Source organism: Lygodium microphyllum, chromosome 10 (genome assembly GCF_053477565.2).
Source record: "Lygodium microphyllum isolate KBCC chromosome 10, Lygodium_microphyllum_v1.1.10, whole genome shotgun sequence".
NCBI classification, from domain to species: Eukaryota; Viridiplantae; Streptophyta; class Polypodiopsida; order Schizaeales; family Lygodiaceae; genus Lygodium; species Lygodium microphyllum.
The window spans coordinates 100,027,037-100,276,407 of NC_141144.1; the positions used below are offsets into that span (position 1 = coordinate 100,027,037).

Sequence of the window (249,371 nt, forward strand, 5' to 3'; positions counted from 1 at the left end):
CAGCCATGATGTAGTATTCCATGAAGACAAGATACACAGGCAGCCTGAGAAGGTGGTTGAGATCCATAGAGTGATCTTTCAGGAGGAGCCTAGAGCTCCTGCACAGCCAATTGGACAGCCTACAACTGCAGTAGATGCTCATGGTCACGGTGTTGGACAGGCAGCTAGGCAGGTAGCAGAGCCTGCAGTGAGACGGTCTGCTAGAGACAGACGTCCACCTGATAGATTTCAACCCTCTATGCATTATGTTTTGGTTACAGATGCCAGAGAGCCTTTCACTTATGATGAGACTATGCGCAGGGGTGACAGTCACTCCTGGGAGAGGGCTATCCAATCTGAGATCGACTCCTTGCATAAGAATGAGACTTGGGATTTGGTTGCCTTGTCTAAGGGCAATAAGGCTTTGCCATGCAAGTGGGCGTACAAGCTGAAAAGTACCCCTGGACACCCTTTTTCCATGAGAACCACCCCATTTGTCCTCGTTCGACCTAATCATCCTATCCGTTTTGTCAACCAAACATTTTTCCTTCTCACTGCATTCCATTGCAACTTTTTAATTTTTTGTTATTAATTTTTAATTACATTTTCAAGTTTTTTTTTTCGATGTGAACGTGTCGTGTCCTATTCTTGTCGCAATTGTGTTCTAACTTGATAGATATGTGACATCTTTGCCTGAACATTTCTTCTTTTTTCCACACTTTCTTCTAGCTCAACAGATTTTGTGTTATTAATTTTTTTGTGTATTTTTGTTCTTTTTTTATGTGAACACCATTTTAGTCTCATCCTGCTTATCAAAGAATCCATCATGTCCCATTCGGTCCGTGCCTACTTACCCCACTCCCATCCAATCCTATCTCATGGCAAATTTTTTTTGCCGAGTATGTTGCACCCTGAGGCTTGCAAGGAGGCCATATGGCTAGGCCGTCTAGTTGTTGACCTTGGGATTGATGTTATACCTACACTGCATTCGGATTCTATGAGTGCCATTCAGTTGGCTAAGAATCCGGTCTTCCATGCGAAGACGAAATACATTGAGGTGAGGTATCACTTCATACGTGGTGTCGTGGAGGACAAGTCTGTTGACCTTGTCAAGATCTCCACTGACGAGAATCCTGCAGATCTGCTCACGAAAAGCCTCACTACTGAGCACTTTGCCTTCCTCAGGAGATTGATGGGCATTGGATGAGATGTTGCCTTTCCTCATCCCTTGTACCTATGTACAATTGTACTGTCTTTTTCTTTTCTTTTCTCTCTCACTGGGGCAGATTCGCCTCTGAGTGGGAGGTTGTTGGGGTAAAGGTGCCTCCGTCGTGCCGCCCCGTGTATTACTACACTGACAGTACCCGCCAATGCACACTGCAGGTGGCGAGCGCCCGTCACATCACTTTATTCTTTACATTCATTTTAGTGACTAGTAAATAAAGGAAGGCCTGGTCACACATTGTGACCGTTGGAGTTCCCATTTCTTGTGTCTCTCTTTCTTGCTCTTGCTCTCCCGCCATAGCTCGCGTGCAAGCTTCGATTCTTCTCACCTTTCAAACAGTACTTTAGGGTTAGGGAAACTAAATCCTACTTCTATGACTCAAGGCAACTTGTGCATATCACTGTGGGATCACCACTCTTGGACTCTAGGCCCAATGGCCAACACATCTATACATTGAGATGGTTTGGGTTGGTGGTGTGGGACGCTAGCTCATGAGAAGTAGTTGTGGCTTGATACATCATTGTCTATCTTCATTCACATTTTGGGAGGCAATGAATCATTGTGTACAACAAAAAGATAAGTGTTCAAGAGTTTCAATCATAAAGATCTTCGAGTTGCTAAAGTTTGTTGACATTAGAGCAAAGAAGGATACGACATGAAGTGTCCAATCCACAAGTCCTCCATTTCTCCACCTTAAGATCGTCCATCTATTTCTAAAGAAGAATCCAGTTGTCTTGAGAGTAAATTCAAGTAAATTCTCTTTTGGACATTAGAATTTCATAAGCAAAAAAATCCCAATGCATTTTGAGTGAACACTTAGACATTTATGAAGGAAAAGATGTAGCCAAAAAACATAATTACATTATTCTTATAATCTTACATAATTTGAGATTAGTTACCTTATGATCGGATCATTTAATTATTAAGGCTAAGAAATGGGTAAAGTATTACCAAGCGCATGTGCCTTTGCCACACAAAGTGTGGCATTATGCAAACAAAGTGTGCTTTGCATCTAAAGGCCATGCTTCACTTAGCAAAAATATTGTTGGCCTCTCTCTCTCTCTCTCTCTCTCTCTCTCTCTCTCTCTCTCTCTCTCTCTCTCTCTCTCTCTCTCTCTCTCTCTCTCTCTCTGTGGCATGTGCATGTTGATGATGTGCATAGCCTTAGACTTCATCATGCAAAGCATATTTGCCTCAAACTCCAAGCTTAAGTGACATGCTAGTTCTTGGTTATTTTTACTAGATGTGAACTACCTTTTAATGCTAAAGAATTGAGACCTTAGTTATAGGATTTATCAATAGAAGAAAATAGATTAGTTTTAGTTATTGATGCTGCAAATCAAACACTTATTGGGTCAAATGTTGATCAATGGGCTGATATGTTGAAATGCTAGTGAGATGGATCAATGTTATCAGCATCACTTATGAAGAAAAAGTGATGCTTGCAAAAATATCAATTCTAAGGTAGGATTTTAAAAAACATATTCATGATAAATATATAAATATTAAGTTCAAGTAGTTTTTTGGATGAGAAGGCTGATTAAAGTGGAATAGCTAACATAGAGCAAGCATAGGAGAGAGAGAGAGAGAGAGAGAGAGAGAGAGAGAGAGAGAGAGAGAGAGAGAGAGAGATCTTGAAAAGGAATTTGATCATGTTAGCTGGTACTTTTTTCGACAGCAGATGTCCACCATGGGATTTGGTCCTCGCATGACTTCTCTTGTTGATACCATTAGTCAGGGTGATGTGGCTCGTATTACACTTAATGGAGGGATCACATATGACATTGCCTTATCTTGGTCTCTTTGGCAAGGTTGTCCTCTCAGTCCTTTGCTATTTGCTTTGGTCATTCACCCAATGCTCTCATTGTTGGACAAGTTGGTTGATCAAGGCAAGATTGTTGGTTTGTCTCTTCCTAGTGGTGCCCAACTTTTGGGTCAATCTTTGGCAGATGATTCCTTTATGTTTCTAAAGGTTGATCATACTAATGTTAATCGGGCAATGGCTATGTGGAATCTATTTACTCTAGTGTCGGGACTTCGTATTAATACTCAAAAGTCTACACTACTTTCTTGTATGGAGAGTAATTTTTAAAGGAGATATTACATGACACTTGGTTTATCCTATTGGTGTGGATGTACCCTCACGTGCCTTGCTTGATTGGATGTCATCCCATATACATGATTGGTTCATGTCTTAGAAATCTCAAGGTTCATCTCTTCATGTGAGGCTTAAAATTGCTCAATGTATCATGATCAGTATTTTCTCGATTTTCCTACCACTACTTGGACTAAGAAGTCTCTTTTTGAATTGGTTCAGCCTATTTGCTTTATACTGTGGAAAAACAAAGGGAATCGTTTGGGCCAGGTGTGGATTTTTGTGGCAACATATGACTACTCCTAAAAGAATGGGGGGCGAGGGGGCATCTTTATTGGATGTTAATTTGCATATGGTTGCTTTGAGACTCGCACTTTTGCAGGCATTGTGTGTACAAAGCCATCCCTAGTCAAATATTGCAAAAGTTTTCATAGAAAATACTAGCATCTCTCATGGTAACAAAGTTATTCAAGTTTCTTGGTGGCATGTGCTTAACTCTACAAGGCCTATTAAGATATCCCAATCTTTTCTTCTCTCTCATTTGATTGCATCTTGGCAGGAGATGTTATGTTTTGTAGTTTTGTGCCTTTCTGATCTTCATAAGGAGGGGAATATGCTGCAAGGAGAAGTGTTGGCTACCTCCAAGTTGTTGGATTGGCCTGATAAATATCTACTATGAGATAAGTTTAATCTCATTGCTTGTTTGGGGTTGTAGATAGTCCATGATGGTGTTATTCCTGGACAGCCCCATCTTTATTCTTTTTGGTGTATTCGTTAGCATTTTCGGGTGCCTCATGGCTATCATGACATTTGGTTGTTCACATAGGACAAGCTTCAGAGGTTCTCTCCTTTGGTAGTTTTATATCCATCGTCTTCATGTGGTGAGATTGGATGTTTGTGCTTCATGATGAGTTTGACAAAAGGTTAGCTAATCAAATCTATCATCAAATGGTTGAGGTTAAGAGATGGATCACCGGAAAGGCTAATAAATTATGGCATATTTGGGACAACAAAAAGAGGTGGCATGAAAGATTCCTCCAACTCTGGGAGTCTAAGGTTTCTTATCAAGGTAAAGTGTTCATGTGGAGGTTGCTTATTGGGGGTCTTCCAACTAGGGATGTGTTGCATGCTTACAAGATCTCCCATTGTTGCTATATATTTTGCATTACATGTGATGAGACATTGCTTCATCTCTTTGTCTCTTGCACTATTGCTCAATAGATTTGGAGTTTTGAGTTTTCTTTCTTGTGTGTGGTTCTTGGTGACTCAAGAGCGGATTTCAGCCCGTTTGTGGATTATGGGAAGGATGACTTTTGTGTCTGCTTTGCAATCGGATTATTCCTATCTCTTCCATTTCCTTAGGTGAATAGCTTTGTGGCATATTTGGCATACTCGGAATGCCTTTATTTTTTGTTCGGCATCAACATCCGTGGTCATGTGGCCCGTGTTCTTGATTTAGTGTTATGGCAGATCTCCTCTATGGTTTTAGTTGATTTGGTTCTTCCAGACATTGCTACTTCTTGGTTGGATATTGTTCACTCCACACCAACTCTTCTTTCTGTGTGATATTTGTGTGTTGAGTTTTGGTGATTTATGCCTGCTATTTTTTCTTAGCCAACCTGATTGTTTGATGTAAACTCATTCTCGTTAAACTTTTCCAATAAAAAATACGAGAGGATCTATTTGTCATTATTATGGAGAGGAAGATGGCTTTTGCAAAGTGTATGAATAGTGTGCAAAATTCTACTAGAAGGTAGAGACCTAGTATCAAGTAATAAATGTGTCTTACCCTTGTTGCACATCCTTAATTTGGTCAAATCATAGGACTCCTCTAGAGATCTTATTCAAGTGGAATCATGTACAAAATATAAAGTTAAGTTCTCTCCTTAAAGGTGAAGGATTATGTTCTATATACATTGCAAAGAGATGTTGAACAATATTATGCTAAAATATCATTCTAATTTTATCACTTATTTACCAATGAGTGGCAGCTTAGTTCGCAACCAAATAATAGAAGGTCTCAAGTTCAAAACCTGTGATGGAGTGGCTTTAGTGTCTACAATGCTTTTACCTCTTCAAGTTGCAAGGGCTGGAATGAAGCCCAATCATAACTATCATAACTCAAATGGTCACATCTATCGAAAAAAACATTATCACCTATTCTAGTGCTATATTGATTCAATTGTGGTTAGCATCTTGTGGTACATATTACTAGACTTTGTTTATCTTTAACAAAGCGTGCGCGGAACGCTAGGCCGCTTCACTACCTTGAAGCGGTTAGCGAAGTTGCCATGCGATATGCTCAATAATCCATTTCCATCTTTCTCTCTCCTCTTTTCCATATCTGTTTTTAATTTTTTTATTTACCCTCTCTCTCTCTCTCTCCCCCCAATTCCCTATCTCTAATTTTTTTCTCTCCCCACGTTTCCTCTCTCTCTCCTCTTTTTTCTTTTTTTTCTTCTTCTCTCTCTCTCTTTATTCTCTTTTAAAATTTTTTCTTTTCACACGCACTCTCTCTCTCTCTCTTTTAAAAATTCTCTCTCTATTGATATTCTATCTTCTTATTATTCTCTTTCTCTCTCCTCTCTTTTCCTTCTCTCTCTCCTCTATTTTTTCTTCTCTCTCTTTTTTAAATTTTATATTTTCTCTCTCCATGTTCCTTCTCTCTCTCTCTCTCTCTCTCCTTATTCTTTCATTTTCTTTCACCCCCTCAATCTCTCTTAAGATGTGTAAATTTTATCTTTTCCCTATATATAATTCTCTCTTTATGTTCATATTCTCTCTCTTCTTCTCCTCTCACTCTCCTTTTATTCTCTCTCTTTCCTCTCTCTACCCCCTTTTCTTCTCCTCCTTTTTCTCTTAATTTTCCTTTTTTTCTTCTTTCTCTCTCTCTCTCTCTCTCTCTCTCTCTCTTTCCTTCCTCTTGTTTTTCTTATTCTTTTTTCACTTTCTCCTCTCCCCTTAGTCTCTCTTAAAGTATGTAAATTTTATCTTTTCCCTATATATAATTCTCTCTCTTCTTCTCCTCTCTCTCTCCTTTTATTCTCCCTCTCTTTCTCTTCACCCCCTTTTCTTCTCCCTTCTCCTAAATTTCCTTTTTTTTCTCTCTCTCTTTAAAAGTTTATATCTTCTCTCACTCACTCTCTTTCCCCCTCTCTCCTTCTTCTCTCTCCCTTCCCCCTCTCTCAAAAAATAGTTAAATGTAAAAATATTTTTTACTTTTCTCTTTTTCCCTATCTCTTTTCTTCTTCTTTCTCTCTCTCTCTCTCCTTGCTTTTCTTCTCTCTCTCCCTCTCTCCTCTATTTTCCTTCTCTGTCCTCTTTTTTCTTATTCTCTCTTTAACTATTTTATTTTTTTCTTTTAAATTTTATATTTTCTCTCTTTTTTTTTTCTTCTTCTCTCTCCTTTTCTTCTCTCTGTCTCTCTCCCTCCTTTTATTCTCCCCTCTGTTTCCTCTCTTTTCCTTTTTTTCTCTCTCTCTCTCTCATGTTATATTTTCTCTCTTTAAAATTCTTTCTCTCGGTTTCCTCTCTCTCCTCTTTTTCTTTTTTTTTCTCTTGGTTTCTCTCTCTCTCTCTCTCTCTCTCTGTCCTTATTTTTCTTTTCCTCTCTCTTTCAAGTTTTTTCCTCTCGCTCTCTTTTCTCTCTATTTTTCTCTTTTTCCCTTTCTCCCCCCTGATTTTTTCTCTCTTTCGAATTATATTTTCCCTCTCTCTCTCTCTCTCTCTCTCTCTCTCTCTCTCCAAGTCAAAAACTATATTAAAAAATATTTGATTTAAAAAAGACTATTTTCGTTTTCTCTTTCCCCCTCTCTTCATCTCCTTCTCTTTTTTCTCATTTTTTAAATCATTCTCATTCTTATTTTTATTATTCTTCTATCTCCCTCTCATAGTGTGTGAAAAACTATGTTAAAAAAACTTTAAATTAAAAAAACTTTTGAAAATATTCAATTAAAAAGAAAGTTTAAATTAAACATTTTAGTATGAGAGAGAGAGAGAGAGAGAGAGAGAGAGAGAGAGAGAGAGAGAGAGAGAGAGAGAGAGAGAGAGAGAGAGAGAGAGAGAGAGAGAGTGCGTGTGTGTGTGCGCGTGCATGTGCGTGCGTGCGTGTGTGTGAAACTTTAGAGAGAGAGAGATTTGATTTAAAAATAAGTTTGATTTAATTGTGAGAGAGAGAGAGAGAGAGAGAGAGAGAGAGAGAGAGAGAGAGAGAGAGAGAGAGAGAGAGAGAGAGAGAGAGAGAGAGTAGGTCCTAGACATGAGAGAGAGAGGGAGGAATTTAATGAAAAAGGGGAGGGGAAAAGAAAGAGAGAGATTAGGGTACAAGGGCCGATTTATTGACAGCTATTGGTCCCCTCGTTAGATATGCTAGAGATGATAGAATTTGTGTTTAGTTGCATTCGCAAAGGATTGACTGGGTCTAAAATAAAATTGGCTACCAAAGAAGCTATGACGGAGGTGCTACGGTACTACTACGGACATATAGTTCAACAAAAAAAGCCCACTAATTTGTCTCACACAGTGCACTAGTTTAAGAGTAGTCTGTTAGCATCCAGTGATTTGCTACTTTTGTCAAATGTCAAATGCTCCTTGTAGCAGGTTGTCCTTCAACTCCCTCGTTCCCGTCACAACTATTGTTACAAAATAAAGGACCATTATTTTATCGAGCCCTTTACCTTGCAGGTGAGAGAGAGAGAGGAGGGGGTTTTAATTGAAAAATAGAGATTTGGAAAAGAGGGTAGGTTTAAGAAGCCCTCTCGAGGTTTGGAGTTTTCTGAAGCTATAAGAAATATAATATAGTAGTAAGAAAGATAAGATAAGATAATTCGATACATAGTTACCGTTTGAAACTAATGTGTTAAAAACAAAGGCAGGCACTGATAAGACTTACCAGATATTATCTTATTCTCATACGCATGGCTCATTATTTTGGTGGCAGCAGAGCAGCTACCTAGCCAGTGGCGCAAATGGCCATACCAATGGATAGTAGCGCTCGCCAGATGATTATGAGCGGCAGCAGAACCTCCATGGCGATGGCGCAGACTAATGTGATGATGGTGCACGCCAGCCGGGTGGCTAGTGCGGCCTCCTGCAAGTGCATTCGGGCGGACTACGAGTATTCTCCACCGTCCAGAACTCAGGTTTGAGAGAGAGAGAGAGAGAGAGAGAGAGAGAGAGAGAGAGAGGTTTCCCTTTATTGCATTCGGACTGTGATGTCCTGTCTTACTATGTATTTAAGAGAGACTGCGAGCTGTACTTGGGCAGATTTTTACCAAAAGCAAAACGTACTTGAGGCTGACGCCATTCTCGTGTCCCTGCACTCCATCAACCATGAACGCCAAGGGGGGAAAGACAGGAGAATATACTCCGAGCCTTTCCATCAAGCCAGATACTACTGTGCCTGTCACAGTAAATGCAAGAGCTGAGACAGTGAAGTTAGCTCCTTGTCAGACACTATCATGGCAGGAATCAGGACAGATTTATCAGGGCATGTATGCAACAATTTCAATAATGTTGGCGCCTGATTTCTTTTGTTTCGGCAAGGTTTTAACAACTGATCCTTTGGCATGTATCTTCTTTAGATTCAAGCAGTCGAAATTGCTAGAATGGCACTATTTCCTTATTCTCAAAGTTCTGTGTTGATCTGCATGGGTTTTGCATGGGCTTTCCATGTTGGCTTGAAGGCTTTAAATCCGATTCTTTATTGCATAGCAAAGAAACATTATGAAAAAGGGAAAATATGAAAGATAAAAGATGGGTCACAAAGAAAACAAATGAAGTCTGGCCATGTAGGGATAGTCATGCTAATTGAAAGGACAAAGGACTTCGAGTGTGGAAATGTGAGCGTTGGTTTGGATGGTCTTGATGGATGGCCCCCTAGCGAGTAACATGTTGCAAATCCTCAACTGTGGAAATTGAAGGTCAATCTTGATGGATGGTCCCCCAGTAACATGTTGTAATGCCACAAGATTGCCCATGGTAGATTGTAGTTCATACCACATGCAATTTAATATTTGTGGGGATCTGGGATTTGACATTGAAAGTGAGCTAGTGCCAATAGGGTGCACAAATCAGATGAAGAGACAATTAATAAGTGAATTAAAGGATAATGAGATATTCATGAAGAAGAAAGGTCACTACTCTAAAGAGCACCTCCACAACTAAAAAGAAGAAAGAAGGTCACTACTCTAAAGAGCACCTCCACAACTATAGGTGGTATCCCAACTGTGCTTTGACGATGGGCCATGGGGTCGAGGGCTTACTCCATCATAATAGTCTCTCTAGGTCGTTGTGATCAGTGAGTGGACTCAATCATTTGCGGCATAGTATGTGAACCCAAACCTCTACTCCATTTGAAGAGACAACAAATAAGTGAATCAAAGGATAATGAGATATAAATGAAGAAGAAAGAGGGTTACTACTCTAAAGAGCACCTCCATAACTATAAAGAAGAAAGGTCACTACTCTAAAGAGCATCTCCACAACTATAGGTGCTATCTTGCTTTGACGATGGGGCATCGATGGGGCATGGGGTGGAGGGTGGCTTACACTTGATCATACATGATATTATCATTGTTAATGGCCTCTCCATGCTATCCCAGCCATCATAACAGACTCTTAGGGCCATTGTGATCAGTGAGTGGACTCAATCATCTGTGGTATAGGTTGTGAACCTAAACCTCTACTCCATATAGAAGAATTTGTGCAACTAGAGTATTGAACAACCATAGTTTGGTGTGAGGTTTTCCATAACTATAAAGAAGAAAGAAGGTCACTACTCTAAAGAGCACCTCCATAACTATAGATGCTATCCTGCTTTGACGATGGGGCAAGGTTGGAGGGCGGCTTACTCTTGATCATGCATGATATTATCATTGTTAATGGTCTCTCCATGCTATCCCAGTCATCATAACAGTCTCTCTGGGCCATTGTGATCAGTGAGTGGACTCAATCATCTATGGTATAGGTTTTGAACCTAAACCTCTACTCCATATAGAAGAACCCTCCACAACTATAGGTGCTACCTTGCTTTGATGATGGGGCATGGTGTGGAGGGCTTAGACTTGATCATGCATCCCAGCCATCATAACAGTCTCTCTGGACTATTGTGATCAGTGAGTGGACTCAATCATCTCTGGTGTAGGTTGTGAACCTAAACCTCTACTCCATATAGAAGAATGAGTATCGAATAACCATAGTTTGGTGTGAGGTTCTCCATAACTATAAAGAAGAAATAAGGTTACTACTCTAAAGAGCACCTCCACAACTGTAGATGCTATCTTGCTTTGATGATGGGGCATGGGGTGGAGGGCTTACTCTTGATCATGCATGATATTATCATTGTTAATGGCCTCTCCATGCTATCCTAGCCATCATATTAGTCTCTCTTGGCCATTGTGATCAGTGAGTGGACTCAATCATTTGTGGTATAGGTTAACCTAAACCTCTAGTCATATAGAAAAATTTGTGCGACTAGAGTATTAAATAACCATAGTTTGGTGTGAGGTTCCTGAAATTGTATGTGGGACATTGACTCTCGAGGCCTCCTAGTACTGCACAATCTCATTTCAACTAGGCCTTAGTTGTCCCTCTCAATGAAAATCTTGAGTTATAAAATGCAACTCCTTGGCATACATACTCGCTTAAATGTTCCATTGCATTTGTGAATGTGAAATAGTGAAGTGATATATTAATTGTAAAAATTACAAAGTACAGTTCCTCTCATTGCAAATCTTGAGTTATAAAAAGCAACTCCTTGGCATACATACTCGCTTAAATGTTCCATTGCATTTGTGAATGTGAAATAGTGAAGTGATATATATTAATTGTAAAAATTACTAAGTGCAGTGTACATAATCCGAGCAAGGAATAGATAGTTAGTACATAACAGATAAGAGAAGAACAATAACTTCTTTAATTTCAAACAAGCTGATACAAAGATGGTTTTGTTCACCTGTGTACTTTCACTGTGAAGCTTGGATGGTGATTTAGAGAGATGGTAGGTGAAGAGCATAAGGCTAGTTGAAAGAACTTTGATTGGTTGAAATATAGATAGATGATGGCTTTGAAGGCTTTTTCCCTTTATATCTCAGGAAGGCGGTTGGGTTTGCATGACTTACTACATTATGAACCTTCCCTAGTCAGCCAAGGAATATTTCAAGAAAAGTCCCTATTTTCTTTGCTGTCAGGCTAGGGGCATTGCTCTCAAACCCTCATTAATGGGGTTAATGCAGGGTGCCTTGAGTTGCCACTAACTTAACCACTCTATCTAACCCAAAGGCTAAACCCATAAAGGTTGCCTTTTTGCCATCCGATCATATAGACCTTGTCTGATATACAAGTTAGGACCTAACCAATGTTTGGGCTCGTACATGGCTTTTCTTGACAATGGGAGCCTTACAACTAAAAGAAAAGAATACGCTTTAATTGGTTTCTTTGAAAGCATTTTAGGATGACCACAAAAAAGATGTGCTCTATGCTATGCATAGTAGGGGGAAAGAGAAAGGAGAAAGAAATCATTGGAAGCAATATAGATATGAAAGAAGGTAACAATCTGACTATGATCTGCTAATTGGGGGGGGGGGGGGGCGGGGGCTATAAATAGCATAGACCTCTCAAATGAGGCCAACCAACAATAGATGATTTGTTGATTGGGGGGGGGGGGGGGTTATAAATAGCATAGACCTCCCAAATCAGGCCAACCAGCAATAGATGTTGTCAAAAAATCAGATTGATTGCATATAGCTAGCATCAACTGATCACACCAAAAATGCTGACATGGCAGCACTAATGTTGACTTGCAATGTAGCATGGAAACTGACTAACAAACACTTCTAAACCGACTAAAAGAATAAATGCAGACTCTAGAATGAGTTGGCTCCTGTGTCAAAGCACATGATGGACATGTTAGAGCTCCTAATGTCCCTGTTTGACTTAGACTGAGAGCAAGAGATGACAGTGCATGACAAACATGATTGCTAACACCCTCTCTGAGAGCTTGGATGTGGCTGAAGGCCGAAGATGAGGAGCAAAGGGTGACAGGAAGAGTGTCAATTCCAATGAAGTTCATCGATGTAGACCATTGATGAAGAAGTTCCTCATGATCTTGGAATTCCCCTTTGAAACACTAGGGTCTAGGAAATCCACAGTTGTATCATCGAGATCGTCCGCCTCTAAAAGGGACGGGGGATATGAGGGAACCTTTGGAGGGAACCACCAAAGGAGAGGGTGGGGGATGCGAAAGAAGTTGTGGAATAGACGGTGCACAAGCGAAAATGGGTGTAGCAATTGAGAACTCCCTCGGTGGATCTTGCATAAGAGAAGGGGAATGGAGCCTATAGAGCCTGCTCTCTTACCAACCTGTAGCTAAAAATGCTCCCGAAGAAGAATCCTCAATAAATATGGCTTGCTTGGTGAAGATGACTTGGGTACCAAGTCTAGTAAGGCCATAAACGGAGAGAAGTGGAAAGCCCAAGTTTGGAATGTGTAGGACTTTCAAAATGCAGCACGAGGAATGGTCTACCACTAATGGCAAATTGTCAACGCCACTAATAGGCACTGAACAAATGTCACCAATAATGACTAAACCCTCAAGTGGACGGAGATCTTGTAGCATATCGCCTCAGGGAGTCATATGACTCCAAGGACCACTATCAATGATCAAAGGGCTTTGTGAAGATGAGTTAACCACAGAAGAAGGCTCCTCCAAGACTCATGGGTAACAATTAGTGTGGAGGTAGAGGAAGGCTTGGATGATTCAGCTCCATCCTTCGCTCGTGGACAAAGGCGAGGATACTTCTTCCAACACTTCTCCTCAGGATGGGTCCCTTCCCATAGTGTGGGCATCGAGGCTTTGAATGCGTGTTAGAGTCGAATGCTCCCGTGTCTCCTTATTAGGCATGGCCTCGGGTTTCTCCTTTTTCTTGCAGTAAAAGCTTTTGTGGAGATAGATCCATTGGCTATCTCTCTTTCCGATGCTCGTCATGCTCCAAGACAAGTGGTACAAGCTCCTCCCATAGAAGAGTCATGCAGGTCCTTGATGTAAGTAGATTGGTGTAGAAGACATTGTAGTTTGGAGAGAGGAGCCAAGTCAAAAGAATCATGGTCATATTCTCTAAAGAGATGATTCTGTGGAGGGAAGAAAGCTCATTCTTATATCCTTGGATGTGTTGATGTGATCCTTCATGGAAGGAGAGTCATCAATAGCAAGCATCTGTGATTTCTTCTCAAGAGTAATTCGGTGAGCAAATGCCTTTTGATGGTACAAAGAAAAAAGCTTTGTCCACACTTTTGTTGCCTGCTGCAACATGCACACATGCACCGGGACAAAATCTTGTAGGCTCATAAATAATAAAGATTGAGCTCTAGAATTGATGCATAGGGCCTCGTGATCCATTGTTGATCCCACTTTGGGATCCTCCATAGGACGGGGAATAGGGTGGGCAACAAAGTCCCAAAGATCGAAGGTGTCAAGAATATATTCCACCTTGCAAGACCAAAGCAAATAAATTGATCTATCCAAATGGTCTTCTTTGGGAAAAGAAGGAAGAATAGGCACCTGTATAGATGTGCAATGGCTTATAGGCATCCTAGGGCTAGAAGGACAGGCCTTGTGAAAGACATGGAGAGAGGGGGGAGGAGATGGCTGCTCTAATTTGTGTGATTGGTCAAGAGAGGGTTTTGTTCAGAACAGGGTTGGGACCTCCAATCTTTGTGATGATCACACCACCTATTAGAGGAGTGATGAGAGATCTCATCAGAGTCATCAAAGCCATTCATATGGTGATGAGACATCTTCAACACCTGCAAACATCCACAAAAATTTGTGTTGTTTTGTTACTACTTAGAACAAAACTGGGACCTCTAATCTTCACGATGATCACACTGCTTATCAGAGGAGTGATGAGAGATCTCCTCATCAAAGTCATCAAAGCCATTGAACTGGTGATGAGACATCTTCAACACTTGCAAATACCCATAAAAATTTGCATTTTGTTGTAGATGGTCTCGAACGGTGGAAATCAGCTACACCTCCACGGAGGAAAGGCTGTAGATGGTCCGCTTGAGTCGTATGAATCAATAGAATGCAGAAAATTTGCATTTACAGCAAGGGGCAGATGGCTGAAAATCTATGTTTCAGCCTGGGGGGTCTCCCCTCAAAGGAATAACTTCGTATTCACTTCAATGATGATACCATGTGAGAGGCGCAATCTATGTTTTTAGCCTGGGGGGTCTCCCCTCAAAGGGATAACTACGTATTCACTTTGATGATGATACCATGTGAGAGGCGCAATGGAAGAGAACCACAAACATGGAGAGAAAGAGAGATAGCAAGAGATGAAGAAAAGAAATCTGCATTGAGTGAAGATGAACGCTGAATACAAAAGAGTAGACTGATTAGTTCCTGCACACAGCCCAAGGTGTCGGTGAGGGCACTAGATCAGGCTGAATAATGGTACTCACTTTGGCGATGATACCATGTGAGAGTGCTGTGTACTCACTTTGGCAATGATACCATGTGAGAGTGTGCAATGGAAGAGCACCACACACATGGAGAGAAAGAGAGATAGCAAGAGATGAAGAAAAGAAATTTGCATTGAGTGAAGATGAATGCTGAATACAAAAGAGTGGACTGATCAGTCCTTGTACGCAGCCCAAGGTGTCAATGAGGGCACCGGATGAGGGCCGAGGCTGAATAATGATGATAGCAGCATTGATGGTGGTGATGGACATGGTGATAGTGACGTATTCAACCGGCTGTCCACGCTAGAGACAGAGGAGATTGCAACAACCAATGGAGCACTTGTCAAGGAAGAGAAGAATATGATCTACAAACTAGGGAGGCTCTAAATAGCATAAACTCCCCGAATCTAGCCGAACAACATTAGAGTTTGCCGAAAAATCAGGTTGACCGTATTAAATGCAGTCAATAACTGCTGATCATGCTGAAAACGCTGATGTAGCAGCACTAATGGTGACTCACAATGTGGCCAGGGCAGTAGAATGAGTGGAAACTAATCGACAAAACACTCCTAAACTGACTGAAAGAAAAAATGCAGACTCCAGAATGAGCTGCCTCCTCCAACAAAGCATGTGATTGACATGTCAGAGCTCCTAATGTCCGCGTTTGACTCAGATTGAGGCTCATAGGTAGGAGGTAGTCGTTCCTTTGAGCAGTTGATGAGTAATGTGTAGAGGGTTGCTTGGTAATATGGCATTCACCATGCATCCCTTTGCAGACAACATCTGTAGGCGGCAAAGGAACTCTGGCCTTGGTTGATTCATTGCTTGTTGACTCACCAGATAATGCATTTTTTCTCCCATTTGCTATGAGATTGGTCAATCTTATTCAGTAATTAATTCTAGTTGAGATCTTACCAGTAGGCTAAACTGAAATCTGTGATTGAAAACTTGCAAGATAATTCTTTTGGGGTTTGCACCCTTCCCTTGCAAGATAATTTTTTTGGGATTTGCACCCTTTCCTTGCTTGGGAGAATCTGGTTAGACTCTAGCATTCGGAGGGTCACATGGTTATGACCATTGTACAAATTTGCTGAAACTATTTTTTGGATCTTTTTGGCTCAGTGCAGACCTCCTTTGCACAAATCTCGGCTGCTCCTGTGGCTTTTTATCGTTTGGTTAGGGATTTGGTGACAATTTATTCCACAACTCTTCGAGGCAGCAATTTATTCCCCCTTGAAAAACGGACCCCGCAACTAGCCTTGGGGGAGGTCTAGGATGCTTTCCTTTCATCCTATTGTAGACTTAGTGTATTATGATTATTCAATTAATTTCCTAAGTGCATCAAGTTAAACTTGTGTGCATTGCTACAAGTACAATAAATTTCCTTTAAGCAATACTCGTAAAAAGTAGAGAGGCAATTGAGCAAGATCTGAACTTAGAGGCAATCCCTTCCAACTTGGCTCTCTTTTAACACCTAGGTTTTTCTTAGTTCCCCTTTGGATTTGACTTTTCTTAGTCCTCTTTTTAATCTTCGATTAACCTTCCTTGTTTATATCTTTTTCTTAATTGCCGTCCACAATAGTCTATTGAGCTTGGTCAATCTAGAGGCAAGCAAACAGCTTCTCCATTAGATTTGGAGACACAGGGATGGACACGATAAGGGGAAAGTGAAGGAGCCTTTCGTGCTTGCATCACCTACTGAGCCTTCTTCTGCACAGGACCCTCGTGTGCACTTATTTTGCCTTGCCAAGATAAGTCCTCAGACGCGCCTACTACTTGACTTCTTGGTCCTCCCAAGGATCCACTACCCGCCAAATAGCAACCAGAACATCAACAATCAAGCCACTTATCGCCACCTACCTATGGCCCTCCAGCTCAACTGGCTTTTGATGCTGATGGTAGAGTCATCACTCCATGGGATCGCAATCTCACCATGTTTCTTCTTCCTCATGGGCTGAACATCAAAGACCCTTTGATGTTTGATGCATGTGGTATGCTATTGTCCTCTCGGGATGCATTCTGTGCTCAACAACATCAGTTCTTTCCCCATGCATGGATTGTTGGTTTGACCATTGCAGAGGGTAGATCTTGTGGATGTGATTCGTAGTGAAATTCAAAGATTTCAGGCTGCTAAAGAGAAAGTGGTGTTTTAGTAGATCTTCCCCTCTTTGTTCATTCTGAAACTTGCCTTATGGAATGTCAAAGGGGAGGATTGTTTTTTCCAGTGATTGGCTTTTTTGTGCAGTGGAGGATAAGTAGCGCTCGTTGGCTGGTTCCAACTATGTTTATAAGGACTGTATGATATTCTTTAGTAGGCAGGTTTCTCATAAATCTGGAGTTATGTTGGCTGTTTGATAAGCGTAGAGAAAAGTTCAACAAGAAGCTAATAGATAAAAACATCAAGGAGGGATGTTCATTCTGAAACTTGCCTTATGGAATGTCAAAGGGGAGGATTGTTTTTTCCAGTAATTGGCTTTTTTGTGCAGTGGAGGATAAGTAGCGCTCGTTGGCTGGTTCCAACTATGTTTATAAGGACTGTATGATATTCTTTAGTAGGCAGGTTTCTCATAAATCTGGAGTTATGTTGGCTGTTTGATAAGCGTAGAGAAAAGTTCAACAAGAAGCTAATAGATAAAAACATCAAGGAGGGATGTTCATTCTGAAACTTGCCTTATGGAATGTCAAAGGGGAGGATTGTTTTTTCCAGTAATTGGCTTTTTTGTGCAGTGGAGGATAAGTAGCGCTCGTTGGCTGGTTCCAACTATGTTTATAAGGACTGTATGATATTCTTTAGTAGGCAGGTTTCTCATAAATCTGGAGTTATGTTGGCTGTTTGATAAGCGTAGAGAAAAGTTCAACAAGAAGCTAATAGATAAAAACATCAAGGAGGGATCTTTAGTGCTTCGATGCAATCGCTTTGATAAATGAAAGGATGGCAAGTTTCTCTACTGGTGGGAGGGACCGTTTTGGGTCACAAAAAAATTCAACAATGGCTCCTACAAACTTCACGACATTGAGGAAAAAGTGCACAATGATATTCTTTAGTAGGCAGGTTTCTCATAAATCTGGAGTTATGTTGGCTGTTTGATAAGCGTAGAGAAAAGTTCAACAAGAAGCTAATAGATAAAAACATCAAGGAGGGATGTTCATTCTGAAACTTGCCTTATGGAATGTCAAAGGGGAGGATTGTTTTTTCCAGTAATTGGCTTTTTTGTGCAGTGGAGGATAAGTAGCGCTCGTTGGCTGGTTCCAACTATGTTTATAAGGACTGTATGATATTCTTTAGTAGGCAGGTTTCTCATAAATCTGGAGTTATGTTGGCTGTTTGATAAGCGTAGAGAAAAGTTCAACAAGAAGCTAATAGATAAAAACATCAAGGAGGGATCTTTAGTGCTTCGATGCAATCGCTTTGATAAATGAAAGGATGGCAAGATTCTCTACTGGTGGGAGGGACCGTTTTGGGTCACAAAAAAATTCAACAATGGCTCCTACAAACTTCACGACATTGAGGAAAAAGTGCACAAGACCAGGGTAAATGGATGGTGCTTAAAACCCTATCACATCAAGGTGGGGCCAGCTCAAGATACCAAAGACTGGCGGGGCTATATGATCCGAGAAAATCACAAAAAAATATTTGTCTAACACTCGTGTCCACATCCATTATTCTAATGTGCTTGCAATACTATAGATCCTTGTACTGTTAGTAGAAAGTTCTTTTTGATTCTGTTTTTCTTGCTCGAAGATACTTTTGTGACTTGGTTCGAGATCAAGTCAAGCATGAATGGATGAAATTGATGGTAACAGATATCTCAAAGGAAGTGGAGGAAGAGCTATGCCATTTACCCCATTGAAAAAACCCAGGTTCAGATGGCCTCCCTACCTAATTAGCTGTTTTTAGCCAATGTGGAACAACTTAAGGACTCGTTGACTTGCCTTTGTTAACATGTCTAGAGATCCGGATCGATGCTTACAGATTGGAAAATTGCAGTTATTTGTTTGCTGCCCAAGGTTCCTTCCCCATCCACTTTAAAGCAATGGATGTCCATTTTGATTATGGGTTCATTATATAAAATCTTTTCCAAAGTCATTGCCAAGAGATTCTAGAAAGTGTTTTCATAGTTGATTCATCCCCGTTAGTATGGGTTCATTAAGGTATAGAACATCATGCATAATATTTTGAATGTTCAAATGGGGATTGATTATGCCAAAGCCTTTGGCCAAAAGGTAATTATGATTAGGTTAGATATTGAAAGGCTTTTGATCATGTTAGCTAGTCTTTCATGCAGCAATTGATGTCTATCATGGGATTTGGTCCACGCATGAGTTCTCATATTGACACTATTAGTTAGGATGTCATGGCACATGTTGCACTTACTGGGGGAGTCATAGAAGAGATCTCGTTCTCTTCGTCGGGGATGCCCTCTCAATCCTTTATTGCTTGCATTGGTCACTCATCCCATGCTTTCTTTGTTGAATCGGTTGGGTGGGGATGGGGAGATTGTTGATTTATCTCTTCCCAATGGTTCTAAACTTTTGGGTCAATCTTTGGCAGATGATAGCTTTATGTTTTTTAGGGCTGGTCGAACTAATGTCATGAGTGGGCAATGGCAGTTTAGAGTCTATTTGGCTTGGCCATGGGCCTTCATATTAATGCTCAAAAATCAACATTGATCTCTTGTACTACAGAGATAGATTTGCAAGAATTGGGTTGATAGGGAGCTATTGTTTCCAAAGGAGATATTATATGGCACTTGGGATATCCCATTGGTGTGGAAATGTCTCCTCGAGCTCTACTTGATTGGATGTCCTCTTGAATTCATGATAGGTTTATATATTGGAAATCTCAGGGTTGGCTTCTTCATGTGCGACTCAAAGTGGCCTTGAACCAAGAAGTATCTTTTGGAATTGGTGTAGCTTGTCTGTTTTATGTTATGGAAAAAGATATGCAGTCATATGCATTAGGTGTGGATATCTTGTCAACATATTACTACTTTGAAAGGGTTGGGAGAAGCTACTTTATTGGATATTAATATTCACATAATAGCTTTGAGAATGGCACTTTTGCAAGCCCTTTGTATGCAGAATCATCCTTGGATTGATGTTACTAAATTTTTATTGAGGAAAATGGTATCTCCCATGTTCGCACATTTATTTGCGTATCTCGGTGGCATGTACTGAGTTCTATAAGGCCTCTTAAATTGTCGTAGTCATTTCTTCTCACTCATTTGATTGCCTCTTGGCAAGAGATTCTTTGCTTTACGGTTTGGCATCCTCTTGATCTTTGGAAGGAGGTTGGCTAATTCATTGCAGGCAAAGATGTTGGCCACTTCGAGGCTACTTCATTGGCAAGAGAAAAATTTGTAGCAAGATAAATTTAATTGGGTGGCTCAATTGGGGCTGCAATTGGTACATGATGTTATCATTCCTAGGTAGTCTTGTCTTTGTTCTTTTGGATGCCAGCTCTTTAATCTAGTCAACCCTATAGGACTTGCTTCAGGGGTATAATCCATTGCATGCTTTTCTACCTATTTCACCATGGCTAGATTGGATGTTTGTGAAACTGAATGATTTTCAAAAAAGATTGACTAATCAAATCTACCACAAGATGGTAGAGGACAAGCGATGGGTCATTGAGAAAGCAAATAAAGTCTGGCATGCTTGGGATAGCAGAGAGAAGTGGTGGGATAGAATTCTTCAATTGTGAAGGTCCAAGATTCCTTATCAGGGAAAAGCTTTTGTGTGGAGGTTGCTTATCGGTGGTCTTCCTGTTGGGGATGTTCTACACGTGTATGTAAGATTTCACGGGGCCATTGGTGGTCTTCCTGTTGGGGATATTCTACACCTGTATGTAAGATTTCACGGGGCCATTGTGTCTTTTGCACTACTTGTGGTGAGACATTGATTCACCTCTTCATCTCTTGCCCTATGGTGAGACAAATTTGGAGCTTTGTTTCTCATGTATGGACCTTGGTGACTCGTCAAGAGTAGCAGACGCCCACCCGCTCTTGGGTCTTGGGCAAGATGCCTTCATTGTCTTCTTTGCATTCGGATTATGCCTGCCTTTTCCAGTTCCTCAGATGGACAACTCTCTGGCACATTTGGCATACCCATAATGCTGTTATTGTCTACTCGGCCTATGGTATTCGTGGTCATGTTGCCCCTGTTCGAGGATTACACTTATAGCATATTTCTTCCATGATTTCAGTAGATGTGGTCCTTCTTGATGTGGCTGCTCCTTGGCTGGATACCAGGATTGGTAAAGTGTTGGTACCCCCTAGTACTTGAGCCATTAATGGAAACAGAACGTGCATGCTTTGGAATACTTCTCACAAGTGTCCCACTTGGCTATGGGCGAATTCCCTTGGTGTATGCACACTCTACACTTTTGTCTCAAATGGGGAGCCTTTGCAAGACATTGCTTCAATTGCGGAAAATTGTATTGAAACGAAAGAAGAGACAAGACATGCAAATGAGGTTCGTGCTGTACAACAAGATGGTTTTGCCTCACATATGTAACTTTTGTCTCAAATGGGGAGCCTTTGCAAGACATTGCTTCAATTGCGGAAAATTGTATTGAAACGAAAGAAGAGACAAGACATGCAAATGAGGTTCGTGCTGTACAACAAGATGGTTTTGCCTCACATATGTATGTAGATGCATGGCCCAAAGGGGGAAATTTGGGAAAAGGCAAGCAATTGCTTTCACCTTTCACTAATGGTGCCTGTGGCTAGCAAGAGCTATAGTAAAAAAAGGACAAAAAGCCAAATGATATCCAGAACATTGGATCCTTGGAGGATACATAGATTTCCCTATGCACCTATGCACATCGTAAAGGACAAGCCTTTGTCCCAAGGTGTTGCTATTATGCCTTTGAGCATTAAGGCAACTTCTAATCTTAAGTCTTGAAATGAGCTATTATGTGCTCTCCCTAAGCATCTGGCCTTTGACACGAGCAGTAAAGTCGTTACTCCATGGGACCGCAAATACCCGTATTGGAGCACAGTGGATGTGGATTAGCCCTCGACTTCTAACATACATGGTAATGGGTTAAATGCCTTTGCAGTGCTGGTAGATTTTCTGGATGAGCATGTTCTTGCTGTTTTGGCAAAGAAAGCTGAAGCGAGATAGTTGCAACCCTATCCTTGATCTCTCGTCTCATCATGAAAATCACTACATGGAATGTTGGGGGTGTTTGATCATGTGGCAAGCAACATGCTATGTGGCAAACCTTGTACTCTAATGCTTGGATGTTTTTTGTGTGACGGATCATAAGAGTCACAAAGAAGCAGGGAGAATCCTACATTGTCATGGCGCCTCTTCGATACCACCACTCCTTCTAGATTGTGGATGTTGTAATATTATAGTTGGTTGAACACACATGTCTCCATGGCTAATCCATATCTCCTGTGCTCCTCCTCCGAGAAGGGGAGCATGTTGGCTTTATCATGGTGACCTACCATTTGGGTTCTTGTCGCCACACAATAGCCCATGATTAGTTCTCTTTAAAGGACATCTCTTGCATGAAAGGTAAAGTGACTAGAAAGATGAATGTCAGATGATGAAGGATATAACCCACAAAATGAGAATTCTCACATCAATCAATCTGCACATTTTTACACATTCATTCTTTCCTTTTAAATTCAATTCCTATTTTGAGTTTTCATCCATTTTTCACTTTTAACCCCTCTCAATAGGAGGAACCCATTTCGGCGTGCTACTAATTGTCAAAGAGAAATTTCAGCCAGTAGTGAGCAGGAGAGATCTATGAAGCAGATTCATAGTTACGGAAATTACTTATGATGGGGAAGTGCTATGGCTGGTGGGTCTCTATGCTCCGAATGATATTCTTGGTCATCGATTCTTATGGTGCTAGTTGAGAGCATGCCTTTCCCTTGGAACACTTGGATTTATCATGGGTAATTTCATTATGTGTGTTGACCCATTGCATTTGACTTCTAGACATGGACTCATGGACAACCCAAAATGCCAAGACTAGAACGCCTTTGCTTTAGTAGTTTTGAAACAAGATTTGTGGTCTTGGTCATCTCCCCTAGACCATGGCTACACGTTCTATTTTGTGCAACACCTGGAAACCTGGAGCCACTTTGATTGAGTCTACATTATGCATGATGATTCCTTTTTGTGGGAGGTCTCGGAAACCTCTATTTTGCAAGATTATGTTCTCTTAGATTACATTTCCAAATATTTGAGATGCATATGCATTCGATTGATCCTTTTCGAGCCCTTTTGAGCAAGCGACCATTGCGTTTCAACTCCTCCTTTCTTCCCTTGACCAATTTATATGCAACATGCAAATGGTTGTCGGACAATATGGAACACACCATGCTACCTTGTGCAAGCAACACTTGCAAGTTGCCAAGAAACTCTTGGCTTTGACAGATTCCCTTTTACTCTCCATCTCCACAAGCTTGGCATAGCTTGTTGATACTTTTCAAAAGAGATCATACCAGCAGGCCAAACTTGCAGCACTATTAGAGGGATTGCAAGACAATACTATTAGAGGGACTGCAAGACAATAATTGTTAGTTGCACAAGTTTTATCGCGGCTTGCATGCTTCCTTTTGCTATGGAAAATGTGGTCCGTGTGAGCAACTCCAACGGTGAAATGATCATAGATCCGTCAGCAAATATGTAGATTCTATTTCATGGACTTGCTTGGATTGCAGCCCTCTCTTTCTCATGCGGTTGGTGTGGCCCACTCATTGTTTTGTTATCTAGTAAAAGATCAAGTTTCACTAGATGTTGTTGGCAATTTGGATATGGACATTACATAAGATGAGGTCATGGATGTCCTCTTGCATTTGCCTAAAGACAATAGCCCAAGTTGGGATGGTATCACTAATGAGTTTTTTGAGTCCTATGCCACTCACTTGGTTGCACCTTTGACAGCCTTATGCTAGCAGGTTTGGACGACTGGACACATGCCACCCTCTTGGAAGGAGGGTCTCATTTAATTGATTCCTTGTTAGAATTTGCCAATTCTATGGGTAGTGCCCAATGTTTTAGTCTTTAGTTCTTTTTCAGTTCTTAGTGTGAGCACAACTAAAGTTATAAGTTTTGTCACCACTCTTAGAGTTAGAGTTAGAGTCAGAACTCTAGTTGAGTTAGAGCTAGGGCTGTCTTAGACCTATCTTGTACCTTTCATTCTTATCCTTTTAGTTCAGCAAGTACACTCTACTCTTTTGCTTCAGGACACTCTCATTGTCTCTCTTTTCTCTCCTCCATAGCTGGCTGTCATTTTCCAACATTAAGTATCAGAGCAGGTTCTACACGGGATTCGGTTCAGCCATTGTCAGTTGGTGCCACCCCGCCTAAGGTCATGTTGCTGTCAGCCAGCTCTTTGTACGAGGAAGAGAAGGGCGAGTTGTTGCTGTTTTCAGCTTGCATGCAGCCCTATGTGCAGTCTTGCACAAAGCCCGAGGAGCTACTGTTTTGGAGGAGCTGCTGCTGTTTTCAGCTTTGTCCCTTATTTTCTCACTTCGCCATATTCTCAGCCTTGCCTTCGATTTTCTGTAAACCCTAAAAAGTGCAGAAACCCTAATTTTCAGATTTGGGTTTTTTCCAAAATTTCTGCAATTTCTTATCCATTTTTGCCATCTCTTTTTGAATCTCAGCTCGTGCCGCCCAAAATTTGGGGTTTTTGTCAATTTTCGCTCCCCAAGTTCAAATTGACAAACAGTTCGAAGAAATTTTACAATTTATTTGACATTTCTACTAAAAGTTTTAGAGCTTTTGCCACCCGACTTGCAGTCGCACATACGAATCTTCATTGGAAACACCAACATTGCACTATTTCATCAACATTTGTGCAAGAAATTTGGGGCTTTGTGTCCTAGAAGCTTTGGCATGCATCACAAGGCAGATTCTAGCTGTTGTTCGCTATTGCCATGCACCCTAAGGTGACATTACTTCAGAAATTCAAGTTGTAAGGTAAAAATCTCTTCAATTTCTTTGAAATTTTAAGAAGAAACATGGGGCTTTCTCCTGACACACATTCCAAGGCAGCAAAGAAGTTGTAAACAACATTTAATTGCTATTATAGTCTGATTGAGCAATTTTTTTTGGGAAATTCAGTATATTTTGGTAAGAATTAGCATTAAGTTATTGTAATTTGTACTTTAGAGGGTATGCATTACGAGGTAGGTTTGGTATAGCAATGCATACTGTTATTTCTTAGTTGAGTGCTGATTTGGGTTAAATTAGGCACCCTTTGGCATTTACCCTTTGACATTTGTGTGATAGTTTGATACTTGTTGAATAATCTTGAGGGGATTTTTGGTACTTGGAGGGAGTACAATCTATACTTTAGTAGAGAAGTATTTAGTTGCAGATTTTTGTTCATTTGTTGACAGCATGGCACGTCAAGGGACTAATGATCAAAGTAACATCCTTGGTGTCCTCACTCAAGAGGAAAAACTTGATGGATCAAACTATCCATTGTGGAGTTTTATGGTTCACAACCTTCTTGTAGCGAAGGACTTGTGGGACTATGTTACAAGTGATTTGCAGCGACCAGGAGGTCTTGCACCTCAGACACCTCAGCATAATGCTAGATGATAGGTTGCTGGTGTTGTTGTCCCTCCTCCCCCTTCTACTGAGGATTAGAGGAGATGGGATTCAAAAGATGCACATGCACTTTCTTTGATTGCCTTGTTAGTGAAAAGATCTTGTAGTGAAGGACTTGTGGGACTATGTTACAAGTGATTTGCAGCGACAAGGAGGTCTTGCACCTCAGACACCTCAGCGTAATGCTAGATGATAGGCTGCTGGTGTTGTTGCCCCTCCTCCCCCTTCTACTGAGGATTAGAGGAGATGGGATTCAAAAGATGCACATGCACTTTCTTAGATTGCCTTGTTAGTGAAAAGATCGATCATTTCACATATCTAGTCTTGTAAGACCTCAAAATCAGCACGGGATGTACTTGACTGTATATTTGCAGCACGTAACGAGTCCAGAATATCTTATTTCCATAGAGAGTTGGCCAATGTAAACATGGATGAGAGTGATAGCATGACAGATCACCTTACTCACATACTTGCAAGACCTCAAAATCAGCATGGGATATACTTGAGTGTATGTTTGCAGCACGCAATGAGTCCAGAATATCTTATCTCCGTAGAGAGTTGGCCAATGTAAACATGGATGAGGGTGATAACATGACAGATCACCTTACTCACATATAGGATTTGCGCGAGTAGCTGCTCAATGTGGATGAAATCATTCAGGATGCTGAATTTGTAAACATCACACCGAACTCTCTTTGAGAGTTGTATCTTGGTTTTCACACCTCTTTGATGTTGTCTTTGAGGGGGTGGCAGCAACCCCTTACATTTGTGGAGTTGGAAGGCCTCTTGTTGTAAGAGGAACAGAGTGTGAAGAATGTTGCATTGTATTCAGGAGATGTGGCTATGCTTTCCAAGTTCAAAGGCAAAGGAAAAGTCAAGCAAAATGCAAAAAATCAGCAAAAGGGTGATGTTGGACAGCTATCAAATAAGGCTGTCCAAGAGATAGAAAAGTCTAAAAAGAAGGGGAAATGTCATTATTGCAAAAAGCTAGGTCACTATATTGATGAATGCCGTAAGAGAAGAAAAAGGACTGCGGTTTGGTTGTCCAAGAGACATCAGCTAGCAAATCTACTGATGGTGATACTTCAGCCAACTTTGTGGAGGACTCTGCTTTTTTTGACTCTTGTAGTTATGATTCGTCAATGGCTGATTAGCATTTAAAGCTGCCGAAATGCAGCAAACATGGTATTTTGACAGTGGAGCTTCAAAACACATCACTTCTAGGAAGTGTCAACCCTTGCTAGAAAGCGTGTCACATGTGCGAATAGCAGTAATCATGATGTTTGTGGCATTGGGACAGTCACTATTATTGTTGTAGATGGTTCTGACTTCATGCTTCTAGATGTCTGTTTGTGCTTGGCATTATAAAGAACTTGTTGTCCATGTTTGCTTTTAAAAAATATGGCTTTTAGGTCATCTTTGAGGATGACAAATGCATTGTCAGAGTCAAGGAGATGGATTATGCACTCAGGCTGTCTGAGACCTTGTATAAGGGTTTGTTTTTGTTGGATACCTATGGTGCGTAGTCTCATGATGCTCTAGTAGTCACTACTCTATTGCCCGCTATGCAGAATGTGGAGCTATGGCATGCCTGCTATAGACATATGAGTTTTGGGAGTTTGATGACCCTTCAGAGGTGTCATATGGTAGATGCATTGCCTCTAGTGGAGACTTCATTTCCTCATGTATGCGAGGGATGTATTTTGGCAAGATGCATAGATTTGTCTTAAAAAAGGATGGTGTAGTGCATGCTGTGTGGAAATTGTAGCTCATTCACTTTGATGCATGTGGTTTCAAGAGTGCAAAGCTTGAGGCTGAAACTGGGTTGAAAGTGGAGACACTTCTCACGGATAGAGGAGGTGAGTACATGTCTCGAGCTTTTGAGACATATTTGCTTGATCATGGCATTATGCATTAAGCCATTGTTAGGACTGCTTAGTAGAATGGTGTTGTTGAAAGGAATAATTGCACTCTTATGGAGGTGACTTGTTGCATGCTCAAAAGCAAGGGGCTGCCTCATAAATTTTGGTTAGAAGGCCTTCAGTGTGCAAATCATGTGTTGAACCGTGCACCCACTAATGCACTAAAGACGATCACCTCGTTTGAAGCTTGGCATGGTAAGATACCCAAGGTTGACTACTTTTGGGTGTTTGGTCGCATAGCCTTAGCACATGTTCCGAAAGAGCTTTGTGGAAAGCTTGATGACAAGGTTGTGAAATGCATATTTACTGGCTATTGTTCGGAAAGCAAGGGCTATTGCTTGTATGACCCATGTTAGTAGGAATGTCATATTTGCTGAAAGTGCTGCATTTTCACATGATCAGTTTCAAATGCTACCCATCCTTGACATTGATGATACCTTTGAGGGTCTCTTGCCACTTTCTTTGGAGTCCGTGCCTACTGTAAATGGCCGGACAGACATAATTCAACAAGCTGTTGTTGCACCATGTGCACTTGAACATCAGGGTATTGATAATGGTTTGCCACACACAGTACAACATGAAAGGGCTTCTGTAAATGCAGCAAAAACGGTTTTGTGATGGTTGTTACAAACTCTGTAGGAGAGTAAAATGGATGCTCCTTTAGCTCAACACAGTAGAAGGATTGTTAGACATGCAACACACAATGCAGGGGGGGCCCATTTGACTGATTTTACGGAAGTAGATGATTGTGATGAGCATGTATTTATGAGCTCATTGTTGGATGATGATGAGTCTACTTCTTTGGATGAAGCTCAACAAGACATACATTGGATGCATGCCATGCAAGATGAGTGCCACTAACTCTATATGGGATCTTGTGGATTTACCACTTGGCAAGAAGGCCATTGGCACAAAATGGGTTTTCAAACTCAAATACAAGGTTGATGGTGCCATTGACAGGTACAAAGCACGGTTGGTAGCAAAAGGCTATGCACAGAAGAAGGGCATAGATTATGAAGAGACTTTTGCTCCTACATCCCATATGAGTGCGGTGAGATGTGCAATTGCTATGGCTGCAAATTATGGTTGGAAGGTACATCAACTAGGCATTAAGACAACATTCTTGAATGGTGATTTGTAGGAAGTTTATGTGTCACAACCTCCGTGGTTTGTGGTGAAGGGAAAAGAGAGCACATGGTATGCAAGCTAAACAAAGCTCTTTATGGTCTCAAACTGGTCATTGTGCTTGGTACTCTAAATTGATGCATATTTGGCCAGCAAAGGGTTTCAAAAGCAGTCCAACTACTCCCACTCTACACATTAAGAATGAAGGGGGAAACTTGCTGATTATCATTCTTTATGTAGATGACATGTTGGTCACTCCACCTTCAGAATCAAGAATTGCAGACTTCATGCAGCTCATTGGACCATCAAAAGCAAAAATTGTAAATTTCATGGTTGAATTATAATATGCATTTGTTATGTCTGATATGGATAGTCTACACTATAATTTGGGGATTCAGTTCGCCCAAAATCAACATGATATCATCATGTCACAGTTGTAGTACGTGGATAAGGTTGTTACATAGGTTTAATATGCAAGATTGCAAACCTGTGTGCACTCCTATGGAGCCAGGCTTAACACTGTCTATGCATGATGGTGAAGAGATGTCTGATGTTGCAATTTACAGCCAACTGTTGGTTGTCTTATTTATCTTTGCAACACATCCCTTGAAATTGTGTATGTAGTATCTCAGGTGAGTAGATATATGCATACTTGAGGGGGAAGACTTGTAATTACAGGCTTACAGTGGTTTAGATTGGGCTGGTGATGCTGAAACTTACAGGCTTACAGTGGTTTAGATTGGGCTGGTGATGCTGAAACTAGGTAGTCTACTAGTGGACACTGTTTCTTTTTGGGCTGTTCATGCATTTCATGGCTAAGCAAGAAATAGCCTATAGTGGCTACCCCATGCTGTGAGGTTGAGTGCAGGGCAGCCTTCACGGCAACAGTGGAATGTGTATGGTTGTGCAGATTGTTGGTTAATCTACATTTACCTTGGAGGGTCCTACACCTATTTTTTCCGACAGTCAGAGTGCTATTGCAGTGGCACGAAATATTGTGTTTCATGCTCGGACGAAATATATTGAGGTGCATTACCATTATGTTAGAGAGAGATGCTATGCAAGAGAGATTAGCTTGATGTATGTTTCTACATAGGAAAATGTTGCAAACATTTTCACCAAGACACTACCTCGTGAGAAGCTTGAGGCTTTTTGTAAGTCCTTAAACTTACTACCCTTTGGTGATTGATCATTCTTGTACTTTACTACATTGGCATAGTAGGGGGGTGCTAGAATTTGCCAATTCTATGGGTAGTGCCCAATGTTTTAGTCTTTAGTTCTTTTTTAGTTCTTAATGTGAACACAACTAAAGTTGTAAGTTGTGTCACCACTCTTAGAGTTAGAGTCAAAGTTTGTTAACTCTAGTTGAGTTAGAGCTAGGTCTATCTTAGACCTATCTTGTACCTTTGATTTTCATTCTTTCAGTTCAATAAGTACACTCTACTCTTTTGCTTTAGCACACTCTCATTGTCTTTCTTTTCTCTCGTTGATAGGTGGCTATCATTTTCCAACATCCCTAAAGTGCTGTCCACCTCAATCTTGAAGCATTGGTGACTGATCTCGTTGATGGGATCCGTGTATAAGATCTTTATCAAAGTCTTGGTGAATAGATTGCCACTTGATTGCATCATGGTAGGGGACTCTCTTTGCCTTATCATATGGCGCCCTCCAAGCTTCAGAAAGGAAGCAAATTCCTTGCAAACAGGGGTGTTGACTACTTCTAGGTTGCTTGATTGGCTTGACAAGCAATTGCAAAGGGCTAAATTTAACAAGCTAGCGAGATTGGGCCTGAAGATGATCTAGCATGCTGTTATTCTGGGTTGGGTGAGGGTTTATTCTGGATTGGGATCTCAGCTGGCATCATTATTGGAGAGGTGGCTGCTCCATGCATGGACACTGTTTGCTCCACTCCTGTTGTACCATCTTGATGATCCCCTTCCTTCGTTTCTGTGGATTGTTGCTTGATAGGATTTTAGAGGGTTTTTGTTTGCGCATTGTGTTCTTTTGTTAGCCTTTTGGCTTCGTGACAGCTATTGCCATTTTGTCTGGTTGGCCTGAAGGCCTGATGTATTCTATTCTGAAAAGGCTATAATTGTGCTTGGTTGGCCAGAAGGCCGGATGTAAATATTTCTATACATTAATTCAAACTTCTTCAGAATTTTACATTATGAGAAAAAATCATTATCATGTTTGAAATTTTTTTCAATAGCTTTTTTGCACTTTTACCAATACATGACCTGGTATATGACAGACAATTATGGAGAAAATACCTGCTGGAGGTGAAGCAGGGGGTGCAGGTGGAGCCTCTTCTTATGCAGCTTTGAAAGGGCTTGATGAGAAATGGTTACAAATGCGCCATAAAAGATCAAGTAAGATGTCTCATAACAAGTCACTCAATGCCTAGTACTTAGCAATCAAGCCAATGGTTACCATTCTGAGGGAGGAATAGTAAAGCAAGATGCGTTTCTTGGGCTGTTTGCTGTGGCTTTGAGTTTTTGTTTTTGTTTAATTTGGTGATTTCCAACATTTTGTAGTAAATATGTACATCTATGTTTCTTGTGTTTCATGAGGAGATCCTAGATGTGAGGAGTAAGCAGTGATTCTGATGTTGGACAAAGTGATGGTTCATCCAAGTGGTTGGTCCTGAGCCTATGTAAACTCCTGGGTGTTTCTCATGACATCACTCTGTTTTCTTCCTCCTATTTCCTCTCATTGTAACCAATAGCAACATGAAGACGGTCCATCCTGATCATGTTCTTTGGCACATCAACTTGAGGATTGGGCAGCAACCGCTGTTCTCTTGTGCTCATCTTCAGACTAAATGTAAAATGTCATGTATAAATTTTGCATTTCATGCATGCTCTTTTGTTGTTACCTCTGCCATTGTCTTCATTTGTAGTCTTGCCCTTTGTCTTCAGTTTTCCTCAGCCTTTTCTCAGTTTTATATGCTATTGAGCTTAGGGTTTTCTCAGCTTTGTCTTAGTCTTACATGTGCTGTTAAGCATTGGGATATTACAGCAAGAAGTCAACATATCAGAGGTTTAGGAGTGATTTTATGGAAGGTGAGAATGTGTCAGTGACCTTCAAGCTATACAAACTCTTGTAATGCCTTATCAAATACATTCTACTTAGGAAAAACTTGGTCGATTCCTGAACCTTTTGGTTTCTTAGAGGGGGGGTGTGCATCATTCCCTTGTAGGTTTGAGCTTCTGAGACTGTGTTGGCAAGACTTATGCTGAAAAGTGCTCACGAACAATTTGAGTCACATACATTCTGGTATTACAGCCCACTGGACTGGTTGTTTACCAGCCATTGTGTTTGCGATGTACTTGTAGTCCTGCATAGTGCTTATTTTGTACTTTGTATTTTACATGGAGGTTTTCTTCCTGAGCTATTATTAATAGAAAGTTCTCTTCTTGCGGGGAAAAAAGTGCTCATGAAGATGTAAAGAATGGTCAATGTGGAAAGCAAGGCTGTTAGTGCTTATGACAGCATGGTGGCTCAAAGATGGCATGGATGCTCAGATCTTCATTGCTAAGGAAAATATATTCATATTGGCTTCTATACCTCACCTTGAGGAATCAAAAAGTATCTTTGCTTTTCAGACCTGATGCCATCTTGGCTCCTACTTTAAACCTGAAGCAAAGTTATGGGAAACGAGAAGATGATGAAAAGGTAAAAGTAGAGCTAAGTGGGTCAATGAAGTTGGCGAATATTGGTCAGAAGTTATCTTCTTGGAGGGCATGGAAGTGGCCCTGGGTCTACCTGAAGATTCAGAGGCTGTGCTTGAAACTTGTGGGCCCTGTAGGAAGGCAGTTTATCTAGAGGCAGCCCATTGTGGCATGTATCATCATCTTGATGAGTTTATCCTCACCTGCTGCAGCCCCATATCTTTTCATTGTCCATTTCTACAGGGGCTGGTTGTTGGGATTCATATGCAGTGGTTTCCCAACCTTTCCTTCTCTACTATGTGTTTCAACTTTTCAAGGTTGAAATTGTACACAAGGGGCTGAGATATTCTGAGTGCGATTGTGTTTTCTCAGGCATTCATTCTCCATTATTGGGTTTCAATTTTTGTGGTTGAAATTGTACAAGGGGCTGATAATACAATTATATTTTCTCAGCCATTCATTCTGTACTATTGCGTTTCAACTTTTCAAGGTCAAAAGTGTACAAGGGGCTGAGATATTCTCAGCGGGATTGTGTTTTTGCAGCCTTTCATTCTCTACCATCTATCGTCTTTCAACTTTCCAACATTAAATTGTGATTGCATGATCAACTCAACTCGTCTTTTTGGTGAGACCTCAATTGTACACTAGGGTTCGAATGCATGTGAACAAAAGGATTATAATCTTCTTTTTGGAGCAGCCATGTCATTCCATCTCTCTCTCTTTTTTTGTTTTGTAATGAGTCCATCTATGTGTGTGTGCCCATCTCCTAGTTGTGAGCCTTAGTTTGAGTCAGATGAGGACATTTGGAGCTTTGACATAGGTCGTCTCTGTTAGTTCCTTCTCCCTTTGTGGGCTGCCACATGGCATCTTCCACTTGGGCAGCTAGTTTTGTGGACAGCCTCTGCCTCCCCCCCCTTCCCCTCACCCCCAATTTTTTTTCTTTTGGAGAAAAGAAAATTCGACTAATGGTACCTCAGAGGGAAAATTTCCTTGAGGTTGAAAATACAGAGTACAAAGTATCAAAAGATGATGTACCAATGAGACAGTAGGGATTGTGGGGAGGAACATGGAGTGAACTCGGCAAACATGGAGAAGAGAAGAGAAGAGAGAAGAAACTCTGATGAATGGAACGATGAAGTTCGGAATTATGGAGTGAATGTGATCCAAGGGAACAAGGGTGGCGTTGCAAAAGGAAGATGATGGAGAGGCTGGAGAGAAGAGGTGACGGACTGAATGAATCAACCATAAGAAATGAATGAGAGAGTGGCCTATAAATAGGCACAATTAGTCTAGGATGGCACCCCTGTTTAGGGCTACAAATCCTAAACGCAAAGCGGAGAAAGAAAAAAACGCAAACTGCGGGTGAAGGGTTTCCCAACACCCCCTCTCAAGCCCAAAAAGGGGAACAAGAGAAGAGTAAGTTGGAGATGGAATGCTACATGTTGAAGAATGCTCATGTAGTAGGTGCCACTTGGACAATGTCCCTCGTGGGAAAATTGTTTATGTGCCCAAGCGCCCTAGTACAAAGATGATGAAATCATGCAATGCATAGTAGGACTGTTGGACCATAAGGATATACCGAGAACCATAAGGATATATCCATACTCGATCTCAAGAGTTGGCTCCATATTGACCAAGTGACCAAGGCAAGAAGGAGAGGAAGAAGAAGATGTAGAGGATCCCTAAAATCCAAGATTTCCACTTGAAAGGTAACCTATAGTAAAGAACAATACATAGAGTGAAGTGGAGAACCTGAAACTCAACCTCAGGAGAGAAGCCACTAGCTGCGTGTATCCATGCAAGAAGGAATACAAAGGCCTCATCACCAAGTCACGGTTGAACCTCCAAGGCCCTGATCTAGGTAGATCCTCGAGATCTTGGGTATCAATAGGTGAGATGACCGTTGGAAGGAAGGCATCCCATCCAAGGGTAGAAGAAGAAAGTAAGAGGCCCCCACTAGGGTGTGCGAAGGATTGAGCAGTGGGGATGGGGACCCCCTTTGAAACTGCAGGAATAGGAGCCTCCTCTAAAGTCGCAGTAGATGTAGATGCCTTCTCGAAGGGCAAAGAAAGATCAGCCCCCTTTGAATCCCCATCTGAGGTAGATAGGGAATCTAAAAGCTCATGGATCACGAACGCCGAAATATTTGAGGATGAAGGAAGTTCCGCCGTTGGTGCCGAAGAAGGTATCTGGGGTGGTGAAGAATTCCCAGAGGTGGCCTCTCGAACATGAGTAGGTGAGGGTGAAGGGTGGGGCTCAGACTGAGAGCAATGAGTGGGCAACATTCGTTGCTTTTCAATGGATCGAACCGGGAAGCCGAAGAAGAGGAAGGAGTTGAGCAGCCATTGTCTCTCGAAGGAGCGAGCTGACGAGGAGACAGTATCAAACAATCACTGTCTCTCGGTGGAGCGGACTGTAGAACCGCGAGGCATGGTAACCACTATACCTGAAAATAGGTGGGAGAAGACTGCCGTTGGCATTGCGATGATCTCTAGGGGGTTGTAGCGCCAATCGATCTTCCAGGTGCTTGAAAGGACGTAGTGCACATTGGATGCGTCTTATTGCCTTAAGCATAGTACTCTGATAGCTGATGCAGAATGATCTTTGTGGCCGAGAAAGGAGAGGTGGCACAAGGAGTGCCTAGTAGAAGACGCATATACTCCGAGGGGGTGGGGAGCAAATGTCGAAGTCGGCAAGCATTGGTGGCGTGTCCGGTGATGCAACAGAAGGAGCACCCAGTAGTCTGGTCATTTGTTGGTAAAGAAGCCATGGGTACCAGTGTGCCTTGTTGAAGAAGGAAGAGGTCAGCTACGAACCACGAACCGCAATGTCCGCCTCAAAGGGTGTGAGGGCAGTGTGAAGCACGAACCACAATGTCTGCCCCAAGGGGTGGGAGGGTAGTGGAAGGGCTGGAAGTGAGCTGCCAATGGGAGGAGGATGTTACCAGCAATAAAAGGTTGCAACCAATAGAAAAACATAGGCGACGAGAGAGAAAGACTAAAAATGCAGGTGAGGAGAGAGAATGACTGAAAACCTTACGGAAAAAAAAAGAATGACTGAAAACGCAGGAAAAACCAGCAATAGCAATCGGCATGCTAAAATCAGCTCCGAACTGTGTGTGATAGGCTGTAAACAGCAATGTCCAGCTTGCACCACGATGTCCTGCCCGTTTGGGGTGTGTGGGTAGCAAGCTGAAATACCCGAAATCTGCAAAAACGAGATTGTTTTCTGAATGGAGAGTGATCAGCAACAATCACTTTGCTGTAAACAGTTGCAAACTATGGGTGGAAGGTTGGAAACAGGTGCCAGACTGTAGATGATAGCAAGGGACAGTTGAGACTATGATGCATAGAAACAGGGAATGGCTGTTCCGGCCTGTAGGAACGGTTTAACACGTTCCAGATCCTTGGAGGAGGTGAAACGGCCAGGGAACATTCCTTGATGTTCCCTGCTGTTCCCTAATTGGAACAGTTGTTCGAGGCCTGTTGACAAAAAATTTACATTTTTCCACATTTTTTCTTTTTGCTTGTATCACACTCCTACCACATGTTCACCTATCTCCATTGCCTAATGTACCACACTAATCTCTCTCTCTCTCTCTATCTATTGAATATTCAAAGTGTCAAGACAACCCACAAGCCAATTAGGAGTCCATGCAAAGCTCAAATTTGATGCATTATGAACTCTTGCAAATCACAATCAAATTTCAGCCTATTCTCAATTCCAAGATAACCATCCATTTATATTGTCTAATTTCAAAGAAAACTAGAATAATTGGGGCAATTTGGAGCTGAGGGGGTAATCGAGTCAATTTTGGGACATTCAGGTCAATTTGGAGCATTGAGGGGTATTGGGGCAATTAGAGGGACATTCTTTGGGGCAACTTGGTCTTGCAAGGCATATTTGGGGCACTTAAGTTATGTGCCGTTCCCCCCCGTTTCCGTTCCTCCACCTTGGACGTTCCCCTCGTTCTAGGGGGTCCCGTTCCCCGTTCCAGGTAACTATGCTGTCCTCCACGAAAGAGGTGTGGCAAGCAAGCTGAAAACACCTGAAACCTGCAAAAACTAGATTTTGATGCAACGGAAGAAGAAGAGAAGTGGATGCCCAACCCAACATCGGTCTTTGCCATCATTGGAGTGGAGGATCTTTGCTGTTGTTTGAGCAAATCGAGCTCTAATACCATGTCAAAAGATGACGTACCAGCGAGATAGTAGGGTTTGTGGGGAGGAACACGGAGCAAACTTAGCAAACATGTAGAAGAGAAGAGAGAAGAAACTCTGATGAATGGAATGATAAAGTTCTGAATCATGGAGTGAACGTGATACAAGGGTGCCATAGCACAAGGAAGATGATGAAGACAACCACGAACCATGAACCGCAATGTCCTCCTGAAGGGGTGTGAGGGTAATGGTTTGAATGAATCAGCCGTAAGGAATGAATGAGAGAGTGGCCTATAAATAGACACAACCAGTCTAGGATGGCGCCTTTTTTTGGCGCTACAAACCCCAAACGCAAACACAAAACGCAAAACGCAGAAATGCAAAAATACAAACTGCTGGTGAAGGGTTTCTCAACACACAGCAGGTCTTGCAGAGAGCACCTCATTAATTATTAAACCTTCGTGTCTACTTGCGACTGCTTTTCCTGCTTCCTACTTGTTGTTTTTTGCAGTTCTAGACATCTCCTCCAGGAGAGGACATCCTTGAGTGCTTTGTTTTGTAGTCTTGAGCTCTTCAATCTGTTGTGCTGCTACTCCCGGAGTGTTTCACCTCATCATTCATTCAACCATATTTGTGTTTTATGCTGCTGGTCACTCTGCATTGCTCTATCTTCATCAAAATAACTCTTTTCATCCCTAACAACTCTTGAGGACCACATTATGCTCTCTTTGCTGTTGTCATTCTGCTCCATCACCTAGAAGATATCATTGTCTTTTTCTCCCTCCCAGCCTCCCTTTTGTAACAACCTTGATCATAAAAACTTTTTTTAAAACAGCCACCAGCTGCACCACAAGGACGTCAACTTTGTCATCATCAATGACATCACACTCGTTGAGCTGAAAGGTGATCCGAGGTCACCCAGTGCAAAGTCACCATCATCATCATCATTGAATCAATGCAAAGCAATCATTACTGATCCCGGATAAGTTTAGCAGAGAAAAACCTATACACAGCTCCACAAAGGTCAATGAGCATAGAGATAGCCAAAGGCTATATAAGGCTTAGAGCCTTAAGCTAGTGGGATTATTGTCTCTCTTTGCCTATCGTGCTGTTAGACTAAAAGAGAGAATTAAAAGGAAGAGAGAGAGAGAGAGAGAGAGAGAGAGAGAGAGAGAGAGAGAGAGAGAGAGAGAGAGAGAGAGAGAGAGAGAGAGAGAGAGAGAGAGAGAGAGAGAGAGAGAGAGGACCCAGAAGGAAAAAAAGCGATGGCGGGAGCGAGCTCTGAACCCTACTGTCGGCCCGTTATTTCTGCGCCCGTCTGGCCTGTCGCCGCCGTTGCCTGACCCATTCGCGCCAGTCGCCGCCGTCGCCTGATCCGTCCATGCCCGTCCGCGCCCGTCTGCGCCTGTCCGTGCCCGAACCCTGCCCGACGAACCCTCCCCGACGTCGACCTGATCATTTGCGAGCCCCCCCGCGCACGACTGTGCCGTTTTCCCTGTCCGGTGGTATCATCTTCTCATTAAAGATCATCAATTGCTGGGTATGAAATCTAATACTGTATGGGGATTGCGGAAATCTCAGTCATGGTGGAAGGCAACTGTGATGGAGGGCTGGTTGAATAAGACACCTTTCAAATGCAAGGTCTTTCTTTGGCGGGTGATGTTTGGTGGTCTTCCTCTTGCCTCGGGGCTTTCCAAGTAGAGAATCTCAAACGGCAATTGTTTCTTCTGTACCACTACTGTGGAATCGGCCTGACATCGGTTTATTTCTTGCCCGCTCGCCAAGAATATCTAGTCACTCTTGTCACAAGTTTGGCGCGCAGTGGTGGGGTCCTCACTAACCCCTTTCGATTGGGTTTTTGTGCGCCCAAAATACCCCACACCGCCACAGTTGCATATGAAGATCTTATTCCACTTTTTCAGATACTGGGGATGCTGGCACATTTGGACCACGCGGAATGCCTTTCTTTTTGATTCGGCCTCTAATGTACCGAGACACATTGCCCGGCTTAAAGGTTTCTTGCATTGGCAGATAGATCTCATTCAGCACTTGGACTTGCTCCCTCGGGAGGACTTGCTTCCCTGGCATAGGGCAATTTCCTCTAGGTCTTTGCCATGACTTGTGTAACTTTTTCGTGGCTTAGTACTGGGATTTTACACACGTTGGCCTAGGACCCTTGTGTATCTTGTAATCATGTAAACTTGTACCTTTTATTAATTAATACAATTACCTTTTACGCGAGAGAGAGAGAGAGAGAGAGAGAGAGAGAGAGAGAGAGTTGTTAGTGGTTGTTGTCATGGGAACTGACCTAGTTTTACAATAGATTGTTGCCTTTCATGAGAGGGCAGCCATCCTTTATTTTAGGACAAGATTCCTTTGATTGCTCAGATCTGCACTTGGCTGTAGTTCATGCTTGTGAGTGATGATGCATGTCATGATGATGTTCCTGGGCAAGTGCAGGCTCCTCTTGTGTAAGAGATTTATAATGGACCAAAGGGGTTTTTTGAGGTCCTTTTTCGCACTCCGGATGTGTGTGCTTGCATTATGCAACGTATTTCTTTGTTTTTGGATGGTCAGTTGGTCCATATGGTCCCATGGAGGCCTATGACTGAGTTTCAGGAGGTTCTTAAGCAGCATGCCCAATCTGGGTGGAGGTAGTTAATTTTCCTGCACATCTTTGGAGACTTATTTCTTTGGTTTTGAGATGCCTTGGTGAGGTGTTGGTGGAGCCCCATTTGGCCTCTCGTAATAGAAACATGGCCATTATGCTTTGGGGCACCGAGACATCTTGGCCTACTAAAATTCGTTTTGAGGTCCCTGGGTTGTAGGTGTTGGGTTTTGAGCTCAAATGGGGGGCCCCATTTGGCCTCCTGTAATAGGAACAGGGCCATTATGCTTTGGGGCACCAGGACACCTTGGCCCACTAAAATTCGTTTTGAGGTCCTTGGGTTGCATACATTGGTTTTTGAGCCGAAATGGGGGGACATTTGCTGGACATTGCTTTTGATGTGGTCAACTGAGCCATTTGATTTTTGAATGTGATAGTAGCCTTAAGGTTGCATACATTGGTTTTTGAGCTGAAATGGGGGGACATTTGCTGGACATTGCTTTTGATGTGGCCAACTGAGCCATTTTATTTTTGAATGTGATAGTAACCTTGAGGTTTTGCAGTGTTCTTTGGACCCTGATATGGATATGCAAGAGCGTGATTCCTAGCCGTTGACTCAATATGTTGCTCCTCCTGTGCCTCTTGCCTTGTATGGACATGATAATGGAAATAAGGATGTTTCCCAGGTTGGTATTGAGCCTGAGTTGCATTCTGCTGGTCGGTATTAGCGTCCTTAGGATGATTTTTGGGTCATTGTGATTAGACGCAATGCTTGACAGGAATCTCGTTCGACTGTTGCTCACCCATCTCCTTATACTGTTACTCAGACTTTTCAACGCAAAGATAAGGGTTTTAACATGAAACCTCAATCTTCGCGCATACCTGTAGTGGTATGGTTGATAAAAGTGCTTTTGATTTTGCTTTGTGCTTTGATGCTCGTGGGGGGCTTTGCTTCCTCGGGATGTTTTTAGTTCTTAGCAATAGCAATTCCCTTCTTGTGGTGATCCACTAGTTCTCTCTCTTTTTGTTTATCATGAGACTTCCTTATGGAATGTTGAAGGCCTTTCTTCTAGTAGTAAGCAATATAAGTTATGGAGAATTGTTTTTGTTGGTAATTGGGATGTTTTTTGTGCTGTGGAGGACAAACAACATGCTTTGGTAGGTTCTTATGTATATAAGGATTATATAGTGTTTTTTAGTGGATAGGTTCCACATAAATCTAGAGTTAATGTTGGTTGTTTGATCTTCTTTGCAACCATCCCTGGTTTCTTAGGATGCTTGCGGCAGATTTGTGATTTTGAAAATCATATATCAGGGTGAGATTTTGTGGGTGGTGGGCGCCTATGCTTCTTCTACTACTCGGAAACGCCATCAGCTTTGGGATGACTTGCATTGCCTTTTCATGGCTCATCAAGGTTTTGTTATTGGTGATTTTAATACATGGGTATTTGCGGATCAGGCAACTTCACCTCACTCAGTCATGGATGCTCTTGAGCGTTAAGCTTGGGATGCATTGATAGCTCTGTCTCTGAAACAAGACATGTGGTCTTGGATGTATCCTTCCCAGTTTGGATATATTTATCACTCTCTTTAGCATCTAGATACTTGGGCTAGACTTGATAGGATATACATTTTGTCGGAGCGATTTCTTTCTTCTAGCTATTATGGGAGCACTAGACTATGCTCCGGAGACTAGACTAGATGGAATACAAGAATTCTGATTACAAGATAATCCCACGTAGGGGCACAAGAAACAATGATAACTTAACAATATATCAAAAATCTCACAACCTGGGACTGTAGGTATAGACAATATGACTTGATAGGATATGAAGAATCCCATAATGCGGAATTATATGTATGAATATAAGATATCAGAATTACAAGGTCTCCTTTGAGGGGGATGAACAAGATACAAGATAGTTCTAGATAAGATCTCGTACTACGAGATTACAAGGTAATAAGACAACAGGAGTATAATGGAAGATAAGACAAGACTAGGTACCATGACTAGACAAGAACTAAAACTAGAACTCGAAGTTACTTACTTGGTGGTCTCGACTTCTTCAACTCCCAAGATTGGCATTGGTAAGACTGAGGAGCTCTATGGCGAGCCCCTCCTTTTATAGGTGTTGGAGGGCGGCTAAAGATATTTTAGAATGTTTCGTGATGACATCATCGATGTCGTAAGCAATGACATGGCATATTTTCTAGAAGGTTCTATGATGACATGGCAAGAGTTGGTTCACATGGTTGGCTCGAGGATGTCGTGTTAAGAATGTCTTTGCATGGGGTCAGGATTCATATGGCATGAGCAAGAATTAATCCGTACACTTGATCATGGCATGTCCATGACACCACCTCCTCCTCTAGCGACGAGTTCCACGAGGAATGGCTTGGTGGTTTGGTTCAAGTTTCGTTGGAATCCTCTTGTGAAATTCTTTATGAGAGGTTCTCTTTGGAGATATTTTGTAGGTTCCCAAGTGCAATCATTGATGTCATATTCTTTTCACTTGAACAAGGTATTCCAACCGACCTCTGGAGATTCTCGAGTCGAAGATATGCTTGATCTCAAATTCTTCATGATCTTCAATTTTGACAGGTGGTTGGGGATTAGATCTCTCCTCTCTTAGTGGATGGTGAGCTATGGTATGGCTCGAGCAAGGAAACTGTTGGAGCTCAGCTAGAGGGGTGAGCCGCAGTTTGAGGAGTGAGAGTGACAAAGAGTCAGAGAGAGTGAAAGTGCGACTAGATTTGAGTGTACCAACAATGTGTTGGTACACAAAGAATAAAATGTATTTATACTTGGAGCACGTAAGGGTGCATTCACATGTACAACGAAATAATGTATGTACTATACACGGAGGTGGAAAGAGCCTTTATCCCAACAACCTCCCCACTTAAATGTCCGAAGTCAACCTCTAACCAACTCCCACTAGTCGTATGCAATGCTCATGTTGAGCTTTGCTTAGACTTTTAGTGAGAACATTTGCGGGGTTGTCCTGTGTTTTGATCTTGGTCAATGTGATTAGACCATCTTCTAGAATCTGTGTGATAAAGTGATATCGCACATCTATATGCTTTGCGCGTGAATGATACGTGGAATTCTTAGCCAGATAGACAACACTTTGGCTATCACATCCCAATACTGCAGTACCCATAGACATGCTGAGATCCTCTGCAAGTCTGCTCAATCAAATAGCTTCCTTAGAGGCTTCAGTAGCTGATATGTATTCAACTTCAATAGTACTCAGTGCGATGATGTTCTGCAACCTGGAACACCAAGAAACGGTCCCATTAGCAATTGTAAAGACATACCTGCTAGTGGACCTACGAGTGTCCAAGTCACCTGCCATGTGTGTATCACAAGAACCCTGCAAACTAAGTGCACCCTGCCCATAGCAAATACACTTTCTTTGTGTACCTTTAGGTATCGAAGAATACACTCGACAGCCTCCCAATGTGTTTTGCCAAGATTTGACATAAACCTGCTAACAACTCCCACTGCATGAGGAATGTCTGGACGAGTAGCAACCATAGCATACATAAGAGAGCCACAAGTTGATGCATAAGGGGCTCCCTTCACAGCATTGGCTTCCACGTCATCTTTTGGGCTGTTGGCTTTACTAAGCTTAAGATAAGGAGGTAAGAGTACCCCAAAAGGCCTAGCTTCAGCCATGTTAAATTTGTCCAGTACCTTTTCAATGTACTTTTCTTGAGATAAAAACAACAATTTCTGCATTCTATCTCTGCGAATCCTCTCGCCCCAAATATGCTCAGCATTCCCCAAACCTTTCATGGAGAAGGCTGATCTTTGAGAGCATCCAAGCTAGTCTTTCTTTTCCCAGCTAGCAACGTATCATCCACATACAAAACTAGTATGATGGGGCTGCCATTTGTATCCTTTTTCATGTACAAACAATGATCTGCGTGGCTGTGTTTAAATCCATGAGATAGCATAAAAGTGCCAAACTTTTTGTACCACTGCCGTGGTGCTTCCTTTAGCCCATATAGGCTGCGTTTTAGTTTACACACCATCTGCTCTTTTCCAGGAACTACAAAGCCCTTGGGCTGTTTCATGTAGATTTCTTCATCAATGTCACCATGGAGAAAAGCTGTTTTCACATCCATTTGGTATAGCTCTAAGTCCAATACAACAGTGAGAGCAAAAAGCACACGTAGAGTGGTCATCTTCACAATAGGTGAGAAGACCTCTTGGAAGTCGATCCCTTCCTTGTGTGCATACCCTTTAGCAATCAGTCTTGCCTTGTACTTGGATTTCCTATCAACTGTCTTTACTTTGTAAACCCATTTGTTTGGAAGAGGTTGCCTTCCTTTGGCAAACGACACAAGATCCCAAGTATCATTAGCATAGTGAGATTTAATTTGCATAGCTAGCTCCCAAAATTGGGTCTACATCTGGAGGTATGTCATTTTCAGCATCTATTGGCTGCTGTAAGCCATTTTCAGCATGCTATACAGCACCTTCACCAACACCTGCATTTTCATAATCAGCAAGTCTATCTTGTTGTCCATGACCTTCTTGTGTTTCTATTTGTTGTCCATCATCATTTGGGGCTCAAAAATAGCCTGCTGATTCATCAGTTTCAGCCTGTGGTACAACACCATGAGGCTCATCATCTGAAGTAATAGGTGGCTGCAAATTCTGAAATTTGACATTTTCATATCTTCATTAGAGGCTAATGTACCTTTCAGCATTTTTGCCTCATTAGACACAACATTATAACTGCGAATAATTTTCTTGGACTGAGGTAACTACACTTTGTAGCCAAATTCACCCTCATCACCATAGCCCATTTAAATGCCTTTGGTGGATTTTGGGTCAAGTTTGTTTCTTAGCTCATCTCGAACATGCACAAAAGCATCACAGCCAAATATGCGTAAATGGTCATATGAGGCTGATTTGCTAGACCAAACCTCCTCAGGGATGCCATTATTTAAGGACCTGTTTGGAGAGCAGTTGCAAATGTGAACCGCCGTTTTGAGTGCCTCTCCTTAAAGTTCATGAGGGAGATTAGCAGTGGATGCTGGGTGTAAAGGCTCTTTATGCTCTCTCCCGTGTATATATTTCTTCACACATGTGAACCCACCCTAACGGGTGTAGGTGTATCGTACCCTAAGTATAAATACATTCTTTTATTCTTTGTGTGTACCACACTGGTACACACCTATCTGTCGACTCACTCTCACACTATCGCATTGTTCAGCATTGTTGAGCACCTCGACTATTGTGCATGCCCTCTCTCTCCGCTTCTGTTTCTGCTCGTGCTCATCAAACTGGTATCAGAGCTGCAATGGTTTTTTGCATGCCATAGACAATAGTCGCCAGCTTCAAGCTCAATATGGTAGCGACAGCTGTCAGGCTTAGGTTACACGCAGGAGTGTTACAGGCGTAACAGTCTGGGGACTATTAAAGAGCGGGCAACCAGTCAAGCATCCAGTCAATAATGGATGGGCGTGGATTGACGACTAGTCAATGGACTGACAATTGACGAACTGACGACGAGTGACGGGCAATTGCACGTGTTGTGCGATTGAAGGAGGTGTGCGTCAGACCTGCACGCCTGATGGGGACAGCGTGTCAGGCTGCACGGACGATGGATGTCACACGACCGTACAGATGATGGCCAGAAAGTCAACAACCCATTTTCTTTTCTTCATTTCATCTTGTTTTCGCCTCTCTACCGGGTGTTCACACATACAAGCACAAAGTACAAATCTGTGCAAATCTGTTTCTCAAAATTTGGGTTTTTTTCCAGATTTGATGATAGACACATGATTCAGTGATTTCTGAACCATAAATTGTAGACAATAAGTGCATGAGTCTTAGAAAATTTGGGGATTTTCCGATTCAAGTGAAATTTTCTCTTGGTTGAGCTAGTTTCTTGGAAATTTGTGCACTCTTGGACCTCGAAAATTGGGCCTTTTGCAGAATTTGTGAAATTTCTACAACATTTACTCGTACTTGATGCTCGGGAAGATGTATTTATGCAAGCATAGAGTGCAAATCTGTGCAAATCTGTTTCTCAAAATTTGGGGCTTTTCCTAGATTTGATAACAGACACATGATTCAGTGATTTCTGAACCATAAATTGCAGAAAATGAGTGCATGAGTCTTGGAAATTTTTGTGATTTTCCGATTAAAGTGAAATTTTTGCTTGGTTGAGCTAGTTTCTTGGAAATTTGTGCACTCTTGGACCCCGAAAATTGGGGCTTTTGCAGAATTCATGAAATTTCTGCAACATTTACCCATACTTGATGCTTGTGAAGATGTATTTATGCAATTGGAGCAGAGTCAGTGCAGAAATTTTGGGATTTTTCACATTGGTGATGTATTTTGAGTTGTTTTGAGACTGAAAAGTGCAATTTGCAGCAGATTCACTGCTGAGTGGGAGTCTTTTAAGTTTTGGATGCTTCAAATGTTGAAAAAGGGCAGCTTCTCTTGGTACATCTATTGCTGAATACTCATTATGCAGTGAAACAGTGGTAAATTTAGCATTTGGATCATTGCATTTGGGAATTTCGGTGATGTATTACTGAAGTGGGAGCTATCCTTAATGCAAATGTATTAGATTTGATTCGTGAATATGCTGTAATCAGTACTTGAGACTGAAATTTGCAGCTAAACATTTGCATCTTGGATATCTTGGAAGTATAAGAGTGTGTCCTTGTTGTTACAATTTAGCAACCTTGCTAGTAGCTGAAAGCATTCAGCCGTTTATTGCAGCTGTGTATTGCTGAAGATGGCTGGTAGTGCATCTACATCTGACACAAAGAATCTCTTTGAGATTTGTAAATTCGACGGTAGTGGTTTTGATCTTTGGAAAGATTGTATGCAGGGTACACTTTTTCTAAAGGATTGTGATGATGCTTTAGAAGAACATAAGCCTGTTGCTTTGTTAAATGAGGATTGGGCTAAAATGAATAAAAATGCCATTACTTACATTAAAATGGCCGTCATAGATGATATCTTGGTTGATATAAAGGGGTTTGATATTGCCTATGTAGTTTGGGAGAAACTCAAGGCTACTTATGAGAATACAACTCCTGTGAATGAAGTACATCTCATGCGGAAGTTGGTCAACTTGAAGCTTGATGAGTCCAAGCCTGTCTCAGAGCATTTGAATGCCTTTACCGGTATTTTAAGTAAGTTACATGATGTAGGTTTGCTAGCTTTTGATTCTAAATTGAGGGCTATTTTCTTGTTCATGACCTTGCTTGATTCATGGGAAGTATTAGTTGTGTCTTTGAGCAATAACCTCAACTTGACATTTGATGGTGTGCGTGGTTCTATTCTAAATGAAGAGATTAGACACGAGGCAAGTGGAAAAAACAGTGGATCAGTCTATAATGTAAGAGGAAAAACTGAAAAAAGATATAATGCTGCAAATAAAAGCAGAAATCGTAGCAAAAGCAAGGAAAGATAGCAAGATGTAACTTGTTATCAATGTGGTCGCAAAGGGCATAAAATTCCCGATTGCAGATACTTTAAAAGAGAACAAAAACGCAAGATGCAGGGTAATACAAAAGGCAAAAAGAATGACAAGAATGGCAGCTCTACCCCTAAAGAGATAGAAAAAGAAAATGTGGTATCTAGTGTTGTTATTGAGAAAATAGAAGATGATATAGATGCTGATTGGCTAGTTGCATTTTCAGATCTGCTTGCCATGAGAGTGGAGGACATGTATATTACTAAAATAGATGTGATAGATGCTTTGTTGTCAGCTCATTATGATTTTTCACAATCGTGGATTTTTGATAGCGGTGCTTTACTTCATGTAACTCCATCTTTGGAGTGTTTTTCTACTAATGCAGAAGGTAATCTTGGAAAAGTCTATCTTGGCAACAATCATGCATGTGATATTGAATGAATGGGCACCATACACGTGGCTCTAGAAAATGGTCAGGAATTGATTCTTCATGATGTTAGGTATGTACTAGGTATCAAGAAGAGCTTGCTTTTTGTTGGGCAGCTAGACAACAAAGGCTACTTCACTACTTTTGGTGGTGTAATGTGGAAAATATAGAAAGGATCTATGCTAGTTACTAGAGGTGGTAAAAAGGGGACTTTGTATTATCTCTATTGCAAGGCATTTCATGGAAAGTTTGTTGCAGTTGCTGAAGTATAGTTACATATGGAGTTATGGCACAAGCGTCTTGGACATAAGAGCCAAAAGGCTTTGCATGCACTCTCTTCACTTGGAAGAGTTGATGTGAAAAGCTCAAAGCTTGACTTTTGTGATGATTGTGTTTTTGGTAAACATGTAAAGTGTTCCTACTCTCATGGAGTCTCTAGGAAGGCATTGTATCTTGGATTTAGTTCATTCTGATGTTTGCACCATGCCAATAAAAACTCAGTGGTTTTCGTTATTTTGTGTCTTTTATTGATGAACATTCTAGGAAGCTATTGGTCTACTTGCTTAAGCAGAAAAATGAGACATTGGATGCTTTTAAAAGGTTTTATGCATTGGTTAATACTCAAAAAGGCTGAAAGTTAAAATACTTAAGAACAGATAATGGGGGAGAGTATGTGTGTAAAGAATTCAATAAGTTTTGTGATGACAATGGGATTAAACAAGAGCTTACAACTCCTTACAATCCATTATCTAATGGTGTGGTTGAGCGAATGAATCGCACGTTATGTGAGAAGATTCGGTGCGTGCTGTCTATAGCTAATCTCTCGCAATCGTGTTGGGGAGAGGCACTTAAAACTGCGGTGCATATTTGCAAATGATCTCCACATCGTGCATTTGAAAGTGGCATCCTTGAAGAGGTTTGGTCTGGCAAACTTGCTTCATATGACCACTTAAGAGTCTTTGGCTGCGAATGCTATGTACATGTACCTGTTGATATCAACAGAACCAAACTTGACATGAAATCTCATAGAGGCATCTTCATGGGTTATGGAGATGAAGGTGAAATGGGCTATCGAGTTTGGGTTCCAAGCATAAAAAAGGTGTTACGTGTTGGGAATAAAGGGCCAGCGTGCCTTTTATATGTGCACGTGTGTGAACACACCCTTAGCACATTGTACTTCCATATTATATCTATCTAAAAACCTAAAGTGGTACACTCGTCATTGTATTGAAAAAACGTACTCACTCTCTACTCTGCTCTTTCACACTCTATCTCTCACTGTGCATACGACAGTCTGCCTCGATCTTCGTTCTTAATCGGTCCCTACAAATTGGTATCAAAGCGTAAGGTGCTACAGAGATCGTCAGGCTGAGGCACAAGACTAGAGTGGTGACGAGACGGGTCAAAGGCCAGCTCTCGGTGGGTAGCAGACTGACTGTCAAATGTAGGTCCAGTGTGGTCCAACAGGCGATAGCAGGTCCAGTGGGTGTGACGGGCGTAGACCAGTGGGTGTGACGTTTGCAGCGACCAGACGCTAGCGTATCGGGCAGCAGTCCGCGACCAGTCCACGCAGGTCTAGCGCGTAACGGGGCAGCAGTCGAGCAGGGAGCAAGCATTGTAGCGTGGCGCTGCAACAGACAAGGCACGGACCGGCGGGGCTCACAGCCTCACGGACGGCGACCAGCGGGCGATTTTAGTGGAGCACGCGACGGGACAGGGTGTCGGCTGCACGGACGATGGACAGCAAGTCAACGCACCATTTTCTTGTTTTTTTTTTCTTCATCTTATTTTTTCCCCTACTGGGTGTTCACACCTACAAGCACAGAGTGCAAATCTGTGTCTTGAAATTTGGGGCTTTTCCCAGTTTTGGTTTCTTACACACATTGCAATGATCTCTGGACCAGAAATTGCAGACATTGAATGCGCAGGTGTCAGAAATTTTTATTTGGGGATTCTCAAATGCAAGTGGGATTTTTCCTTGGATGAGTCAATTTCACTGAAATCTGTGCAATCTTGGCCAGAAAATTTGGGGCTTATCCCAGATTTGGGGAATGTGATGCAGGTTAAGCAAATTTGTCTCAGAAATTGCAGAAATTTGTGAAATGTTGCCTTCGACATTTGGGGCTTTTCATGTACATGCACAAATTGGGTTGAAATTTACCCAATTTCTCGACATTGATGCACATTGGACCCCGTGCAATTTGGGGCTTTTGCAGTTTGGGCAAAATTTGTGCAGCATTTGGTCATTTTATGCACATGCAAGTTGAATTCCACGCAATTTGGACATCAACTCTTGGTAAAATTTGGGGGTTTTACTAAAATTGCTTTATTTTGGCAAAATTGGACAGTCCTATGCATGATAGAGGAAATGCAGATGTGTGTTTGACGCTTTGAGCACAAAATTTTGGGGCTTTTGACCGTTCGTGTCAAATTTTATGCCCGTGGGTACATGTACAACAGAAATTGCAGCTGAAATTTTGGGATTTCTCATGTAATGTGATGCACATGCCCTTGGAACAGCTGTAATCAGTTGGATAATGTTGTAGCACTCGATTTGGCGCTTCTGAAAATTTAATTACAGATCTGAAATCTGTACTTCTGCGTGGTCATTTATTGCTGATTGATACTTGTTTGTACCTTGGTCACTTGGGTGATAGTTTGGGCCTGCTTTTACTGGTTTTTGGTCACCACATTTGGGCTGAAAATCATGGTTGGCAGCAATGACAGCATGGAACCCTTTTTCACTTTCCACAAACCACCACCAAACATTATAGTGTAACCATGCAAGTCAAGCTGACCAACAAACAGTAAACTCTTTTTGATGCTAGACACATATCTGACATCTTTCAACACAAGCTCTTGCCCATTATCTAAAGACAAGTATATAGTGCCAATCCCATCAATGCTGCAAGATTGGTTATTTCCAAGACACACCTTTCCATAACTGCCTGCATTGAACATAGCAAAGCACTCCAAGCAAGGAGTTACATGGAAGGAGGCACAAGAGTGTACAATCCAAGTTTGAGTGACACCATCATCAACTGACAAAAGTGCATCAATCACATCAGCCTTGGTAATTTGCATATCCTGCATGTGACATACAAGGGCATTATAAGCAATTGCACATAATACGCGAGCCTCTGTATCTGAAAGCTCCTCTATGACTCTACTGGAGGCCACATTGGTCTTTTCTTTGCCTTTGGCTGCTTAGACGCATTTGTCTTATCCTCTTTCTTCTTTTTGTCTCCTGCTTTTTTCTTTCTCTCTTGTTCCTTCTTGTGGCCCTTTCAACCACAGTGATAGCAAGTAATGTCACTCTTTTCCTTTACTTTGCTCTTGCTTCTATTTCTTTGTCTAGCATTTGCATTTTTCTTTTCAACACTGTCTCTTACATTATAAGCTGATTTATTGCCTTCTCCACTAGACATACGTCTAATTTCTTCATTCAAGATTGAACCCCTCACCCCATCATACGAGAGATTGGGTTTATTGTTGAGAGAATCCACCAAGGTCTCCCAAGATCAGCCTCAACTTATCATCAAAATCCAAATTTGCATCCTTGAGCTAATTTAAAATGCCAGTAAATGCACTCAAGTGCTCAGCTGCATGCTTTGACTCATCCAGTGGCATATATCATCAACTTGCGCATTAAATGCACCTGATTAACAGGTGTGGTGATCTCGTAGGTAGTTTTCAACTTCTCGGATATTGCATAACCTGTATGTAAACCCTTAATGCATGTGAAAATGCCATCAGTGACACCCATCTTTATGTAAGCCATAGCCTTTTTGTTAACTCTGGTCCAATCTGCATCAGACATTTATGTGGGTTCATCTTCCTGCAAAGCATCCTCACAATCCTTTAAGAACAATATGCCCTGTATATATAGGGTCTTTCCAAAGGTCAAAGCCATGACCATCAAATCGTTTGATTCCCATCAAACTCTTGATGTCTGAACTGGAAGAAATTGCAGCCATTTTTATCATGAACAGAAGAGTGAATGCCCTAGATTGCAGAAGTACAAACTGAACCAGCAAATGCACTGCTGTTCTTTTTCAAACAATAACAAATCTCTGGTGTTTGTACATGAACTAGCCACCACACGGGCAAAAACTGCAGAAATCTACCAAATTTTGCACAAAGCCCCAAAATTTCAGGTCCAATAGTACATAAATGTTAGCCAATCTGACCCAGTTGAGAAAACTTTTACCAATGCATGAAAAACCCTAATTTTTCGGGGCCCAATGTGAGGAAATTTTACTTGAAAGATCGAAATTCCGATAAATTTGGCAAAATTCCCAATTTGATTGAGGTCATTATGCGCATTGTTTATAATTTCTGACCTGAATGTTGCTGCGAGACATAGACAGGATTAAATCTGGGAAGAGTCCCAAATTTTTCGGACTCAAATTTGCACAAAATTGACGACTGTGCTTTTATGCACGAACTCCCGCCAGGGGAAGTAATGAGAGAAATTTAGTAAATTTCTGTTTTAAAAAAAATGACAAAGGGAGGGAAAGGGGTCCATTGACTAGTTAGGCGTCGCGTGGGCCGTCTGCCGTCGACCTTTCAGGCGTGCTTGTTTCATATTGCCCGCTGCATTGGCCGGTCGCCTCTCTCGGGTTGGTCACGTCTGCCTGTGTTGGACACGTTGGCGGTGGTTCGTTAGCTGCCATAACCTCTGAGTTGGCCACTGAACGTCACGTGGGCCTGTTGTTCACCGGTGTCGCTTGTCCAACTGCTCGCTCTGCAGCTCCCTACTTGACACATCGCCTACTGGACGCCCCAACCCTTGCCAGTCACCACGCAACAAGTCCCCTGCATACAACACTCTGCAGTGTCATTTGCCTGTGACCCGTAGTGAGCCTGTTCAACCTATTCGCGAGCCGGTTGTCATTTGTCTGGCAGTCAGTGGTCTCGAGAAGCGTGCACAACCTGTTATTTGATACCAGTTGTTGGAGCTTAACTGGAGGGGTGAGCCGTAGTTCGAGGAGTGAGAGTGATGGAGAGTCAGAGAGAGAGAGTGAAAGCACGATTAGATTTAAGTGTACCAACAATGTGCTGGTACACAAAGAATACAATGTATTTATACCTAGGGCCCCTAAGGGTGCATTCAGATGTACAACTAAATAATGTATGCACTATATACGGAGGTGAAAAGGGCCTTTATCCCAATAGAAACATGGAAGACTAGGTGGATCTTCATGGTATTGCAGAGTTAGAGTTAGTAAGCAATTGGGTTGATTTGGGCTACGATAGTGAAGGGTCCAAATCTTTGGTGGTCTAGCTTGGTGGAGGGCCTTGTTGTCTGGAGGCTATGCCCAAGTAACCATACTTTATCACCGACTTTGTATGTTGGATGTTGGATACGATGTTGGTCCGTATAGTGCTTATATTGATTCTGAGCCTTTTGGATTTATTGCTTGAGTTCTTGGTGTATACTTGCTAGGTGTTGAGCTTTATCTCGGGTGGCAGGGTTTTTTACTTGATTGGAGAGATGTACATCCATCTTTAGATGCTGGCTATAGTTTATAAAGAAAGGAGTTTGCTTGGTAGATTCATGGATACTATTATTATAAGGGAACTTTGCAAAGGGCAAGAGCTGAAACCAATCATTGCGATGGTGCAATAGAGATATTGTTCCAAGACTTGATTTATCTGTTCTGTTTGAAACAATGGAGATGTTGGAACTCAGTTGGAGCAGTGAGCAATAGTTCAAGAAGTGAGAGTGACCGGGAGAGAGAGAGTGAAAATATGATTAGATTTTGGTTGTACCAACAATGTGTTGGTACACAAAGAATAAAATGTATTTATACTTAGGGCACGTAAGGATGCATTCACATTTGCAACTAAATAATACACTTGTACTATATACGGAAGTGAATAAAGAGCCTTTATCCCAACAGGAGACCCATTTTTGTTATGGGTTCTTTATATAAACTCTTTTCTAAGATCATTGCCAATAGATTGCAGGAAGTATTTCCGCACTTGGTTCATCCATGTCAATATGGTTTCATTAAGGGATGGAATATCATGCATAAAATTTTGAATGTTCAACTGGGAATTGATTATGCCAAAGTCTTTGGCTAGCAGGTTGTTATGCTTCAGCTTGATCTTGAAAATACATTTGATCATGTCAGTTGGTCTCTCTTGTGGCAGTTGATGTCTACCATGGGCTTTGGTCCTTGCATGATGTCTCTTGTTGATACCATTAGTGAGGGTGTTGTGGCACGTACTGTACTTAATGGGGGGATCATTGATTAAGTTGCCTTCACTTGTTCTCTTTGGCAAGGCTGCCCTCTCAGTCCTTTGCTATTTGCCTTAGTTATTCATCCAATTCTCTCTTTGTTGGATAAGTTGATTGATCAAGGCGAGATTGTTGGTTTGTCTCTTTCCAGTGGTGCCCAACTTTTGGGTCAATCTTTGGTTGATGATTCCTTTATGTTTCTCAAGGCTAATCGGACTAATGTGAATTGGGCAATGGTTAGGTGGAATCTCTTTGCTTTAGCTTTGAGGCTTCAGCACGTAAAATGGAAGCATACTGAATACCATACTGTCGGGATAACATACGTGTGCATTATCCCTAAAAACAGGCCATGCTTTTGTCCCTTTTGATAGGACCCTAGAACGAAAGGAATCAACTATTTGTTGAATACATTCCAGAAACTAATTTTGCGGGAGAAAGGATTGATTGAAACGAAGAGGCAAATGAGCCAGAGAGCCTTATAGACATGAACACGTCGGTGTGTCATTTGCAAGATCAAACGATAGTTATTAGACAAGACATGCTGTCGCTCTATCCACATATCAATGATTGTAGGGAAAAAAGAATCACTTTGACAAATATAGATTCTATCCAATTTGTCCCATGTGTTTGGATGCTGAAGAGAACGATAAGTATATTATGAGTGTGAGGGATGCATCCAAGACCACATGTCCTATTTCAAAGACTTAGGTACAAGAGTATCCCAAGCCAGTCGCTCAGGACCATCCATAACCAAGTGTTGTGAAGTCGTCTGATCCAGTGATGTAGGGGCATTAAAATCTCCCATTACAAAGCCTTGACGAGCCATGGCAAGGCAATGCAAGTCATCCCAAAGCTGATGACATTCACGAGCAGTAGAAGGAGCATACACACCCATTGTTGTGTGTTAAGAAATGCTCTTAGCTACTTAAATAGCCCCAAAACATGCTAAAACAGGGAGCGGATCCAAAGAGTTAAGTGGGAGAGGATCTAGAACCCTAATCTTCTATAAATTGGCAGCCACCCCTCCACTTTTCCTTAATCTCGTTTTTGCAGGTTTCAGGTGTTACCAGCTTGCTGCCGACACCCCGGTCACGGAGGACATCTTAGCCCGTGCTGTCCATCACTATTCCCTACAGTTTGGCTTCTGTTTCCAGCTCTCCACATGCTGATTGCTGTTGTTTCAGCCTGGCGACTGACTGCTGATCATCTCCATTGTTGTCTGTACGCCTGCGACGTCAGCAAACTGCTGCGTTTGCAAGCTCCAACTGCTGCCTTGACAATTTTCTCTCTCATGTTGGAGTCGTTGCAGTCTTTCTCTTACCTGTCAGCTATCGTCTGCAGTTTTCTCTCTCTTGTTGCAGTTGCTGTAGTCTTTCTCTCTCCTGCAGGCTGTCCTGCGTGCGTTTTTAGTCTTTCTGTCTCCTTCAGGCTCTGTTTTTAGTATTTCTCTCTCCTGCAGGCTGTTCTGCTTGCGTTTTTAGTGTTTCTCTCACCTGCGGCCCACGTTTTTAGTTTTTCTCTCTCCTCACTACTGTTTGCATCAGATCTAGCTTCTCACTGCTGCGTTTGCTAGCGTTCGACATCCGGAGGTTGCCCTGCTGCAATTTGGGATCCGTTCAGAGTATGACACACTCTCCAACTCATTACCCCAGTTCTAATTCTTGAGATACAGGAGTTCAAGGTACAATATTCATTCACTACATAGTGTGTTCACTCCATGAGCATCATATTATTAGTAGTCATATCATTTCATTTATTCATTGTGTTCATTGTCTCTGAGTTATCCTAATCTTAACTGTGTTCTTTTATTAGTCTGTGCTTTGTCGTACGGTTTCTATTTATGCTTCTGTGTTAGGCTATTTTCTTTACATGGTATTAGAGCCTAGTACGCTCTGAGAAACCCAGGCCTTTGATCTGAGAGCTCTTCGCAAGAAGCAAGAACAATACTAGGTTCAAATGACTTCGAACACATCAACACCGATTCTGTCTCCAGAAGAGCCTATGCCGAGAACCGAGCGAGAGTGGGCCGATCAGCCTGCTCCACAAAGTTCCGACATGGTGGAAGACACATTTGAGTACATGGAAGAAAAGATAGGCGAGCTGACCTCTGAAGAATATAAACTGATCATAGCCTATCGATGAAAGAAGATTGAGGAGCTTGACCGAAGGATTGCCCTTCAAGAAAAGCTTGTGAATGAAGCTATGCATGATTTCCACTCTTCAGATTTTGCGTGTAAGTCTGATGATGTTCCAGGGCTGTCGAGACCTCCATCAGGGATGGGCTTTCCCCTTCGAGAGCAAGATCCAGAGTATTTTCCATTTTTTCAGACTTTTTCGTCCTTTGCGGTGCAAGGTACTTTTGATTCGTCTGTTGTGCCTTCTTTTTTTACCTCTTGTGTTTTGCAATATACTAGTAGAGATCATGTGGAAGAAAAATTTGGGGGTATTCCCAAATTTGTGCCCGACATACATTGCAGTGTTCTCTGGACCAGAAATTGCAAACATTGAATGTGCAAGCCTCAGAAGAAAAAAGATTAGTAACTTGATGAAAGAGTCGTTTCAAGGATAAAGAATCTTTTGTTAGACAATCTTCGTTTTTCAAAAAAAAAAAACGAGTACTCTTTTTTTTTCACTTAAACCCATTTGGTGCTGATCTAGAAGAAAAAAGGGGGAACAAAAGGAAGAAAAGAGAAGGAACAACTAAGAAAAGAATTAATCAATTAGTCAAAGAAGAGAATTTTCAAATTCCAATTCTTGGAATGATTCCTTAGCGGAAACTGACCGCAGCTTGCCACACGAAAGCTAAAAGGAGAAAAAACACTGGTATGACTGGCATTACATCCACAATTGGATCGAAAATAGCATAAGCTTCTGGTAATTTTGCAAGAAAAGCAATTTTTTTGGGGATTCTCAAATGCAAGCGAGATTTTTTTCTTGGATGAGTCAATTTCATTGACCCGAAAATTTCGGGCTTTTCCTGGATTTAGGAATCGTGATGCATGACAAGACAATTTGTCTTAGAAATTGCAAGAATTTGATGGCATCTTGCCTCCGACAGTTGGGGCTTTTCATGTACATGCACAAATTGGGCTGAAATTTACCCAATTTCTCGACATTGATGCACATTGGACCCCCCCGTGCAATTTGGGGCTTTTGAAGTTTGGGCAAAATTTGTGCACCATTTGGTTATTTTATGTATGTGCAGGAGGTTTTGCTGAAATTGCTCATTGTCAAAATTGGCCTGTTCTATGCATAGTAGAGAAAATGCAGATGTGGGGTTCATGCTTTGAGCACAAAAATTTTGGGGCTTTTGACTGTGCGTGTCAAATTTTATGCCCGTGGGTACATATACAGCAGAAATTGCAGCCAAATTTTGGAATTTCTCTTGTAATGTGATGTATATGCCCTTGGAACAGCTGTAATCAGTTGTGGAATGCTGTAGCACATGGTTTGGTACTTCTGAAAATTTAACTATAGATCTGAAATCTCTGCTTTTACGTGGCCATTTATTGCAGGTTTGTACTTGTTTGTACCTTGGTCACTTGTGTGACAGTTTGGGCTTGCATTTGCTGAATTTTTTGGTCACACTTGGACTAAAAATCATGGTTGGCAGTAGTGACAGCAGTCATCTCATGCACATTAAGAAGCTTGAAGAAACAAAAGTGCCATGGGGTTGAGTGAATCACAATCCTTTTGCAAATGTCCCTTTTTGCCATAGAAAAAGCATTTCACATTTTTCTTGCCAATCCTCTTTGCAATTGCAAAAGCTCAAATATGCGCAAGCTTGGCACAACATTCTTCCTTGCAACTACACAATCAAAGCCTCTAGAACAACACTCCAAGGCGAGTAGTCGACGCCCTCAAGCTTTTCATCATTAGAAGAACATGGAGGTTCTGTGAAAGCAAATGAAGAAAAAAGCTAAACAAAAATACCCAGGGTACTTTGTGGTCAAAATCAGCCCAATCAACCAGAGTTCAAGAGCTTAACAATCCATTGGCGCAAGCACTCAAAATCAGTAGAAAGGAAAACAGTGGAGCAACAGTGAAGAATCGCAACCACCTACAAACCAGACCGTCTCTAAAATTGAAAACGCAGAAAACACCACAAGTGCAAGGTGCAGATCAGATAAAACACAAGTTTTGCCAGACACTGGATAACATCAGCCTACAAAAGCAAAATGTGTGTTGTGAGCACAATAGACAACAGGAAAACAAGTCTTGGCAAAGTAATTCCAGCCCAAATGACCAACCAACAAGCAGAAACACAGGGAAAGCAGCTCCAAACGCCGAGAAAATGGGTTGTCCATCACCGAAGCCAGGTTGCCTAACAAGGAAAGCGGTCAGTAACCAGGTAGGAAGGGGAAACACATGAATAGCAGTGTCCAACAGTAGAAATTGCAGAGGCCTCAAACCTGAAGACTGTTTGTGATAGCACACAACAGCAGAAAGCCAGCAACACTATGCATCTGATACCATATGAGAAAGTGTACATCATTAGAAGCATAGCATGAACACTAACAAAAAGAGAAAACACTTGAGCACAAGAACCTCAAATTGGAGGGACAAGGAAATCTACAAGATGAAGCACCAGATGCGCAGCAGATCAACAGCAAAGCACCATCCCAATCATGACCAGCAACAATTGTTTCAATCTCTCTTCCTCCAAGGATGCAAGACAATGTGACACAACACCTGAGAGTGGAGTGAAGCATATTTTGAAGCCTAGGAAAGAGATGACACGAGACAACTGAAGAAACCCTAAAGCTTGGGAGCAAGACAAAATACCTGAAGAGGCCTTAAAAAGGGGCCACCCAGCTGCCTATGTCCAACGCCCATCTAAAGGCTAAACACAGTGCGTAAATCCCATTGCTACATACTATACTAAATATATGAGAAAGGTGAAAAACTAGGATCACCAAGGGCAAGGTGACTGAGACATTGCGTATTAGTTTTGTCTGTTGCAAAACCAAGCTGTCACAAATGACAAAGGGTTATGTTATTGGTATGAACAACATCATTAAAAAATTGAATGAGAACATTAGAACAAACATAAACAGGATAGAGCCATCGAATCTACAATGCAAAGATATGCTATAGTGATCTTCACGTGACTAAGGCATCACGCATTAGCTTGTGTCCTGCAAAACCAAGTTGTCATGAAGGACAAAGGGTAATGTTATCAGTATAATCAACATCATTAAAAACATAAAGAAGATAGAGCCATCAAATCTACAATGAAAAGAAGTGCTATAATGATCTTCACGTGACTGCAGACTTACATTCACACATGCACATGCATTCTAGTCTAATTTCACTTCCATCTAAGGCGACTCTATCAAACAAAAATGTAGAAAGCAAAAATAATCTTAAGTAAAATTAAAATTACAAGCAATCCATCAGCATTGCTTAATATCTTATGACCCGAAGCCTCCTCACTAGTGACGCTGAGGTGCTAAGCTTGATCTATATCCTTTTAGAAGCAACGTTTAGGTACAACATTTGGATAATCAAGCCTAAAGATCACAAATCGGGAATAAAAACAACACCAAGCAAGATATGTAACACTTGCTTTTAGCAATACTAAAAAAAAAACAATAGTCCTAACACCCAAGCTTGTGACCAAAACCCCTACTTCTCCCTTTGTCAAGGTGACATTATGTTTACTAGAACGTAGTCCAAATCCACTTGCTTCGACCCCAATTAACCTTACATCTTCATCCTTTACAAACTCGTGAAACAAGCCCATAGCATTCGACCCTCTGCCAATACAGGCAACAAAATGCTTGGTTTGCCTCTTCACTTACCTAAAGCCTGTTGACGAGTTTCTATGTCAATAAAGATGTCTCCCCAACATGGAGTAAGAGTGAGGTCCAACTACATATTCTAAAATATAATGGATAGTCTCTACATTAATGGCTAGATCTCTTATTGCTTCTGATGTTGCATCTTTCAATGTAGCTGTGCCAGAATGGATTGCACACCTACAAGGTGTAAGACATCTCAAACATGAGAGGATGCATAAATTTTCAAGAGGAGCAAGTACTTGTTTGATCAAGACTATATTTACCTTAGCTTCAAGGAATCTCAATTTGAGTAGTTAAGAATCTGTTGCTCTATATCTTTGGTCGCATTGTCTTGAAACAATTGTCAACAATTTACGTAGATCTCTTTGGACAAGCATTTTATTTTTTAATGTTTGATAGTATTAAAAAACACCATTTGTAAATTAAGAGATATCTTGTGAACAAAACCCCTACTTCTCCCTTTGTCAAGGTGACAGCATGTTTACTAGAACGTAGTTCAAATCCACCTGCTTTGACCCCAATCAACCTTACAGCTTCATCCTTCCCAAACTCGTGAAACAAGCCCATAGCGTTCGACTCTCTGCCAATACAGACAACAGAATACTTGGTTTGCCTCTCCACTTATCTAAAGCCCGTTGACAAGTTTCTATGTCAATAAAGATCTCTCCCTAACATGGGATAAGAGTCAGGTCCAACTACATATCCTAAAATATAATGGATAGTCTCTACATTTGAGGCTAGATCTCTTATTGTTTCTGATGTTACATCTTTCAATGTAGCTGTGCCAGAATGGATTGCACACCTACAAGGTGTAAGACATCTCAAACAATTTACGTACATCTCTTTGGACAAGTGTCTCATTTTTTAATATTTGATAGTGTTAAAAAACACCATTTGTAAGTTAAGAGACGTCTTAGTATCACTGCGAACCAAGGTTACAACTTGATAATAAAAAATTGATGTCTTCCTCCGAGAAGCTCTAACAACTTTTCTGCACTTTTTGACAACTTTTCAGTTTAAAGATATATGTTTAAATGATACAAGTTAATTTACGCGAGTTAATATATTAGCTGTCCCCATTGCCTTAATATCATCACAACTTTCTAAAGGGTCATCACCTAACATTAATAAATTAATCACTCATCTATAATAAAAGCTACAACTTGCGTTTTTGTAACATAGCTCTTTCACCTTACATTACTCGTCCATCGCATAAGTAACAAGACACTGAATTATTTTGAATCATTATTATCTACCTTCCATCAACTTTTAAACCACTCTCCTTATGTTTTATCACTATAAGACTTTAGGATTTACATTTTGCAAACCTACTTACTACTCGACATCAAGGGACTAAGATTTACTCCCTTTGTAGCTTGTGATTGTCTTCCATATCTCGGATGCATCTCATTCTTTAATATTTATTAGTGCTAAAAAATAGTATTTTTAAATTAAGAGACGTCTTGGTATCTCTACGAACCGAGTTTACAACTTGATAATAAAAAACTTATGTCTTCCTCCGAGAAGCTCCTACAACTTTTCTGCACTTTTGGACAACTTTTTCAATCGCAAAGAACCAATTGATTTTTTCTCGTAAGCGAAGTGTAGAATTTCTTTAATAAATTGGTGCTAAACATCCTGCATTTAGTTATGGGCATTTCGCAAAATAGTTTTTTCCATATCAAATAGGCTATGAGACATTGGGAGACGGTTATGATTAACTGCTAAAAAAAGGCAAAAGTTTATTTTATCAAGTACGATAGTATTAAACTTGGAGATCAATATAATGAGGGTCCGTATATCAAAAAATAAGATAGAGAAGTAATTTTTCCTTTCATATTGACAAGAGAGAAAAATACATTTTGGTGCATTATTTTACAATATTATGACCTAACAATCTATGTAAAACAGTGTGCTTTGGGGCCTTCTGTTCATCAAAGCATAACCCCTAGACAGTACAAAAAGCAATAAGCGAGCTCTTAAGTTGCTTTCTGTCTAAGACAAATGGAGTCTTCGGTCAACTACTTGATACAACGAGAGGAATAGATAAGGAGTAGGTCGAATGTAACAACGCATTGATATCAAGAGTGAACGTAATTAGCATTTTCTTTGACTCCTCTCTCTTTCCAACGAAGAATTCAATTAAGTGAGCATATGCGAGCGAAAAAGTAAGACGAAGCAATTTCATGAAAAGATTGTTGGAGTATCGAGTATTCTTTACAAAAATACTGACCGACTAAAATATTAACAAGAAAAAAAACTTATTTTTAAATGGTGGATCGCCTCCTTTTTGTAAAAGCGACGTAAAAGAAATGAGGTACAGTAAGTAAAACAGCTTTGTAGTGAGAAACTGTCATAATAACTTTCTAGATATCTTTGAGCCAACTATGCAAGCTTGCAACGTTTACAGCAACCCTTCGTCATCTGAGCTAATGTACATTTAAAAATTACAATTGATCCAAAATTTGATATCAATTTGAGCGACTTTGTAATTTTTGAATGTTCATTGGCTCAAACAACAAAGTGTTGCTATGGACGTTCCAAGCTCATATAGCTGGTTCGAAGATATCCAAAGCTATTATGAAAACTTCTCACCACAAAGCTCTTTTACTTGCTGTACCTCGTTGACTTTACGTCGCTTTTGCAAGAAGATAATCCACCATTCAAAAGCAAATACATTTTCTTACTGTTATTTTAATCGATCAATATTTTTGTGAAACATACTCGAAGAATCTTTTTACAAGATTGTTTGCCTCTACTTTTCCGTTGACAAATGCTCACCTAAATAAACTCTTTATGAAAATGAGAGAGAAGTCGAAGGAGGTATTGATTCCATTTTCTCTTAAGGTCAATGTGTTGTTACATTTGACCTTACTCGTTATCAATTCCTCTCGTTATATGAAGAATATACTAAAAACTACACTTATCCTAGACAAAAAACAACTCAATAGCTTGCTTGTTGTTTTTTGTATTATTTAGGGATTGAGCTTTGAAGGTTTGAGCAAAAGGTCTCAAAGCACATCGTTTTGCCTATATTGTTAAGCCATAATATTGTAAACCAATGTATCAAAGTGCATTTTTCTCTTGCCAATGTGAAGAAGCGTGAAAATTACTTATTTCATTTATTTTTGGATATGTACAACCTCATTATATTAATCTCCAAATTTAATACTATGGTCCTTGATGAAAGGAGTTTTTGTCTCATTCTAACAACCAATTTAGACAGTCTCTCAATGTTTAAGTGCTATTTGAAGTGAAAAAAACTATTTTGCGAGATATCCATGACAGAATTCAAGATGTTCCAGACCAATTCACTGAGAAAATTCTGCACTTTGCTTAGAAGGAAGGACCGATTCGTTCTTAGCGATTGAAAAAGCTATCCAAAAGTACAGAAAAGTTATTGAAGCTTATCAGAGGAGATTGCTTTGAGAAATGCGTAAGTTTTTTATTACCTAGTTGTATCATTGGTTCGCAGCGATACCAGGACATCTCTCAATTTACAAATGAGATTTTTTAACTCCACCTAACATTTAAGAATGAAATACCAACCCAAAGAGAAATACGTAAATTATTAAGAACGATTTCATACAAGTCCAAAGAGATATACGTTAAAATCAGTATAAAGAGTACATTCTTAGTTGATGACTCGTTCTATGCTCGATGCAAGTTAATTTACGTGAGTTAATATATTAGCTGTCTCCATTGCCTTAATATCATCACAACTTTCTAAAGGGTCGTCATCTAACATCAATCAGTTTATCACTCATCTATAACAAAAGCTACAATTTGCGTTTTTATAGCATAGCTCCTCCACCTTACGTGACTCGTGTATTGCATAAGTAACAAGACCCTGAGTGTTTGTAGCCTTGCTCATCTTCATTATTTTAAATCATCATTATTTATCTTGCATCAACTTTTAATGTGAATGAAATGCAATGCAACTTCTTTGAGATGATGGTGCTTAATGTGATTCCTTCACCTGTAGTTCCAGCACGTGAGTCAGTTCAGCTTTGACCGACTCGACTCTTCTAATTACCATCTCCTTAAACACGTGTGACTTTGAAATTCTAAATGTATTTGCATGATAATGTATTTGCAGATATTAGTGGATCGATACTTGCATAAACAATTCCAGATACTGTTGATAAATGTTTAGGCATGATGGGCAAGATAAAGAGACACATCCTGAAGGAATCCACAGTCGATGCTCTCAGTGACGTTCTCCGCTGCAATTATGACCGAGCCTTGGGCTCCATTTTGGGGGCGATCAACTTCACTCTCGCCAAATCCAACACTGCTACTTCAGAGAGGAATGCAGCGAATGGTTAGAACTGCAGTGGAAAAGAAATGGAAAAATGGGCGGATCTGGAAGGCATTGACAGCGGTTGCTACTCATTTTACGTGACAGGAAACTAACGAAAGAAGGGATCAAACCTGGGAGAGGCAAAAATACGGAAATGGAGAAATAAATGCAATATGTCAGAATAACAAACCTGCGTAGGGTGTTCAAAGAGTAATGATGAGTTTCTCTCTGTCTCGTGGTGATGGGAGGTACTTGTGCCTTGCTATGGATGGGCTTAGAGAACTAGGGGATGCATAGACACAGACACAGACACAGACAGAGAGAGAGCTGCGCGCAAGAGAACACACGCAGAGAGAGAGACGCAGACACGTTCAAGGGTGCGGGAGCGAGCGAACATGGAGACTTTTAACACAGACGAAGAATAGAGAGCGTGAGGCTGGAAAGGGCTCATCTTTGGCCCGAGCGTAATAGGAGGGTTAAGAGGGAGAGACAAAGGTCTATATATAGAGAGTGAGCGAGAGGGAGAGAGAGAGAACGGAGAATTGTGAGCCTAAAAAGGGCTCAGCATTGGTATAGAGACGGACAGAGAGCAAAACGAGACGCAGAGGGAGGGGGAAAGCGGTGGGGGGAGGTGAATGCACCTGCACTCGTTCACTCACTCAACTTGACACAAAAAGGCAACACGATATGTGAGAGCAAGGTATACTCTTATATTATTTAATCAAAGAAATGGTTCAACATAGGCATAATCGCAAGACTACACCCTCGTGACGCCACAGATAAGGGGGTTCAGCACTGAGTACAGGGAATCACACGTAGAGTAGAAACCAAGCAAGGCTCACAATCACTACTACTTCCTATATAGGTGTTTCTGGTAGCAATACCATGGTATAGCTACAAAGCCTTCACACTCACCCCCGCTTACTAGATTGTTGTCCTCAGCAATCTAAGGTAGAGGTTATTAGACCCATTCGAGATCTTAACACAGCTTTTGCTAACAAGTTGGCCAATGTCTATCAGTCTATGACATATGAAACATTCGTAGGGTCTTAACACAGTCTTTACTATCAGACTGGTCAGTGTCTGCCACACTAGGACTTGGGGGTCTTAACATAGCTTTTTCTAGAAAGCTAGTCAGTGTTTGCCCATCTAGACTTGGTAGAGGTTTTTTGGTTTATTCGGGTTACCATGCAAGTCCACCCTCGACTCAAATACATTTGAGGAGTGAATGCGTTTTTCTAGAAAGCTAGTCAGTGTTTGCTCATCTAGACTTGGTAGAGGTTTTTTGGGTTATTCGGGTTACCATGCAAGTCCACCCTCGACTCAAATACATTTGAGGAGTTGTTTTTCTTAAAATAAGCATGGTAAAACCATTTTTAAAATCTTTTGCAAGCTGTGACTCGTAACAGAATCGCATATGAAATGTGTCCTTGGCGCATCACAATCCGATACTATAGCTTTGTAAAAGCTGTAGTATTCTTGACGCAGAGAAGGCATATCCCATTCCATCTTGCATGTTTCCTAGACGGATATCTAAATCTAATGTCCGCAGATCGTTTTCCTCAGATTCACTGATTCAGTCTACACTGCAACTGCATACTACCACCTTGTACAAACCAAGACCCATAATGTCTGCAAATCTTTTTGCTTAGATTCACTGATTCAGATTGCACTGCAGCTGCATACCACCACCTTGTATAGACCAAGACCCAAGCACGCTTTCAATGTGCACTTTGTGTACTTATATGCAATCCTGCATGCAACAGCTTGGAATTTCAAAAACCTTGCACTCGCTCGCTCTCTGTATCAAGATCTTTGTTCCCTCGACCACAACTGTTTACCACAACTTTGTTGGACACAATTTCTCCAGGAATGCGAATGCATGCAAAGTCTCGAAGGCTGGTGTGATGCCCTTCACTTTTGGCACACTCCCAAATGCTTCAAAGCTGTAGTATTCTTGAAGCAGAGAAGGCATATCCCATCCCATCTTGCATGTTTGCTAGATGGATATCTCTAGGAATGCGAGTAAAGTCTCGAAGGGTGGTGCGATGCCATCCACTTTTGGCACACTCTCGAATGCTGCAAAATGAGAAGATAGCAGTTAAAAAAGGGATCCTGCTTCACATAGGTAACTCGTCTTCTGCCCTTCCTTCTTTTTCATCTACTTCACATAATTAGAATGAATTTGGTGCTCGTTTCACTTCATTACATGGTGCATCATCATTTTCATAGTTTCATTTTCAGTCTTTAAATGATAAAAATGAACAAAAAAAATCTGCACCTTATACATCTCAATTTCAAAACCCACCCACCCCACCACATTCTTCCGCTGCTTCACCACTTTCATTTACACTATTTACATTTCCATTTCAGACACCTCATGTCGCATCGCACATCACACCGGGGGGTTATGGAAACATAGGCATATCCTTTAGGACCTCATCCTTTCCTCAAGCGGGTAGTGTTCGACCTACCTCATACACACTTTCGCGATCATTGCAGCCTGGGTATCCCACTTAGTCTCTCCCGAGTGTGGATCAGTTGCCTCCACAGTTTGCCTCCATGGCATTGCCTAGTGGATCTTCTGGTCATCCTGCTGTTTCCCTGCCTCACTTTGGACAACCAAGGCCACCATGTCCCAGTGTCTCCACCTACACCGACACCTTATGGAAACATTCATCCAGTGCCTCCGTATCAATCGGCACTCATTAGAGACTCACAGCCTACTTCTGTCTATCCACCTCTTCCCCCTCCCTCTTTCTATTATCAAACACACCCACCTCCATCATCTTTTCCACCATCATCTTACACCACCTACCCGACACCTCATGGTTCTAGCTCATCTTTTGCCAAGAATACATTTAATGAGAAGACTCGTTTTAATAGGTCACATTTTACTACTTAATCGAATTTGATGAGACATATCATTGACTCACAGAACTTATGGGATCTTGTGCAAGGGTTGGAACCCCAACCCGATCTCGTATTCGATCGAATTTGATGAGACATATCATTGACTCACAGAACCTATGGGATCTTGTGCAGGGGTTGGAATCCCAATCTGATCCCGTATTTGTTCCAGAAAAGGTCGTCCGCTTATGGAAGGCTAGGAATGCCTTCGTTATTGTCGAGCTGATGTAGGGCTTATTGGCTTATTGCTTGAGTTTCATTCTCAGCTCCAACATTTTGACTTAGTGTCAGAGCGATGGGCACACTTGAGTGACCACGATGCGGCTTGGGATAGGACCTGTCGTATTAATCTTGACCATGAGCTTCAACTTTTCAAAATCACTGATCGGGATGACTTGAAAGTCAAGCTGGCTGAGTATCGGCATCTCCTCGCTGAATTCTCCACTACGGGGACTCCCAAGTCCTTTGATGATCAGGTCATAAAGTCCCAAAATAAACTCCCCAAGAAATACTTATATTTTGTGAAAGAAAAAGTTTAAAAGCCTACCATGCCTACATTCTATGAATTTGAGTGTCAGCTATTGCGTTACGTACGGTTGTTCGATCAGTTTCATATGAATTCCTCTTCAGAGGAGGGGGGCTCTTCTTACTCATTTTCAGAAAGGGCAACAAGAGAAGGGCAAACCAAAGCAAACCTGTACTCAAAATCAAAATCAAACTCAAAAGCTAAATCAATCTAGGGATTTTCAAGGAAACTTTCAGACACAACTTAAACCAGGGTGGCAGAATGTACCTAAAAAAAATAGGTATTGTCAACATTGTCAAAAGGCTGGCCAAATCAATCTGGGGATTTTCAAGGAAACTTTCAGACACAACTTAAACCAGGGTGGCAGAATGTACCTAAAAAAAAAAGGTATTGTCAACATTGTCAAAAGGCTGGCCATTTTGATGACGAGTATCGATCAAAGGCACGAGGTGCAGCACCAAAATCTAAGTCTTAGACTCCCGTTCCTGAGTGGGGCAGCCCCCCGTAGGGGAGGCAAGGTGATGGCAAGGGGCAGTTTAAAGGTGAGACTCACACTGCCACCGCAAAGCCATTTTAGTTCACAACGTTCTCAACTACAGAGGGCTTGTCTGACAAGTGTGCAGAGGCCCACATCGTCTCAGTAGAGACATCTGATGTGAGTCTCGTTCACTGTTTACCGTGTTTACCGCAGCACAAAGGAGCGGGGAAATGGAGCAGAGGAGCAGGAAAATGGAAAAAAGAAAATAGTAAAAAAGGAGCAGGATAAAAGAAGGAAAAGGCTCCCTGACCGGTAACCAGACTTTGAAAAATTTAAATGTTCGGGCACGACCCCCCCTAGAAAGTCTGAGTGTCGCCTCGAGAAAGCAAAAGAGTAAAAAGCGCACCATTAAATGTGGAAGCGCTCTCGAATCCTTGTAAAAGAGTGCCAAGCTCGATCATGTGCAAATTGTATGCATTAGTTGGAAATAGGATAAATTAGAATGATGGAAAATGAGAAATGGGCTTAGGCCAATGGCCGGCCATGTAAAAAAGGGGATGACCGTTGAAAGAAGGGAGGGCATGTATATAAAGTTCAAAAGCGAATGAGAAGCTCATTCTTGTGTGTGGCAAAAGCTTCTTCTTCTTCTTCTCTTGTTTCTTGCCTTCTTGCTTGTTGCTTGTGCTTGAGAAAGGGAGTGAGGGAGTGTGAGAGGGTGAGGGAGTGAGTGTGTGAGAGTGAGGGATCGTGGAGAAGAAGCTCTCCATCTCCTCTCTCCATCTTCTTATCTTCTCTTCTCTTCCCTTGTCTCACGCGTGGCTATGGAGGATGAAGCTCATGGGAGAGGGATTGAGGTTGCTTGAGCTTGCCACAAGGATCGTGGAGTTACCGGTGTGCAAGAGAGAGGAGGGTACTCGATCGAGCATCAAGGTAAGCTCACTACACTCGTAAGGTAGGCATGGCGCGTCGGCTATGTGAGAGATAGCCACTGCCACTCGGCTTGAAACGCTTGATCAATAAGACAAGTAAGTATTTTGAGTTTTTTGATGAGTGCTTGAGTAGGTAAATACAACCCATGCTTTGTTTTGTGATTTTTTGTTAGCATTAGGTAGGATAGGATTAAGATTTGAAACTGAAATGGTAGGGTTTTTGCTGCTGTAAATTTGGTTGCAATAAGAAAAAGAAGGCAAAAATCGTGTCTTTTAAGGGGGAAATCGCAACGGGGAAAGACTCTAAGGTAGAGAGTGGTTGGGCAATGCTATGTAAGACTGGGGTAAGGGGAGAAGAGCTCATTTGCATTCTGACTTAGTTGAGAGAGAGCAAGAGAGAGTGAGAGAGCTACAGGCACAGGAGAGGAGCGGACGCCCTTCGATCACACTTCCGGGGTGCTACAGGTATACAAATCTCTTCTCCGGCATGCCCTTTTGTGTATTTAACAGCCTAGAATAGCTAATCATCAACATAACACTAGATTTGTTACCATTTTCATTGTCGGAAGTGCGCCGATCCCGACGCGTTCGGACGTTTGAATCCCAGAATCGGGCAGTTGGCTGTCCCGAACCTAGGGTTCGGCGTTCGGCCTTCAGGCATTCGGCCACGTGCCGTTCAGGCTTCGGGCTTCAGTCGCCCGAACGAAGGCCCTCGGGCTTCGGAGTTCGGTCTTCGGGCATTCGGCCACGTGCCGTTTGGGCTTCAGGCTTTGGCCACCCGAACGAAGGTCTTCGGGCTTCGGAGTCCGGCCTTCGGGCCATCTAGCCATTCGGATCTTATCATTCGGGCTTTCGGCGGTTCGGTCCCTCCGAATTCAGGATTCGACCATTCGGTGTTCGGACGGCCGAATCGGACTAACTCGAGTTCGGCCCTCGGACTCGGACATTCAGGCTTCGGCCCTCCGACTCGGCCATTCAGCCTTCGGCTCGGCCGAACGAGACATTCGGACTTCGGCGGTTCGGACGCTGATTCTAGGAGTCGGACCTTGCCATTCGGGTCAATTTTGGCCGAATGCATTTTTTGACATTATTTTAATAATTTAAGCCTAGACCTGCGTTGCCGACACTAGTGCTACCCTGTAGGTGCGAGAAAATCATAGAAAACTTGGCCGTGTGGCTAGGAAAACTAGGAGAGTGTGTTGTCGCAGCCTAGTCGCAACAGTAGACCAAACATCAGACCCTCACATACTTGAGAGACGTAGCAGAGATCCAGATTTTAACCAGGCAGCCGTGTGTTGAGCTCATATCCAGTGGCCAAGAGCTGATTGTAGGATTGACATCGCACTTGAGTGCCGTAATCCCGTATACACAGTGGGGCACATTGGTTGTGCACTGAAAGAGCAGAAAGCTTGATTTCGCACCGAACGCACAGACACCACACTAAGTGTACATAATTTGAGGATTGGTTGTAATAACAAGGAATACACTCCAACATAATTATTCAAGGAACCCACCAATCGTAGTGAACCCCAAGACTTAGCAGACAAACAGGGTTAGGACCCAGGAGGACGTTAAGTGGACGCAAGGATCCAAAAGACGACAACATAGAGGATCGAGCGTTGCCAGAACTACTCGAATTGATCGACGGCCTTGTGGAATTGGAGGTAGAAACAATAACAGGATCAGGAGGCGATCGAGGAAAGGACCGGCTAGACCTAGGAGAATTCCCAGTCTCAGTACAGGAACTAGTCCATGACTACGATTTACTTACTAGGACCGTGATCCAGGGCAGACCTATAGAAGAAGTGGTAGTAAGCCTCGAAGAAGAGAGAAGAGCAATCAGGAGAGCGCTAGAAGGCATAATTGCCTACAACCACGAGCAAAGGGCTAGAAAGCTACAGCAATACGTAGATATGTACAAGGCTAGAAGGATGCTGGACCTAGTTGGGGCAGCCAAATCTGGACCGAATGAAGAGAGGGAATGGGCAGCAGAGGCTGACATGACATTGAGCGAACTTGTAGCCAAGCGACTCATGGACAATATGTCTGTTGAGCAGAGTGCTACAGCCCTAGCCACTGTACTACTCTCGGGATTGGGAGTCACGCAAGGGGCTAAAGGGCAAGCTAGAATCCCTATCGTAGCAAAACAGCTAGCGAAGTATGAGCCTAGCAGTGACCCATACAGCTTCATGGGCAGCAGAGGCTGACATGACATTGAGCGAACTTGTAGCCAAGCGACTCATGGACAATACGTCTGTTGAGCAGAGTGCTACAGCCCTAGCCACTGTACTACTCTCGGGATTGGGAGTCACGCAAGGGGCTAAAGGGCAAGCTAGAATCCCTATCGTAGCAAAACAGCTAGCGAAGTATGAGCCTAGCAGTGACCCATACAGCTTCATGGAGTAGTTCGAGAAAGTATGCGAAGCAAACGGTCTTACTGACCTTGCGCAACGCTCTCAAGCTTTTGGCCTGTGCTTAGGCGATAAGGGGAGAATCTGGTATTCTAGCCTCGATGACGCAGAATGTACAAACTTTGCTCGCCTTAAGGGCCTCTTTATCAAGAGATTCTCGGAGGCAGGGTATTCTGACAACCTCATCGTCCGGTTGATGAATATTAGCCAAAGGGAGAAGGAAGACATCAGGGACTACGTCACTCATGTGCGTAGCCTCTTCAAAAGGATCCCTGCCAATGAACGACCTACTGAGAGGGCAGTGTCTACAGTATTCATGAACGGAATTCGGAGTGAGGAGCTCTACAAGGCTTTGGCCAGTTACTCTACCTTGCAACGAGACGTGCTAGCTAGAGCTTTTGAAGAGGCAATACGTGTAGATGATCAGCTTAGGGAACGAAGCATGAGGACTACCAGCCGAGAAAGTGCAAATAAGAGGGATCCAGAGAGATCAACTATTTCGGGAGAAAAAGCAACCGCTAGTGTGCAGGAAAAGGAAAAGAGTATGGACCAAGGCTAGGAGATGGCGGAGATGAGAATGGAGATTGCACGATTGCAGGAACTGATAAGGAAGCTTGTGTGATCGCATGTACAGTGTGTATACTGTGGTGGCAATCACCTCCCAGCTGAATGCCAAGATCCTAGATCTAGTCCATGCTCAAATTGTGGTAGATTCGGGCATGATGCATTGCATTGCAGGATGCCGAGGAGATTCCCATAGGCACAGCAGTACAATCCACCGTACTTAGGTAATAGACCACCCAATTTCTTTGGGAGGGGAGCCCAATTGGCACTCCCTGCACCAAATGACTCAAGACATGCCGTGCCTATGCTGGAGATGAACCCAACAGGTATACCAAGACCACCAGGGCCTTTTGTAACCCACCCACCGAGCGATGCTCCAATTCACACTGTGGAAGAGCCTAGTGAAGAGGAGACATATGTCAACCCATACATATCCTATGATGAGGAGGGCAACCCAGTCCTGATGGACTATCGGCCGGTGCCGGTGATGGCATTAGGTAGAGGAAGAGGCAGAGGCTTTGGAGGGCCAAGCCAAGATCCGATCACATGCTGGACCTGCGGCCATCCAGGCCACATTTCATCACGTTGCCCAGAGAAGGAACAGGCTAACAAGGACAAAGCGGATCTCCGATGCACAGAATGTGGGATCACTCACCTGTTTCCTGATTGTCCTAGGCGGAAACCATCAGCTAGGTTTGTCAATGTACCGTCAGTACCTCTGGGGCTGTTTGGAGTGGAAACCTTTGATAGTCATGATGCAGTTACGCAAATCCCAAGTCTAACTCTACACTCAACTCCTAAGTCATTGCATATCAATGCTTTCTGGGAAGGCATTGAAATGCATGCAGTCCTACCTGTTCTAGCCTTAGGAGATATGACACGGAAAGGAATTGTAGACACAGGCGCCGGTGTTAGCGTACTGAGCCATGCAGTTTTAGAGGCATGGGGAAACCCTCTTGTAGAGACTGCTAGGTTCAATGTCACGTTAGCAAACGGAATGAAGGTAAGGCCATTCGGAGTCTTAAAGAACTGGCCAGTAAAGATTGGAGGTGTGCAGTTTTCCGTGAATTTCATTGTCATGAAGGGAGTGGACTACGACATACTGCTAGGCCGACCTTGGATGAGAAACGCTGGAGTCATTGAAGATTGGGGGAATGGTTTGATCTTCCTAGGGAGCAGAACTGAAGTAGTAAGAGTAGAGATGGACACTTGGAAAACGACTCCCGTTGACCTAAATGCCATCTCAACCATACTGAAAGGCGATACTCAAACGACCAAACCCTATGGATCACTCACTAAATATATTCCCTGCCCTGAGGATGAGCGGGATTGGATGCACGTCTTGGCAACCATTGACCTACCATTCTCAAATAAGGAAGAACTATATCGGCATGCTGCTAAAGCCGCAACCATGCCAATAGACGAGCCAACTGTGCCACTCTGCATGATGGCAGGAAGCTCACTCAACCCAAGGAAACCTGTCTTGTTCCATATTCCTAGCAATAAGCTAGAGCTTCAGGAAATCGTAGAGTATCTGATAGACACACTGAAGGGCAACTTGGCTGCCAATCTAAAGCCTCTACGTGATCTGTTGACTAAGCCAGAATGGAAATGGACCAAAGTCCACGATCTGAATTTGTTATACAATTGGGCTTTAGTTACTGACGACAAGGAGACTGAAGAGGAAAGCTTAGGCGATGATGAACGGTCTGAAGAGCAAGACTCTGACGATGAGGAATATGAGGACTGCCGCTCTACAGGAGATGAAAGTGAGGAAGAGATAGATACAGTAGAGTATGACATAGAAGGGAGAACGATAGAATAAATCAAGGCAGACTCGAGACCCAGGAAGGAAAAGACGAATTGGAGTGAAAAAGGAGTCATGCGGATGGAGTGCGATGGATCCTGGCTAGAACACATATGAGTCGTGGATTACCAGCAAGCCGGAGTAGCACGACCATGGGTAATCCCATTGCTCAAGACGGACGCACCTACTGAACTACGACCCCTTGGGGAAACTCCTTCCTCGAGCGAGGGATGCGAGTTTAACTCGGAGTCGGAAGTCAGTACTGAGAGTGATCCCGAGATACCCGAACCCTCTAAGGTCAAACATACAAAAGGAGACTTGCCAGTCCACCTAAGGCGCAAGAGATTAAAGGAGGAGGCCAGGACGCGAGCGAAGGACTCAGAAGCAGAGAGACAAAAGAAACCGCAGGATCTACCCAAACGGTTTACAAAATTTAAAAAGGGTGACAGAGTAGTGATTCTGCTAGGTGCGAAGAGGGAAGGTCAAACTAGTGAACCGATTGAAGGACTCGCCAAAGTCAAGGAAGTCAACTTAGCTGGGGAGGGCGAAAAGCGAAGACCTGTATTCATTGCAGATGATTTGACTGAGAATGAGGAGGCCAAGCTTGTTGCAGACTTGCAAGAGTATATTGATGTATTTGCCTGGACATTGGAAGAACTTAAAGGGGTCGACCCTAGGGTTGTGACTCATAATATCCCAATGGTCCCTGATGCAGTGCCAACAAAGCAACGACCTTACCCCATGAATCCCAAACACGCCCATGCAGTAAAAGAGGAGATTGATAAGCCCATGAAAGCAGGATTCATATATGAGATTGAGCACACGGACTGGGTATCACCGATTGTGATCGTGATGAAGAAGAACGGAAAAATCCGAGTGTGCGTTAATTACAAGAAAGTTAATGCCGCTACGAAGAGGGATAACTATCCTTTACCATACACCGAGCACATACCTGAGAGGGTAGCAAGTAAAGAGGCCTACAGTTTTCTGGACGGCTTCTCGGGCTACAATCAAGTGCAAGTGCATCTCGATGACAGGCACAAGATTGCCTTTGCCACAGAATGGGGTGTATTCGCCTACATTGTCATGCCCTTTGGGCTGATGAATGCGTCTGCAACTTTCCAACGCTTTAAGTGCACTATCTTCAAAGATATGCTTAGACGCGAACTAGAGGTGTTTGTAGATGGCTTATGCATACACTCTAGTTGGGCCGAAGACTTAGAGAAATTGAGAGCTGTCTTTGAACGGTGTCGGTTATACAACCTCTCGTTGAACCCCTTGAAGTGCTAGTTCTGGGTGAAACACGGATGTATCCTAGGGCACGTGGTGTCAAAGAACGGCATCGCCACGGACTTTTCAAAAGTTAGAGTCATTGTCGACCTTCCGCCACCCAATAACTACAAGGAAGTTTAGTGTTTCTTAGGACATACTGGATACTATCGCCGCTTTGTACTAAATTATGCACTGATTGCTAGACCATTGTACAAGCTGTTGATCGTGTTCGAGTGGACTAAGGAATGCCAGCGCGCATATGAAAGGTTGAAGAAGGCTTTTACCACTGCACCAATCTTACGAGCCCCAGACTGGAACATAACGTTTCATGTGCACATAGACGCCTCTAAGTTTGCTATTAGGGCCGTGCTATACCAGCGTGGTGAACATAACTTAGACTATCCCGTGAGTTTTGCCAGTAGGCAGCTCACAGAGACCGAGATGAATTATTCCACCACAGAAAAAGAGGGTTTGGCCATGGTATTTGCTGTAAAGAAATTTAGACATTATCTGTTGGCCACTCCCTTTGTCTTCTTTGTTGACCATCAAGCCTTGCTCTATCTTGTGAACAAGCCTTGCGCTACAGGACGCATGTACACAAAGGAAAGCAGCATTACATGGTTGACCATATGTCCCGCATATCCACAGGAAGAGCCGCTGGACAAGGCATACCTGACGATTTACCGAATGCTCATCTCTTTAACCTGTCTAGTGAGAGAGAATTGTTTAAAGTTGATCTGACGCCATATTGGGCGGATGATGTAGTTCAGGTGCTGGAGAAGGGATTACCTGAGAGACCAATTGAGAAGGCCAGGCTGAGGAGACTTATTTTGAAAATCCAACCATACCAATTGATAGCCGGCCAACTCTATAGGTTAGGACAAGATGGTTTGTTGCACAGATGCATATGTGAGCACGAGATGCACGATGCATTGAAAGAAGCACATGGCGGAATCGCTGGAGGACACTTTAGTGGGGATACAATAGCCCGAAAGGTGCTGCAATCCCAACTATGGTGGCCCACCCTATTCCGTGATACTGCTAAATTTGTGAAGCACTGCGACGAATGCCAAAGAACCAAGGTGCCCGTGCGCAAAGATAAAATGGAGTTGATCCCTGTCATAGCCCGACAACCCTTTGAAAAATGGGGCATTGACTTCATTGGACCTATCAGTCCCGCGGCATAGTACTCTCAGGCTCGCTACATTATAGTGGCAACTGATTACCTAACGAAGTGGGCAGAGGCAAGAGCTACAGGGAAGAATGACGCTAGAACCACTGCAAAGTTCTTGTGGGAGCAAGTCATTTCACGGTTTGGGTGTCCAATAGAATTAGTTAGTGATCAGGGCATACACTTCATTAATGAGGTGATATCGCATGTGCTCTCTACTTTTCTAATCATTCATAGAAAATGCTCGCCCTATTATCCTCAGGCTAACGGACAAGGAGTATCCACCAATAAAATCCTAGTCAATGTACTCACAAAAGTGGTATCTACATCTCAGAGTGACTGGGACAAGTTAATGGCGGCCTTGTGGGCCTACGGCTTATAAAACGGCTATAGGCCAGACGCCCTTTAGGCTGACTTATGGAACGGAGGCCATTCTGCCCTTAGAGTTTTTTGTCCCTAGCTTAAGGATAGCAATGCAGGAGCGCTGGGAGGGAAGAGATGCTTGCACAAATCGCTTGGTAGAGCTAGAACGTCTCATGGAAACCCGGCTCTTGGCCACCCATGCGCTGATTTGTGAGAAAGCACGGAGAAAAATGTGGTTTGACAAGCATGTCAAACAACGCGACTTTGATCAGGGGGATCTTGTTCTGCTATACTCTGTGAAGGGTCATAAACAGAAAATGAAATTCCGTGGACTGGGACCTTTCCGAGTACGTGCAATTAGTCGAATTGGCAACGTTGAATTAGAGACGCTCGAAGGCGAAGGAATCGGCTTTTTCAATGGCAGCCGCATAAAAAAATACTATCCTCCTTCCCCACCCGTTGCATGAGCCACCTATGTTGGAAGCCCCTGTCAACGTCTGCGTGGCTACGATTACGGAAATAACAGATCAAGACGAAGAAGCAGTGGCACCTGCCTACTTATGAATCACCGTCACTGCGGAAAAGACCTATTCTTTTGATGCTTTGATTGACAAAGGTGCGGATTACAATATCTTGACGCATGACCATTGGACACGCATTGGTCAACCTAAATTGCAGCCCACCAATGCCAAACTCACCCCATTTGGGGGCAATGCTTACACGCTCTTAGGGAAGTGCAAAGTGGTCATTTCTATCGAGTCTGAGCGTATACCAACTTTCTTTCACGTGTTGGCTAACACAAAAGGGGCCGGTAATATGTCACTATTAGGTCATACTTTTAAGAAGCAGACGAATTGTAATGTGGATTATAATCTAGAGCGCATCCATCTTGCTATAGGCAATGTGGGCATAGTGATGACTTTCAGCAAGGGCTGTTCTGACCCTTTCAACATTGTGAAGCCACCGGTAGAAATCACTACGACGGCACTTACGCTTAAGTCTACACAGAAGGACACTAAGGTCTCACGCCAAGCTCTAGACCCTAGACCCAAACCCACCAAGAGTGCTCACAAGGCCAAGGAGTCTAAGCTTATATGGGTGCCAAAGCGGCAAAGATCACCTCCGGGTAGACCACCCAAACGTGCTTCTGAACACCAAAACAATCAATCATCACGGCCTAAGAGGCAATTTGGACGCTATCAACGTAGGCACACTCCATTTTCCCGCTGCTCTGTGCTGCGGTAAACATGGTAAACATTATCCCCCTGCTAGCCAAGTGCCAATTCCATGGCACTGTGGTGGGAAGTAGTGGAATAGTTGGGTCTCCTGCTAAGCGGAACAGGTGGGTAGATGACACTGATTCAAAGGTGAGGGTGTGAATGAGAGCTGATGGAGTTTAATGACGATGACCAGGAGAGATTCCGGCGTGGTTAAGGCTTCATGAAGATGCCCGGCATTTCTCACACAGTTGTGGCTTCCATTCTGCGACGCTTGATAGGGGTTCCAGTTGGCTGGTGAAAAATATGTAGTCGGTCATCCCTTGAGCATCAGAAACGCTTGATCAATAAGCAATCTCTTAGGAGGATGGCGTTGAAGGGATTTATCCTGGAGAAGCCCTCCGAACTCTGCCTTGACAAAGATATGCTTTGTCTTCACATTGAAGATCTGTGTCTTTGATTTGAAGATCTTTGTCTTTTATTTGAAGATCTTTGTCTGTGATTTCAAGATCTTTTGTGCTGCGTTGAAGATCTTCAACCTTGCATTGAAAATCTTCAGGCTTGTGGAATCAATAAGCAATCCGTAGATCTTGAGGTGTTAGGCATGCATCTTTGGAAGATGAGGTTCCAAAATCTATGCCAATGGCAGATCTATTACTGAGTACTCCTTTTGCTTGATTTGGTTCAGTCATGGTAGCCATCAGCAAGCAGATGCTTGGCGACCTGAAGCATGTTGGTCCGTCCAATCCAATGCTGAAACAACAGCAATGGTGTCATGTGCGACACATGGAAAAAGTTTTGGTCATTAAAGGATGCCGTGGATGATCTTCTTTAGCTGAGTAGCCAGTTCTTGAAACACGAACATAACCTGCAAGAAAAGTTGTGCACTCCCTAAGGGGTGTGTCTGTCTCACCGTGTAGTGCATGGTGCCCGTGGCAGTGGAATTGGGAGATGGGTCTAATAGGGTGACAGGGCTGAAAGTCCTGCCCTTGATGTGCCCTAAGTGTGAAGTGGGGAAGGGGCTAGGGAGAACCCTAGATGCAGTGACTGTGGTGCACAACAAGGCGAAGGGAAGTTGCAAGCTCATCATGTGAAGTCTTCTTTCTTTTATCTTTGCTTAGTAGTAGATTCATCCCTTGGCTTTGCTATTCTTTGCTGTTGTCTCTTCTTTCCAGTTCACCTTTTCTTTTATTGCCTTGTGGCTTTTTTTTTTAATTTTTAAAAAGAGGTTATACATAGATGGATGTGATACAAGGGCATGATGGGAGTTTAATCCTCGTCATCCGAATGGCGGGTAGGGGATGGTGGAGGGCGAGGGGCTTTGTTAGGGAATCTGCGGCTCAGCATGTAGCCCTTGAGATTGAGGCGGGTCTTGAGAGTGGTGGTGGAAAGGAAAGGGTGGTTGCACTGTGTGAATTTACTATCGCTCATATCCTCAAGCAGTGCGATACAGAAGGATGGCAGAAGAGTAGCGCGCATCATGAGGCGAGTCATGGTGCTGCTATCTATGGCATTGGGGTCGAAATAAAGGGGTGGAAGGTGGCGTTCTTGAGGTGCAGGCTCTTGGTAGATTAGAACCCTAATTAGTCTAAGATAATTACAGGTTGTTATGAAGGCGGGGTAAGGACAGGATGTGAACTCACTAAGGAATCTATCTATGGAACTGTACAAATTAGGGAGGGTAAATACAAGGGCATCTTTATAGGCGGTGCTATTGGCGTTATAGATGAAGATGATAGGAAAGTCAAACCTGCCGTGGATGGACGGATTAAAATCTATGCCTATCCTTCGAGGATACGGCATGAATGTGGGGTTGTTTCTCTTAGAAGGAAGGGTGTTACAAAACACCATCCAAGCGTCAAGGTTGACATAAAAAATGCGTCTTCTCCAGGTGGGTTGGCAATTGTAGCCATCCACCGATCTAGGCACCTGGAAGACTTTATCATGCCAAAATTCGCTGTCCTTGGTTCCCCAAGCAGTTGGATTGGCCTCTCGCTCCGCTAGCCACTTGTCCTTGCACCTTACACCCATAGCGATTACATCGTTTACAACTTCAATGGGCATTACTCTATTTAGTTTAGTGGGAAGCTCGAAGCTCAAGTCGAAGGGGTTGCGGGCACATTCTTGCTGTTCCTAGATGATTAGCTCTGCATGGAATCCAGCGGGGAGGTCCTCAAGGCGCGGTGGGAGAGAAGCAGGTTGCCTTGGGACAGGTCAAATGTTCAGCTTCTTCCTTGCCTTCTCCACTATTTCTCTTCTGCGCTTAGCCAAGCTGCTTTCCTTTCAGCGGATGTGTCAGTGGATTGCACTTCATCTTGTCGTGGAGGAGAGGGTGGTGGGACGTAGTCCTCCTCCTCCTGAGGTCCCAGATCAAACTCTGGTCCACCCCCTTCTGCTTGCACTTCTTCTTGCACCTCCTCTTCTGTGAAGCCAAGTTCATCAATTTCTTGCACCGTCAGGCGTACCCGTGTAAGGTATTTATTTTCTTTGCTCCTCCAGTCTCTGCAGTGGGTCTCCTAGTTGCAGTGTCACTCTATCCATTTGCAATCAATGGGCAAGAAATGGAGTGACATTGATAGCAGATGGATGGAGTGACACACGCCATAGGTCCATATATGGCGTTGTCGCATATTCTCGTGGGGATGTATACTTCATTGGTAGTCATGATGCTTCAGAGACTGGAAAGAGTTCAGATGTATTGGCATCCGAGTGGTGCGAGGCAGTGGAGGATGTTGGGTAGAAAATGTAGTGCAGTTTGTGGCAGATGGTGAACCTATAAACAGGGCAGCAGGAAACATTTTAATGGCAATGTATCCACATATTACCTTTTGTCCATGCATGATGCATTGCTTGAATAACTTGTTGAAGGATATTGGGGACTTGCCATGGATTGCATCTCTTGTTGTGAAAGGCAACAAGATTATCACATTTATATGTAATCATCAGTACTTGCATGCTGAGTTTCTCAAGAGAAGTGACAAAGAACTTCTTAAATACTTGGATATACGATTTGCATATAACTTTCTTATGCTTGGTCGATTGCACTATTGCAAAGGTGCAATTAGGGAGCTATTTGCTAGTGATGAGTATGAAAATTGGACTGGGGCTGTCACTACTACTGCTGTGTTATGTAATGCATATGTCTTTGATAGAGATTTTTGGGATGACGTGAATTGCACCAACCAAATGGTTGATCCTATTATGCAGATGCTAAGGCTTGCAGATGGCATGGGTGCATGCATTGGGAAGATCTATGAAGGTATGGATCGCATGATTGAGAGGTTGGAGAGTTTGGAACCAAATGCAGATAGGTGTGAGAAGATCAAGGAGTTATGCATCAGCAGATGGAATGAGTATGACTCTCCTATGCATGCTGCAACATCTGTGCTTGATCTTGAGTTTCAAGGAAAGATGCAAAAAAGAGACCTTGAGCTGGTCAAGGCTTGGAACACATTGCTCTGCAAGGCTTTTTCCTAGCCGTGAAATGCAACACGAAATTAAAAATCAGCTCTCTGTATATCGGCAAACATTAGGTATGTTTGGTGTAGAGAATGCACTAGAGGACATGACAAATATTGGGGCTGCTTTATGGTGGGAGGACTACGGGCAAAAGCTCCAGAGTTGCAGAGGTTGGCTATTCGTATTCTTAGCCAAACAATTAGCTCTTCTTGTTTAGAGCAACTATGGAGCTCATTCAATCTCATTCACTCAAAGAAGAGAAATCGTCTTGGTACAATGAAGACGAATGACCTAGTTTATGTGAGCTCCAATCTTCACTTGCTAGCTCATACATCTGTTGCAAAGGCTGACTCCTTTATATGTTGAGAAAAAGATGATGATGATGATGATGATGGTGATGGTGATGGGCAGGATGTTGTTCAACAGGATGAGCATTCAAGCACAGTGGAGCCATCATCCATGAATCAAAGCACTTAGTAGCTAGCCTTTTGGAACTTTAGAGTATTGACTTGGAAATTGGAGCTCTTGTATCTTGGATCTTTACTATTTAGGCTTTAAAGTGTAGTGCATATTTTGTGTTTTTGCAATGCACACTTGTTGCCAGCTGGACTTATGCAACATTGTTGATTACAATGTTGAATTATGAATGTGACAATCCATTGCTGGTTACAATGTTTTGAATCTTTATTATTGTTGAAATTTGATTATTATGTCTCTAGAGTCGAATTTCACAAATTATGGTTGATATGATCTCTCTCTCTAGATTCTAAGACAAGTGTTGACACTCTCTTTCTCTCTCTCTCTCTCTCTCTCTCTCTCTCTATATCATAGTTACTTGGAACGGGGAACGGGACCCCTGGAACGGGGGGAACGTCCAAGGTCGGGGAACGGGAATGGGGGGAACGACACATGTCTTAAGTGCCCCAAATATGCCCTGCATGACCCAAACTGCCCCAAAGAATGTCCCTCTAATTGCCCCAATACCCGTCAATGCATGAAATTGACCCAAATGTCCCAACATTGACTCGATTACCCCCATAGCTCCAAATTGCTTTGAATTGCCCCAATTATCCCAATTTCCCTTGAAATTAGACAATATAAATGGATGAATACCTTGGAATTGAGGATCGGCTGAAATCTGATTCTGATTTGCAAGAGTTGATAATGCATCAAATTTGAACTTTGCATGGACTCCTAATTAGATTGTGGGTTGTTTTGACACTTTGAATCTTCAACCCGAGAGAGAGAGAGAGAGAGAGAGAGAGAGAGAGAGAGAGAGAGAGAGAGAGAGAGAGAGAGAGAGAGATTAGTGTGTGCACACTAAACAATGGAGATGGGTGAATATGTGGTAGAAGGACTATGACCCAAGTTTTTTTAAAAAAAACAAGGAAAAACGTCAATTTTCAGTAAACAGGCTTGGAACCGCCGTTCCAAACAGGGAACGGCAGGGAACGGAGGGAACGGTAGGGAATGGCTGGGGGAACGGCAGGGAACGTTCCCTGGCCATTTCACCTCCTTGGAGGGTTTGGAACGCGTTAGGCCGTTCCTACATGCACCATTCCCTCGGTTCCCGTTCCTGTTCTTGTTCGCGTTCCCCGTTCCTGGTAACTATGGACCAAAGGCCACGCGGCAAGGGATGGTGTCTCGATGAGGAAGAAAAGAGGTTGCTGCATAAAGGAAAGGCTCAAAGTGGACTAGAAACTCTAAGAAAGCCCCGCATGATCATGGGAAGCTCCCTTTGAGACACAAAGGGCCAAGAAATCTACAATCGCCTCACCAATATCATCTCCCTCTGAAAGAGATGGAAGGTATGCGGGAACGACTTGAGTAGATGGTGGGGGATGGGATGGAATCTGTGTGATAACTGGTGCACAATTGGGAATAGGTGCATCAATAGAAGCTGCCTTTGAGGGCCCTACACAATGGAAGGGGAAGAAAGCATAGATAGCCCCCTCTTTGTTCAACATATCACAAGAGTGGGCCCTATAGAAGAATCGTCAACAAAGATAGCCGGCTCAATGAAGATAGTGTGGGTCCGGAGTCTAGGAAGACTAGAAATTGAGAGGAGAGGGAAGCCCAAGTGAGGAACATGTAGGGCCTTAGAAATGGATCTCGATGGATGTTCAAACAAGAGAGGCAAGGTGCCAACACCAATAATAGGCACTAAAGAGAGGCCACCAACAATGATGATACCCTCTGGTGGATGGAGATCCTACAATAAATCACATGAAGGAGTCATAGGACTCCATTCATCATTGTCAAAGAGCCAAGGCTGCTTAGAAGATGAGATAGTTAAAGAAGGCTCCTCCACCTAATAAATCTGTAGAAACATTGACTTGGTGGTGAAAGCGGGTGAGGATGAAGAGGTGGACAAAGGCTCCTATGTAGGTCCTCCCTTCACTTCTAGACAAAGGTGAGAGTATTTCCTCCAGCAGTTCTCCTCGAGGTGCGAGGTCTTCCCACAATAAGGACAGTGGGACATTCTCTGCATTTCCCCTCAAAATTTGTATCACTGTTGGAAGATGACTCCAACTTCTTCCTCTTCCCTTTCTTCTACGTGACATGTCCTGTACTTGGAGATAAAGTTGCATAAGTATGGCCATGTGTGTGGGCTCTGGAAAAAATTGTCTTATTGTGATGCACATCCTACTCAAGCACCAATGGGACAAGCTTCTCCCAACAAGTGAGAGTCTCCCAGCTACAAGAAGTGATAAGATTGGTGTAAAATACATTATATGTTGGTAAGGGAAGATGTGAGAGAAGTGTCATAGCTAGGTTCTTCAAAGAAATGTCCGTACCAAGGAATGCAAGCTCATCCCATAGCTCCTCCATCCTATGGATGTGATTCCCCATTGTAGGGGCGTCTATGATAGAAAGTTGTTGTAGCTTCAATTTGAGAGATAATCAATGCCCAAATGTGTGGATCTAGAAGAGAGATGCCAATCTCCTCCAAATCTCTGCAATGGTGTGGATACGTCTAACATGCATGAGCAAAGAATATGTACAACTCAAAAGGAGAAAAGATCGGGCTTTGGCATTCAACCGATCCCATAAAGCTACTGCATCTGTTGTCACACCATCATGAGGATCCGCAGTAGGTTGGGATATAGGGACAATACCAATATCCCAAAGGTCATGGTCGTCGCGGAGGCACTCCACTAGGCACGACCATTGAGTGTAGTTCAACCCATCCAGCTTGTCAGATGCACATAGAGAGGTAGGATTGGCACCTGCTTAAGAGATGCCATCAATGCTAATCGAAGACTGGATGCCTCCGAAGAATATAGCGGGAAAGAGAGATAGGATGGTGGTCAGTTTGAACCATCCCGAACCAGACGATCCTCGAAAGCATACATGTTAGCCATAGATGTCCTTCAATAAGTACCTACAAGAAAACAAAGAAGTTGCTGTAATTGGTTTATCCTCCACTTGTGTGGGGTCTATTGGTGTGCTGATCAGAAAGGACTGATGGACAGCAAGAAAGATAGGGAGTATCCAAGGTGGGAGATGTGACTTGATGCTGGGCAGGAGGTGTAGATCTGCAAAATGCTAGAGATGAAGGGTACGGCTGCAAAAAAAATAGCCTATGATGACTGGGCTGCCTTGGTCTGCCACCCAGGTCTGAGTAGACCCTGCTCTGGTCTGGGAGTAGCCACCTGGTCTGAATAGACACCGCTTGAGACTGAAAATAGCCTACCACATTTGAATGATGGCCGCCCTGGCATGGAACACAAGGTTGATGGCAGCTCTGCATGAGTCGCAGATGCAAGTGTGTTGCCTGCATAAAAACGCAGGTAATGTAGGGGCCTATTTGTGTAGAAAAGGTGCCGCCCAGTCCACTGGACTTAAAATATAGCAGACAGAGGCTATCCCTTCCAAAATGCAGGTCTGAATGGACAGTAAACAGGCTGCCCAGCTTGGGAAGAGGAGCCCTGATACAAAATCCAAGGTGGTAATGGTGTGTCCTTGCCAAATGCAGCCTGCGGTGGGTTGGAAACAGGCCGCCCTGCATTGTTTGATGCCAAACACATGGTGTGCAGCACATGTGGATGGTTCCCAGCTAGATTTGTTGCGGACAGCATGCTCCTCTTCGTAATCTTTGGCTCTCATGCATGGCTCCAATACCATACGAGAGTGCACAACGGAAGAGAGGAAAGTCAACTCGGAGAGGAGACAGCAAAGAGAGAATGCAGGTGAGTGAAGGCACAATGTAATTGCAATGGCTGGAAGGTACAAGGTTGCACCAGCCAGCCCCAACAGGCAGCTCCACACGCTAGCATGGGTGCCAGCAATAGCAGGGGGATGAGAGAATTAGGAAGGTTGGCTGATTACAAAGGATCAATGGTGGATAATGAGAGTGGGAGGGCAGACCGCCTATGTATAGGCAAATTGGGGTCAAAAGTGGGAGGCCCTAAATAGGGCTTTGAGGATAGCCAAAAGTGCCCAAAGAGAAATGCACTAATGTGCCCTCCATCTAAAGTGGCTAAAGCACATAAAATGACAGACAAATACAATGTCAGAGCTCCTAAAGTCCTCATTTGACTTTGCCTGAGGCTCATAGGTAGGAGATGATCACACAAGACACACATGACTACTGACAGGATGTAATGGGACATTGCAAACCCTTCACATTTGATTTTCGCAAAGTTTCCTTCACTAGGACACTTGTGGTCCGAGAATAAAGGAGCTTTCACTTGGGTACATTGATATCAGGACAATAATTGTCCATGAATAATGGAGTTTTTTTACAAGGCTGATGTGATAAGTTACAATGACACTAGTTGTCTAGGAACTTTGTCTCTTTTCATGCCATCTAGAAAGGACATCAGCCATTATATTTTTATGGCCCAGTACATGCTCGTAGGCAATTTGTAGGTTGTCAAAACACATGGACAATATTAGAAGTGTTTCGTTTCTCATCTCATAAAGATTTTTTGAAGATAGGAATCCTTCCATGTTCTTTAAGTCAGATTTGACAGTAAATGGCACATGCTCCATAAAGATTCGGAAACTTTTGATGCATTTTTTCAGAGCTAATATCTCCCTATGGAAAGATGGGTAATTTTTTTCCAAGGGGAAAATGTGCTTGAGGCAAACCTGCATACTTCTTCTTTTCCATCCTCAATGTGGGCAAGAAGTCCTTGTTGGGATGTAAAGGTCCTTTATTCACCTTTCACGTCTGTTGTTATGTTGTACATGTGAATGCACCCTTACGGGCCCTAAGTATAAATACATTTTATTCTTTGTGTACCAACACATTGTTGGTACACCCAAATCTCTTCGTCACTCATACTCTCACTCTCACTCACCTGTTCATTTCCTCTGCTGCAAATCTTCACGCTTCCGCTACCTGCGCTCTCCAACAACTGGTATCACAGCTGAGGTCAAGGTGCTCGTGCTCCTCGAAGTCCACGTGAGACATCACCAGCTCTTCGCTCGCGAGAAATCAGTAAGTCGTCACTCATATAGGTCAGGCCGTCACTGTTTCAGGCACGTGTATGTGCTGGTTAGTCAGGCGGCAGTTAAACAGGTCACGAGCAGCCAGGACAGGTCGTTTTTGACCAGGCAGGCAGTCACGAACAGGTCACGAGCAGCCAGGCACAGGCTGCACAGGTCAACACTGGTCACAAAAACTGCAGCGACAGGCTGCGTGGCACCAAGCGCAGGCTGCACAGTCATGCGATGCAGTTTCGGCACGTTTTCTGGGCAGGCGACAGCTCAAGCAAGGCTGCGTGGCATCTGACGGGTAGCACGACAGTCAATGGCTGCAGTTCGACACATTTTTCTTCCAGGAAATTTTTCATTTTTCTAAGGTTTACTACAAGCAACCCTTTGGCCACCACTGACGGAGTTCGCGTGCGCAAGCACAGTTCTCAGATTTGGTCAAATTTGAACCTGGAAATTTGGGGCTTTTCCCAGATTTGATGCTGTTTATGCTTGACAGTGACATCTATGTCAGAAATTGCAGACATTGTGCGCATTGACCTCAATTAATTTGGGGATTTTTCAAAATTTGTTGGAATTTTGCTCATCCGAGTAAAATTTCTTGGCATTGGACCAAGGAAAATTGGGGCTTTTCATGTATTGATGCAATTTTGCTCGGCTGAGTCAGGTTTGGCTGACATTTGCGCACATTTGGACCTGGAAATTGGGGATTTTGTGCAGAATTTGATAAATTTCTGCATTATTCGCCTGTGCAGTGGCTGGTTTATGTCAAAACAGTAGAGGATTATTGCTGGTTATGCAAGAACAGCAGTGTATTTGCTGATTTAGCTTGTGCTCTTGCAGTTCAGTGCTTTTACACTTGTACTTGTGAAAAATGGCTGCAACTTCTTCGAGTTCTGACATTAAAAGTTTGATGGAAATCAAGCGATTTGATGGTCAGGGCTTTGATCTTTGGAAAGATCGTATGCAGGGCATACTGTTCTTAAAGGATTGTGAGGATGCTTTGCAAATGGATAAACCCGCACAAATGTCTGAGGCGGATTGGGCCAAAGTCAAGAAAAGGGCTGTGGCTTATATAAAGATGGGTATCATTGATGACATTTTGACAGACATTAAGGGTTTAGACACTGGTCATGCAATATGGGAGAAGTGGAAGACTACCTATGAGATCACCACACCTGTCAATCAGGTGCATTTAATGCGTAAGTTGGTGAATATGCGGCTGGATGAGTCCAAGCCTGTAGCTGAGCACTTAAGTGCATTTACTGGCATTTTAAATCAGCTCAAGGATGCAATCTTATATTTTGATGATAATTTGAGGGCGATCTTTTTGATCATGACATTGCCCGACTCTTGGGAGACTTTGGTTGTTTCTCTCAGCAATAACCCCAATCTCACATATGATGGTGTGAGGGGTTCCATCTTGAATGAAGAAATTAGACGTAAGTCTAGTGGAGAAGGCAGCAACTCAGCTTATAATGTTAGAGGCAGGGCTGAAAAGAAAAATCCAAATGCTGGACAGAGAAGCAGGAGCAAGAGCAAGGGAAAAGAAAAGATTGATGTTACATGCTATCAGTGTGGTCGGAAGGGCCACAAGAAGCCTGATTGCAGTTATTACAAGAAGGAACAAGAGAGAAAGAAGAATGTAGGAGACAAAAAGAAGAAAGAGGAAAAGACAAATGCATCTGAGGCAGGTAAATGCAAGGAAAAGGCCAATGCGGCCTCTAGTGTTGTCATAGAGGAGCTCTCAGATGTAGAGGCTGATGTATTATGTGGAGTGGATTATGATGCCCTTGTATGTCACATGCAGGATATGCAGATCACCAAGGCTGATGTGATTGATGCACTTTTGTCAGTTGATGATTGTGTCACTCAAACTTGGATTGTAGACTCTGGTGCCTCTTTCCATGTGACTCCATGCTTGGAGTGTTTTGCTACTTTTGATGCAGGCAGTTATGGCAAGGTTTACCTTGGAAATAATCATGCTTGCAGCATTGATGGGATTGGCACCATACACTTGTCTTTGGATAATGGGCAAGAACTTGTGTTGAAAGATGTCAGATATGTGCCTAGCATCAAGAGGAGTTTACTATCTGTTGGACAGCTTGACTTGCATGGTTACACTACACTGTTTGGTGGTGGTTTATGGAAATTAATGGGCAAGAACTTGTGTTGAAAGATGTCAGATATGTGCTTGGCATCAAGAAGAGTTTACTATCTGTTGGACAGCTTGACTTGCATGGTTACACCACACTGTTTGGTGGTGGTTTATGGAAATTAAAAAGGGGTTCCATGCTGATTACTAAAGGAAACAAGAAGGGCACTTTGTATTGTCTGCACTGTAAAGCCTTGAATGGCAAGTTTCTTGTAGTTGCTGAAATTGGCTGTTATTTGGAGTTATGGCATAAGAGATTAGGCCATATGAGCCAGAAAGGTCTTGATGTTCTTACCTCTTTGAAGAGGGTTGATGGAAAAGGCTCTAAACTTGATTTTTGTAATGACTGTCAGTTTGGAAAGCAAATGAAAAATTCCTTTTACTCTGGTGTCTCCCGTAAGTCAAATGTATTGGACTTGGTGCATTCTGATGTATGTAGCATGCCTTTGAAATCGTTGGGTGGTGCTGCATACTTTGCCTCTTTTATTGATGATTGTTCCAGGAAGATTTGGGTTTATTTGTTGAAAAAGAAAAGTGAAGTGTTTGCTGTTTTTAAAACATTTCATGCATTCGTGACAACTCAGACAGGTAGAAAGTTGAAATGCTTGAGAACTGATAATGGGGGTGAGTTCACATCTAATGAATTTAAGTCCTTTTGTGACTTGCATGGGATCAAGAGGGAGCTTATAGCCCCTTACAGCCCTTCTTCAAATGGTGTGGCTGAAAGATACAATAGGACTCTATGTGAGAGAGTGCGGTGCATGCTGTCCACTGCTAATCTCCCTCATGAATTTTGGGGAGAGGCACTTAAAACCGCGGTTCACATTTGCAACCGCTCTCCAGACAGGTCCCTAAATAATGGCATTCCTGAGGAGGTTTGGTCTGGCAAACCGGCCTCATATGACCATTTACGAATATTTGGCTGTGATGCTTTTGTGCATGTTAGAAATGAGCTGAGGAATAAGCTTGACCCGAAATCCACCTAAGGCATTTTCATGGGCTATGGTGATGAGGGTGTATTTGGCTATAGAGTGTGACTACCTCAGTCCAAGAAAATTGTTCGCAGCCGTAATGTTGTGTTTAATGAGGCAAAGTTGCTGAAAGGTACTTTAGCCTCTGATGAAGACATGAAAAAGGTCAAATTTCAGAATTCGCAGCCACCTATTACTTCAAATGATGAGCCTCATGGTGCTGTACCACAGGCTGAAACTGATGATCAGCCGGTTATCTTCGAGCCAAGTAATGATGGACAGCAAATAGAAGCACAGGGAGGTCATGGACAGCAAGATAGACTTGCTGATTATGAAAATTCAGGTGCTGGAAATGAAAATGAAGGTGCTGTACAGCATGAACAGCATGCTGAAAATGGCTTACAGCAGCCAATAAATGCTGAAAATAACATGTCTCCAGATGTAGATCCGATTCCTGAGAATGTAGATCATTGGGTATGTAGGTCTACATGCCTAAGAAGGCAGCCACATAGGTATGACCCCTCTTTGCATTATGTGATGCTTACTGATGAGAGTGAGCCTCTGACATATAAAGAGGCTAAGTCATGCAAATTCAGCAATAAGTGGGAGCTAGCTATGTAGGAAGAGATTAAATCTCTGCATGCTAATGATACTTGGGATCTTGTGTCGTTGCCCAAAGGAAGAAAGCCTCTTCCAAACAAATGGGTTTACAAAGTAAAGACAGTTGATGGGAAACCCAAGTACAAGGCAAGATTGGTTGCCAAAGGGTATGCACAGAAGGAAGGGATTGACTTCCAGGAGGTCTTCTCACCTGTCGTGAAGATGACCACACTATGTGTGCTTTTTGCTCTCACTGCTGTATTGGATTTAGAGCTGTACCAAATGGATGTGAAAACAGCTTTTCTGCATGGTGACATTGATGAGGAGATCTACATGAAATAGCCCGAGGGTTTTGTAGTTCCTGGAAAAGAGCAGTTGGTGTGTAAACTAAAACGCACCTTATATGGGCTGAAACAAGCACCAGGGCAGTGGTACAAAAAGTTCGACACTTTTATGCTCTCTCATGGGTTTACGCGAAGCTATGCAGATCATTGTTTGTATATGAAAAAGGATATAGATGGCAGCCCTATCATACTTGTTTTGTATGTGGATGATATGTTGTTAGCTGGGAAGAGAAAGACTAGCTTGGATGCTCTCAAAGATCAGTTGAAATCAGCTTTTGCCATGAAAGATTTGGGGAATGCAGAGCATCTATTGGGCATGAGGATTCGTAGGGATAGAACGCAGAAATTGTTGTTCTTATCTCAAGAAAAGTACATTGAAAAGGTACTGGACAGATTTAACATGGCTGAAGCTAAGCCTCTCGGAGTACCCTTACCTCCATACCTTAATCTTAGTAAAGCCAACAGCCCAAAAGATGACATGGAAGCCAATGCTATGAAGGGAGTCCCTTATGCATCAGCTTGTGGCTCTCTTATGTATGCTATGGTGGCTACTCGTCCAGACATTGCTCATGCAGTGGGAGTTGTTAGCAGGTTTATGTCAAATCCTGGCAAACCACATTGGGAGGCTGTCAAGAGTATTCTTAGATACCTGAAGGGTACACAAAGAAAGTGTATTTGCTATGGGCAGGGTGCACTTAATTTGCAGGGTTATTGTGATGCAGACATGGCAGGTGACTTAGACACTCGTAGGTCCACTAGCGGGTATGTCTTTACAATTGCTGGAGGGGCGGTCTCTTGGTGCTCCAGGTTGCAGAACATTGTAGCACTGAGTACTACTGAAGCTGAATACATATCAGCTACTGAAGCTTCTAAGGAAGCTATATGGTTGAGCAGACTCGCAGAGGATCTCGGCATGTCTATGAGTACTCCAGTGTTGGGATGTGATAGCCAGAGTGCTGTGTATCTGGCTAAAAATGCCATGTATCATTCACGCACAAAGCATGTTGATGTGCGATATCACTTTATCAGACAGATTCTGGAGGATGGTCTAATCACATTGACCAAGATCAAAACATAGGACAACCCTGTAGATGTTCTCACTAAAAGTCTAGGCAAGGCTCAGCATGAGCATTGCATACGACTAGTGGGAGTTGGTTAAAGGTTCACTCCGGACCTTTAAGTGGGAGGTTGTTGGGATGTAAAGGTCCTTTATTCACCTCCGTGTATTTTACACGTGTATTGTTATGTTGTACATGTGAATGCACCCTTACGGGCCCTAAGTATAAATACATTTTATTCTTTGTGTACCAACACATTGTTGGTACACCGAAATCTGTTCGTCACTCTTACTCTCACTCTCACTCACCTGTTCACTTTCTCTGCTGCAAATCTTCACGCTTCCGCTACCCGCGCGCTCCAACAGTCCTCCCCATCCAGAGTCAGAAGCATCAGATTAAACAATCAAAGGATTTGCAGGGGGTGGAATCCGGAGTGGTGGGAATTGAGCAATTACTAATTTTAAGGATTGGAACTCTCCTTCATGTTCTTTGCCTTGCAAATGTGTCTTGTGCATGGGAGTGTCAACTACATGGCTAGTGACTAACTGTGATGTATCTTCTTGTACAACCTTGGCTTATCCTTATAGAAAAGTTATTAATTGAATGGCCAAAACTTCTCATGGTTTATTTTGCTTGCCCTATTCCTACAATTCCAATCACTGAGTGTGCAGCTCCCAGCCTCCCATTATATTTTATATTTCTCATTTTCAAGTAGTTTCTTTTTCAGTATCTACAGGTTCAATAGTAAAACACCAAGTACACCTATGTCATTTGGTTGCTTTAGTGACAAGGGCTTAGAGTATAAATTCAATTGGATCTTTCAAACTTGTGAAGTAGCTTCTTCAGCTCACATTTGGAGTCTCATGATTGTTGATGTTGCCCCTACACTGCACGGGCCCACATTTGTTTGGCACAGTACAGTAATCTTACACTTCTTAAACCATCTTGCATGACACATTTGTTACAGCACTACATTTGTGTTGGCATGAAGATCTAGGCAAGAAACCTAAACAAGTTAAGTGGTCAAATGTGAACTCATTTATATGCATATGTGCCAGCTGTATTGGTTGCTTCACATGTTCAAATGGGCCTAATTTATTTGGTCCATACACATATTTCAGTGACTTAATTTATTAACATGTATACAATCATAGGGCATTTGCCACATTCTCACAACTGAGGTGGGGGGGATGCTGATTGACGTCTGGTGTTTGATATTCATTGTTTTCCTTTGATACGCCTATTTACTTTTTGTTTATGTTTTCAAACTAACAAGAAACATGGGCAAGTCTATTTACCTCTTAGTCAAAGTGCCACACATGGTGCAGGAACAGGCACAGTCTCAAATATTATCAGTAGAAATCCAGGGAATTGCTTGGAAGGAGTTCCCAAGGAAGATCTATTTGATATAGTTGTTTGTGGAGGTACCTTGGGCATTTTTTTGGCTGCATCTCTTTTGTGCAAAGGTTTCAAAGTGGCCGTGGTTGAAAAGGGGAAGTTACAAGGGGTATACAACTGTTCACCTAGTGCTCAGTATTTTGCAAACATTTTGGAAATTGGAAACCCCTTACGCATCCATACCTTGCTCACAGCGTGTGCAGGAGTGGAACATATCAAAGAAGGAACTTGCGGAGCTTGTCAAGTTTGGCATTTTGACACCTGAAACTCTTGATGACATCATTGATGTTGAGTTTAATCCAGTAAGCATCTTTTGTCAAACTATTGGGGTGTAGATACTTGAGAAATTCTTATTTTCTGCTATTCTGGTTTTAAGGGGCTGTTGTCATTCTAACTGTATGGAAAACTTGAAAGTCAAGGAATCTGGGCAGATGTATACAGTTGCAATTTCCTTATATAAAAGATTAGTTAATGCTATATGTGCAATGGCTGGAGCTCAAGGATGATCCACTTAAGAAAACAAATTATGATATGGGCCCAAATAAAAAGGTTTTCTTGTACTTCATAATTTGGAGATATTAATAAGATATTGACCAAGGCACCTTGTTACATGTTGCACATTGTTTAGAACAGGTGTGGATTTAACAGAGGAGTGGACGTCTGGGTAGACAACATTCTCAATTTGGGTGTCTCGTAAGAGTTTTCACTTTCTTTATACCAGTTGCCTTATGTTTGCATTGTGGTTGTTAGGATGTGGTATTGTGGTGTGTGCACATGTGCATGCATGCTAAAGCAGATTCAAAATACTACAATTACTACATACCCTCTTTCATTTGATGACCAAAACTATTTGGTTACTCTGGACATTATGTTTGGATATTTGTTAAGTTTTATTCTCTAGATTCAGACTCACATGTTAAGAGGCTTGGGCACGCATAATATCAGGCAATCAAAATCTGAGAAATGCTGGAATCACTGTATGCTCTCTGTGTTTGGTTGTGAATATGACAAATTAGCAATGTTTGCTTATTCTTTGAACAATATATCTGTACATTGCATATATCGACTGCCTTTTTGTATTAAAGTTCAAACTAATGAGTATACACTAGATGGAACTTTTCTTTTCTCGTTTCAAAGACAACCTAAAAGAAAAGGAAAAACAAGGAGATAAACAATAGTGGAAAAGACCTGCATTAGTTTCCAGAAAATGCTTCAACCGGCTATAATAACTTATGGCTGAAAATTTGATATCAGGCACTTAGAGTCAGTCCAAGATTGGTGGGAAGCAGTTTAATGGGCTGAGGAAAATAACCAGGCTTTAGCCAGTTACTACTAAATTTGACATGGTGTACTATAAGTCTCCTGAAGGAGCATGTGATCTGGAGGCACTCACAGAGAAAATAACCAGGCTTTAGCCAGTTACTACTAAATTCGACATGGTGTACTGTAAGTCTCCAGAAGGAGCATGTGATCTGGAGGGACTCACAGAGACACAAGCAGCAATATGCTTGCCAAAGCCATGAAACTTTAAAGGCCTTCCAAGAAGAGAGAATTCTATAAACAAATAATGTGTATGTGACGCCAATGATAAAACAAAATAACTAAATAGTTTCCCAGTTGGAATTTAAGTGCTCGCAAGGACAAATACTGTGTAACTAACCCATCTGGCTGTCTATGATGCCATGGGGAAAAGTGCTATAGTCCAAGATATCAAGAAATGCCTGTGGCCTTCTCATGGGCTCAGAGTCACTGTGCAGTTTGTCCAACTCACAGAGAGAGTAAAATTTGAATGATCTCCATCCAAATACTATTTAGTGTCTTTGATATGGATATGTTTGGATTTACCAAGTAGCTCTTATCTTTTTCCTGAAGTCAACCTTGTCTTGACTCTCTGAATTCCACCCCTGTATGGCTGGATACCCTTTGAACCCCCCCTTGGTTTATCCTGTTTTTGGAGGTATTTTGGAGTCCATCCTGTCTACGAGCTCCGCCTGTATGATGGGATCCCGTCTGAATCCATTTGTTTACTCAGTGGTTGTTGCATATCTTTGTGCTTAAAAAATTAGTATCAAAGAACCAATATACTAATTCATTGAAGAAAAAATTGTTACTACATTGATAAATACCTGCAAGCAATCATTAAGTGACATGAATTGGTGAGTTTCTGGATCAAGTAATTTCAGTCAAAAATATGTCCATAAAGCTTGCATTCACTCAGACAGAGGTTGGACTGCTTGCTGTTTGGTTATCTCATGTGTGATGCTTATACATGCTCAGAAGAATGTGCCCATTGAGCCTGAGCAAAGGTTAGCTTTGTACCCATAGATTTAATATACATAAGTTGATAATTCTTTTGTATTGATCAAACTAATCTGAAAGCTTGGCCAAACAATTTTTTTTGCAAGTAAAATGTGGCTGATTATATTACTTAGGAAAACTGATTACAACGGAATGCTCATGCTCAATAGACTAGCTGGAGCTGACGAAAGTCACAAGTACATCATGTAGACAAGCCTCTCAAGGCGGTCTAGGGGGGAATGGGGGCAAGAAGCGAGGGACGGGGGGTGTATCACCATCTGGGGCTGCCTACCTGCATCACGAAAAACAGGTCTTGGCCGCCCCAAGTGCGCATAGCCCGCCGGGGGGGGGGGGGGGTGTATCGCCATTTGGGGCTGCCTACTTGCATCACGAAAAACAGGTCCTGACCGCCCCAATTGCGTTTGAAATGACATCGGGGCTCTTGACTAGCCTTGGATTCGCCCTGCACTTGATCCCATCGGTCGCACAGGGAGTGGATGATGGAGGTCCAGAGCTCTGCTAAGGTTGCTTATACTGAAAGACTCTCTCCGCCGAAAGCCTCCTGACACGCGCCTTCTAGATATGCCAACCAGGAAGACTTCCTATGATCTCCCATACCTGAGAGCGGTCCGCTAGGGGTTCCAGTACCTGGCAGATGGGTAGAGCCTCCAAATCGACCACTGTGGACGACCCTGCCTTGATAATGAATATCATGTCCTGCATCCCGGCCTCATACAGAAGGTGGCGGCCCTGGCTGACTGCCTGCAAGTAGAAAGCTCCCCATGAGATACATCCAAGGGTGAATGCTACACGGCAAAGAATGCAGCATGCACCTCTCCACACGAGTTGTGTCGCCTCACACGACCAAAGGCAGTGCTTTGGTGTTTCCAAAGGCTGCTGTATGCAGTGCATTCAATCTCCGTCCTTCTGCATTTGGGCAAGCCAACTTCCCACCGCCAAGCCTCCATGTGCCACTAGCCATAAGAAATACGATTCCCTCCTTGGACTCCAACTATCCCATAGGCGGCGTGCCAGAAGGTCCGTTGGAAAGGCTCCGTGATGCCATGCTCCGTCTAGTGCCTGCTACATGACGGCACCCAAACCATATCCTCCCGCATCAGTACGTGTCTGTCAATCTTGGTAGTGTATTCCAGGAACCTTAGTGGCTTCTTGGCGACCGTTGTGGCCGGCCATAGCCACTCTCCCGGGTCCCACTCCGGCTCATCAAGTGGCCTGCCCTCCTAGATCCAGAGGCGCCACTTCCGAGCTCTTGCCAGAAGACAAAAGGGTCTAGCCACCATGTCTTCTCTTGAAGGCCAATCACCCAGATCCTCCTCCATGCGAGGACAACTATCCCCTCCTCTTGCTGCCCTCTGTCAAAGGCTAGACGCCCCCCCTCATGTACGATGAAGAGGGTCCCAGGTGGAGCGCCACCCACTCTACTTGCCACCTGTAGGGGGAGACTTGCTAGTAAAAAGCTAGCGGCCCATACGTCCCGAGGCTCTATTGGCTGTCCTCGCAGAGGAGAAAGCTACTCTGGAGTATTGCTGCGCCAATCTTCCTTTTCCTCAATTCCACTCCTCTCTCGCAGCTTGATACTTGCTGCAACACCTTGTCCACCATCCTGTACACCTCCGGCCATGTCCTGATAGTACGAGCCGGGCCTACCTCTCAACCAGCCCACTGGAGGTGGGGGCACTCGCGAATTTGTGCTCCTTCCTGATCTTTGACGTGGGGGTTCCAAATCACTGGCTAACGATCTATCTCCTGCTGGTAACTTGGGGTGACTTTGGATTAGGGCCTTACGGAGGGCCTGCCACACGCGGAGCAAGGTGTGAAGCAAAGGTGATTTGGGCTGTCGTGAGGATCCATCTCAGGGACGGCCTCCACTCACTACCAAGCCTCGGTCTACAGTCCTAAAGACTCTCCTGCAATAGGACCTTCCGTGTCTGCCCTCCTGGTGTGAGGCCACACACAACTAGCTTGCCCAAGAGGGCCATACTCTAATACTCGGGGTCTATTATCCTAAGGCCTCGCTCTGATTGTTGCCGTATGATGGTCGCCCATGCCACCTTGGCCCTGGAATCCTTGGAGCCGTCTGAGCCGGACCAAAGGAAACTTTGCACCAGGCAGCGAAGTTGCACTATGAAACATGAGGAGAAGCACCAACATGAGGCGATGTACCATGCCGTCGCTAGAAGGACCTGGTTAACCACCAAGGCTTGGCCTGCTAGTGAGAGGCAAGCCGTGCTCCAGTAGGTCAGCTTCCTCTGAATAGAATCAAGGACTCGAAGAAACTGTTGGAGAGGAGTGATGTCGAGTCCCACCTGGAACCCTAGGTAATGGACGGTTTGCCCTATGCTCACCCATCTACATCCCAGGTGGACGTTCCACTCTGTGCTAGAGTTCGGGTTTGTGAGGAAACGAACTGACTTTTGCTAGTTGATTTTCTGTCGCGTTGCAAAATAGAACATCTCAAGAGCTAGCCTCACTCTCTCCAGCATCAACTCATCGTCCTCTATGTAGAGTGCTGTATCATTTGCATACTCTGGGCCTAACAACTTAGTCTCCTTTCACGGAAAGTCGGAGGCCGCATACTCCGGGTCTGTGAGGAAACCAATCGACTTTCGCTAGTTGATTTTCGCTCTTGTTACAAAACAGAACATCTCAAGAGCCAGCCTCATTCTCTCCAATATCAAGTGTTTGTCCTCTATATAGAGTGCTGTATCATCTGCATTCTCGGAGTCTAACAACTTAGTCTCCTCTCTCACAGGAAGTCAAAGGCCGCGTAATCCGCTCATACGTGATGTGAGGAAATGAGACATCGCCTCTGCAAAGAGTAGGAACTCCACCCTGCCGGACCGATCTCTCCGGTCGAAACTCCCCCCCTTGCCTAACACGTATGAGAACCCTGCTAGTGGCCGATTTGTATAGTGCGGAGACCCCGCGAATCGAAGCCTGGGGGAAACCCAACCTCGCCATGGTGCCCTCCAAGAAATCCAAGTCCACCTTGTCGTAAGCTTTCTCAAAATCCAAGAGTAGTACGGCTAGTCTCTACTCACTGTGCTGAGCCCACTTTGTTCGCCTCAAAGAAGGTCAATACATTGTCTAGGATGCTCCTATCCTGGACAAAGCCTGTCTGTGTGTCATGGATGATATGTGAAAGTGCGGGGCGCAGTCGCCTACCAATCATCTTTTTCTAGTGCCTTATAGGCCACTGACAATAAGATGATCAGTCTCCACTGGGAAAGCTCCAACTGGTCTTCCCCTTTGGGGAGAAGACTGATAAGGCCTGCCGAAAGACTCACTGGCATCTATCCTGAAGTGAAGATTTCTTGGAAGGCCATCATTAGGGGGTCCTTCTCCACCTCCCAATGGGTGATGAAGAAGGCCTTAGAGAGGCCATCCTCTCTCGGGCATTTTTGCTCATCCTGTGTATGGAAAGCCTCCTCTAGTTGCTTCTCTGTAAAGGGGGCTAGAAGGGAGTGTCCCATCTCCTTTGTGATGCAGGAGGGATGTGATCCCAGACGTGCTGCCTACATCGCAGTCCTCTAGCTGAGGTTGTCTCCTGCTCGAAGAGGTGACTGTAGTAGTTGCTGGCAATCTCCATCACCTCGTCTCGACTAGAACGAGTCCTCCCATACTGATCTCAAAGGTTGCGAACGTGCTTTCTTGAGGTGCAAGGCTGGTACACCTGGAAAAACTCCCTACACATTGTATCCTGCTTCCGTGCCCAGAAAGCTGCTAAGGTGCGGAAAGAGAACTCCAAGCGCCTGTCCTTTAGGCCAGCAATGGCTGTTCATGAGGGCGCCTCCTGTGCGTGGAGAGTGGTATCCCTTGGTGCCTCCTGTAATCAATCTCCTCCTCCCAGCTCTGCTGCCTGGCTTGTATAGCTGCCTCTTGGTAGATACTGCTTGACTCGGCAATGACCTCTACAACCTCCTTTGCGATCCATGTCCTTGTGTCCCACGCCGTGGTCCAAATCTGCTCTATCTGTCTTGTCATCTCCCCCCTCCTATAGATCAAGTCAGGGATCCGACAGGATCGTGTGTCTAGGGCAGATGCTGGGGGATCAAGTGTCAAGAGAACCTGGCAATGGTCGGAAAACGTGGTGCCCGCCAACTGCCCAATCTGGCTTCTATTGCTAGTCCTTCAAAGCCTGCAGGTTGTTGAAGTCACCTCCAACGATCCAGGAGTCCACCTCTGGGAGTCCATCCGCGATCTCCACCCAGAACCTGCTGCATATCCTAACCTTTGTAGGGGCATAGACATTGAGGACTCCAAGGGAGGAGTTCCTAATATCTAGTTTGATCCATAGAACCCTCCTTGCCACTATCGTCCCGTGGTCTCGTACACAAGTGGTGAGACTCAGGCCGACAGAGGTGCATACGCCTCCACTCCTGGCGTGGGCACCTATGGCGTGCTCCTAGTAGGTGCGCGAGTTGCGTGGGAGTACCTTCCCTACCCGTTGGGCTTGGGTGGGCGAGAGCTTGTGCTCCTGTTGAAGTAGAATGTCAATCCGTCCGGCAAGGGCATGGTGCAATTGTTGCCGAACAATCAACTTCTTGGAGCCACGTGCCCCACTATAGTGGAGATTGTTCACATTCCAAGATGCAAGGTGTAAGCCCATGGGGAAACCTGTGACTGACCGAACATGCATTAGTTTGGTGTGGAGGCTACTGAGGAGGAGGAGAATCTATGGGGCATGCAAGTACGCTTTGCCGCAGGTCTCGACATCGAACTTCAATCCCTCATGGTGGCCCTCGGCCGGACCATAGGGGTGAGAGATGCTCCAAGTGGTACTATCAATGCATGTATCAGCCATGCTGAGAGCCGTGACTCTGTACATTGATAGAAACGTTCCCGTGCAAATCAGGCCACTGTTGTGCAAACAGTGCTAGACCTTCTCCCATCCACTCGGAGATGTGGTCCTCCACCTGACTCTTCAACTCCTCCACTATCTGTGTCGTCGTCCAATCCCCTGAGTGAGAGAACTGATGGAAAAAAGCATAGTTTGGTGTATCCGATGGTGCTAGTAGATGGACCTTGCCCCGCCTTGATTTAGGAACCATGAAGATTCCCACCTCTAGGGGTAGTGGGAACTCTTCGCGCTCTGCAACTCTCAGGTAGGATCATGGACCATTGCGGAAGAACTCCTATGGCAACAGCTGTGCCGGTCTTGGAAAAGTGTGACGGGTGGTTGGGGAAGATGAGCTGGTGGTTGTGTGGGAGGATGAAAACTGCTGGTGTGAGGAGAATTAGGCGTGTGTGGCTCATCACCTCCTGTGGGAGGAGGGGGGGTGGGTGTGGGGGGGATCACCTGAACCGGGGGCGAATGGGGGGGAGGGGTTGCTCGGAAGGGAAGTTGGTTGGGGGAAAGCAGATTGAAAGATGGTGGGATGGTCGGAGTTACGTGGCGGGTATGGGGAGGAGCTGGTGGCCCTGGAAGGGAGGTGTTGTGGGCCCGGGTCAGTGGGGGGGGGGGCTTGGGAGGTGGGGGGTGGGTGTGGGGGGTTGTGGGATCTCAAGTGAGACATTCGGTGGTGCGGTGGTGGATGTGAGGGACTGCGGTCCTGCCGGGTTTGGTGGGCAGGGGGTGGGACTGCACAGTACTCTGTCAGGGAAGCGTCGCTTGCCCTCTTGCTCCTTGCTCCGGAGGCTGTGTTTGAGGAGCTGGCTGCGGGCCCCCTGCCGTCTGCCTCTCTCTCATCTCTGGACCTGTGTGAAGCTGTCAGCGTCCACTTGTGGGCGTGTCGGTGGAGCCACCTTGGCTCCGAAACGCGTGCAATTTGTTGCTTGGTGCCCAAAGTTATGGCAGCGTAGGCACTGCTTTGGTTGTCTAGTCACAATGACCTAGTGCCTAAAGGAGTGACCTCGTGTCTCAATCTTCAGGAACTTTGGTATACTCTTAGTGTCTCTTACGGCCACTCGTACCTTTGGGACTCTTGCAGCTGTCACTGCATCCGCGAAGGAGGCAGGAAGAACTGTGCCGAAGGGCCGTCCAAAGTCCTCCACCAACTTGCGGTACTCTACTGCCAGTCTGGGGAAGAGTAGAGTAACTGGATGTCTGAGAAATCGGTTATGGAGTGCAAATGTCTCCACTGTGAAGCCACTATACTAGGGAACCATGTAAATAACCCCCTTTGTGGAGGCATAGGGAGAGTTCTCCACTAACTCACGTGCTGCATCTGTAGAGGTGATTCGAACCATGAAGATCCCTTGGCCCATGAGGATTGCCTTCGGGATCTGTGCTGTGCCAATGCGCAGCGTGGAGTGGAGCCAATCCCGCAGCTGGGCCCTCTATGGGGAGTGTCCAACAACTTGACCAAAGATTTCTTTCAACTCCAGCTCTGTAGTATGGACGGCTAAGAGCTGTTCCTCTGAGAGGATGATGCGCAAGGTGTTTGACTGAGGGGCACTCACAGAATGCGCCGGTGTCTGACTAAGGGTTTCCATTGCGCGCCCCTACTTAGAAACGTGCCGATCACACTGCTGAACCTGTTGGAAGGGGGACGAGTGTTGCTGCAAATAGAGCGAGCAACGTGGGGGAGGGGGGGTTCTGTTCTATTTCCAAAGGATGATGGAAGCACTGGGCGCCACGGGAGATGTTTCGAGATTGGAGTCGCGCGGGTGAGGGCCTTGGAGCTGCCGGTTGAATGGGACGGGGGACCATACGGGAGTGGGGGGGACTGAGCGACAGAGCGGGTGAGGGCCTTGGAGCTGCTGGTTGAATGGGACGGGGGACCGCACGGGAGTGGGGGGGACTGAGCGACAGATTGGGGAAGCGCAGAGGGGGGAGAATGGGCAAAAGGAAAAGAAAACGTCGGGTAGGGCTTTAGGTTTGGTGTTGGGAGACAGCGCAGGATTGGGGGAGGGCTGGCGTCAGAGCGGATCCAGGGCGGCGGATTCTGGACAGAGGGGGGGGATGATGCGGAACGGATTATCGGAAGAGCTAGAGCGGAGACCAGGGCGGGATGGCTTGACGGGTATGGGCAAAAGGAAAAGAAAACGTCGGGTTGGGCTTCAGGTTTGGTGTCGGGAGACAGCGCAGGATTGGGGGAGGGCTGGCTTCATAGCGGATCCAGGGCGGCGGATACTGGACGGAGGGGGGGGATGATGCGGAACGGATTATTGGCAGAGCTAGAGCGGAGACCAGGGCGGGATGGCTTGATGGGCATGGGCTGCTTCAGTTCACGCAGCTGTGGGATGGCACGATAGGCTGGGGGGAGGTACAGTGCTTTGCAGAGGGGGTGGAACAGGTGGACGAGAATCGTTGGGTAGCACTGCGACAGGGAGACAGCGCAGGATTGGGGGAGGGCTGGCGTCAGAGCGGATCCAGGGCGGCGGATACTGGACGGAGGGGGGGGATGATGTGGAACGGATTATCGGCAGAGCTAGAGCGGAGACCAGGGCGGGATGGCTTGACGGGTATGGGCAAAAGGAAAAGAAAACGTCGGGTTGGGCTTCAGGTTTGGTGTCGGGAGACAGCGCAGGATTGGGGGAGGGCTGGCGTCATAGCGGATCCAGGGCGGCGGATACTGGATGGAGGGGGGGGATGATGCGGAACGGATTATCGGCAGAGCTAGAGCAGAGACCAGGGCGGGATGGCTTGATGGGCATGGGCTGCTTCAGTTCACGCAGCTGTGGGATGCCACGATAGGCTGGGGGGAGGTACAGTGCTTTGCAGAGGGGGTGGAACAGGCGGACGAGAATCATTGGGTAGCACTGCGACAAGTTGCCGGTTGAGATGGGGGTAGCGGGGGACGCGGTGGCAGTCAGCGGTGACGGGCGACAGAGTTTTTCAGCCTGTGTCCTCCTCCCTCATGCTTGGCGAGGTACAATGCTTCGCGGAGGGGGGGGGGGGGGGGGAACAGGCGGACGAATCGTTGGGTAGCACTGCGACAAGTTGCCGGTTGAGACAGGGGTAGCAGGGGACGCGGTGGCAGTCTGCGGTGACGGGCAACAGAGTTTTTCAACCTGTGTCCTCCTCCCTCACGCTTGGCCCCTCCCTCACGCTTGGTCAAACAATTAGCATATGAACAATATGTGTTTGCTGCAAGAACACGGCTTAACACATCCATTTTATTTAATAAATTTCTAAGCTACAAATGAGGGGAGATTTTTAAATATCTTCTAGGGGCTACATAGGATGGTCCAGCTTGTGGTCAAACCATCATTTGTAAGTGTATTTTGCAGCAGCATAGCAGTTTATCATGTGATGGATGGTCTAGGTGGGTCAAGTAACAGAATAGTGGAGTTTCAAAGAGTTTCCATCAACTATGAAAATGGCATGCTCTGCATCATCAATTACATCAACCATCATGTTTTGGCATTGTATATTCAGGCCATGATATCATCCCCAATATAATCCTTGTGCACTAAAATCTATAACAAGGATCATTGTTTTTGTGGTCAAGTCAAAGGCTGTCACTCTTTCACCTTTGTTGTCTAGGACTCTGGCCAACCTCTATGACAAAGGGGAAACGTTGTGTGGTGAAAAACAAAAATCCCACTACCCTATGTTTTATGCAAATAAAAGTACAAAAGTCATTGTAAGTGTCCAGATGTGAGAGTTGTACTTGGGACACTGGTGGTTAGAAAAAATAAGTGACTTTGAACCTTAGCCAGAAATAAAAACAAAAAAGAAACTTAGGAAGTGGGTGAATTACAATAATCCTGCAGATGCAATGACTCAATGTATGTTGGAGATGCACGTAAGGCAGAGTTTGAGATTGAGAAGGGAAGTAGTGATACAACTAGAGCAATTCCCATTGATGGACAACAAGCAGGTTAGAGTGGCTATAAGCAGAGGATGAAGCGAAGAAGGCTGGACAAGAGTAGCTGTTTGGGTAGAGAGAAGGCAAAATTGGGTCAATTTGATTGCTAGGGGTTGCTACCAGAGGTTGGGATACTTGAGAGAATTTGGTTGAGATGATCTCTCCTTCTCTTAGAGCCTCTGGAGATGATGCAGACACATAGAGATGGAAAATTAATCGCTTGGGCAAGATCAGAGGCCATATAGTTTGCTAGAAGATCTGAAGTCGAAGGTTGATATGACCTTTGGGAAAGTGCTATAGCTCAGCTCCTCCATACTAGTCCTATCTGTAGACAAACCAGTTTCTTAGAGATTGTGATGTGATATGAAGATATACAAGCAGGTACAGATCAACTTGAAAGGAGTCTGAAGCTGAACCAGATGTCGAGGATGAATATAGTAGTACCACTTCTCTAACCTCTTTTTCTAAAGAAAGTGATATACATTTGGAAGAGAGAATGCTACAGTTGAAAGCCAGAATACTTTCACTAGCTGTCCAGGAGATTGACAAAGAGGAAGAAGATATAGAACGAATGATTGAAATTTTTTGGCAGCAAGAGATGTATGCTAGGAGCAAGCAATTCAAAGTCAGCCATTGCATGACCAATAAGAGCAGAAATTGCAGGAATTTCAGCAGCAGTTGAACATTCAAATGCCTTTTAAAGAGCAGGGGATTATGCTAGCCATAGACATGGCAAAAGAGGATGGACAGCATATGCAGGAATTGTATCAGCAGCAACAAATGTAGCTACTTATGTCTGAAGAGCAGACCACTATGCAGAGTGCAGACTTGGAAGCTGAGAAAAGAAAATCATGCTCTATTTTGGGGAGCAGAATCAGCAGGCAGCATGAACAAGAAAGGAGTTGAAGAAGAAGAAAGAGCAATTTTGAACAGTGTAGAGGAAGCTGGAGAGATGGAGTATCTGAGAGAGTATGCATATGGGAGAAGCTATTGCAGATGATGTAGCAGGATCTACTGATGGTACATTTATATGTCCCATCATGGTATTTGATCCAGGAGAACTCAATGCTGTTTGACAACTGTAAATAAACAAACCAATAGTGAGCTTCTATTAACTTGGGGGCAGCCACAAGTAGGTTTATATGACTTAAATATGGGATGTAGCAGATTAGAACACTTCTTCCTACGATCGAGCTTCCGTCTTTGCTTCAACCAAATTGGTTGGTTGTTTTAAACCCATATATTCTCTAACAAACTCCTATAATCATTCAATAAATTTTCAGTTCTATATTCTTTGTGGGGGTATAATGTCCAATCTTCACGATCAATGTTTCCATCTATTGTATGTAGTGTTCTATGGTTTCTTTTAGGTTTTGCGCTAATATCAAGCTCCAACCCAAATGGTCTTGGAATCCTTGCCATCTAAATTTATTTATTTTGGAACACTTTTCTTAGTCTGGCATAAGTCGCCTTTGTGGCAGTGGGAATGTTCCATACCATCAAGCAATTGAACGTCACTAGGAATAAGTGAAACTTCTGATTATCATCAATGACATAGTTTGCTATGCATGTCACCTCAAATAATTGGATATACATATCAGGGTCATCATCCCAACGCCCTAAATATTGTGTAAAATGAGTAAGTCACACTGCTGCTCTCATGGCCACATATGACCTTCTCAAGGCCTCTAAATTTTCGAAGATTGGTGCTGCTCATTTAGGGGTCTCTTGGTGGGAGAAATATGAAAACTTTACTTCTAGTTTGGTATGTGACTAACATCAAGCTCTGAAATCTGAATAGAAATGCATTGCTGTTCGTGTCCTCTCACAAGATTACAGTTTAGGGCCTGCCAATAAAAAATGAAGCACATGTGTAAGCAGTTGCCAGGATCGAGATAGGGTACAATGCAGACTGAGTGCAGAAAGAAGAGTGAGTTAAAGGAGTGAGTGCATGACACAATCAGTATTTGATACAATGACGAGTATACTACTTTAGGTTTAGATAATATATAAAGTACAAGAGTGTATGGGTGCGTTCATACCCGAACATCGTAAAAAGCACGCTAAGCCTTTATTCCCAACAACCTCCCACCTAAAGGCAATGTGCCTAAAGGTAGAGAAAAGAATAAGCTAAGTCTATGTATGTACAAACTTGAAATACACATATACTATCCAATCCCCATCATTTGGCGGCAATGAGGAAACCGCTCTGTTGGAAGACTCTTTGTGAGAAGGTTTGCAAGGTTATCATCTATAAGTACCTTAACAAGCTCAATGCTTTTGCTGTTAAATACATCCCTGATAAAATGATACTTCACCTGTATGTGCTTTGTCTTGGTGTGAAAGACAAGATTCCGTGTTAGCATGATAGCACTTTGACTGTCACAATGGAGGATAGGAACCTTTGTAATACCAAGCTCTCTTACCAGACGTGAAAGCCATAAAGCCTCGTTGCACCTCAGTGACGGCCACATATTTTGCCTCTGTAGTAGACAATGCAACACACTTTTGCCTAGATATCCAAGAGACTGCTCCACTTGTGAATGTGAACACATATCCTGAAGAAGTTGACTTTCTGGGGTCAAGATGACCGTCATAGTCTGTATCCGTGAAGCCAATAACAGATGATTTTTGCTTTCAAAGCAAATACACAAATCCTTTGTGCCCATAAGGTATCTCATGATACCCTTCACTGCTTTCCAATGCTTTTTGCTAGGATATGCCATGTATCTGCTAATCACTCCCGCTGCAAATGCAATGTCAGGATGTGTAGCAACCATAGCGTACATCAAGCTACCAATAGTTGAAGCATAAGGTATCTTGGCCAATTCATCCTTTCCATCATTAGATGTAGGGTTGTCGTCTCCACTAAGTTTTCGGATATGGAGGAAATGGAACACCAATGGCTTTCTCCCCTCCATAGTGAAACGCTGCAAAACCTTCGTGACATACGCCTACTGTGACAGATAAAGAAGACCCTTCGATCTATCTCTGAGTATGCGCATGCCAAGAATGTGATTGGTCTCAGGTAGATCCTTCATATCAAAGCTATTGTGTAAACTTTGCTTTGAGGAGTCCAAGGCATGAACATCCCTGCGTGCAATTAGCATGTCATTAACATACAAAACTAAGAGAATAAGGCTGCCATCTGCTGCCTTCTTGGTATATAAGTAGTGATCATCTTGAGAGTGATGAAATCCCTGAGATTGCATAGATGTCTCAAATTTAAGATACCATTCTTGTGGTGCTTGCTTTAGCCCATACATACTCTTGTTGAGTTTACATAACACATGCTCTTTCCCCTTTGCAGCAAAACCCTGAAAGCTACTGCATATAGATCACCATGTAAAAAAGTGGTTTTTATATCCATATGTATGAGCTCCATATCTTCAAATGCAACCAAGCCCAAGATGGTTCAGAAAGTAGTCATTTTGACTACAGGAGAAAAGATTTCATCAAAATCAATTCCATATTCTTGCTTGTACCCATTAGCAACCATGCGTGCCTTGTACTTTGGCAAGGAACTAGAATTGACTTTCATTATGTAAACCCATTTGCATGGTAGCACTTTCTGCCTTTTAGGCAAAATTGAAATGCATCAAATCCCAAGTGCCATTTTTCATGAGAGATTCCATCATTGACACCATTGCTATTTGTGCATGTGATCCTCCCGAAAGATAACATCATTGCTGCGAACTACTTTTCTTTTCTTGGGATCCCATAATCGATACCCCATCTCACCTTCATCACCATATCCTAGAAAAATATATTTACAAGACTTTGGCTCAAATTAATGTTCTTCCTTGCAATGTGCACAAATGCCTCGTAGCGAAACACTATTACTATCCCCTCCTCTCCTCCCCCCCCCCCCCCCCCCCCCCAAAAAAAAAAAGACCTGTTTGGTGATTGATTAATCAAATGTACTGCTGTCATAACAACCTCTGTCCAAAATCCATGAGGTAAAGCAACATGTGACAACATTGTATGGACCTTGTCTCGAATGGTCCTGTTCACACGCTGTGCAACACCATTTTAGGGTGGATTATGAGGAGCGGTGAGTTCCCTTTTAATCCCTTTGCTGTCACAAAAGTCTTGAAAGGCTTTGGATACATATTTCCCACCATTGTCAGAGTGAAGACACTTTAATATCTTGCTGGTCTGATTTTCAGCAATTGCCAGTAAATTTTTTAAATTCATCCAACGCCTTGTCTTTGGAATGGATACTTTGCATGTGGCATCATCAACAAAGGGAATGAATTACTTGTTTCCCCTTAGAGATAACCCTGGCATTTGACATACATCTGAATGTACCAAATCTAAGGGTGACGACTTTAGAGAAAGAGATTTCTTATGTGATGTTTGAGTATGTTTATCATAAATACAATGATCACACTGTTTAAAATCAGCAAACCTCAAAGGTTGCAAATAACCCAAGCAAGAAAGCACTTTCATTGCAGTTTAACTCATGTGCCCAATAGGGTATGCCACAAAGAAACACTTAGCTGCTCAGTTGTTATGGCGACTACATGGTCACGCACGCTAGATACATGCAAAGGATACAAAGTATCACTTTTGGAGCCCTTGGCAATAATGCGATACAAAGTATCAATTTTTCATTTGCGATCCCCAAAGGTGGTGTGATAGTCTTCATCATCTAGCTACCTTGTGCTTATCAAGTTGTTCATGAGTTGAGGTACATGTCTCAGATTATGCAAAACAAATATGGAGCCATGTTGAAATTCAAGTTTCACACTGCCAATGCCTGCAATGTTACATGCATAGTTATCCCCCAAGTGGTCAATACGACATGCACCACCATTGTAGTCAGAAAACCACTCATGTTGTGGTATGACATGAAAGGATGCACCGGAATTAATTATCCAAGTGTGCATGTCATCCTGAGAATCGTGAATCAATGCATGTGCACTCAAAGAAGAAGCAAGGAGTACATCACTATCGCTGTTATTCTCATGAGTGACTACATTGACCTCTTCTATTTTCACATTGCTCTTCTTTGTAGGTTGGTTGTCATTTTTTCTCAGCCTGGTTGTCTTCAGTGTTTTTGTTTTTGCCTTTCTTTTTCTTCAATGGAAAACAATTCCGTTTGTAGTGCTCTTTTTTGCCACAATGATGGCGCTCCACATTTTTGCCACGAGACTTGCTACGTGCTGTATTCTCAGAACTGTCTTTTTGTTGAAATCTACCTTTTGTGTGCAATGCATTAGAAGACTTGTTTGCTGAATTATTTGCTTGCTGAGTTTTTCCATCAGCAAAGAACTCTCCACATGAGAATATAACAGCTGAGCGTTCGAGTTACTCAAAGTTGCCCTAAAAATATCCCAACTTTCAGGCAGAGTGCACAGCAAGAAAGTAGCCTTGAACTCATCATCAATATGGAAATCCAAAGCAATGAGCTGATTGAAAATTAACTTGAACTCATTCAAATGTACATACATGGCTGTACCTTCTTTCATGTGAAAGTCCATTAACTTTTTCAGCCAATAAACCTTGTTGGCTGCACTTTTTTGAGCATACAATTCTTCAAGCCTTTGCCACATTGCATATGCTGAATTCAGCTTCTCAATGTTAAAGAGCAAGTTGTTTGACACTAAGAATTCAATGGTAGAGCGTGCAAGCTCATCCAAGTCATCCCACTTATCTTGTTTCATGTTTGCTGGTTGTTAAAATATACGGGATCTAGAGCATGGCAGATGCGGGAGCTACGGAGGTTGAAAGAGAAAAAGCAAACTCACGAAGACATTGACCCTGACAAGGACAAATTGTTACATAAGTGAATTAGGTTCCAAGATTGAGACTTGGACTCATAAACACAATCTTGTGTATTGACTGTGACATGACACTTCACTGGAAAGAAAAGAGTACTATCATTGCATTAGAAAAAGAGTGCAAGTACAATGCTTTATAGGATTTGAGTGGTGCTACTTTCTCCTACTGTGCATATGGGATTTTAGTCCTGAGTCCTCACTGCTCCTCACAAAGGGACTAAAGTAGATGTGATTGCAAATATTTCAGCACCCCTCCTCAATCACAACCAGAAGTATAAGCGCATAGAGGCTTTAGTGAAAGCAATACCTGCAAAGTGGGCACACCATAAACATGGCAAAACATTAGAGGTTGTTGCAGAAAAGGCTAAGTGTGGGCACCACAAACATGATGGACATCTAGAGGCTGTAGCAGGGGCCTCACAAAGTGTATAGAGATTGTAGTACAAGGCTAACTGAGGAGTTTACAAGTTTATGTTTGAGGCATTAGGGCTAGGAAATACAAAACTAAAAAAGTCTATCTGAATAGAAGGACTGATGAGGTTTGTCCTTCTCTTGGTGGTCTTTTTTTTCTTCTTGTTCCTTTGCTCCGTTTTCTTCTTCTTCTTTGATTGCAACTAGATAGGCCTTTTGGGACCTCTTTTTGGCGTGACAGAACTTCTTGGTGTGTCCGGTCATTTTGCAGAAGTCACAGAAGAGCTGATCCTTCTTGCGCTTGTACCTGTTGCACATATAATACATGTTCATCTCTAGAGATGCTTGGTTCTTCCTTAGTTTTTAGCTGCTTCTCCTTCTCTAACAGTGATGCTTGGATATCAACAAGTTCAGGATTAATTAAAGTTGTTGATAAATTATTATATTCAGGAGGTAAACTCTTAAGTAGAACATTGATGCAAACATCTTCTTCCATTTTAATGTTGATTCCTGCAAGTTGGGTTAGAAATCATTCCATGTAATTTAGATGCATGGCAAGTGATGTGCTGGACTTCATATCAAGCTTGAAAAACTCAATCACGAGACTATACTTTGATGATTTAGACTGTGTACCGAACAGAGTGTCAAGTCTCTTCCATGTATCCTATGAGGCCTCACATTTGTCCACATGGTGGATATATCTGTCGTCTAGCTCTAGTTTGATCCTCAAGCAAATTACTGACACATTTAGAGGCCAAGGCAGCAATTACATGTGAAATTCCCAAAATTTGATTGCAATTTTTGCTCCAAAAGCATTCGTGGGCATAAATTTGACAAATTTGGTCAAAAGTCCCAAATATTCAGAAGGAAATCCGTCCAAATTGAAGGAATTACATGTACCCAAGACTCAAGTGCATATACCAGATAGTCGTTGCACAAATTTTAGGAATTTTGCAAAAGCTCAATTTCAATCAAATTGAAGAAATTTCACTAAAATGTGAAAAGCTCCAAAATTTCTTCGGCAAATGTGCACCAAATGTGCAATTGTTAAGTCAAATTGTCTTCTTCCACGTTGAAGTCCCCAAATCTGGGAAAAGCCGCAAATTTCTAGGTCAAAATTGCAATCTATGCTTGTGCATATGAATGCCCGGTAAAGGGGGGAAGGGAGAAATTGCAGAAATTAAAGAAAGAATGAAGGAAAATAAGCGGGCCTGTCCTAGCGTTGACAAGGACTCGGCCGCCTCTCCCATTGGACTTGCGTTCCGAACTTGTGTTCGTGTTGCCCGCTTGACCGGGTGACCAGGACTTGGTCCTGTGTTCATGTCATTTGCCTGACCAGTCGACCAGGATCCCTTTGACCTACGCGTTGTGTATTGAGCTGTTGCTTGTGACTCGTGCCTTCCATTTGGCCTGCGCGCTGTGTCTCGACTTGTCGCTTGTGATTGTTGCCTTCTGTGTAACCTACGCAACCCGTCAACTGCTCGCTTGTGTGCTCACACTACCCAGCAAGTGCTTGCCTGTGACAGTTGACTAGCTCGTGTGCTCCCTGCTCTAATACCAATTTGTAAGCACTTGGTAGGATGGAGACAACGCACAATGCAGGGTGAGTGCAGAAAGAAGAGTGAGTTGAAGGAGTGAGTGCACGTTACAATCAGTATTTGGTACAATAACAGGCGGACCACTTTAGGTTTAGATAATATGTAAAGTACAAGAGTGTAAGGGTGTGTTCACACTTGAATACCGTAAAAGGCACAGTGAGCCTTTATTCCCAACAACATGGACTCTCTTTTAAACAAAAAATAGAAACAAGCTCAAATCAGCCTAGTTTGATCGCCTAATGTTTTGTCACTTCAACCTTCGGCTTCTCAAAATGGCTACTTTGTGCATGGAGCCTTCATAGTGATGAATTGTAACTTGTTTAACCTTGGATTATTTGGATATATTGACCATAAGCACTTCAAGTACTCTCTCAAGACTTACACCTTTATTCTAGTTGTAACTTTTCTCATATCTTTGTCCCATTCGGCTTAAAAAGTGAATGTGGAAAAAATTGATATAGAGAAGGTGGGTGACATCCTAGAGATTCCACAGGAGGAGTGTGATATTTACTCTTTGCTCTACAATTAGTTATTAGCATAAGTTAATGAGAATCGTGGGTAGAGGAGGGATAAAGCGAAGACGATGTGCAACAGAGTTAGAGCCAATTAGAGTTAGGGCATGAGTTAAAGGCAAAGGCAAAGATAGAGATTGCTGTGACTCAAAGGATGATGCTTAGAGTCTACGCATGTGCATAGTGCCATCTATGACCGATCATTCTATGATGACAGATGCTCATAGGTTTTTGATTAGATGATGCTAACAGCTATATATATCTTGATTCTACTCCCATGTGTCCTGAACTTCACTCTGTATCACGAGTCATTTAGTTGTTTTGAGTTTTGACATTAGTATTTGTGGATTGGATCTATCATTTCACTATTATGTATGATGTACTCCCTATGATCCTTTAAGATTTATTATATCTATGCAGATGCAGATTGCAACTTCATTACTCGCTCAATGCTCATTGTTTGTAAGTTGTAAGCTAGTATTTTATGTTCTTCAATCGTGTAATCATCATGTATGATGTAAATTAGAACATTTTAAACTCAATGAATCATATGACATAAAGGCTTGTGTGAAATTTGAGTAAATGTTGTTGCAGGCACTGATATATTTAAGAACCTATGTATGGATTTTAGGCTAAAAACCGAAACTCCTCCCCCTGTTTCCAAAACTGGCCGAAACTCGGAAACTCCATTTTTTCCTGTTTCGACTACTCTTCCTTTCGGAACTTCACTATACTATGGTGGTAGCCCAGTCATTAGCAAATGATGAGAGGCAGGATAAACATGATGATGTGAGAGAAGAAGGGAACGGGCAACAGCAGTTGAGGCAGCAGGTAGAGGTTGGAGAGCAAGAGAAAAAGGGTCAGGGATGTAAGTGACAGTGCACAATGAGTCCTGTTTCATAGAACTTTTTGAGCCAGTCTTACTCAATATTTTTAGTACTTGTATTAATTGGTTTAATGACTTTTGGGCCTGCTTAAGGAGTGAGAAAAATAAGATTAATTAAGTGGAAATTTCTTGTGTCTTGGCGACACTACCACTGACACTACCTTTACCATTACCACTAGCATTATAACACCACCACTGCCACTACCACCATCACCAATACTACTTCCTCCTATTGCTGCTGCTGCTGTTGCTATTTCTACTTCCATTGCCATTGCAAGTAGTACTATTGCTACTAGTACTGCACTACTACGACTATTACTGCTACTGCAATTACTGCACTACTATGACTATTACTGCTACTGCAACTACTGTTACTATCATTGCTTTGACTGCACAACATCTGCTTTTTTGACTTAGTACTCCTAATCCTAGTTGTACTAAAGCTGCTCGTGCCAGTGCTGTTGCTACTACTACGACTATCCTCCTCCTGTTGCTACTGCTGCCACTTCTGCTGCTGTAGTACTATATTCTGTTGAAGATGTGTTATAATGATAGGGAAAGCTAAGATATAGCGATTATTGAAGTCTTGGTATGGAAATTCATGAACACAAAGAGGCACTCTTTGATTTAATTCTAACTTGAAAAGTATAATTTTTGTAGAAACATGTGAATGGAAAGAAGAGAATCTTTTTTATTGATGTGTTTCAGTGTCTTGTGTTTCGGATTGTGATGCATCAGGTTCTTTTTAATAGCATGATGACCGTGTATGTGTTTCACAACTAGCTTCAATAAGCATTGATTGATAAGTGAAACTGTCTTTGCTTTGTGTGAAAGTATTGCATATGGGCATATAAAATGTTTTTAATGAACATGAGTATTCTTTTATGCAGGCCTTTGAAATTAATCCAAAGGGTCAAAGAGAAGTTTATGAAGCTAGGAGGCTTGGTGATTGAAGGTTCAGGCCTTTCCAAGGCACACATATATAATGATGCTGTGGTAACTTCGTTTGGCTTGCTTCGATAGATGACATGTTTGATTTTACATATTTATGCTTATGTATGCATGTCTATATATGTGTAATTTGGGATTGATTATGGAGTCTTCATTACAAAGTATAATATGTCTAGTTGATAGCTTCAGATTCATTTTTTTTTCTTTTCTTTCAAATCAAGTGTGGCTAATTCTATTACTTCAAGAAAACCCTGAATACAAAGAAGTGCTCATGCTCAACAGACTAGATGGAGCTGATGTAGAGTCACAGATATATCAAGTATACAAGCCTCTCAAGGCGGTCTAGGGGGGATGGGGCCAAGAAGCCATGGAGGGGGGTAAGTTACTCATCGCCATCTGGGGTTGCTTGCCTGCATCATGAAGAATAGGTCCTGGCCGTCCCAAGTGCGTATGAAATGAAAACGGAGCTGCTGACGAGATCGAGATTGGTCCTTTACTTTGTCCCACCTCGTGACACCGCGCCTTCGCAATGTGCCATCCAGTAAGACTTTCTATGATCTCCCATACCTTAGAGCGGTCTGCTGTGGGCTGGAGTACCTGGTAGATGGGTAGAGCCTCCAAGCCGACCACTGTGCACGACCCAACCTCAATAATGAAGATCGTGTCATGCATCCCAACCTCATACAGAATGTGACAGCCTTGGTTGACTTCCTTCCAGCAAAAAGCTCCCCATGAGATACATCCAAGGCTAGGTGCTATACGACGGAGAATGCGGCATGCTCCTCTCCACTCGAGTTGTGCCGCCTCACACGACCAAAGGCAGTGCTTTGGAGTTTCTAGAAATTGCTGTGTGTAGCGTTTATGACCTCCATCCTTTTGCATCTGGGTTAACCAACTCTCCACCTCCAAGCCTCCATGTGCCAACAGCCATAAGAAATATGATACCCTCCTCGGTCTCCAGCTCTCCCATAGGCGGCACCAGAAAGACCACTGGAAAGGATCCGTGATGCTATGCTACGTCTAGTACCCTGCTGCGCGACGGCGCCCAGTCCATGTCCTCCTGGATCAGTACGTGCCTGCCAATCCTAGTTGTGTACTCGAGGAACCTTGGTGGCTTCTTAGTGACCGCAGTGGCCTGCCAATCCTAGTTGTGTACTCGAGGAACCTTGGTGGCTTCTTAGTGACCGCAGTGGCCGGCCATAGCAACTCTTCCGGGTTTCACTCGAGCTCATCATGTGGCTTTCCCTTCCATATCCAGAGACACAATCCCCGGAGCTCTCTCAGAACACATAAGGGTCCAGCCACCATGTCTTCCCCTGAAGGCTGACCACCCGAATCCTCCTCCATGGAAGGAGAACTATCCCCTCATCTTGTTGCCCTCTGTCAAGGACCAGACGCCTCCCCTCCTTGACAGTGAAGAAAGTTCCATGTGGGGTGCTGCCCACTCTATGTGCCACCTGTAGGAGGATTCCTGTTTGTGAAAACCTAGCAGCCCATACCTCACTGGGCTCTACCGGCTCTCGTATCGGGGGGTCAAGCCACTCCCAAGGTATTGCTGCGTCAATCTACCTTCTCCTCAACTCAACTTCTCTCTGGCAGCCTGATGCCCACTTGAACACCTCGTGGTTTACCATCTTGTACACCTCCTGCCATGTCTTGATGGTATGAGCCGTCGGGCCTCCCAACGAGCCCATTGGATGTGTGGGCGTTCGCCAATCTGTACCCCATTGCAATCTTTGACCTGGGGGTTCCACATCACCGGCTAGTGGTCTATCTCCTTGTGGCAACTTGGGGGGCTCTTAATTAGGGCCTTACAGAGGCCTTGCCACACACACAAAATAGGCTGCGTAGGAAGGAGAATTTGGGGGGTGTGATTTGGGCCGTCGTGAAGATCCATCTTAAGGACGGCCTCTTATCACTGCCAAGCCTCGGTCTACACTCTTGGTGGAGACCCTCCTGCAATAGGACCTTTGAGGTCTGTCCTCTTGGTGTGACACCGCGGACTACTAGCTTGCCCAAAAGGGCGAGATTGTGATACTCTGGGTCTATGATTCTAAGTCCTCCCTCTGACCGACGTCGGATGATGGTCGCCCACGCCACCTTGGCCCGGAAGTCCCTGGAATGGTCTGACTCGGCCCAGAGGAAATTTTGCACTAGGCGGCGAAGCTGAACTACACAGGATGAGGAGAAGCACCAACACGAGGGAGTGTGCCAAGCCGTTGCTAGGAGGACCTAGTTATCCACTAGGGCTTGGGTCGCTAGGGAAAGACGAGTAGTACTTTAGTAGGTCAGCTTCCTCCGAATAGAGTCGAGGACTGTGTTGGGAATAAAGGGCCATCGTGCCTTTTATATGTGCACAGGTTTGAACACACCCTTAGCACATTGTACTTTCATACATATATCTATCTAAAAACCTAAAGTGGTACACTCGTCATTGTACCGAAAAACGTGTTCACTCTCTACTCTGCTCTCTTGCGCATCCAACGTAAACATTCTGCCCTTCTTCTTTCCTTTTGCTATCAAGCGACCCTTATTTTTCATATCCTCAACAAAGCATCCATGAGAATTAAATCTAACCTGCAAGCCCTGCTCAACCATTTGACCAACAGAAACCAGGTTCTTGGTGATATTCGGGACATGAAATACATCAGACAGGTATTCCTTTTTCCCATCCTGCATAGGCAAATGAATTTTTCCAATCTACACAATAGGATGTGCAGTATCATCACCAGTCTCCACAAATCCTGGTTTTTCCATTTTTCTTGCATCCTGCATCCATTCTGCATGACCTATCATGTGGTTTGATGCACCCGAGTCAACATACCACACATCGGTGTTTTCTTCTACACTTGTCACAGAATTGGTCATGTGCTGCACCATAAACAAATGCTCATTTCTATCATCACCCTGTCTACTAGAAGATGCATAATTCCCTTGTTGTAATTTTCCATTCATGATGTCATTCTGCTTTTTATAGCAGTCTTTAGCCATATGACCCATTTTACCACAGTAGTAGCATTTAACATTACTGTTTGCATTTTGGCCTCTTTGCCATCCACCACGACCTCTTTGGCTCCCCCTGCCTCTAGAGTTACCACGTCCTCCTCCATAGGACTAGTTTTCTTGAGTTTGCTGCATATTCTGATTTCTACCACGGCCTCCAGATCGGCCTCCTCTACCTCTTCCAGCATTTGAGTAGAAGACAACTTCTTTTGAAGTTCCTCCTGAAGAAGATGCACCACCATTTCTCTGCTCCTTAGAAATTAGAAGAGCAATCAACTCCTCAAAATGAGGAAATCTTTCACGGATGGAAATGGATGTTCGGAACTGTGCATAATCCTTTCCTAGACCATTCAAGGTCACAGAAACTAAATCATCATCTTCCACTGGCGACCCAATGGAGCTGACTCTCATAGCGTGCAACGACTATCTACCTCGATCTCTGTGCTAACCTCACCCTACAAACCGGTATCAGAGCCACAATGGTTCGCTCAGGACACAAGTATTAGTCGCTAGTTGCAAGCCCGATAGATGAGAAGCTGTAAGCAGAGGCTATAGTCGCAGGAAAAAGTCGCATGTAGAAGACCAATGAACAGGTCGTGCAAACAACCAATGAACAGGTAGTGAAGAAGACCAGCGTGGGTGCTCACGATTGGGTGGCAAGTCCAGTAGGGACCAAGCGACAGGTAACGACAGTGGGAGTACGCGGAAGCTCAGGAGGCTCGCGTGACGAACTGGCAGTCTAGTGGCGACGTGGGCTTCAGGCCAGCGAATGACAGGGTCTAGTGGGGGACCAATATGGAGGCGCATGTGGCGGATGGATAGGTGAGTACGCGGAAGCTCAGGAGGCTCGCGTGACGAACTGGCAGTCTAGTGGCGACGTGGGCTTCAGGCCAGCGAATGACAGGGTCTAGTGGGGGACCAATATGGAGGCGCATGTGGCGGATGGGCAGGTGAGTTGACGCGGATTGCATGGCCCGACTGTACACGTAGAGGCGAACAAGTGCACGACTGACGGGTTTGTTGACCTGTCAGATTTTTTTAAAAATTCAATCTTTTTTTGAAATTTCTTTCACCCACTGACAGCGCGCATAAGCACAATATCTCAAATCTGTGCAAAATCAGCTCAGAAATTTGGGGCTTTTCCTAGATTTGGGAAATTTGATGCAGAACAATCAATTTTGTGTCAGAAATTGCAAGAATTTGTAACATTTTGTCCCTGACATTTGGTGATTTTCATGTACATGCACAAATTGGGTTGAAATTTACCCAATTTCTTGACATTGATGCACATTGGACTCCATGCAATTTTGGGCTTTTGCAGTTTGGGCAAAATTTGTGTAGCATTTGGTCATTTTATGCACATGTAGGTTGAATTCCATGCAATTTGGACAGCAAGACTTGGTAAAATTTGGGGGTTTTACTAAAATTGCTTTATTTTGGCAAAATTGGACAGTCCTATGCATAACAGAGGAAACGCAGATGTGTGTTTGACGCTCTGAGCACAAAACATTGGGGCTTTTGATTGTTCATGTCAAATTTTATGCCCGTGGGTACATGTACAATAGAAATTGCAGCTGAAATTTTGGGATTTCTCATGTTTTGTGATGCACATGCCCTTTGGAACAGCTGTAATGAGTTGGATAATGCTGTAGCACTTGGTTTGGTCCTTCTGAAAACTTAATTACAAATCTGAAATTTGTACTTCTGCGTGGTCGTTTATTGCTGATTGGTACTTGTTTGTACCTTGGTCAGTTGGATGAGAGTTTGGGCCTGCATTTTACTGGTTTCTTGGTTACATTTGGGCTGAAAACCATGGCTGGCAGCAATGACAGCCATAATTTGATGCATATAAGGAAGCTTGAAGGCGCAGATAATTTTGCAGTGTGGCAAAAATAGTGCTACAATATCCTGTTACAAAAGAAGCAGGCAAAGCCGATCAAAACTTAAGGGGCAAAGCCCGCGGACATGGATCAGGATGATTGGGATGAGTTGAATGAGCTTGTACGCTCAACCATAGAACTATCGATTTTTGATGCCTTGCTCTTCAACATTGAAGGTTTGGATTCTGCATATGCTATATGGACTAGATTGGAAGAATTGTATGCACAGAAGAGTGCTACAAGTAAAGTGTATTGGTTGAAAAAGCTTATGGATTTGCGTATGAAAGAAGGTAGAGCAATGTCTACTCACTTGAGTGAGTTTAACTCCATTTTCAGCTAACTGGTTGCCTTGCATGATTGATGAGGAATTTAAGGCTACTTTCTTGCTTTGCACTCTACCAGAGAGTTGGGATACATTCAGGACTGCTATGAGCAATTCTAATGTGATCCTTTTGTATGCTGATGTAGAGAGTGCTCTACTTATGGAAGAGATGAATCGGCAGAACATACATCCAGTAAGTCTTCCAGTGCTTTGCATACTAGGGGCAGATCACAGCAAAATAGCAAATATGATGGCAAGGGACGCGGTAAATCATGTGGCAAAGATGTTGAATGCCATGATTGTTGCAAGAAGGGTCACTTTAAACGTGACTGCTACAAATGGAAGAAAGAGAAACGAGAAGGCAAGAAGACCAGCGCTCGCCCCTTGTGCTGCGCCACCTGCCTGTGATGCCTCTGTTTAGGCATTGTCAGCGACTCGAGCTCCTGCCACGTCAACCTTAGGTGTCAAATGCCTCTTGTCCGCCCCAGTGCCACGTCTAGTGCTATGCCGCTTGTCACCCGTTAGTACCATGCTGACCGCCCCTTTGACCTGACACGTGCCAGTGGTCAAGGATCGCCTGTCAGTACGTCAGGTATTTTTTAAAACTTTTCTTTATCCTTTCATTCCAAATAAATATCTGGAAGAGGGGATTCCTACACAGCAGGCAGAAAAACATTCAAAAACGTGTCTGGGACACATTGAATGCAAATTTCTGGCCAAATTTATCAGACATTTTGAGGCTTTTATGTTTTTTGAGGACATTGGCTTATGAACTGCAGCTACAGTCACAGAAAGACTGTTTTGAACACATTTGAGGCAAGAAATTTTGGGAATTTTGCTGGTACAGTGTTGCTTAATACTGATTGCAAGTTGGAAAGCGTGCATAACAGACAGTATTGACAGAGTGCACCTCTGTACACTCATTACAGAAAGTTATTTCATGCAATTTCTGGAAATTTTCAGATTTCCAGTGTAGTCCTGCTTTGACATTGCTCTTTTGCATTTTCTGGTAATTGAACATCATGGCAAATCAGGGATGAGATGTTTTCACCTATGTGTCCAAGGAGGACAGATTGGATGGAAATAACTATTTACTTTGGTCCTTCATGATGAAATATGTACTTGTGGCAAAAAATATTTGGGATTATGTTAGCGGAGAAGAAGCTTGACTTGGAGTTGTGGCTCCAGCTACTCCTCCCCCAGGAGGACTTGCACCATGGGCACCTCAGCCTGCTCCACTTCAGCCACTTCCCCAAAGAACAGCAGCTGAAAAGCATGGGATACACGGGATGCACAGGCTTTGTTGCCGATTGCATTGGCAGTTCAATGGTCAATCACCCCCACATTCATTCAGCAGCTTCTTCACGAGAAGCTTCGCTAACTTTGGAGCATATGTTTGCAGGCAAGAATGAGACTTGTATCTCTTTCTTAAAGAAAGAGCTAGAGACATTGAAAATGGATGAAGGTGATTCTATTCAGGATCACTTGAACAAAATTCAGGACTTGCGAGAGCAACTCATGAATGTTGATGAGTACTATTCAGATGCACAGATGATATCTACCACTTTCAACTCATTAGCTGCTTCGTACTTGGCTTTTCATACGGCCTTAAACCTCACAATGAGGATTTCCGCGCAACCAATCACTTTTCTTTAGTTAGTCTATTTGCTTCTAGAGAAGGAGCAAGCACGAAGGAATAGTAGTGCGGATGCTATAGCCACTGAGCAGGTTTTATGGCAAGACAGAAGGGCAAAGGCAGCCAAGTGAAGAATGCTCCGCAGAGTTCTGGGACTTTTGTCGCATCTCAGACAAACAAAAAACAAGGGGGCACGCAAGCCAAAAAGGCTAAATGCCATTACTGCAAGAAGCCAGGCCACTACATTACTGAGTGCAGAAAGCGCATTGCCAAAGAGAAGAAAAAGGAATCACGAATGTCTGTTTCTGATGCTCCTTCCATTGCAACTGAGTCTGCGTCCTTTGTTGAAAACAGGGACTATTGTTTTTACACATGCAGTTATGATACATCTTGGGCAGATGAAGCATTCAGCTCTACTGAGGGTGCAGGCACTTGGTTTTTTGATAGTGGTGCTTCTAGGCATATTATATCTCATAGAGATTTATTTGCATATGTTCATGCAGCTTTAGTTGGCAAGTCTGTGCAATGTGCCAACAATGCATCATAGAGGTATTGGGGAGATTGTGCTCACAGCCATCGATGGCTCTCTTCTCCGCCTATAGGATGCTTTATTTGTGCCAGGCATAAAGAAGAATTTACTTTCTATCTCTTCTTTGGGACGTTGTGGTTTGCAGGTCACATTTGACGATGACCGAGGCATGGTGAGAGAGAAAGAACACATGACTTTGGTCTTGACAGATACTTTATGTCATGGGTTATACGAGTTGGATGCTCTCTCAGTTAATCAGTCAGTGTATTTGACATCCACTCTTACTCTTGCTATGATACAGACAGAGTTATGGCATGCTAGGATGGGGCATGTGAACTTTGGCAGCTTGATGCTCTTACAGCGTCTGCAGATGCTAGATGGATTACCTCTACTAGAGAGACCTCCTGAGCACTTGTGTCAAGGATGTATTTTGAGAAAAATGCATTGCTTTTCGTTTCCCTGTGATGTTGCTTTTAGAGCAACAGCCAGGTTGCAGTTAGTGCATTCAGATGTATGTGGGCCTATGCAGACGAAGTCATTGGGAGGATGTTACTATTTTGTGACTTTTATTGATGACTTTACTTGATTTTGTTGGGTGTACTCTTTGGTCAAAACGTCAGAAGTGTATGATGCATTCTTGGCTTTAATTGCACTTGTTGAAAACCAGTCTGTAAATGCCCTGAACAATGTAGTATGCTTAACAATTATGATATCCGCTTGTTTTCAAGATTTAATATAAAAGAGAATGAACACTTAAAGCTGAAAATGAAAATTACTCCATGAAAATGTAAAAGTAATGGAGACAAGATTGAGGGTTGAAGATGGCCCTTCCCCCCCCCTCCTCGAAGAAATGTATTTCTGCTCAACCCAAGTTCCCTTAGGGAAGAGCTCAGTTACAATCAACCTGAGAGTGAGGAGAAGTAATTCTCACTCTCACAAGATCATGCAAAGATGTACAAACACACATGCATTATCTATTATGCAATGATAAGAACTGATTTCTTTACAGTATGAGAGAAGAAAGAGGGGAAATCAGCCTTTCTCCATCGTTGATCAGCAGTACATGGATAGGGCTTGCTTCTTGTTGCTAAAATGGAAGAAAGAGCTCGAGAATGAGGTGCTGTAATGAATTTACAGGCTTCCTGTCCTGTAAAACACCAGTGATAGAAGAGGGAATATGGAGGAATTTGATAATGGAGAAGTGGGGGATGATGATGGAGATGGATGGGGCCAGTTTTTGGCTATCTGTGGGTGCTATACATGAGTTTACAGCAAAGAAAAATGATGCTGAATGAAGAAAAACGAGCTCTTATTTATAGGAGAGGGAAGAGCTAGTACAAAAGGGGAAAGTGGAGTAGCACAAGACAAGTGTCCAGCCACATGTCATGAGATGTGACAAGTGGTGGGACACTTGGAAACTTGTGTGACAAGTGTCTTGACACTTGTCTCTTCTCTATGGCCTTCCTTTTTGGGCTGAATACTGTCAAGAATAGAAACAACCAAATTTAGTAAGCACAGTTAGAGTACATAATTTACTATTTTTAGAATGACATCCCTATTTTTTAGGACTAGCATTTTTAGGCTAATTCGAGGCTCCTAAAATTTAGGGACCCTCCCCAATATGGGTGTCATATGAAAGCTTTTTCCCTGTACATTGCAAAAAGGGTATTAGAATCTTCATGTGACTTTCCTATGCAAAGAAATGTGCATTTCAAGCTTTTAGCCCATACATGCACATTGTACAAGCATTTCATGATTATGCCATCTTGTTGATTGTAACTGTCTGTTCTGGCGGATCTAGCGCACACTTCAAGGCGTCAATTCTTTCTGTGTGCGAGTCTAACCCTGATATGCGTGAGTTCTAGTCACAGGCGCCCAATCGGCCATATAGGTGGAAGTGTGAACTATCTTTTCTCTAACCCACTGCATGGGTCCACCATAACCTGTGACCACTCATCAGTGGCCAGCTCCAAGGTACTTTTCTTTATATCTAATTAGCGCAAAGGAAACAAATTTAATAAATCATTGTATAGACAAATTAATGAAAAAGGATACAAATTCTGTTTCTATAGAGTTGTGACACAGTCTCGTTGTAAAATTAAGACTCTCCGTTCGGACCAAGGGGGGGAATACATGTCCTCTATGCTGAATTCTTTTTTCAAGCAGAAGGGCATTGTCCATCAGTACAGTATTGCTTATACTCCACAGCAGAATGGGGTTTCAAAGAGAAAGAATCGGTCACTCATGGAGATGGCCACATGTATACTGAGGGCGAAGAGCTTGCCTCATAGTTTTTGGATGGAAGCCTTCAGGTGTGCCTACCATGTTTTGAACAGATGCCCCATCAAAGCTTTGAGGAAAATTACACCTTTTGAGGCTTGGAACAGCCGGAAACCTTCTGTTGGACACTTTCGTACCTTTGGGTGCCTTGCATATGTACATATTCCAGAGGTACTCAGGAAAAAGTTGGATGACAAGGCTGTCAAATGCATTTTTATGGGATATAGTAGTGAGAGCAAAGGCTACAGACTCTATGATCCTGTTTCTAAAAAGGTGTTTGTCAGTAGGGATGTACTATTTGATGAAAAATCAGAATTGTCCCTGGCTGGCTTAAATACATATCGGCAAGTGAACTCAATGTTCAACGAGCTACTCCTTTGGAAAATGCAGAAAATCAGCCATTGGCTGATCTGAATATTCAGCAAAGTGCTGAAACTGAAATTTAGCAAGAGCTTATGCACAGACAGGAGGCAAGACAAATGCCTAGATGGTATTTCCAGACTATGAAAGATAGTCATCTGGATGCACCCTTGGCTGGTCGTACTAGAAGGCAAGCTCGTATGCATGATACTGCACATACCATGGAGTTCGTTATGGCAGCAAGCACCCTTGTGGATGAGGAGCCTGAATGTTTTGAGGATGCACAATAGAGTGTGCATTGGATGGCAGCAATGAAAGTTGAATTGGATTCTATCACTAAGAATCAAACATGGGATTTGGTGTCTTTGCCATTTGGGAAGAAAGCCATTGGAACAAAATGGGTCTACAAGCTGAAACGGAATGCAGATGGATCCATTGACAAATACAAGGCAAGGCTTGAAGCTCAAGGCTATGCACAGAAGAAAGGCATTGACTATGAGGAGACATTTGATCCTACTTGCCGCAAGACGACCATTAGGTCTATGGTTTCTTTGGCTGCCCATTATGGATGGACTGTGCAGCTGTTGGATATAAAAATTGCATTTTTACTTGGGGAACTTCATGAGGAACTATATGTACAGCAGCCCATTGGTTTTGCAGTTGAGGGCTTGGAGCACTTGTTTTGCAAGCTGAAAAAAGATTTATATGGTTTGAAACAAGCTCCTAGAGCTTGGTCTGCAAAGATCGATGCTTTCTAGCTTAGCCAAGGGTTCATAAACATCTCATCTGAGTGTACCCTTTACGTATGTAAAGAGAGGGGATCCATGCTGATCATTCGTCTTGATGTTAATGATCTCTTGCTTCTCTTACTTACAGGGAAACAGGCTGATCAGATTTCAGCCTTTGTACAAAATTTGCAGCAAACTTTTGACATGTCAGACTTGGGATCTTTGCATTATTACTTGGGCATTGAGTTCATACATGATGTTAAAGGTATTGGGTTATCACAGTTAAGATACATTGGTAAACTTCTTGAGAAGTTTGGCTTACAGGATTCCAAGCCAGTCTGCTTACCAATGGAACCTGGACTTAAACTGTCATTACATGATGACAGTGATTTGTTTGATATACACACATATGCTCCAGTAGTTGGATGTCTTATTTACTTATGCATCACTAGGCTAGACATAGAATTTGCAATTTCAGCCCCGAGCAGATATATGCATCAGCCACGCATGTCACATTGGCAAGCTGTTAAGCGTGTCTTCCATTATTTCCAGGATACTAAATCTCTTGGATTGCTTTATGCCAAGGGGGGATCACTGCAGTTACATGCTTATAGTGATTCTGATTGGGTTGGTGATTATGATTCACGTCACTCTACTAGTGGCATTTGTTTCTTTCTTGGCTCGTCTTGCATATCTTGGCTTAGCAAGAAACAGTCCACTGTTGCCACATCGTGATGTAAAGCTGAATACAAGGCAGCTTTCACTACCACAGTTGAATGCGTATGGATTAGACGCTTGCTTGCTGATTTGGATGTATTTGTTACGGAGCCTACTCCTTTGTTCACTGACAGTCAGAGTGCCATTGTAGTGGCATGGAACCCAGTGTTTCATGCACGCATGAAACACATTGAGATACATTATCACTTTGTCAGAGAGAGGCTACATACAGGTTATATCAGCCTTGTCTATTATCCTACCACGAGTAATGTGGCAGACATCTTCACCAAAGCTCTTCCTCGTGACAAATACAAAGCATTTCGCCATGCTTTAAATTTGATCTTATTTGGTGGCTGATGATCCTAGTACTCTTGATCACTCTTTACTCCCGGGGGGTTTGTTGGATATTTCACTCACACCGCACTTATGCCGACGCTCATATCGAAGTGTCGGTGATCAATAGGACACGGGGGCACTTTTTACTTTCGGTAGGAGAGGTTTTTTCCCCTAGACTTATGGTATTATCTCGTATGTGCTTATGACATACACTTACGGGCACTTACCGTCTTCGGGTGTGAACAACCCCTACAACCCTCAGGGTTAAGGGTTGTACCTTGTACTTTCAGTTTGTACTCTTTCAGTCCATTTGCATTGGGTGTCGTGAAGCACTCTCACACTGTCTACTATTTTCTGTGCTGAGCTTCAATCCTGTTGTCCTCTCTCACAAAAGTCTATTTCTTTGAAATCTTCTCCTCTAGAGTTAGTACATTCGGATGTATATCAAATGCCAGGATTATCTTTAGGGGAAGAGAAATATTTTGTTACCTTTGTCGATGATGCTACATGGAAAGTATGGGTTTACCCTATTCGTAGTAAGGATGAAGTGCTTGATAAGTTTAAAAAGTTCTTGGCATTGGTTGAAAATCAGACAGATAAGACACTTAAGTGTCTTCGCTCTGACAATGGTAGGGAATATTTTGTGACAGCAAAGGGATAAAGAGGTAGCTCACTGTCCCTCATATTTCACCCGAAAATGAAGTTGCAGAGTATATGAATCGGACCATACAGGATAAGGTCCGTACGATGCTGTCTCATGCTGCATTACCCCATGGTTTTTGGGCAGAGGCTGTTATGACAGCCGTTTACTTGATTAATCGATCACCAAATATGCCTTTGGGAGGGGCGGGGGGAAGTTCCCCATCAAGTGTGGTCGAACAAGCCACCTTCATATGCTCATCTACAAGTGTTTGGCTGCGAGGCTTTTGTGCACATTCGTAAAGATAAACATAGCAAACTTCAGCCAAAGTCCTGTAAATGCATTTCGTTAGGATGTGGTGATGAGGGTGAAATGGGGTATAAATTATGGGATCCTGAGAAAAGGAAAATAGTGCCCAGCAATGACGTTATCTTCCGGGAAGATCACATGCACAAATAGCGCAAAAAGACTGAGGAGGTCCGTAGGGTTGTATTCTACGAAGAAATACCTTTTGGACAGCAAAATGTGCCCGCTGTACGGCAGCAAATACCTGCTGTAAATGAACTTGTAAATGAAGGAAATGGTGCTGGAAATGATCAGCCAGCTATTGCCCATGAAAATGAGCTAGTACGTGCAGGAACAGCTAGGACAACAAGCTGTTAATGCTGATTTTGCAGGCTGAAATGCGAGGACAACATGCTGAAAATGGAAATTTGCAATAACAGCCAGTAAGCAATGATCATCGAGTTAGGAGATCGTCTAGGGCTACTAGACAACGTGACAGATTTGTTCCTGGTGCAATTAATGTGGCTCAGTATGTCATGTTGACAGATTGTGGTGAACCGTCTTTCTTCAAGGAAGCAATGGACAGATAGGATAGCAAGAAATGGTATAAAGCCATGCTGTCAGAGATGGAATCTCTTGAAAAAAATGGCACTTGGGACTTGGTGCAGTTGCCAAAAGGGCAGAAAACCCTTCGATGCAAATGGGTTTACAAAATGAAGGTCACTTCTGGTTACTCACCCAGGTACAAAGCAAGATTGGTTGCAAAGGGGTACAAGCATGAGCATGGAATTAACTTTGATGAGATTTTCTCTCCTGTAGTCAAGATGATAACATTGAGAACCACTTTGGGCTTGGTTGCAGTTGAGGATATGGAGCTCATACAGATGGATGTAAAGACTGCGTTTCTACATGGTGATCTGCATGAAGACATTTATATGCATCAATCTGAAGGGTTTGTTGAACAAGGGAAGGAAAAAATGGTATGTAAACTCTAAAGGAGTTTGTATGGGCTGAAACAAGCACCAAGAGAATGGTATCATAAGTTTGATACATTCATGCAGTCCCAAGGCTTTCATAGAAGTGAAGTAAACCACTACTTGTACACCAAGAAGGCAGCAGATGGCAACCTGATTATCTTGGCCTTGTATGTTGATGAGATGCTGATTGCTGGCAGGGATACTCATGCCTTGGATTCATTGAAGCAAAGTCTTCATGGTAGCTTTGACATGAAGGATTTGGGTGATACAAATCACATTCTTCGTATGCGAATACTCAGAGATAGATCTAAAGGCTTACTCTATGTATGTCAGCAGGAGTATATCTCCAAAGTTTTGCAGCTTTTCAATATGGAGGGAGGGAAAACAATTGGGGTTCCATTGTCTCCATATGTGAAACTCGGCGCAGAGGACACCCTACATCTAATGATGAGAAGGCTAAAATGCCCAAGATACGATATGCTTCAGCTGTTGGCAGTTTGATGTATGCGATGGTTGCTACACGTCTTGACATTGCTTTTGCAGTGGGAGTGGTTAGCAGATACATGGCAACCCCTGGCAAGAAGCATCGGGAAGCTGTGAAAGGTATTATGAGATATCTCAAAGGCACAAAGGAGTTGTGCATCTGCTTTGAAAGCAGAAGGCATCTGTTGTTGGCTTTACGAATGCAGACTATGCTGGTCATGCAGATTGCAGGAAGTCCACTTCTGGGTATGTGTTTACTTTCACAAGATGAGGGGTTTCTTGGATCTCGAGGCTACAAAAGTGTGTTGCATTGTCTACTACAGAGGCACAATATGTACCTGCCACTGAGTCATGCAAGGAGGCTTTATAGCTTTCACGTATGGTGGGAGAGCTTGGTATCACAGAGGTACCTGTTCTCCATTGTGATAGTCAGAGTGCTATCGTGCTAGCACAGAATCTTGTCTTTCATGCAAAGACAAAGCACATACAGGTGAAGTACCACTTCATTAGAGATGTACTTGACAGCAAGAGCATTGAGCTTGTTAAAGTGCATACAGATGATAACCTTGTAGACCTTCTCACGAAAGGTCTTCTAGCAGAGTGGTTTGCTCATTGCCGACAGATGATGGGAGTTGGATAGATATATTTATTTCAGCTTTGTACATACTTAGACTTAGCTGATTCTTTTCTCCTCTTAAGATACATTGCCTTTAGGTGGTGGGAATAAAGGGCGATCGTGCCTTTTATATGTGAACGGCCTCTAATCACCGTCAAGCCTCGTCTATACTCTTGGTGGAGACCCTTCTGCAATAGGACCTTTCAGGTCTCTCCTCTTGGTGTGAGACCGCGAACTACTAGCTTGCCCAAAAGGGCAAGAGTGTGATACTTTGGGTCTATGATCTCAAGCCCTCCCTCTGACCGATGTCGGATGATGGTCGCCTATGCCACCTAAGCCCAGGAGTCCCTGGAACGGTTTGACTCGACCCAGAGGAAATTCTGCACTAGGCGGCGAAGCTGAACTACACATGATGAGGAGAAGCAGCAACACGAGGCAGTGTACCAAGCCGTTGCTAGGAGGACCTAGTTAACCACCAAGGCTCGGCTCGCTAGGGAAAGACGAGCAGTACTTTAGTAGGTCAGCTTCCTTCGAATAGAGTCGAGGACTGTGTTGGGAATAAAGGGCCATCATGCCTTTTATATGTGCACGGGTGTGAACACACCCTTAGCACATTGTACTTTCATACATATATCTATCTAAAAACCTAAAGTGGTACACTCGTCATTGTACCGAAAAACGTGTTCACTCTCTACTCTGCTCTCTTGCACTCTCTCTGACTCTCTCATAGCGTGCAACGACTGTGTACCTCGATCTCCGTGCCTAACCTCGCATCCGTCCTGAACTGATAGACTCCCTGGCATCCTTCGTGAACTGAAAATCTCTTGGAAAGCTAGTTGTAAGGGGTCCTTCACCACCTCCCAGTAAGTAGTGAAGAAGGCCTTAGAAAAGCCATCCTCTGTCGGACATTTCTGCCTATCCTCTGTATGGAAAGCCTCCTCTTGTTTCTTTTCTATGAAGGGGTCTAGGAGGGAGCGTTCCATCTCCTCTATGATGAGGGATGGGATGTGATCCCAGACGTGCTGTCTACATCGCTGTCCTTTTGCTGAGGCCATCTCCTGCTGGAAAAACCATCTCTAGTAGTCCGTGGCAATCTCCATCACCTCATTTGGGATAAAGTGAATCCTCCCATAGTGATCCCGAAGGCTAGGACCTCTGCAACCTCCTCTGCGATCCAGTCCCTTGTGCCTCACTCCCTAGTCTAAATCTGCTCAATTTGTCTCTTCACCTCCTCCGTCTTGTAGATCTTGTGAGCGATGTGACACGATCGTGTGTCTAGGGTAGAGGCTGGGGCATCAAGTGTCAAGAGAACTTGGCAGTGATTAGATAAAGGGGTACCAGCCAACTGCCCTACCTGGCTGCTGCGAGAGCATCCCCACTCTCCCACATAAACCTGTCAAGCGGCTCCACCAGCAAAACCCTGCCTAGCCTCTTGTATTCCCAAGAGAAGTCTAGTGATCTCTCCCTCTTGTGGAAAGTTCGGTGTCTCCACGTATCGCATGCTCCTACTTCCAGTAGGAAGACCTCCCATGCCTCTTGCTCCTCCCTAGCCATGCCTTGGTAGTTTGCGCCTCTGCCCTACTGGTCCTCTAAGGCATCCAGGTTGTTGAAGTCTCCTCCAACAATCTAGGAGTCCACCTCTAGAAGTCCTGTTGCGATCTCCACCCAGAATGTGTTACATGCCCTAACCTCTGCAGAGGCATAGACATTGATGACTCCAAGGCACGAGTCCCCAATATCCAATTTGATCCATAGAACCCTCCTTGCCACAATCGTCCCGTGGTCACATACACAGACGGTGAGACTCAGGTCAATAGAGGCGTATGCGCCTACACTCCTGCCATGGGCACCAATGGTGTGTTTCCAGTAAGTGTGTAAATTGTCTAGGAGCACCTTCCCTACCCGCTGGGCCTGGGTAAGAGCTGGTGCTCCTGTAAGAGTAAGATGTCGATCCGTTCGGCAAGAGCAAGCACTGCAACTCTTGCCGAACAATCAATTTCCTTTAACCACGTGTTCCACTGTAGTGGAGGCTGTTTACATTTCACGATGGAAGATGTAAACTCATAGGGAAACCTGTGTTTGACCGAACAGGGATCTGTTCGGTGTGGAAGCTATTGATGACGAAGGAGAAGAGCTATGGGACATCTGGATACGCTTTGCTGCAGGCCTAGACAGTGAACTCCATTTCCCCATGGTAGCCCTTGGGCGACCATGGGGGTGATGGATGCACTTGGTGCTACCACCAGGGCATCTATCAGCAAGGCTGAGACGTGTGACTTTGTACATTGGTAGAAACGGACCGCTTGTGCCAGGGGCCACCCGATAACATCCATCAGAGCTCTCCACTGTAGAGGGGCTTGAAAAATAATGCTCAGATGTGAGATCTTGGCCCGAGCCCATCGGCCCGAGTCCACTAGTTAATGTCCATCATGCAACTTGGCCACCGCTGGGAGAAATGTGCCAGTTCTCTTTCTCCCATCCAATGGGAGATGTGGTCTGCCACCTAGCTCTTCACCCTTTCCTCTATGTGTGTCATCGTCTAGTCTTCTCTATGAGAGGTTTAAAGGAAGAAAGCATAGTTTGGTCCATCAGGTGGTGCTAGTAGATGGACTTCCTGCTCCTTGACTTCCATACCACGAAGATTCCCACTTGTACAAGTAGTGGAAACTCTCCACGCTCTGCAACTCTCACGTAAGACCACGGACCACTGCGAAAAAACTCTTATGGTAGTAACTGCGTCTGTCTCGGGAAAGTGTAATGGGCGGCATGGACGGATGAGCTAGTGGTTATGTAGGGAGGGGGTGGGCTAGGTTGTTTGTAAGTGAAGGATGTTAGTGTGTGGGGCTCTTCACCTCCTGTGGGGGGAGGGGGGTCACCTGTATTGGGTGGGGATTAGGGGAACTAACTGGCGGGGGACGGTGGGGAGGGGGAGGATGGAGGGATGGTGGGGTGGTTGGAGGCACAAGGTGGGTGTGGGCGGGGGCCGGTGGCTCTGGAGGGGCGGGGGCTGTGGGCTAGGGTCGGGGGGGGGGGGGACCGTGGTGGTGAGGAGGGGAGGGGAGGGGATGGGGGATGTCGGACAACCCGGGGGGGGAGGCGTGTGGTGCTCTGCTAGGGGGGCTACGCTCGCCCTCCTGCTCTGTGCTCTCGTGGTTATGTCTGAGAGGCTGACTGTGGCCCCCCCCTGATGTCTCCCTCTCTGTCGTCTCTGCACCTTTGTAAAGCCATCCGCGTCCACCTGTGGACCTATCAGTGGAGCGGCCTTGGCTGCGAAGCGCGCACAATCTGCTACTTGATGCCCAAAGTCATGGCAACGCGGGCACTGCCCTGGTTGCCCAGTCCTAATAACCCGCTGCCCTGAGAGACTGACTGTGGCCCCCCCTGCTATCTCCCACTCTGTCGTCTTTGCACCTGTGTAAAGCCGTCCGCGTCCACCTGTGGGCCTATCAGTTAAGCCACCTTGGCTCCAAAGCGCATGCAACCTGCTACTTGATGCCCAAAGTCATGGCAACGCGGGCACTACCCTGGTTGCCTAGTCATAATAACCCCCTGCATGAAAGAGTGTCCGCCTGCCTCAATCTCTAGAAACTGTGGTATATTCTTTGTCTCTTTCACTGCCACACCCGTACATTTGGGACTCGTGGGGCAGTCATTGCGTCTGCGAAAGAGGCAAGAAGAATAGTGCCGAAGAGTCTTCCAAAGTACTCCACTAATTGGCGATACTCTATTGCTAGTGTAGGGAAGAGTAGGGTGACCGGATATCTAAGGAATCTGTTGTGGAGTGCGAATGCCTCCATTGTGAAGCTATTGTACCAGGGAACCATGTAGATGACCCTCTTCGTGGAAGCATAGGGTGAGCTTACCAATAGCTCATGGGTTGCGTCTGCCAAGGTGAGTCGTACTATGAAGATTCCTTGACCCATGAGAACCGCCTCCACGATTTGCGCTGTGCCAATGCGCAAGGTGGAGTGAAGCCAATCTCGAAACTAGGCCCTGGATGGGGGGGAGTTTCCTACGACCTGACCAAAGATCGTTGTTTCTTTTAGCTCTAGCTCTGTAGCACGGATGGCTAAGAGTTGGTCCTCAGACAGGACGATGCACAAGGTGTTTGACCGGGGGGACACTCGCAGAATGCACCGGCATCTGACCAGAGGTTTCCATTGCACATCCTTGCTGAGAACCTACCAATCACTTTGCTGTGATGCCGGAGGGGGGTGTGTTGCTGCAAATGGAGGGAGCAACCGGGGGGGAGGATGCTGTTTTCCAGTGGTGGGGGAGGTTTTGGATTCCATGGATGGCCATCTCCCTATAGGAACACGCGGGGTTTGCTGTTTTCCGGCGGTGGGGGAGGTTTTGGACTCCATGGATAGCCGGCTCCCTATGGGAACACGCGAGTGGGGGGCCTGCAAGATGATGCCGCAAGGCGAGTGAGGCGGGGGCAGGGAGCGTGAGAAAGTGGTTACCTGGATGGGAGGAGGTTGCGTGGCAGCCAATAGGGTTGGGGGCGGGGGGCTTCGCTGTTTTCCGGCGGTGGGGGAGGTGTTGGACTCCATGGATGGACGGCTCCCTATAGGAACACGCAAGTGGGGGGCTTGTTGGACGGTTCCGCAAGGCGAGTGAGGTTGGGGGGGAAGCGTGAAGGGAAGATACTGGCAGGAAGGGGGGGGGGGGGGAGCGCGTCAGGGGGGAGATGGAGTGCAGCGGGACGGCGGGAGGAGGGGGAGGCGCAATGGCGGGCAAGCAAGCTGGAGGAGGGACGCGCGATGGGGGAGGGGAGCTCGTCAGGGGGGAGATGGAGCGCAGTGCGACGGAGGGAGGGGGCGGAGGCGTGGTAGGACGGCGGGGGATGCGATGGCGGGCAGCAACCGGACGTTGGGAGCTTTTTTGTTCCACACTGGATAGCTCCAGATTCAAACTTTGGATATTCCAAACTTTTGAGAATGCTTAAGGTTGAGTGAATTGTTGGGTACCATATTATAGGTGGTTTCTAGATCTCAAACCAAAGACAATTTTGTACAGGGTGTATGCATGAATAGGTGGACTTCATACCTATGTCCAGATATCAATAGCTAGTTGATAACTTCCTCCTTAATCTAAGAGAAGCTTTGTCTAAGAAGGCAAAGCATCTTTAAATTAAAATTAGCTGAATGTGTCAATCTGTTGTCCTATACCAATTCATGACCAACGTCACTGAGGTAGTTAGATGGTTGGCATCTAACTCTCTTGGACCTCTTTCTTAGAGTATAATCAATCCTTATCAATCTTCTCTTAGGTTTGCAATATGTTTCTTCTTCGTTGTCCAACTCTTGGCTGCACAAACCGACTAAAGAGAATGCCCCAATCAAGATACGGGGCAATGCCCATGAAGCTCTGTAAGCAGGCCTACTACGCTCTCCTTTTTTGTGAGAGAGGAAGGCAGGATTGAAGCTCAGCACAAAAATTAGTAGATAGTATGAGAGTGAAGCACAACACCCAATGCAATAGCTGAAAGAGTTAGCTGAAAGTACAAGGTACAACCCTTAAACCTTAGGGTTGTAGGGGGTGTTCACACCCGAACACGGTAAGTGCCCATAAGTGTGTGTCATTAGTACATAAGTCTGGGTGAAAAAACCTCTCCTACCGAGAGTAAAAAGTGCCCAAGTGTCCTATTGATCACTACCACTCCTATGTAAGTGTAGGCATGAGGCGTAAGTGAAATACCCAACAACCCCCCCTGGAGTGAAGAGTGATCAAGAGTACCAAGGATCATCTATCAGCAAAGGAGACCAAATTTAAAGCATTGCGAAATGCTTCAAAATTTTCACGAGGAAGAGCTTTGCTGACGATGTAGCCTCTCTCTGACAAAGTGATAATGTATCTCATTGTGTTTCGTGCATGCATGAAACACTGGGTTCCGTGCCATTGCAATGGCACTTTGATTGTCAGTGAACAAAGGAGTAGGCTCCGCAACAGATACATCGAGATCAACTAGCAAGCGTCTAATCCATACGCATTTAACTGTGGTAGTGAAAGCTGCCTTGTATTTAGCTTGACATGACGATGTGGCAACAGTGGACAGTTTCTTGCTAAGCAAGATATGCAAGACGAGCCAAGAAAGAAACAATTGCCACTAGTGGAGTGACGTGAATCACTGTAAGCATGTAACTGCAGTGGTCCCCCCTTGGCATAAAGCAATCCAAGAAATGTAGTACCCTGCAACAAGTAACGGAAGACACGCTTATCAGCTTGCCAATGTGACATGCGTGGCTGATGCATATATCTGCTCAGGGCTGAAACTGCAAAGTGTATGTCGCGCCTAGTGTTGCATAAGTAAATAAGACATCCAACTATTGTAGCATATGTGTGTATATCAAACAAATGACTGTCATCATGTAATGACAGCTTAAGTCATCATGTAATGACTTCAATCTTGTAAGCGAAACTTTTCAAGAAGTTTACCAATGTATCTTGACTGTGATAACCCAATACCTCTAGCATCATGTATGAACTGAATGCCCAAGTAATAGTGCAAAGACCCCAAGTCTGACATGTCAAAAGTTTGTTGCATTTTTTAAAAAAATGCTGAAATCTGATTTTTTGATATCCAACTGATGCACAATCCATCCATAATGAACAACCAAAGCAACCGTAGACCTGATGGTCGTCATGCAGGAAGTAGGAGCAAATGTCTCCTCATAGTCAATGCCTTTCTTTTGTGTGCATAGCCTTTAGCTACAAGCCTTGCCTTGTGTTTGTGAATGCATCCATTTGCATTCCGTTTCAGCTTGTAGACCCATTTTGTTCCAACAACTTTCTTCCCAAATGGCAAAGACACCAAATCCCATGTTTGATTCTTAGTGATAGAATCCAATTCAGCTTGCATTGTTGCCATCCAATGCACACTTTGTTGTACATCCTCAAAACATTCAGGCTCTTCATAATCAAGGGTGCTTGCTACCATAACGAACTCCATGGTATGTGCGGTATCATGCATACAAGCTTGCCTTCTAGTACGACCATCCATGGGTGCATCCAGATGACTATCTTTCATAGTCTCTAAATACCGTCTAGGCATTTGTTTTGCCTCCTGACTGTGCATAAGCTCTTGCTGAATTTCAGTTTCAGCACTTTGTTGAATATTCAGATCAGCCAATGGCTGATTTTCTACAGTTTCCAAAGGAGTAGCTGGCTGAACATTGAGTTCACTTGCTGAAACTTCAGCTAAATCACCAAATGTAATGGGCAGCAGCCCTTCAAATACATCACGGGCAGCCTGATATGTGTCTAAACCAGCCAAGGACAATTCTGATTTTTCATCAAATAGTACATTTCTACTGACAAACACCTTTTTAGAAACAGGATCATTGAGTCTGCAGCCTTTGCTTTGACTACTATAACCCAAAAAATGCATTTAACAGCTGTGTTATCCAACTTTTCTTTGAGTACCTGTGGAATGTGTGTATATACAAGGCACCCAAAGGTATGAAAGTGTAGAAAAGAAGGTTTCCGGCTCTTCCAAGCCTCAAAAGGTGTAATTTTCTTCAATGCTTTGGTGGGGCATCTGCTTAAAACATGGCAAGCACACATGACGGCTTCCATAAAAAAACTATGCGCCAAGCTCTTTGCCTTTAGCATACATCTAGCCATCTCCATGAGTGATTGATTCTTCCTCTCTACAACCCCATTCTGCTGTGGAGTATAAGCAGTAGTGTACTGATGGGACAATGTCCTTCTGCTTCAGAAAAGAATTCAGCATAGAGGACATGTATTCCCCCCCTCGGTCCGAACGGAGAGTTTTAAGTTTACAACCAGACTGGTTTTCAACAAGTGCAATAAAAGCCAAAAATGCATCATACACTTCCGATTCTTTGACCAAAGAGTAGATTCAGCAAAATCGAGTAAAGTCATGAATAAAAGTCACAAAATAGTAATATCCTCCCAATGACTTTGTGTGCGTAGGCCCACATATATCTGAATGCACTAACTGCGTACCCGCTGCAAGAGCATCAAGCTGCCAAAGTTCACATGCCCCATCCTAGCATGCGATAACTCTCCCTGTATCATAGTAGGAGTAAGAGTGAATGCCAAATACGCTGCCTTATCAACTGAAAGAGCATCCAACTCGTTTAACCCATGACATAAAGTGTCTGTCAAGACCAAAGTCATGTGTTCTTTGTATCCTACCATGCATCTGTCATCATAAAATGTGACCTGTAATCCACAATGTGCCAAAGAAGAAATAGAGAGCAAATTCTTCTTTCTGTCTGGTACAAATAAAGCATCATGTAGGCGGAGAATAGAGCCATCAATGGCTGTGAGCACAATCTCCCCAATACCTCGAACAGGGTGAGGCCGTTTTCCAACATCAAGGTAAAAAGATTTCAACTTTATGCAATGAAATAAAGGAACTTCAAAGATAGAATGGAAACTTTTGCTTCAAACAACCCATAAATTCCAAGCAAGCACTTCCTGAATCTTCTTCTTAAGTGCAAAGTCTCTTTATCTGTCTTTTTACTTTTGGGTTTCGATTTTAAAGTTTTCTTCCTATTTTCTTTCCCTTTTTATGCTTTTATTATCAGAGGCGGCGATTCTAGTGACGGGAAGCACTAAAAACGTGACAGAAGACCAACAAAAGACGTCAAATGCCCAAAGTGCAAGCGACAGGAGTTGGAGGAGCTAACGAGCAGAACGCTGGCGATTGCTCCAGGTCGTGCTGAAATTGGGACAAGGTTGAGCTGAGGAGAACCGCAAAGTTGAGTTGAACAGAGCTGAGCTGAGCAGAGCCACTTCTACCCTGATACCAAAAGTAACATGACTAAAAGAGGTGCAAAAGTCAGGCAAGGTCCTTGACGAGACCGCTTGATGCCAAGGTGCTAAATCATTTTTAGTGAAGATAGTAGCATGTTGAATAAGATAGAGTTGCCATTGAAGAAGTCCCTTAAGTGTCACAAGATGACTATGAATGCTGGAGGTAGCATGAAAAATGAAGGCATTGTGAGTAACCCAAATACACTAGCAACCCCAAAATGTGAGAAAGTCAAAGAGAGCCTTTATACGGGATTGCATCGGACCATGACTTTCCAAATACCCAGTCAAATGGACACTTCCTAGTCCCCACCACAGCATGCCAAGTATAAAAAGAAGAGCCCAAGTTTTCCAACAAAAAAGATAGTAGATGAATCTGTGATGGGAAGACTCAACTATAGTGGTAGAGAAGAAACAATTTCGATTGGAAATGCCCTTGTGGCTAAGTGTCAATGCAAGGGGAACACCATCCACCAACATTCTCCAAATGAATATGTTACATTGAACGACGTCTTGTTGATCCATCCCTCCATTGCTATCCATTTCCAACAAGCTTTAGATTTGTGCAATCCCCTAGTGCATTCAGCCATGAGTGATCTTTGATTAACTGAAGAAGATTGTAGACCTTGCCCTACAAGGTCCCAATCTTGCCAAGGATAGTTAGAATGGCGGTCTTGCAAAAGACTGGATACCTTGCCCCAAAGATCACGGTAGCCACAAGTGGCATCAACTATCAAGACCAATCCAAGGCGAGTCATGCAATTAAACATAGCACAGATAGCCTTTTACACCAAGAAGCAGCCACTCAAGTGTCAATATTGTGACTATATTGGTCACAGTGTTGACTAATACTACAAGAAGAAAGGCAAGTAGCAAGACAAGCAACATACCCAATATACGGAGGCTAATACCTTGTCACATAGTCATCTTGATAAGCCACCTACCACTTTTGATAAGGTGAAACTAGCCTTCCTTTCATGGATGGTTGGTAAATCCGTGATTACAACTTAATTACAGCAGCAAACAATAAATGCAAATCTGAAAATACAAATTTACTTACTAATCTGGATATTGGACACCTAATTGCCCCCAAAATTGGTGCCGCTTTCGGTATTTCTTTAGTTTTCTTGAAGAAGAAGTTGATTTACAATGGGATTCTCTCGATCCCCTTCGCAATCCAAACTCCCCTTGTTGTCCAAAGCGACCAGCAAGTCTTCAAACTGATTTTTGCCTTAATTCAGGCACTGAATTGGCCTTCACCCACTTGATAGACAATGGAAATGCCCCAAATTCAAAGGCTGGCTACTCCTCCACTTGAATTTAGCTGAAATTCACCCTCAGTGCTAAAAAATCCAAGTCTTGGAGCTTCCAATTTTTGGCACGCTTCTCAAGGCTGTTGCTAAACCATATTTCTGCTGTAAATTAGGGTTTACAACAGAGAAATTTGCAATTTCTCAGCCTTTGGTAATCTCAATGCTGCAATCTTTGGAGCAAGGCTGTAGAAAGGCTAGGAGATGAGAGAGAATGCAGAGGAGAGAAAATTCAGACTTTCTTTGCGAAGAACTGAAGAAAATCTTTCACTTACTGCTGTTGCCTTGTCTCAACAGCTTGTAGATGCAACGAACTGAAGAAAATTAGTCATTTACTGTTGCTGCTCTGTTTCAATAGCCTGTAGATTGTTGCTGTTGATTGATCTTCTCCTGCCCCTGGCTACCAACAACATCTCCTCTCTCTCTCTTGGAGGCTGAATACCCTAAAAAGGCCTCTCTCCAGAGGCTAAAGACGTTTTTCAGTCTTGCATGGGCATTTTTCACAAGTGGGAGCCTTTCCAAATGGTTTTTCTAGCATAATCCATAATTAAATATTAATTTTCAGTCTTTAAATATTGAATATTAATCTAGTAATTATTTCATTGCCCTGAAAAAGTAATTTGACTAGCCAATAATTAAATTGGCTAGGCAACTTCCATTCTCGAGTGTCTTTGCGTCATCTTTAATCATCAGATTTGCGTTATGTACCATGAACCACCACTTCTCTAGTGTCACCAACATAGCAGCTAAGAAACGCGTTTCTTTGAATTTGAAACTTACGAAATGTTTCTTAAAGTACGAAACGTTTTTGAAAGTAAAAAACGTGGGCGTTTTTAACTTTTTTTATTTTTTTGGTGAGTTGAAACCCAAAACATGGTTTTTTTGAGAAACACTAATTAACAATGTTAAACATGATGATGATGTTATGTAATGACTCGTAAGGGCTCATGATTTTGGATAAGAGACTGATTTTTTTGTGATTTTGTTTAGTTATTGGACTTGGTTAATCTAGTATCTATTCTTGTCTTGAGATTTGAATATTATATGACTTAGTCTCATTTATGGGTTATTTATGATATATTATGATTCATTCTTGATTTTGACATTTTGTCAGTTTGTTTTGAAATGAGAATCATGATGTTGCAACTTAACTCAGTTCATATTATAGATAGGCTATTTACATGTTAATTTCAAATTTCTTTGTATGATATATATGAATCATAATGTTTGAGTTCTAAACCATAGTATAGCTTATCCAAAGACTAACTTTGACATAGGTGACAAGTCAATAATGGATCGTGGATATGTAATGAATCATGTATTATTCTCAATTGACTCTTTCATCACTCAAGCTCAATTAGCCATTCTTTGTTTAAGAGAGAGTTCTATAGAGGTTTAGAACCTCTTTCCCTAGTCAAAACTATTAAAAACCCCTATATAAAAAAACCGTGTTTCTTATTTTACCCTCTCCTGAAAGAAACTTACAAAACACATTTGTGACGCTTCATTTTTAAACATTTTTCACGTTTCTGGTTGCTATGGTCACCAATAGACACTTAATGGCCAAATGAATAACCTAGGCCAACAACTGGCACCAGATACCACTAAGTACCTGTGCAACGTAACTTATAGCACCTTTTGCCTTCAACATCCGGTGATTTTCTTGAGTCTTGGGCTTGTAAATTTACTCTAATCCCAATTGCACCTCACAGGTGCAACATTTACTCAATCATGTGATTAAAAATTAATCCACATGTTAAGTGAGGTTTCAAAAATACATGTCCTCATGACACAAGGCCGTTAATATGTCTATTCAATCATTGTCTCTTGGCAGTGATGAACCCTATCAATATGGTCCTTGCTTGGAACCCTATCAATATGCTCCTTGCTTGGGCCCTCTTTAGAAGACTTTTCTAATGTCACTTGCTTCTTTTGCACTACCAATATCGAGGTTTCTTAGCATTGGTTTATCTCCTATCCATTGGCAAAGAGGATCTGACTTTTGTTGTTTGCGATTTGGCGAAAAAGTAGTAGGATCTTTTATGTGTCTCTCTAATTGGGATAGTGTTCCATTGTCTCAGATTTGGGGTTGTTGGTGTAATTGGGTCACCTAGAATACCTTTACTTTTAATCCCAGTTTTGGTGTTTAAAGTCATGTCATTAGATTGAAAGGTCTCCACTAGTAGCTAGATCTTGTTGAACACACGAGGCTTCTCTCTAAAGAGGATTTAGTCTCTTGGTATACGAAAATTTCCTCACTTGTTCTACCATCTCTTTAGTTCATTATGACTCTTGAACTCTGGTTCTTTTATAACAATTATTATACTTACTCTTTACGAAAAGAAAAGATACATGTTTACATGAACAGAAAAAGCCAATGCATGGGGTAATGCAAAGAAATATGAAGGTTTTCATGCTCATGCAGAATGCGATACAATGGTGTCACTTGGACAATGCCCTTGTAGGGAAATTGTTTATTTGCCTAAGCACCCTTTTACAATCATGTCATCCTCACAATGGGGATGAAGTTACAAATATTCATAATGTGCAATACAAAATAAATAAATGTCTGAAGGTGAAAAACTGTAAGCATCATCATTGTCACTATCATGAGAAGGAAATTGCTCTCTTAAACTAGAAGGAGAAGTAAGAGAGAAGCACCCTCTCCTTGTCAACGTGAAGAAGTAGAGGAGAGTGTATCCAAGCCGACTCATGGTAAAAGGTACTATATAACCGGCCTTTGACTGCCTTGGTTGAAATATCTGTAAAATTGTCACTAGATAGCACAAACTCTAGGCAAATGGTGGTCAGCTCAACATGCTCTTTGGTGAAATGTAATGAGCCGCCATGTACTGTGTCTAAGGGATGATAATAGGATTTCCTGCAAGAGCAATCGCACTCTGGTTGTCGCAGTAGACAATTATAGACAGTTTGCAAGAAAATTGTAGTGCAGCTAGCAAGTTCCTCAGATAGATAGCCTCTGCAGTACCATCAAAGAGAGCTCGATACTTTGCCTTGACCGTGGAAGCCAAGAGATGGGTGTCGTACCCAAGGTGTAGAGGTAGCCTTGATGGAATCGTCAGGTGTCAGTATGTCCTGCCTTGTTAGAATCAGTGTACCCTTGCAAGTATAAACCATGACCATAAGCTATTTCATAATTATAGGTACGCCTTAAATATCTCAATACACGAAGACAAGTAATCCAATGAGACATTCTAGGTGCATTAAAATATTAACTAATCAAACTAATTGAGAATGCAAGATCTAGCCTAGTATGAATCGACCAGAGTAATTTCCCTACAACAGAATGATAGGTATGAGCATCAAAAGGCTGACCCCACCTAGTCAGAATCAGTGTACCCATGCAAGTATAAACCATGACCATAAGTTAGTTCATAATTATAGGTACGCCTTAAATATCTTAATACACGACGACAAGCAATCCAATGAGACATTCTAGTACATTAAAATATTGAATCGACGAGAGTAATTTCTCTACAACAAGATAGGTATGAGTATCAAGAGGCTGACCCGAGATATCCTTGTGTAGATGGACAATGGAATCGAGAGGTGTGGCCACTGGCCATGTGGGATCAATGCAATATTCTTCCACCAACTGAAGGGCATACTTCTGATGTGACAGAAATATACATCCCTCGGATCTAACAATCATTCTTAAGAAATAAGACAACAAACCTAAGTCTGTTATCGCGAATGTAGAGCAAAGTTGTGCCTTAATTTCGGCAATAGCCAAAGAATGTGAGCCAGTGAGTAATATATCATCAACATATAACAAGATATAGTTGATCTCCATGCTAGTGGTGCGCACATATAGATTTGGATCATAGGGGATATAATGATATCTATGAGTCCGTAAGAAATTTTCTATCTTGTGGTACCAAGACCTCCGGGCTTGCTTCAACCCATAAAGACCTTCTCACAAGCGAAATACCTTATCAATCCGGTCTTTGGAAGAAAAATCCGGGAGGCTACTCTACATAGATTTCCTCCTCCAGATAACTGTTCAAAAAGACACTTTTGAGATTCATTTAATAGATCGGTTAATCGTGGTGACTGACGAACACAACTAATACACGAAATCATGTCAATTGAGCGGTAGATGTGAAGGTTCCTTCCTAGTCAATGCCATGCTTTTGCCTAAAACCTTGCACTATAAGGCGAGCCTTGTATTTGTCTTAAGTACCATCAGCCTTTAGCCTGGTCCTAGAAATCCACTTCGTTTTGATGACCGGTCGATCCACCAATGTTTAAGTCTCATTTTGATCAATATTATCTAGTTCCTTCTCCATGGCTTCATGCCACAGAGGGTCCTAGAGAGGCTCCTGCCAACTATTCGGCTCAGAATGGGCAATGTGATCAGTTGTAAATGGCGATGTATATGAAGCCTAAAGGATTTGCGAAGCATACTTTCTAGGGCCCACTGGAGTGTCATCCGGTGGAAGGATCCTTGAATCCGGCATGGTCTGCTGGTACCAAGGTGGGGGAGGCTTGGGAGTTGAAGTATTTGCAAGGTCAGGAGCGGGCAGAAGGGCCGGCTTACTATGCACGATCTCAAATGATGTGAGAGGAGGTGACGGGGAAGAGTTCACTACAAAGGACTACAATATGTCTCTCTCATCGAAGATGATATCTCTCCTAATGATTACCCTTTTCATGTGAGGATTGAACAAGCAATAGGCTTTTCCTTCAAAAGAATAGCCCAGAAAGATCAAGAGAGATGAGCTTGAGGGGTAAGCTTTCCTATCTTGTCATCAGGAGAGGTATAAGCACGACTACTAAAAACTTTGAAGTGAGAAATATCAGGCCGAGAGACAGAAACTGCCTCGTATGGAGTCTTTTTAGGAACCATCATAGTTGAACATGGAAAGGATGTACAGAAAAGTGTTAACAACCTCAACCCAAAGGCGCTGAAGGAGCTCTGTTACGAATTCCATGATTGACTGATTCCTAGGCTCTATGATTGCATTCTATACCGTGGAGTTGGTAGAGGTGAGTTGCTTGTAATGCATTGCTCTTGTAGAAACTCAAAAAACTTATGGGAGATAAACTTGCCACCAAAATCACTCGTAATAGCCACGTGACAACGAGTTTGGCTATGGACTAGTAGTATCCACGACACTAAAATAAGTGAAAGCATCTAATTTGTGCTCAAGAAAGTACACCCACATGTATCTAGAGAAACAATCCACTATAAAAAAGTACTACAACTCTTTCGAGGTAGCAGATGCGGAACCATAAAGATCTCATGGTAGGACTTAGGAGCCCCTGGTTCAGATCTCAATGTTGAAACAAGTCTTATCATTAAAAGCATACTTGGCGAATGAGGAGCTTGAACCATGAAGTGTCTTTGATGATGGATAGGTGGGGTAAGATGGAGGATAAGTTGGTGGTAAAGGTGGATAGGCAGAAATAGGCTACTCAAGTCCAATCAGTGGCGATTGTTGTCGAGATACCTAAACAAATATAGTTCCATATGAAACCGTAGGAGGAGGTGGAGGCACTAGGATACTATAGCCCTATTGAAATGTCAGCTAGGGCACAACATAATGACCGGATGGTCCACTAGGCCATAGAAGCAAACTCAGAGACAAAACGATTCATACTCAATTATGTCTAGGATACACTCCTAGAGAGATAACTTGAAAGTGTGTATGTGGAAGGTGGAGTCTCCATCACAGGTACACAACCGAGAAACGGGTATGTAGAGGTCCTAAAGGTAAAATCATTTAAAGGAAAAGGAAGGGATTGGATACAAGTTCTTCTTTTAGTTTCTTAATTAGTTTTTAGTTCATAAAGTACTTGTCTTTCAAATTACTTAGAAACTAAATGTTGCTTTGAAGAGTCCCTTCTTGACGAGCATCCCATGATCCAATAGAAAATATAGAATCAATTGGCATAGAATTTCAAATAATAGGGTTCGTGCTTGGCATTGGAGAAAAGATGTACTGTGAAAGTGTTGTGTAATCTGTTCTAAGTTCCACTTGCGGATGGCCAGTCTGTAGTTGAGATTCCAAAGGTTCTACGAGATTATTATTTTTGTGCACTAAATCTAAAGGAGAAAACTCAGGCTTACCTTATGCATAACGATGAGATCATACTCAGCAGCAAAAATATGATATGGTTTGTGGACTCTATGGTGGCCCAATAGTTCTCCGCCCATGTTAGATCGCCCATTCATCAATACCAAAGGATTATAATTGCATTGTGCACTTAATGCCCATTAAGTATTTTGCACATTAATTGTAGATTTTAAACCAAAAGGAGAGACACTTGTAATAACTATATTAGTCTCTTTCTTCTCAGCCTAATTTATGACCAATCCTTAATGATACAATCTCTTACTAAATGCTCATTAAATATTTTGCACATTGATTGTAGATTTTAAACTAAAAGGAGAGACACTTGCAACAACTATATTAGTCTCTTTCTTCTTAGCATAATTTACAACCAATCCTTAATGATACAATCTCTTACCTTACAATATATTCAAAATTTTGTATTTGTTTTCGGCTCATTCTTATGAGCCTTCTTTGTTTGGATAGTTTTTGCAAATTTTTGCTTATTATTAGTAAAACGGATAGCTTTTCCTTTACCTTGCTAACTAGCCATAAAAGCTTAATTTGTTACACATATAATGGAGTACTTACCAATATTGTTTTTGTTATAGCAAAACAAAACCTACTCCCCAAATAAAAAAGCATTGGGTTTGTCTTTTCTTGCCAAGCATTGATAAGGATTGATAAGGATTAGGAATACCATTGAGAACAATTTGTAGGAGCGAGTTGTTTGGCAATATCTCACCTATAACAATTAATTGCTCCTTAAGTTTTTTTATCTTTGCAAAAAACTATCAATAGAGTAACCTTCATCCATGTATTTACTGTCCAATTGCAATGCTTATGTACTATGGGATCATGGTACATTTAACAAATAATGCAATCAAGGCATAAACCTCCACATCTCTACTATCCTTCTAAAAGTACTCAGTGGATGGTGGTGCTCTAGCATTTATTGTAGTGGAACTAGAACCAACAACATCATCAATATACCTCTTTTTGCTACAATTCTATAGCCACAGCAAGACATATATTGATTTCCTGCACCAAATTCTACAGTTCTTTTGCAACCACTATATGAAATTCTACAGTTTTTTTCATTGAACTTTCTCTCAACACCTACTATATGAAATACATCGTTATTAGCCATGACCATTGATTGTACTTGATGCAAAAGTTTAACTATATAGAGAAAAATCATCTTTTGTTAAACGTACCCTGATCCCACATATTTACTCATTCAAGACCACTGAAGATGCTTGGGATACACTTCACATAGGTATCAAGGAAGAAATGAGACTTGTGTTGCTTATCCACATAATCAATTAGGGAGTGAACACATGGATGAATGTGACATTCTGGACAGTTAATTTACAAAGACTCAATGATCTTAAGGAGCAATTAATTGTTGCAGATTAGATTTTGCAAGATAATTCAATTATGCAAATTGTTCTCAATGAGCTTCTTGGTTCTTATCAAAGTTTTGCATCTACTCTTCTATTCATGATAAAAGCTAATCCCAATGCTTTGTCATTCGATTAGTTGGGTTTTGTTTTGTTGCAAAAATGCCAATATCGAAAAAACAGTTCATTATGTGTGTTAATGATCAAGCTTTTGTGGAGAGGTAAGCATAAATGTGAAAATATATTGTTCAAACAAAGAAGGTTGATAAGGATGAGAAGACAATTGAGAGTGAAAGGTTTTGGAGATATTTCCAAGGCAGGAGAAACTCTCCTTCTAATTGTTGCGATGCAGTTATAACCCTTTGCTACATGATTCTTGCAAGTCTATTGTGGATTCAAATGTGTGGTACTTTGACAGTGGTGTCACTAAGTACATTGCTTTGTAGAACAATTTGTTTTCTTCTCCTAAGTTTGCCCTAAGGTTAGTACTATCATATGCACCAATAACCCCTATTATCTTGTTAAAGAAGTTGGTAAAATTGTCTTTATTGCTCCTAATGGTAGTACTTTCACACTTTTAGATGCTTTGTATGTGCCAGAGATGAGAAAGAATTTTTCTGTGGAACTCTCTACTTACCCAAATTGGCTTGATTATCAGATTTGTGGATGACAGATTCAAGTTTGCTATGTTGTGGGTTGTAGAAGCTCAACAATTATACGAAATGTGTAGAAGATATGCTGTTTCAGATGTAAAACTTTGGCATCCATGTTTTGATCATCTAAATTTTGCTAGTTGGCTATGTTTGTAGAAATCCTAGATGGTGTCTGCATTGCCTACTCTTGAACCATTTGTAAAAAATATTTGTTAAGAGCTGCATATTGGGTAAAGTACAATGTACTTACTTTTCAAAAGATGGTGATTAACTTGGATCCTAGTAAGACATAAATAATTGAGGCATCTAAAAGCTTGCTAAGAAATCAACTATTGTCAAAAGATCCACTATCATCATTAGGTGCGAAACAAAATTTAGGCTTCAAGGGTGTAAATTCCAGCTTACTATCCTTAAACTAAAAGCATTATAAGATTTGTCTAACGTACTTCAATTGTGACATAATGATGCCCCTGTGAATGGTGGCAAATTGAATGCCCAAATTGTAGTGAGTAGGGATGTTATTTGACTAGCATTTGTCCTACTAACAAACATGTCATCAACGTGAAGAATCAAGAGCAACGAATATCGTAATGTTGGATTTATAGAGTTAGCTATGCAGGTCTATTATGAAAACCCATGTAGCAAGTGAGATTGAATTTTGGGCATAGCAAGCCCAAGAAGTTTTCTTTGCAAATTAAGCCATACACTGCTTTCTTCAACAAGCAGATCAAGAGCAATGAATATCGTAATGTTGGATATATAGAGTTGGCTATGCAGGTCTATTATGAAAACCCATGTAGCAAGTGAGAATGAATCTGGCCATAGCAAGCCCAGGGAGTTTTCTTTGCAAATGAAGCCATAAACTGCTTTCTTCAAGCAGATCTCCTCAAAATCAATGCCATGTTGCTAGGCATAGCTCTTAGCGATGAGACGAGCTTTGTACCTGTTCATAGAACTATCATATTATTTGTTAAAAAGTTTATAGCCCCACTTTGCACCAGTAGCCTTCTTGCCCAAAGGTAACCCACATAGCTTCCAAATTATCATTTTGATGGATGAAATCCAGTTTTAGCCTTCATAGCATCTAACAATTAATCATCTGCAGATGCGTTTTTGTTACACGGGTTCTTCCTCTCACGTTGTAGCCACCAATGCACATGCCAAAAGGTGTCATTGTTCTAGAGCAGCTTCAGCTTGTGTGAGGGCAGCCAACACAAGGGGTTGCTTGCTGTCCTTTAAGGTCCCTTGCAGCCACCTAGGGACCTGCTTTGGTTGCTGAATCTCAGCCCAAGCATGCTTCATAGCATCATGTGAACTAGATTGATTTTCTTAGACTAAGCCTGAGGAGGCAGGTGGCACTGCTAGGTGATGCTTCAGCAGGTTAGGGCAGTGACCTCCTGGTGGAGCTCTGCTGCACAGGCTGGTGCTGCTGGCAGGTCTGCGCAGCACTGGGAGAACTGTAAGTCACAGCATAGGGGCTGCAAGGCAGTGACAGCAGGTACAGGGCAGTGCCTTATTGGCTGAGACAGCGCAATGCAGCTGACCAGGGCAGTGACCTGCAGATTTGAAACCAAGGGCAGACATGAAATAGGTAAAGATGGCACTCTTGGAGGACCAGGCAGAGCACTGGTGAGTGGTGGTAGAACTGCAGGAGGATGGCACAAGGATCTGAGGTGGCACTGCTGCTCCTGGTGGTAGTGCTTGAGATTGCTGGACAGGATCTGGAGGGTGTTCATCAAGAGCTGGAAAGACAGCAGCTGAACAAGGTGGTGCTGGCGGCACTGGAAGCTGGGGATATGGGTAGTGTGTACAGAAGCTGTTGAGGGCAGTGACCTGCAGGCTAAGGCAGCTGGGTGACTGGGTGGTGGAGCAGCAGCTCCAGGGGTTGGTTGAGGCAGCAATGGCGATGGTGGTCCTAACCTGCTGTGGTGCCGGACAGGGAGACAGCAGACACGATAGGAGGCAGCTGCCAGGACAGGGGGTGGCAGGCAGGAAGGGGAGCAATGCAATCCGTTTTTGCAGAGGTCAAACGGTCTTACAACATGGACCACCTGTGACCTCGTTACTCGCATCTTCCCCCCTCGGGAGCAATGCAATGTGTTTTAGCAGAGGTGAAAAAGTCTATCAATACCTGCTCATTACTCCCATCCTCCCTCCTCAATTGATGATATGAGATGAAAATCCAGTCAAGTGGCCAGGCTGGGCAACAAGATTTTGTGTGCTTTCCTTTATAATTGGGACAAAAGACTTATAGCTGTGGATCTCTTTACTTCTACATCTTGTAGATTTTTGTCCACAACAAAAAGAACAAGCATGAGTCCTGCTAGAGTTTCTGTGTATCTATCAGATGTAGTTAGTGTATTGAAACAGAGATTTACCAACGCTCTTCACACGGTGATTGCATCATCTTTCTTGTTTGTTTGATGGCTTGGTTCCTCACAGGTAATAACACTGGATAATGAGAAGGACCTACATTCACGCTTGATCATTGACTCCATGGGAAATTTCTCACCAATTGTTCAACAGGTAAGACATTTTATACTCGGAAAGCTGCATTGAAGGACCACTGCAAGAGTATCTATACTGTTAGCCTTGTACTGCTATAGCTCATTAGAAAATAAGCATGCTTCTTGGTATTTGTGTTATAGTTTATGTTTTGGTCTTAAAGTCACGTTTGAGACCTTGAAGGCTAGGATAATTCCTTCAGACAAAACAGGCTCTGTGATATAGCAGAATAAGCCAGCAGATTCAGCCATGATATTGGAGCAGTGGGAAGTGTTGTGACTGCAATTTTTTTAGCTGGTCTCAAGTCCTTCAGGACACCCAGCTGTGCACATGAGGAAGATGAGTGTGCTGTCATATGTAGTGAAAAAAGTATCCAGAAGAAGAGTGGCAAGTACAGAAGCTGTGCACATGAGCAACCACCATAGGCATGGGGGGTGGACATAGAGTGGATATACTCTGAACAATTTGTTTGAACTTGTAGGTAAGCAAAGGGTTCAGGTAAAAACTGATGATTTGTGACTACACAACATTGGGCTCTTGGAGTAAGGCTGGCTATAGATATCTGTAGCAATAAAAATGTAACATGGATGTCTGGATTGATCAAGGTGGGAGGGTAAGACTGTGAGAGCAGGCAGCAGTTATGCCCTGATAGATAATGGCAGGTCTCACATGTGATGAGGAGGTATCTGCAAGAGTCACCACAAAGATACACCACTCGCAGTAGTGGCCAGTGGGAGCCAGCCAAGTACGAATGACAAAGCTGTGATATGCTACCAATCAGAAAAACATTAAAGCATTGTGGGGATGAGCACTATTCCATAGGCGATGCGGGTAGTCTGTCAAAAATGTGATTGATATGCTGTGGCTAGAAGCCTGTCAAGAATGTGATCAATATGCTATTCCATAGGTGATGCTAGAAGTCTGTCAAAAATGTGATTGATACACAGTGGCTAATCCAATCATGAACTGCAGCAGGGGGATGAAAAGATGGAACTGAGTCCACCTACCAACCAGGTGTGTGGCATATGGGAAGAAATTAATTTTTGTGGTTTGATTTAGGGTATGAGGCCCTTGCCCATACCACTTTCTGGGACCCCAAATGCAATCCACATCAGAGCATGTGCCCACCTATAGGTACTCCATGTTACTGCATTAGTTTGCGCCTTTCAATCAACCAGAAATTTCAGTCATAAAAGCATATCAAGTTTTTTTTTAAATTCCAGAGAAAGGTAAAAATTCTGTTCACACACCTCAGAACAAAATGTCCCAAGACAAAAAACCAAGTACAAAGCAGCCCCATAAGGGACTTCCATGTCAAAATTTTAACAATGGGGAGTCTATTTCAAAGCTTGAGTGAATAGCCAGTTGGGAGGTTTATAATACTAGACCATGTGGGTCTGGAAGAGGAAAAAGATGCTAGAATCCCATGTCGTGAGAAAAGCATCTCTCCTCTTCGTCATAGTCTCCAAACTGCCCTGTATTATCTCCCATCTCCCACGAAGAGTATGCACAATCTCTATCCAATTCAAAGCTTGAGTGAATAGCCAGTCAGGAGGTCTATAATGCTAGACCATGTGGGTCTAGAAGAGGGAAAAGATGCCAGAATCCCATGTCGTGAGAAAAGCATCTCTCCTCTTCCTCATAGTCTTTGAACTGCTTGTATTATCTCTTATCTCCCATGAAGAGTACGCACAATTTCTTTCCAAATCCTAGAGAGAGTGACAATGCCCGGCTACATCTGGCTATCTATATGTACCAAGCAATATTGCTAGCTATGAGCTCCCATATGTGACAATGCCCTTGAGTTTATACTATCTAAGAGAAATCTGGCATGAAAGTCGCGCTCACAAGCTGCTCTGAGATGAGATAAGCCTAATACCCTTGTACATCCTCATACCCACAAGCTGAGCCTCTATCAATGACCAATGCAAGTGTCCCCACATAGCAATTATAGAATCTGTAGTGCCATGAAACACCATCCTAAGGGCTCTCCTCCAGACCTCCTGACCCCATGGACAATCCCATATGCAACGCCTCTGAATCTCCTCATGCTCACCACATAAATTTGTTTTACTATGATCTAAGAAATTTATTTAAACTCGTATCAAATCGTGTCTTGAATTAGCATGTTTGTATATACTTCCAAGTAGTCAATTATCTACACACTATTAAGGCTAAACAATGATCAAACTAACAAAAAAAGAAAAAAAATGTAAATTGCAAGGTACAAATACCTTCTACAGTATTTCATGCTAAGACCTCTATAGAATTTTTTTTTTATGAAGACATCTTTATGAAAGTAACAAGAATTGCAGGCTCTTTATGTGGTCAATTAAGGACATCAATTTTTAGTTTTGTAATGGCTTAGTTGTGTAGAAGGAGATAGTCACATAGGTTTGCATTGCAGACCTCCCGATTTGCTATTCACTCAACTCTTCTATTTTGCCGCTTTCTTTATATGTTATGTATCATTGAAGTCTTACTTTGTAATGCATCAAGGAGTTTTACTTGGGAGTCAAACTAGGGTTTTCTCAAGCTAATTCACTTGATAGGTAAAGCACAAAAAAGGTGATCTTTGGTAAGTATATCATGTACCATGATTGCATGTTTTCAGAAAGACTCTACATTATGAGCTTCATTTTTATGTAAGCCTTAAAATTATGCTACCTATCACCTTGAACATAAAAGAAACGCTCACTTTGCTTAGCTGCTACAGTTTAGGTTTTTTTTCCTACATTCTCTTTGTAATTCACCATCGAAAAGGTGTCGAATAATCATAGTTGTCAGGTATGAAACGTACGATATGGTATAGTACGATAAAATATGGTACTAAATGGTACCTTAGGATTTTATACGGTACGGTACGATATTAGTACGACAAAAAAATAACTTGATTATTTTGGACAAAAGATAATAGAAAAGATATTTCAAGTCTAAATAGCAATGGTATTAGAGTATATAAGATGAGTACTTGAGGGTAACATGCCAAGGCCCAAAACCTAATGCGGAATGTGCAACATGCGCTACTGCTACCTACAACTTATAACTACATAGATGGAAGTGGATACATCATACATGCATGATCATACAAATAAAAGAAGTGTGGGCTTGAGAGAGAAAAGGTTGAGAGAAATTTTTTAAATCTTAAATAACCTAATCTCATGGGAGAATCATATTAATATAAGGAGCATTTAGCTCGTCCCAAAGTGCAGTTCGAATGGGAAAGATATATCCATTAAGTTGGTACCTTATGGCACTAATACATAAGGTACGGTACCTAAAGTATGGTATAGTATCAAACCTTTCGTACATGGTATAACTGCAACTTGGGGGAGAAATAAGAAAGAAAGAAGAAAAAAAAAAGAAAGGAGAAAGAAAAAAAGAAAGTTGTAGACTTAAAGTAGAGTGGCCAGAAACTGCCCATTTTTTTGTACTAAATCATACAGATACGTACCGTATGGATCTGTCCATACTACGTACGGAGACAATCCTGCGAATAATAAAAAGTTAAGGTATCTGAAGGCATTGTGTGAGCAATCACACCAGATTGATAAACCAAGGTTAACTATCATTGAACGAAATGATAATGGACCTTCATATGCTGCATGTGGGCATGAAAGGTTTGGTGCTTGGCAATAGCTAAGCAATGTACTGTGTGCACTAAACGAAGATGTGCCACTGTCGTTGTAGAAAACTAACATTTGCAAGCAATCTTCTCAACCACACCACCTCTTGGGCACCTTGACAAGGAGCCCTATATGTTGCCTCCATTCAAGAAAGAGCAATGCTGGGTGTAAAGAAATGCCCCAACGCAAAAACTCAAATACAATTGTACAACAAAGCACAAACTGACAATAGAGACACAGTTAGGGTTAGAGTAACTCAGAGACGATGAACACAGAGAACAATGAATTGAATGAATCTAAATAGAATACAATGCTCATGTATAAACACACTATGCAATGAACGAATACTAACCGCCAAACTCCCGTATCTTAAGGAGTGTGGCAGAGAGTATGAGCTGGAGAGTCTATCGTACTCTTGGTGAATCGCGAAGTGCAACAAGGAAGACTCTAAAGGTGTATAGCAGCAGTGGATGCCGGATGAGATGGATAGTAGACAGGAAGAAATCTGCAAATGCAAGCTTGATTGATGACGGGCAGACAGGAGTAAACAATAGTACTAAACAATAAGAGAGTGAGAATTAGTGGATGGACAGGTGTGTACCAGTGTGGTACACACAAAGAATAAATGTGGGAGAGTGGGGAGGGTCTCGTAGAGGCCAGATTGGGCAGTTTCTAACACTAGATCCCCCAGCATGTGCCCTAGACACACAATCCTGTTGGATCCTGGGCTCGATCTATAGGAGGGAGGAGGTGACGAGACAGAGCACATTTGGATCAGGGATGCTTCCTCCTAGCCCCCTTTACAGAGAAGGAACTCGAGGAGGCTTTCCATACACAAGACGGGCAGAAATGCGCGGGAGAGGATTGCCTAAAAGGCAGTGGCAAAGATGATAGGTAGGCGACTACGCCTCGTGCTTCCAGACATCATCCATGACACACAGACATGCTTTGTCCAGGATAGGAGAATTTTGGACTTATGACACGGTGGATCGGGACTTCCTTGAGGGCACCATGGTGAGGTGGGTTTCCCCGAGGCGTGGATTTGCACGGTCTCCGCACTTTACAAATTGGCCACTGGCAGGGTTCTCATAGGTGGTAGGCATGGGGAGGAGTTCCGGCTGGAGAGATCGGTTTGGCAAGGTTGCCTTCTTGCCCCGTACCTAGTCTTAATCTTTGCAGAGGCAATGTCCCACTTCCTCAGGTCACATGTGAGTAGATTAGACGGCCTCCCACTTCCAGTGAGACAGAAGACGGAGTTGTTAGACTCAGAGTATGCAGATGACACAACACTTTACATAGAGGACAATGAGCTGATGTTGGAGAGAGTGGGGATAGCTCTAGAGGTGTCTATTTTGCAGTGGGAACGAAAATCAACTGGTGAAAGTCAGTTGGTTTCCTCACAGACGTGGACTCTAGCACAGAGTGGGGTGTCCCTATGGCATTTAGATGGATGAGTAGAGGGCAGACCATCCAGTACCTAGGGTTCCAGGTGGGACTCGACATCACTCCCGCCCAATAGTTTCTTCTTGTCCTCGATTCTATTCGGAGGCAGCTGACGTATTGGAGCACGGCTTGCCTCTCACTAGCTAGCCAAGCCCTCGTGGTTAATCAGGTCCTCCTAGCGACGACCTAGTATATCGGCTTGTGTTGGTGCTTCTCCTCAGCATGCGTAGTGTAGCTTCGCCGCCTAGTACGGAACTTCCTTTGGTAGGATCAGACGGCTCCAGGGATTTTGGGACCAAGGTGGCATGGGCGACTATCATACGACATTCGTCAGAGGGAGGACTTCGGATCATAGACCCGGAGTCTCAGACTATGACCCTCTTGGGCAGGCTAGTTGGCCACGGCCTCACACCGAGAGGGCAGACCTAGAAGGTCCTATTGCAGGACGGTCTTTAGGATTGTAGACCAAGGCTTTTTGGGGAGTGGAGGCCATCCCTGAGATGGATCTTCACGACAACACAGATCACCCCCCCAAATCACCTTTGCTACGCAGCTTGCTCCGCGTGTAGCAAGGCCTTCGTAAGGCCCTAATCCAGAGCCCCCCAAACTGCAAGGAGGTGATAGACCGTCAGCCGGTGGCTTGGAACCCCTAGGTCAGGGAACGGGAAGGGGCACGGATTGGCGATCGCCCCCACATCCAGTGGGCTAGTTGGAAGGCTGGCCCGCCGGCTCGTACCATCAGAACATGGCGGGAGGTGTACAGGATGGTGGACGAGGAGATGTTGCAATGAGTATTAAGCTGCCAAAGAGGGGTGGAGTTGAGGAGAAGGGAGACAGACGTAGCAATACCATAGGAGTGGCTTGCCCCCTCGATATGAGAGCCAATAGAGCCCGGAAAGGTATGGGCCGCCAAGTTTTCACCAGTAGGCATCCCCCTACAGGTGGCAGGTAGAGTGGGTGGCGCTCCTCTTGGGACCTTCTTCATTGTATAGGAGGGGGGTGGTCTAGCTCTTGATAGAGGACAACAAGATGAGGGGATGGCTAGCCTTTCATGGAAGAGGATCACGGTGATTGGCCTTCAGGGGACGGCATAGCGGTTGGACCCTTTTGTCTTTTGGCAAGAGCTCAGAGAGTGGCACCATTGGATCTGGGAGAGTAGGCCACTTGACGAGCAGGAGTGGGATCCAAGAGAGTGGCTATGGCAGGCCACTGCGGTCGCCAAGAAGCCACTGTGGTTCCTGGGCTACATAGCCAGGATTGGTAGACACATACTAATGCAGCAGGATATGGATTGGGCTCCTTCACATAGTAGGCCCTGGGCGGAGCACAACATCACGAAGCCTTTCCCACGGAGCTTCTAGCACCGGCTAATGGATAGTTGGAGGCCGAGGAGGGTATGCTATTTCTTATGGCTTGTGGCACATGGAGCATAGAAACATGAAACGGGGAACGGGAACGGGGAACGGGAACGGGGACGGAGATGGGAACGCCAAACCTAGGGAACGGGGACGTGGGAACGGGAACGGCATTTAAAAAATCAAAATTCATGAAAAAAAATTAATATTTCACTGATAATCCATGTGGACTCTGGGAGTCTGGAGTGTTAAAACTTAAAACCAAGGTATATAATCCACAAGGACAAATCATTTTAAGTTTTAAGTTTTAACTTTAAGATATCATGCATTATTCTAAAACTACTCATTAGAAATTGAATTGCAACTTACAAGGCTCAAGAGGTAAGCTATTCAATTATAAATAATAAAATCCATAATACATATGCCAAAAATCATAAATGATAAAACAATGAACAATGAACTAAACTTAAAAGTCTTAGCTAAAAGAACATGCCTATGGTACCATTGCCAAAAAACTTAAAAGATTACAAATATGAAATTGAAGTCTAATCTTTGAAAGAACATGCTCATTGCCCCAAAAAAGACTGCAAATATAAAGTCTAATCTCTAGACTAAAGCAAAATGCGGCATGCCGCATGCCAAAATAGCCCAAAGGGCAACTGCAAGACTGCAAGACTCAAGTACAAGTATAATATCGACATGGCACAACTGTCAACAATCCAAGTGTCACAGTGTCATCAATGATCATAATATCATATATAATGTAAATGTGTCATGTATCATGAGACTCGTGATAAGTAAGCTAAATCAAAGATCATGATGGGGCTCTGAGGCTGCTCTAGCCACTCCTGAAGTGCCAGCCTCATCATCATGTGTACCATGAATTGCTGCATCTCCCTCAACATCAGCATGTGTCTCCTCTTCTTGCTGCATCTCCCACTCTGTGAATGGATCAGGCTTTGTTGTCATACTGTTACATAACATCCTCAAATTAGCACTAACGAATACTAGATCGTTTGCCCTCTCCACACCAAGACGGTTCCTCTTCTTTGAAGCAATGTGAGCGTAGGTACTCCACAATTGCTCCAAACAAGAGGAGCTAACTGACTGACTCAAAATACGGATGGCTAGTTGCTGCAACTCAGGACCATCCGAACCATAGTCCTCCCACCACAAAGCTGCTCCAATCTTACAGCGATCCTCCTGTGCATCCCCACAACCAAAAGAACCCCGAAAGGTCCTATAACATGAAAGCTGATCTCTGATCTTTCGTCTAGTGCCATGATCAGGCACTAGACGAGACAATATAAGTCTCCATGCATCCATAACCTCACTGTCATTCTCTTGACCCTTGCCTTGGAACTCAGGATCCACAACAAATGCAGCTGCATGCATGGGTGAGCTATAGGAGTTCCACCTCGTCACAACTAAATGGTGTATTTCCTCATACGCCTCATCATTTGGTGCCAACTCCTGCAACTTTTCATTCAACCTGTCCATAGCCTCATATACCTTGCCAATGCAAGGTTGCATAGCATCCATAACCCTCAATAAATGTACAATGGGTGATACCATAGCATCTATCAGCTTTACATCATCCCAAAAAGTGGAGTTATTTGCTTTCTCCAAGCATAAGATACCTGTAGGAGTATCTGCCAATGTTGATGAGGTAAACTCATCACTAAGAAATAACTGCCTCAAGGCACCACTGCATTCTCTTAACCTGCCTAGCATCAAGAAGTTAAAGGCAAATCTGGTATCAGAGTATTTTAAAAGTGTCTTCTTCGACCGCAAAGAAAAGTGATGGCGAAGAAATTGGTGGTTCAAAACAAAGCTAACCATTTGAGCTCCTTGCTCTATGACAGGTGCAATCCATGACAGGTTACCAATATCCTTTAGTAGGTTGTTCAAGCAATGAGCCATACAATATGAAACTGTGATATGTGGATAATATCCCTGAATAATAGCACCTGCTGCCCTATTTGCAGGCTCTCCATCTGCAACAAATCCCACAACATGCTCTGGGCCAATAAGCTCAACACCTGTAACCCACTCTGCTGCAAGTACATCTGCTGACTTTCCTGTCCCCGATGCATCATGTGAGGATATAAAATACATTTCCCCACGAGAATAAGCAACCATACCATGAATGGATCGCTTGCGTGTATCACTCCAACCATCAGCAATCAAGGAAACTCCATTTTTAGCCCACATGCTCTTTCTAGTCACTGCTGCTTGCTCAACAAGGCGCTTTTCCTTGTCGAGCAAAGTGGTGCGTAAGGTCTCTGATGATGGAGGTACATACGAAGGGCCATACTCACCAATCTTCTTGCACATCAATTTAAAATACTCTGACCTGGCTGCACGAAACTGAATGTGGTCATGATAAAAAAAGCGTGCCACTGATGTATCCACCTCTTCCTTCTTCTTGGGATCCCAACTAGCATCAAGTGTGCTTTGTCTACGTGCAACATGTGGCGTTGTTGATGCCATGGCCGATGCAATGCCTGTAGTAGGTGTGGAGGTAGCACTTCCTGATACTGACCCTGCTCTAGATGCATCTGATGGGGATGGTGTCACAAAAGTTGCAGGGTCAACTGCAACACGTCGTGGTCTAGATGCAAGATAAGCTTGTTGACCTGCTACACGGTCACGAAGCTCCCTTTGCTTCTCCAAGGTCACATTTGGACAAAACTGCACCTCTGAATTTGGCTCATGAAGGAGATGAGCTCGGACCTGATTATGCATAAATATTAAAATTTAAAATGGAACAAGTGGCAATTGGTAGTCCATATTCTAATATTTAAGTAACTTTGAAAAATTAAAATCAATAAAAATTTGAAATACAAATGCTCGGCTCAATGGATTACCTTGTTTGCTCCACTAGTTCGCTTGTATGGGCAAAGCTTGCAAGTCCATGGTCGAGATCCTCCACCACTCAAAGGGCGGTCAGCATTTACTTCTTCCCACCATGACCAATCATCAGACCTTCTTCCTCGACCACCAACCCGACGAGCGGGGCGGGAAGATGAAGCCATTTATGATTTCAGGCTGAAAATTGAAGGCCTTAGGTTAAAGAGTCGAGAGAAGGAAAATTTGAAGGCTGAAAATGGATTATTGAAGGCTCGAGATAAGGGAGAAGGCTCAAGAGTCAAGACTCACTCAAGAGTCGAGAGAGAAGGGAAAGGGAGAGAAGGGAGAAGAAGAAGAAGGTTCATGGAAGAAGGAAGAAGAGAAGGGAGAAGTGAAGAGAAGTTAGAAGGAAGAAGAGAAGGTAGAAGGAAGAAGAGAAGGAAGAGAAGAAAGAATAAGAAGAGAAAGAAAAAGAAGGAAGAGAAGGAAGAGGTTGGAGGTGGGAGGAGAAAGAAGAGAAAGAAGAAGAAGGAAGAGAGGGAAGAGAAGGAAGAAGGTGGCTGGGCCTAGGGCAGGAGAACTGGGCCAGGCTGAGGCGGGAGCAGGCTGCAGGAGAAATGGGCCAGGCGGGTGCAGGCAGGAGCAGGCGGGACGCAGGCGGGAGCAGACGGAATGCAGGCGGGAGCAGACGGAACAGCGCGGGCGCGGGCAAAAACTAGGCGCAGGCACTTGCCACGTGGCGTTCCCTGTCGCGTTTCAGACAGGGAACGCAGCAGGGAACGCGTTCCCTGCTGCGTTCCCTGTCTGAAACGTGACAGGGAACGTTCCGTTTTTGGGAAACGCGGTCCGAGCCGGAAACATGCCGGGGACGGCGATTCTGCGTGTCGGGGGGCCGTTCCGGCCGTTTCCTGTCACTATGACATGGAGGCTTGGTGATGGAAAGCTGGCTTGCATAGATGCAGAAGAAGGGAGGTTGTAAGCGATGCAAAGAGCAGCCTCTCGAAACCACAAAGCACTGCCTTTGGTCGTGTGAGGCGGTGCACCTCGTGTGGAGAGGAGCATACCGCATCCTTCGTCGAATAGCACCTAGCCTTGGATGTATCTCATGGGGAGCTTTCTGCTCGAAGGCAGTTAGCGCCCAGCCAGGGCCGTCATCTTCTGTATGAGACCGGAATGTAGGACACGATACTCATTATCGAGGCATGGTCATGCGCAGTGGTCTGTTTAGAGGCTCTACCCATCCACTAGGTGCTCGAGCCCACAACAGACCGCTCTGAGGCATGGAAGATCATAGGGAGTCTTACTAGTTGGCATATATGGAAGGCGCGGTGTCAGGAGGTTTTCAATAGAGAGAGACTTTTAGTACAGGCGACCTTAGCAGAGCTCTGGACCTCCATTATTCACTCCGTCCGTGGCCGATGGGATCAGGTGCAAGGCGAGTCCAAGGCTCGTCAGGAGCTTGATGTCATTTCATACACACGTGGGGCAACGAGGACTTGTTTTTCGTGATGCAAGCAGGCAGCCCCAGATGGCAATACACCCCCTCCTCCATGGCTTCTTACCCCCATCCCCCGCAGACCGCCGTGAGGCTTGTATACATGATGCATTTGTGACTTTCATCAGCTCCAGCTAGTCTGTTGAGCATGAACACTCTGTTGTAATTAGTTTTTTTTAGTAATATAATCAACCACATTTTATGTGCAAAAAGAAAAAACAAGAGTCTCTACTTGTTGTTATAATTCAGCAACCTTTATATTGGCTGAAAGCATTCAATCATTTATTGCAGTTGTGTATTGTTGAAGATGGCTAGCAGTGCATCTACATCTTACACAAAGAATCTCTTTGAGATTCGTATATTCAATGGCAATGGTTTTGATATTTGGAAAGACCGTATACAGGGAATACTTTTTCTAAAGGATTGTGATGATGCTTTAGCAAAACATAAGGCTATTCCTTTGTTAGATGAGGATTGGGCTAAAATGAATAAAAGGACATTACTTACATTAAAATGGCCATCACAGATGATAAAGGGGCTTGATATTGCCTATGTAGTTTGGGAGAAACTCAAGGCTACTTATGAGAATACAACTCCTGTCAATCAAGTAATGCGGAAGTTGGTCAACTTGAAGCTTGATGAGTCTAAGTCTCGCTCAGAGCATTTGAATGCTTTCACTGGTATTTTGAGTCAACTTAAAAGACGCAAGTTTGCCGTCTTTTGATCCTAAATTCAAGGCTATCTTTTTGCTTGTGACCTTGCCCGATTCATGGGAAACATTGGTTGTCTCATTGAGCAATAACCCCAACTTGACATTTGATGGTGTTCGTGGTTTTATTCTCAATAAAGAGATTAAATGCAAGGCAAGTGGGAAAAACAGTGGATTAGTCTACAATGTAAGAGGAATTGAAAAAAGATCTAATGCTGCAAATAAAAACAAAATTTGTAGCAAAAGCAAGGAAAAATCGCAAGATGTAACTTGTTATCAATGTGGTCGCAAAGGGTATAAAAAGCCCAATTGCAAGTACTTTAAAAGAGAACAAAAACGCAAGAAACAGGCTAATGCAAAAGGCAAAAATAATGACAAGGGTGGCAACTCTACCCCTAAAGAGATAGAAAAAGCAAATGTGGTACCTAGTGTTGTTATTGAGGAAATAGAAGATGATAAAGATGCTGATTTGCTGGTTGCCTTTTCACATCCGCTACCATGAGAGTGAAGGACATGTATATCACTAAAACAGATGTGATAGATGCTTTGTTGGTTAAAAAGGGACTCTATATTATCTCTACTACAAGGCACTTCCTGAAAAGTTTATTGCAGTGTTGAAGTGCAATCACACATGGAGTTATGGCACAAGCGTCTTGGACACATAAGCCAAAAGGGTTTGCAGGCAATTTCTTCACTTGAAACAGTTGATGTGAAAAACATATAAAGAGTCCATACTCTCATGGAGCCTCTAGGAAGGCGTGTATCTTAGATATAGTCCATTCTGATGTATGCACCATGCCAAGAAAAACTCATAGTGGTTTCCATTATTTTGTGTCTTTTATTGATGACCATTCTAGAAAGCTATGGCTTTACTTGCTTAAGCACAAAAATGAAGCATTGGACACTTTTAAAAAGTTTTATGCATTGGTTAGTACTCAAAAGGGTTTAAAATTAAAATGCATAAGAACAGATAATAGGGGAGAGTATGTCTCTAAAGAATTCAATAAGTTCAATAATGGGATTAAACGAGAGCTTACAACTTCTTACAATCCATCATCTAATGGTGTGACTGAGCGAATGAATCGCACGTTATGTGAGAAGATTCGGTGCATGCTATCCACAGCTAATCTCGTGCAATCGTTTTGGGGAGAGACAATTAAAACCGCGATGCATATTTGCAACCCATCTCCATATCGTGCACTTGAAAGTGGCATCCCTCAGAAGGTTTGATCTGGCAAACCTGCTTTATATGGCCACTTAAGAGTCTTTGGCTGCAATTGCCATGTACATGTACCTGTTGATAGCAAAACCAAACTTGACATGAAATCTCATAAAGGCATCTTCATGGGTTATGGAGATGAAGGTGAAATGGGCGATAGAGTTTGAATTCCAAGCATGAAAAAGGTGCTACGCAGTCGGGATGTGGTATTTAATGAATCAAAGCTGCTAAAGAATGTCACATCTAAAGACTCAAACAAAAAGAAGGATAAATTTCAGCATGATCAGTTACTTGAGCAGCCATCAACCATTGATGCAGCTCCTTTTGATGCTGATTATGACAATCACTCTATCATTATTGAGCTAGATGAAAATGGGTAGTAAGGGGATGCTGAACATCAGCTTGAGTACCAAAATCAGCATGTTGAAAATGAATCACAAAGTAAGGGGATGCTGAACATCAGCTTGAGTACCAAAATCAGCATGTTGAAAATCAATCACAACAATCTGAACATACAGCTCAGCAGCCAAACAATGAGGCCATTGACATTTCCTTGGATGCGGATCCATTACCTTATAAGTAAGAAAGTCTACATGTGTCAGGAGACCTATACAAAGATTTGATCCTCCTTTGGACCGCATTTTGCTCACAAATGAAGGTGAGGCTCTTACATATAAAGAGGCCTTATCCTGTGAATTAAAGACAAAGTGGGAGCTAGCTATGTACGAAGAAATGAAGTCATTGTATCAAAATGATACTTGGGATTTGGTTACATTGCCCAAGGATAGAAAAGCCATTCCTAACAAATGGGTCTATAAAATCGAATGTGTGGATGACAAACCCAAATACAAAGCCAGATTTGTGGCTAAGGGCTATACACAAAAGGAGGGCATTGATTTTCAAGAAGTGTTTTCTCCTGTTGTCAAAATGACTACTCTTCAAGTGTTATTTGCCATTGTAGCATCTATGGATCTTGAACTTGATGAGATGGATGTTAGAACTGCATTTCTGCATGGTGATTTACAAGAAGAGTAGTACATCAAACAACACGAAGGCTTTGTTATACAAGGAAAGGAGCATTTGGTTTGTAAGATTAAGAGAAGCTTGTATGGTTTGGAACAGGCTCCTAGACAATGGTATAAAAAATTTGATGCATTCATACTCTCACATGGATTTAAAAGGAGCAGTGTAGATCACTATTTATATATGAAGAAGGCTGATGATGGAAGCCTTATTATACTTGTACTTTATGTGGATGATATGCTTATTGCTGATAAGCATAAAAGCTAAATTAATGCATTGAAAAGAGAGCTGAATTCAGCCTTTTCCATGAAAGATTTGGGTGCGACTGAACATATTTTGGGCATGCGTGTGACACGAAATAGAGAGCAGTAGCTCTTATTTCTGTCACAAGAAAAGTACATCAGTAAAGTACCTGATCATTTTTCTATGGCTAATGCTAAGCCTTTTGGTGTACCTTTTTCACCTTATCTTAAGCTTAGCAAGGTAGATTGCCAAAAGATGATAAGGCATCCAGATCTATGAAGGGTGTTCCTTATGCTTCACCTTGTGGTTCACTCATGTATGATATGGTTGGCACTAGACCGGACATTGCTTATGCAGTGGGAGTTCTAAGCAAGTTTATGTCAAATCCTGGCAAAGCACATTGGGAAGCAGTGAAATGTATCTTACAGTACCTTAAGGGCACACAAAGAAAATGCATTTGCTATGGCAAGGGTACATTAGATCTGCAGGGGTATTGTGATGCAGACATTCCAGGTGACTTGGATCCTCGCAAGTCTACTAGCGGGTACATCTTTAGCTTGATTGGTGGGGCGATTCCTTGGTGCTCTAGATTGCAAAAGATAATAGCACTCTCTACCACTGAGGCTGAATATATTTCAGCCACTGAAGCTTCAAAAGAAGTAGTTTGGCTTTGTTATTTGGTCAAGGATTTTAAGCTGCCCACCAAAACACCTATAATTGGATGTGATAGCTAGAGCGTTGTATGCATGGGTAAGAATGCCATGTTCCATGCAGATACCAAACATATTGATGTTTGGTATCATTTTATCATATACGTTTTGGAAGATGGTCTAGTCACCCTGACTAAGATCAAATCACAGACTAACCCTGTAGATGTTCTCACTAAAGGTCTTGCAAAGGCTCAACATGAACCTGTCCAACCGCTCTAGAAGGGCTCCACCTAGCCGCCTATATCCCCAAGAAAAGTCCAGCGACCTCTCCCTCCTGTGGAAGGCAGGGTCACTTCAGGCATCCCGTGCTCCTAGTACCAATAGAAAGACCTCCCATGCCTCTTGCTCCTCCTTGGCCATACCCTGGTAGTTTCTACCTCTGCCTTGGTGGTCCTCCAGAGCCTCCAGGTTGTTGAAGTCTCCTCCAACGATCCAAGAATCCATCTTTGGGAGTCCCTCCGCGATCTCCACCCAAAACCTGTTGCGTGCCCTTACCTCTGTAGGGGTATAGACATTGAGGACTTCAAGGCACGAGTCCCCAATATCCAATCTGATCCATAGAACCCTCCTTGTCACTATCGTCCTGTAATCTCGTACACAGGCAGTGAGACTCAGGCCAATAGAGTACACACGGCTCCACTCCTACCGTAGGCACCTATGGCGTGCTGCCAATAGGTGTGCAAGCTGCCTGGTGGCACCTTCCCTACCCGCTGGGCCTAGGTGGGAGTGAGCTTGTGCTCGTGTAGGAGTAAGATGTTGATCCATCCAGCAAAGGGCAGAGGTTGCAACTCTTGCTGAACAATCAACTTTTTGAAACCACGTGCCCCACTGTAGTGGAGACTATTCACATTCTAGGATGCAAGGTGTAGGCTCATGGGGAAACTGCAACTGACCGAACAGGCATCTGTTCTGTGTGGAAGCTGCTGATGAGGAGGAAAAACCATGGGCAAGCAAGTACGCTTTGCCGAAGGTCTCGACGATGAACTCCAGTCCCCCATGGTAGCTCTCGGCCGGACCATAGGGGTGATAGATGCTCCAAGTGGTACTATCACTGCAGCTATGAGCCATGCAGAGCGGTGTGACTCTGTACACGGGTCGAAGCGGGGCGCATGTGCCAGGGGCCACTTGATCACATCCCTCGGAGCACTCCATTGTGGGGGGGCTCGAAAGATAATGCTCAAGTGTGGTACCTTGGCACGAGCCCACCAATTAATGCCCATCATGCAAACAAGCCACTGCTATGCAAAGAATGCTAGTCCTTCTCCCATCCACTTGGAGATACAGTCCGCCACCTAACTCTTCAACTCCTCCTGTACCTTTGTCGTCGTCCAATCCCCTAAGTGAGAGCACTGAAGGAAAAAAGCATAGTATGGTCCATCCGGTGGTGCTAGCAGATGAACCTTGCCCCTCCTTGACTTACAACCCACGAAGATTCCCACCTCTAGAGGTAGTGGGAACTCTCCGCGCTCCGCAACTCTCAGGTAGGACCATGGGCCACCTGAAAGGGGAGGAATGTGGGCCAAGGTTAGTGAAGGAAACTTGGGAGGTGGGGGGGTGGGTGTGGGGGCTGTGGGATCTCAAGTGGGGTAGTCGGTGGCACGGGTGGTAGCTGTGGGGACTGCAGTTCTAACGGTTGGGGTGGGCAGGGGGGGTTCGGAGTGCTCTGCCGAGAGGGCGTCGCTCGCCCTCCTGTTCTCTGCTGTCGAGGGTGTGTTTAAGGAACTGGCTGCGGCCCGCCCTGTCGTCTCCCTCTCTATCATCTCTGGACCTGTGTAAAGCCGTCAGCGTCCACCTGTGGGCCAGTCTGCAGAGCCGCCTTGGCTCCGAAACACGTGCAATCTGTTGCCTGATGCCCAAAATCATGGCAGCGCAGGCATTGCCCTAGTTGCCCTGTCACAATGACCTGCTACCTAAAGGAGTAACCTCCTCCCTCAATCTCCAGGAACTTTGGTATACTCTTTGTGTCTTTCATGGCACCTTTGGGACACCTGCTGTTGTAGCTGTTACTGCATCCACAAAGGAGGCAAGGAGAACTGTGCCGAAGAGTCATTGAAAGTCCCTCCACTAATCGGCGGTACTCTACCTCCAGTCCGGGGAAAAATAAAGTGAGTGGATGTCTGAGAAATCTTTCAAGGAGCGCAAATGACTCCAAAGTGAAGCCGCTATACCAGGGAACCATGTAAATGACCCCCTTTTATGGAGGCATAGGGCGAGCTCTCCACTAACTCACAAGCTACATCCGTAGAGATGAGTCGAACCATGAAGATCCCTCGGCCCATGAGGACTGCCTCCACGATCTGTGTTGTGCCAATGCACAACGTGGAGTGGAGACAGGCCCGCAGTTGGGACCTCAATGGGGAATGTCCAATAACCTGACCAAAGATCGTTGTTTCTTTCAACTCCAGCTCTGTGGCACGGACGACTAAGAGCTGTTCCTCAGAGAGGATGATGCGCAAGGTGTTTGACTTGGCGGCACTCACAAAATGCGCCAGCGTCTAACCAAAGGTTTCTATTGCACGTCCCTGCTGGGAACCTACCTATCACGCTACTATGCTACCGTGGGGGGAGTTGCTACAAGGGGGAGGGAGCAACACGAGCAGTGTGGGAAAAGGGGGGGGGGGGGAGGGAGGGGAGGAGAGGCTTGTCAAGTGGGAGGGGGCAGGACTGGCAAAAGAGCACAGGGCGGGTGGAAGGGGGCCTGGCGTAGGACGGGGGGACTCGCGCAAGCGGGGGGAAGGGAGGACTAGCATGGATCGACCGTTCAGTCAACACGGGGGGCAACGTCGCATGGTGATGGTGGGAGCGTCTTTTCAGGTCTCTTATTTCAGATGCATTCACTTGTAAGTAGAGACTCTTGTACTTCCAAGGTGTCCAAGAAGCAGATGTTTAGCTGCAATTTCAGTCTCAAGTAGTGATTACAGTATATACATGAATCAAATCTGATACATTTGCATTAAAGACAACTCCCACTTCAGTAATACATCACCATAATACCCAAGTGATGCATTCACTTGTAAGTAGAGAGCTCTTGTACTTCCAAGGTGTCCAAGAAGCAGATGTTTAGCTGCAATTTCAGTCTCAAGTAGTGATTACAGTATATACGTGAATCAAATTTGATACATTTGCATTAAAGACAACTCCCACTTCAGTAATACATCACCATAATACCCAAGTGATATATTTACTACTGTTTCACTTCAGTGTAAGTATTCAGCAATACATATACCAAGAGAAGCTACCCTTTTTCAACATTTGAAGCATCCAAAGCTCAAAAAACTCCCACTCAGCAGTGAATGAGCTGCAAATTTCACTATCCAGTCTCAAATCAACTCAAAATACATCATCAATGTGAAAATCCCCAAAATTTTTGTAGTGAATCTGCTCCAATTGCATCAACACAACTTCTCGAGCATCAAGTAAGGGCTAATGTTGCAGAAATTTCACGAATTCTGCAAAAGCCCCAAATTTTGGGGTCCAAGAGTGCACAAATTTCCAAGAAATTGGCTCAACCAAGCGAAAATTTCACTTGAATGGAAAAATCCCCAAAATTTTGAAGACTCATGCACTTAATGTCTGCAATTTATTGGTCAGAAATCACTGAATCATGTGTTTGGTACCAAATTTGGGAAAAGCCCCGAATTTCAAGAAACATATTTGCATAGATTTTTATTCTGTGCTTGTATGCGTGAACACCCGATAGAGAGGGGAAAGGAAACTAAAAATTTTCAGATTTCAAGGGGAAAAAAAAGGGAGTTGACTGTCCGTTCGGACTGCCTCTGCCACCTGGCACGTCGTGAACTGTCGTCGCATGCAGATTTGTCCGGCTGACATGCCGTGAACTGATCGTGTGCTGTCCATGTGTCTGATTTGACACTTGTTCAGTGCAACTGTCACCCACTTGTCGACTGAGTTTGTCCCCCTTGCACTTGTCGCGAAGCTAGTCAGCCCGTCAGTCTGTCAACACGCACCTTCAGCAGTACTGTCGCCTCTGTAGCGTGGCCTGACGACTACTTCTTATCACAACTAGTGCCTGTGCACCGATTGTGACGGTTTGTGAATCAATGCTCTGATACCTATTTGTTGAGTAGAAGCGGAAGTAGAGAGAGAGAGGGCACACACATTAATCGAGGTGCTCAATAGTACCGAACCATGAGAGAGAGTGAGAGTGAGTCGATGGATAGGTGTGTACTAGTGTGGTACACACAAAGAATAAAAGAATGTATTTATACTTAGGGTATGCTACACTTACACTCACTAGGGTGAGTTCATGTGTATGAAGTAATATATACACGGGAGATACACGAGAGAGCGTGAAAGGCCTTTACACCCAAAAGATGTCAGCAGCTGGACTACAAATGTAGCTTGTTTAGGACCAGTACAGTGGACAGCAGCAGTTGCTGGTGGACAGCAGATCTCACCTGATGAACAGCAGCAGAATCAGGGTTGAAAACAATCACAAACAGCAATAGATGGCTGGGCAGCGAGCGCCATTAAATGGACAGCAGCCTGGGACAGCTCCAGGTGAGATATCCTCCGCATACAAGGTGTGGTCACTGAAGCTTTGGCAGCCTATCTATTTATAGAAAGTTTGGGGCCTTAGGTTTTGCATGTGGGACACAAAAACTCTCTAGGACTGAATTTCTTTTAATAAAGTTTGGTAAATTTCATTAATTAAGAATGTTTTGGGGCTATTTTAAAGAAGCTAATGCAATTTTAGCTCAAAACCCCTCTCATGCCTAAAACCAATACTAGGAGGGATTATAAACTAGCCCAGGTCCCTTGCCTTATCTTTTAACCCAAGGTATCACATCCCAAAGTAGTCAGGGCATCGAGCGAAAGGTGCACGTCGGCTCTTTAGTGACCTACCAAGACTATACAGGCAATGTTAATCTTACCAAGGGAGCCCTATGGCCTACTAAGTCTTGCAAAGGCATATGGAAACACGATGGACTATCTTTTTTTAAAAGAGCATTATTGTTTTGGTTACAAAAGATTTATCATTACGTGAGGGCTTGCAATGAGTTTTCGCTCTATTGAGTATGTGTTCCAAAGAGAGAAAGGGATGGTCAGTCCCAAGACCACACCAACAAACTATCCCTACCACTACTGGGTATTGATGACGAGTAAAAGAGAACGTGAGAGGTGTCCCAAATTTTCTATAAATAGGCATATGGCCCACCACTCTCCCTTAATCTCATTTTTACAAGTTTTAGGAGCCATATCTCTGCTATCCACATCCCATTCGCAAAAGACATCATAGTCAAAGCTTCCCACAACCAACTACTACCATCTAGCACCTGATTCCAACCTTCACTCACATCCTATAGCTATTGCCTAGTACCCTAGAGTTGTCGCCTACTACTAGACCCTTGTGTTTGCTGTTGATGCCATGAGCTAGACATGTCGCCATCATCTAAAGACTTCCTCCATTATCCCCAGTTTGCGTTTGTTGACTTTCTTTCTCTTCGAATTGTCGCCTACACTTTCTACACCGTCATCCACTGCTTTCTGCTGTCGCCTAGATTTTCTCTTCTCAAGTACTTGGGTTTTTAGCCTTTCTCTCTCCTCATTGCTTATCTGCATTAGATCTAGCCTTCTTGGCTACATTTGTTGTTGTTCAACATACAGAGGCTACCTTGTTGTATTTCAAAATTTGTTCAAAGTACAATACACTCTCTAGCTCATAAGCTCTACCTTGATCCCAAAGATATAAGAGTCCGAGGTTCAATATTCAATGCATAGTGTGTTTGCTACATAAGCACTGTATATTTAGTAATCATTCACTTCATCATTCATTGTATTCACTATCTCTGAGTTACCCTAATCCTAACTATATTCTGTGTTCATCAGTTTGTGCTTTGTTATACAATTGGTTTTGTGTTTTTTGCAATTAGCATTTTTTCACATGGTATTAGAGCTAGGTATTCTCTGAGAAACCTTGGTCTTTGATCGGAAACATAGTTGTTAGATACGATATGGTATGGTATGATAAAATACGGTACTAAATGGTATCTTTAAGGTACGGTATAATGTTAGTATGAAAAACAATTTAAGATGATTTTTTTAAATAACAAAAACCATAAATCATTAAATGATAGAATACATGTTTAAAGTGAAAATAGCCATTTCATTACAAAATAAGAAGAATGCATGAGTGTGACCATCGTGGTTGCATGGCTGTACAAAACATGCGATAGAACTATAGTCTAGTGTATCATAGTGGCATCATGTATGTGGATACAATGATAGTAGATACAAAAAAGAGAGAGACCTATGAACCTATAAGGAGGCATCACTATCATCATCATCAAAACCATCTCAGTGCTCATCAAAACAGAGTCTGACGATGACTCCTTGTTATCGGATGATGAGACACACTCATACTCATACTTACTGATGAGGTTACTATCATCATTAAATGATGGCTCCCTAGGTGGCAACTGTGTAGGCAAGGGGGGATGTCATCATTAAGCACATGATGTGAGCAACTAGAGTCGCGCCTTACATATGTCTGGGAGCTACTTGAATCACCTTTCCTCGATGTTGGATGGCATCGAATGACCATGCCCTTGCTCCCACCTACTCGAACTTCTCACCAACGAGCACATGACTGCGAGTGTCAGGAGTATCTGTTGCTGTAAGAGCTATATAGAACTTTGCAAAAATCATCTCCTCCTCCTCCACCTCTTGATGTATACTCGGAAGAGTGTTGCCCATCAACTTGAATATATCCACATAATGCAGTGATGCACGTAAGATTGTAAATGGTAATATCTAAATTGTAAAATATAAACTTCAAAGTTCAAAGTTTAAAACAACAAATTTTTAATTTTATGGTTAAGTGTTTGAACTTTACCTGCTTCGAACTACCCATGCTCATCACAGCCCTCACAATGCGTAAGTTAGTGCAGCAATAGACTAGCCGCTCTAATTGTTGTATTCTAAGCTGATTGCGAATCTTTGTGTAAATGAGAGAATAGGCACTTCAGTTTCTCTCACATGTACCCAAAGAGCAATCCTGGGCAAGGACCCGCATGGCTAAGAGCTGAAGGGTCTCCAATGCATATCCAAAGTTTTGCCACCAAAATAAAGGCTTCACAAGTAACCCTCTCCTCCAACAAGTGGGAGAAGCAAAAGCCATATACCCTCTCTCCTCTCTGATCTATGTAGCATCCTAGCTTCTCCAACACTTCATTGTGGTCATCCACAAGGACCACATAAGTCAAATAAGCAAGCTGGTCTGAACGGAACTCTCTATCATCCATGACCTCCGTCCATTTGTAGGCCGGAGGTACCAATGCGGTAAAACCATGGATAGGCTTATGCATCCATGCCCATCTCGTCTCTGCTTTCTCTAAAACATGTGCACCCTGTGTCTCTATGATCACTGTACTAGCAATTGCCTCCAGCAATGCTGCTCTAAAGAAGTGAATGAAAAGGCCCATGGTGGACCCCTCACAATCACTCATACGTAACACCCTATAAAAGGGAGTCACGACAATGACAACGGCACTGACGTTTTGCCAAAACTGCTCATTAAGGCACAAGCATTGCATGGCTTTGGTCTCCTCTGTCTCATGCTCATCCCACTCATTCCATAGAGTGCATACCACTGCTTGATGCAAGGCGGGGACCGCACCTCATAAAGGTGCTCTAGCAATAACCACATGTAAGCAAAGCGAGTTGAAGAAGGCTTCTTCAACTCCAGTGTGCTATACTCACGATACATCGTAAGCACTTTTACCTTTACCATAAAGAAGGTGACAATTGATGTAGCTTTGCAGACCATCCTCTTCAGCCACTAGAGCTTCCCAATGTCCTCCATGAGCAAGTCCAAACAATGACTTGCACATGGAGTCCACACAATTGTGGGAAACTCAGCCTCAAGCAAACAGCCCAGGCGTCGACAATTCAATGCATTGTTGGTGACAACTTGCATTTCATTCGAAGGGTCCATCTACAACCACAATTTACATATTATAAGTATACTAACAATACTCAGACGTTAGAGAGAGAAAGAGAGAGTTGAGCCTTTCAAGTTTCAACTTTCAAGATTCAAGAACAAAGAGAGATGGGGGTTGGGGCCCATGGGGAAAGAGAGAATCGAGATAGATATTAGAGAGAAATTAGAATAGGGAGATAGATAGTTATACATAAATCAATTATCATAATGAAAGAAAGTGAAGCAAATTTAAAAGGTAATGTATACCTCAATGATAGCTCATCGAATGTGGCAGTAGATGCATGCGCCTGTCGTCTTTCTCTCCCTCTTGCCAGTATCTATGGCCCACAAAAAGTAAGTGCCAAGTGGACACAAGATGAGTATATTAATGATGCCCCATTTCTTACGGTCACTCCATCCGTTGGTGAGAATGGAGCAAAGATAATCCATGTGACCCGAATAGGATCAAGGGCTCTATCAATCCTCTCCTTCTCTTCATCAATCTTTTTCGTCCTCATGTCATTATATGTGACACTAGTCCACCATCCTTCACATGGACCCACATTGGCAATGGCTTTTACCATCTTCTTCCATTGCTCTTCCTTTTACCATCACCGTGCGTGCAATTTCAATGTCCGCAAGTTGTTGCCTTTCTCTAAGAAAGGCAATCGATCCACGTACATCATCAGGAGCTTGTGAGAGAGAGGATTGTCTCTCCGACATCACATGAATCTCCACTCTTTGTCTTTTACCAAAGCCCAGTGCGGATGTTGAGTCCCTACCACCAATGGTAGAGATCTCTCCCGCATTAGTTGAAGATACGTCCACATTTGATGCTTACTTGTTAGTAGGCATAAGAGTTGGTGCCGATAAGCCACTTTCTTCTCCTCTTGTGGATCCCCCTCTCATCTTGGCAAGAATATCCTCTGTGATGTTTTGAGGGATCTCCTTGCATGGAGCAACTTGCCCCCTTGTCTTGGAAAGATGTTGGAGAAGCCGAGTTGCACCACTTGTATAGCGCTTCCCGCAATACTTATATGTCCAATGGTGAGAGTTGGACTTCTTTTTGTCCCTCTCCACATGGATTGCGTGCAAATTGAGGGCGTTATGCTTCTCATGAGGCATGGTGCCGATGACAAATAAAGAGGCCTGGGAGAGAGAGTAAGAGAGAGAGAGAGAGAGAGAGAGAGAGAGAGAGAGAGAGGGAGATTTTACGAAAAAAAAAAAAGAGAGAGAGGGAGATGCTCGAGTCTCGACTCTTGAAACTTGAAAGTTGAAAGAGAGGGAGAGGCCTGAGGATTGGGGTAAAGTTGAAAGAGCAAGAGTAAGAGAGAGGGGATCGGAGATGAGAATGGCAAATGATTTGATAGGGTGCAGGATAGAGGGGATGGGAGATAAGATTTGAGAATAGCAAATGCTTTGATAGGGTATGGGAAAGAGGGGATGGGAGATGAGAATGATAAATCACAAGACCATTCAAGATCCAAGAGAGGAAGATGAGAATGGTAAATGCTTGTTGAATTGGTGCGGAAGCATGGAGGAGAGGAACACCTTTTGTAGATGAGAGAAGAGTCAAAGTTCAAACAGTCAAAGAGGCGTCAACAGTCAAAGAGAGCGGCCAGTTGGATGGAATCCAAGGAGGGCTGGGGGGGGCAGGGCGAGGGTTGGAGTACATAGCTGGAAAAGGGGCTGAGATGAGGTATCCAAGTCTTCCCACCCCCCCAAAAACTGCCACACAAGCAGGCCCAAAGCAGCGGATTAAGGGCAATAGAATGCGGGACTCGAGAGGATGCGCTGATGCAGTGGCTAGAAACTGCTTGTTTAATCATACAAATCCGTACAGATACGTAGTGTACGATACCATACGGATTGTACGGTATGAACAGTCGCGTACAATGTACAAAGACAACTATGATCGAAAAGCTCATATGCATAAGCATGAACAATAGAAGGGTCAGATGACTTCGAACGCATTCATACCACTGCTCCAATCTCCATAGTTAAACATGGACCAAAATGATCAAGAGTGGGTCTCCCAGCTTACTTTTGCCCAATCTCATATGGACAAAGAACCATCGCACTACCATGGAGTCCATAGACCACATCGAATTTCTGTTGTTGAGTATGATCACATTCTTGCAGAGCTTATTGCCCAAGTTTCACTCTCAACTTCAGCGCTTTTACTTAACATCCGGGCATTGGACACTTTTGACTGACTGCTATTCAGCTTGGGATAGGGCCTATCATATCAATTTGGATCATGAACTCCAAAACTTTAAAATCACTGACAAGGATGACTTGAAAGTGAAGTTGGCTAAGTATCGGCATCTCCTCACCGAGTTCTCAACCCTTGGGGCTTCTAAATCCTTTAACGATCAGGTTACCTTGTTTCTTAATAAGCTGCCAAGAAAATATTTACATTTTGTGTAGCAAGTGATTCCACGGTCTTAGGTGCCCACATTGCATGAGTTAAGTGTCAATTGTTGCATTACGTACAATTTTTCAAGCAAGTTCAGAACATGTCCTCAATAGAGGGGGCTCTTGTTGCATCTTTTCAAATGAGGCAACAAGGCAAGCGCAAAGAGAACTAGAATGAAAATCAATATCAAAACAAGGCTAGTGATTCCCAAGGAACCACCCAATCTCTTCTTAAACCTGGATGGTAGAATGTACCTAAAAAGAATAAGTAATGTCAACATTGACAAAAGGTTGGTCATTATGACGACAAGTGTCGATTTAAGGCAAGAGATACATAGCCAAAATCCAAGAATCAGACTTCCACCCCCAAGTCAAGTAACCCCCAATAGAGAAAGCATGGTGGTGGTGTTGAGCTAAAAATGCATTAGCTTCACTCAAAGAGCCCCAAAACATGTCTAGTTAAGGAAGAAACCGTGTTTATTTAAAGAGAGATGTGTTCCTATAGAGAGTGTCTGTATCCCATAAGGACAAACCCACTTGGGCGGGCCCAAACTTTCGATAAATAGGTATGATGCCCTCCATTCAGCCCCAATCTCGTTTTTGTAGGTTTCAAGTGTTTTCAGCGTGCTGTCCACACCCCGTTCACGGAGGACATTGCAGTCCAAGTTGTCCACTGCAGTCTTCACTCATGCGGTGCCTATTTCCAGCCAACTAATTATTGTTATCCGTCATCGAGCTGTCGTACAACATACCATGTCAGCATACTACTACGTTTGCTGGCCCCAAGTGCTGCTTACTCTTTTCTCTCTCGTCAGCTTTTTACTACTGTTTTTTCTCTCCTATAACCTGCAATTGCAATTTTCTCTCTCCTCCTAGTTGTGTTCACTTTTTTCTCTCTCCTCACCTGTATTTTTTTCTCTCCTCATTGTGTCGCTACTATTTTCTCTCTCCTCCGACCTGCATTCACTGGTTTCTCTCTCATGAGCTGTGTTTTTCTAGTCTTTCTCTCTCCTCATTGCCATTTGCATCAGATCAACCTTCCTTGGCTGCTTTTGTTGGTGTTCAATATCCAAAGACTGATTTGCTACAATTCGGGATCCGTTCGAAGTACGACACACTCTCCAACTCATCACCCCTGCCTTGATCCTTGAGATGTAGGAGTTCAAGATATAGTGTTCATTCCTTGGCTGCATTTGCTAGTGTTCAACATCCAAAGGCTACCTTGCTACGATTCGAGATCCCTTTGAAGTACAACACACTCTCCAACTCATCACCCCTACCTTGATCCTTGACATACAGGAGTTCAAGATACAGTATTCATTCACTACATAGTGTGTTTGCTGCATGAGCATTGTATATTTAGTAGTCATATCACTTCATTCATTCTTTGTGTTCATTGTCTCTGAGTTACCCTACCGCTAACTTTGTTCTTCTATCAATTTGTGCTTTGTCGTATGGTGTTATTTGTGTTTTTGTGTTAGGGTATTTTCTTTACAGCGGCAACCCCTAGCTTGGGCAATGGCGAGGCCAAATCCACACCACCACTGGTCAACCATCACAGTCGACGAACTAAACTCTAAAGGGTTTGTCTAACTTTCCTACAAAGGCCCACATCATCTCCTTAGAGACATCGGATGCGAGTCTTGTTTACATTTGCCTCTTGATGAGGTACCAACAAAGGTCCACTCGTCACAACTGAGCACCTCAACACATGTTTGGCTTGTGGATCGTGGAGCTACCCATCACATGACTCCTATAGCAAACATTTTCATTTCTTGAGTCCTTGCAACCAAAAGTATGCGCGTAGAAAACAACTCGGTCAAGATTCTTGTCGACAATAGCGTCAATTTTTGCACTGATGACTAGGGTCTCAGATGTATCTTCACTAGATAATGTCTAACATGTTCTCCAGCTTGGGGTGAACATGTTGTCCATTCAACAACTTTGCCAATTGGGGCGAGTAGTTTTCTTCACTGCAACCACAATCAAAGTCCTAGACTCTCAGATCGGTTTAGTGATTGCTTGAGGCAAGCCTCAACCTAATGGCCTTTACCACATTACACATTTTCTTATCAAGCTGGCTATTGATGATTCCAAGTTATATTGCTTCCACGCCTTGGTCACCATACGGAAGTCCATGAACTCTGAGCGTCTTTGGCATTTTAGCTTCGGACATCCTAGCTACGACTCTCTTTATGAGTTGTCGCATCAGGGGATGGTTGAGGGCCTTCCACGCCTAAATTTATCTCGAGATGTCCATAAAGCATGTCAACTAGGTAAGCAGCATCGTATACTCTTTTCTCACAACAGTCTATGACTCGCGTTGCGAAAGCCCTTCGGCTAATTCACATAGATCTTTGTGGGCCCCACATCCATTGCCACCTTAAATGGTGTGATGTACTGCTATTTGATAGTGGATGATTTCTCTATATATATGTGGATGTACTTCATCAAGCACAAGTCAAATGCCTTGAATTATTTTAGTACTTGGGTGATGCAAATCCATAACCAGACCAATTGTTGTGTGGGTACTATGAGGAATGATTTTGGTGGCGAGTTTACCTTCCACAAGTTTTTTGAGTTTCTACAAGAGCAAGGCATTTCACTCCAGCTCACCTCTACCAACTCTTCCGCATAAAATGGAGTGAGAGAGTGTAGCAACTGACAATCATAAATATGACACGCTCTATACTACTCGCAACAGAGCTCCTCGAGCACCTTTGGGTTGAGGTTGTTAACACTTTTGTGTGCATCCTTAACTGATATTCAACTACAAGGGTTTCTAAAAAAACTATGTACGAGGCATTTTTTTGCTCTTGGCCTACTATTTTTGACTTTAGAGTTTTTAATAGTTGTAGTTATACGTGCACTCCTAATAACAAGATAGGAAAGCTCACCCCTCGAATAGATCTCTTGATCTTTATGGGTTATTCTTCCAAAGCCATCCTGTTATTTGTTCAATCCTTAAAAGAACAAGTTGATTGTTAGGAGAGATGTCGTTTTTAATGAGGGACACAATGCAGTCTTCTACACTAGACTCTTCGTCCACCCCTTCATTCATATCATTTGAGATCTTGCCTACTAAGCCAGGTCTATTTCCTGCTCTTGACCTTCTTGCAGATACTTGAGCTCTTAGGCCCCCTATGCAAGACCCGTCACCTTGTTGGTACGAGCAAACCATGCGGGATTCGGGATCATTCGACGTGATTCCACTCTAGAGGGCCCTAGGAGGTCTGCTCAGCTCACCCCTCAGGCTTTATATACATCATTCTTTACAACTGATTTCATTGCACATTCTGAGCTATCAGACAGTTGGCAAGAGGCTCTTCAAGACCTCACTGGTATTCCATGAGATTTCACTCTGGATGGTCCTAGGTCTGCTCAGCTCACCTCTTGGGCTTCATATACATGGTTGTTTATAGCTGATTTAATTGCACATTTTGAGCCATCCGATGGTTGGCAGGAGGTTGTTCGAGACCCTTTGTGACGTGAGGCTATGGAGACAAAAGTGGATAGTATTGATCAAAATGAGACTTGGACATGGGTGTATCATTCTTGATCATCGAGATGAGGTGGACTTTTAGGACCAAGCTAAATGAGGCTGATGGTATTTTAGACAAATACAAGGCTCACCTTGTGCAAAATTTCGGATAAAAGCGTAGCATTGACTATGAGCAAAACTTCACATCTACCACTCCATGTTGGGTTTTCTCACTTATGCCTCACTTACGCCTATGCTCACATAGGAGTGTCGGTGATCAGTAGGACACTGGCACTTTTTACTCTCGGTGTACGAGAGGTTTTTTCCCCCAGACTTAGTCTTATTTCGTATGTGCTTATGTCACACACTTACGGGCACTTATCGTGTTCAAGTGTGAACACCCACTACAGCCCTAAGTTTTAAGGGTTACTTTGTACTTTCATAATACACTCTTTCAGTCTATTGCATTGGGTGTCGTGCTTCGCTCTCACATTGTCTACTGCATTCTGAGCTGAGCTTTGATCCTCTCTCCATCTCACATTTGGTATCAGAGCTAAGGTTTTGTTCAGCTCAGCTCTGCTCAGCCTTCGGGAGTTTCTACTCAGTTTTAGCTGTGCTCTCAGCACCTGCAAAGTGCCACCTTGTGGTGCTCATTCTGCAGTCTCCCAGCCAGCAACAGTCAGCAAGGGAGCTTGTCTGCCAGGTCGTCCTGCACCCACCAGGCCACTGCCCACTACATCAGCCCAGACTGCCTGTTCCGCCGGCAACAGTCAGCGCCAGCAGCAGCGCTGCCTACAGTGCCCCTGTGCCAGTCTGGGAGCCGCCCGCCAGTCTGCTGTACACCGCCCCTGTGGCCCTGTCCTGACAATGCTGCCCCTGTGCCATGCTTCCCCTTGGCCATCGTCCCTGTGTCCTACATTTCGCCGCCAGGTACAAGCCTGCGTATGCCCGCCTGGATCTTAGACGCGCGCGGCTTGTACCTACCCCGCCAGCGCATGTGTACCTACGCCTACCGCTTGCACTTGTCCCCACCTACGTGAGTACCTATGCCACTATCTCTTCAACGGCAGCCCGTCTCAGCTTCTGTGTCCTGCACAAAGCATGACTGCCATTCTTCTCAGTCCCCCAATCCGCCAACAGTTTAGCTCAACAAGGTACATTTTTTTTTCCTTTTAGAAAAATCTACCTTTTTACTCCAGAATTCATTTCTGGACAAGGGGGCTTCTGCCCAAGCAGGTACAAAATTGAGAGCACGTATCTGGGACACGGTTGATGTGAATTTCTGGGCAAATTTATCAGAAATTTCGGGGCTTTTGACTTTTTTGAAGACATTGGCACATGTATTGCAGTCTCAGTCAGTGATAGACTGTTTTGGACAAGTTTGGAGGAAGAAATTTTGGGGATTTTTCTCATATAGTGTTGCTGAACACTGAATGCACCTTGGACTGCGTGCATTACAGACAGTTTTGATAGAATGCACCTGAGTGTACTAATTGCAGCAAGTTATTTGCTGTAATTTCTGCAAATTTTGAGATTTACAGTTTTGTCCAGCTTGGACATTGCTCTTTTGCTTCTTTTGGTAATTGATTATCATGGCAAATCAGGGGGGAGATGTCTTTACCTATGTATCCAAGGAGGACAGATTGGATGGTAACAACTACTCACTTTGGTCCTTCATGATGAAGAATGTGCTTGTGGCGAAAAATCTTTGGGATTATGTCAGTGGAGAAGAAGTTAGGCCCAAAGTTGTGGCTCCAGCTACTCCTCCTCTAGGAGGACGTGGACAACGGGCACCTCAGCTTGCTCCACTTCAGCCACTTCCCCAAAGATCAGCAGCTCAAAAAGCGTGGGATACATGGGATGCACAGGCTTTGTCGTTGATTGCATTGGCAGTTCAACGGTCCATCATCCCCCACATTCGTTCAGCAACTTCTTCACGAGAAGCTTGGCTAACTTTGGAGCAGATGTTTGCAGGTGAGAATGAGACTCATATCTCTTTCTTTGAAATCGGAATGGCGGAAAAATAAAGGAAAAAGTGCAAAAAGAATAGAAAGAGAGCAAAGGCGCCAAGGCGGCCTCAAGAGCAATTTTAAATGAAAGGCGCCTCAAAAACTCTAAAAACTCTTATAAAAGACCGCCAGGCTCCCTCCTGTGCCACTTGTAAAAGAATAGACGGGTATAGGCTTAGGGCATAAAGCAAGAAGAGGGAATTAGAAAAAGAGACCTTGCCACAATGGCCGGTCATGTAACAGGAAATGGGCGCCCATGGGGGTTTTAGGGTTTGTATATATAAAGTTCAAAAAGTGAATGAAAGCTCATTCTTTGGTGTGTGGCTAACAAGAGTCCTCTCTTTTTCTCTTTTTCTCTTCTTGCTTGTGTATGTGTTCTTGAGAGAGGGAGTGTGAGAGTGTGAGGGAGTGAGTGAGTGTGTGGAAGTGAGGGATCAAGAGGGTGAAGCTCTTCACCATCTCCTCTTCTCTCTTGCTCTCTCTTCTCTTTCCTTCTCTTACCTTGTACGTGGCTATGAAGAATGGAGCTTGGAGATGGAGGCTTGAGGATGCTTGAGCTAGCGTCTAGGATCGAGGAGCTACCGACTTGTGTGAGGGAGAAGGCAACTCGTTTCGGCATCAAGGTAAGCTCACTACACCCCGAGAGGATCGACGACGCGTCGGCTAGGTGAGAGATAGCCATGAGAGCTCACTTGGAATGCTTGAAGCAATAAGCGGTCCGTGGGTTTTGGCGGTTGAGCGAAAGCTCCCACATTTTGGTTCCGTTGCCTGTACCAATGGATTCAAGCTTGAGCCCTCACGCGCCTCATATTGAGCATCGAAGTAAGGGATTCATCCTCGAACCGGAGCTTGAGGTAGGTAGGAAGTTTGGGTTTTTGATCTTCGAAACAAGTAAGTATTTTGGGTTATTTTGTTGGTTTGATGATCAAAAAAGATGGAGAAATCATTTCAGTTTTTTGCCTTAGACCGTTGTTGCATTTAGAGTAGGTTAGAATTAGGAAACTGGATAGGAAAAGCGTAGAGTTTGCTACTGTAAAATAGGGCGAAACAGTGCACAAGTCATGCAAAAATGTGAAAAAAAGAGCGCTTGGGATGTTAATATCGACAAGTGAGTGATTGGGGATGCCGAAACCTTACCCAGGAAGGAATTTAAGACCCAAAGGGAGAGGGAATAGCTCATTTCATGACCTGACATTGAGAGAGAGAGCGAGAGTGTATTTCCAGCATTGATTCGATTCCATCTTGCCATTAAGTTCTTTGCACAATTCAGGTACGTCAAGACCTCCCTGCTATATCAGGGCAAGATAAAGCAGTGAGAAATCCTAAAAATGGACAAAACGGCCAGACGCGGGTCAACAAGCCTATTAGCCCCAAAACGAAGCAAGAGAGTGTGTAAGCCCCTTAGACACTTGTTTTTCGCACTCACCTTGAATTTCCGCACTTGAAGTACACTTAAGGACAACTGAAAGCCTGATTGAGCACAAGTGCACAGGAAAGAACACACACATATTGAGTAGAGGTAAATTGAGGATTGGATGCAATAAGTCAAGGAACTCACTCAAATAAACACCTCGAGGAATCCACCAGTAGAAGATCCCAAGACATAGACGTACAACCAAAGCACAAAGTAGGACCAAGCAAGCGGCACTAGAGAAGGAGATCTGACCAACTTGTTCAACCTAATCCACAGCTTGGTGGAGCACGAGAACGCGATCATGTCAGAGAAAAGCTCAGACCGTAGGCCGAATGAGGAACTCGACTTAGGAGTTTTTCGAGAGGCGATTCAGCAACTGGTAAGCAGCTATGATGCGCACGCTCAGTATGAGCACCGCGGCAAAACAGCAGAAGCCATCATAACAGACTTAGAAGAGGAACGGAAGCTAGCCCACAAGGCACTGCAAGGCATAGTGAAATACAACCAAGACCAGCGTACTAGGAGCTTAAGGCAGAATGCAGAATTGCGCGAGGTAGAGCTGGTGCTGAACCTGGCAGGTGGAAATCGGACCCGATCAAGAGAGAGCCTGGAAAAAGACTTGACATTGAGTGAGCTTCTTATGAAGCGATTGCTCGACAACACAGCAGCGGAGTAGAGTGTTGCAGCACTAGCGACATCATTATTAACAGGATTAGGAACAAATCAAGGCTCTAAGGGTCAGTCTAGAATCCCAATTGTTGCAAAGCAACTTGACAAGTACCAACCCACGACGACCCATACAGCTTTGTAGAGCAATTCGAGCAAGTCTGCGAGGCCAATGGCCTCACCGACTTGACTCAACGCTCTTAAGCATTCGGGCTTTGCTTAGGCGACAAGGCTAGGACTTGGTACACCAGTCTAGATGCCAGACATCGAGCTGATTTTAACGTCCTCAAAAACCTCTTTATCAAGAGATTCTCCGAGCGCGGATACTTTGACAATCTGCTAGTGAGACTGATGAATGTCAAGCAGAAAGAGAAAGAGAACATTCGTGACTATGTCACCCACGTGAGGAACCTCTTCAAGAGAATCCCCGTGGGCGAACGGCCTACCGAGAGAGCAGTGTCCACGGTATTTATCAATGGAATACAGAGTGAGGAGCTGTATAAGGCCTTGGCAGGTAACTCGAGGTTGCAGCGAGGCTCAATAGCTAGGGTGTTTGAAGAGGCCATTCGAATGGATGACCAGCTAAAAGAGCGGAGCTCCAGGAGCTCAAATTCAGAAGAGACCAACTCGCAAAGTTCAGAGAGAGCATCAACCTCTAGTGAATGATCAGGTCCAACAGCCCAAGACAAGGGGAAGGCCTCTGAGACAAACCAAGACTTGACTGAGGTAAAAATGGAGATAGCCAAACTGCAGGATATGTTGAGACGACCAACGCGCCCACACGTCCAATGCGTGTATTGTGGCGGAAACCACTTGCCGGCCGAGTGTCAAGACCCTAGGTCACGACCTTGCGCTAATTGCAGAAGATTTGGTCATGACATTGCGCATTGCAGATTACCAAGAAGACTCCCGTACTCACAACCCTACAGCCAGCCATATCTAGCGAGCAGACCCCAACAACCACTTGCCGGCCGAGTGTCAAGACCCTAGGTCACGACCTTGCGCTAATTGCAGAAGATTTGGTCATGACATTGCGCATTGCAGATTACCAAGAAGACTCCCGTACTCACAACCCTACAGCCAGCCATATCTAGCGAGCAGACCCCAACAATTCTTCGGAAGGGGGGCCCCATTGGCCCTTCCTTCGCCTAACGATGTTAGACCGGTTGTTCCTAGAATGGACATAAATCCTACAGGTATACCAAGACTGCCCGGTCCCTACGTGACTCATCCACGAACTGACGCACCAGTCCACTATGTGGAGGAGCCAAATGAGGAAGAGATTTACGTATGCCCATACGTCTCGCATGATGACGAGGGCAACGCAGCCCTTATGGTTATCGACCAGTGCCGGTGATGGTGTTAGGAAGAGGCCGAGGTAGAGGCCTAGAAGGACAGACGCAAGATCCAATCAAATGTTGAACTTGCGGTCATCCAAGACACGTCTCATTACGTTGTCCTAAAAGGAAGCAACCAAATAGAGACAAGGCAGACCTAAGGTTCCCAGAGTGCGGAATCACTCACCTCTTCATTGACTGTCCCAAGCGAAAACCATCCTCAAGTTTAGCCAACGTGCCATCTGTCCCATGGGGTTGTTCGGCATCGAGAATCTCGATGGGGAGGCCACACCTATCCCATTGCTTGTCGTGACCCAAGCACAAACGAAGCAAGCCGGCATATGGTTTCCAGGTCCAAGCAACTCCAATGCAACCTCGATCAGGAAGAAGAGCCGTAGATGGAGAAAAAAGAAACCCGAAGCTAAGATCACGCTGAAAACCGAGACTGCCACTACTCTGCCTACTGGAAAGAAGGTCACTGACGCGGAGACAGAAACCTTAGCCCCTAAGACGGCCGAAAAGGAAAGTGCTAGAATAGGGGAGTACCCGCATCCGCAGCGCCAACTAGAGGCTATTGAGAAAGTGAAGGAATGGGTAAGAGAGGTCCAAGAGCACCTAAAAGATGCTGAGCCCATCCTAGAGGACGAGATTGAAGATCTCTCTAGCATAAGCATGCCAATCTCACCCCCTCGACCGAAAGCAAGAGATGCAACTACGCCGCAAGCAGTACCGCTTAGGCAAAGCCTTGTTGCTACAGGCCAGTAAATCAATCACAGCCATTGGCCAGGACAATCTGGAATAGGAGAAAGACGAGCAGCCAATGACCTCCTTACCACGCTGGTGACCACCCCTGTGACACTGAGCTTGGGAGACCTGCTTAGGCAGTATTCCACCGTATGGCAAGACCTGAAGCAGTGGATCGAAGGACCACGAGAGCAAGCTGTCGTAGACCTGCACGAACGTGATGCAAAGACACAAATACCAAGCCTGACGCTGTACTCTATGCCTAAGTCCTTGCACGTTAATGCTTTCTAGGAAGGCACCGAAACGCATACGGTCTTACATACATGTCTTAGCCCTAGGCGACACAACTAGAAAGGGGATTGCAGACACAGGAGCAGGGTTTAGTGTACTGAGCCACACAGTGCTTCAAATGTGGGGAAACCTGCCTGTGGAGAGTGAAACCATTCGGGGTACTTAAAAACTAGCCGGTGAAGATCGTAGGCGTCCAGTTCTCAGTTGACTTTATAGCCATGAAGGGAGTGGACTATGATATCCTATTACGCCGACCCTGGATGCGCAATGCCAGAGTCATTGAAGATTGGGGTAACAGCTTAATCTTCCTTGGCAATAGAACGGAAGCTGTGAGGGTAGAGATGGACACGTGGAAAACCTCACCAGTCGACTTGGATTTCATCTCCGCGATGCTTAAGGGTAACGCTCAGGTCAAGAAGTCCTATGGCCCTTAACCAAGTATATCCCATGCCTAGAGGATGAGCGAGACTAGATGCATGTCCTTGCTTAAGGGTAACGCTCAGGTCAAGAAGTCCTATGGCCCTTAACCAAGTATATCCCATGCCTGGAGGATGAGCGAGACTAGATGCATGTCCTTGCTACGATTGACGTGCCATTCTCAGATCATGAGGCATACGAGCAAGCCATCAAGAGAGTTGGCAGGACAAAAGACACGCCCTCCATACTAGTCTGCATGCTGGCAGGAACCCTTTGTGGGCGACCTAAGCCTGTCACATTCCAAGTGTCAATTAAGAGGAACTCCAAGAGATTCTGGAGTATTTGACTGGCATGCTAGCTGGCAATCGAACAACAAACTTCAAGCCACTCCAAGATCTGCTAGACGGATCTAGGTGGCAACGGACCAGGGTGCATGACTTAAACCTCATGTACAATTGAGCCCTAGTCTCTAACCAAAGACGAGAGATGTGCCAAAACCTAGCAGACGATGAGCACTCGGCCAAAAATGATTCCAAGGACGAGTACGAACAGTGTCATTCCTTCAGTGACAAAAGTAAGGGTGAAATAGACACGGTGGAATATGACACTGAAGGACGAGAAATAGAACAGATACGAGCGGACTCTAGGTCACAGAAAAAGGGTGTCTTTAGGATGGAACGAGGGGTCATGCGGATGGAATGTGACCGTGCGTGGTTGGAACACACAGAAGCCATAGATTTCGAACGAGCACCCCTAACCCAACCAGGTTCGATACCAGTGCTTAGAACAAAGTCACCCTCTGAGCTGCGACCGCCAGGAGAAACCACCTCTTCTAGCGAAAACAGTGAGTTCGATTCTGAGTTGGAAGTTAGCTTAGATAGTGACCAAGAGATACCTAGACCATCCAAGACCAAACGCACCAAGGGGGACCTACCCGTCCACCTGAGGCGCAGACGGTTGAAGGAAGATAGGGCAAAACAGCCTAGGGACGCACAAACGGAGGAGCAAAGAAAGCTGCAGGATCTCCCGAGGAGATCTACGAAGTTCAAGAAGGGTGACTGGGTAGTAATCCTGTTGGGTACCAAACGTCAAGGGCAAACGAGTGAACCCATCGAGGAACCAGCCAAGGTCAAGGAGGGAAACCTAGCACAGGAAGGGAAGACATCTCGACCGGTCTTAATTGCCGATGACTTGACTGAGGAAGAGGAGACAAGTCTTGTTGCTCTCTTGCAAGAGTATATAGACGTGTTTGCTTGGTCCCTGGAGGAGCTTAAGGGGGTGGATCTGAGTATAGTGACTCATAACATACCCATGACACCAGACGCAACACCAGTCAAGCAGCGACCATACCCAATGAACCTCATATCATCACGACATCCACCCCCTCTGAATCTACACATCCTTCGGTATGTGCCAAAATCCTAGTTGTCACTGGATTCTGAGTCCTCCTCATCCTCTGCAACCATATCCTTTGCTTCTTCATCTTCCATATCTTCCTAGCTAGCCCCTGTATCATGGCCACTATTTTCTTCCAATTTTGGCAACTCATAGACAATAGATTCCCACCTTTTGAATAATTTGATTCTTTTCCCTGCTACCAGAAGTTTTATGGCTGTCCCATCTAGCTCATTTAATGCATAAGTAGCATTATCAAACATCTGTCTTACCACATAGGGTCCAAACCATCTTTTGGAAACTTTACGCATGGCACTATGCTGGTTATACGCTCATGCAGTCAAAGAGGAGATTGACAAGCTGATGAAAGCAGGATTCATTTACGCAATCGAGTACACGGACTGGGTGTCGCCCATAGTCATAGTGATAATGAAGAATGGAAAGATTAGAGTGTGCGTCAATTACAAGAAGGTGAACGTTGCCACTAAGAGAGACAACTACCCATTGCCATACACCGAGCACATGCTCGAAAGAGTAGTGGGCAAAGAGGCGTACAACTTCCTGGACGGCTTCTCTGGATACAATTAAGTGCAAGTGCCTCTTGTCGACAGGCATAAGACTGCCTTCGCCACCGAATGGGGCACCTTTGCTTACATAGTCATGCCCTTCGGGTTGACTAATGCCCCAGCCACCTTTCAACGCCTCATGTGCTCCATATTTAAAGACATGCTTCGCAAGGAATTAGAGTTTTTGTGGACGACTTGTGTGTTCACTTGAGCTAGCGAGCACACTTGGGCAAACTTTGAGCAGTCTTTGAGCGGTGTCACCTATATCGTCTCTCCCTGAACCCCTTAGAGTGCCAGTTTTGGGTGAAACATGGGTGCATCCTAGGGCACGTGGTGTCAAAGAACGGCATTGCCATTGACTTCTCGAAAGCCAGGGTTATTGTTGATCTTCCACCCCCAATCAGCTATAAGGGAGTTCAATGCTTCTTAGGCCATACGGGGTACTATCGACAGTTTGTGCTAAACTATCAATTGATTGCCACACCTTTGTACAAGCTGTTGATCGTTTTCGAATGGACTGAAGCATGTCAACGAGCATACGAGAAATTAAAAAAGGCTCTGACTACTGCACCAATCTTACAAGCCCCAAATTGGACCATTACCTTCCACGTAGATATTGATGTTTCGAAATTCGCCGTGGGGGCAGTACTGTGCCAACCTAGCGAACACAACCTCAACTATCCAATGAGCTTTGCTAGCAGAAAACTCATTGAGACCAAAATGAACTACTCGACGATTGAGAGAGAAGGCTTAGCGATGGTATTTGCTGTAAAGAAGTTTCGGCATTATCTTTTGGCTACACCTTTTACTTTCTTCGTAGACCATCAAGCCTTGCTATATCTAGTCAACAAACCCTGCGCTACAGGACGCATAGCTCGATGGCTCCTGCTTTTAGAATTCAACTTCTCCGTGGTTGTACGGAAGGGAAAGCAGCACTACATGGCTGACCATATATTACGCATTCCCACGGAAGAGACCGTTGGACAAGTCATTGCCGATGAATTGCCAGACGCCCATCTGTACAACCTTTCTAGCGAAAGAGATTTATTCAAGGCTGATCTAACACCATATTGGGTAGATGACATCATCCACGTACTAGAGCACGGACTGCCTGAGCGGCCAATAGAAAAGGCCCGACTTAGGCGACTTATCCTCAAAATCCAACCCTATCAGTTGATAGCAGGCCAACTATATAGGTTAGGGCAAGACGGATTACTTCATAGATGCATATGCGAGTATGAGATGCACGATGTGGTCACAAAGGCGCATAGCAGGATTGCTGGAGGACACTTTAGCAGAGACACGACAACCCACAAGGTACTGCAGTCTTAACTGTGATGGCCCACTCTTTTTCGCAACACAGCAGGATTCGTCAAGCATTGTGACGAGTGTCAACGGACAAAGGTACCAATTTACAAGGATCAAATGGAGTCAACCCCAATCATTGCACAACCCCCCTTCGAAAAGTGGAGAATCGACTTCGTAGGACCCATTAGTCATGCAACACAGTATTCGTAGGCCAAATATATCATTGTGGCCACAGACTACCTAACGAAATGGACGGAAGTGAGAGCGATACAAAAAAATGACGCTAGAACGACTGCCAAGTTCTTATGGGAACAGGTGATCTCACGGTTCGGCTGCCCCATCGAACTAGTCAATGACCAGGGCACGCACTTCATCAATGAAGTGATAGCGCATTTTCTATCCACCTTTTAGATCATCCATAAAAAATCCTCTCCATACTACCCTCAGGCAAACGAACAGGCAGAATCCACAAATAAGATCCTTGTAAATGTCCTAACCAAAGTAGTCTCTACTTCGTGCAGCGACTGGGATAACAAGCTGATGGCAGCCTTGTGGCCTTATTGTACAGCTTATAAAACGGCTGTCTGCCAGACTTCCTTAAGGTTAACCTATGGAACTGAGGCAATTCTACCAGTAGAGTTCTTCGTTCCTAGCCTGAGAATAGCACTTCAAGAACGGTGGGAAGGAAAAAACCTCTCGGAAACACGCCTTCTAGCCACTCATGTGCTTGTATGCGAGAAGGTACGACACAAGAGCTGGTTTGACAAGCATGTCAAACAGTGCGACTTTGAACAGGGCAACTTAGTACTCCTGTACTTAGTTAAAGGACACAAGTAGAAAATGAAGTTTAGAGGTCTTGGGCCTTTCAAGATTCGTGCAATCAGCCAATCTAGCAACGTTGAGCTCAAGACTCTAGATGGCGAAGTCATAGGCTTCTTTAATGGGGCAGTCGCATTAAGAAGTGCACATCCACTGCATGGGCCACCAATGTTGAAACCCCCTGTCACGGTATAAGTCGCTACAATTACGGAAATTGGTGATGAGGATGAGGAAGCCGTAGAACCTGCATACCTCCACATCACAGTCATTGCCAAGCAAACATGTGCTTTCAATGCCTTGATTGACGAGGGAGCTGACTTCAATGTCTTAACTCACAATCATTGGACCCAACTTGGTAAACCACCACTACAACCCACTAACGCCCAATTAAACCCATATGGGGGCCGCTCATACGCACTTCTCGGCAAGTGCCGGACTGCTGTTGGTATCGAGTTTGAGACTGTACCAATGATCTTTTACGTGTTGCCAAACACTAAACACGCGGGCACAGAGTCGCTGCTAGGGCGAACCTTCAAGAAGCAAACTCAATGCAATGTCGATTATGAGTCGCAGCACATCCACCTCGCCATAGGCAACGTCCATATTGATACAGCCTTCGGCAAGGGCTACGCGATCTTGTTGAAGTCCACAAGGCCACCAGTAGAAATACTCGCAGCCAAGTCTACGAAGGGGGGTAGGGCTCAGCCACCATCCACCAAGCCTCACAAGTTGCTGCTTACAGCGGCAAAAGCTAAGGCCCAACAACCCGAGTTTCAATGGAGGCCTAAACAACCGCTACAGCCGCCTAGGACTAGATGCCCACATCTTCGTAACTCAAGAAACTCTAAACCCACGAGGCCGAGACGCAGTTACAAAAATCAAACCATGATCAAGCCAAGATGGATTCCTAAAGCCCTCTTGCATACGCAAGGATACTATAAGGGAAATGCTTGGCTATGGATCCCTAAGGCCAGAGCGGCCCACGGCATCACTCAAATGCCACCCTCACGTTTAATCACCCCGAGCCCCAAGGAACCTCGGAACCAAAAGCCGCAGTGTTTTCCAAACCTGCATCCTACCAGCTCACCCATGCATGAGCTCCGAAGAGTTGAGCAAGACTATCGGCCCAAACCCCAAACAACGTTACTCCCTTCAACCCCTGCTAATGACGATAAGACTCGCCAAATCCAATCAGAGTGTAGCAGCCCATCCGTAGCAGCCACCTCATATAGAGTGTTAACCACTCTTTGTGGTCGACCCATGGAAGAGCACGTCAATGAACACCCATATCTTGATCGCCTCTTGACCGAGGAAGAGCTCCACATTGCTAGCCGCATCGATTCCGGCGACTTCCTAACTGATGTCCTCACTTACATCACACACGTAAGTACTCGACCCTTCGCTTTGGACCCCAAGGCTCAGTTGGAATATAACCCAGAATTCTATACTTGGCTCATGCGCAGGTAAACCTTATACCCGAACGTTGAATGCCCTAGATCTCCTAACCTTCGATCCTAGGAAGGATTCTTCTCAATCTGAAAGGGGAGAGGGTACGAGGGTAGCGTGAAGGTGAATAGGGTGAAGGTGAATCAAATTAAAACCAATCAAGATCAAGTAAACGCAAGTGATGTAGGAGGGATATCACAAAACAAGTCTGAAGGGAAGAATTTATATTGGAGCTTAATGTTGTTATTCAACAAACATAAAATCTTTCTTTTCAACAAATTCTTGTATGTATATTAATTGTAGCACTAATGGGAAGTATAGTTCATGACAAGAACGAGAGATATCGCAACAAGACCATGCCCACCGACTGCCCTTCACAGAAGAAGAGAGAGCGCAGTACGGCATCAGCCTGGAAAATCGAGCTTACAGTCAGCTAAAATTCCGCAGCATTCACAACCTTGAGACCCTGGACAAGGTAAATTGGAATGGCTATGTGCGCAAAACACTAGCCTTGGGCAACAAACAGGCAGGTGGAGAATCCCCCTCATCTCAGAATACAAAGAGGAAGAAACCTTCCTCGAAAGCCTCCTTCATCGGGTATGGAAGCATACTGACGGCCATCATCCAGGAGGCTGTGAAAGAGGCCCAACAAGGAAGCAAAGGAGCAGATGAGACCCCAAACAGGTCGCTGACCCATCAAAAAGAGGAGCAATCGAGCGACTAGACAGAAACCGAGACAGAGAAGGAGAAGTGGGAGGCTCAATCTAGACGAAGAAAAACAAAGCAGTTCACTAGGAAGGCAACTCAAAAGAAGAAACACAAGGCGGGTAGGCAAAAGAAAGAAGAAGATCAGAAAAGAGCAAAAAAGGAATCCCTAAGAGAGGTGACGGAGTGGAAAAAGAAGGAGAAGGAAGAAGCTGAAAGGTTGGCCGAGGAAGCAAGGAAAATAGAAGAAGAGAGAGAAAGAAGAGCTATGGAAGAGGAGACAGAGTTAATAAGACAAGAGGAAGAAGACATGGCCGAAGCAATTCGCCGGTCTATAGAACAACAAAGCTGACTTGATGGCCTAGGGACCTTAAGTCCATCTAGGGAAGATAGACCCTGCTCAAGCGCACAAGTACCTGAAGCCATGCCGTCCACGGTCATCGAGGGCAAGGATAAGGCCCTCCTCCATCCCATTCCAGCCCCCTTGTTACTCGACAGCGAAGCCACCACTGCCATCCCCAGCATCCCGGCCAGCACTGACATGGACAGCTTTGTGGCGTGGATGCAATACTTTATCAATAAGGAACTAGCACAAGAAAGGAGCGGGGAGGCCACATCCACCAGACACAAAAGGCCAACTACGGATGCCGAATCTAGGCAAGAGCCAAAACGCCAAAAAATGGAAGCCTCGACCACCCCAATCCCCACCACCATGACGCTGCACACAACTTCTGACAAATACGTCAATAAATTGCTCTCACAGTTAGAAAGGGCAAGTGAGGAAAAGAGGATCGCAGTGGCTGAGTTGGAGGCAGAAAGGGAAGCAGTAGCAGCCTTCCATCTCGAAAAAACAAAGCAAATGGTTGTGCAATAAAAGGAAACTCTCGACCTGAAGAGGAAACTAAAGACCAAAGAAGAAAAGGAGCAAAGCTGGCGGCGACAGCTCATAGATGAAAATCAAAAGCTCCAGAAGATGCAAAAAGAATATGACCAGCTGATCATGCAATACGAGGATCTAGCAGCGAAGATAGGGTAGATCGAGCAGGCACGACAGAGTTTACTGCAGGGGAGGAGGGGAGGAAACAAGAAGAGGAGCACCACCACTGAGAAATGGAAACGATGATTGAAAGTCTAAGCCTCGAAAGAGAAGAACGGAAGCGAATTAGCGAGAGTTGGAAGATCAGCAGCAGAGGCTCACGGCCTTGGTACAAAGATAGGGAGAAGGCATGGAAGAGATGAAGAAAAGGGCTGAAGTGTAGGCAAGCTAGAATAATCAAAGAGTGAAGACCTTGGCACATGGCCTGGCTCTGGTGGATAAAGAGAAAATCCTAGCAGAAGGCAGAGCAGAGGCAGCCCAAGTGGCCTTTCACACCCAGCAACAAATCTTCCTGAACACCTTGATGGATGCCACTCATGAGGAGGAAGGGGAATCTGTAGAGGCAGTAAAAAAGAAACTAAGCATAGCGCGCAGAGCCCTACGAGTAGGGCTACACATGCCCTCCCAACCCATTACAGTGGGGCTTAGCTCAGGGAAACACCATAGGTATCTACTATCGGCCGGCCTAAACCCCCAGGAAATTGATGCCTTAGGGTTCGTAGAAGGGATGTAACAGCGGCAAGAGCGTCTAGGGAGTAAGACAAAACTGCACATCGACCTAGGCGGATTTGAATAAGAAGTGGTTCCACAACCCCCTTCACCTCATCCTAAAGGGCAAGGGCAGCCAACAGACGCATCTGCGGAGAGGAAAACCACCCTGAGGGAGAAGAGGAGGAAACTGGTGGAAGAAGCCAGACAAAAATTAAGAGCTAACCCTATGGCCCAGCCCTCTGTACCCCTCCCACCATGCCCAAATGACATGCCCCCCAGTTTTCATGCGGAGCTCATACTCTGGGAGAGACAGGAACAGGAGAAGCAACCCTTCACCTTCAGCTTCCTCACCCCCAATGCCCTGCGCAGCGTTCTTCCCACTAAAATAGTGGACGAGGTGATCAACGTCGGAAGCCGCCTAAGCCAACAGTGGCTGTGCAGGAAAGAGAAAAGAATCCCACCCTCTAGGGCACCAAGGATGCGGAATACTAGCAGAATAAAGTTTTTGAAGTGCCTCGGTCCGTGCTCGAATACGAGTGCCAACCTTTGTGGCGAAGGCGCACTTGTGATGACAACGTATTCGCATGAATGGCCTTATGTAACACTCTCCCTTCGGAGAGGAACGACCCTACCTACATGGCATACCCTCGACGAATAGGAGTAGACTTCAATGCAAATGCCCGCGGCCGTTACAACTTTCCTGTAATATACAACCCCTGTACTACCACTTTAGCCCCTCACCTTCACCTTCGACAGCTTAGATGCCACCATGACATGCTTTATCGTTGATTTCTCCTCCTGCCCAGATCTCGCCTTCATCACCACTTGTAACTATCTTAGGCTCCTAAAAATCCTACTTAGGCAAGACCCCACCCCGGCCGAACGCGACCTTCCTCCGCTCTTTTTTTATTCTAACGCAATCGACAGCTGTACGATGACCCACCTTGTGATGCAAGCCAATCTCCTCCCATCTTTCTGCATCGCTGTTCTTGAAGACATGAGCAACAGCTAGTTCACTCGTTGCAGCCATCCTTTCCTCTCCACTACTCGCCTCCAAGGTCGCTTGAATCTTAAGAATTTCCTGCAAAGGCGGAGATTTTTGAGCCATTCCATTAGATCTCCTTTACCACCCCCTCCCCCCCGCCCCCCCAAGGACGAAAACTAATAATTCCCTACTACTAAACCCAATCCCAAAAAAAAAACGCATCCACGCGCCAGTCACAGCACATTGCTCACAATCCCTCCACCTAGGGCTCCTTAAGTTAGGCGCGTCTGGTGATTGCACTCGGCCGGCCCCGCTCCTAACTCCCTAGCCCTTTTTTGCCCCCACTTCACGCTTGAGACACACCAAGGGCAGTGTGTTTCTCCTCGCAGACACCGCAAGATGTGCCAAACCATCAACTTTAGAGGCCCCATTACCCACTTGACAATATTACCAACGCTCCCATGGCAGCCCAACCCACCTATGGCCCAACCATCACCTTACCAACAACTTGCCAACCGCCTGCCCTTCCCCAACAAACAACTCGACCTGCCATGGGACTGGCACCCGTCTCGGAGGGGGGTAATGTTAACCTCAAATTGGAATGGTAGAAAAATAAAGTAAAAATTACAAAAAGAATAGAAAGAAAGCAAAGGCGTAGAGGCGGCTTTCAGAGCAATTTTAAAGGAAAGGCGTCTCAAAAACTCTAAAAAATCTTGTAAAAGGCCGCCAAGCTCCCTCCTGTGCTACTTGTAAAAGAATAGACGGGTATAGGCTTAGGGCATGAAGCAAGAAGAGAGAATTAGAAAAATAGACCTTGCCACAATGGCCGGTCATGTAACAAGGGATGGGCGCCCATGGGGGTTTTAGGGTTTATATATATAAAGTTCAAAAAGTAAATGAAAGCTCATTCTTTGGTGTGTGGCTAACAAGAGTTCTCTCTTCTTCTCTTCTTCTCTTCTTCTTGCTTGTGTATGTTCTTGAGGGAGTGTGAGAGTATAAGGGAGTGAGTGAGTGTGTGGGAGTGAGGGATCAAGAGGGTGAAGCTCTTCACCATCTCCTCTTCTCTCTTCCTCTCTCTTCTCTTCCCTTCTCTTACCTTGCACGTGGCTATGGAGAATGGAGCTTAGAGATGGAGGAGGCTTGAGAATGCTTGAGCTAGCATCTAGGATCATGGAGCTACCGACTTGTGTGAGGGAGGAGGCAACTGGTTTTGACATCAGGGTAAGCTCACTGCACCCCGAAAGGATCGATGACACGTCGGCTAGGTGAGAGATAGCCATGAGAGCTCGCTTGGAACGCTTGAAGCAATAAGCGGTCTGTGGGTCTTGGCGGTTGAGCGAAAGCTCCCACAGGATCACTTGAACAAAATTCAAGACTTGCGTGAGCAACTTATGAATGTTAATGAGTACTATTCAGATGCACAGATGATATCTACTACATTGAACTCATTACCTTCTTCATACTTGGCTTTTCATACGGCCTTAAACCTCACCATGAGAATTGCCGCACAACCAATCACTTTTCTTCAGTTAGTTAGTGGTGTGGATGTCATAGCCCTGAGCAGGCTTTTATGTCTAGACAGAATGGCAAAGGCAGCCAAGTAAAGAATTCTCCGCCGAGCTCTAGGACTTCAGGCACCTAACAGGGAAGTAAAAAACAAGGAGGCACGCAAGCCATAAAGAGCAAATGCCATTATTGCAAGAAGCCAAGCCACTACGTCACTGAGTGTAGAAAGCACATCACCAAGGAGAAGAAAAAGGGATCAGGAATGTTTGTTTCTGATGCTTCCTCCACTGCTACTGAGTCTACGTCCTTTGTTGTAGACAGGGACTATTGCTTTTACACATACAGTTATGATACTTCTTGGGCTGATTGAGCTTTTAGCTCTACTGAGGGTGCAGACACTTGGTTTTTTGGCAATGGTGCTTCTACGCACATCACATCTCGCAGAGATTTATTTGCTTCTGTTGGTGCAACTCCAATCGGCAAGTCTGTACAGTGTGCCAACAATGCATCATACCCTGTTGGAGGTATTGGGGAGATTATGCTCACAGCCATTGATGGCTCTATTCTCTGCTTATAGGATGCTTTCTTTGTGCCAGGCATAAAGAAGAATTTGCAGGCCACATTTGATGATGATAGATGCATGGTGAGAGACAAAAAACACATGACTTTGGTCTTGACTAGCACTTTATGTCATGGGTTATATGAGTTGGATGCTCTTTCAATTGATCAGTTAGCGTGCTTGGCATTCACTCTTACTCCTGCTATGATACAGACAGAGTTATGGCATACTCGGATGGGGCATGTGAACTTTGGTAGCTTGATGCTCTAACAGCATACACAGATGCTAGATGGATTACCTCTTTTGGAGAGACCTCTTGAGCACTTGTGCGAAGGATGTATTTTGGGGAAAATGCATCGGTTTTTGTTTCCTCGTGATGTTGCTTTTATAGCCACAGCTAGGTTACAGTTAGTGCATTCAAATGTATGTGGGCCTATGCAGACAAAGTCATTGGGAGGATGTTACTATTTTGTGACTTTTATTGATGACTTTACACGATTCTGCTGGGTCTATTCTTTGGTAAAAAATTCAGAAGTGTATGATGCATTCTTGGCTTTTGTTGCACTTGTTGAAAATCAATCTAGCTGTAAAATAAAGAATCTCCATTCGGACTGAGGGGGGGAATCTATGTCCTCTATATTGAATTCTTTTTTGAAGTAGAAGGGCATTTTCCATCAGTTCACTACTGCTTATACTCCACAGCTGAATGGGGTTGCAGAGAGGAAAAATCGGTCACTCATGGAGATGGCCAGATGTATGTTGAAAGCAAAGAGCTTGCCGCAGTTTTTGGATGGAAGCCGTCATGTGTGCTTGCCATGTTTTGAACACATGCCCCACCAAAGCATTAAAGAAAATTACACCCTTTGAGGCGTGGAACAGCCAGAAACCTTCTGTTGGACACTTTCGTACCTTTGGGTGTCTTGCATATGCACACATTCCCCAAGTACTTAGGAAAAAGTTGGATAACAAGGCTGTCAAATGCATTTTCGTGGGATATAGTAGTGAGAGCAAAGGCTACAAACTCTATGATCCTGTCTCTAAAAAGATGTTTGTCAGTAGGGATGTACTATTTGATGAAAAATCAGGATTGTCCCTTGCTGGTTTAGACACATATCAGGCTGCCTGTGATGTATTTGAAGGGCTGCTGCCCATTACATTTGGTGATTCAGCTAGAGTTTCAACAAGTGAACTCAATGTTGTACTATTTGATGAAAAATCAGAATTGTCCCTTGCTGGTTTAGACACATATCAGGCTGCCCGTGATGTATTTGAAGGGCTGCTGCCCATTACATTTGGTGATTCAGTTGGACTTTCAACAAGTGAACTCAATGTTCAGCCAGCTACTCCATTGGAAAATGCAGAAAATCAGCCATTGGCTGATCTGAATATTCAGCAAAGTGCTGAAACTGAAATTCAGCAAGAGCTTATGCACAGTCAGGAGGCAAGACGAATGCCTAGATGGTATTTACAGACTATGAAAGATAGTCATCTGGATACACCCATGGCTGGTTGTACTAGAAGGCAAGCTCGTATGCATGATTCTGCACATACCATGGAGTTTGTTATGGCAGCAAGCACACTTGATGATGAGGAGCCTGAATGTTTTGAGGATGCACAACAAAGTATGCATTGGATGGCAACAATGCAAGCTGAATTGGATTCTATCACTAAGAATCAAACATGGGATTTAGTGTCTTTGCCCTTTGGGAAGAAAGTCATTGGAACAAAATGGGTCTACAAGCTAAGATGGAATGCAGATGGATCCATTGACAAATATAAGGCAAGGCTTGTAGCTAAAGGCTATGCACAGAAAAAAGGCATTGACTATGAGAAGACATTTGCTCCTACTTCTTGAATGACGACCATCAGGTCTTTGGTTGCTTTGGCTGCCCATTATGGATGGATTGTGTATCAATTAGATATTAAAACTGCATTTTTACATGAGAACTTCATGAGGATTGGTTTTGCGATTGAGGGATCTGAACACTTGGTTTGCAAGCTGAAAAAAGCTTTATATGGTTTGAAACAAGCTCCCAGAGCTTGGTATGCAAAGATAGAATGCTTTTTTACTTAGCCAAGGGTTTATAAACAGCTCATTTGAGTCTACCCTTTACGTATGTAAAGAGGGAGGATCCATGCTGATCATTTGTCTATATCTTGATGATCTCTTGCTTACATGAACACATGGTGATCAAATTTCAAGCATTCAAACAAAATTTGTAGGAAACTTTTGACATGTTAGACTTGGGGTCTTTGCATTATTACTTGGGCATTCAGTTCATACATGATGCTAGAGGTATTGGTTTATCACAGTCAAGATACATTGGTAAACTTCTTGAGAAGTTTGGCTTACAGGATTGCAAGTCAATCTGTACACCAATGGAACCGGACTAAAGCTATCATTACATAATGATAGTGATCTGTTTGATATACACACATATGCTTTAGCAGTTCGATGTCTTATTTACCTATGCAACACTAGGCTGGGCATACAATTTGCAGTTTCAGCCCTGAGTAGATATATGCATCAACCATGCATGCCACATTGGCAAGCTGTTAAGTGTGTCTTTCGTTACTTGCAGAGTATTAGATCTCTTGGATTGCTTTATGCCAAGGGGGGACCACTGCAGTTACATGCTTATAGTGGTTCTGATTGGGCTGGTGATTATGATTCATATCACTCCGCTAGTGGCAATTGTTTCTTTCTTGGCTCATCTTGTGTATCTTGGCTTAGCAAGAAACAATCCACTATGGCCACATCCTCATGTGAAGCTGAATACAAGGTAGCTTTCACTACCACAGTTGAATGCGTATGGATTAAACAGTTGCTAGCTGATCTGGACGTATCTGTTACGGAGCCTACTCCTTTGTTCACTGACAGTCAGAGTGCCATTGCAGTGACATGGAACCCAGTGTTTCATGTACGCACGAAACACTTTGAGATACATTATCACTTTGTCAGAGAGAGGCTACTTGTGGGTGATATCAGCCTTATCTATTGTCCTACCACCAGTAATGTGGCAGATATCTTCACCAAAGCTTTTCCTCGTGACAAATTTAAAGTATTTCGCAATGCTTTAAATTTGATCTCCTTTGGTGGCGGATGATCCTTGTACTCTTGATCATTGTTCACTCCAGGGGGATTTATTGGGTTTTCTCACTTGCGCCTCACTTACACCTACGCTCACATAGGAGTGTTGGTGATCAATAGGAAACTAGGGCACTTTTTACTCTTGGTACGAGAGGTTTTTTCCCCCAGACTTATTGTCTTATTTCGTATGTGCTTATGTCACACACTTACGGACACTTATCGTATTTGGGTGTGAATACCCCCTACAATCCTAAGGTTTAAGGGTTGTACTTTGTACTTTCAGATTACACTCTTTCAGTCTATTGCATTGGGTATCATGCTTCACTCTCACACTGTCTACTGCACTCTGAGCTGAGCTTCGATCCTCTCTCCATCTTACACTCAATTGCATTAATTTGTTTGTTAGTTGCGCTTGCGACTCACCACAGTTAGCCGATCTATGGATGTCAAAAGTGTCTTTTTAAATGGTTATTTGAAGAAGGAAGTCTATATAAAGCAGCCTCTCAACTTTTCATTCGCTAATTGGACTGATACAATCTCTTAGTACCACATGATGAAGGAGTTCTTATGGACTCATGGATACCATTCTATCCTTTATAATCCAAATCTATATGTACATACCACTAGCGCAGGGGTCTACTATATCCTATTATACGTTAATGATATCTTACTTAGTAACTCAGATTCTGTGGCTATAGCAAATATCAAGGCAAAACTTTGCTCTACATTCGAGATGGCAAACTTAGGTTTGTTGTGTTATTTCTTGGGCATGGAGATTCTTAGATCTGAGGAAAATATCTTTCTATTTGAGCAAAAGTATGCCCTTCAATTGATAGAACAATATTACACTAATCAAACACAGCTAGTGACTCCGCCTCTTATTTCAACTTTCCGTCTACATAAGGATACCTCGGGCCGGCCATTTGATGCTTACACCTATCATTCTGTTGTAGGAAAATTACTTTGGTTAATTCATACTAGGCCATATCTTGCATACTTAGTTAGTTTGCTTTTCAATATTTTAATATACCTAGAATGTCTCATTGGATTACTTGTCTTCATGTACTAAGATATTTAGAGTGTACCTATAATTATGGACTAATTTATGGTCATGGTTTATACTTGCAAGGTTACATTGATTCTAACTGGGTGGAAAACCTTGTCTCCAACAACCCCATGGTGGCTATCTCTATACCTTGGGGATGATACCTATCTCTTGGGCTAGCCATAAGCAGGAGACAATGGTGGCTCCCATAGTCAAGGGAAAGTATTATACTCTCTTTGATGATACTACAGAGGCCATCGATCTAAGGAACTTGTTGGCAACACTTCAGTTTCCTTGCGAGTCACCTACACTTATCTACTATGATAACTAGAGTGTCATTGTTCTTACGGTCAATCCTATCATCACCCCTCGGACACAACACATGATAGTTCATTTTCATTTCACCAAAGAGTAGGTTAAGGTCAGTACCATTCATGTAGAGTTTATGCCCTCTCATGATAATTTTGCAAATATTTTGACCAAGGCAGTTCACAAGCCAGTTCTACAGTACCTTTAATACGGATGAGCTTAGATACCAACCTCCTCTACTCCTTCGAATTAAGAGGGAGAGAATGCTTTTCTTTTACTTTACCTTCTAATTTGAGAGGGAGCGATTTTCTTCTCTTGATAACAACAATGATTATGCTTATAATTTTTCACCTTCAAAGATTTATTTACTTTGTATTATCCATTATGGACATTTGTAGTTTTATCCACACTGTCACAATGATATGATTGTAAAAGGACACTTGGATAAGTGAACAACTCCCCTGTGAGAACATTGTCCAAGTGACATTGTTGCATCACATTTTGTATTAGCATAAAAACTTACATGATTCTTTGCATTACCCCATGCATTGATATTCTGTTATAAGCATGCATTTGTGTGCATTTATCCCTTTTTGGTCACCCTTGGAGTCGTCAACTCCGAATTCACCATACTTGTAGCATTGCACATGGCAATCTCTTAAGGCAATTTTTTCATATTTTTGCATATATGCTTTAATTATCTTGCATGCTTTCTTGTTGGCATACTCGTTTCTCCCTATTTTCTCCATATGATTAACATACATACACACATCCCTTAAGAAAACCCTAGACAGTTATTCTAGTGTGTGGGATTGTTTTGCTTGCTTTGTGAAGGAAGTGGAGCTATCCACCCTTATTTTTCTGTACTCTAGAGCACACTAACTCAATGGGATGAATGTTAATTTGAAACCCTCTCTTAATGCTAAATCTTCTCAACAAATAAAAACAAAGTCCTTCAAACAAAAAAACAAAAAACAAAAATCCATTGTTAATTCCATTTGCCTTTGCAAGACATAGTAGGCCCCCTGGATAGCCGACGAGCATCCTTGGTCCGATGCACTAATCTCTCTAGGTTGATCACTTGGGCTCCCTTGGTAAGATAACCATCCCCTATATAGTCTTGGTAGATTACTGGGCACCTAACTTATACCCTTTGCTCCATCCCTTGGCTACTTTGGGGTGAGACGCCTTGGGATAAAAGAAAAAAAACATAAAAGGGCTTATTTCTCATGGCTTAATTTTAGGGGTGAGAGCAGTTGTTGAGATAAATTTACATTAGTCTAACTTAAATAGGCTAGAAACATACTTAATTAATGACGAAACCATCTTTTTCTTTTTAAAAGCGTGATCGCAAAGAGTTACCATGTCCCACATGAAAAACGCCTCAATCTCGTTTTTGCAAGTTTCAGGAGTCGTATCTTTGTTGCCCACAACTTGTTCACTGAGGACATCGTAGTCAGAGCTTCCCACAACCGTTTACTACCATTTGGTGCTTGATTCCAACCTTCACAGACATCGTACAGCTATCGCTTCATACTCTCGAGGGGTCACCTACTGCCAAATCCTTGTGCTTGCTGCAAATGTTATCAATTGGACTTGTCGTCATCATCCATAGTTTGGGTTTACTTACTTTCTCTCTCATCCAACCGTTGCCTACGTTTTCTACACAATTGTTCACTACGTCTAGCTTTCACTTAGATTTTCTCTTCTCAAGTAACCGCGTTTCTAGCCTTTCTCTCTTCTCACTACTTGTCTGCATCAAATCCAACCTTCCTAGCTGTGTTTACTATTGTTCGACACATGAAGGTTGCCTTGTAGCATTTCAAGATCCCAAATGTACGAGAGTTCAAGGTTCAATATTCGTTGCATAGCGTGTTTACTGCATGAGCACTGTATATTTCGTAGTCATTCACATTGTTATTAATTGTATTCCCTATCTCTGAGTTACCCTGACTCTAAATGTGTTTTGTGGTTATTAGTTTATGCTTTGTCGTACGATTGGTTTTGTATTTTCTGCGTTTAGAGCATTTCTTCACACCTGGAACTATGAAGAAAAAAGCTGCCCCCTCTCAAAGTTGAAGGGAAAGCTCAAGGGAGTCACCCTCTCCTCATCAATCCGAAGCAGTAGGAGAGGGTATATCTAAGCCAATCTTAGAAAGTAGGTGCTGGAGAACTCACCTATTGTGCGCCTTGGTCAAAATATTTGCAAAATTGTCACACAATGGCACAAACTCTAGGTGAATAGTGCCTAGCTCAACCTACTCTTTTAAAGTGGAAGTGTATTCCAATGTGCCTCGACCAAGGTTACCAACTAGTGCAATTGCACTCCGATTGTCATAGTGGATGACAGTCAAAGAAACACAAGGTAATTGAAGCGCCACTGGTAAGCTCCTTAGATAGATGGCTGCGGTGATGCGATCATAGAGCCTTGAAGTTAACCCATAAGAATAGGTACACTAAAGATATCTCAAAACACACTAACAAATAGTCCGATGTGACATCCTAGGTGCAGTGAAATATTGACTAAGAAAAGTAATTGAGTATGCTAAATCTAAGCTGGTGTGAATCAACTAAAGAAGCTTTTCTGCAAACAGATCTATAGTTGTGCTCATTGAAGGGCTGACCGAGAGTATCTTTACAAAGTGGACACTGCAACCGAGACATGGTCACAAGTTGTATTGGATCAATATAATATTCTAGGTCCGAGTCGATAAACCATCTTCTCACATTGTGCCACTATGATTCTATATGTGGAGCAACCAATGAACTATGCTAAACCAAGTCCTCTCTCTGAAGCTAGTCATCATCAACCATGAAAGTGAACATCCTATCTCTTTTAGTTGCAATGACCCCAACAAGATTGTCCCCTCTAGAGAAGATGCATATCTGGGTCTAAGAGATGTCTATATCTATCCTTCACTTAGACCAGACTTCCTTTGATATTGTCTTTACCATTACTCTGTCACTTTTGAGACCTAGTAGTGTCTACCTCTGAATCTTTGATGTTAGCTCTTGGAAGGAAAACTAGTCTCCCTTTGAGCACTCAAATTGGGCTAAGCCTTAATCTCTACACAAAGGACCCAACAAGGTTGTCCCCTCTAGAGAAGATACATATCTAGGTCTAAGAGATGCCTATATCTATCCTCCACTTAGAGCAGACTTCCTTTGATATTGTTTTTACCATTACTCTTCCACCTTTGAGACCTAGTAGTGTCTACCTATGAATCTCTTATTTTAGCTCTTGGAAGGAAAACTAGTCTCCCATTGAGCACTCAAAAACAAAACCTATATGGAGATTTTTTCCCATGAAATATAAGGTTGGGCTAAGCCTTTATCTCTACAAAAAGGACCATTGGAGTAGTGTTTACGAAAAATAGTTTCGGTAAGCAGATACAAAAATTTTCAACCCAAAAGATTTTAATTATATTTATTTGCCACTTTTATTTTTAAAATTTAAGGTTTTGGACGTGAAATTATTCCATATTAATTGAATATCATGGCTTACATTGATACTTGTAATCAAGGGTTGCCAAAACCCTTGACTACGGACTCAATATGTGGTCTTGTTACAACATCCATGTGTCATAATCACTTTGTACAAAGTTATGGACTATCTCCATCCAAATCCTTGATAAAGACTCCCTTGTGGGTATATCCTAAAGATCAATGACCTTACTACATCTCGCAATGTATATGGACCAAATTTAATGCTAGAAATCAGCTCCCATCTATGATATTGCCCCTTAGTCCACTATGTTTGTGACTAGTTTGGGGTAGGGGTCTTGCTCAGATGTTGTCCAATGATGAGAAAAGAAGTGCTCTCGTGAACATCCTCTTAGCCGGATGCTAGACCTTTGTTTGTTGTAGCCCCGATGTTGCTACCATGGATGTTGCAATGCCATGAAATACTCTCGTGAGAGACCTTCTCTAAACATCCTAGGCTCTAAGATAATCCCATAGGCAATGTCTCAGTGTCTCCTCTGGCTCACCACATCGAACAAATTCCACTGCGTCTTTCCCATATTAAAGTGAAGTGCCAACTACCAAACTTCTATGGGCTACAAGCCATAGAAAGAGAGAGATCTTCGTGGGCCTGAACCTTTCGTGTAGTCACCTCCGAAAGTCGTGTAGAAACTCATATGAGATTCCCTCTTTGTGGTGGTTGTTGGCTGTGCTCCAATCCTACTCATCTCTATCGTTTGCCCTCATCTAGTAGTGTGGCCAAAAAAGGGTACATCACATTGTCTATCAAGGGGTCTCTCCATACCCACTCTTGAATCCATTGAATTTTTGTAGAGGCCTTCTCTCATATGTCGTGTATCTCCATCCATCTACAAGACAAGGGCTAGATCTAGGTCTATGTGTTACTTCCTCTCGAAGTGTGCCACTACTCAAGTCATTTGTCACTACTCTGGTCATTTTCCTATTCTTGCATATTGGCTTTGCTTATCTTGCTTGCTTTCCCTTCATTGTGCTTGTCTCTCTCTATATTCTCCATATGATTAACATGCACACACATCCTTAGGAATCCCTAGGCACTTATCCTAGTGTGTAGGATTGTTTTACTTGTTTTGTGACGGAAGTGGGGCTATCCATCCTTATTTTTCCGTACTTCGTGGCACATGACTCAATGGGACAAACTTTGATTTGAAACCCTCACTTAATGCTAAATCTTGTAAACAAATTAAAACAATGTCCTTCAAACAAAAAAACCAAAAAAAAAATCCATTGTTAATTCCATTTGCCTTTGCAAGATATAGTAGGTCCTTGGGCAGCCGACAAGCATCCTTGGTTAGATACCCTCACCTCTTTGGGTTGATCACTTGGGCTCCCTTGGTAAGGTAACCATCCCCTATGTAGTCTTGGTAGGTTATTGGGCACCTGACTTATACCCTTTGCCCCATCCCTTGGCTACTAAAGAAAATAAATATAAAAGGGTTTATTTCTCATGGCTTAATTTTGGGTGTGAGAGGGGTGGTTGAGCTAAATTTACATTAATCTGACTTAAACAAGCTGAAAACATGCTTAATTAATGACAAAACCATCTTTTTTTTTTTTATAAACATGATCCTAGAGAGTTACTGTGTCCCACATGCAAAACGCTAATTTGGGTGGCCCAAACTTTCTATTAATGTACATGCAACCCACCACTCTTCCTCAATCTCATTCTTTCAAGTTTCAAGAGTCGTATCTCTGTTGACCACAACCCATTCGCCGAGGACATCGCAGTCAAAGCTTCCCACATCCATTTGCTATCATCTGGTGCTTGATTCCAGCCTTCACCCACATCCTACAGTTATCGCTTGGTATCCTAGAGGGGTCATCTACTGCCAAACCCTTGCATTTGCTTCGAACGTCATTGGTTGGACTTGTCACCATCGTCCATAGTGTGGGTTTGCTTTCTTTCTTTGTCCTCCAACCGTTGCCTACGTTTTCTACACAATCGTCCACTACTTCTAGCTTTCGCCTAGATTTTCTATTCTCAAGCACCTAGATTTCTAGCCTTTCTCTCTTCTTACTGCTTGTCTGCATCAAATCCAGCCTTCCTAGCTGCATTTGTTGTTGTTCGACACATGAAGGCTACCTTGCTACTTTTTAAGATCCATTCGAAGTATAACATACTCTCTAGCTCATAACCATTGCCTTGATCCCAAATGTACAAGAGTTCAAGGTGTAATATTCACTGCATAGTGTCTTTATTGCATGACCACTATATGTTTAGTAGTCATGCACTTTGTTATTCATTGTATTCACTATCTCTGAGTTACCTTGACCCCAAATGTATTTTGTGTTTATTAGTTTGTACTTTGTCATACGATTGGTTTTGTGTTTTCTTCGTTTAGAGCATTTCTTTAACCTAGCACCATGAAGAAAAAACAGCCCCCTCTTAAAGTGAAAGGAAAAGCTAGAGAGAGTCACCCTTTCCCCATCAATCCAAAGCAGTAGGGTAGGGTACCAAATCCCAAAAAGTAGGTGTTGGAGAACTCACCTATTGAGCGCCTTGGTCAAAATATTTGCAAAATGGTCACACAATGGCACATACTCTAGGCAAATAGTGCCTAGCTCAACCTACTCTTTTGAAGTGGAAGTGTATTCCAATATGCCTCGTCCAAGGCTACCAACCAGTGCAATTGCACTCTCGTTGTCACAATAGATGACAGTCAAAGTAGCACAAGGTAATTGAAGCGCCACTCGTAAGCTCCTTAGATAGATAGCTGCGGTGATACCATCATAAATAGCCCTATACTCAACCTCGGCCATGAAAGCCGCCATTGTCTCCTACTTACGGCTGACCAAGAGATGGGAGTCGCAGCCAAGAAAAAGAGAGCCACCGTGGGAACGCCGAGTATCAAGATCTCCTGCTGAGTTAGAATTAGTATAACTCTACAAGCATAAATCATGACCAAAAGTTAACCCATAAGAATAGGTACACTAAAGATATCTCAAAACACACAAACAAATAGTCCAATGTGACATCCTAGGTGCAGTGAAATATTGACTAAGCAAAGTAACTAAGTATGCTAAATCTAACCTAGTGTGAATCAACTAAAGAAGCTTTTCTGCAACTGATCTATGGGTGTGTTCATTGAAGGGCTGACTGAGAGTTATGAAGTGGACAGTGGGACCGAGACATGGCCACAAGTTGTATCGGATCAATATAAAACTCTAGGTCCGAGTCAATATACAATCTTCTCTCATGCCGTGCCACTACGGTCCTATATGTGGAGCAACCAATGAACTATGCTAAACCAAGTCCTCTCTCTGAAGCTAGTTGTCATCCACCATGAAAGTGAACATCCTATCTCTTTTTGTTGCAATGACCCCAAGAGGTCACAGGCCCAATCATCAACATAGAATCTATCGATCCTAGGCAAAGTCCTGGCTCCTACAGCCCTCTCTCTCTTGGAGAATGGAAGTGAGCCTGTGGTCTTGCCAAACTCTGGGATGAACCACAGGTCCTGACCTCTGATCTAGAATAAAAACCCCTCCCAAGCAGCTTGCTCTCTTCCCCTAAATATTTGTATGCATTTGCCTCTCTTGTCCTCAAGGACCTCCACCATGTTAAAGTCACCCCCTACCATCCAATGATCAGCTTGTGGAAGAGACTGTGACTGAGGGTAGCCCTGAATTGTCTGGTCTTTCTGGCCATTCGAGGTGGAAATGACCAATAGGCCAATGAGTGTCTCCTCCACTCTCACCAAGACCCACATGACGCCATACCCCAGCCCTGTATGGATTGAGTCCACTGCTCCCTAGTACATATATATACTCCAACCTATATCTCAATGCACCCAGAGCTTCTACTGAGTAAGTGTGACTCTGACCTGGCAGTAGCTTCCCACAACATCGGATATCATGTCTACCAAGAGATCGTGCTCCTGTAACATGAGAAAATCAATCGACCCTCCTAATAGAGATATGTGCGAATCCTATCACATGAAGCTTTGGCCTTTTCTAAAGTATCGTCCTCTAAATCTTGTATGTTCCATGAGAGTTTCCTCATGGAGTGTATCTTAACCTCTCGGACTGGCATGGTTCTTCACCCCATGCTTACCTCTACTGTCTCTTGACAAATACTCTATCATCTGCCCTCTCCATTATCTTTACTGCAGGGTGTGATGGGGGGAAGTCCTCACAGTAAGCATCTGAGTCCTCTACCGCTTGCTCCCCCTCTTGGGCCATCACAGCCTCCCCTGCCTGTGGAGTGTCAAGTACCTAAGATGGGCTGAACTTTGGAAGCTTCCTGTACCTCTTGAGAGGCTGCTTGTGTCACTACCTCCATGGGATGTATCACATCAATCTATGGTGCTGCCATAATTAGCGAATGTGGGACCTTTGGCTCCTGGGCATCCAGGGAAGTATCTATGGGAGCAATGCGTGGCTGCAGCAGCTCCACATTGGCCGGCAGCCTGAGGTCCCTGGTCACTCTCCACTGCACAGTCTCTAATGCTGTATCTCACTTCTCCTTCGTGAGATGCCTGCGATGAGCGACCTGTCAGAACTGCCTGTAACAACTGTTTGCCTTACGCAACTCTTTGCCCATTGCATCTGGACTTCCTCAGGGATGAGAAACCTAATGCCTGTAATATTAGTAGATCTTTCTACCAAAAAAATAACACGTGGCCTCTGATACAATAGAAATAGAAAGGGGGCTAACGGACATCCATGTCTCATTGATCTCTAAATAATGAATCTCTTGCAGTCTCGAACAAAACCTATCTGAGTGGGGTAGATAATGTGTGGCCTCATCATGGAGGCCAATCTAAGACTAATGGCATTTGCGAGGATCTTGCAAGAAGTTCCAAGAAAAGTGATCAATCTCTGCTATGCGATCTCCAATCTATCCCGGCTACCCTCAGGAATGGGATCTGTTTCCCATTCAATGGGTAGGGCTATGATAACATGCTCATGTGGCTGTGGCCTCTCGTGGGATGCTGCTGGTCAGGATGACTGGGGGACAGGTGACTAAGGGTCTCTTGCTACATCTTGGGCCACTGCCTAAGTGGCAGGTCCAAAAGACCCTTTATCTACCTCTGCCTCTATCCATCCTATCCATGCTCTCTCTATATATGGTTCTGCATTCTCCTCTAGTTAGCGATGTATCAACTTTGTCGCTCTCTCTTGCTCCTATGCGGTCGAGATATGCCACCTCCCTCACCTTGGTAGGAAACTTGATGCTGCTATGCCCTGGGAAAGTTTGCTACAAGATGCCCAATCATCCTGGATGCAAAGCACTGCCCAGAAAGGTCACAGTAGGAGAGCAAGAATTGTCTGTGAACTGAAGGAATCCTAATCATTGGAGGAAGGTGTGTCTCTGGATAACAAGTCCAAATGCACTACAAATCTCATGCAAGGATTGAAGTACCCATCAAGGCCAGGGAATAAGACAATGATGGTGATGCCATCTCCTAAGACGAGTGTCCCTGCATTTGACCCACCTGTCAAAATAAGTTACCGAAGACCTTACATGGAGTAGGCTGGTGGCAAGTACTGCGTCAATCTGCTCAGAAAAACCAGACTGTACCTTGAAGCACCCCTTCCCAATGAGTACCACTTGAATAACCTTAGCTGGGATGCCAGAAACAGTTACATGGATGTAGTCTTTTAGGCTGTAAAACAGAGGCTGATCTCGAACCAACTGGCAGACCAAAGACAATGCCTTAAGGACCATCAGTTTGTCCCTGACGGCTAGCTCTATTTTTGGAGCACACTGTAATGTCTTGAACCATGTGTGCACCCAAGCCATGTTGGGCCGAATCCAGTGCCTGTGGGGAAGGGAAGATTGAAGAGGGGGAAAAGAAAGAGGCTTCAGTGAAGAATTGAAGAAGGGCAGCCAGCGTGGAAGAGGAAGCAGAGGATGTCATTGCCATTACTGAGAGAAGCAAGCTCCTGTGAGAAGAAGGCAGGGGGCCTGAAGTTTGCTGGGGCAGAGTAGGAAGATGGCAGGAAGCTGAGCAGATAGCTCAGAAGCAGCACAGCCTAGCAGCTGGCAGCAAAGGGAAGATGGAGGGCACTGCAGCACAGCACTGATGCAGAGGTAGCAACAGGCTTGCGCTGGTGCTGATGGAGCAGGTGGTCAGTGCAGGGCAGGGCAGAACTGGAGAGCTGGTGTCAAGCTGTACGGTGGTGGTGGGAGGAAACAGGTAGGGCAGGGAGGCCAGGCCCGCACTGCCTGGGCAGGAGACCTGTGGAAGGAGATGGGCTAGATGGTGGGTCACAGCAGGCACGTGCACAGGGATCAGATCACATCACATCGCAGCAGAATGTCAGCTGAGCAGGTTGTTCAAAGGAGATCTTTGACTGGGGCTCCTGTTTCGAAGTTGTCTTTATGATCTCGTCTCATGAGTCTTGATATGTTTGAAATATGAATTGCAATGTCTGTATGTATTCTTTTTGGGCCCTTGTATAACAGGAATTTGTCGCTACTTATGTAGCTAATAGATAAATAGGGCCATTTCTTTGCATATCTCGTGTATCAGATACCTAGGTCCATTAATCTTGCTATATCTGTATGAAACATTTTAAAGAAGTTTCCTGAAAAGCAATACTGTGGAAACCTGTATCCTACCCACATGTTTCTGAAAATCCTGGCGACTATGGAGTGAAAAATGGCCTGATATAATTTCAGAATTTCAGAGAGTATTTTTTGTTTTATAGTGAGACCCCATTTCTCTCTGCTCAATTTGTGCCACTATTGCAGATTCGATCAGGAGAACAGCCTGATGGCATTTGTCTTGTTGTTGGAACATGTGCTCAAGGTTTTGACAACAACTCCACAAGTGACATCATTTATACCAATAAGCCACCAATATATGTTGGCAAGTCTATGGTACAGATCTTTTGGGAGGTAATGGATAAACAGTTGCCTGTCATGTTTTTTGTATTACTGTGCTAGAACAAATTGTAATATTCACTTGAGATATTGTAGTACATGTAACAAGTACTTCACAAAGGAAAGTTGTGAATTGTAAAGTCATCAGTTTGCAATATGCACTGAAAATTGAGCAATTTTTTTGTATTTTCTATTATTTTAATTTCTTTTTCACTTGTTACAGGCTTTTCCTTCTGGTTCAGGACCTAGAGATCGAACAACTTACCTTTTCTCGTATATGCAAGTGAAACCTGACTGCCCTTCACTGGAGGAGCTGCTAGAGATTTACTGGGACCTTATGCCAGAGTATCAGGTCAATGCTAATTACTTAAATTGTTGGAGAAGCTCATGAAAATTCTAATAATTTGAGAAGCTTTCTTGTTTTACTAGATATGCCATATTTCCTAAAATCTCAGAATGATATGGAATTTTGCAAACATATTAAAAGCACAGTGGCAGTCTGCAGAATGTACAATTTGATGAGTTGAAAGTGCTGCGGGTTCTTTTTGGTATCTTTCCAACTTATCGTTCAAGGTATGTCGATGCTTCATTCCCATAAAATGTTGTGCTGCACTCATGAAGTGAATTCAATGACAAAGCAATAGTTTTCCTCCTAACTAAAAGGGAAAGACCTGTGCAATTCATGATGATCAGTATTCTTTTGCAGCCCATTGCCAACACTTTTTGATCGTGTACTTCAGGTGCCCTTCTCTGAGATTTCAAACTTTTCTGAAAACCTTCTGTGACAGCTGTAAGTAAACAAACACTTTGCAGGTTGGTGATGCCAGTGGAATTCAGTCGCCAGTTTCTTTTGGTGGGTTTGGAAGTTTGACACGCCATTTAGGAAGAATAGCAAATGGTAAGTTTGTTTCGGTGCTCGTTAGTGTCTTTGAAGAATAGCAAATGGTTGGCTTGTTTTGTGGCCTTTTCTGCCAATTTGAATGCAGACCTTATTCTTTAATAGCAAATTTTAGTTATTTAACAAGGGCATGGCAATTTAGGAATGTTTAAACAACTTGTGTTGAAAGCACTGCACCCTGACTTTTGTCTTGCTCAATTGCAGTTGGCACAAGTGGCCAGGAACTGGTCAACTTGCGTTGACCATAATGCACCCATACTTTCTTCTCAAGCACTGTCCATGTCTAAGTCGCTCGCAATTAATCAATGTTGGTTCTGCCACGGGCTGCTTTCTACCTGCAGCCTACTATTCGGCTGCTGCTGCAGATGTTCTCATGTAGCACACATCTAGCTTGTTGTTCTTTTTCTTCTTTGTGCTTTTGTTGCCTGCTCAAAGAGTTCCTGGAGTAAAGAGTTCCTGGAGTAGAGCATCCCAAGGCTTAGTTTGAGCCTGTTTGAGAGAGTCAATAGGTGGAACCATGGGATTGCAACTGAAGATGGGCTAGCCTTCCAGTCAAATCCTCATCCCAATTGTAGGAAGATAATAAAGGATTTGCATTGAGTTTGGAATATGAGTTGTTATTATATAACAGACCCCAACTTGCATCAAACTAGTGAACAGCAGTTAAAGTCTTACTACTTCAAGTGTCACTCTAAAGCAGTAATCACACACCTAGCCTTAAGGACCTTATGCTTCTTGTGAGAGTTCACCTTTGTTGGCTTTTGGAGAGAGATAGGGGGCTGGTAGAGCTTCATTGGCAAGAGGAAATGCAGCCAGGATGCTGGCTAAGAGGATGCATGCTGCCAAAGCAGAGATAGATGCTATGAAGGAGGCCAGATCAGAGTATATTACCATGCAAGGGCTTCTGTCCAACTGCAGGAAGGGGACAGAGTGAACAAAGGATTTTTTCACCCACAGGTCTAGACACTCCAAACACGGTGCTAGGATACTTAGGATAGAAGATGGATATTTTGGCCTAGGGGCCACAGGAGGTAGAGTGCCAAGAGGGTGGTCATAGGCATTATTAATGTATACTTGATGGCCCCCTTTTCAAAGGAGGAGCCTGTGGAGGCTTTCCTAGCACTATCCTCAAGAAAGTGCCCAAGGGAAGATGGATTGGATGGGGCCTTCTTCTTGAGCTAGGGCGTGGTCAACACAGGACTCCTAGCAGCATTCTTAGGAGATTACGGTATTGCAAGATATGCTAGAGAGGCTGTATAAGGGATTGATTCACCTCATTTCGAAAGGCAACAAAGACAAAGTGGAGACCAATCACTTTTCTTGGACCAGCATATAAGAACCTTGTTAAAATGATTAGTCTCAAGCTATCTCTTTTGATGCTAAACCTCATCCACCCTCCCCAAATAGGTTTTGTTCATAAAGCGCAACATCTTGGACAATATTTTTGTCTTCTAGGGATCCACAGCTCTTGCACGACTTAGGAAGTAGACCTCATTGTGTTGCTTCTCGATTTTGAGAAGGATTATGACAAGTTGATCAAGAGTTCCTAGAGGGCACATGCTGAGGGTGGGTTTTCCAAATTAATGGATTGAAGTACTAGCAGCTCTTTACTCCTCAATTTATAGCAAGGTTCTTATGGCAGTTCTAGGGGTGACAATGCTAGCATTCAAAGGTCGGTGAGATAGGGATGCCCCATTGCACCTCTTCTCGTCCAATTTGTAGCAAGGGCCATGAGGTCTTTTTCTGAGGGATATAGCGACAAGCATTTGAGGCATCAAATTGCCCGTCCCAATGTTTGAGGAGTTGTTGGGTGTAGAATTTGCAAATGACACGACTATCTACTTGGATGGGGATGAGGAGAACTTTGGGGCTTTTGTAGTTGCGGTGGGGGTTTTTTGTAGAGCTTTAGGAGATCTTATCAACGAGCACAAATCCGATGGATTTTGGGTTTGGGATACTCAACAGCCTGATTGGAGTCCATATGAGAAGTGCTAGTGGCTAAACAAGCTTTGCTTACTACCATGTGGTATATCACCTGCTAGTGGGCCTTCCCTAACTCATGCATTGCATAGGTGAAGTGGTTCATTAAGAATTTGATCTGGTTAGGTGGAGATAGTAGTCATGGGAGGGCTACGATAGCCTAGGGTGTGATTATTCAGCCTAGATCTAAGGTGGCTTGGTGGGGATGATTGACTTAGGCACTCAAAGTAAAGCACTGATGGTGCTTATTGCAAGGGGCCTTCTCCTAGGCAAGGATCTATAGAAGAAGTTACTACTATGGAGGACATGGCAACCCAACATCCATTGGAATTTTCAGCACATTGTAGGTAGCTACTATAGTAGGAAAGTTGTTTGCATTTCTTAAGCTACCATCTCTAGCACAAAGGCAGAGACTTTGCAGCATTAGAGGGGTTTAGACGTGATGGAGAGCATCAAGGAGGTGGTACCCATGATATCTTTCTTGCATTGATGGCTAGTATGGAGAAAGTGTTTTTACTCTATGTAAAGAGAGTTGACAGCCCCTTACAATCCTGCATCAAATGGCGTGGCTGAAAGATATAATCTCACACTTTGTGAGAGAGTCAAATGCATAGTGTCCACAGCTAATGTCCCGCAGCAGTTCTGTGGAGAGGCTCTTAAAACTATAGTTCATCTGTGCATATTCCTATAAATCAAAGGACTAAACTAGACATGAAATCTATCAAGGGCATCTTCATGGGATATGGACATGAGGGAGAGATGGGATATAGAGTTTGGCTTCCTCAGGATAGGAAAATAGTACACAGCTAAGACATAGTATTTAATGAGGCAAAGCCACTAAAAAATGCTACATGTGGTGACCTTGACAAAAAGAAGGTTAAATTTTAGCATGAACAGCCAGTCATTCACCAATCATTAGCTGAAAATTCTCACCCTTTTGATGCTGAAAATGAGCAGCAACCTATTGTGCTATAGCCAAAATATAATGGATAGCAAATTGATGGATTAGGACAGCAAGAAGAACATGTCAAAAACAGGTTACAGCAGCAAGAAAATGCTGAAAATCAGCCATTAGGTGATGATGTGCACATACCTGAGGATGTAGGCCCATTGCCTATCATCACAGATCATTGGGTGAGAAGGTCTACATGTATCAAAAGGCAGCCACAGAGGTTTCAGCCATCTTTGGATTGTATTTTATTGACTGATGAAGGCGAGCCTTTGACATTTATAGAGACACAAATGTGAAAACAAGAGAAAGTGGGAGTTTGCTATGCAAGAAGAGATGAAGTCTCTATATGCAAATAACACATGGGAGCTTGTACCTTTGCCCAAGGATAGAAAAGCTATTCCTAAATGGGTTTATAAGGTGAAATGTAGGCACGTTTGGTTGCTAAGGGCTATACACAAAAGGAAGGCATAGACTTCCGGGTGGTTTTTTTACTGATGGTGAAGATGACTATGCTCCATGTTTTGTTTGCTCTCACTACATCCTTGGATTTAGAGTTGGATCAGACGGATGTGAAGATTGCTTTTCTTCATGGTGACCTGAATGAAGAGCTGTACATGAAATAGCCTGAAGGTTTTGCTATTCTAGGGAAAGAGCATTTAGTTTGTAAGCTGAAACAAGCCCTTAGATAGTGGTATAAAAAGTTTGATACTTTTATGCTCAACCATGGAATCAAACGCAGTCATGCAGAACACTACTTATATACTAAAAAGGCAGATGATGAAAGCCTTATTGTGCTGGTTTTGTATGTGGATGACATGCTGATTGCAGAAAAGCATAAGAGTACTTTACATACTCTTAAAAGACAATTGAGTTCAATCTTCTCAATGAAAGATTTGGGAGCAACTGAACAATTTTGGGCATGTGCATTAAAAGAGATAGAGAGTAGCATTTGTTGTTTCTCTCACAAGACAAGTACATCAGCAAAGTACTTAACAGATTTATTATGGCTAATGCTAAGCCTCCTAGTGTGCCTTTACTGCCATATACAAAGCTTAGTAAAGCTGATTGCCCAAAAGATCCTTCCTTAGAAGCTTCTGTGGTGACTGAAATATATTCAGCCTCTATAGTACTCAATGCTGCGATTTTCTACAACCTTAAACACCAAGAAATAGCCCCACCAGCCAAAGTAAAGACATACCCACTGGTAGATTTTCTAGTGTTAAGATCTCCTGCCATGTCCAAATAACAAAATCCTTGCAACTCTAGTGTACCGTTTCCATAGCATATACACTTGTCTTGTGTACCTTTTAAGTATCTAAAGATACATTTCACTACTTCTCAATGTGGTTTACCAGGGTTAGACATGAATCTAGTAACAACTCTCACTGCACGAGCAATGTTTGGACGAGTTGCAACCATGGTGTACATCAAAGAACCACAAGTTGATGCATAAGGTATCCCTTCATAGCAGTATTAGCTATTTGGCTTGGCCGTTTGGTCAAGGATTTTGGTCTTTCTTTACATACTCCAGTCTTTGGTTGTGATAGCCAGAGTGCACTATGTCTAGCTAAGAATGCCATGTTTCATGCACGTACCAAACACATAGATGTTCGGTATCACTTCATTCGATAGGTCTTGGATGATGGTATTGTCACACTGACTAAGATCAAAACCCAAGATAACCCTACAGATGATCTCACTAAAAGCCTTGCAAAGGCTCAGCATGAGCATTGCATTTGACTAGTGGGAGTTGGATAGTTTAAAGGTACCACTTCGGGCCTTTAAGTGGGAGGTTGGTGGGTGTAAACTCCCATGAACACACCCTTTACTTGTACCCTAACATATAAATACATTTTTATTCTTTGTGTACCAGTGAACACACTAGTACACTCACATTCAATTTCCTCACTCTCAACTCTCAGCTCTCAGCTCTATCCCTACTCATTCCTGTCTCACACACCATAGCACTCTCACGCAACATACACAAGGTATATGATTGCCTTTCCTTGTTGACTTCTAGAGGAGATTGGAGAACAGTTTTAGCCCTAGAAATATTTCACTTTTTATTTGGTTACTAGCACACAAGAGCTTAGCTAGTTGATACATGGCTTGGCTATGGTAGAGTCCATGTCCCTTGTGTTAGATGTGGGGAGCTAGAGGAGACACAAATACTATATTTGGATTTTCCCTGAGGCTTAGGAGGTTTTGCAAAGAGGCCTTAGGGTGGTGTTTCAAGCATTGTAGACTCTATGATTGTTACCTAGGGGACAATTTCTTGGGCACAAATAGAAGCATAGCTTGCTAATAGGAGGATGTACAAGGGTGTCATGCTTATCTTGTCTTGGGGCGTCTTGTGAGCAGGATTGCCATACCAAAGTTCTTACAAAAAGTGTTGATTGACTCAAGGGCATTGTTATAGATAGGAGCTCATTTCCAGCGTTATTGCTTGATATATATGGGCCACTAGCTACAGCCACGCTATAGAATTACTAGACATGTCTAGTGTAGAGACTCTCTCGAACACTTGGACACAGAGTGTCCATGCTCTCTGTGGGAGACGAGGGAGGATATAGGGTAGTATGGAGACTATGAGGAGGAGAAGAGATGCTTTTCTCAAGAGCCGGGATTCTAACACTTAATTTTTTTATCATTCATACCTTGTAACAGACTTCCCATTGTATATTTTATGTTATGGAAGGAAGTCCCTTACAAGGATGCTTTGTATTGTCTATATTGTCTTGTGATATTTTATCCCCATGGGATTTTGTAAGTGTTGGAATTTTGCTCCTTTTAAACTAAAATACTGCACAAAATGTTATAAATTTAGCAAAAGCATGTAACATTACATATAGCATCACACTTTTATGGCCAACACTTTGTGATAACAGTGTATCGAGAGGGTGTCCATTTACAATTGTTCTATGATGAACTTAATATAGCTAACAAACCATGAGAATAACACATCAAGAACTACAAACACAAAGACACTCTCAACATCAAACATGATTACACCTTCATACTCACTCTTCATCAAGGAATACCAAATTGTCCACCCACGGTTTATTTTCTAGATATGTGTGTTATATATGTGGTCTTCCTTGATGGGGCTTCACACTTTAGACCAGCATGGAGTATTCTTCTCCTGAGGCCAAGTTCTTGCCTTTCTTGAGGCGACCTTGGAAGCCATTCACTTCATAGGTTTTCAGTCATGCATCTCATTCTTCTTTGGATGTTTCTCCTTCCCCCAATCGACATCGACATCGACATCTTGGGGAGAGAGGGGGTGCTTACTTCTCCTTCCACCATCCAATGGTGAGACGGGCAATGTTCTTCTCTTGGTTTATAGGATTTTGATTACTTCATAGACATTATTTCTATTCTTTATCTCATTATCAATATCATCAGGATGATTATGATTGTAAAGGGGCGGCTAGGCAAGTAAACAATTCCCCTGTGAGGGCACTGTCTAAGTAGCACTATTACATAGCATTTTGCTTGAGCATGACTTATTTCATTGCCGTTTGCAATACCTCATGCATTGGCATTATGTTCTTGTAAACATGCATTTGTGTGCATTTATCCCTTTTCGATTAGAGAGTGGTCACTTTGGATCTACCATATTTGTGGCAATTCACATGGCGGTCTCCTTGGGCAATTTATATGGCAGGTCTACACACATACCCCCTGTATTTTCCTTCTTTACTGACCCCACAAGTGGTCAGGATAGGTTGCTTGTTTTGTGGTGTGTTGGATCAAGTCATCCCTTTTCATTTTCCCTTGGGGACACAAATGCTTGATAGGACAAAAATGGTCAATCAAAAGAATAAATAAACAAACAAAAAAAAAGTTCAAAGTGGTTCCATTATGTTTATAGTCCCTTCGTGTTTCTAGTTTTGAGCTTGAGAGGGGGTGTTGAGCTAAAAAATGTATTATAAACTAATTAGCTCTTTATTGCAGCCCCAAAACTCAATCGTCCCTTTGAAAGTGTTTATGTCCCATAAGCCAAACCCTGATTTGGGAAGATCCACTCGTCTATAAATAGACAAGCTCCCCACTACTCATCCCTATCTTGTCACTGCAAGTTCATTATCAGCTGGTGCCCAGTCTACGTTGCTATCTACACCTCTCCTTGGTAGATACCTTAGTTCGTGTTGTTGCCAGCTCTTTCTGAGCTTGAGGCATCCCCTGGAAGCTGATATTGTCACTCCTACTGCATCCTAGAGTTGTTTCAGATCCATGTTGATTGCTGCATATTGTCGCCCTGATCAGCTTGGAGGATTTTGTTGTGAACAGCCACCAGATTTCACTGCCAAAAGGCTGTGTTTGCAGTAATTTACTGCCACCCAACATATTCTCCCTCCCTCAGATCAGTCATCAATTCAGGCTGATCTCTATTTTCAGTCATACCTGTATGTTAGGCTGCTGCTCTGCCTGACTTCACTCTGTTCAGGGTGCCCTGTTGCTGCTGTCATCGATCAGCTTGATCGGGACAGATACATCACCCTGATCTGCCTTTGCTGCTGCTGATCACTTGCAGAGAATATTCGCTGCATTTCAGGAGCCTTAAGAGTACAACACACTTGTCAGCTCTTACTCTTTGCCCGAGTCCTAGAGACATGGGAGTTTAAGGTTTTGTATTCACCTTGCACAGTGTTTTTACTGCATGAGCATGTATTTATTCCTTATTCTTTATTCGCCTTTATTGTTCATTGTCTCTTAGTTACCCTAACCCCTTCAAAGTTAATTAACTAGTTTTAGGTAAGAAGAATAGCAAGGGGATGCAATATCATGCCTCGTCTTCTTTGTGAAGTAACGCCAAGAGAGCTGGTTTTATTTTGCTTCTGAGAAAAGAAATATGGTTTTGTTTATATTAAGATAAGGAGATATTTTTTTTGAACACACTCAAGGATTGTGAACTTGAAGAGCTCAATTCTCTAGAGAGAAATTTTTTGAACACACTCAAGGATTGTGAGCTTGAAGGCCTCAATTCAAGAGGTGATATGACTGTATAGGAGATGGTCATTTAACTATCTTTGATAAGATGTATTTGTGAAAGGTGTTATTTGACATAAATAGTTTTGAATTAAAGTCAATCACAAGGATAAGGTTAGCAAGAGAGCTCCTGTACAAAAGAGCTTAAGAACCGAGTCAGATCAGGTCACATGGCCAAGGAGGGAGAACCTAATTTAATCGATTCAAGATGAGATATTGTGGCATCATCTAATCCCATGACTTAATTAAGAACAGAAGATGTAGCTGTCCAATTATGTAAGTTAAAGGCTTCTCCCCACTCTCATTGTTGGATGAGAAATGAAAACTGGAACAAAGGGAATTTACCTTTTTTCATGAATCATGAAGCAAGAAATTGAAGCAAGGAGGGAGAACCTAATTTAATCGATTCAAGATGAGATATTGTGGCATCATCAAATCCCATGACTTAATTAAGAACACAAGATGTAGCTGTCACATGGCCAAGGAGGGAGAACCTAATTTTATCAATTCAAGATGAGATATTGTGGCATCATCAAATCCCATGACTCAAATAAGAACAGAAGATGTAGCTGTCCAATTATGCAAGTTAAAGGCTTCTCCCCACTCTCATTGTTGGATGAGAAATGAAAACGAGAACAAAGGGAATTTACCTTTTTTCATGAATCATGAAGCAACAAATTGAAGCAAGCCATCAATTGTAGAATGGTTGTGCATTGACCATGAGGATGTGCGGCCCTAATCCTTTGTAAGGCAAGAGCTTAACTTGAAAGATTAGGATAACCAAGCTGCCTTGTGGTGGGCTTGGTGGAAGGTTGGACCATTCCAAGCTAGTGAATCACCAAGTGGTGGAAAATCTAGCATCAAAGAATGTGGGATGTTAAGGCTCATAAGGAAATGCTATCAAAATACATTGTATATAATATGAATCGAATATTTGTAGGTGCATTCATCTAGGAAAGACTTCATACTATTTTGCAAGTAAAAGGAGTGTGTGAAAGAACAAAGGACCTACACATGCATTCCATGTACACCTATGTTAATAGTTTAGTATTTTGGAACTAGCTCAAGGGGTGTGAGTGGGTGGATGAAGGCCCCATGGTGTCATCCTATAGATTTGTGGACCAGATTAGTCAAGTGACTTTTTGCTAGTTTCTTTGGGAAGGCTTTGACCTTTGTAAAGGCTTAAGGGTAGACCATCTGTTGCAGGGGATAGGTTATTGTAGCACTTTCACTAATGAATTTTTTTGTTTTGTTTAAACCCTTATTTCTTGCCCTTAGATAATAAGATAAGGTCAACCACAATCCTTTGTGTTAGTTTGGTTCTCTTCTTGAGAGAGGAGGTTCCCCTATAAATTTTTCATTCTACTTTGGCTTTGGTAGTAATCATCCCAATCTAACCAATGCCAAGGTCCTATGATCTCAAAGCAAGGGGTTTCTTGGGAGGAGGAGGTCCACACACACACACACACACATTTATGTGTTTTATATATACAAGAAGATTCATGCTATCACTTGCGGGCCTTGTCTTCTGGCATGGGTCCTGGAGAGGAGGGCTTGGACAAGAACTTTTAATTATTGGGACCTCCTCAATGTAGGCCTTCTTTGAATCCCTTTCAATGTCACATATCATTCACCATACTCAAACTGGTTTGTCTGGGAGGGCAGCATGGACAAATATCTTCACCTTCTATGAATATATAGCACATAAGTTCCCAAAGGAACTGCAGTGATGCCCTGTTGATATTGACATCACTTTAGAGCAGTTGGCACCACTGATTAGCAGCATCATACAGAAGCTCCTTTACTAGAACACAACGAGACTCTCTAGCAAGGAGGGTAGTGGTGGCTAATCAAGTTTTTATTGCGACCATCCGGTACATCACTGCTTGTTGGGCCTTCTCCAAGCCACACACTAGCCAGATGAAGCTGCTTATCACAAACTTCAATTTGTCAAGAGGGGATAGGAACGCAACCAAGGCAAATGTTGCATGGGATGTGTCATCATTCAGCCTAGATCCAAAGATGGACTGGGGATTATTGATCCAAACAACTAGAATAGAGCTCTTGTATTGAAGCTCATTGTAAGGAGCCTTCGAGCAGTCTTGGCAGAAGCTTTTGTTTTGGAGATTACAAATCATCATACTTGCTCTTGGGGGACCTTGGCTGCGCAGTATTCATTGAATTTTCTCATCTAATCAGGGGCTACAGAATTTGGGATGAGTCTCGAGGTGAGATTTGCAGCTGCCATTATCTGATCTTGGAAATATTTTTCTTGGGCTCATCTCTCCTGGGGCAGATTCTCTACTCAAGTTTAGTTCAATCTCTGTGGGAGATGGGAGAGAGCACAGAGCGACTGTCACACATGGTCTAGCATTTTAGGCTGCCAGACTAGCTTTTTGTTTGGCTATACCTTCTGAGGTGTACCAATTGTCTGATAAAAGGAAGATCATGTTCTTTTGGTTTGGCTTGCTATGTCAAGTGTCTCTCATGTAGATGTATTGGGCATTGATGCTCTTGGCAGAATCGCTTGTTGAATTTTGCTTGCCAGTCTTACCCTTGCTTGATTGTTGCTTGATCATCACTAATATTATGCTCAACCTTTGACCAAGGTCTCATCTCAACTCGTTTGATTAGAAATAGGTGTGACTACAGAATTCGGAACTTCAATCCTATTTTTGTGTGAGACCTCACATACTAGATCTGTGTCATCCATTGATGCTTTCCTCAGGGTTTAGGCATTGATACTTGGGGTTTGGAGTTGTCACACTTTTGGAATGTTGTTGGGAGTTTGTAATTGTGGTCTGAGGTTACTCTTGCTTCTTGAGAAGGCTCTTAGGACGATATTTGACAATTTGTTGTGCATCTGCAGCTAGGAGATTACATGGTCTGTTTTTCAAGTTTTCATGAACTGGTAAAAATGTTAGAGAAGATTTGCAAAACTTCATCTCCGGATTTCAAGTTATATCGGTGAATATGGTCAGGTGTATCTGAGGCACTGGATTCAGACCTACTCGATAAAGACAGTCTAGCTCTTCTAAATCCTTATATGGTTAGCCTGTCATATTTTCAGGTTTATGGTTGTATTTTCAGATTTTAAAGCATATGTCTTACTAAGGTGGTAGTTCCAGCCAAACTTGAGCGCATCATGGCTCTTTCAGAAGGCTATGTCAGTCCAGTCTGGTTCTGATAGAGATTTTGATTTCATAAACACACTCCTTGCAACAAATTTCAAGTGTATGCAGGTAAACAATGGACATTTGGTTGGCAAATTTTCTTTCTCATAATCGAATGAAAAAGGCTCTTGTTGATTTTGTGATGTCATGTGTTGTCCCAGAAACTTGGAGATCCAGTCTTGCGGCCTTTCTTGCAGGTGACATACAGTTCCAAGACAAATGCTGATTGTAATTTGATCCAACAAGGAAGGTGTTTGTGATTTGGAGGAAGGAATGCTACACATAGAATACTTTTGTTGATGCTACGCATTTATCAGGCTTTTTTGCTTGTGTTCAGGATGTAATACAGTTTGGACCTTTGGCAAAAACATTAGGACATGTTGTACTGAGCCGTCCTGATATACTGCCTTCGATTTTCAGACAGGTGAGATAATCCTGGTTTGTAACATGGAATGTCAAAGGGGCTGCAAAACTATTTTTTGATGAAACAGCTATCAGTTCATTGTTGTTAAAAGCACATGTTTTAATTATTCCAAAGTAGGTGAGCAGCAATTGCAATAAGATCCAGCAAAACTGGTAGATTCCAATCAATTTTAATGACAAATATGCTTTTAAAGCCATAAAAGACACCACTGTCATGCTTTATCAGACGAGATTCAAATGCTGAAAGTTTTTTTTTAATGTCGGATACTTTGCTTTGTTAAACTGATGCAAGGACATTTGGGTGCTTGTTTTATCTTTTTATTTTGAAAATTCTAAAGAATTTAAGAAATCCAGGCTGATTGAGATCAACAGAAAGGCCTTCACTCAGGTTGCAATATAGCTGCTATCACTTGCTATCGCTACCAGAGTTATATAGTAGGTGCTATCATTACCAGCTTTTCCAACACGAAGTAAAGCATGGAGGTACATGGACTCGACAGCATGGCTGGAGCAGAGTAGCCACACATCACATAGATGCAAGGCCTCTCAAGTAAGGCTGGATGGAATAGGTGAAAGACACTACTCATAGATGCAAGGCCTCTCGAGGAAAGCTGGATGAAATAGATAAAAGATGCCAAGGCCATAGTGAGTGCCGTCCTGTAAGGTTAAGAAGGGACTATGCTAACTCCAGGTGCAAAGAACCATCTGGCAACATGCCTTTCACATATGCCACCTTATGAGGACCCCAATGAGATCCGAATCCTGAATAGGACTGGTGTATGCTGCAGACACGTGCCAACTGGGTGAGGCAGCTGCCAATTGGAATCCCTTCCTAGACCTCTCATGGAGGTGAATTGCGATTATCAAGCTGAGTGGCAGTTCTAGGAAGGTCAAGCTCTGGATGAGGTAGATTTGGACCTAGGTAAGTGGTGGTGGCCAACTTCATCCTTCTTGGAGATCTCTACAAGTTTCTTCTCTTACATGGATACAAACAGGCGGGCATATACTTATGCAAGCTGATGCTGAGTGGGCCTTGCAGATGTGCTTTTAGGAAGCACATGCTGGATACTTGGTGATTGAGGAAGGTACCCTCTTCCTATGGTCGGAAGATGATGAGTGGGCCTTTCTGACATACTTTTTGGAAGCACCTCTTGGACTATGAGGGTGGCATAGAGAGTGCCTCTGCTGTAGAGGAATGGTTTCTTTGGCCCCAGTCACCAAACAAGTTCCAAAAAGCCTTCATTTCTTGTCTTTGACCCTGACGAATATGGTTTCATTACAATGTGAACCTTCTAGTGGGCCAACTAGAGACTAAGCAACTTTTTATTAGGCTTCCCATTTATATTGTTGGCTTACATGGGCCAGAATGAACACTGCCAACAATCTCTGGGGAGACTAGAGTTCGTGATGCATTGTGGTCAATTTCTGTTGCTTGCAGCAATAAGGATCCTTTGCTGCAGGGCTGCCGCTATGAGGTAGTTGATTGTTTTATCCTTTTGGTGTTACTTTTTTCACTGAGGATGTCTAGAGGATCCATGTGATATCTTAATTGTTGACAGGCCGTTTTTCTATGGAACTTGGACTCAACACATGGCATGATTTCTTGAGGGTGTTTAAGATGCCTTAAAAGCACACGACCCTGAAGTCGCTGGTATTATCCAGTAGCTTTTTAGTACAAGTAGTACACCTTGACGAAGGCTCTGTTGTAAGCTTTGGCTCAGCCAGCTTCTAACCATCTAGTGCTTCTTCAATGTAGTGTAACCAGTTGTCCTAATTCTCAAAAGAAAAAGGATCACAAGTAGCTTCAAAACTAATAATATAATTGCTTAGAAAGATGCTTGAGTGCAATTTGCTTTCAAGGAAACATCGGGAAGGTGGGAATTAAGATCACAGATATCAATGAGGATGCTCTAGTTGCCGGATCAAATGTAAGTGAACTGCACTGGAGGTTTGGTGACATGATGTGAATAACCTCAAGTTCTATGTTTGAGAGCCAGCAAGCACCTATCTGATGATGGACCTACTGACTCCTGAGCACCTACTCATACTGACTAGCACCACACATTATCAGAGAGCAAATTACCTTGAGAAAGCCCACAAGTTAAATCTTGTATCTATCAAATGGCAAAGATAGCACGTAGCTTTAGGTATGGGAACTAATTGAAGGGCAAAGGAGCTTCAATTGATGAAAAATAAAATGTGGTCTTTTCCACAACTATCTAATTACAAGCCAGCTTTTAAAACTGGATTTGCATCTTACATTTAGCTATGCCATTTTGTTTGACTTTGAGATACTGTTTGATCTGCATTTCTTACCCTTCCTACTTTTCATGGCTGTGATCTGCATAAAAGTACCAGAAACAAGCATCTCTGAACAGTGTTACAGAGCACGATTCTTGTGGTTAATACTCATATATGTTATTAGTGTTTCTGATGGTCAGGTGGGTTTGAGTTCTATACTGGACTTTATGGTTCACTTTATAGGCCTTGGATTTTACACCATGCTGAGTCTCTTCCTCACTCCTTGGCTCCAGTAAGAATTTGTCTGATCTCTTTGTCAGATGCCTTATTAAGAATCCTGGTCGCTTTAAATATGAGCTTCCTATGTTCAGTAAAGACCACAAAAACAAAGTCCTTATAATTATTCACTGTTTCGTATGGTACAGGCCATGGGTTTTAAAGCTTCCAAAAGAAGATCAGTATGCATGGAAGCGGCGATTTGAAGCCTGGAAGTACGGTTCTGGTTTAGACTACAATGCATAGCTTTTGTAATTAACTACAGTCAGATGATCATGGGATAAAAACTGTTGGATTTCCTTATGTATTAATGATTGTGCTTGTAACGTACAGTTATACCCTTAAGAACGTACTTTGGTATAGAGAATTTGGAATTTGCAAGGAGATTATGCGTGGCCTTCAGGCTTGTGAGTGTAAAAAAATTTAATGCTTGCTGTTTCCACTGGCTTGGTTGGGACTTGCACTTTTGAAAAAAAGTCTGTTTCATTTAATTTTCCAGATTAATAGATGAGAATAAGTAAAGTCTATTGTAACCAACACACAGTCGATGGACCTTAGATGCCAGTTTTGGGCCATGAGACGGTATGGTTGATGGTGCCCAAAAATTTGCTCTTTTCCTTTCCTGCTTCATTCAGCAAAACAGCAGCAGGAGAAGCAAAGAAAGCAAAGTCCTGGAGTTTTTCTCCTTAGCAGCTCTGTTTGTCACCCTCTCTTCTGTTCTCTTTCTATTTGCTGCTCCACAAGATGGCAACACATCTCCCAGATAAAGTAAATCCAGAAAAGGGTAAGCCTGCTTTCTACACACAAGATGGCAACACATCTACTGGACAAAGAAAATCCTAGATGTTGAGCCTTTGTGAAAAGAAGGGACTCGAGAGAGCTGCTTGATGGAAAAGAGATACATACAAGGTCCTTGTTTTCTAGGCCAAGATACATGCCTACTAGGGTAACCCTTTTTCAATGCTCCTAACTGTGTTCACATGCTTGTGAGACACATGCAACAGTTCTTTTAGGGTTTTAACACAGTTGAGGATGGTGAGAAGCAGTAGGAAAAGAACCCTACCTGCTGCTATTCGACAGGTAGCTATGGCTATCATAGAGGGAAATTCTGAAGGAAATATCTGAAGTATTGGTATTCAAAGAGCACGGTCCTTTAAAAAGGCTAGGTGATTCCTAGGATACCATTTTGTCTAAAGGCACCAATAGAGAAGGTTGACCACGGAGGCTGGAGTGGACCCAGAATTGCTTGTGGAAGCAACAAGAAGCTGTAGAATGATGTCAACATGACAAGCTAAACACGAGAGACTAGTAACTGGAGCAATGCGTTATTGCTCAATTAGCTGTTTTATGGGGAGAGCACCAACTAGACAACACCATAAGAACACCAATTGCTTGAGAGGCAATCCTTAATGTCAAAGGTATTGCAGTGCCAGCTTTCAGTAAGCTAACGATTTTGCAAGTCTCAAAGTTTGGGGTACTTGGAGATCTATGGTGGAGAGCATCATTCACTCTCAAAGAAATGACTCAAGAGGAAGAGGAGGTGATAAAGATAGAGAGTAAGGTTGATGAGAACAGAGAAAAGAGGTAGAGGATGAAGAGGTGGTAAGAGAGAGATATACAAAGAGGAGGTGGTAAGAGAGGTATGGATAGAGGTAGTTGAAGAGGAAGAAGGTGAAGAGAAGGGCTTGAAGCTTGTGATGATAGGTAGAGGTGAGAGCTTGAGACATGAGAGATAAGTGTGAAGGACATGGTCAGATGATCACAGTCCATGGCTGCTGTTAGAGAAGGAAAGTGGTAGCAAGTGGCCTTACAAGCCAAGTTACAAAGCGAATATCTTCTGAGAATATTGAGGCCGCCTTTGAGAGAGCAAAGCCATTTTTGACATCAGCTTAAGACATGAAAGTAATGAGTTGCTTTTTAGACCACATGGGCAAGGCAAATTGAAACTGAATGCAATATATCATGACCACCTCAACTATTTGAAGATGCAGATGAAGGGGTCATGTGCAGAGCTTCCTTAGTGCAGCCAGTCGCCTCTCTGGAAGATAAATGCTAACCCAATTCATAAGTAAGAGGAAGATAAATGATCTAAACTTGATAGTCTGACCTGACCAGACTGAGGTGATACGGCCCAAGGAAGATTGCAATGCTATATATAGATCTCAGTTGCTTGTAATTGCTGATCCATGATCTTCTGAAATGATGAAAGCAGGAAAAACTCCCATGTTTTCCATGTGGAAGCCATCTTTGATTGAGAGATGCACCGTACCATCTCCTTCTGGAATGATGAAAGCAGGAAAAATTCCCAGGTCTTCCATGTGGAATGCAGTACCTGCAAGGATGAAGGGTTATCCTCTTGAGCCTTTTCTATCACCTTCATTAGTTGAGTTCATGTACAGACAAAGCACCAGGAGGATTTTGCATATTCAAAGGTGCATCCGCTTGCTTCTGACCAGATGATGGAATGGTCAAAGGTAAAGGCATCAGTCAATGTGACTCTGCCTGATTAACAGCTGGTTTATAAACACTCTTCTTCTCCACCTTGGAACAGAACCCCTAGGAGCAGCTCTTATGCCATGTTTGAGCGTATAGCACATTGTCAGTGTCCAATCTGAGAATGAAATATACCTCTATGCAATAAGAATAAGAAAGTCCCACATCCAAGAGCTGTCATTGGGACGCTCATATGCAAAGAAGCTACATCCGTAATAGGCATTGGGAAAGCAAAATGTGTCCTGGATGCAATAAGGGAAGAACATCGTGCTCACATCCAAGTAAGCTGGCACAGGACATCCCAAACAATGCATATGTGGATGTCTTTGCCTGGCATAAGAAATTCAAGACCTGCTATGAAAAGTACCTGACGAAGTGAAGTTGCTGTAGGTTGTACACACGTGAAATGAAATGCACTCACGGCACTCGAATAAGCCAGACTTGGCAATAAGACAGCATATCTCAAGGCATAACCTGGACAACCATATTGTCACCCCAATGCCTACTTTCAAGGCCATGCAATAGAATACCTTTGCAGGAATGCTCCTCTGCCATTGCTTTGAAAGTTGCGTCATGATTCTTCCCAAATATATCCAGCTGTTGAGACTACCTTAAGAATTCACAGGATGGGCTTCTGCATCACATTTCTATGCAAGACAGCAGTTACATGTAAATGCGTATTGAGTTGGTACAAAGGGAGTGGAGCACAATTGAGTTTGGACAGCTGAAGCAGTCCCACTTGTCAGAGTATTCATGTCGTCAGAAGCAGGCACAGGTTCTTATGGCAGACAACGGAGGTATCTCATCATCGTCAGCAACAGAATTGCCCGTGGTCAGTGGCATGAAACACGCAATCTAGCTGCTAGATTGCGGGGCCAACAAGGTTCAATTTAGGCTACCAAAATGTAGAAATGGAGTCATGAAATGCAAGTGGAAATCATGGACAGCAACTTTCACTCGGCACTAACACGTACTATAATATTGAATGCAATCTTAAACTATGAAGGTGGCACTCAACACTAACACATACTAATAACATAATACAAATTACCCCTTAAGGGCAAGGTAACCAATTTGATAGCAAAGTTTGAGAAGGTATAGAGAGTACCAAGTATATGTATCATTACTTATGTAACAAGTTCATGATCAATTATTACAAAACATGTAAAGAGAAGGCTACCAAAATTGAGTAATCACCACAATTTTTTTCTCTCATTTTACTATTTCTCTTTTCACTCCACAAAAGGATTCACTTTGACAACCACAATTTTGCTAAGCATGTGTACGTTGGTACCAAATTATTTACCTTTTGAAAGGCAATGTGATTTTTTTTCTTGATAATGTGGTTGGAGGAGCTCAAAGTTGTTCTAAATAATATGAATTCATTGCACGATATTGTAGTATATGAATGGCCTAGTATTATTACTTACATCCATCTAGGCCAAAGCCCTCCCACCATAGTGCTTCCCTCGTCTTAGAAGGATTCAGAAGTGCACCAAAACAACCCATGGAACCTCTTGCTATCAACTTTAGATAATCTATCCAAGATGGTTTTCCTACCAACATAGGCTTCTCTTATTTATCACTTGATTGCTACCTTGAAACTCTAACTTCAACACGAATGGTATGTGCTTGGGAAAATAATATGAAATTTGTTTAATGATACATAAGTCATGGATAGTCTTATATTTGTCTTCATCCAACTTTAAATCCTTTAGCTTTCTAGGGTAAAGGGACCAATAGTGTCTTATTGAACATTTCTCATTGTATCTCTTTTTGCCAAGTAATATACATCATGTGAGACCAAATTTTTCAATGGAACATTTAAACGTCTTTACTTAATAATTGTACAAAAAATGTTCAAAAAGAGAGTGTGAGGGGCCAATAGCTTTGAGTGGCTTAAAATGCATCTTTTGTTCTAAATTGTTGGCATTTTCCTCCAAGGTGGAGAGGTGAGGAAGGGGTGTTAACACATCTTATTGGCCCCATTATCCTATGACCTCTTAAACATTACTAATGCAAGGTTGTATAGTTTCTGCAAGCCTTAACAAATACAATATTAGTTAGTTATATCATGACATCAATGCACTTTAGATCCTTCCAAATTGTAAGATTTTCAATCAATTCCTTGCATTTTATTTTTTTGAGTAAAGTTAGCTAACAATGAAGAAGTAAGCCCATTACTTAAAAAGAGTCATCTTAAAGTGCTACTACATGTGCTCAAATGGCCTAACAAAATGAAACTAAATGTTAGTTTGTTATTTAAATGTTTTAAAGCCATTTTGATTGACTTCTTATTGAATTCATCACACAAAAACTAATGATTTAGCACAAATGGAATCATGTGATTTGGATTTAGGGTTGCAAGAATGCATGCACATACAACCTAGGAAAAAGAAGCTTAAGAAAGCATAACACAGAGTGTATTGATGTATATTAGAAAAGATTTATAAGACTAAGTATAGCCTAAAGTCAATATGTATATGCATAAGGTTGGGGAAAAAAGCTTTTAGGGAGAGAAAAGTGCCATGATGATCTTAAGTATATTCACACACCATGCTACCAAAATATCGTGACAATTTTTTTGTGGGAGACATGTATAAGGAAGTGCCACACCTAGTGGACTACAATCAATCCACAAAGTAAGCCTAAAGCTTTATGGAAGGCTTTGAACTTCTCATGACACAAACCCCTTTATGAAAAGATTTGCAAGGTTGTCTTATGTTGGCATATAGACGAAGCTAATCTCTTTGTAGAGCGACTCTCCCTAACATAATGATAATTCACCTCAACTTGTCTTATGTTGGCATATAGACTAAGCTAATCTCTCTATAGAGCGACTCTCCCTAACATAATGATAATGCACCTCAACATGGTTAGTATATGTGCATAGAACATTAGACTTTATACAACTATCAATGTGATCTAACTATTAGTGAAGATGGTATTTGCTATCCAATACTCCAAATCAACCAAAACACATTCAAGCCAAATACACACTCATTCATAGCTATGAAAGTTGCCATGTACTCTCTACAACTAAAAGCGACCATAGTGGATTGCTCGTTGCTCAACCACGATATGCATAAGTTGCCAACATGAAGCAAAAACCATTTATGGATTTGCAAGTGTCATAGCAATCAACCAATTCCAAATTCAAAAAAGCATCTAAATCTAGTGATAATGATCCTCCCCTCTCAAGGTAGAACAATTGAAGATATGGAGTAACACTCAAGTAGTGAAAGATATGTTTCAATATTGTATGTCAATGCTTAGTGGTACCTAAGCTATGCATAAACATGCTAGTCTATTAGACTATAAATTGAATGCTAGGTTTCATAATGCATATATAAATCAAGCATCCAATAATGTGCTAATAGAGAAAGACATCATAGCAATCTCTAGTATCATGAAGGCTCAACTTTAAACCGTATTCTATGGGAGTAACACTAGGCTTATAGTCCTCAATACCAAATTTTTACAATAATATTTCAACATACTTTGTTTGATGTAAAGCAATACCTCCATCACAATACTTAAACTAAATGCCCAAATAATGATTTTTAGGCCTTTCACTTATAACAGTGAAACTTAGACGGAACTCTTATTGTTTTTAGAGCATCAACCGTATTGATTGCAGTCTCTCACATCATTCTCCTGAATTCAATCAAGCACTTATCGAATATACTAAGAAAACATAAAATTCGTTCATAACTTCCACAATAATTCATAATCTTCATTTCAATATCTCACAATCTCACTCACAAATACAATGTTTTTAATACCAAAATGGCTCTCTCTCTCACAGATACTCTCTATCACTCATATAATAGAATAAAATATAATAAGTACCCATACTCCTTTGGTTGTGGAGATACGCTCCAAAATGTATGGCTGATCCAAAAGGTCACCAACGTCACTACAGTGCCTTGTCATAGATCATCAGTGACACTATCACTCCTAGTCTTCAGCTTTGGTCTTCAACTGCTACTTCTTTCTGTTAAACAAGCTACAAAGAGGTTCCATTCTTCTTTTTCCAATATAGAAACACATCCACAAGTCATGAACCCATCCAACAAAACACATACATAAGCATACAAAGCATTCACATATGTATACAGAAGCTAAACAAAAGCTAACATCACAAATCAAAAAAACAACAAAACCACTTTAAAATATCAAAAACCATCCAACACATCTTCAAACAAACCTCAAATCATGTACTAGCTATCACAACCTCTCGACAAAACCAAAAACATGACCTTACAAAGGCAAACATAACACATCATGACCAAACGTGCACTCATAAAAACCCATCACAATTCATCAACCCAAACCAAACCTTCAACAAGTTATTAAAACATACTCAATTTAAACCAATACTCACCAAAATACTCTCAAAACCATCCAAACCTAACTAATCAACCATCAAATCATCCATTCATCACCAAAAAACCAATAGAAAATAGCTAAAAATTAAGTCTTTTCAACCCTTAACAATCTACTTCCTATTGGCTATCTAACCCACTTTACATACTTTTAACTAGTCCCTCTCTTTATGTGTGCTTCCTCCAAGGTTGTTGAATCTAGTCTAGGCTGAAATTGAATCAAACATCTTGTTGCAACCTTCATATTTTCTTTAGGTTACCACTTACATCCTCAAGGGTCGCTACAAGCTACAAGGAATTGAGCTAGCTCTTGAAAAATTACAAGATAGTAATGTAATCAGATTTATTGCGCGTTGCAATTGATGATACCTAAATTATTGTAGCACAATCGCAAAATATTAACCATTCCCTTTTAATGCCAGCACCTTGCATTCTTAACTTGTATCCTCTATGAGTCAAGTCAAGCTTCCTAGATATCCCCTACCCTTGATGAGCCCTGAGTAAGTGTAGGTCAATTAGACGAAGGGCTAGGGGGTTAGTGACAAAAGTAGCCGATTGTGATGCCACTAGATGTATCTAACTTGATGCCTAAGTGCAACATGCGTATATGTTTATTTCTCTTTTCTCTTTGTTTCAAATAAATATGCAACTGCCATATAATGTAGTTAACCTTAGGAAAGTGACTAGAAAATGTTAGAGATTGAAACGTTGATCATAAGAATGATTCTCTTGTCATGTAGTTGATATACTGAAGTGCATAGGTCGAATGTTGAGCTAGAAATGTGAAAGCATGAACCTTGATGTGGAAGAACTTTTTGCTAATGAAGAACTATAATTAGCAATGAGGCTGGAATGTCTAGGGTTGCCATTGCACATTAGTATTCAAGATAGATTTGCTTGATGAAATCAACTTCTTGATGTTAACCCTTCTTGCATGCCCTTGATGTCAGTTAAGGCTCTTATGTATCATGTGTCTTCATCATGTTTTGTGTTCTAGAGCTCTTTTCAAAAATTGTTTGCTTTGATGGTTCTTAATGTCCTTTTTAGACTTCAACATACCACTTGTTACATGTTTTATCATGCATTCACTCCATCAAACTTGATTGAGTGTGCATTTGATTCTAGTTTTAAAATTCAAAAAATTTGACAATGAATTAAAAGTTTCACCATACTACCTACAACATGATTTGTAGCTTAGTTCCTCCTCCCATAAAAAATATTGCAATGATTTTGAGTGTTGCATGGGGTATTGCTCTTGTGATTATGGATTTTTTCTAGTAGAAATTTATTTATGTATAGTAATTGCAATGAATGAATCATTGTAAACAAAGTAATGAGCTGATATACAGTGTTATTTCGCTCTAGGACAAGCCATTTGTAGAAATCGGGATTGTATTGCAATGTAACATAAGCATCCAAGAATTATGAGACTTTTTCAAAAAATAACATGTAAGCAATGACATCGAGTCCTGCATACCCTTGGCCCAATTGGCTAAAAGGTGGATTCAAATAGATGTATATGTTTTTTTATATTGCTTTGTATACCTATAGGAATATAAGCTAGAGTTGGTCATTCTCGTTCTCGTTTCATATTGTCATTTAGCATTTTATGATAAACTCTATTACTGTGCATTTTTTTTAATAGAACATGGCTTCAATTTGTATATAGGATGCCCAATGAATACGTAATAAGTGTAGGAAAAAAAGACAATGAACTACTCATTGTGCAAACTTGTGGCTACAGTCACAAGCCTACAACCAGTAGCTCTATGGTTTCTTTTTTTGTACTGGCAACATCCAGTGGTTATTCCCCCTCATGATATGTTTTGATAGCTTAACTAATGGCATGGGGAAAAGGTTGCTTCATGCTCTCCATTTGTATTGATGGCTTTTCAAAGTCATCGGCTTCTCTTATGAAATGACAACTACATCATGCTATTACACATTAGTCAAGGATAGACTCAAGTACCTTTTACCAATAGATACGCCTTCCCTTATTTTATTATCATAGAAAGAATAAAGAAAATTGTGACAATAATAAGCAACTGGCATTTGCAATGTACAAATATGTGAATATTCAATGCAATTTAAATGTAGATTACTAGGCACAAGCAGCCTATAATGCCCAATAACCTCCCACTTAAAGGCGAATTTGCCTAACTGTGGAGGAAACAAGAAAAGAGTAACAAAGTACAATGTGCACATATATGTACGATAGGATCAGGAATAGATGTTATCTCTACACCCAAAATCTTCCTGAGAAAGGCGTAATGTTTTCCTAGGAGACTTTTAGTTAGTAGATTTGCAAGGTTCTCATCAATCAAGCTCTTGACAAGCTCTATATGCTTGTTCTCAATCACCTCTCTAGTAAAGTGATAACATACCTCAATGTGCTTGGTCTTCACATGAAATACCAAATTATGTTTAGATGTCGCTCATAGAGTACAAATGCAGTATAGGAGTCATAGTCGTATCAAGGTCTACAACCAAACAACCTAACCATAGGGCTTTCTTGCAAGCCTTAGTGATGGTTGCAATCTATTTAGCCTCAGTAGTAGGCAAGACAATGCATTTCTATATCCTGGACATCCAAGAAACAATACATTTAACCAAAGTGAAGACACAGCTAGAGGTGAACTTCCTAACATCTACGTCTTGCATAATTAGAATATGTGTAGCCCGTGACTCCAATATCCTAGCCAACATAACAAATGCATATATCTATAGTTCCCTTAAGGAATCTCATGATACCTTTCACAGCATTCCAATGTCACCTTTGCTATACAAAATATTGGTCATCTCAGCCTTCTCATCATCTATTATGGATAGCCTACTTTAATGGCCTTCATATAAGAAGGTAATAGGCAACCAATAGGTTTGCCACCTTTTTCATATGGAACTGTTCAAGGACTTCTTGGTAAGTAGAGGAGTCCCTTATAGTGATTGCACCTAATGTACATACCAAACAAGGACATAAGAGGCATACCCCATGTTTTTCATCTCAAAGTCCTCCTTGAGTTGAGTCTTCAAAGCATTCAGCTCATCAAGAGCACTCCCAACAATCAATGTATCATCAATGTATAGCACCAAAATGATAAGACTACCATCACGAGTCTTTTTCATGTAAAGACATGTATCCATATCATTGCAAGAATAACCCTATGAGTGCATAAACATATCAAACTTATGATACCATTCCCTAGGTGCCTACTTGACTCTATAAAGACTCTTTCTCAACTTGCTCGTTAGTTGTTCCATGCCCTTTTCCTCAAAACCCTTAAGTTGCTAAATATATATATCCTCGTGCAAGTCCCCATGTAAGAAAGTCATCTTAACATCCATGTGGTATAATTCTAGACCCAACTGCACAACCAAGGCCCATACCAAGTGAAGCATAATCATCTTGACCACAAGTGAGAATATCTCATCAAAGTTAATTACATTTTTCCATTTAAAACCCTTAGCAATCAAATGTCTCTTGTATGCTAGCTAAGGGAGACCAAGGGTGCTCTTGAACTTATACATCCACTTGCATGACAATGCATATTTACCAACTGGTAGGAAAACCAAATACCATATGTACTTTTCTTTTGCAGTGAGTCAAACTCCAACTGAATGTTCCTCTCCCAAGAATGACTATTACCTTTGCACATATAGACTCGCCATAAGTGAGGGACTCACTAGAATTTGTTTATGATATAAGTCATAGAGGGCTCAAAACGATTAGGAGGATGTGAGGCTCTAGTAGAGCATCTCAAAGCTCATTATGGGGCCTATACTACATGTTATCTATGTCTAGCATCATGATCCTACACAACAAAGGGATCTGAGGCCACTATATTATCTACAGATGCTATAAGCTATCTAACTAGGGTTGACTATACTATAACATGAGGCTCCTCCTAAAAGATCATCTTGCATATCTCAACTACCTACTTTGGTCTCATATGCATCTTTTCCTCATGGAATACAATATCATGGTTATGGATAACCTTTTAAGCATGTGGATCCAAAAGGCAATAGCCCATCCCACTACATCAGCATATCCAAGAAAGATGCATTTGATGGACTTTGGATCCAACTTGTTGTGTTTATCTTTGGGAATATAGTAGAAAGCCTCATATCCAAAGGCAAGTGTGCATACAAGGGAGGTTTACCAAACCAAACCTTCTTTGCAACTCTACCACCAAGAGTAATGTATAGGAATCTATTAATTAAATGAATTGTAGTAACTGCCTCAATCCAAAAATGCTATGGTAAGCTTGCCTGACTAAGCATATTGTGAACTCTTTCCTAAATAGTCAAATCCATGTGCTCTACAACACCATTTTGGGGTGGGGTGTCAAGTACAGTCAACTAATGCTTAATACCCCCTTAGAGATATATTTTCCCCCATTATCACATGTGTAATTCAAATTATACTCAAACGGGTTCTCAACCATAGCAAGAAAGTATTGAAACATAGGCAAAACTTCTAACTTTTACTTTATGGGATAGGCCCAAACCTTATGCAAATAATCATTAATGAATATAATGAATACTTTGCACCACCTAATGAATAATATGGCATGGGACCACAAACATTTGAATACACAAGAGCCAATAGCTCACACATGTGCATAGAACCATGCTTTTTATACAAGTATAAACAAGGATTACATGAATCAAAACATGAGCGGTCAAGGGGCAGTAAGTATTACAAACGAGTAAGGACTTTCATTGCTTTAAGGGATATATGCCCAAGATCGTGATGCCAAAGAGATACATGTGAAAGATTGGTCAATGTCAAAACATTATCTATAGATCTAGATATAAGCAAGGGATACATGTTTGCCAACCTTGGCATCTCTAGCAAAAATGAAGTTGACACATGGAATCTTCTGTGCTAAATCACCAAAAGACCATCAAGTTGAGATATGGCTTTGAGACAAAGATGGGATATGACATACATCATGTAACATAAATGGAGCCCCAATACCAAACTGTAGTCTCAGTTAATCTATGCCAAAAATATCACATACATGATCATTACGGAGTCTACTGACTACACCTGTAATAGTATGGTAGGTATAAAACCGATAAGGATATAGGATAACATGAAAGGAAGCCCCAGAATCAAGAAGCAAACACTGACAATAAGAGAGCTGAGTATCAATCAATTGAGTACCATCAAGTGAAGGAGCAACAAGTATGTAATCATCTAAGCTATACTCCTCTATCTCAATACTGGGCTTAGGAATAGTGCGATCATTAGAAGATTTAGCATTTTCCTACACTTTTCCTTTGCCTTTTTTGTACCTCTATCATCATGCATCTTGTGGCATTGTGGTCATATGTGACCCTACTACCTGCAATAATGACAAGTAAGAGAGGACTTAGGACCATGAGACTTACTACATGATTGTCCATGAGACTTAGACTTGCTCCTGTTGGCCTATGAGTCTCTCCTACGATCATTATTCCATTTTCCATTATATATAGATTGCATCAATATTCTTCCCATTTACTTCTTCTGTAAACAAAGCATTCTCTATATCAAAGTATTTAAAGACATCTTCAAGAGAATTAGCACTCACAGTAGTACAAAATGTATCCTAAGCCTCGTGTAGTGTAATAGGCCAGAATAAGAACTTTATGTTATCCTCCATTGAATGCCCTCTGTGAGATAAGTTGGCTCAAAATGGAGTGGACCTCATTCAAATGACTGGACATATGAGTGTCCTCCTTCATGTAAAGGTCGATGAGCTTTTTCAGCAAATACAACTGTGAGATAGGACTCTACTTTGTCATAAAGATCACATATCTTTTTCCATAAATCAGAGGCACCACGTTCAACCACAATAACATTGAAGTACGCCTATTTAGACAAAGATAATATAATGGTGGACTTGAATAGCTCATCCCAATCATCTCTATCCCAATTTTTTGGCTTTATTCCCTTGGTTTTCAATGACCAAACCTTTTCTTTTACACCAATACATGCCAAATTTAAATCTCCTAATACTGGAAGTTCTTTTCATCAAACTTCTTTATGTTAAAGATAGCATTGTCATTGGATGCATTTAAAACACTTGTCATTATGTTGGCTAACTAAGGAGAATAAGAGCTATTGTAATAACAATAAATTAGTCTAAAACTATCCCAAAATGTGTATAACAAGAAGAAGATCGAGCCAATGGACTATTATCCACAAGCAAGAAGTAGTAGAGTGCACAATACACGTGTTTGCTCTCAAAGAAATTGCTCAAAATTTGAAATTTCAGCATGGCTGGTCACAGAACTATAGTAAATGAGTGTATAACTTTGGGCCAAAGACCAAAATACAAAGTCCCACTGCCAAGAATATTCGGGTAGCAACTGATATATGTAATGAAACTAGTAGTGCAAGATAGGCATAAACCACCAGGGTACCAATGACTATCAAAGACCTAAAGATGTTAGAGACATAGATCAAATCCCAAAAAAAAGAGTAGCATGTAAATAAGCCAATTGTTCATACAAGATCTCTAAAAGCGATAGAGATCCACCAATCTACAACTAACTCACTGCATATAAACAATGAGGCTCAAGTATGTAAGCAAGCATGCATCTAAAGCTAAGCAACGTATCTGAGGAAGTACTGAGTGTACAAACCTTAGCTAAATCGTCCCATAATCATCAATATTTGCATGAACAATGCGTGTGTGTGTGTGTGTGTGTGTGTGTGTGTGTGTGTGTGTGTGTGTGTGTGTGTGTGTGTGTGTGTGTGTGTGTGTGTGTGTGTGTGTGTGTGTGTGTGTGTGTGTGTGTGTGTGTGTGTGTGTGTGTGTGTGTGTGTGTGTGTGTGTGTGTGTGTGTGTGTGTGTGTGTGAGCAAGAGTCCAAACTCTATAAAGAAAATATCAAACTACTCACATGGAAGCAAACCGGAATGTCCAAGAGCAAACCAAAGCTCAATACATATGCCTCATAGCATCCATGTTCCCAATGACATAAAGCAATACATATGGGAGCATGCACCCGCAATAAGCCTTCAAGCCTGTAAATGGAAAACCACTAGAACAAATAGTCATGGCAAGTATGCAACCATGTAAGCTCAAATCCAAATCTTATAGCTCAAAATAAGCATATATTGATGAATGCTTGCTGTAACTAGATATTACAACAAAGAACCCTTCAAATGTTGAGCTAAACAAGCTCTAATTGGTCCAAAAGCCTTTTCCAAGAATCAATACATCATCTGAGAACAAGAAACTTGCTCCATAAGCATCAACAGAGCATAAATCAAGGAAATACTTGATATTCAAATAGTGAATGGCATGTCCATCCTAAACTATAGAACAATGGCTCGTCTAAAGCTCTTCAACTAATGCAGAATACAAAGCCAAAGGAAGCAGAAAGACCCCCAAAGACTGGGCAAAGTACTAAGGAGAATGGCATGACCAAATGGTAGGGGAGTGAGCAATATCGCATCCCTCTTAAAAATACATTGAAATTTATGGAGGCTACTCTTGGGGATCCAGATACTGTGGTTGACCCTTTTTGGTCACTTGAAATGGAAGAAGATGCTCCAAAGGCCAAGAAACAAGCCTGCAAGGGGAGTTGCTATATACCTTCAATAGATTGAAACAAGGTTACCATGAAAACTCATTGAATCTCTCTTCCCAAGTTGAAGTGAATGTCAGTGAAGTTCCTTAGATATATGCTCTGATACTAGTTGGAAGATGGAGCAAGAGGTGAAAGCACAAGCGAAAGCAAGAAGATACAAGAGCAATGGAGGTTCAAGCAAGAGAGAGTAAGATGGTATGTAGAAATCCAATAGTCATAATGTGTGACCTACCTTCTATTATTCTATTGTCATACAAAGAATAATGAATAAAGCGATAGTGATAGGCAGCCATCACCTGGAGTGTAAAGGTGTGTGGGAAGTAAGTACAAGTAAATGTAGGCAGCTAGGCACATGTGGCCTTTAACCCCCAACACTAGGAGGTTTTGATTCAGCAGCTGCCTTTTCTCCTCTCATGCCTTGATGAAATCATTTGAGACCTTCTTGTTATCCCTTCCAAGGCTTTTGCTTTGACTCAAAGGTAGACTTTTTTCCCTTTCCTTGGAGATTAGCAAGGTTACCTTTACTAAAATGTGTGATTATCTTGACAACTAGGTAGAGTCAAGTATATCTAGTGTGCTTCATAATCCATGTTGCTCTTAGTGGTGTACTTGAAAGTTCTTCTAAGTAGGATTTCCTTTCCCACATCTTCACAATTTGGAAGCACCAAAAAGATGATGATGGGTATGCTTGCAGTTTCTATGATCATGAGAATTTTGCATTTTCCTATGTGGAAATATGGATGGATATCCTCCATAAGATTTGATCATTGCATTTTTTTAGACAAGTTTCTATTGTCCAATCCTCATCCATGCATCAAATGTCAAAATGTTAAAATTGGCTCTTTCATTAACAAGAGCTTCAATGCCATACTCCCATATTACAATCAATTTAACCCTAAGATAGTTTGTTCATATCAATTTTTCACCTTTGGGGTTGATGTTCATGGCTTTGGCCCTTTGAATAGGCCATGTAGACCTAGATTGGGTAACACTAAACACCTTGCATTTTGGACAACCTTGATACATGAGAATGAAGCCACACTCCATATGTCTAAGGTCAACCATGGTGAGAATATTGGCCCTCATCTAGTCTACTAGCCTTGGCCTTGGCTCTTGTTTTGCTAACTTTATCAGGTTATCAATCAATTGGATAGGAACCTACTCAATGTTTTGGTGATTCGCAATAATTCAAGACTTGTAAAACTAATTGGAAAGTATTCTCTATAAGCAAGTCAACAAGATATCGTGCTCTTGATAGCCGAGCAAAATCTTTAACTCTTCTTGCAAACAATTCTTTTATGTGTATATTGGAGGATTCCTTACATGTTCACCCATGCAAGAAGTTCTATTCTTGTTTGTTTAGTTTTGTAGTCTTCTATGTGGGCTTGTGCCTTGAATCCTTAGGCTTGTAAGTATTTTCTAAGTCTCTCTCAACTTGTTTCTCTTTAAAAGTTCCTATCTCTCCAATCCTCTCTTTCAACCTCCTCTTTTGACCTTGCATAATGTGCAAATGTTCATTGTGAATGTTCTTTTGGCTTGTACCTTTGTTTGTGGATAATCTATTCTCTTGAATCTTACTCTTATACCTTTTCATAATATTCGGACATACTTGGATCTTTTCATTCTTCTTGAGCACAATCATGATGGGTGATACCAATCTATATACTCTGTTTCAATGAAGGACATGGAACATGCCTCACATATTCTTAGGATGCACATCACATGTGAGTACATCCAGAAGGTTCTTGAGTAGTTTCATATATAGGATGTTAAGCCTATTAGCTATCCGTTACCTTCTCATGTGAAGGTTCATTAGACCAATTGTTCGTAATATCTTATGAGTAGAAGACCGAGATTGCCAAGATTCCTTATGCATTTGCAGTGGGTAGTTCGATGTATGCCATGATAGCCACTTGTCCTGACATAGCATTTGCAGTGGGAGTTGTGGCACACTCTATGGGTGCAGTTGGCAGGTGGCATTGGGATGTCGTAAAAGGGTATCATGAGGTACCTTAGGGGCACTATAAATATGTGTATGGTGACCATGATATAGGAGTGGTGGGGTACACTGACTCTGATTATGCTGGATATGCAGATAATAGGAAGTCCACCTCTGGCTAATTCTTCATCTTTGAGAGAGGTGCTATTTCTTAGATGTCCAGGGTACAGAAATGCATGCCCTATCTACTACAATGACAGAGTATGTTGCAACCCCAATGAGGCTTATAAGGAGACTCTCCGGTTAGGTCATTTGATGGTGGTCAAAGACCATAGTATTACTGATGTGGTCTCTACACTATATTCAGATTCTATAAGTGACATTTAGTTGGCCAAGAATTTGGTCTTCCATGTAGGAAGGAAAAGCACATTAAGGTGCGCTATCACTTTATTGGAGAGGTGGTAGAGGACAAGTCTGTTGAGCTTGTCTATATCTCAATTGATAAGAATCATGTGAATCTACTCAATAAAAGCCTCTTAGCGGGACATATTGCCTTCCTTAGGAAGATGATGGGGGTATATAATGAGGACATCTATTTCTCATCATGTTGTACTTTATGTACATTTGTACTTTGTCACTTTTTTCTTCTTCTCTCATCTCAGTAGGGACACATTTACCTTTAAGTGGGAGGTTGTTGCGTATACCTAACCACCCATGCATTCATTACACTTACGATACTCACAGACCTATACACTATAGGTAGTTGTGGTGGATGCCCGTCACTATCACTTCATTCTTTATTCTTTCCGTGCCATTTGAATAAGAAAAGGACGATCACACATTGTGACTATTGGAGTTCCCACATATGGTTTCTCTCTCTCTTGCTCTATCTGCCATAGCTCTTGCTTCCACCTGTGTGCTTCCATTCGAGCTCTACCTGAGAGAGAGAGAGAGAGAGAGAGAGAGAGAGAGAGAGAGAGAGAGAGAGAGAGAGAGAGAGAGAGAGAGAGAGAGAGCTCTTGAATGCACAAAAGATTAGTCAAAGTGTATGTCAACGAGAAAGAAAGTTATATTAATATCATTGTAGATGCCTTAAAGGCATATAGAACGAGACACTAATCAAAATTTTTAGTTACAATCCACTTGAAGGAGGTGGCAAGGTGCAATTGGCACAAAAACAAAACAAGCTTCTAAAGCTATTAAAGTTATTAAGTTATTTAATACATCGTGACCCAAAAGTAACTTTTACCAAAAGAAGCTTAGTGCTTAGGCTTTTTGAAATCCTCAATGATAATTTTACCACCTCAATAAATTGCTCATTTGCCCTCCTTTTTGGCTACTTTCTTTAATTTCATCTAGACACACTTTTAGTGGTGCTGATGTAAGTTTATTTATAATCCATAGTTTGGTTCCTTTGGAACATTTTGATTGCTCAAGTACTTTGAGTTTATTGCCCATGTCTTCAAACCAAAAATTTGCTTGCTTTTTTCCTTGCTTAATAGCTCACCATGGTACCATCCACTTAATCTCTTTTTCTTCTAGTATTGGCCTTATTTGTTCATATGACTTTGAGCATTATTTGCATTGTTTATTAGCTAGTTCATCTTGTGTTTCTTCATGCTAGCCCTAACGGAGACTGCCTATACATGCATGTAATGCAATCTTCTTTTGCAATAGAGCTACCTTGGCTACTAAAAAGATGGCGTTTGTCATACTTCGTTGATCTACTTCCTTTCTTGTTTTGATTTCCTTATGTACTTGTTGATATGTCTCCTTTCCTATTTCAAGTTCCTTTTGTACTTCATGTTGTACCTTGATTGTTATTTCCCTGACTTCCTTTTCAATCTTTTTTTGGCTATAGCCACTTATGTTGCTAGCTTTTCTTCTAGTTTCACTAAGCATGTAAGCACCTTGGTTGTCAAAATTACATTCTCTGCTTCCAAGTTGTAAACTAATCAATGTAAATACTCCTCCCATACACACAACTCTCAAATTGGCATAGATAGTGATGCCAAGACTACCACAAAGGTGTTTGAGTTCATCTGGTAGTTTGAACAAGAGTTTAGGCCTAACCCTCACCCTTAGGTGCTACTCTTGCACGTAAGGGGGAGGTGATGAGAGCAAGCAAAGATTGGTTAGTTAATAAAAGAGAATGAGCCAGATTTAAAGCGGGGAGGGGTATGTGGGTAAGGGATAGAAAATAAAAGAAGAGAACAAAAGAAAACGAAAAACAAGATAGGTCGAGCTATGCAGGGATTGATGGACTAAGATAGATATGGAGTTGACTGTCAAACTAACAACTAAGAGAGAGATGGAATGGATTATCAAACTAACAATTGAGAGAGAGTGGAGTGGACTAAGAGGGAAAGACTAAAGGTGATCAAGAAATGGGATAATATGTGATGATTGACCTAAATTGATATGAGCTAATACAATTGAAGGGTTGAGATAACTATTGTAGTTGATGAGACTTGCATGTGCAAGTAGAGAGTTATGATGGTGGTTGACACTTTGTTACAACTATGAGAGAGAGAGAGAGAGAGAGAGAGAGAGAGAGAGAGAGAGAGAGAGAGAGAGAGAGAGAGAGAGAGAGAGAGAGAGAGAGAGAGAGAGAGAGAGAGAGAGAGAGAGTTGCAAGCAAATGAAGGGGACACACACACACACACACCCCACCTATGGAAGCGACAGAGAAGGAAATAGAGACAAAGTCAATGTCCTGTACAATATAGAAGGACAAACAAAGAGCGATGCACACTCCAAACTAGGAGAAAAATGATGGAGATGGGTAGTACATTTGCCAATTATAATTCAAACACTCCTTTTGGAAAGAGTGAGGCTTCAATTTGAAATTCTCCTACAACATAATATTTTGTTTTTCTCTTTTTTTTTTCAAGTTTCTCCATTGTTTTGAGCATACATAGCACTTTCCCAAAACCACCAAATAATCAAATTTTGGCACCATCTAACCATGTTTTCATCCATAAAATTAAATATGTTTATGGTCAAATGTATTCGATTAATTGCTTATTTGCATTATTTCTAGTGTGCAAGCTTGTGCATGAATGGATGATACAATACTCTTTGCATTTGACTTGCAAGTTTATGATATGGTACCAAATGGTCTACAAAAAGATTAGCAGATAGCACATCGATATTCGAAGGGCACCAAATGATAAAAATGATTATTGGCAAGAATGAAGTGAAGAAAACTATCTAGTGAAAGGAATTTTGTAATTGGTTGCAAGTTTCTTCCATTGAATAAGTGATTTGAGAATTACTCTTCGTTTCTACCTCAAACCTTATACTATTGTCATATTTTTCAAGGTTGTTTCAATGTAAATCGTTTACTTTGATCACTATTATTACACCTAGAGATCGAGTTATGGAAGGTAAAGATGCCTCTCATCATATGAGAATATGTTTTCAACAAGTACTTAATTCCACTACAAGTCTCACTATCAACTTCAGATAGTAACCTTCAATTGCACCATGCATTTAGCATGCCATTAATCAACTAAGTAACAAAGAAGTAAAAACGACTCCCTTGCATAAATCTTTGTCACTTCATTTAACACCTACTTGTAAGTACTTTTACTCCTTTTACATATTTGCATGGACCTAAAGTCTCTATAATCATCTTCAAGCTTGTAATCGAAGCCTCGTAATCCAAAGTTTAAATATGATGTAAAGCTTAGTTTCTACATAGAAAGCAAGAGCTACTATACTTTCACCTTAATATTTTGTGTGACAAAAATACTAATACTTCAAAAAATACATGGCCCATCTAGCATATCGCACCTCAAATAAACAATGCGTTGGTTGACACCCTAAAGCAAACTTAGCACACCTCTATACATGGCCTTCTACATATGCTTCCTTGAGCAGTTGCATCATATCTATGAGTAATAACACGTGGTTTAAATCATACTCTACAAACTCATTTACTCAATCGCATACAAGTACAATCATAATGCTAATGCAATTACAATTGCAATCAATAGTTTTTTGCGAATGAGACTATTATAAATTTTTGCTATTGCAATCATATCACTCTATCTAGTCACGTCCAATCACACAACAATTACAAGGGGATGTCTAGATAATAGAAATTGGGTACTTTCAAGTTAACTTTCATGCAATATTTCAACAAGAATATCAAGAGCGTTAAAAAAAAACCCCATAAATCTTCATACTTCATTCATCATTCCCATACATAAATCATTATCAAACTAGGAAAGATCACTATCAAAATTTCCACTCTTGATTGAGCATTGTTTAACATTGCACATTAAAAAGTTAGATCTCAATAAAAAATGTCAATTATGTTCAAGATCTGCCAAAGTATGAGTGGGAAAGAAAGGAGAAAGCAAACACTAGATTATTTTGTTTTCACACACATCAAATTAGCTCACACTCATCTCAAATCTCTCTACTCTAATAGAGAACATGTTTCAATTTGGAGCCTAGCCCATCCCTTGAGCCTCACTTTTGCACCATTTTCCTCTTTCAATTTAGCTTAAATTGAGATTTTGGATCTACTCCAAGCATTGCTTGCCCTAATAGAACAAAACTTAAATGTAGAGTGACTTTATCCTCACAAGAGAAGAGAATAGAAGATTTAAGCTTAAGAAGAATAATTACTCATGATAATAAAAGTCCATTATACAAAGAGAGTTTGCATATTTATACACACCAACCTAAAACCTTGCATATGTGGCTCATGCCTCTTTCTTGTAAGGTGGAATACAACATCCTTAGGAACTAAGAAAACTAAGGTTTCTTGCCACTATATATGTGTGCATTGTTTAGAAAAATGATGGATAGACTTACTAGAACCCAAAAGTGGCATATGGGTAAACTCATAAGGACTTCAACATGACTTCGATCTATGATGTAGCACTTGCCATATTGGGCGGCCAAATGGCCTAATATTCAACTAGTTTGTGATGCATGTATGTTATCTATGCCTTTTCAAATTTTTGTCACACATATACAAGATATCATATACAAGACTCGTGATCATCTATCTAGTGAACAATCTAAATATGACATTAGACCGGATAACATAACGAGAATTGCCAATTTGAATAAGTATAGAGATTGAATATCTCGGAGGGCTCAAATTTCAGCACTCTTATTTCTTCCACATATAAAACCATGTTTCTTGCAAAGAGGCTAATGTGGCCATACCCAATCAAATCTTTGGTTTCTTCCTCCATAGCCACACCATGTTTCTCACAAAGAACCTAATGTGGATGCAGCTAGTCAAATCTAAGTTCTAGCTCTAAAAATAATCATGGCAACTTCTTAGCATGTGTAAGTGGAAGCATTTTTCAAGTTTTCATGTGGATCTACAAAATACGTAAAAAGGTATAGTGGGGGGGAGGGGGGGCATTGGAGTTACAAGGAGAATGAAGCTTGCATATGCACGCACGTGCGCGCACGCACACATGCACGGACGCACGCACGCACACGCACGCACGCACGCACGCACGCACGCACACACACACACACACACACACACACACACACACACACACAGAGTTTGTGGTGCCTCCAATAGCTCTCATGTGAGGCCTCCAATAACTCTCTTGTGAGTAGCACCTTATTGTTTTATCACTCAAAAAATAAAGAGTGTGTTTGTATACATATATAGGCAGGGTTAGTGAGTAAGATAGATGGCTTGCCACATTATCGTTTATCCCAACAACCTCCCACTTAAAGGCTAATGTGCCTTAAGGGGGGACAAAACAATGAGAGAGTGTGTGAGGTATAATATACGTGAATTACTCCCACTCAATGTCCATCAACTCCCTATAATGTGCAAACTTTTTGGAGGGCATGCTCTTTGTGAGAAAGTTGATAGGGCTATCGTTTGTATGAACTTTGATAAAAGCCAAACTCTCTTATCCTCAAGCACTTTATAAATGAAGTGATACCTTACTTCTATATGCTTGGTGTTCATATGAAACACATGATTCTTTGCCAACATGATTGCACTCTAGCTATCATTGTTTAACAGTGGCATGTCTTCATCAAGGCCCAATTCCCCTGCTAGACGAGTAAGCCATATGGCTTCTTTGCATGCCTCCATGGCTCTAATATACTTAGCTTTAGTGGTAGATAATATCATGCATTTCTACAAGCGAGACGTCCATGAGATGACACCACCATACAAAGTAAAAGCATGTCACGTGGTTAACTTTCTATTGCTAACATTACTTGAATAGTTTGTATTTGTATATTAAAGTACACCACTACTACTACTACTCCCAAATCATATGCACATATCTTTTGTACCACTCAACTATCTCAATTTATCTTTCATTGCTTCCCAATGCTTTTTATTAGGATTTGACATGTGCCTATTCACTACTCCCATTGTCAATGTGATAATGTCCCAAGTGAGTGGCAATCATAGCATGTATAAAACTTCCCACACATGATGAATATGGAGCCTTGGCTATTTTAACCTTCTCCCCATCGGATTTGGGACAATAATAAACACTAAGCTTCACATATGGAGGCAATGGAGTACTATTTGCCTTCCACCCTCTATATTGACATGCTACCATATGGTGTTAACATAGTCTTTTTGGAACACACAGAGCAATCTCTTTGTCCCCTCCTTGATTACGTGCATGCTAAGAATGTGATTTGCATGTCCCAAATCTTTCATTTCAAATGTTTCCATTAATCTTTTTTCATGACATCAATCTCATACTTGTTTTTCCCAATTATCGACATATCATCCACATAAAAGATTAACACTATTAAGCTACTATCTTTAGCTTTTCTAGTGTATGAGCAATGGTCTATCTCACTTCTCTTGTAGTCATGAGATTGCATATAAGCATCAAACTTATTGTACCATTCCTTGGGGCCTTCTTTAATCCATAGAGATACATTTTCAGCTTGCAAACAAGCTTTCCTTTGCCATATTCCATAAAACCCTTTGTCTACTACATGTATATCTCATCATGTAGAAATGTTCTCTTGACATCGAGTTGTACAAAATCCATATAATTCTTAGTCACTAAGGTAAGCATAGTACGAAGAGTAGTCAATGTCACCACTGGTAAAAATATCAGATCAAAGTCCACACTTTTTTTTTTTGCTTAAAACCTTTGGCCACTAACCTTGCCTTGTACTTTGGTTTAGCATTACATGCAATCTTCAATTTATAGATCAACTTGGATAGCAAAACATGTTTTGCCTTTTGGCAAAGGAACCAAGATGCATAAGTAGCCTCTTAAAGAAGTAGAAACAAGAAAGGTTACTTTCTATGATACAATGCCAACTATTATTTTACCATATAGAGCAAGTGTTGGCACAAAAAGTGTCCAAACAGAGGACACAAATGATGCTTTAGCTAATGTTGAGCAAGAAGCAAGGAGTTTTAAGAGCCATATGGTGTTTCATGACGAAATAGTGGAGGCTAAAATTCCCACTCTAAGTTAGTCCATTATGCTACACATTTCTACTTATATCTCTTGTCCCCTTATGAGATTTCATCTCTTGACTTCTGACAGATAGGTTGAAGCCATTTTGTTGTAAAGATGCCATGATTCGTGATGATATAAGCTTAAGTGCGAGCTAACTATGCAATTTGAAGCACACCATTATTATGAATAATCTTTCTACCTTCTGGATCTCAAAGCCGATGATCCATCTCACCACTCTATCCATAGCCCAAAAAGATACACTTAGTGAATTTCGATTTTAACTTATTGTGATTTTCTTTTAGCATATGCACACAAGGTTTATAACTAAACACTTTTAAGTGATCATAAGAGGGCTTTTTGCTTGATCATACCTCTTCAGGAATGCCACCATCTAAAGTAGTATTAGGTGACGTGTTTATCAAATATACAATAATCACTATAGCCTTGACCAAAAAACCTTGAGTAAAACCAACATTAGTCAACATATTGTATGAGAGTATAAACTTAACATTATGATATAAATATTTTTAAATAATATGAGTCAGACAATTGAGCCATGTAAACATTTTAAAATATTTTAGATTTTGTAAAACCTTAAAATAATGCATTCTTGAGTATCACTTTATTGGCCTCTTGCGGTCACTCTT

General features: G+C 42.8%; 2 protein-coding genes across 3 annotated transcripts; one reads left to right on the forward strand and one right to left on the reverse strand.

Annotated features, from left to right (window-relative positions):
• The first annotated feature begins 8,206 nt into the window (after positions 1–8,206).
• LOC148030347 (Lycopene beta/epsilon cyclase protein) lies at positions 8,207–225,257 on the forward strand. 2 transcript variants are annotated; one of them, XM_087686658.1, is made up of 18 exons: positions 8,207–8,440; positions 30,648–30,765; positions 92,076–92,254; positions 92,340–92,447; positions 92,774–92,838; positions 113,304–113,409; positions 148,826–148,909; positions 209,807–209,953; positions 210,162–210,290; positions 210,444–210,511; positions 210,645–210,678; positions 210,752–210,836; positions 221,742–221,809; positions 221,889–222,002; positions 222,095–222,130; positions 222,271–222,357; positions 224,798–224,889; positions 225,023–225,257. In XM_087686658.1, exons 1-18 carry the CDS (start codon positions 8,267–8,269, stop codon positions 225,117–225,119), a joined length of 1,791 nt encoding a protein of 596 aa, XP_087542784.1. In that variant the 5' UTR covers positions 8,207–8,266; the 3' UTR covers positions 225,120–225,257. The 2 variants fall into 2 exon arrangements, with proteins under 2 accessions (XP_087542784.1, XP_087542785.1); XM_087686659.1 differs by lacking the exon at positions 148,826–148,909.
• On the reverse strand, positions 156,087–158,014 carry LOC148030348 (uncharacterized). The gene has a single exon (XM_087686657.1). The coding sequence runs from the start codon at positions 157,803–157,805 to the stop codon at positions 156,120–156,122; it is 1,686 nt and encodes a 561-aa protein (XP_087542783.1). The 5' UTR covers positions 157,806–158,014; the 3' UTR covers positions 156,087–156,119.
• Positions 225,258–249,371: the final 24,114 nt, after the last annotated feature.

Bases quoted from the DNA above. Each gene is read 5' to 3' on its own strand.
- LOC148030347 (XM_087686658.1), top strand. From the start codon at position 8,267: ATGGCCATACCAATGGATAGTAGCGCTCGCCAGATGATTATGAGCGGC. The intron at 92,839-113,303 runs GTAAGAGTTTTC...TCTTTTATGCAG, and splicing joins ATTCTCAATTTGGGTGTCTC to GCCTTTGAAATTAATCCAAA. The intron at 148,910-209,806 runs GTAAGACATTTT...CCACTATTGCAG, and splicing joins TCTCACCAATTGTTCAACAG to ATTCGATCAGGAGAACAGCC.
- LOC148030348 (XM_087686657.1), bottom strand. From the start codon at position 157,805: ATGGCATCAACAACGCCACATGTTGCACGTAGACAAAGCACACTTGAT.